The 227,935-nt window shown below is 38.0% G+C and overlaps 2 protein-coding genes across 5 annotated transcripts in view; both read left to right on the forward strand.

Moving 5' to 3' along the window:
- Positions 1-44,914: 44,914 nt before the first annotated feature.
- Positions 44,915-158,074, forward strand: LOC125910375 (translation initiation factor IF-2-like). Its single transcript, XM_049614130.1, has 6 exons — positions 44,915-45,045; positions 47,112-47,229; positions 153,580-154,247; positions 154,390-154,598; positions 154,765-154,900; positions 156,896-158,074. The coding sequence occupies exons 1-5, from the start codon at positions 44,915-44,917 to the stop codon at positions 154,779-154,781; spliced, it is 1,143 nt and encodes a 380-aa protein (XP_049470087.1). The 3' UTR covers positions 154,782-154,900; positions 156,896-158,074.
- Positions 158,075-226,249: 68,175 nt separating this feature from the next.
- Positions 226,250-227,935, forward strand: part of GOLM2 (golgi membrane protein 2) — a 105,931-nt gene continuing 104,245 nt past the window's right edge. Inside the window, exon 1 of one of the 4 annotated variants that reach the window (XM_049613530.1) lies at positions 226,250-226,894. In XM_049613530.1, the coding sequence (XP_049469487.1) occupies positions 226,568-226,894 (327 nt within the window). In that variant the 5' untranslated portion in view covers positions 226,250-226,567. The remainder of the gene's footprint in view (positions 226,895-227,935) is intronic. The other 3 variants (XM_049613529.1, XM_049613533.1, XM_049613531.1) reach the window with 3 other exon arrangements.

Here is a 227,935-nt window from a genome sequence, read left to right on the forward strand (position 1 = left end):
TAGGTTATACCTAATTTGATAAGATAATTTATCATCCTAATTCACTTTTGAGAATGAAAGAGGATTCTTTTTTCGAACTCATGTACCATGGTATCATGGTCTGAGCCTAAATCGAGAGTCAGGTGTTTAACCAACTGAGCCACTTAGGGGCTCCATGAAAGAGGATTCTTAAGATAATTAAAATTACATAATTTTCAATATATTTCTTGACTGAAAAATGGTTTAATTATGTTGGTGGACTATAAAATAGCTTATTCAAAACCTATTTCCCAAAAATATCTTTTTCTAAAACACATTAAAGCAATGTTTTATATAAACTTTATATTGATTATCTGCACATTCAAAAGTAACAGTAATTATTCTTGGCATAATCACATAATTTAATTTTTTCTTTTTTATTTTTTTAATTTATTTTCAAGTTAACATACAGTGTAGTCTTGGCTTCAGGAGTAGAACCCAGTGATTCCTGTCTTACATATGACACCCAGTGCTCATCCCAAAAATTGCCCTCCTTAATGCCTATCACCCATTTAGCCCCACCCCCAGTTTGTTCTCTGTCTTTAAGAGTCTCTCTTGGTTTGCCTCCCTGTTTTTAACTTATTTTTTTCCTTCCCTTCCCCTATGTTAATCTTGTAAGTTTCTCAAATTCCACATGTAAGTGAAATCATATATCTTTCTCTGACTTATTTCACTTAGCATCATACCCTTCATTTCCATCCATGTTGTTGCAAATGGCAAGATTTCATTCTTTTTCATTGCTGAGTAGTATTCCACTGTGTGTGTGTGTGTGTGTGTGTGTGCGCGCGCGCGCGCGCGTGTGCACACACCACATCTTCTTAATCCATCACTTGATGGACATTTGGGCTCTTTCCATAATTTGGCTATTGTTGATAATGCTGCTGTAAACATTGGCTTGCATGTGTCCCTTCAAATCAGTATTTTTGTATCCTTTGGATAAATTCCTAGTAGTGGAATTGCCGGGTCATAGGTTAGGTCTATTTTTAATTTTTTGAAGAATCTCCACACTGTTTTCCAGAGTGGCTACACCAGTTTACATTCCCACCAACAGTGCAAGAGGGTTCCTTTTTCTGCACATTCTTGCCAATACCTGTTGTTTCTTATGTTGTTTATTTTAGCCATGCTGACTGGTGAAGTGATATCTTATTGTAGTTTTGATTTACATTTACTTAACGATGGGTGATGTAGAGCATCTTTTCATGTGTCTGTTGGCCATCTGGATGTCTTCTTTGGAAAAGGGTCTGTTCGTGTCTTTTTCCCATTTCTTCACTAGGTGATTTGTTTTTGGGTGTTGAGTTTGGTAAGTTCTTTATAGATTTTGGATACTAAACTTTTATCCAATATGTAGTATGCATGTATCTTCCAAATAGCCAAAGCAATATTGAAAAAGAAAACCAAAGCTGGAGACATCACAATCATGGACTTTAACCTGTATTACGAAGCTGTAATCATAAAGACATTATGGCATTGGCCCTAAAACAGATACATAGATCAGTGGAATAGAATAGAGAACCCAGAAACGGACCCATAAATATATGGCCACCTAATCTTCAACAAAGCAGGAAAGAGTATCCAGTGGAAAAGAGTACCTTTAGCAAATGGTGCTGGGAGAACTGGACAGCAACATGAAGAAGAATGAAACTGGACCACTTTCTTGCACCATACACAAAAATAAATTCAAAATGGATGAAAGACCTAAATGTGAGACAGGAAAGCATCAAAAATCCTACAGGAGAAAATAGGAAGCAACCTCTTTGACCTCAGCTGCAGCAACTTGACATGTCTCTGGAGGCGAGGGAAATAAAAGCAAAAATGAACTATTGGGACCTCATCAAGATTAAAAGCTTCTAAACAGCAAAGAAAACAATCAACAAAACTAAAAGACAACCAACAGAATGGGAGAACATATTTCAAAATGACATTTTGGATAATCTTTTTCTTAACTGCATTGGTATCTATTATCATTTCACTGGTATTTTTCTGAAGAATATATTTCAAAATGAACTTATTATTTTTAGCATTTTTACAAAGTTGCTCATGGTCATCTTCATAGTTGCATTCTATGGCTCATAAATGTGACATTATTGACTCTTCTATTTAAACCACAGTATTATTAATTGAAAAAAATACTTCCGCTAAGGTGCTGAAGTACTTGATAAACTCAGAACAGATTGTATTAAATGGAGAATATTTTAAATTTTGCTTTCACATTAAAATATATAAGTATATGTATAAATAAATGCCAATAAGTTTGACAACTTAGATGAAGTGACACAGTTTGAAAGGCACAACCAAAGCTCAACAGGGAGAAACAGGCTACTAGAGTAGCCCTAGGTCTTTTAAAGAAATTTAACTGATAGTTAAAAACCTTGAAACCAAAAAGAAAACTCTAGTCCTAGATAGAAATATTGATAAATTTTATAGTTCTGTACAAACTCTTCCCAGATGACTTTTTTTAGATTAAAAAAAATTTTTAAGATTAAAAAAAGTGTTATATTTGTTTTATGTGTACAATATAGTGATTCAGTAATTCTATATATTGCTCAGTGCTCATCAAGACAAGTATACTTTTAATCCTTTTCACCTACTTCACCCATCCCCTCACCCACTTCCCCTCTGATAGTCATTTTGTTACTCTCTTTTCTTCGTTTGTTTTGTTTCTTAAATTCCACATATGAGTTAAATCATATGGTATTTGTCTTTGTGTGACTGGTTTATTTTGCTTAGCATTATACTCTTTAGATCCATCCGTGTTGTTGCAAATGGCAAGATTTTGGGTTTTTTATGGCTGAATAATATTCCATTGTATATATATATAAACCACATCTTTATCCATTCATCTATCGAGGTCACTGGGCTGCTTCCATAATTTGGCTATTGTAAATAATGCTGCAGTAAACATAAAGATGCATGTATCTCCTTGAATTACTGTTTCTGTATTCTTTGGTTAAATACCCAGTAGTGTAATTAATTACTGGATCATATGCTAGTTCTATTTTTAATTTTTTGAGGAACCTCTATACTGTCTTCCACAGTGGCTGCACCAGTTTGCATTTCCACCAACAGTGTATGAGGATTCCTTGTTTCCACATCCTCACCAATGCCTGTTGTTTCTTGTGTTTTTGATTTTAACAGTTCTGACAGGTGCAAGGTGATATCTCATTGTGGTTCTAATTTTCATTTCCCTGGTAACGAGTGATGTTGAGCATCTGTATGTTTCTGTTGGCCACCTTGATATCTTCTTTGGAGAAATGTCTGTTCATTTCTTCTGCCCATTTTTAAATTGGATTATTTGGTTTTTGGTATTGAGTTGTATAAGTTCTTTATGTATTTTGGATACTAACCCTTTATTGGACATGTCATTGGCGAATATCTTCTCTCATTCTGTAGGTTGTCTTTTAGTTTTGTTGGTTTTTCCCTTTGCTGTGCAGAAGCTTTTTATTTTGAAGCAGTCCCAAAAGTTTATTTTTGCTTTTGTTTCCCTTGCCTCGGGAGACTGTCTATAAAGATGTTGTTATGGACGATGTCACAGAAATTACTGCTTGTGCTCTCCTCAAGGATTTTTATAGTTCCAGGTCCCACATTTAGGTCCTTAGTCCATTTTGAGTTTATTTTTGTGTATGGTGTAAGAAAGTGGTCCAGTTTCACTCTTTTGCATGTAGCTGTCCAGTTTTCCCAACACTATTTGTTGAAGAGACTTTCTCTCATTGCATATTCTTGCCTCCCAGATGACTTTTTAAAAAAGAAACTGACACCTACAAACTGATGCTAAAAATCACATGGAAATTCAGTGAATCTAGAATAGCCAAACCAATTTGGAAAAAGAACAACAGAGGTGGAGGTCTTATGCTATTTAATTTTAAGAGTTGATATAAAGCTACAGTTAATCAAGATGGTATAGTTTAGGCTTAAGGATAGATATGTGCATCCTTGGAACAGAATAGAGAGCCCAGAAATGGACCCACACACACAATCATCTTTTAACAAATGTACAAAGGAACAAGTGGATATCCAAGTGCAATAAATGTAACCACGATCGTTATCAGACTCCTTATACAAAAATTAGTTCAAAATGGATCATAGACCTAAATGTAAGAGTTAAAACTTCTAGAAGAAAATATAGGAGAAAATATTCATGACTTTGTATCAGGCAAAGAAATCTTTGAGAGGAACCAAAAGGCACATATCATAAAAAGAAAAAATTGATAAATTGGACTTAATTAAAATTTGAATTTTTACCCTTTGAAAGACATGGCTAAGAAAATGAGAAGACAAATCACAGGCAGAGAAAATTTTTTAAAAGACTGATAAACTCGGTTTTTAGAATAGGCAGAAGCTTCAAACACCTCACCAGTGACAATATACAAATGGCCAATAATCACTTGAAAAGATGCTCAACATCATTAGTCATCAGGAAAATGCAAATTAAAACCAAAATGGCCTAACACTATACACCCACCAGAATGACTACAATTAAAGATTTATAATATCAAGTGTTGTTGAAAATCTGGAGCAAGTAGAATTATCATATATTACTGGCAGGAATGCAGTGTGGTACACCCACTTTGGAAAACAGTTTGACTGTTTATTATAGAGTTAAACATACACTAAGCATATGACTCTGCAATCCCACTCTTAACATATGCCCACACAAAGACTTATACATAAATGTTCATAGCAGCTTTATTCATGATAGCACCAACGTGGAAATAACCTAAATGTTTTTTGGCAGGTGAACTGTGGTACATTCATGTAATGGAATACTACTCAGCAATACAAAGGGAAAACCTTCTGATCAGTTAATAGTATGGATAAATTGCAAAAGCATTTTGCTAAGTGAAAAAAAGCCAGAAACAAAGGACCATATATTGTACTATTTAATTTATATGAAATTCTGGAAAAGGCACAGAAAACATACCACATCAATGGGGTTGCCAAGGGCTGGAGAGAGGTGGAGGGATTGACAGCAAAGATATAAGGGAACTTTTTGGTGTGATGGAAATGTTCTATATCTCAATTGTAGTGATTATTATATGACTGCATACAGTGAGTCAAAATTCATTTAACCGTACACTCAATATTAATGAAGTGTGAATATTATAAATTATACCTCAAAAAATAAAACCTGCAAATATTTCAGCCCAAATATTTTCATGAACACTGTCTTTTTGCCTCCATTCAGAATACCTTTTTGAAAATATTTTTACAAGACAAAATAAGTGATCTCTATGATTGTATTTAATGTTCATTTACAGATACTGTAAAATCATAGGACTTTTCAATTTCATTCTATTCCAGTATAGAATATAAATTTATCCAATTAAAGTTAAGTGTTTTTGGGCACCTGGGTGGCTGTCAGGTGAGTGTCCAACTTCAGCTTAGGTCATGATCTCATGGATCATGGGTTCGTGCCCTGCGTTGAGTTCTTTGCTAACAGCTCAGAGCCTGGAGCCTGCTTTGGATTCTGTGTCTCTCTCTTTCTCTGCCCCTCCTCCACTCACACTCTGTCTTTCTCTCTCAAAAATAAATAAACATTAAAAAAATAAAATTAGGTGTTCTGATGATTCTTTGCACAAATTGAGATATTTCAAAGCACACTGGAGAACAACTTCCAATATTGGAATTTACTAAATTCCTATTGGGATCTTAAATGAATGAAAATGATTTAATATTGAAAAATAATGAAGGTATTTTAGAATTCATTTGATCTAAATGAAAAGGCATGCTTCCAAGAGTGTTATATAAACATATCTTGTGTAGCTGCAATTGTTTAATTATATTTTTTCAGGTGTAGTTGTGGTTTTTTTTTAATAAGAGTAACTTTTTAAAAAATAAAGTTTTTTTTATTTAAAAAAAGTTTTTTAAAAGATCTGATTATTATTTTAACCAGACTTCTTTCAGATTTTCCTTGTTTTTCTACTAATGTCCTTTTTCTGTTCAAGGGTCTGCTTCAGGGTTCTATGTTGCATCATGTTTCCTTAGTTTCTTCTGGTCTATGGCAGTTGCTCAGTCTTTCCTTGATTTTCATAACCTTGATGGTTCTGAAGAATATTGGTCAGGTATTTTGTATGATGGCCCAATATTTGGGTTTGTCTGATGGTTTTCTTATGATTAGACTGGAAATTATGGCTTTGGGGAATAATACCAGACATGTATTCAGTCATGAAAAAAGAAGGAAATTCTGCCTTTTGCGACAATATGAGTGGATATAGAGGGGCTTATGCTAAGTGAAATAAGTCAAACACAGAAAGACAAATACTGTATGTTCTCTCTTATATGTAGAAGCTAAAAAATCAAGCTTGTAAAAACAGAAGGCCAAGGACTGGGGAGTGAGGGAATTGGGGAGATGCTAGATGTTGGTCAACATCTAGCTGCTTGTATTCCTGCATATTTCATTTTATCAGCAAGCACCTTATATGATGTGTCTTTAAAAGGGTGGTGTTGGGGCACCTGGGTGGCTCAGTCGGTTAAGCGTCCGACTTCAGCTCAGGTCACGATCTCGCGGTCCGTGAGTTCGAGCCCCGCGTCGGGCTCTGGGCTGATGGCTCAGAGCCTGGAGCCTGCTTCCAGTTCTGTGTCTCCCTCTCTCTCTGCCCCTCCCCCGTTCATGCTCTGTCTCTCTCTGTCCCAAAAATAAATAAAAAACGTTGAAAAAAAATTAAAAAAAAAAAAAAAAAAAAGAAAATTGGAGTACTTTTACCTGAAGATAAAACAAAGTTTCCTTCAAATACTTTAAAATTATATTTATTTTTCTCATTTAATAAATTTAGTGATGATATAAAGAAAATTGGAGCATTGCCTCTATCTCTCCCTTTAGATGGACGTAAGTAGAGAAACTACTCAATAGAAATAAAAATTTAAAAACACCTACTGAAGTATCAGAAAGCACTTCCACTACCTTCTATTTCAAACACAACTTTTAGAAACAGAAAAAAACTACTTTAGATATCCAAATAACAGCTCTCTTTTAAGCCCAATAATTTAAAGATCACTGGATAATGAAAATTATGTAATGCCTCTTAACCAAGATGCTCTGGAAATTATTTTTTATTCTCACACCGCTATCATTAATGGACACCAGCTGTGGGCTCATAGTATCCTGGGTACATTACACAATAAAAACATAGACAGGATGTCACTGCAAATATGCCACGTACACAGCTTGGTTCTAATCAGCATCATAATGAATACATATTTATTGAAGAAGATGGTGTAGTTAGGAGCCTAGACCCCGGAGTCGGACTGCCTGGGTTCCAATCTTGGCTCAGTCACTTATGTAATACAATGACCTTGAGCAAATAGTGAAGCCTCATTTTCTCCTCTGAAAAGCGAAGAAAATATCTCACAAGCCTGCTTTGAGAATTAAAAGAAATGATGAACATGCAGTATTGAGGAAAGTGTCTAGCCCTTCCTAAGCACTCAAGAGATAATAGGGATTGTCTTTATTAGCACTACTGAATAATTACAATACTAAAGGAGTTCTGTTAGGACTAGATTGTACAAAAAATGTGGAACAGTTTTCCAGTTTTCAATAGCTTACAGTTTAGAAATCAATTTGAATATCCCAAAATGGAAAGATAAAAATAAAGAAGAATATCACATTCCTATTGAGACTAAAAATTAAAACAAAATCACTTCTCAGTCACCTTACCCAAACATGTAAATGTTTAATCAGTTTACCTTATCTAAATACCTAATAGAGATAATAACACTATGCATATAATGGAGGTATGAATACAATCTAGTATATAGGTTAACCTAATAAAGCTTTCTAATATAAATATGAGATTGGGCTTATCTTTGATTACATATTGTTTGATCATGATATTGATCTCATGACCCACAAATCCATTAAGAGTGGCTTCAAGAGGCAGCTAAGAGACCATCACTGCCCATCAACTAGTAGCATATAAGTTGACCCATATTTTGTAGGAAATGTTTTTAAATTTAAAGGCCAACTTATATGCAGTACTTTATAGTTCGCAAAGTTCCTGCAACTTGTTACTTCCTTTTCTCCAAAATTGGGAGATGAACATGACATCCTTCATAACAATTTTAGGGCCTTCATTCAGTACAGATGATACAATTTGTCACATAAGGTGACTCTACACAATTTTACTCAACTAGTTCTACTTTTTTTTTTTTTTTTTTACCCTTAGTGTTTTGAAAATAAAGAATACAATCTGCAGTGCACGGATTAGTTTTAAAAGCCAAAAGTGACATTCAGAAAAAATGACGTTTTGAGCTTGTGTTCCGATTCACTGTAAAACTAAAGTATAAATTACTTATTCAGCTTCACCAGTCTCTGCATACTTCATGTTTTCTGCTTTATCTTTTCCAGATTTTTCTCCAGGGATATGTGCGCCCAGGTTCTTGTTTTGAAATCAAATCAAGTTAGAGATACTTAGTACCTACTAGATCTAAAGCCCTGTCTAGTTGCTGGAGAGGGTCCAGAGATGGACAAGCTACTAGTCTCTAGCTTCGAAGAGCTTACAATCTACTTTGGAAAGCTGTAATACAAATACAGCATAATAAGGTCCACATAGCAGTTTGCAATGTGATAGGCATTTAAAGATTGGAGAGTGCCATAAACTTCAACTCATTTGAGCAAAGACAGAATTTTCATAGGAAAAGACAAAGGAAGACAGGCATTCTGGAAGAGCAGGCACCAGGCAGGACTGGGGAGCAGTGTTCAGGGATGAGTGGGTTGTCCAGATCTGTCACGGTTGAGAAAACATGTTACAAAGAACTTTGAATATTAGGCTAGGGAGTCTTATAGATAACTCAGTATTAAATGACTCATCATAAGTTTTGGGGCCAGAGAGTTAGATGGTAAGAACTTCATTTTGAGAAGATTTACTCATGAAAAGTATATATGATGAGTCAAAGTGGGAGACCAGGGACACAGAGATCACTGACAAAATTACTGCAATATTTTAGATGAGGTGAAACAGCTCTCTCAAGATTAAAAGTAAGGGAAAAAGTCAAAGAGGTTGGTAGGTAAAGGAAAACTAAAACTGGGGAAAGTTTCTGCCCCTAATATTTTTCTTTAAAGAGGAAACAGAGACCTGAGATTGTATGAGGGTAGAAAAAGAAAAGCAGAGGAGAGATTACTGATACTTGGAGGGAAAGAGAGGCTAACCACTGAATCAAAGTCCTAGAGGAGAGAATGGAATGGCCCAGGTGGAGGTACTCATCTTAAAAAACCAAAACAAAACGTTTGTACTTCAAATGGGGTGACAGGAGGAAGAATGAAGATACATAGACACTTTGATAGTTGAGGAATTTATGGCAAATAATCTCAGCCTTCTCAGAAAGTAGGAAGAAGTTCATCTCTGCGTAAAGGAACTAGGAAGAGAGTGGGTGCTTGCTGTGAGCTCGTGGCATTTAGAAAATACTGAAGAGTAAAAAAGTACTGATTTAAAAGCTGCTAAGATACCTAATGCAAAGGAAAAATAGTTAGAATGGTCTTATTCAAAATTAATGTTTGTGCTTCAAAGGACACCATTACGAAAGTCATAATACAATCCACAGAACAAGAAAAAATATTTGCAAATCATCTGATAGATGGTCTAACATCCTGAATATATAAATGAAAATACAAATAATCCAATTTAAAAATGGGCAAAGGATTTGAATTGGATATTTCTCCAAAGAAACACAAATAGCCAATACACACATGTAAAAATGCTCAACATCATTAGTCACTAGGGAAATGAAAATCAAAACCACAATTTCAGACCACCTCACATCCATTAAAATGATAATAATCAAGAACGAGTGGTCATAATTAAAAATAACAAGAGGTGGTGAGGATGTGAAGGAATTCAAACTCTCATACTGCTGATGGAAATGTAAAACAGTTTGATAGTTCCTCAAACAGTTAAACACAGAGTTACCATATGATCCAGCAATTTCATTTCTAGGTATAACTCAGTGAAAACATATATCTGCACAAAAACTTGAACATAATGTTCACAGCATCATTATTCATAATAGCCAAAAAGTAGAAACGATTTAAGTAGCCACCAAATGATGAATGGATTAAAAAACGTGGGATACAGCAATAGCACTGCTAGGAATTTACCCAAGGGATACAGGAGTACTGATGCATAGGGGCACTTGTACCCCAATGTTTATAGCAGCACTCTCAACAATAGCCAAATTATGGAAAGAGCCTAAATGTCCATCAACTGATGAATGGATAAAGAAATTGTGGTTTATATACACAATGGAATACTACGTGGCAATGAGAAAGAATGAAATATGGCCTTTTGTAGCAACGTGGATGGAACTGGAGAGTGTGATGCTAAGTGAAATAACCCATACAGAGAAAGACAGATACCATATGGTTTCACTCTTATGTGGATCCTGAGAAACTTAACAGAAACCCATGGGGGAGGGGAAGGAAAAAAAAAAAAAAAAGAGGTTAGAGTGGGAGAGAGCCAAAGCATAAGAGACTGTTAAAGACTGAGAACAAACTGAGGGTTGATGGGGGGTGGGAGGGGGGGAGGGTGGGTGATGGGTATTGAGGAGGGCACCTTTTGGGATGAGCACTGGGTGTTGTATGGAAACCAATTTGACAATAAATTTCATATATTGGGGGGAAAAAACGTGGGATATTGATACAATGGAATATTACTCAGCCATAAAAATGAAGCACTGATATATGCTACAACATGGATGAATCTTACAAACATTATGCTAATTAAAAGTAGCTACACAGAAAAGGCTACACATTCCATGATTCCATTTATATGAAATGTCCAGAACAGGCAAATCTACAGAGACAGAAAGTAGGTTAGGGTTTCCAGGGACTGGGGGTATGGGACAATAGGGAAATCTGGAGTGATTGCTAACGGGTACAAGATTTCTTTTTTGCTGTGATGAAAATTTTATGGAATTACACAGTGTATAATTTGGTGAATATGCTAAAAATCACTGAACTGTACACTTTAAATAAATTAATTTTATGACATGTGAAATATATATAAAGATTTCTAGGCAGCAGTGAGTTCAGATTACCTGTATTTTGTTCTACACCTATTTAGGATGGAATCATGGCTTTCTCAGGCTACAAGAAGTCTCACACAAGTCAGATTATAGGAGTTTCCCAGAGCAGAGTACTGGCAAGACATGAATGACAGAAAGTGAAAGGAATGAGCAGCACATTGTTGGCCTATAAAGGCCCAGGCTCTTTCAAAACCTAACAGTAAAAAACAAATGCACAAATATGAACAGACATTTCACCAAAGAGGACACACAGGTGGCATTTAAGCACATAAAAGGACATTCAACATCATGAGCCATTAGGGAAATGTAAATTAAAACCACAGTGAGGTATCACTACACATCTCTCAAAAGAACTAACATAGAAAATAACAACACTAAATGCTGGCAAGGATGCAAAAAAACTGGATTATTTATACATTGTTGATGAGAATGTAAAATGGTATCAACACTCTGGAAAACAGGCAGTTTCTTATAAAACTACACACAACCCTACCATACAACCTACCAATTGTACTTCTGGGCATTTACCCCAGAAAAATGAAAACCTATGTTCACACAAAAACCTTTACACAAATGTTTACAAAGCTTTATTTGTAGCAACCGGAAACTGAAAACAGCCCAGATATCCTTTAACAGGTAGTGGTTAAACAAGTTGTATTATATAATGGAATATTACTGGGCAATAAGAAAACTATTGGTACATATAACAACTAGGATGAACATCCAAGGAATTACACTGAGTGAAAAACACCAATACCAAAAGGTTACATAGGGTGTGATTCCATTTGTAGGAGGTTCTTAAAATGGCAAAAGTTATAAAAGTAGAGAATGGATTAGTGGTTGCCAGGGAAGAGAGACGGAGAATAGGAAAGAAGAAGGTGGTTATAAAAGAGCAAGAAGATGGATCCTTATGGTGATGGAGAGGCGCTTATGTTGAACGTATTAATATCAATACCCAGTTGAGATACTGCACTATACTTTTGCAAGATGTTATTATTGGGGAAACTGGGTAAAGGGTACATTGGATCTCTCTGTATTATATCTTACAACTGCATGTGAATCTACAATTATCTTAAAATAAAGTTTAATTAAAAAATAGTTCAGGTTGGGCTGAAGGCAAAACAACCCAAAATGTGACATGCAGCTTTCACATCTATAATATGATGAATATAATGCCTACTAAGGGGAATTAAAAAAAATATATATGTAAAGTGAGTAGCTTCTGAAACACAAGGTTTCTTAAGGATAAATGGTAGTTTAATGTACCATCTACCATTACTGAAATGGCTCAGCAACTGCAAACGGCTGGCAATGTCCAGAGGATTTATTATCAAGGACTCCAAATTCGTTAAGTCCTTGAAAGGCATATTCATGATACCTAAAACCCATAAAAAAACCAGACCCCCCCTCCTAGTGCAAACTGAGTCCTCTCACTGAGAGACTTCTTCTGTTCAAGAATACTAGAAGTCATAAAAGAATGGATCTAAATAGATCTAATATTTACATGAGTCAGAGATCTGCATGTAAGCATCAGCTATAGCACAGAAGTTTGCAAAACTGGTTCTGGAGTCACACTGCCTGGATTTGAATCTCACCTCATCCATTACTAACCATGTGACCTTAGTCAAAACAAGGGGTTCTCTGGGCCTCAGCTTCCTCATGTATTATAAGAATCAAAGAGATAATACATATACATTATCTCTGCATAGTGCTCTATAAGTATCCAATAAATGTTAGCTGTTATTAGCAATTAAACAAGGCTATATAATAATTAATTAGTGTGGTCCAACCTTTCCTGCACAGAAGGAATCACTTCAATGTTCCTAACACCTTATCCAACCCTTACTTAAACATATCTGGTGATGGGTAGCTCACTGCTTTTCAAGGCAAGCTATTCCAATTTTAGGCAGCTGCAATCGCTAGAAAGTTTCTCCTTCTATTTTTAATCCAAATCTTTAACTTCCAAACATTAGTCTTGGTTCTGCCTTTTCAAGCTATGAAAAATGTCTGGGCCCTCTTCCACACAAGCCTGTCACAATCTGGCACCTGCTATCTCATCATGTGGTGCTTTTGGAAACTAGTCTGCTCCTCTCTAGTCCTGTGACTCAGGACACATCTCTCTGAGCGTGTTTCCTCATCTCAAAAGTTGGAGTCCCAGATTAAATAATCTCAAAGATTTTTCCTCCCAGGAAGGAAATGTTATCCTTTACAGTCTCCCCATCACCTTGCTGCCTTCCTTTGAGTATGTTGCAGTTGGTTAACGTCCTCCTTAAAATGTAATCCCCTGAACGGAACACAAAACTGAAGTTCTGGTCCTATTTAATGCAACTTAATAGAAGCATTTGGGGTTAACATCCTACCACTTTGCTTTATGGTGAGCTTATAGCTAAAAAAATTTCCTGGATCCTTTTGCCATAAAATGCTATCTTCTTTATCCAGAATTGATCTTTGGAATCCATAATCAGGATTATTATATTTATTTCTGTTTAATGTCAGCTTTTGAAGCTCTGTCCCATAATTTCAGCTCATGAAGCTTTGTTTTAATTTTAACTGTGTCAGTCATTCATTGTATTAATGAAGGTACATCGATCATATTCTTATCAGGGAAACATTAAAAATATCTTTTAATATTCCACCACATATAAATTGCTTGTATGTAAAAACTGCTTCCTCACTGTTTTTTTACCATTTTATTTTTTTAAATTTATATCCAACTTAGCATATAATGCAACAATGATTTCAGGAGATTTCTTAATGCCTCTTACCCATTTAGCCCACCCCCCCTCCCACAACCCCTCCAGCAACCCTCTGTTTGTTCTCCATATTTAAGAGTCTCTTATGTTTTTCCCTGCTCCTTGTTTTTATATTATTTTTGCTTCCCTTCCCTTATGTTCATCTGTTTTGTATCTTAAAGTCCTCATATGAGTGAAGTTATATGATATTTAACTTTGAAGTGAAGTTATAAGATATTTATCTTTCTCTGACTAATTCACTTAGCATAATACCCTCTAGTTCTATCCACATAGCTGCAAATGTCAAGATTTCGTTCTTTTTGATTGCTGAGTAATACTCCATTGCAAGTGTGTGTGTGTGTGTGTGTATGTGTGTATACACACACATACACACACACACCACTTTATCCATTCATCCATCGATGGACATTTGGGCTCTTTCCATACTTTGGCTATTGTTGGTAGTGCTGCTATAAACATTGCGGTGCATGTGCTCCTTCAAAACAGGATACCTGTATCCCTTGAATAAATACCTAGTAGTGCAATTGCTGGGTCGTAGGGTAGTTTTGTTTTTAATTTTTTGAGTAACCTCCATACTGTTTTCCAGTATGGAAAACTGGCTGCACCCGTTTGCATTCCCACCAGCAGTGCAAAAGAGATCCTCTTTCTCTGCATCCTTGCCAACATCTGTTGTTGCCTGAGTTGTTAATGTTAGCCATTCTGACAGGTATGAGGTGGTATCTCATCGTGGTTTTGATTTGTATTTCCCTGACGATGACTGATAAGCATTTTTTCACGTGTCTGTTTGCCATCTGGATGTCTTCTTTGGAGAAGTGTCTATTCATGTCTTTTGCCCATTTCTTCACTGGCTTATTTGTTTTTCGGGTGTTGAGTTTGATAAATTCTTTATAGATTTTGGATACTAACCCTTTATCCGATATGTTGTTTGCAAATATCGTCTCCCATTCCATCAGTTGCCTTTTAGTTTTACTGATTGTTTCCTTTGCTGTGCAGAAGCTTTTTATTTTTATGAGGTCCCAATATTTCATTTTTGCTTTGTTTCCCCTGCCTCTGGAGACGTGTTGAGTAAAAAGTTGCTGGGGCCAAAATCAGAGAGGTTTTTGCCTGCTTTCTCCTTGAGGACTTTGATGGCTTACTCTCTTACATTTAGGTCTTTCATCCATTTTTAATTTATTTTTGTGTATGGTGTAACAAAGTGGTCCAGGTTCATTTTTCTGCATATCGCTGTCCAGTTTTCCCAGCACCACTTGCTGAAGAGACTGTCTTTATTCCATTGGATATTCTTTCCTGCTTTGTCAAAGACTAGTTGGCCATACATTTGTGGGTCCATGTCTGGGTTCTCTCTTCTGTTCCATTGATCTGAGTATCTGTTTTTGTGCCAGTACCATACTGTCTTGATGATTATGGCTTTGTAATACAGCTTGAAGTCTAGGATTGTGATGCCTCCTGCTTTGGTTTTCTTTTTCAAGATTGCTTTGGCTATTTGGGGTCTTTTCTGATTCCATACAAATTTTAGGATTGTTTGTTCTAGCTCTGTGAAAAATGTGCTTCCTTACTGTTAATGTTAGATTTTTTTTTTTTTTAGGAAAACCATGTATGCCAACATAATTTTTTTAATTTAATTTTGTTTTACTTTTTAATGTTTATTTATTTTTGAGACAGTGAGAGAGAGGCAGAGAAAGAAGGAGACAGAGAATCCCAAGCAGGCCCTGCACTGTCAGGGCAGAGCCTGATGTGGGGCTGAAACTCACAAAGGGTGAGGTCATGACCTGAGCTTAAATCAGGAGTCGAGATGCTTAATTCACTGAGCCACCCAGGGACCCCTAATGTTGGATTGTTTTTAAAGATATTTCTTAAGACTTCTGATGTACAAACCAACTGAAATCATGTTTTGATTCTTTCAACTTCATTAGTTCTCTTTTACTGATCTTAAAACCAGGACATAAAGTAGTCAAAACAAAGAGCAGGGTATGCCTCTCACTGTGTTGGGACTGCCTGATGGGAGAGGAACTGATCCATATCACCCTGCAAACATTTGCACCTTCTTCTATTTATAACAAGTGCTGAATGCCTTTCCTTTGTTAATAGATTTTATTTTCTTTTAATATGAAATTTATTGTCAAATTGGTTTCCATACAACACCCAGTCCTCATCCCAAAAGGTGCCCTCCTCAATGCCCATCACCCACTTTCCCCTCCCTCCCACCCCCATCAACCCTCAGTTTATTCTCAGTTTTTGAGAGTCTCTTATGGTTTGCCTCCCTCCCTCTCTTAAATTTTTTTTCCCTTCCCTTCCCCCATGGTCTTCTGTTAAGTTTCTGAGGATCCACATAAGAGTGAAAACATATGGTATCTGTCTTTCTCTGCGTGACTTATTTCACTTAGCATAACACTCTCCAGTTCCATCCACGTTGTTACAAAAGGCCATATTTCATTCTTTCTCATTGCCATGTAGTATTCCCTTGTGTATACAAACCACAATTTCTTTATTCATTCATCAGTTGATGGACATTTAGGCTCTTTCCATAATTTGGCTATTGTTGAAAGTGCTGCTATAAACATTGGGGTACAAGTGCCTCTATACATCAGCACTCCTGTATCCCTTGGGTAAATTCCTAGCAGTGCTATTGCTGGGTCATAGGGTAGATCTATTTTTAATTTTTTTTTAAATTTTTTTTAACGTTTATTTATTTTTGAGACAGAGAGAGACACAGCATGAATGGGGGAGGGGCAGAGAGAGAGGGAGACACAAAATCGGGAGCAGGCTCCAGGCTCTGAGCCATCAGCCCAGAGCCCGACGCGGGGCTCGAACTCGCGGACCGCGAGATCGTGACCTGAGCTGAAGTCGGACGCTTAACCGACTGAGCCACCCAGGCGTCCCTATTTTTAATTTTTTGAGGAACCTCCACATTGTTTTCCAGACAGGCTGCACCAGTTTGCATTCCCACCAACAGTGCAAGAGGGTTCCCATTTCTCCACATCCTCTCCAGCATCTATAGTCTCCTGATTTGTTCATTTTAGCCACTCTGGTGTGAGGTGGTATCTGAGCGTGGTTTTGATTTGTATTTCCCTGATGAGGAGCGACGTTGAGCATCTTTTCATGTACCTGTTGGCCATCCGGATGTCTTCTTTAGAGAAGTGTCTATTCATGTTTTCTGCCCATTTCTTCACTGGATTATTTGTTTTTCAGGTGTGGAGTTTGGTGAGTTCTTTATAGATTTTGGATACTAGCCCTTTGTCCCATATGTTATTTGCAAATATCTTTTCCTATTCTGTTGGTTGCCTTTTAGTTTTGTTGATTGTTTCCTTTGCAGTGCAGAAGCTTTTTGTCTTCATGAGGTCCCAGTAGTTCATTTTTGCTTTTAATTCCCTTGCCTTTGGAGATGTGTCGAGTAAGAAGTTGCTGCGGCTGAGGTCAAAGAGGTTTTTCCCTGCTTTCTCCTCTAGGGTTTTGATGGTTTCCTGTCTCACATTCAGGTCCTTTATCCATTTTGAGTTTATTTTTGTGAATGGTGTAAGAAAGTGGTCTAGTTTCATTCTTCTGCATGTTGCCATCCAGTTCTCCCAGCACCATTTGTTAAAGAGACTGTCTTTTTTCCGTTGGATATTCTTTCCTGCTTTGTCAAAGATGAGTTGGCCATACTTTTGTGGGTCCAATTCTGGAGTCTCTATTCTATTCCATTAGTCTATGTGTCTGTTTTTGTGCCAATACCATGCTGTCTTGATGATTACAGCTTTGTAGTAGAGGCTAAAATCTGGGATTGTGATGCCTCCCACTTTGGTTTTCTTCTTCAATATTACTTTGGCTATTCAGGGTCTTTTGTGGTTCCACACAAATTTTAGGATTGCTTGTTCTAGCTTCAAGAAGAATGCTGGTGCAATTTTGATTGGGATTGCATTGAATGTGTAGATAGCTAAATAGGGTATTTTAAACATAGCTAAACTACCTGTCCTCCTGAGGTGAAAAAGGTAAAGATTATTATGGAAATTTACTGTCATCGACAATTTAACAAGTTTTAAAAAGCTTTAGAATTAGTTACTGCTTGCCTCCATTATAAAAACTTCCATTGAAAAGCTCAGTGGTTTTCCTTTTGTAGGACTCCAGAATTTACCATGTTACATTCCTTTATGTCATACTAATTAACATCCATATGACTGTGTTCAAGTTCTAAGAAGTTCATTTCACTAACTGATTATTGTAAATGTCAGATACTGTCCCTTTCAAAGCTAAAATTGTCCCAAATTTTTGTTAACAAAAAAATAGTCTGTGCTTATTATCTATAAATTATACCTTGATAAAATCTTTAAAATGACAAAAATAGCAGTGCCTGGGTGGCTCAATCAGTTAAGCACCTGACTCTTGATTTTGGCTGAGGTCATGATGTCTCAGTTTTTAAGGTTGAGCCCCATGTGAGGCTCTGCACTGACAGCACAGAAGGGATTCTCTCTCTCCTTCTCTCTCTGCCCTTTCCCTGCTTCTCTCTCTCTCTTTCAAAATAAATAAACATTTTAAAAAACATTAAAAATCAAAATAAAAAATCAGTAAAAATTTCCTCTGTCAGGTAAATCTTGGTATTTCTCTCCCTGTTGCATGATTTCCTCTATATTCTCTAAATGCATAGGGATTTTTGATTAATATTATTATTTTGACAGTCAAATTTTATTGACCACCTATTACCATGCTGACATGTTCACAAGAGCAAAAAAGCAAAACACGGACATTAGAATCTTGACCCACCTCAAACCTTGACCTTGTCTCAATGCACAGAGAAAACTCCTGGTTTTCTCTGTAGGTTTTATAGACTGACCCCACTGTTCATAAGAGTCACTCCATGATGGCTGCACTTGGCCTAATCTCAAGTTGATGACACATCCCCTTTCAAGCCATTCCCTCCTCTGGGACCCATATCCTTTAACAGACAAAGTGGGTCCTCTCTGATGCCAATTCATATGAAACTTTTTTAACCTGGTAGAATTTTGTGGTCCATAACAATAAAACATTAGTATGAACTGTGAGTTAGACCATGGGGATATGTAATGACATAACACAGTATCTGTTAAAATGGGATTCTAGGGGCACCTGGGTGGCTCAGTCGGTTAATCGGCCGACTTCGGCTCAGGTCACGATCTCGCGGTCCGTGGGTTCGAGCCCCGTGTCGGGCTCTGTGCTGACAGCTCAGAGCCTGGAGCCTGTTTCAGATTCTGTGTCTCCCTCTCTCTGACCCTCCCCCGTTCATGCTCTGTCTCTCTCTGTCTCAAAAATAAATAAACGTTAAAAAAATTTTTTTAAATGGGATTCTATCTGTAACCTATTCCAGTCAGCACTAATCCAAATGGTATCTATTCTTTAAAAAGAGACAAGAACCTAAGGCCTCATTCTAGAATATCTTTTTCAAGTCTGGGCTATATATCCATTGTAACAAGATTGTCTAAACTGGAAAATGGGAAACAATTAGTCTGCTTTGCAGACAAGTCACTGCATCCTTAGTCCTGAAGCATTACCAAGTATATCTGTAAAATGAGTTGATGAGACTAAATTACTGATTTTCTGTCTGCTCAGACTCATAGGAACCCCCACCTACGAAAGTAATATTGGGCTACATGTTAATTTTATTTCAAAAAGCTTATTTGCTACATCATCTAAATAAAACGTCTTATATATTTTTTTTTTTCTGAGCTGGAGTTATGGTCCTAACCATGATTTTTCTCATGTTGACCAGACGTCCTGCTCAGCTTTAATAAAATTAGGAAACAAATGCATTATTACTTAATCAATGTAGAATAGTAAATCTTTCAAAATTTGGAGGCCACGGGAAACAAAATTATTAAAAGGATCTTTGGCAAAGAAAAAATGGTAATCACAGAGCTAGATCACTGAGTTATATTTTCAGCTAATAATTACTGTGTACTTACCTGTGAAAGGTTTTCCTCTAGGTCTGAGGGTTATAGGGATAACATTGAGAGGTCCATGGTACAGTCCAATGAAGGGGATGATCTCTTAGGTGCCTTCCATCTGCAATATGGAAGGTCTACCTATATGTTAAGGGGAAAGTTGTTTGTTTTTGGTAGTGCTATTTTAATTTATGATTTTCCCCTCAACTGTAGTTAGGCTATAAGAAACTTTTAAAATTTCCTCACAAAGGGCACAAAACTCCCTGCCTGCTTTTCATAATAATGTCAGTTTTTATGCCATCACCAACCATTCCTACCTAGGTCTACATATCAGAGGTCTAGAACTTACACCATAAGCAACTAGGAGATGGGAGTATCGGGGTCTTTCTTGAGGCTAAGGTCATAGCAAGGGTTGGGAAAGCTCAGGATGATGAATAGCCAGCTTCTCTGTCCAGGCCTCAGTACAAGCGAATCCTGATGGGAAAGTATGATTCTTAGGTCCTGCACAGTATAAAATAGAACATGTTTGCTTCTTGTCTCTGCATAATAAATCTCTTAAAAACCACACAGCCCTTGGAAGGTTACTAGACATTGCTGGTTTGATACAGAGCCATCATTCGTCAGCCCAGAAAATGTCATCTCCCTGGCTTGGAGAGTAACAATTTTAAAGTATCGGATGGGAAATGAAGTCTTAACCAAATAGACCTCAAATTGCAAATTCTAAAGTGGTGTCAATTTTAATGGAAAATAAATAAATCACTTCCAACAAGATGCATCTTAACCCTTGAATAGCCATAGTTTATCACAGATATTAAAGGATCTAAGTTCTTAAGCCTCCATTTCCAAGCACATAGTTTAAGTATTATAAAAGAACAAGTATTTCTCCTATTAATTTAAGTGAGCTCTGACCCAACCTGCTTTTTTGACACCTGTAATAAAAAACATTCAATGGCAAATATACCTAGATTATGGTATAAATACAGAACACTATCCTCTTTAGACAGTACTTTCCTTTTACATAGGTTCCACTGTATCGAAGGAAACAAGTATATATGCATCCACGTAAGCATTCAGAGTTGTCTCCCCTGCATGTTCCCTTTTAGACTCATTTCTTCCATAGAAATTCCATATGGAAAGGAGTGAGCCAACTCAAAAACCAACTGTCTAAATTCAATTATTCACTCCCCTGGTACGAGAGCAGGAACTTGTGAAAACACAAGTCCCAACAGGCAGAAGGAAATAATCTGAAAAATGAAAAGCTCTATGAACCAGTACAAAGGTTTCCCAGTCTCTGGGTGTGAAACAATCCCTCGTCAAGTCATCTCTCAGTCTGAGATGCCCAGAAATGGGTATCTGAGAGTAGCCCATGCTTGTTACCAGAAATCTCAATTCTAGCCATTACATATACTCCTAGAAATACCCAATTCATCTACATGGCTGGCACATATTTGCTCTTGGATATAGACTGCTGTAGAGAAAAGTTGTGATGTCTGAAATCACAACATTCTTGTCCTGATGCTTTCCCCAGAAAACATTTCTTTTGCTCAATGTCCCGGAACATTATACCTGGGGAGATCTATAAGCCAAAGATGACAGGTTACAGCATATCCATGTCAATGGGTAACTGAACACAGTTTAGGAGTCAACTGTCATTACCTATCATGGCTTAACATTCAAGTCAATCAAAGAAGGTGCCCTCTACTTAGAACACACACACAACTATTTTCCTTTTTCTTCCTAGGAACTATGGTGTACTATTCTGGGACAGGAAATATTACTAGAATGGCTGAGGTTCTGTTTGAGAAAAATCATTACAGAGAAATGGGAATTTCTTTACACATTCTTAAATATAGGAGGAAAACATTCAATTGCATTAATCGTCAAAAATATTAATCAAAACTATACAAGGCTGCAAAAAAATGACAAAAGGCCATTTCTGATATATTAAATTGGCAAAGTTTAGAAAGGCAATACTGTTTTTGGCACAACTTTTATATTGGGCATTTTGGCTATTTGTGCCAAAAATTTTACGATGCTTGTAACAACTGACTCAGTAATTCTACTTTAAGGGCATTTATTTTAAAGCAATAATCAAATATATATATAAAGACTTATAAACACAAATGTTCATCCTCAAATAATAGGAAAATCTATTTTTTTATAGAAATAATAGTCCAACAATAGGGATTTGGTTAAATAAATTGTGGTGTATCCATGAGAGAATACTATGTAGCTATTTTCTAAAAAGGACACATTCTGCCATATCCTATATCAATTACTTTCTCTGGCATAGTGTGATAGGAACAATTAAGAGTTTCTTTATACTATTTCCAAAATTTTTGAAATTTGCAAAAGCATACTGTTTTTATATGAAGAAACAATGATTTATAACAGTAACAACTGCCTTGAGTACTCACTTTGTGCCAGATTGAACAGATAAGCGTTTTTTCAGTAATTATCTCATTTAATCTTTACCATAATCTTATGAGGCTGGGTACTATGATTAGCACCATTTTGAAACTACAGAAGTGACAGAGTTGGGACTTGAACACAGATCTAATTCCAAAGCTTGTGCCCTTGACCACTTTTAACCACTAAGAGATATCACATTTCTGAGTTACTTTTCTTGGAACCAAGTTTTCCAAGAAGCACTAACACATCCAATTTCATATGGAAAGAGAAAAATAGCAAATAAAGAGTTTGGAATTATTCCATGCTAAAAGGACAAGGAATCCTTTATGACTCTACACATAACTTGAATTTGGGTAGGGTACTGTTTCTATAAGCCTATGATAAGAGTGACACATGTCTAAATTCATCAAGCAAATTGGAGGAGTGGCCTCAAATCTCTAGCACAGAGTTTCTACACACTTAGTTCTCTTACACTGTCACATGTTATTGATGTTAAGTGATACTTGGTGGCAATCATGATAAAGCAAACTTCAGTGACAAAAACCACATTCACTTGGGTTTTGCTAAAATTGGAGATTTTCTATGATCCAGAGGATTTAATCAAGCTTTAAGCAATGATCGCCCAGTCAGTATGCACTCAGCAAGTCCCTCAGTCCTCTGATTTTGGGGCAAGAACATGTTTTCACATGGATGAGCCATTCTTGGACACTTATATGAGGAACCATCACACATATTTTAAAGGAGTCATTCACATCTTTGAAAAACAACCTACACATGATCTCTATTTGAATGTTAAGGAATAACCTTAAATATATTCATGGGAAGTATTTAAATGTGTTCTTTCAAAAAAATGAGGTATTGTATATTTCTTGTACTGAGCTCTATAACATGGTAAAATGAATAATTTCTCATTCATTTTTGCTTTTTCCCACTGCTATTGTAGCCAAACTAGATCAACCATGCAGTGAGCCCATCAACTATTTTGCAATAACTTACAATAAAAAATTAAAATGGCCAAATTGGACTTCATAACTAACAGACTGTCTTAAATATATCAATTAGATAGTAGTAAATATCCACATAATTTGGAACTTACTGGAAACTAATCATGTAAAACTGATGTGGTTGTCGCCTTTTATGAGCAAATGATATTGTGTAGTAGATTAGTGACTAACTTCAGGAGAAAGCTGGCAAGATTAAACTTTCACATCAAACCCTATGAAGATTCACCTTGTCTAACTGTGAGTGTGAAGTATGTGGGTAGTCAGGCTTAACCCAAAGGAAGGCACCATTGCTGGACTCTAACACTCTACCATTTTCCCAGGATAGATCTGATTTTACTCTACCTGCTAGAGGGGATGCAAATCACTTCTTACATATACTGTATCACAAAGTAAATACTCAGATAAGTAACTGCAAGATTAAAAAAAAAGACAGTGCAGCAAGCTCAAGTTCAAGGCCAAAAGACATTTGATGATTCAAATAAGTGAAAATACTGATAGGAAAATATTAACTTCTCACTTTTTAACCAAAATGACTCAACAGAGTCTAGAAAATTTTAAAATGTGATCATCACTAACAAATATAGTAAGTACTCTTCCTTTGAACAGAGAAGGGGGAAAACTAAGTGGCTAGATGTATTAAAGTAACTAAGTGAAAAAAGGTTTCTTCAAATACTGCCTATTACTGGACACGGAAAAGTGGGCATGGAAATTTTTAAATTTCATTAGGAAATAATTATAAAACATCTGCTATGGAAAGTAAGCCTATGCTAGGTTTCATGAAGGTTATGAAGATGAGAAAGTTTTAAAGTTATCATGATTTATGTATCCTTAAACAAAAAAAGGTAGCCAGTGAAGATTTAGGTTAATTTTCTAGCTTATATATTACATGCATATGTTATACACTATGGTAGAAAATCCCCTAAGCTATCCATTTGCAAAGCAAAAAATAAGATTATTGAGAAAACAGGAGCAGAATGGCAGGGGCAGAGAGGCAAGAGCAGATTTAAAATCTTTTATTTTCTAAGGGCAAATGGTGATTTTTTTCCAACTAGGTTTTGTTTTTTTTTTTTTTTTTGAAAGTCAAAAGGCATGGTAACTGGTTTTTTGGATGTGGTTTTTCTCCCTTTTACTCTAGAAAGGAACTATATTTTCCAAAACCTATACCCTGTAACTGTTTTTTCCCTAAGGGTTTAAAGAACACCGTGTAGCCTTACATTGGCTTAAATGATCAGACCCTATCATTTACCTAAAATTCAAATAAGCTGGAGAGGATTATCTCAAAAAAAGATTTTGTATAAAAATATCAAAGAGGGCTTACTATAAAACAGTTCAGTGATTGTAAGTAATGGCATGTCGCTATCCTAAAATTCACATAGAGATTGACAGTGGTGATGGTTGTACAACATTATGAATGTATTTAATATTAGTGAACCATACATTGAAAAATGGTCAAGGTGGGGGGGGGCGCCTGGGTGGCTCCATCAGTTGAGCGTCCAACTCTTGATTTTGGCTCAGGTCATGATTACAGGGTCATGGGATCAAGCCCTATAGAGGAACTGAGTCCTCCGTTGGACTCTGCATGGAGTGTGGAGACTGCTTGATTCTCTCTCTCTCTCTCTCTCTCTCTCTCTCTCTCTGTCTCTCTCCCTCCCTCCCTCCATCTCTCCTTCCCTCTGCCCTTCTCCCCCATACACATGCTCTCTCCCTAAAATAATTTTTTTTAATGGGCAAGGTTGTTAAGTTTTATGTTACATGTATTTTATCACGAATTTTAAAATTAGGGAAAAGAGTTGATGGGAGATGTCCAACAAGCAATGGATGACTCAGATCTGGGGTTCAAGACAGAAGATAGGACTAGTGATAGACATTTAAGAGCTTTGTACATAGGAGTATTATTTTGCATCACTGCCTGGCATGGTTATGGTGCTCTAATTTACAACCCTGAGATGCAGAGTCACATGCTTTACTGACTGAGCCAAGCCAGATGCCCCCAGATCGTAAGCTTTTAAAGGGCAATGGAATGAATACCTTACTCATCTATGTGTCCTATGCAGCATTAGGACAACACCTCTAATAGGTATCTAACAGGTATTTATAAAAATTGAACTGGGAAAGATTGATGGTGGAGTAGGAGGACCCTAGGTTCACCTCCCACACAAATATATCTAGGTAAGTATCATATCCTAAATACCCCAGAAATTGACTTGAAGAGTGGCAGAACAAACTCCACAAGTAGAGGTAGAAAAGAGGCCACAATGAAGAAGGTAGCAAGTGTGGAGACACAGTTTGGGGGAAACAGACCATGGCTGCTGTGGTGGGGAGGGAGCTGTGGTCATAGAGAAGGGCAAGAGACAGACTGACACACAGGGGAGCACACAGGAAAAAGAATCCCCATAGCAGTTGGCTTGGAAAGTGAGAGGGCCCAAATTTCGTGACTTCTTGCAACCAGCAGGGCTTAAAGCCTGTTGTTTTAATGTTTATTTATTTTTGAGAGAGACAGAGTGCAAGTAGGGGAGGGGCAGAGAGAGAGGGAGACACAAAATCTGAAGCAGGCTCTATGCTCTGAGCTGTCAGCACAGAGCCCAATGCAGGACTTGAACTCAGGAACTGTGAGATCATGACCTGAGCCGAAGTCACCAACTGAGCCACCCAGGTACCCCTTAAAGCCTGGTGTTCAAAAAAAAATTGTTTTTAATTTTTACATTTATTTATTTTTGAGAGACAGAGAGAGACAGAGCACAAGTGGGGGAGGGGCAGAGAGAGAGGGAGACACAGAATCGGAAGCAGGCTCCAGGCTCCGAGCTGTCAGCACAGAGTGCAATGCAGGGCTCGAACCCACAAGAACTGTGAGATCATGACCTGAGCCGAAGTGGGACACCTAACCGACTGAGCCACCCAGGCGCCCCAAAGCCTGGTGTTTTAAATGTCAGTGGGCATGGCTGGGACAGAGCCAGGAGGGCATTGCCCTGATGTTAGAGAAAAGAAAGGTAAACAACGTGTGGACATACAGTGTGGAAACAGCAATCTGAAGAGCACCTGGGACACACAGTGGGAAGGTTATTCCCTCATCTCAGAGCATGTCCCAGAGTGACAGAAGATATTTGCAAATGATGGATCCAATAAAAGATTAGTATCCAAAATATATAAAGAACTCATACAACTCAACACCCCCCAAAACAATCCAATTAAAAAATGGGCAGAAGATATGAACAGACATTTCTACACAGAAGACATCCAGATGGCCAATAGACACATGCAAAGATGTTCAACATCACTCATCATCAGGGAAATGCAAATCAAAACTACAATATCACCTCATACCTGTTAGAATGGCTAAAATCAACAACACAAGAAACAAGTGTTGGTAAGGATATGGAGAAAAAGGAATCTTTGTGCACTGTTGGCTGGAATGCAAATTGATACAGCTACTGTGGCAACAGTATGGAGGTTCCTCAGAAAGTTAAAAAAATGACCCAGCAATCATACATACTATTGGGTATTTAATCAAGGAATATAAAAACACTAATTCAAAGGGATACATGCATCTCTATATATCATTTACAATAGTCAAATTATGGAAGGAGCCCAAGTATCCATTGATTGATGAATGGATAAAGAAGATGCGGTGTGTGTGTGTGTGTGTGTGTACACACAATGTAGTATTATTCATCCATAAAAATGAAATCTTGCCATTTACAACAATAGGGCTAGAGCTAGAGAGTAGAATTCTAAGCAAAATAAGTCAATCAGAGAAAGACAAATACAGTAAAACCTTGGATTGCAAGTAACTTGTTCTGTGAGTGTTCCACAAGACAAGCAAATGTTTCTAACAAATTTTAACTGATAAATGAGTGATGTCTTGCAACACAAGTAGTACATGATGCCAAACGTCACATGTTCACAACTGAGCCAATGGTTCTTCTCTCGTGTGTGCATGCTGCAGGATTGTGGGTGATTGCTTTGCTTCATTCTAGGTCAGGCTGCCTGCAGATATAGACCCTTTCCTCTGCTGCCTTATTGCCATTTATATTAAATTCAGTATATGACAAGAGTTTATTAATACTGTACTATAGTCAACATCCAAGGGAGTGTAGACAATGGCCCCCATGCAGAAAAGGGTTAAAAATAAAGGCAGTAAAAAAAAGGAGATGATTCTAGTGGAAGTTAAGAAGGAAAACAATGAGAAGTATGAATGAGGTATATAAGTGGCCAAAATTGCAAGATTTTATTAGAAGTCTACGTCTGCATCTGGACTACAGAGGATGAGAAAAAGGCAGAGGAATCTCTCACTTCAAATGAGATTAGGGGGATGTGTAAAATGTGGGAAACAGTGCAAAATTTTGTAGAAAAGAGCCACCCAAATAAGGCTGTAGCAGTGCGAGCGATGAATCTCTTTAACGACAATGCAATGTCACATTTCCACAAAATCCTCAAAAGAAGGCAAAAACAAGTGTCATTGGGTAGGTTCCTTGTTAAAGTTGCACAAAAAGAAAAAGATTCCATTGAGCCAGTAGATAGCAGTGATTCTGTGAGTGATAGTGAAAGTCATCCTATACAATAACCCTCCTCTCTCTTGTCTCCCTCACACCAGCCATGAAGGTTTGCAAAGGTAAGTGCAGGTTATTTTTCTTTATATTTTGTCTTTTCTTTAGTATTTTGTATTATATTACAGTATTGTAATCATATTTATACGAATAGCGGAATGAATCATTTGAGTTTCCAGTATTTCTTATGGAGAAATTTGCCTTGATATACAAGTGCTTTGGATTATACACGTTTCAGGAAAGAATTATGCTCACAAAACAAGGTTTTACTGTACCATATAATTCCACTCTTATGTGGAATTTAAGAAACAAATGAGCAAAGGGAGAAAAAGGTGAGAAAAAGAGACAAATTAAGAAACTGACTCTTAACTAAATTTTGTTTGTTTGTTTGTTTATTTATTTATTTATAGGAAGAGAGATAGAGCAAGGGAGGGGCAGAGAGAGGGAGACACAGAATCTGAAACAGGCTCCAGCCTCTGAGCTGTCAGCACAGAGCCCGACGCAGGGCCTGAACCCATGTACCATGAGATCATGACCTGAGCTGAAGTCGGACTCTTAACCAACTGAGCCACCCAGGTGCCCCAAAACTGACTCTTAACTATAGAGAACAAATTGATGGCTACCAGACAGGAGGTGGGTGGGGGAATGGGTTAAATAGGTGACGGGGATTAAGTGGGTTAAATAGGTGATGGGGATTAAGGAGTGCACTTGTGATGAGCACCAGGCATTGTATGGAAGTATTGAATCACTACATTGTATACCTGAAAACAATGTTTACTTTATTATATTAACTAGCTATAATTAAAATCTTAAAAATTAAAAAAAAATAAAGTATTTAAGTAGGAATTTAAAAAGTTGAACTGAATCTGAGCACAAGACAGAGAACCTTCAGTCTTTTTCCATCTGGTGTACCTAGACCTGACATTTATAGATTTATTCTAAATCCTGGCTAATCATTTTGGCTCATTTGTAAATGAGAGGTCAGAGGTTTGCAGCTAGACCATAATGTCTGTATTTCAGAATCCATTTTACTACATGAACATCATCCAATAAAAAGTGCAAGCCAGGGGCGTCAGGGTGGCTCAGTCAGTTAAACATCCGACTCTCGATTTTGGCTCAGGTCATGATCTCATGGTTCATGAGTTTAATCCCTTGTCTGGCTCTGCACTGACATCGAAGAACCTGCTTGGGCTTCTTTCTCTCTCTCTGCCCCTCCCCAGATTGTTTGCTCTCTCTCAAAATAAATAAATACACTTTAAAAAAAAGTGGAAGCCAGGACTTGCTACTTTTTTGGTTCACTCAACTCCACACTCTCCTTGTATACCCACCCCCTCCTGAGAATCCTGGCACATAGTTTCACAGCCAAAAATAAGGCACAAGGTCAAGCAGTGCTCCCTAGGCAGGGAGGATATTCCCTCCCTTCCTTTTGGAAACACTTCAACCTACCCTGTTTTAGTTTGGCTGCTTTGCCTCATTTCAAAAATATTTCATTATACTCTATAGCCTTTCCCTGGATGCCCTAGTTAATTAAGTTTACATAATTTCCTACTGATTAGTTTTGAACAGCTTGTTCTGGATTTTCTCTCCTTTAATTTCTGCCTTTACTGACTGCTTAAAATCCTCAAATACAAACTTAGGAAAGTATGTGTTACCACAAAGATCACTATACTAATACAACAAAAAGCACTCTGATTCTTTAAGAGATCTTCACTTGTCTGTTCCAGAAAACAAAGAAACTGTTAGGTGGAATCCATCAACAAGCCAGTAATAATAAACACAAAGAAGTCATTAGTTATATTCTTTCACATACAAGAATGAACTCTGGTCCATTCCTTTACTTATAATACATTTCACATTTACTAAGATCCTTTGAGATTCTTTCTCTGAGCTTAAGAACCCAGAGGATTAATGAAAAAAATTACTAGATGTGCAAAAATTCTGCTCAAGCTGATTTATATCCCTCCTCAAACAGAATTCTTAACTGACATTTTACCTTTGTTTCTTGTGCCATAAATGAATAGCCTATAAGGTACTGAAAATGCATTCACTGTGGCCATCTTTGTGGCTGATGTGAATTGCCGCACAACCAATGGAAGTTTCTAATAATGAATATGGTCAAAATTAATGGGTCAGCTGTGCCGCAATCTGGTCCATCTGCTGCATATGCACAGCCTCAGAGGACAAGGAGGAAGGAAAGTGAACCCAAAACGTCAACACCAATATCCTAAAGCATTTCATGATTCAAGAAATGGCATTAGACTTTTTTTTTAATGTTTATTTATTTTTGAGAGACAGAGAGAGACAGATCATGAGCAGGGAGGGGCAGAAAGAGAGGGAGACACAGAATCCAAAGCAGGCTCCAGGCTCTGAGCTGTCAGCACAGAGCCTGACGCGGGGCTCAAACCCACCAGCTGTGAGATCATGACCTGAGCCAAAGTCAGATGCTTAACCGACTAAGCCACCCAGATGCCCCTTTTCAATTTTTTTTAACGTTTATTTATTTTTGAGAAAGAGACACAGAGTGCAAGTGGGGGAGGGGCAGAGAGAGACACAGACAGAATCTGAAGCAGACTCCAGGCTCTCAACTGTCAGCACAGAGCCATACGCAGGGCTCAAACTCATGATCCATGAGATCATGACCGGAGCTGAAGTCAGAAGCTTAACTGACTGAGCCACCCAGGTGCACCAAAATGGCAATAGATTTTAAAATTACTCTGAAATCTGCTTTTCTCATAAATTCTTTAGTTTCTTGGCACTTTGGGGAAAATATAACAATTTAACTTCATAAATGGTCATTCTTAAGACCAAAGTTTCGCACAATGTTTCTTCTTGCTCATGTTAACTCTATAAAATAAAGTCGCCCCATCCACCACTAGCCCACATCAGAACACAGAGGAAAAGTGAGTTTCAAGGTTGCAACAAATCTTCAGATACACTCTTACCCATGAATCAAGAATAAATCTGCAATGGCAAAAACCAAACAAATGTATTTTAAAAAAATATTCTCAGGTGACTTTTCTGGTGGTGAGATCCCCTCCACTCCATATAGTGAAATATTCTAGGTCAGCCAGGATTCTTGCTATGCGACAGTCTTCCTCCCTGGAGGAACCAGTGTTTTATCTCTGGTCAATTATGGATTTTGTCCATAATTGACAGCCAAAATGCTGACTTTTCAAAAACATGCTTTGTACAAATTTCATTCCAGTGTTCTTTTATTTTTGTTGAAAACTACCTTGTTTCATGTGCCAAGTAACACTGAGATGGGAGGTTTTTTTAAATTTGCTAAAAAAAAAAAATCAGTTTCCACATCCAGTATGCAGATTTTTTTTTAAACCCAGACATATATAATCACTTCCTGAAAGCATAGCTGAAGGTCATATTATGCAGTGGTGAGATGTCAAGCAAAGAAATACATACATTTCAATTTACAAGCTCACAAATGGTGTCAGTACTTGGAAAAGAAAATTCATAGGCTTGGGAATGAAAGATAAGATAGGGAACACTGGCTAATTGGCTAATTCACAAGGATAGCCTCTCCTTGGAACACGCATAATTCCCATTATGATAAGCACTTTGCAGGTGTGCTGAAGGAAGGAGAGATAAAGTTTGGCAATTAAGTTAGTGTTTCCCCCAGTGAATTCTTTGGTACCAACAACGGTACCAAAGGAGTGTGATGCAATTATGAAACTCAATTTCACAGGATTTTGTGGCTGAAGATACTTTGTCAATGACTCACTGAAAATGCTCATAATTTATGCCAAGCTTCTCAAACACTTTCTGATTATATACTTTAAAAGACAGATTAAGATGCCCTGTTTTTCATCTCTGGGCCTCTGTGGGCATATACAAATATCACAGGGTATTTCTTGCAATAATAAAACTGACAAAAGAACTGGAAATATTTAAGTTATCCTAAACCATCCTCTCTTCAGGATGCATTCTGGAAGATTAAGGCATGCAATCCCACAGAAGAGCAGAAGTGAATCAAGATCCATTTTAAACAACCAAAAAAAAAAATTATCTGATGAACTCCTTTTAAAATATTCAAAACAATGATCAAGGTTAGATTTCATTTCTCATTCCAGGCTTACATGGTTACCAACTGTTGAAATATTTTCATGCTATGTGCCTAAATTTTGAGGACAGAATTGCTGTCCATCCACAATCTAGCACATCTGTGTCCAACCTGACCACCTCAGCAGTCCTGCATAGGTGTCATGACTGGCTAACACGCTTCTAGCCAAGCTTCAACTGAGCCCAGGATTTTTCCCCCCACTGCTTTTATTTCATTGTTCTTAAATGCTTTACTGCTTTTCCTGTTGTTGATGTTAGAAGCCTAGAATGGTTTTACTGTTTAATGCATTTGTTGTGTTAAACATTAAAGACACTGAGATAAAGGTGAACCTGAAATAAAACAAGATCCGTGGGATCAAACAATGAAAATAATAGAACATTCAAAAACAATGACAAAAGGCAAAGAGAGCAAAAACATAAAGACACAGAACAGTTTAAAAGGCCATACTGTGTCAAATCAATGGTTCATTCAGTTTAATATCTCCTCTCTGACAGCGGCACTAGGGTAAGTTGTATGATAAAGCTTGTCATTCATGCTCTTTGATTTTGTCCTCTAAAGGTTAGAAAGACATCCTGAAAATATCTAGCTTTCATTAATAATACATTAAGCATCTAGTCATAATCTAGTCTTGGATTTGTCAGTATTTCTATCCAGTAAGTTATTTGTATTATTTCTTAATTGTTAAAACGAGTAATTCTTTTACTTGTTTTAAAACAATATGTATTCTAATCCAGACTCTGCCAGTAACTGGGTATTTCACACTGGGCAAGGTGAATAATGTCTGTCTGAGTGTCCGTGTCTATGTAATGAGGGGGCAGAGAAAAAGCAATCAATTAAGTCCCTCCCTGCTTTCAAATTTTATGATTTGGCTACCAAATTTCAAAAGGATGTTAATACACTCATCCTTACATTATACATACCCACTGTCTTGCCAGTCATAACCTCCTCCACCTTTGTTTTCTCTGGACTTCAAAGAATTAGCTTCTCGTGGTTACAAGAGATCTCAAACATCAGATAATACAACCCTAGGATGCCTGAATCATCATTACAGAATTCTCTACTGGCTGTCATCTTGATCCTGTTTGGATACTGTTACTGATAGAGAAGTTTATGAGGTGCCAAGGCAGCCCAATTCATTTTCAACTAACTCCAATTTTCAAAAATTATTCTGATATGAATTCGGATATAAATTTTGAAACACATCTATCTCCTTGCAACCTCTTGCTTGTTTCCTCTGGGGCAAGACAGAAGAAGAAGATCTAAATCTTTTTTCTACATGTTCCATGCGATAGATCTTCTAATACTGGAAGAAGCTATCACATTCCTCTCACTTGCCTCCCTTCTACAGGCTAATCATCAGTTAGCCTTTATTCTTGTATCATAGTATTTATTTCATTGGCTACTCTTCTCTGAACAAACTTCACCTTGACAGTGCCTGTCTGAAAATATATCATCCCAGACAGAAACTAACACTTTAGCCAGAGGATAGTTAAGTGCTAAGAATAGAACGATTATATCCTCCCTTGTTCCAAACACCCATTTGGATGTTTCTATTAACACAACTAAGATCACATTAACTTTTGAGATTTACACTTTTTAAGGCACTGCTATTCAGCCATATTTTCCTGACCTTATATCCATAAGTGGATACAGATGAGGGCTAGAAGCTCAAAATAGAAAGTTGGCCACTAGGGGTGTTAGGAGACATACTTCTTATTAACTGTGTGACTTCGGGCAAACAACTTCAATTTCCTGTGCCCTGGTTTTCTCATTTCTAAAAAAAATTTTGAATGTTTATTTATTTTTGACAGAGAGAGACAGAGAGAGAGAGAGAGAGAGAGAGAGAGAGAGAGAACGTGAGCAGGGGAGGGGCAGACAGAGAGGAAGACATAGAATTTGAAGCAGGTTCCAGGCTCTGAGCTGTCAGCACAGAGCCTGACGTGGGGCTCCAACTCACAGACTGCAAGATCATGACCTGAGCCGAAATCAGATGCTTAACCGACTAAGGCACCCTATAGTTTTCTCATTTCTAAAATGGAAAGAACAATTCTTCTAAATATCTAAGATACTATAAAGATAAATGAGCAGATATAACAATTACTTCCTTAAGGTAAAAGAATTACGGAAAAACAGGCTATAGTTCCTGAATGATTAAACATAGAGGTTCTATATGATTCAATAATTTCACTCATAGGATGGATATACTCAAGGGAAATAAAAATATGTATCCACACAAACACTTGTATGCAATGTTCATAGCAACATTATTCATAATAGCCAAAAAGTAGAAGCAATTTAAATAACCATCAACTGATAAATAGATCAACAAAATGTGGTATGTCTGCATAATGGGATATTATTCAGCCATAAAAATGAATGAAGTACTGATACATGCTACAATGTGGATGAATCTTACATACATTATGCTAACTAAAAGAAGACAGACACAACAGGCCACATATTTTTGCATGACCCCATTTACATGCAATGTCCAGAATAGGCAAATATAAAGAGACAGAAAGTAGATTAGTGGTTGCCAGGTTAAGGGAAGAACAGCCTGAGAATTGACTGGTAAAGGGTACAAGGTTTCTTTTTGGTGTAATAAAAATGTTCTAAATGTGATTGTGGTGATGGCTACACAACTCAGTAAATACACTAAAAGTGAATTTTATACGAAAAGTGTATACTAAAAGTATTACACTTTTTAGTGTAAAAGTGAATTTTACACTTTAAATAGGTATATTGTATGGTTTGTGTTATACCTCAATAAAGTTGTTTTGTTTTTGTTTTTTTTTTCAATTTCTTTTTAATGTTTATTTATTTTTGAGACAGACAGAGACAGAGCATGAACGGGGGAGGGCCAGAGAGAGGGAGACACAGAATATGAAGCAGGCTCCAGGCTCCGAGCTGTCAGCACAGAGCCCGATGCGGGGCTTGAATTTATGGACTGTGAGATCATGACCTGAGCCGAAATCAGCCGCTCAACCGACTGAGCCACCCAGGCACCCAATAAAGTTGTTTTTTAAAGGAACTATAGAGAGGTGCCTGGGTGGTTCAGTCAGTTGAGAGTCCAACACTCGATTTCAGCTCAGGTCATGATCTCATGGTTCCTGGGATTGAGCCCCACATCTGTGCTAACAGCACAGAGCCTGCTTGGGATTCTCTCTCTCCTCTCTCTCTGGCCCCTTCCCACCTCTCTCTCAAAATAAATGAATAAATAAACAAATGTTAAAAAATATTTTTTTAATATAAGAACTATAGAAACGTAACACATTCATTTACTTGTTAGAGGTCTCTAGTGAATAACCAACGGCAACTCTAAGAATACTTCCCTGAATTATAAAACTCAGAGACAATCATTACCATGGGGATTTTATTTATGATTCCTCTCAAAGATTGTGATGATAGTACACAATCTGGGGAAGCAGCATGCGTAAACCACAGCCAGGGATAAGGGTACATAAATGCCTGTGATCTGAGCACAAAGCAATTACCCATGGAAATCTAATATGGCCACTGGGAAACGTTCCCATATACACAACCTTCACTCAGCAGCTGGCATTTATATAGATTCTTATTTAACAAATGTAACTATCAGTTTGTTGTGAGTTTTTAAAAGTGAAAAAGTACTCCAAATAAACATTGTAGCCTAAAGAATGTTCATTAATTAATTCATTAATATACATTAATTAATGGCAATGGGGTGGACCAAATAACCTGAAAAGCCTTTCCCAGCAGAACTCAAACCCAGAGTGCAATATACAAACATCCTTTTAAATAAATAGCTAAATTTTCAAAAGAAGAGGGAACTCTTGAGGGGCCAAAATAGAAAATTAAATAAAAAACAGTAGAGTAAACAAATGACCTGATGCAGATATTGGTCTTGAAAATATAAGGGGCTACATACGACATGAGAAGCCAAGGAAGAGGGTCTTGAATCAACCTAAGGAGTTTGGACTTTAATCTTGTAGGCATAGAGTTATAAGAGGATGTAAAGTAGTAGTTGTCAATTATACCTCAATGAAGCTGAAAAGAAATGTAGAGAAGCAACATGATCAAATTTGTATTTTAGAAAAATTTTTCTGGCAGCAGTATGGCTAATGGATTTGAGGAAACCAAACCTGGGGAAGAGAGACAGGTTAGAAGACTATTAATAATAACTAGATTTATTGAGTTCTTATGTACCATCACAGAACTAAGACCTTTATACATATTACCTCAATTATTATAACAACTCCACACTGAGATTATTCCATATTTTGATCAATAAAGAAACTGATACTCGGGTTAAATAACTTGCTCAAGTCACATAATTAGCAATTAGTTAGGTTAAGATACACTAAGAGTCTGATGATTTAGGAGGAAGTTGAAAAAAAGGGCTTAGAAGGCAGAATTGAGAGAGCCTGATGACCAGTTAGCTATAGGAAAACAAGAAAGGGAGGGGTTTAATTTCAATACAAGTAGTAATTACTATCTGTATGTGCTTTACAATGTAACATTATAAAAGGGATATTGGAGGTTACTCAATAAGCTAAATAAAAAATTCCATGACACAGTAATTCCACTCCTAGAGATACATGCAAAAGAACTAAAAACAGGTATCAAACAAATACTTGTACATCAATGCTCAGAGAAGCTTTATTTATAATAGCCAAAATGTGGAGACAACTCAAATGTCTATCAAGAGAAAAATGGAAAAACAAAATATGGTATAGTCATACAGCAGAATATTAGTCATCTATTAAAAGAATGAAGTACTGATACATGCTACAACATGGATGAACCTTGAAAAATTCATGCTAAGTAAAAGATGCCAACACCAAAGACCACATATTACATGATTTCATTTATATAAAATATCCAGAATAGGGACATCCATAGAGACAGAAGGCAGATTAGTGGTTCCCTTGGGTTGTGGATATGATAGAGGAATAGGGAATGATTCCTCAATAGTTGTGGCACTTTCTTTTACAGTGATTAAAATGTTCTGGGACTTGATAGTGGTGATGGTTCAACAACATGGTAAATATACTTAATACCTCTGAATTTTCTGTTTTAAAACAATTACAACGGTAAATTTTATGTTCTGTGTATTTTACCACAGTTTTTAAAAAGGGGATTGGCCTATTGATGGAACACTTCCATGGAGATATTTAAAGGGTACAACTGTTACGGATGAGTGAGAAGGATGCATTTGTCTTTAAAAAAAACAAGAATTATATATTTTATGAAAACATTCACACTGTGAAAGGGAAACTGGCCTTAACAGAGCACTACTATGGAGAGGATTTCCATTCACAATACAGTATCACCATTCATGGTCTTGATAATACAAGAGGCAACACAGGGTCAGGGTTAGAAAGAGAGCTAGTCCCTACCCTCATAGGTTTTAGAATCAAGGAGATAAGTAGCATTCACAGAAATCTCAACAGCATACCAGTTAAAAACAATGTGAGATAAAAATTAAAGAGCAGTTCAGTCAACATATGCTGTGAGTTCAGAGGGGAAAACAGGAAAGGCAGTGTAGAAATAAACATGAAGGGAAAACCTAGTGCACTAGTTCAAAGTTTGGGTTTTTAGGTGGAGCACATTGGAGATTTACAGTAATGAAACTACTCTGTATGATACTACAATGATGGATGCATGTTATTATAGATTTGTCCGAACCCATAGAATCTACAACACCAAGAGTGAACCCTGATGTCATCTATGGACTTTGGGTGACTGTGATGTGTCAACAGAGTTTCATCATTGTAACAAATGGCCCAACTCTGCTGGGGGATGCCCATATTGGGGTAGGCTATGCATGTGCAGTGGCGGAGATGGAACATGGGAACTCTGAGCCTTCCACTCAATTTTGTTGTCAACTAAAACTGCTCCAAAAACTAAAATCTATTAACAAAAATAGCGCAGAGTTCAGAGCCACACTGAACTTTGGCTCTACCATTTACTACCTCATGCAGGTTAGTTTTCCTCAATTTTCTCATCTGAAAAATGGGAATAACAACAGAACCTATCCCAAATTGTTGTGAGGATTACATAAGTTAGTATATATTTAAAATGTTTTGAATAGAAAGTACTCAATTAGCTATCATCATTACGTCATCATCAGCATCCCAAGCACTGAAGGAGGAGTAAATCATATTTAGGAATAAAACTCAGTATTCCAGGCCAGCAATTTTCAAACATTTTTGAGTGTTCAATTAAGACAAAAACTGGAAGCCCAGTATTTACATGGAATTGAAGCACAGCTGTAACTGAAGTGATTCCTACATGATGAGTCATATCATTTGAGAATTGTCCTGGACATTACAGAGCACTTACTTGGCGATTCGTTCATTCTTCAACATTTGATGACCATCTATGTGCTAGTTGGTTTTTTAAAAAAGTTTTATTTTTAAGTAATCTCTACACCCAACATGGGGCTTGGAGCCACAACCCAGAGATCAAGAGACACACGTTCTACCAAATGAGCCAGCCAGGCCCCCACTATGTGCCAGATTTTGTAAGAGATCATGAGTATTTGGCAAAGACAGACCTAGAACCTACCCTTCAAGGAAGTTACATATACCCTAGTTGATAAGACAGGCAAGAATCCAACAACTTTTTAATACAACTTCACTGAGAAATAACTCGCCTGATAAAATTCACCCATTTAAAGTATACAATTGAATGGTTTGTGGTGTATTGCACAAGATTGTGCAACCATCACTATAATCAATTTTAGAATATTTTCATCACCCCACAAAGAAACTCGTTACCCAGGAGTCCATTCTTATATGTAAAATAAGAAAGAAAAAACCCTACGTAAAACTATTACAAAGGTTATAAGTGTATGCATAATGTGGAACTGACCACTCCTTGTCAATACAAGATTCCAGGAGATAAACAGGCATGCCAGCTTTCCTTTAAAAAGGTGATCAGTTCGGGGCACCTAGGTGGCTCAGTTGGTTGAGCATGTGACTCTTGATTTTGATTCAGGTCATGATCCCAGGGGTCGTGGGACTGAGCCCTGTGTTGGGCTCTGCACTGAGCATGGAGCCTGCTTGGGATTCTCTTTCTCCCTTTGCCCCTCTCCCCAGCTCGCAACGCTCTCTAAAATTTAAAAAATTTATTTGAGTGGTTCAACAATCAGAGCAAGCAAAAGGAAAAGAATCAGGAAGTAAGGAATAACAAGAATCTCACTGGATGAAATCCACAGTGCATGAAGCCAGGTAAGTCAAGACATCATAAGTGCACAAGGCTGAAGAGATGAAAAAGTAACTGGTTAGGCATAAGAGCCTAATAAAATTTTGGTTTCCAGCCTTCCCTTTATCTTAAAAGTGAGTGCATAGTAAAAACTTCCAACACTGTGTCCCTTAGCACTGTGTCATGAGCGTGTGTTTGTGCACACACACATATGCTCACTTTTATCACTCACTTGAACTATATCTGTGATTTAGGGAAATTCTACTCCAATCCCCATTTTAAACATGGCTATTGTGAAGTTCAGGCCAAAGGCAGACTATGACAATGCCAGGAATCTGAAAATGTGTGGTAATGGTTAATGTCAGATGCATCAAGGTACAATTTTAGATCCTATGTATAAGCTTCCAGGCCAGAAGCAAATTACTTAATCTCTTCGAGCTTCAGAACACTCACCCATAGAATTATCAAGATGATGTAAATAAAATACTCAGTGAGTACTATTCTTTTTAGATGCCCCATATATGTTACACTAACTTTAATTATGTGCATAATAGCCAGATTTGATATTTTGATGTGTAACTATATTTCAGCATATACAATATTTAGCCGCAACAGTCAGTTCAAGATACTTTTTTATCAGAGACTAAATGCTGCAGAAGCCTTCTCTGAATTACTAGAGAGATGAATAACTGCAATTTTCTCCTGAAGATGTGTGTGTTTAAATTAGGTCTTATTGTACTCATTTCCAAAGAAAGTGCTATATTTTAATCACTCTACCTTCCCTGTTTTGAATGTTTTAAAAGATCACTATGAATTCTTACCACAACTACTAAATTCTTCCCAGTGCTAAAGACTGCAAATATGCAATCTGAGAAAATGGGCAATTTGAGACTATCTAACAAACCAGCTTGGGGACCTTGCACAAAGAACACTGTAACTATGGAAACACTTGGCAATGGAGTTACAACATAAAGAACCTGTTTCATTATTCAAGTACCAAGCATTTGAGATCAATTTATAGCAACTGTAAGCTATTAATAATTGTATTCTATTCAATTTGTCAAACATGATTTTCTCTCTCCATGAGATCTTTAGGAAATCCTTAAGTGTTTTCCTTAAGGAGAAGGAAATGATAAATTAAATCCACTTAAGTAGTGCAGTGTACCTGACTGGTGGTTTTGATCCATTTATGAAACAAACACTATGAAATCAGTCTTAGTTGGCATTTAGCATATGCTTTGTTGTGTGTGTGTGTGTGTGTGTGTGTGTGTGTGTGTGTATACACACACACACCGATGATGACCTGGTTCCCCAATCAGGATTACAAATTCCTCAAACACAGGAAACATAAACAACTTAAAAGATACCCCATCATCAGTACCTAGCAAAGGGCTCATGATATAGTCTATAATGAGTGCTTTCCTGGCTAATTTAGCTCTTCTTTTCTAAGCACAAGAGACTTTGGAAGAAGATAAATCGCAGCACATTAACAGGATTTTACGATGGGGAAAAAAAGAGCCCTACAGTGCAAAGTTCATGAAGGTTATCTTTAGGAAGTATATAAGCTATACCCTTCACAAACATGGTGGTTGCTTCCTTACTAATTTTTGCACAAACTTTTTTTTTTCTTTTGAGAAAGGAAACTCTAGGCCAGTTCTAACTTTTAATTTCCTTCTGCTCACAGGAAGGTTTGTTAACTGACAGGTTTTTGGGTTTTTTTTCTTTACAACTGTGTACTACCTGAGCCTCTACGATCCTCTCTCCCTATTTCCCTTCAGTCAAAACAGGAGGGGGAAATTACAAATAGAATTTTAGGATAAGGGCACCTCGGTGGCTCAGTCAGTTGAGCATCCGACTTCGGCTCAGGTCATGATCTCGTGGTTTGTGAGTTCGAGCCCCGCGTCGCGCTCTGTGCTGACAGCTCGGAGCCCGGAGCCTGCTTCGGATTCGGTGTCTCCCTCTCTCTCTGCCCCTGTCCCACTTGAGCTCACTCGCTCGCTCTCTCTCTCTCTCAAAAAATGAAGAAACATTAAAAAAAAGATTAAAAAAATAAAGAAAAAATTTTAGGATAAAGCTCAGGCCTGCCAACATATATGCATTATCAGTAGTCAGCCTCTTTGTATGACACAGGGATGGAAGAGAAACCGATCTTGAAATAAATATACATCTTCTGATTGATTTGGGTTTAATGTTCCCAATTTAAAAAGGGAACTAAGTATTTCATATTTTTCTCTCATAAAACAGTAATTTGTAGGTCTTGTTTGCTCTGCATTCTCTTGGGAATCTAGTCCCTTGACTCAAAGGGCCTCTTCCCTCTCTTGCTCGTGTCTACCTGTCCTTGCAGATGCTACTTTACAGTGTTTTCTAGTCAGCTTTCACCCTTCCTGTTCTGAAAAGCCTTCATTAATTCTCATCTGAATTACTATATTCACCTCCAAATTGGCTTCACAACTCCTATATTCCCCTGTAACTCACTCTATATGGTAGTGCTAGATTAATGTTCTGGAAATATAGTTCTGATCCTTTGCTGAGTCACAAATATTTGTTAAGCACACATTTTCCACATCACATGCTACATTAGACCCTAATGATTCAAAGAAAAAGACACACGTTTTTTTATCTCATGGAGCTTACATTCTAATGATATAATTTCTCTGTCCAAAATCTGTCGATTGTTCTCCAATGTCAATGGAATTCAGCATAATTTCTTCACTCTGCCCATCAGAGGATATGAGCTAGGTGATGCTCTGTAGATTAACCTCCTAATGCACTTTGCCCTCTGTTCTGGTGAAATGAGTTTTGCACACCGTGAATTTTGCTATATCCATGTTCCTATTTACTCTGACCTCTGTACCTAGAATCCCCTCCCCAACGCCATCTCATCCTCCAGAAATTCAACCTATATTTCATAGCCAGTGTCAAGTGAAATCTCCTTCATAAAGTCTTTTATGACCCCATATCCTAATGTTATTGTCTCCCTATGCTATTCTTCTGGAACTTTTACCTTGCATTGTATTATACTAATTGTGTATCTGTTCCAGTTGTATTTAATTACTTATAGGAATTAGCACAGAAACTTGTATAAATTAGGTAAGGGGTACAGGGCCTAGGGCTTACTTTCAAGGATATACACATTTTCTAAATTCTCTTTCCTTCCCTCCTTCAGGCCAAAAAACTTAATCTGATAATGGACTGGGGAAGGGGAGGGGTAGATAAAGAAACAAGGAAAACTGACCGATGAGTTCTTCTTCTGAAAAGAGTCATTTAATCTGAAACTTGAACATGAATAAAGGTTGGGTGAAGAAGGGTGGACTAAATGGAATGACTAAATCAGTTAAGCATATGCAAAAGCACAGAAGCAGCAACAGCATCGTGTTGATAAAACACTGCAACCATGCTAATACCTTAATGGAGCAATACAGTCTAGCCTCACTGAAAAAAATAACAACAAAAATCTTCAACAATATATATCGTAATAGCTGTATTGTGGGGTAAGCGGATCAGCTCACAAGGATCCTCCTTTCCCATGGATCACATCTCCACGTTCCATTCCACACCTCCAGAAACATGGACTCTGACAGTTTTGTGTTTACCATGAACCCAGGGATATACACTGACTCAAAACAGGCCAATCAGATCTCCCCTCCTGTGGGTTTGTAATAAGAACCATGAGAATGCCCAAGGCAATGTCTCCATGAGGCTAGAACTGTAACATATCAAGTTGGGTGTTACTGGGTAGTCATTTTTCAGTCAACTGGATGGTGGTGCAGAGAAATTAGGTCTGTACACAGATAAGAAAGTGTCCGATATGCACACAAAAGCAGAGGAGATGGAACACAAGCATCCCTCAGGTCTGTGCTGGCTTCCTCTCTATTCCCTAGTTCTCTTATCTCTCTAAGGCCCAGCTGCTGTCTTGTTCTTGGGCCTCCCAACCCCTACACACTTATAATAAGCCCCTCTTTCTGCTAAGGCTAGAAGTGTCCTTCAAACACCTGCATAGCCAGCTAGTCCTAACTAAGACATAAACATTGTACTGAACCACAACATTTCCACTTACCAGTGTGTATGGGAAATCCTCCAGCGTTTCCCAAGTTCCCACCGTGCACAAGTTATCCACCAACAGTGTACAAGAATCTAAAAGTTTCATTTTCCATTTTCTTTTCATCATGGCATACATTATTTTAGGCTACACATTTTTAAAAGGTTTATGTCTATAATACAAATCCCAAAGCTTAGAATTCCTATTTCATTTCACAGATAATAGTCACTCTGTGAGTTGCTGACATATGTATATCAATATTCTGAAAGCCATTTTGGAAGATGAAGAGGCAATGAGTTCAGAGAAGCCATGCTGCCTGTGTTTAATCAGACCAAGTTCATCTACGAAATTTCAAGTGGGCTGAAAAACTGTTCTAGGAGAATTCATTGAAGGACACATTGAAATGACCTCTTTAGAAAGCATCAGTGGAATTATTACATCCATGGATTTAACATTACTATGATTCAGTGATTCACTATGCATCACTCACTGGACCCCTAGGGAGCCAGCCAACACAAGAGTTCCATCCAACAAAATAAATATAGTCTAGCAGCAGGGTGTTTCCCAAAATTACCCAATCAAAAAACTCACATGGAGCACTTGTAAACATACAGATTCCAAGACTCCACCTCAGACCTACTGAATCAGAATTTCTAAGAGATAGACCTAGGGCTTTGCAAACATCTCCAGAGGACTCGCAGTTTCCCCAGACTGTTTAGCATAACATTAAGAATGACCGCAATCCCTCCCCCGCCCCGCCCCACCCCCAAGCCTCACACCCAAGAGGAAACCGCTCTCAGATATTGCTGAACCAGGCTTTGATTCACTTGTACCTCATCTCTCTGGCTCACATTTTCTGACTTTCATTAAATTCTCTTGTTCCTCTCCAAATGCACCCCTTGCAGCAAGGTTCTGGAGCTTTCCCAGAGTTCAGCTACCTTGTCCTTCCTGGCATAGCTAACTGGAAACCCAGAAATAAATGAACTGCCCCTATATCTTCTTCCCCTTCTTGCCTTAGCCCTTCCAACGGTACGCTGCACTCTAAGACAGCCCTGGCTGGGTATCGCCTGACCTTGACATCCCACCTCAATCCAAAACAGACTCCAGGAAGGCTGACCTACATGCCATCGAAAATGTGAGAGGAAATTACGTTCATCATTCCAACTCCAGTTGATCTATTTGATCACATATGTAGCGCTTTTCCTATGTTTAAAAATATCAAAGCAAATTCTCCAGCGTATTATTGAAGAATAGATCCAGTAGTAGGTTTCTTTGAAATAAATTTTGTAGAAGAAAATTTTCAAGAGGCAGTCCTTGGCCAACCAATTTCATAAACCACAAGTGTACACGTAAGGTCAATGTGCAGTCATCACCGTGAATTCCAGCTGTCACATAGGTCCACTGCTCACTGGGAAATGCCAGAAGCAAGAAAAAAGGCAGTGAGAATGAGAGATGACAGTGACTCTCACCACATCTCATGCTTATGATGCTTCAGACAGCAAAGTATGGGGTCTGCTTTGGAAAGTAAGAAAAGCATGGTAGTCAATCAACAGCCAAAAGGCAGAGAAAGGATGCCAAGAAGGGTTTATTCACAGATTGGCCCGTAATTGTTAATCAAATCAGGTCATGGTGCGACATTATAATGCTATCATTTTAGTTTATGGGACACAGAATTTTTTTCTCTCCACAAAAGCTAGTGAGAAAACACGAAGTCAAATAAAACCACCTTGTTCTCTGAAGTACACAAACTGATACTTCTAATGGCAAAATTCACTTTGCCATGGGTTGATGAGTAATGATACAGCAAACTGAAGGGGAGAAAAGAAATAGCTGCACTCACCTGGTAGGAACTGCAGGCTTAGTGAAAAATTCTAAGGTGTCAATTTACTCTGCAGACACACTCTCCAGGGGAGACTCTGGGTGAACAGTCCAGGCCATAAGATTTACCCTAGGTCAGATTTGAAGCCCTAGAATACCATGGCTGTGGAAGTGTCCAGGCTAGACAGACAAGAAGCAGAACATCCATCAGCCCGACACATGTATTGCCCGTGGAAGAAGCAGAAGGTCCTGCCAGAGCAGCCTAAAGGGAAGCTACCAAAGAAACCAAGGTAGCCCAGGAGAGGCTCTACCTTCAATACTACATAAAGAATATGTAAGAGTGTATACAAACAAATACACACATGGTAACAGTCTAACCACATCCTGAACATTCAGACTAGTAACTTGTCTGATGTGTACAAATTCCTTCTGTGAGCAGAAGGACTGCTACTGTGTGCCCAGATGGATACACGGACAAATTATGTTTACCCAACTTCAGACAAACCATGCCAAAATATTCCTCCCAAACAACTAATTTCAATTTGTTCTTGTTTTCCTCCAACAACAGCCTAACAAACTGTTTCATATATGCATTTGACTTTTCAAATATTTGCAACCATGGCAAACTCAGTGATTCCTTGTGCTCCAAGAGCTGCAGAATGGCCTTTGAGTGACATGTGTATGCCATTCTGATGTTAAATGTCATCTTCTTACAGTACAGGAGAAAGGACCTGCAGCAGCACAGACCTGACCTGACCCTGTGGTGTATGCATCAGCAGGAGCCAGATGCCTAGAGCACCCAAAAAAGAAATGCTACGCTCCCCAAAGTTCAGCAGCAAAAAAACAAAATAAGAATTCCAGGCTTCAATGCCTATGTGGCTCTTCCTGGGTCACTTCACTCTTCACTGAACAGAAAGCAAAAGGAGGTGCTAGTAGAAAAGCCATCTAGGAGGTAGCTTCAGCCAAAGCCATGGGGCTCCCTTTACCCCAAGAGTTGGACAACTGTAAGCCCCAACTGCAGGTGTGCTATTTCCTCACCAATGGTCATGTGACACTCCTGATGCCTCCAGAGAGACCCTGTCACAACCCTACCTTAAAGGAAACTTTACTCCACACCTTAGTGTCTACGTTTTTTACATTCATTTAACTCCTTTCAACATCATGTATTAGAATAGACATGTGTATCAGGCATACTTAGACAAAGATCTTTTCCCCCAAAATCTACAAACTTCAGGCAAAGAAACCCAAAACTCTGTTTAAAAATTATCCTTTTTGGGATAGAGCACCAGGATGGCTCAGACAGTTAAGCGTACGAATCCGACTCAGGTCATGATCTCATGGTTCATGGGTTCGAGCCCCTGCATTGGGTTCTAGAAGCCGCTAGAACTGAGCACTCGGAGCCTGAGTCTGACAGCTCGGAGCCTGGAGCCTGCTTTGGATTCTGTGTCTCCCTCTCCCTTTGGCCCTCCCCCACTCACGCTCTGTCTCTCTCTGTCTCAAAAGTAAATCAACATTAAAAAATTATACTTTTTGGGGTGCGTAGGTGGCTCAGTTGGTTAAGCATCTGCCTTCAGCTTAGGTCATGATCTCACAGTTCATGAGTTCTAGCCCTACGTTGGGCTCTCTACTGTCAGCACATCCCCCCCCCCCCCCCCGCCCTTGTCTGTCTGTCAGTCTCTCTCTCTCAATCAAATAAATAAGTAAATAAAGCCCATGCTGTGCTCTGCGCTGACAGCTATGAGTCTGGAGCCTGCTTTGGATTCTGTCTCCCTCTCTCTCTCTGCCCCTCCCCCACACATGTTCTGTCTGTCTGTTTCTCCTTCAAGAATAAACACTAAAACCTTTTTTAAGTAAACTTTAAAACTTATCTTTTTTATGTGTCAACTATGCTCAAATTTAAAAATTTTAATTATCTTTTGTGTTTCTAAAATCAACTATTTGCTCTTTATAGTAAAGGTGCTTATTTTACAGATGGAGAGCAGTGATCTGTTTTCCACCTTCTTGATGTCTCTATCCAAGTAGAGTAAGACAGTCAGATATCAAAAACATGACATTATCCTTCAGGTTCCTAGATGAAGAGCAGTATCATCAGAACTGTTTATGTTGGGTGTTATATGGCTTCTGCATGGAAGGCTACAACCCCCACATATAAACACCTCCCCCACACCAGTATGTTGTAGTTCTGGTAAATTTTGGCAAATTCACAGCCATTTTAACAACCAGAAAAGCTTGGAAAATAGCGGGGTCATGACAGGTAAAAATAAATAGCTGTAATTACCTATATCAGTGCTTCTCAAATTAAAAGGTATCCAAATCACCTAGGGATCTTGTTAAAATAAAGGTTCTTATTCAATAGGTCTGGGATGAGGCCCAGGTTTACAGAGTTAACCAGCTTCCAGATGCTGCTGATCCATGGACCACATCTTGAATACCAAACCAAGGCCTTCTACCATTATCTCCCTCGGGAGCTCAAAGTAATTTCTCTGACATATAAGAAATTCCCATCACATGATTATGAAAAAGGACACTGTTAAAAGACAAAGTGCAGTCCTCATTTCTAGCGAATGGGGAAACGAAGCAACATTGAGATTCTTGGCCTTTCTTATTTTTTAAATTTTTAACGTTTATTTATTCTTGAGAGAGAGAGAGAGAGAGAGATAGAGCATGAGCAGGGGAGGGGCAGAGAGAGAGGGGGAAACACAGAATCTGAAGCAGGCTCCAGGCTCTGAGCTGTCAGCACAGAGCCTGACATGGGGCTCGAACTTACGAACCGTGAGATCATGACCTGAGCTGAAGTCGGACACTTAACCAACTGAGCCACCCAGGTGCTGTGGTCCCCATTCTGACTCATACCGATCATTCGACTCTCCTTTCCTCAAAATTAGCTTGATATGCTAACTCCCTTAGGAGAGATGGAGATTGATTGCTGCCAAAGCTTACCAGTATCCAAGGTACAAAAGCATTACCTTTGGTTGTCAGCTTGCAACTACCATAGACAGGCCAGTCATAGTTTGGTTTCAGGATTACCAGGGAGGAAGTCATAAGTCTATTTCTGGCACTGGAAGCACATCTAAGCAGCCCTGAATACTCTATAAAGAATCACAAAGAGTTCTGCAACATCTAAAAAGATAATCTTGTGTGAGTTTAGCCGAACTATTCTGATTAAGCAATTTGTGTTGACTTTGCCTCTAGGTGATTTAGAGAGTTTAGTTAACACTCTGAAGGGAAGTCCTAAACACTGAGTCTAGGGACACAATATTAGAGTATATTTCAAAGTCTTTCATTTTAAAAGATAAAGGACAGAGGGGGAAAGTTTAAATTTTACCCACTAGAGCTGAAATCCAATCACCCTATCTGATGCCTCCTTACTCACAATTTTGCATCCCAACATCCACACTGTCACCTCATAGCAAATGGAACCCACAGTACCCGAAATAATTAGGGTATATCAAAACGCTCACGGATACATTCAAATCACTAATAATAAAACACATACTCTATGAATACAATATACTTTTTTCTAGTACAACATTTTAAAATACAAGCTATTGACAAGTTGCTCCTCTGAACTAAAAACCACTCCTACGTTATTAATCTTAGTGACCTCACACAGCAACCAAGATCTCTTGTAACAAAATAAAGTGACAACCACATCAATGAGACATCATGTGAGAAAGTGATCTCTCCCAAAGCCGATGTGAGCCATAGGCAGCTTGACTTCTGAGCTAAAGATTCTACCTCCCAAAGAAGTTGCTATAAAAAAAAGAATCCTGATTTTTCTGGATTCTTTTTATTTGTGAGGCTAAAGGGCCTAGACAAGAAAACTAGCTCCCACAGCTATAAACAAACTAGTCCTTCAGGGCTTGTGACACCAAGCTGGGGCTGGGTAGCTATTCACATAATTCTGTGGGACTTCCCCCCGCCACCCCACCCAGAAAGAAGAGCACTGAATAGCCGGCAATGTATGACATAAAACTAAATCAAGTCAAAATATTAGAAGAAACACATGTTTCCTCCAAAATGTATGTGTAGTGAAATATCTTAATACAAAACACCTAATACCATAACCTCATTAACTAACCTACTTACTATATATTTCCTGTTGCTAATTCCCTCAGGTGCTTCTGGATTCCATGCCTCTTACAGATGATTCTGAAACTCCTGTGAAGGTGGAAATAAACTGATAGTGATAATTGGTATGCCTGGTTCTTTTAGATCTTTACCATAAAGCATGGCAGTGAGGGGTGCCTGGGTGGCTCAGTTAGTTAAGCATCTGACTTCAACTCAGGTCATGATCTCACAGTGTACAGGGCTCTGTGCTGACAGCATGGAGCCTGCTCAGGATTCTCTGTCTCCTTCTCTCTGCCCCTCCCCTTCTTGCACTCTCTCTCAAAAAATAAATAAACTAAAAAAAAATGTTTTTTAAAGGAACGGCAATGAATATATTTGTTCCCAAGGTGAGGATGAAAAAATATAAGGTGGTGAGTACTATTATTTCAGAAAGAGATATATTTCCAGGTCCTCGACCACTTCTACAATATTTTGCAAATTACCATTCATTCTGCCTTATTCTCTAGGAAAGTAGCATACAACTAAAGGAAAAGGTATTATCGCATTGTCTCCTCCAGGAATGACGGCTGGACCAACTGCATCAGAATCACTTGGATGCTTTTTTTTTTTAGATGCAGATTCCTGGGACCCACTTAAAGAAAGTATGAATCACAGGTTTGGAATGGGTACAGAAATCTACTTGAACCATTATCCTTAATAATTCTGAGTTCTCTAAAGTCTAGAGAACCCTGGGTTAAGGTACTGTAGAACTGAAAAGCTTTGCACTACTGACTTCTTGAAAAGCCTTATTAAATGATTTTTATACCGATTCCCACATCACATTCAATGGCAGAAGCATCCAACTTGACACCAATATGCATTTTGTGCCTGCACCTTTAACTTCTTGGACACACCTACTACCCTGGGCCACAAGTTCTAAATATAAACACAATACAGTTGGTCATTTATCAACATATAGAGTCTTGAAAAAATGCTCCAATTAGGGAATAAGAGAAATATGCAGTGCATTGCAGGAAACAAAGATGGATCAGCTGAAAGGTAAGAAGTAAACCTGGATACTTCAGTGTGAGAAAATGTTGTTGAAGCCAATAAGCGATAGTTGAGTTCCAGGCAAAGAGAAAATTCTGAGAAGGAAGTGGTCAGGAGTCTTAACACTGAAGTCAAACAAAATGAGGAATAAGGGTCTTGGTACGAAGGAGATCTCCAATCTTTAAGAATGTTATTTCTGGTAACAGATCTGGCAAATCAGTGGAAACAAGAGCTAAATTGAATGGGCTATGGAGAAATCAAGGTAAAGAGATGATCTCATAAGTAGATGACTCTTTGATAGGAAAAGGAAACAAAGAAATTGACCTAGCTTAGAATGAAATGTAGGTTTGCTGTTGTTTGTTTTTTTGTTTTGTTTTGTTGAAGATGAGAATCTTTTCACTAGCTCCCAAGCAGACTTCCATTCTGTACTGTGGACAACAGTATTTCAAAGGTAACTTTGTAAGAGGCTCAAAAGGTTTTCCTGTCCACACAGCCTACCCACCCCACTAACCAAGTAGATGGTTAGAGTTGGACTTAAGGGTTCACTGACTCACTTGGAGATCACTTAGGCAAGCAATGAGACAAAGAAAGTAGCCATGTTCTCAGCTCTACTATGTGTGCCTTTTAAGCGTGAACAAATCAGAAAGGCTCACCAGGCACAACCTTTAGGTCTGAGCCTTGGAAACCTAACAGGAATGAAGAAGGGAAACAGATAAAAGAGGATGACTTTGGAGCAAAAGCTTTGCCTACTGTCATACCCTGGGGCAGTGGGAGATGGAGAGAAAAGAATCCCAACAGTTATGGCTGAGAAGTTGTCCTTCTGTTGTCCAAAGAAAGAGAGATGGGACTAGGACAAGAAGACACCTGTGATCAATCAGGAAGAAAAACCTCTTTGTGCCTGATACACTGGATGCATTGTCCTCATGCCATTTGCTCTAACCGAACTATAGCCTTGGGAACACAGCCAGCCCGGGTGTCCACTGGACTCATCAGCTATAACTGTGCTAGCCTCTGAGACCTCAAGTCAATATAGAATGAGCTCTGTCGGGGTGCCTGGGTGGCTCAGTCGGTTCAGCATCCAACTCTTGATTTTGGCTCAGGTCACAATCTTAGTGTTGTGGGACTGAACCCATGTTCCGGGCTGAGCATGGAACCTGCTTAAGATTCTCTCTCTCCCTCTGCCCCTCTCCTCAGCTTCCCAACTTGCACGTGCTCTCTTAAAAAAAAAAAAATGAGCTCCATCAGAGTCATTCCAAAGTTTCTCCAGAAAGAGATAAAATAGGAATTAAATATTAATAATATGACCATAAGATATAGAGTATTTTTACCTTGCAGGGGTGCAGGTGCAGGGAGGTGCAAATCCTTCTATTCATATTGTGAAGTTTTAAGGAATAGCTCTAATTAGACATATTCTGTACAATATAGTCTTTGGCCTTGTACCTCCCCTAACATGCTTTTTCACATTTTTCAGTATTCAAGTTATCACTCTATTGAGATACAGATAAATGGATATGTAGATCAAACAGTTTTACTTAAAAATGTTTTTAATGTTTGTTTATTTTTGAGAGACAGAGAGAGACAGAGTGTGAACAGGGAAGGAGCAGAGAGGGAGACACAGAATCCAAAGCAGGTTCTGGGCTCTGACAAAGCCCTATGTGGGGCTCAAACTCACACAGTGCAAGATCATGACCTGAGCTGAAGTTGGACGCTTGACTGACTGAGCCACGCAGGCATTCCTCAAACAGCTTTATTTAGGTATAACTCACCTGCTATCTAATTCATTCATTTAAAGCATATAATTCAGTGGTTTTTAGTATATGCACACACAGAGTTGTACAACCTTTGCCACAATCAATATTGGAACACTTTTATTATCCCAAAAAGAAGTCCTGCACTCATTAGCAGTCACTCTCCATTTCCCAAAATCCTCTCTCCCTCAGCCCTAGACAACCATTAACCTATTTTCTCTATGAATTTGCCTATACTTGATATTTCATACAAACAAAATCAAACAGTATGTAGTCTTTTGTGACTGGTTTATCTCATTTAGCATAGTATTTTCAAGGCTCATGACGTTGCAACATAGATTTCTTCCTATTGCCAAATAATATTCCATTGTATAGATATACCACATTTTATTCACCCATTTCTCAGCTGATGGACATTTGGGTTGTTTCCACTTTTTGGCTGTTATGAGTAATGCTGCTAAAACTTTTATATTAGTACCAAATACAGTAGTCAGAAGCCTATCACTCAAGTTATTTCAAAGGTCTAGAAACAAAGTTTCTTAAAAATAAATGTGCTAGTTGTAAGAAACTGTCAGATTTAAATGTCTGCAAAAAAAGTGCAGATTTGGTAACATGTTTTTTCATTTCTTACTGAGTTGAGGGTTTAAAGATTTGTTGGTCTTTCTGCTATTTATTTGTTGCCTGTCATTCTTTCTTTCCTGGCTATTCTGCTTAGTTATAGCAATTCTCAGTTTTGCCTTTCAAAAAATGGAAACACTTTTTACATTCATTAGCTTTAACAAGAAAACACATCATCATTACTGCTCATTAGAACTAAATGGATGGTGAATATTTACCACACAATTCTTTCCCATTAGGCATATTACTATGTTTTAAAGGCTATGGTTAAATTCTGTCTCACAGAAAAATAAAGTTAAATGTTTTCCTCAAAAAGACCACAAACTTGCAAAAACATTTTTCAATTAAGGAGTAATACAACTAGGTACTAACACTTATTTTTCTACCTATTTTTTCAAGGTTGTCACAGAGCAGAGGGGAAAGTAGTATTTATAAGCAGACATTAAAAGACATTAAGCACTTGATTTTAAAGCAAATACATAAAGCCATATATGGACAACACAAAGCAGAGAATCCACAGGAAGGTCAGGGGCAGAAAAGTAAACAGAAGGGCAAAGTTAAGTCAAGATATGGAACAAGCTTATTTTATACACATTCACTGCAGAAAACTTTGAATTTCCACATATAACCAAGCAGAGGGCTGTGACCCAATTTACACATATGCCTCATAACCTGCATTTGAACAGAGAGAGGGAGCTCCCTTGGGAGCTTCAAATTTCACATTTTCACAGAAGCCTATTAAGATCCCATTTGCTAAATGTCTATCAACAAATGTTAATAAAAGGGTTTTATTGTTAGACAGTAAGCCAGAGACTCACTTTCATTATCTGAGTTGTATCTACAAAGCTCTACGCTTCTCAACATAGGATCTTACTTTAGTGAGATATAACACATGACCAGAAATTTCACCCCTTCAGAATGCACACTTTGGTAGTTTTTAGTGCTTTCACAGAGCTAGTTTTCATTTTTTGAGAATAGCTTTGTAACTAGCTGCTCATCTCCCCATCCATTACCTTTTCTCCTTTTTTTTTTTTTTTTTTTAAAGAGAGAGAGGGGAAGTACAAGTGAGCAAGGGGCAGAGAGAGAGAGAGAGACAGAGAGTCTCACAAGAGACACAGAGAAAGGGCTAGAGAGAAGCTGGGCTCACCCGAGGCAGGGCTTGAGCTCACCTGATGTGGGACTGGAACTCAGGAACCATGTGATCATGACCTAAGCCAAACCCAGATGCTGAACGACTGGGCCACCTGGACACCCCTCCTTTTGTTTGTATGGAGAGATGCCATAGCACACCAGTGAAGGGTACCAATTCTGGATTGGAGCAAGGCTGCTTGGACTTAAATATCATTTCACTCTCCAGATAGCTCTGTAGCATAAGCCTCTTTGAACTTTAATTTTCTCATAACTAAAACGACTGTGTATGTAAAGTGTTGATATATGTGAAATGTTCAGAAGCTAATATGACACTCAATTAACTAATATTATTTTAATAAACCGAACTCTCACATATATAAAAAAGCAATAAAATTGAATATGTGCTTAAAAATATATATAGAAAAAAAAAAAGATAGAACTTCCTTTCCTTCTAAGGATGAAGTCCAAACTCCTAACAGGCCAAAAATGGCTACGAGCTGGCTTCTGCACCTCTCTAGCCTCTTCTCCACTTCTCCCTGAGACTCACGCTACACACACAGCTCAGCTTGTTTGCACATGCTGCATTCTGTCGCTTCCATTCCTTTGCTCCTGCTGAAGAACACCTCCTTGTCATAGTTCATCATCTAGCTAACTCACTCTGATCTTTAAAATCAGTGGTTCAGGGGCGCCTGGGTGGCTTGGTCGGTTAAGCGTCCGACTTCGGCTCAGGTCATGATCTCACGGTCCGTGAGTTCGAGCCCCGCGTCGGGCTCTGTGCTGACAGCTCAGAGCCTGGAGCCTGTTTCAGATTCTGTGTCTCCCTCTCTCTCTGACCCTCCCTCGTTCATGCTCTGTCTCTCTCTGTCTCAAAAATAAATAAACGTTAAAAAAAAATTAAAAAAAAATCAGTGGTTCAGTGGTCACCTCCTCTAGGAAGTCTTAACAGGTATGACTCCCAATTCTCACTGATCTCTTCAACTATCAGCACTGTACTCATGATTAGTGAAGACTCCTTCCCTCTGGATTCCCATGATATGTAACATCTCTGCATTCATTGCCTCCAACTATATTTAGGCTTTGAGGAGTCTGTGTTCTCCACTGAACTATGAGATCTTTTTTCAAATTTCAGCTTTGCTGAGGTATAATTAACATATAACATTTAAGATATTTAAAGGGTACACTGTGGTGATTTGATATGCATATACATTGTGAGAGAGTCACTCCATCTACTTAATTCACATATCTGTTACCTCACTTTTTTTTTTTGATGGGAACATTTTTAAGTTCAACTCTCCTAGTAAATTTTAATTATACAATATAGTGCTATCAACTATAGTCACCATGTTTTATATTAGGTCCTCATACCTTATTCATCCTATAGCTGTAAGTTTGTGCTCTGTTATCAACCTCTATTTAAACTGTGAGATCTTCGAGGAAAAATTCTGTCACTTCTTCCAAGACTAGAACTCTGCCTAAAAATACAAAGTGCTTAATCAACGTTTGCTGATAGGAGAGGATACATCAGCCATTCTCAAACTTCTTGGTCTTAGGATTCCTTTACACTGCTAAAAATGATCAAGGATTTGAAGAGCTTTTGTTTATGCAGATTATATCTATTTAATATCTACCATATTAGAACTTAAAACTGAGAAATCTGTAAAACATAATATGAATCAAGAAAGTAAGGAATGTAAATAACTTTCAGCATTATTAAAAAAAATAGCTGTGACTCTGAGGACTCAAGGACCCCAGACCTCAATAAAATGGTATATGGGAAGGTGTTTATTTCTTAAATTATAAAATATATTTTTATTCATATGAAAGTTAAAGTATTTGGGAAGGGTAATGGGTAAATGAAAATATGTAAGAAGGGAAAGGAAATATAACTTTAGCCTTAGCTAGAGAAAATTGCTGGAGATAGGGAGGCAAAGAAAAAGCAAGGTGGTAATAAAGCACAAACAGCACCAGTCTTATGAGAAATAATAAAGAAGTTAAAGGCAACTCTGCACAAAAACAACCAAGAATGGCACAAATAGAAATTGATCTTTAGGGCACCTGGCTGTCTCAGTCAGTAGAGCATGTGACTCTTGATCACAGAGTTGTAAGTTCAAGCCCCGTGTTGGGTATAGAGATTACTTAAAAATAAAAAACCTCAAAAAAATTGATCTTTTAGGGGTGCCTGGCTGGTTCAGTCGGTAGAGCATGTGACTCTAAGAAAGAAATTGATCTTTTAGATCTAAAGTGCACCATTTTTACAATTCTGTCCCACCCCACTCCCATCTCTTTATCCTGCTCAACCCTCATGGGCTCTTTTTTGCTCTCCCTTCCTCTCCTCCCTCTTCCTTTGGAACTCTCTCTTGCTTTGTAGTCATTGGCTGAAAAATACTGCTCAGATGTTATGTGATTAGAGAAGGGAAAAAAAGCCACAGCTCTGATGAAGCTGCATGATTGGAATCCAACTGATAAATTTTTTAATATTCTATTAGATTATAAAAAATGATAATGAGATTTTAAAAATAGAACGCTGAAGTTATTTTTACATGCTAAAAATACATTAAAAATTAGTGTCCTTAAAATATGCTGCCTGAAGGCCAGGATTAGAAAGTAATGTGGCCTTGGTTATAGTGCTAGGGTGGTAGAGGAGTTGAATTATTTCTTTGACGTTGTGATATCATCCTTTCTACAGCGACAAAAGCCATGGAAATACAATTAATTCTCAACTTACATTTGCCTTTGGTATTTTTACAAACTTTCCAGGGATATACAATTGTTAAGTACTCATATGTGCTGAGGTCAAACACTCAAAGTCTAGACCAATGGTAGCCAAATTAGAGGCCCAGGCCAAGCCCAGCCTATGGCTTGTTTTTGCATAGTCCTCAGACTAAAATTCACTTTCACATTTAAAAGGTTGTAAAAATGAAACAAAAATATCAAACAAACAAAAACAAAGAACAATATGCAAAAGAAATTGTACGTGGCCTGCAAAGCCAAAAATATTTACGACCTGGACTTTGCCAAAAAAGTCTGGCAATGCCAAACATAACATATTCATCATAGTGTCTGGTCCAGAATACAAACTAAATATATGTTAGCTACCATTGTTATTAATTCTGGTATTCTTATTTCTGTATTTTATTATCCTAAATTAGTATGTTCTTTGAATAATTTTGTTTTAACTTCTCAACTCTGAGGACATGGCTTGAACTTTGTCTAATCACGTTAACTACTAAGTACCGATGTCACTGTTTTATCTTTGCATTCTTTACATCCTGCCTATTCTTTTTTTTTTTAAGGTTTATTTATTTATTCTGAGAGAGAGAGAGAGAGCGCGTATGCAAGAGAGAGCACAAGCTGGAAAGGGGCAGAGAGAGAGAGAATCCCAAACAGGCTCTTCACTATCAGTGCTGAGCCTGATGCAGGGCTCAAAGTCATGAACCATAAGAGAGTGACGTGCGCTGAAATCAAGAGTCAGACACTTAACCAGCTGAGCCACCCAGGTGTCCCTCATCCTGCCTATTCTTGAAAAAATCTTGAAAAATCTTTCTCCTTTTTTTCTTTTACTATGGTAAAATACACATCACACAAGTTACAATTTTTTTCCTTTTTTTAAACTTTTACTATGCTAAGAACACTGAGCATGAGATTTACCCTCTTCAATTCATAACTGTACAACACGTTACTGCTGACTCTAAGTTCATGTTGTACATCAGATCTCTAGAACTTACTCATCCTACTTAATGCAACTTTATGACCACTGATTAGTAACTCCTCAATTCTCCTTTATCCCCACCCCTGGCAACCACCACCCGCTATTCTATCAGTTTTACCATTTTAGATACCTCGTATAAGTGGAATCCTGCAATAAATATTGAAATGAAATAAAGACAAATGTCTTTTTGTGATTGGCTTATTTCAGTGAATATAATGTCCTCAAGGTTCATGCATGTTGCATATTGCAGAATTTCCTTCTTTTTAAAGTCTGAATAATAATCTATTGCAAGTATATGTTTTCTTTATCTATTATCTGTTGATGGACATTTAGATTGTTTCCACATCATAGTTTTTGGAAATGAACACAGGAGTGCTAATATCTCTTCAAGATCCTGATTTTGATTCTGAATAAGTACCCAGAAGTAGAACTGTTGAATCATACAGTGTTTTTTTTTTTTAATTTCTTAAGGAATCTCCATACTGTGTTCCAAGTGGCTCTGCCATTTTGCATTCCCACTAACAGTACACAAGGGTTCCAATTTCTCCAAATTCTCACCAACACTTACTGCCTTTTGTTTTTTATAATTGCATTTCACTGATGATTAATGATGTTGAAATTTTTTTCATATAGCTGTTGGCCATTTATTTCTTTGAAGAAATGTCTATTCAGGTCCTTAATGCTTTTTTAATTGAGTTATTAGAGTTTTTGTTATTGAGTTCTAGGAGTTTCTCATATATTTTGGAGATTAACTTCCTATCAGATGTATTGTTTGCAAACATTTTCTTGCATTCCATAGGTTGCCTTTCACTCTGTTATTTCCTTTGCTGTGCAGGTTTTTTTAGTTTGATATAGCCCCAGTTGTCTATTTTTGCTTTTGCTGTCATAACCATGAAACCACTGCCATGACCTATGTCACAAAACTTTTCCCTCTATGTTTTCTCCTAGGAGTTTCACAATTTCAGGTCTTAAATCCATTTTGAGTTGTTTTTGTATATGGTTTAAGATAAGGCTGAAGTTTGTCAAATGCTTTTTCTGCATCTATTAAAAAGATCGTATGATTTTTATCCTGTATTTTATTAATGTGGTATAATGCATTGATATTTTTATGTTGAACCATCCTTGTGTCCCAGGGATATATCCACTTGCTCATGCTGTATGGTCCTTTTAATGTATTGTAGGGTTCAGTTTGCTGGTATTTTGTTGAGAATTTTTGCATTTATATTCATCAGAGGTATCAACCTGTAATTTTCTTTTGTTTTGGTGTCTTTGCTTGGCTTTGGTATCAGGGAATGCTGGCCTCCTAAAATGAATTTAGAAGTGTTCCCTTGGCTTCAATTTTTGGAAGAGTTTGAGAAGGACTGGCATTAATTAATTCTTCTTTAAATATTTAGTGGAATTCATCAGTGATACCACCTGGTCCTGGGCTTTTCTTTGTCGGGAGGTTTTTTTGATTACTGATTTAATCTCCATACAAAGGATAGATTTGTTCAGACTTTCTAGGTCTTCAAAATTTAGTCTTGGGGGTTGTATGTTTCTACAAATTTATCCAATTATCCTAGGTTATCCAGTTTGTTGGCATATAATTGTTCACATAATTGTTCAATCTCTTTGATCCTTTTCATTTCTGAAGCATTTATTTCTAAGGTAAAAAAAAAAGTTCCTTTTTCATTTCTGGTTAAGTCTTCCCTTTTTAAATTTTAGTCAAGAGTTTGTCAATTTTGCCTGTCTTTTGAAAAAGCTAACTCTTGTTGAATTTTTCTTTTGTTTTTGTTTTCTATTTTGTTTATTTCTACTCTAATCTGTGTTAACTTCCTTCTTTCTGCTATGTTTGAGCTTAGCGTGTTCTTTCTCTAGCTCCTTGAGGTATAAAATTAGTTTATTTAAAGTCTTTCTTCTTTTTAATGTAGGCATTTATCACAGTAAACTTCCCTCTTAGTACTGCTTTTGCAGCATCCCTTAAGTTTTGGTACACTGTTTTCATTTTCATTTGCCTTCAACTATTTTCTAATTTCATTTTTGATATACTCTTTACTCAATGCTTGTTCCAGAGTGTGTTATTTAATTTGCATATATTTGTGAATTTTCTAGCCTTCTTGCTGCTATTGATTTCTAGTTTTATTCCAATGTGACCAGAATAAACATTTGGTATGATTTCAATCTCTTAAATTTTTAAAGACTTGATCTGTAACCTAATTGTTATCTACCCTAAACAAAGTTCTGTGTGTACTTGGGAAGAATATGTATTCTGTTGGTACTGAATGATATGTTCTCTATATGTCTGTTGGTTCCATTTGGTCTAAAGTATGGTTCATGTGCAGTATCTCCTTGTTGATTTCGTTTGATTGTTTGATTTACACATACTTTAAAATGATTACCACAATAGGTTCAGCTGACATCCATCTTCTCATACAGATACAATAAAAAGGGAAAAAAATTTCTCCTTGTGATGAGAAGTCTTAGGATTTACAACTTTCCTCTGTATCGGATTGTTACCCACAGTCATCATGCTGCATATTACATCTCAGCACTTACTTATAAGTGGAAGTTTGCACCTTTTGATCACCTTCCTCCATGTCTCCATACCCACCCCCTCCATACACACACTTTGATAATCCCAAGTCTGATCTCATTTTTTATGAGTTTGGGTTCTGTTTTGTTTTTAGATTCCACATATAGGTGAGACCATATAGTATTTGTTTTTCTTCAACTTGTTTCACTTAACATAATGCCTTCAAGGTCCATCCAAGTTGTTGCAAATGGTAGGATCTCCTCATTTTTTATGACTGAATAGATACATACTTATCTCCCAACTTCTTTATGTGTTCATCCACTGATGGGCACTTAGGTTGTTTCCATGACTTAGCTAATGTAAATTATGCTATGAACATAGCAAAGGTGCAGTCAGTCACCTTTCTGAGTTAGCATTTTTGTTACCTCTGGATATAGTCCCAGAAGTGGAATTGCTAGATCATATGGTAGTTCTATTTTTAATATTTAGAGGACCTTCTATACCATTTTCCACAGTGGCTACACCAATTTACAATCCCACCAACAGTGCACAATGGTTCCCTTTCTCCATATCCGCGTTAGCATTTGTTATCACATGTCTTCTTGATGATTGCCATTCTAACAAGCATAAGGTGATATCTCATTGTGGTTTCAATTTGCATTTCCGTAATGACTAATATTGAGCATTTTTGCATGTACCTGTTGGCCTTTTGTATATGTCCATTGCAATTGTTTGCCTATTTTTAAATTGTAGTATTTGTTTTTGCTATTGGTTTTATGAGTTCTTTATATGTTTTGGATATTAACTCCTTATCATATATGTAGTTTGCAAATATTTTTTCCCTATCTACAGGTTGTCTTTTCACTTTATTGATGTTTTCTTTTGCTGTACAAAAGCTTTTTAGTTTCTTGTAGTCCCACTTGTTTATTTTTTGTCTTTTTGCTTGTGCTTTAGGGGTCATACCCCAAAAAGTCATTACCAAGTCATACCATGTCACGGAGCTTTCTTTTTGTGTTTTCTTCTAAGAGTTTCATGATTTTAGGCTTTACATTTAATTTCTTAATCCATTTCAAGTTAAAATTTTTAAAGATATGTATACTTTTTTTCTTTAAGTTTTATTTTTTTTTAATGTTTATTTATTTTTGCGAAAGAGAGTGTGAGTGGGGGAGGGCCAGAGAGGGAGGGAGACACAGAATCCAAAGCAGGCTCCAGGCTCTGAGCTATCAGCATAGAGCCCGACACGGGGCTTGAACCCATGAGCCACGAGATCATGACCTGAGCCAAAGCGGACGGTCAACTGACTGAGCCACCCAGGGGTCCCTTAAGTTTTATTTTTATTTAAGCAATCTCTGTACCCAACATGGGGCTTAAACTCATGACCCTGAGATCAAGAGTCACATGCTCTTCCAAATGAGCCAGCCAGGCACCCCCTGTCAAGTTTATTTTTTTTGAGTGGTGTAAGATATGGGTCCAGTTTCATTCTTTTACATGGGAATATTCAATTATCCTACTGAAGAGATTGTCTTATCTCCACTAGATATTCTTAGCTTCCTTGTGAAATATTAGTTGACTATGTAAGCTTGGTTTTGTTTCTGCGCTCTCAATTCTGTTCCTTTGGCCTATTTGTCTGTTTTTATGCTAATACCAGATGGTTCATGACTGTAGTTTTATAATGTATTTGAAATCAGACAGCATACTTTTTCAGGATTTCTTTGGCTATTCAGGGTCTTTTGTGATTCCATGTAAATTTTAGGGGTGGTTTTCTACTTCTGTAAAACATTCTATTGGAAACTTAATGAGGATCATACTGAATCTATAGATGGATTTCAGTAGTACTGACATTTTAACAATATTAATTCTTCCAGTCCATGGACATGGGATACCTTTCCATTATTTGCATCTTCTTTGATTTTTTTCACCTATGTTTTATAGTTTTCAGCAGAGACCTTTCACCTCCTCCTTAAATTTATTCCTAAGTATTTTGTTGTTTTGTTGCTATCATAGGATTGCTTCCTTTCTTGTTCAGAAATTTTGTTAGTGTATAGAAACGCTATCAATTTTTTGTTACTTTTGAATCCTGCAACTTCACTGAATTTTATGTTAGGTGTAATAGTGTTTTGAGTCTTTAGAACCTTCTATATATAAAATCATATCACCTGCAAATAAAGACAATTTTACTTTTTCTTTTCCAATTCTGATACATTTTATTTCTTTTTCTTACCTGATTGCCCTAGGTAGGACCTCCAGTACTATGCTGAAGAGGAGTAGTGAGAGTGGGCACCGTTATTTTCTTCCTGATCTTAGAAAAAAAGCTTTTATCCTTCCAACACTGAACATGTTAGCTGTGAGCTTGTCATATATGGCCTTTATTATGTTAAGATATGTTCCTTCTGTGCCTAATTTGTTGAGGGTTTTTAACATGAATAGATGTTGAATTTTGTTCAATGCTTTTTCTGTGTCTATTGAGATGATCACATTATTCTTTTCTTTCATTTTATTAACATGATGTATCACAATTACTGATTTGCATATGTTGAACCATCCTTGCATCCCAGGGATAAATTCCATGTGACCATGGTAAATGGTCCTTTTAATATACTGCTCAATTCCATTTGCTAGTATGCTGAGAATTTTTACATCTATAGTCATCAGGAATATTGGCCTGTAGTTTTCTTTTCTAGTGGTGTCCTTTTCTAATTTTGATGTCAGGATAATGCTGGCCTCATAAAATGAGTTTGGGAGTGTTCCCTCCTCTTTGATTTTTTGGAAGAATTTGAGGAGTGGTGTTAATTCTTCTTTAACGGTTTGATAAAATTCACCAGAAAAGCCATATGGACCTTGGCTTTTCTTCATTGAGAGATTTTTTTATTTCTAATTCAATCTCCTTACTTGTAACTGGTCGATTCAGATTTTCTATTTCTTCCTGATTCAGTTTTGGTAAGTTGTGTTTCTAAGAATTTTTCCATTTCTTCCAGGTTGTCCAGTTTATTGATGTATCACTGTTCATAGCTTGTTGATTTTCTGTCTAGAGGTTATATCCATTGTTGAAATAGAGTATTTGAGGCTCCTACTATCATTGTGTTGCTGCCTGTTTCTCTCTCCAGTTCTGTCAATGTTTGCTTTATATATCTAGGTGCTCTGATGTTATTTGCATATCTACTTATAATTATTATATTTTCCTAGTGACTGACCACTTATCATAATACACTATCCTTCTTTGTCTCTTGTGACAGTATTTTCCTTAAAGTCTATTCTGGGTAGACATATTTATTTCCTTTCAGAACTTTAAAGATGTCATTCATTGTTATCTGCCTTGCAGGGTTTCTAAAAAAAAGTCTGCTCTAATTAATATCTTTAGTCCTCTGCATGTAATGTGCCTTTTTGGTTTGACTGCCTTTAAGGCTTTCGCTTTACATTTGGTTTTCAGAAATTTGAACATACGACTAGGTAGGGATGTATGTATTGTGTGTAGCATTGATCCTACTTGGGATTCTCTGAGCTTTTTGGATCGGTGGCTTGCTGTCCTTCATTTCACAATTCATGGGAAACTCTCACCTATATGCCTTCTAATACTTCTGCCCGTTCTCTCTTTTTCTTCTGGGATCCCAATTGTACATACATTAGTATGGTTGACCATTTGATATTGTTCCTGAGCTCTTGGATGCGCTGTTCTGCAGGCTCTGCACCACCAGCACAGGACCCAACATGGGACTTGAACTCACAACCACGAGATCATTACCTGAGCCAAAACCAAGAGTCAGATGCTTAACCTACTGAGCCACCCAGGTATGCCCAATTTGGGTAATTTATTTATTTTTTTTAATGTTTATTTTTGAGAAAGAGAGAGAGAGCACCAGGGGTAGGGGCAGAGAGAGAGAGGGAGGCACAGAATCCAAAGCAGGCTCCAGGCTCTGAGCTGTCAGCACAGAGCCCAACATGAGGCTTGAACCCATGAACAGTGAGATCATGACATGAGCTGAAGTCAGATGCTTAACTGACTGAGCCACCCAGGCGCCCCTAGGTAATTTCTATTAACCACCTTCAAGTTAACTTTTCAACAGTTATCTTCAACTAATTCTTTCCTCAGCTGTGGCTAGTCTACTGATGAGACTGCAAGACATTCTTCATAACTATTACTATGTTTTACATATTTACCATCACCATTTGATTTTTAAAGGTCCCATCTCTTTGCTGAAACTCCCTGTTTATGCATGTTGTTTATCTTTTCCACTAGAGCCTAACACACAAATCCTAGTTATTTCAAATTCTCTGATTATTCCAACATCTGAGTCATCTCTAAGTCTTGTTCTGTTGATTGTTTTGTCTCTCCACAGTGGGTTGGTTTTTCTCACTTTTTTGTGTGTCTCATCTTTTTTTTAATACATCATGTAGAAGACCTCTAATGGACTGGGGCCCAGATCATTTCCACTTCTTCCCCCATTGGTAGACTATATTGTATCTGCTTTATCCCTAGCCACAGTGGCTAAGGTAGAATGCACCTGTACCTTAGAGTGCAGTGGAGTTACCTCTCCTTCAAATAAATCAAGTCCTTTTCCCCCCTTTAGAGTATGATACAGGTAAAGTTCCCATAGCAGCAGCTGCTCCCCTCTCCAGTCCTGCAGAACCAAAGGAGGATTTCTCTTGTCCCCCATCCTGTTCCCAATCTTCCAAATGATACCCAGCAGAGGACTTGGATATAAAACTGTAAGTAGGTGCAAACACCATTAGTATCTACAGCCCCTAGGTGATCTATGCCCTCATCATAGTCCACACTCAACGTTTAATAATTTGTTACATTTTTTTTAAATTTTTTTTTCAACGTTTTTTATTTATTTTTGGGACAGAGAGAGACAGAGCATGAACAGGGGAGGGGCAGAGAGAGAGGGAGACACAGAATCGGAAACAGGCTCCAGGCTCCGAGCCATCAGCCCAGAGCCTGATGCGGGGCTCGAACTCACGGACCGCGAGATCGTGACCTGGCTGAAGCCGGACGCTTAACCGACTGCGCCACCCAGGCGCCCCGTTAATTTGTTACATTTTATAGCTAAGTTCTTATTCACTGGTATGGTGGTTCCATCTTCCTCCCATTTTCTGCTACAGGTAAGCCAATGCTTTCAACCTGTCCCTCCTTGGAAATGTCTTTATATCCCTAGATGTCAAACTAGTTGACTACCTTGCAATGTTGGCTTTGTGATAGGCTCAATAAAAGTTACGGTTTTGTATATTATTGACTTTTTATTGTTGGTATGAAAGCAACACTCTTCCCAGGTTTCTACATACTAGGTGTAAATCTGTCCCATCCTGACAATTCTTGAATACTCTGGTTACAAACAGCTCTTAGTTTTTTCATAATATCATTTACTCTTCTAATCTAAAGATAACATGTCCAACATCATCATGTACCAAGAACAACTTTGTACCATAGAGTACACATCCCACAGCAATTATAAGCAGGTACTTATCCATTATGACGGTCCAAGCTATTGGACTTAAGTTACTATCATTGTTACTCAGGCAAAGCAAGTTCTTCATTGTCACCTATGTTTTGCAGGACTTCATATATTTTATAACTGTAGTCCAGACAGTTCTTAATTTATTGCCACTCAACAAATCACTTATACAATCCTGTGGCAACAACATCTCATAGTTGTTTTTAACACAGTAAAAGCAAAGACCATTTCTTCTTTTCCATTATACTCCATCTCTAGCCTCAGTATTTTTTTCATCTCTCTTCATATCTCTATCCCAAAATTCTCAAGGGGTAAGCACTTTCTAATCCCTTTAATGAATCGATGCTCTAGCACTTCCCAGCCCTATGATCTTCCTCAGATTATTGAACTTCTCTAAAGCTCAGTTTCCTCATTTGCGAAATGAAGATAATAGTTTGAGAAATTAAATGAGAAAATGTATTATCTTTGAAAATTGCTTGCCTATTATTATACTTTTCTATCATTAATAGCTGATTAAATATTAGATTCATAGCCAACTGTATGAAGACTAAGGTATCTTTCTCCTAATCAAGCATATAACCCCTATCTAATGCTACTTTTAAAGGAAAACCAAATGAAATTTAAAAATCATTTTCACTTAAAATGCCTTTTCCAGGAATACACTATATAAGGTCTTTCTATGCACTACTAAGTATCTTTTCTTTCTTAACTTTCACATATACACATAGATGTATATGTGTGTGTCATGCATTTCTATACCTCTACAAGCTTGATGATTGGCAACTGCTCCTGCTCATCTGGCCTTCCATCTGCAACAGGGACAGTGCCAGGCACAGTGCTTTGCTCCTTTTTTCTTAGACAGACTCATATATTTTACTGACTCTAGAAGAACCAAGCAAATGATCTTATGGCTTTGGTAATTTAAAGACTTCCTACCAGCATGCATTTTCAGCATTTGCTAAAGGTATTGCAGAGTGATAAATTGCTCCTACAAGAACTTGATCAATTTATTTCTCTTGATCTTCAGGTTTCATCCTGTCTATAAACAAAATCCCTAACAATATTTTGATGCAGCTGCTAGCAGCATCCTTCAGATACTGAGTAAGTATCCATGACAGTAATTTTCAGGCTAAAAAAAAAATTCAAAAAGAAGATTTCTAGATCTCAAAACATAATTTTTAATGTCCATAGGATACTTCTTATGTATGAAGACATGTTTGTCTAAGAAGCATTTGGAAATGCACTAAATAACATTTGCAGATCATGTGGAGATTTTTCCCCTTAAAATAACTTGCATGTGGAAAAGTTCCATAGGTTAGAAGGCAGTCTCATATGGTGAGAAACATATGCAATACAGATTAGTGGAGTTCTAAGTATGATTTATATTCACTATGAATTTATACTAATTCAGCTAAAATGCATACCATTAATAAAGGTGTAATATTATTTCTTTCAGCTTCTTTGTAAATTTCAAGGTCACGGGCCTGGAGGAGCTAGGCTCCAACTTTCTTTTAACTCCAAAACTTTTAGAGTTGCTTTTAATCACCCATTCTGAATCCTTTGAAGAAGCAGGACAATAAGCATCTTGTTTCTAATCTCTACAAATGAAATGGATGCTACTTTTGTGCTCTTCCCATTCTTAGCCATTTGGGGTGCAATAAAGAGCTAGCAAATACATTCACCAACTGATATTTCAAAAGTCAACAAAAGAAAACCCAACTTCCAGGAAAACAATTTGTTAAATACTTCTACCTTTTCATATGAAAATGCCAGAGGTCCCTGAAGACAGAAATATATCTTATTTTATATTTCAAAGTTGTACCGTAATGCCTATGTGTACAAGAATTATCATGAACTTACTTTAAAAGTAGTTTTATACAAAAATCTTCCTACTATATGGTTTAGAAATCATTTTAAGAAAATAAAAGTCTGAAAAGAATATAAAAATTCCTTATATTAAACATTTTGCTCATTCTTTGAAAATTCATAATTAAGTATTTCCACTGTTTAAAAACATACAGAGGAAAAAAAATTAATGAGAATGGAATCCCCTATGTACATGTACAAGCCTACTGTCACTGATTTTTCCCTGCTGTCATACTCTATTTATACAACCTCTATTCAAATGAAAATGCTTCAGGGAGAAGTTAAGTTGCATCTAACCAGATGCAAAGAGGGTCTTACAAGAATGTATCTGCAAAAAACCTCTCTTCATCCTTTGCCCTCCTACCTGCAGCTACACCACACAGGATCAGAGGGCACCCAATTTTCAGGACTCTCACAAACACGCTGCAACTACCTCCCTGAGAAGCCTTTCTGACAAGTTCTGCACCACTTACACGGAGTCAGGTAACCCTGCAGTTTCAGTAGAAATGGAAAAGACCTACAAAAGGAACAAATTCCACCTTAGGGTCATGGTTCCTCCTAGTTTCTGACCACTAAGGCCACTGTTTGGTTCTACCTGATCTCCTGGACTCCAGACTATTGCTTATTTCAGAAGCATGGACTCTGAAGTCAGAAAATCTGTTTAATTCCCAACCCTATTACTTACTAGCTTTTTGACCTTGAGTAAGTCACTTATATGCTCTGTTCACCAGCTTCTTCATTTTTAACAGTGGGGGTCATGAAACCCTATCTCAGAGGACTCACTCAGGAGAGAATGTAATAAAACAATATACTGAACTTTATTTGGAGAACCATCAAGTATCACACAAATGTCAATTCAATCGGCACATAAGAACAAAGTATAACCAGAAGTTGGAAAATATAACTGAACCTGAATCTAGAGAGGGTAAACATGTAATGTCATTAGTTCTCTGTAGAAGTCATCCATTATAGAAAGGCCATTTGGGGTCCTCTACTCCAAGTCTAATATCGTAATTAGATATCTCAGCAAAAATGATTTATTTAAAATAAAGCTGTAACCTAATGTTATTGAAATTTGTGTGAAGAATTTATTAAAAGAAGATGGCACTACAAATGGATTTTTTATAAAGAAGGGAGGTGCTACAAATAAAAATGTGGCAATATTTAACCAGCAGTGTCCAACAGAAACAGAACCTGACTCAGCAGACATTAGGATTTTGAGAGACAGATGTTGTTTTTTGTTTTGGGCGCTTGTTTATTTGGTGTCAGTGTACTTTTTTTTTTGAAGTTTTTATTTAAATTCCAGTTAGTTAACACACAGTGCAATATTAGTTTCATACAACACACCATGCTCATCACAAGTGCACTTCCTAATCCTCATTACCTATTTAACCCATCCCCCCACCTACTTCCCTTCTGGTAACCATGGTTCTCTATGGTTATGAGTCTGTTTCTTGGTTTGCCTCTCTTTTATTTTCCCCTTTGCTCATTTGTTTTATTTCTTAAATACTACATGAGTGAAATCATATGGTATTTGTCTTTCTCTGACTTACTTCACTTAGCAAAATACTCTCTAGCTCCATCCATGTCATTGCAAATGGCAAGCTTTCATTCTTTTTTATGGCTGAGTAATATTCCATTGTGTATATATACCACAACTTATTTATCCATTCATCAGTCGATGGACCCTTGGGCTGTTTCTGTACTGTGGCTATTAAATATAATGCTGCTATAAACATTGGGGTGTATGTATTCCTTTGAATTAATATTTTTGTGTTCTTGGGTAAATACCTAGTAGTAGGATTACTGGGTCATAAGGTAGGTTTTTTTTTTTTTTTAATGTTTATTTTTGAGAGAGAGAGAGAGCGAGCGAGAGGGAGCAAGCGTGAGTGGGGGATGGGCAGAGAGAGAGAGAGAGGGAGACACAGAATCTGAAGAGGGCTCCTAACTCTGAGCTGACAGCACAGAGCCCAACACGAGGTTCAAACCCATGAACTGTGAAATCATGACCTGAGCCTAAGTCAAATGCTCAACCGACTCAGCCACCCAGGCACCCTGATAAGGTAGTTCTATTTTTAAGATGTTCTATATTTTAAAATAAGCTTAATATGCCAGTCTTCACTGCAGTATAATGAAATCTTCTTTCAAGACCAGCTGGTGTCCTTTTTTCTGATTCTATGTTCACCAAATCATCTTTTGGTTACTAATTGGATCAACAAAAGTAAAAACCAGACCTAAACTGATATGACCCACAGTGAGACACTGTGGGTGAAGCCAGTCTTCCTTCTGACTTCTCAATTTCAATATTACCTATTATTTATTATTAACATTACTTATTATTTTTACCTATAATCTAATTTCAACGTTACCCATTTTAATTGTGAAGGTACTTTGCATATATTCAAGAGCCACATAACTGTTCCCATTCTTCTGACTCCATACTTCTTCTAGATTATAATGCCAATGTGGAAAAATACGTGTACAAAGTTGAAAATAATAGAATTTTATACATTAAAAAACTCTGATGGTTATAGTATTCCTATTCTATGGATATTTCACAATAATTTTAAATAATGGTTGTAAACACCACATATAGCAAGAGCCCACAAAGTCACATGCCCACTAGATCAGGATAAAAACAATAAAGAAAGAAGCAAACTGGTTAAGACCAGGTAATGGTGGGAATCATCATTAATGAGAAAGGTGAAATACTAGCCAACAAGGGTAGCCACTACTCAACTCCAGTCATTTACTGCCACAGAACAATGCAGGCCCAATGTTGCTTAATCTTCTGATTTTTTCAAAAGAATCTGGAAGTTAGGATCTGTGAAATATCTCGACTTTCACACATTGGCGATTAATTCAATCAAAAAACCAAAACACAAAATACACTAAGTAAGCTAATATGAGAGTCAAATAAAACATGAGTATAGCCTGGATTTGGCTCAAAGTCCAGAGTTTGAACTCTACTCTCCAACTTTGAAAAAGGCTTGTGTTACAATGTCTAAAAACACAAAATATTAGAATATAAGTCAAACTATACAAATGCAATGTACTTTCCTCATAAACATAGATTTATCAAAACTATACATGTGTCACGTGTAATATAAACCAGCAATGAAGGTTGTTATCAATGTCTGCTTTTATATCCATAAAAATAGTCATCTGCACTACTCAGACATTTATGTCACATTGAATTTTAATTCTTTTAAATCTGGGATTGACTTACAAAATCAACTTAAAATATTCTATACTTTTTAATATACTTGAGCTGAAAATATGTTTCTTCCTCACAAAGAAAACTATAAATGGGGCGCCTGGGTGGCTGAATCAGTTACGCATCGGACTTCTGCTCAGGTCATGGTCTCACAGTTCATGGTTTGCTGCTCTGCGTCTGGCCCTGTGCTGACAGCTGGGAGCCTAGAGCCTCCTTTGGATTCTGTGCCTCATTCTCTCTCTGCCCCTCCCCAGTTCATACTCTGTCTCTCTCTGTCTCTGAAAATAAGTAAATAAACATTAAAAAAACAAGAAGAAGGAAACTATAAATAAAGCTCAGATATTTAATACAGTATTGAGTCAGTCATGCATGGAAGTAGAGTGATAGTACACAAAACTACCGAAACATATATGTAAAGTAATAAAAACTAAGACTGGATTGACACGATAGACTTTACGCACATCTGAACCTCTTCGTATCTTAAATTCAATGAAATGAAAGAATATACTGTAAAAGAATAATTTCAGACTTTCAGTGAAAGAAAGAGCATTAAGCAGATCACAAATTTTGAGGATTTCTCAAAGTATAGAAAGCATATGGAAACAGATCAGAAAACAAGATCAGAGGAAAGCTCAGTTTTAGACACTTGCAGGAAAAAACTGCTGTGAAGGCAGGCGCAGTTTCAGAGAACTTCAGACTTAGAGTCAGTTGAATAAGGAGCAGATGGAGGTTCTCAGGCAACCATCAGAATGCAGAGGTGCACCAAGTACAGCAAGACAGGGTCCTTCCCTCTTTAGATTATGTCAATAAGTAAATGATGGATCAAAGAAGCTACTGTCAGCACTGGAGTCCAGGCTACTCTTGGTTGATAATTCAGGCCTTGTCCCATCACCCATATCTGTCTGCTAGCCTTCTTCAACATGTTGGTGGCTAAGGATATGTGCTAACTAGGGAAAATAGTAGGGATAAGGAAGAGGAGGAGAGATGATTTAACAGGATATATGGAGCAATGTTTCAAAATATATTTCTTTAGTTTAACAACTGGCAGAAATGGCCCACGGACTGTGGGACAGAACAATCAGATGATCTGAATGTGCCAATTAGATAACATGCTCCAACGTAACAGACTCCCATTAACCAGCAAAGAAGTTTTAAAAATAAATAAAATAAAAAAAGAACTTCCTCCCTTGGACTCAAAAAATAGAATTCTTAAATCCTCAAAGCAACCTTATGATGTAACTACAGCATGATTTATTAAAGTGTGAATGCACCCATCCTGGGAGAAGGAGGGGCTAACTAAAATATATTTAGTCTTCACCTAATCAACTTACTTCTCCATCCTGCACAGTCCTCTGAGGAAAATTCTCTTTTGCACTGTCCAGTTTCCCAACACCTACTGTAGTTCAGAATCAAGAGAATGAATGGAGAAAGGTAAGACTGTAGAGCTGAGAGGAAGAAAGGAAGAATTCCTGCTTGCTCTGACAGTTTCTGGACTCACCTTTCTTGTGGAGAATCTGAGTAATGGGAAAGGAATACAGAAAAATAAGAAAAGAAACCAGGAATACTATGTCTGCCCATTTAATAAAGAGTTGGGGAAAATAGATGAGCACAAAGAAAATCAGCGGACTCCTGGGTGGCTCAGTTAGTTGAGCGTCTGACCCTTGATTTCAGCTCAGGTCATGATCCCAGGGTCATGGGATCGAGCCCCGTGTCACTACATAAGATTCTTCCTCTCTCTCCCTCTGCTCCTCTCTCCTGCTCTCTCCTGCTCTCTAATAATAAAAAAAGAAAGAAAGAAAGAAAATCAGGTTGGGGTATCAAAAAGAGCTCAACCTTTTAGAGAAGGGTTGCTAAGCAGCCCTAATGTGAAAGAATTGGAGAAAAGAATAAAGAGGACTGTCAGAAGCATTACTATGAATTATAACTTAGATTTTATTTAACATTCTTTGAGAGAAGTAAGTCAAGACTGAGATCTCTTTTAAATTCTTTCTGGCTGCTGGACTGTGCTTCTCTGTATGTAATTCTGCAGGGATGATCCAGCAGGGCCTTAGTATTCACAAAGGTTAGGGACTTGTGGCCACCAGGAGACATCAAAGGAAAAACAGTATAGGTATAATCAAGAGTTCCAGCACCTATGTGTACTTCTTCCCTTGTCCAAGATATTTACGTCCCAAATACTAAAATTAAAAGGCATTTCTAAATAGAAGAACAGCTTTAAAAAAAAAAAACTTTTTTAATGTTTATTTATTTTTGAGAGAGAGAGAGAGAGAGAGACAGAGCATGAACAGGGAAGGGACAGAGACAGCTGAAGAGACAGAATCCAAAGCAGGCTCCAGGTTCTGAGCTATCAGCACAGAGCCCGATGCAGGGCTCAAACTCATGAACCGTGAGGTCATGACCTGAGCCGAAGTCGGATGCTTAACCGACTGAGCCACCCAGGCGCCCCAAACAGCAACTTGATCACTAATAAATCTTCCCTCTTTCTCAAACACATACCCCACTTTAAAAGTGTGCTTTGAAGGGGCACCTGGGTGGTTCAGTCAGTTAAGCATCTGACTTTGGCTCAGGTCTTGAACTCGTGGTTCATGAGTATGAGCCCCTTATCAGGCTCTGCAAAGTGTGGGGCCTGCTTAGGATTCTCTCTCTCCCCCTCCCCTGTTCTCTCTCTCTCTCTCAAAATAAATAAATAAACTTTTCAAGCGTGCTTTGAAGAATTAGAGGAAGGAATAAAAATTAGTTATTCTGGATTCCATTTCATTTTTTTGGTCATTGTTTTTAACAGAAACAAGTATCTCAAAGATTAATGAAGCTTGCTATGGATGGTAGTTGAGGAGGGTTCATATATTCTAGTAATTCTCCACTTGTGATTTAGAATAAAATGATGAAAAAATTAAAGAAGCAATTATGAAAACTCTGGTACTTAACCTTCTTTAATAGGTCCCAAGGAACTCCATATTAATACATAACTCTCTGGCAGGGCCTATCCTTTCCTTCAAAGTAGACCAAATTTTAATTTAGGGAATATAGGGTGTTTTTCTTTCCTCACTTATTTATATTGCACAAGGTCAAAGATTCTTTACAAGATTATTCAGCCTTCACTGGTAAATGGAAAATATACTTTAAGTCAGACAGAAGTGTCTTACTGGTGCTCCTAAAATCCAGAATATGTTGGTGGTCGCCTCCTCTCACCACTACAAGATTAACTTTGCTTAACACTCTATATTTTTCTATCATAGATACCTCATTTACCATTTCTGCAATATTCTGTCTCTAATATTCAGTCACTTTCTTGCTCCTCCATACTCACTTTTCCATGAAACTATCTTTTCTTGATTTCCTATCTTTTTTCACTGAACTAAATTCTTACCTCAATTTATCAGAACATATACTTCTCTCATCCAAAATCCAATTTGGGGTGCCTGGGTGGTTCAGTCGGTTAAGCATCAGACTTTGGCTCAGGTCACGATCTCACGGTCCATGGGTTCGAGCCCTGCATCGGGCTCTGTGCGGACAGCTCAGAGCCTGGAGCCTGCTTCAGATTCTGTGTCTCCCTCTCTTTCTGCCCCTCTCCCATTTGTGCTCTAAAAAATAAATAAACTTAAAAAAATAAAATCAAAATTCAAACTCAAGCCTCAAGCAGGTAATCTTCATAAATTAGGCAGTCATGGGGCGCCTGGATGGCTCAGTCTGTTGAGCATCTGACTGTTGATTTCAGCTCAGGTCATAATTTGATGGATTTGAGCCCTGCATCAGGCTCTGTGCTGACAGTGCTAAGCTTGCTTGGGATTCTCTCTCTCTCTGCCCCTCTCCTGCTCTCTCTCTCTTTCGCTCTCTCAATAAATAAACATTTAAAAAAAAATCAGGCAGTCACAAACTCAGATTCATCCAGATTCCCCAATGGGATTCACAAAGGTGTTACAGCTTTGTATAGAGTATGTCCTCAAAATTCTTTAAATTATTATTGCTGAGTTATTATCATTTATTAGATTTATATGGCACTTCTCCAAAATGGCTCACCAATCTTCCTAAGATCCATGAAAAGGAAGTAAATAGCAATTCTCTCCCCCGTTGACAATTGGAATAAATAAGTACTATGAATGGGCTCAAAGTTTCTCATGAAATCAGTTACTGTGTTAAAAACTAAAGGCCACAGACTTCAGACCTAGAGGGAACATCCACCATAACCTAACTGGTTCTACTTCAAGCTGCTTCTTCTCTTCCTTTTTTCCAGTTTTAACAGTATTGAAAAAAGCTAATTGCTCCAAAATTTAAACTTGATTTTAGGCAATTTGATGCTAGCTTAAGGTTCTCTGGCCTTTTGGAATGGAATATCCCTGGGAGAGCTAATACTTTAAACTCTCAATTTTACCTTCTGTAAAAGGAGTAAGTTTCGGCTCCTTTTGTGAGGACAAGTTTTGATAATGGATGAGAGACAGGGCAATTTATGCATTAGCAGTGATGCCATCACCTGGGAAGGAAGTGAGGAGAAAGGCCTTTAATAGAAAAGCCAGAATCACGAAGACTAACTTTGTCTACTTCATCCTGGTTTTTTGTGTTTTGGGGTTTTTTTTTTTGTTTGTTTTTCTTTTTTTGTTTTGTTTTTTGTTAAGAGTAAGGTACTGTGTACTGTGAGAGGCAAAAGTATCCAACCTAGTCCTGGGTTCTACCAGAATGCAAAGCTCTAGGGGCAGAGATTCTCATCTTTTTTCTTCATTACTATTTCTGGCATCTAAAATATTACTTAGCACACACTATGTAAAAATATTTATTAAATGAGTGAACTTCTCAGAGAAAGTGATTAAGTAAAAAAGAGGGAGCAGGGGTGCCTGGGTGGCTCAGTAAGTTAAGCATCCGACTATTGATTTCAGCTCAGGTCATGATCTCCTACTTCGTGAATTCCAGCCCTGTGTTGGGCTCTGCGCTGGCAGCATGGAGCCTGCTTGGGATTCTCTCTCCTCTCTTTCTCTCTCTCTCTCTCTCAAAATAAGTAAATAAACATTAAAAAAAGAAAGAGGGAGCACATTTCAAGGGAACATAATGTACAAATGCACAGTAGCAATGGTCAGAGATGTACAGATAGTTCAGCATGGCTGGAGCATAGAACACCTATCAAGGAATATCAGAACATAATTATGGACAGATACAGAGGACTTCAATCATAAAGGGACCTACTGACCAGGCTAAGGAGTTTGGGCTTCATCATGACAAAAATGGAACCATTAAAGGTGTCCAAGAAGAAGAATGGCATGAGCATGTTGAGTTTTGGAAATATTTCTCTGGCATCACTGTGCAGGTTAAACAGGAAAGACTGTCTAACTTCTCTAAAGAAGACATCCGGATGGCCAACAGGCACATGAAAAGATGTTCAACGTCGCTCCTTATCAGGGAAATACAAATCAAAACCACACTCAGATACCACCTCACGCCAGTCAGAGTGGCCAAAATGAAGAAATCAGGAGACTATAGATGCTGGAGAGGATGTGGAGAAACAGGAACCCTCTTGCACTGTTGGTGGGAATGCAAATTGGTGCAGCCGCTCTGGAAAGCAGTGTGGAGGTTCCTCAGAAAATTAAAAATAGACCTACCCTATGACCCAGCAATAGCACTGCTAGGAATTTATCCAAGGGATACAGGAGTACTGATGCATAGGGGCACCTGTACCCCAATGTTTATAGCGGCACTCTCAACAATAGCCAAATTATGGAAAGAGCCTAAATGTCCATCAACTGATGAATGGATAAAGAAATTGTGGTTTATATACACAATGGAATACTACATGGCAATGAGAAAAAATGAAATATGGCCTTTTGTAGCAACATGGATGGAACTGGAGAGTGTGATGCTAAGTGAAATAAGCCATACAGAGAAAGACAGATACCATATGGTTTCACTCTTATGTGGATCCTGAGAAACATAACAGGAACCCATGGGGGAGGGGAAGGAAAAAAAAAAAAGAGGTTAGAGTGGGAGAGAGCCAAAGCATAAGAGACTGTTAAAAACTGAGAACAAATTGAGGGTTGATGGGGGGTGGGAGGGAGGGCAGGGTGGGTGATGGGTATTGAGGAGGGCACCTTTTGGGATGAGCACTGGGTGTTGTATGGAAACCAATTTGACAGTAAATTTCATATATTAAAAAATAAATAAATAAATAAAATTAAATTAAATTAAAAAAAAAATAAAATAAAAAAAATAAACAGGAAAGACTGTCTAGAGGCAGGGAGACTAGGTAAGAGGCCACTGTAGTTTACTCAAAAAGAATTTGGTATCACTTATTTGATTCAATAGCAATTCAATGTTGAGGAATCACCACTTAAGAAATGCTAGAATACCTGAATATTAGTATAAAAAATTTATTTGGATCCACACCTTGCTTATTAGCATATCTGTGTATCTTTATGATCGGATATTTTAAAAGGTAAAGAAAATAAACCAGAAAATTAATCTTTTGTGGTAATTAAAAAATTATCTCAGAAAAAATAAGGGGCACTTGGGTGGCTCAGTTGGTTAAGTGTCCAACTCTTGGTTTTGGCTAAGGTCATGATCTTGCGGTTCATGGGTTCGAGCCCTGCATTAGGCTCTGCACTGACAGTGTGAAGCCTGCTTGGGATTCTCTTTCTCCCACTCTCTCTCTCTGCCTTTCCCCTGCTCGTCCTGTCTCTCTTGAAATAAATAAATAAACTTTAAAAAATTATCTCAGAAAAAATAAGAGTATCAGTTTATTAAACTGCAATAAAGAAATACCAAAAGGAATACAACAAATTAGGAGAAAGTGATAAAAAGGTGCATTGGGCAAAATGTAAAAGAAGTTTACAATTATGTAAGGGCAACATCTAAGTGGTCAAAGGAGAGAAACTGAAAAAAGAGACACAAATAGGAAAGGAATCATAGGGAAAAATACACGGTTAAAAAATAAAGAAATTTAGTTTCGAGTACTACTGCTTAAAACATAAATTATAAAGTCTGATACTGCCTGGGCTGAACTTCGACCTAGTGACATTACTAGTTGATTCAGTCTTTCTGAAGAATAAGCAGTAATATGTAACAAGAACTATAAAATGGTTCATATTTTTTGACTCAATAATTCTAGCTGGATGAACGTAAAGAATGTAATGAATGTAAAGAAATACTCAGTACCCTAAAAGGGAAAGAGGGAAGGAAGAAAAGAGGGAGGTTAGGAGTAAAGGAGGGAAGAAGGTAAGAAAATAATCTATATAGAGATGTTCTGAGATGTACTATTTAGAATAGTGGAAAACTGGAAATCATCCAAGTACTCCTCAGTAGAAGAATAGTTTTAAAATTATGATATATCAGTAAGACAGGATTTGACACAGCAATTAAAAACACATCTGGTGACAAAGCAGAGCAATTAATTTGGGAAAATGTAAATAAAATTTTATTTTTTTGTATTCTCTTTTCTGTGAAGCCACTTATTTGTGAAAAGGGTACTTTTTCAGCTTGTCAGTGAGAATGTCAATGTGCATCAGAATCTACAGCTCAATGAAATTAAGAAAGAGTAACTTACTATTTCATCCTGGTCTCTGGCTCTTTCATTCTTTCACAGAACAGGAAATGGATCTGACAAGACCGATTTTCAGAGTCATTTTGATTATTGCCTTAGTACCTGTGCTCCTGTAAGTGATACCAAGCTAGATGTTATATGATTTGTTCCAGTTTCTTACTAAATGCTGAGGTTAAGCTGATTTTTATGTTTCTTTGCTTTACCTCTGGGCCTTTGCAATTGAGGATAAAGCTTCAGCTCTATCTTCTGAGATCTTGAAATTCTTAGACATAAGAAGGGAAAAGTGTGGTCTGATGAATACTAACCACTTTTGACTTGACATTCAGATGAAATAAAAGCTCTTTTCTTACTTCTAAAGAAAAAAAGAGAAAGAATATGAAGGTGATAAAATCTCACTCTTTCTCATCAATCTTTAAAATTCCACCATCATTTTTATGACCTCTTTTGTGGAATAAAGCTCCCATCACCAATCCTAGCACAGAGATCCTTTTCTTGTCATTTAGAATGGACCCACAGCTGCACTACCATTGACTTTAGAGTAAGCACAACCTTAACAGTGAAGCCTAGCACATCTTGGCCTTTCCCGAGTGTATCTAAATGCAATAGAAAGCTTTTTTAAATGTAAGCGGTCTTATCAGTAAGTTCCATAAATTACCTTTCACTTGAAGAAATTCCCACAGAGTTGAAATCAGATGCTATCAAAAAACCAATATAAGTCAGGTCAGCCACTTCAGTGATTTTGGTGGACAAATGTATCATAAGTACACCAAAGTCTCATTAAAAGTTCACCTCTCCGAACCTTCTTCCAAGTGGTAATCAGCACCAGGATCATTTTCTCCTTTTCTCTGATATGTATGTTATGATATTAAAAATGACACCAGCTTGAGTTAGAAGAAAAAAAAAATTCAAGAAATATGGCTCCAACTGACAGCTTTGAAATCCAGGCTGAGTCTTTGAGATAATGGCATTTCCCTATGGTGGTACTACATTCGACAAATTTTTATTTAACCTTCTTCTTTGCCACAGAAATTACTTCAAATCAAACTTTATGATAAAAAACTAAAATGCATAAATACAATAAGTCTTAAAAATAATCTAAGCTCATATGTTATCTATATTAGGACATGATGAGACTGAACACCACAGTTCTCAAGACAATGGTAGGTTTAAATGAGTGTCATACAGTTCCTAATAAAAGACGAGGGTCTAAAAAACACTTAACTTCTTTTCCCTCTACATGAACATGATCCTTTTATAAACCTTTGCAGGAACATCGCATCATCCTATTGACTAGGAACCACCTCCTTATTCTGAGTTACACATTCCTGTCACTGCACTTCAAGGACCCTCACCTCTCCTTTCTCTTCTATACATTCTTTCCTCATTAGATTGTATCTAGTCCTTGGGGCACTTGGTTGGCTTAGTCAGTGGAGCATGCGACTCTTGATCTTAGGGTCATGAGGAGTTCGAGCCCCAGGTGGGTCCAGAGATTCCTTAAAAAAAAAGAAAAAGACCCTTGAAAAAAAGGCTGTATCTCGTTCTCAACCTCTTTACCAGGGTATCACATTCTATCCTTATGTCTTGGGGCACCTTGGGGCACTTGTGTCTTGGGGGTGGCTGAGTCAGTTGAGCACCTGACTCTTGATCTAAGCTCAGGTCATGGTCTCAGGGTCGTGAGTTCAAGCCCCACAGTGGGCTCTGCGCTAGGTGTGAAGCCTACTTTTTAAAAAAAGACACAAAAGCTACTTGGCAATGAGAAAGAATGAAATATGGCCTTTTGTAGCAACGTGGATGGAACTGGAGAGTGTTAAGCTAAGTGAAATAAGTCATACAGAGAAAGACAGATACCATACGTTTTCACTCTTATGTGGATCCTGAGAAACTTAACAGAAGACCATGGGGGAGGGGAAGGGGAAAAAAAAAGTTACAGAGAGGGAAGGAGACAAACCATAAGAGACTCTTAAAAATTGTGAGTAAACTGAGGGTTGATGGGGGTGGGAGGGAGGGGAAAGAAAAAAAAAGACACACACACAAAAAATTTAGGTGCCTACCCTTGTCTCTTAGCAGTCTCATATGCTTTGTCTCTCCCAGTCTCAGCTGGCCAATCCTTCAACTTGCCATCACTTAAATCACTTTGGAATCAGTCTTCCTCACAAAAACTTTCCCAAGCAACTGGAAGCAAAGAGAACAGTCCAGCCATTGGACTGTTAAACTAATAAACTTACCTTATACCAATCATTGGGTACCACTGCATTCATCATTAAAAATTCTTTAAGTAACTGTTTGATCCTAATGAGTTTTCATTCTTTGATTGTTCACTTTACATCACAAAAATTCACAGAGGGGCACTCTCTTATATGAAGAACAGATCATGTTTCACACAGAGTCATTTAATAAATGCTTTTTTATTATGAAAGTCTTAAGAGAGATACATACCCAAATCCCAATCTGGAGTGTTCACTGTTCATTCCAGAAACTGAAAAGCACTGACTAATCATCACCAACCCCTATTTCTATGGCTACCAAACAATCTCAACTTCATTGTTGTTGGATCTCTTCTTCCTCACTGATCCCCATTAATACAAACAACCCACCAGATGTCATTGTCATTCTAAGAGAACAAACTTTCAGTAGTATGAAGGAGGCAGCTAGAGGAATCTGGCTTTTCCATTATATCTCCATTTTTACTTACACTTCCACTTTTAATTATTTAATTTCTTCAGTAGCAGTGCCAAGGTAGACGAAAAGGTAAAACGTCACCCCTCAAAGTACAGATGGGATCCAGCAATCATATTTTAATGATTCTTCCAGAAACAAAGGGTAATTATCAAAAAATGCCCAAGATAGGTAACTATTTTTATGTCTGTATTATTTAGTACTATAAAGTTAAGAAACTAAGTTTCAAAAAGAAGTACCATTGAAAAAGGAACAGGATCATGAAGCTGATTAAGACATATTCTAGGCGTAAATCACTGGGATTACAACACTGGCATTCACTATTGAGTAGGTTAGGGGATTCCTAGCTATGTGCTTACTTAAGCAAACTGCTATCATTATCCAACTATTTAAAAGAAAATACTTGTACAACAAATAATATGACTACCTCTAAGACCTCTCCTACTACTCCCAACATCATTCTTTCTTTTTACTGAGAACAATAGGAATCAAATGGAATTAACTGAAGACTGAATTTTTTAGATCTTGACAACCGTGATGAGAGGGAGATGTGAAGTGCCAAAAAAACAAAAAAACAAAAAAACAAAAAAACAAAAAAAACACAAAACCCAAAAAGAAACAAACAGGAAAAGGGCAAGGGCAACACAGAGCAAATAATGTGGTAACAAGTGTCTTAGTCTCAATGGGGATTTATTGAAGGCATAATGTGTTACTTTTGAAGAAGAGAGGTAGTGTTAACCAAACAGCAGGTAGGAACGAAATGTTAGTGGAGGTCTTATGCTTTTAAAGACACAGAAGTCAACAGGATTGGCCATAAAACATTTCTACATTATAAAACCTCAGGGGCCCCTGGCTGGCTCAGTCAGTTGAGCATGCGACTCCTGATCTCAAGGTCATGAGTTCAAGCCTCATGTTGGCCATAGAGCTTACTTAAAAATAAATAAAATAAAATAAAAATAAAAATCTCAGGCAAGTCCTATTTTGAAAGAGATAGTAACACAAAAACTGAGACTGAGGGTAACTTTAATCCAAGTAACCCTTAAGGATAAATGTCAATTATATCAGAAAAATGGGTAAGATGCTCTTATTTTTCCTGAGTCAAAAATGAACAGAGTTCCCTTGCTTACAGGACATTTTAAAAGTCAGTTCAAGAAACTACATATAGTAAAAAAGAATTTTGTCTCTAAAGTCAAACTCCAATTTTTGTACACTTTTATAAGCATTTCATAAACCTGAAACCTGTTTTCTGATTTACTAGAAGTCAGACTCTACAACTTTAAGAAGCACTGTCCCAAAAATACAATAAGCAAAGGAATCACAAACATTATCCCCAGGGCTACAGAACTATAGCAACAACTTTGTGCTGTGACTGAATCCAGTGAGGAGCGAAAGCAACTCCTGTAATTGTGTCGTTACCCTGCCACCCATACCTCAAAGCCTTTTTTTTATTTAAAATAAACAAAAAGTGGAAGTAATCCTTAGAGATTCCCTGCAGTCCCTAGATGATGATATAACTCAATTTCTGCTTCAATATCCCATTAACTCCAAATAAGGAAAGACAACTTAAAATCATTTCCAAGGACATCAAGAGATACTGCAGGATAAGCTTTTAGAATGAAGCTCCTCACAATAATCCACACCACTAAAATAGACCTAAGCAGAGCCCAGAACAGAAGGAAGAATGGTTTCCTCTCTAATTTTCACAGCACTGTGCTTCTTCCAGCAGAGGAAGGTCAAGCTTTAACTTACAAGATTTCCCTAGGTTAGTGACTAGGCCACTTCTCATGGTGGACTTTTGACAAGGAACAAATGAGCCACGGGCAAAACAAATGTCTCACCAAACTCTTTTTTCTTTTTAATTTTTGTTAATGTTTATTTTTGAGAGACAGAGAGAGACAGAGCATGAGTGGGGGAGGGACAGAGAGAGACACACACACACAGAATCTGAAGCAGGCTCCAGGCTCTGAGCTGTCAGCAAAGAGCCCCATGTGGGGCCTGAACCCACGAACTGTGAGATCATGACCTGAGCCGAAGTCGGACACTTCACTGACTGAGCCATCCAGGTGTCCCTCAGCAAATTCTTAGAATAGGTGTTCCGCAAGGAACTCCAGCTTGTGTTTTGCAGCCAATGACACTACCTCCAGGCGGGCTGTCCTACCACCAGAATCATCTTCTGCCCTCTAAACCCACCACGCCTCAGCAGGTTGCTACCATTTGTCACCAATACCACATCTGTGCCCCACCCCCCCATGCAAGGTGAGACCCACGAAAGCCTGGCATCCCCATCAATCCCTGGGGGAAACAGGACTTGCCCACTGGACTGGAACAGCTCTGCTTCACCTCAGTAGCTTTCTTTCCCACATGGGCAATGCAGATTAGATCCCTTGCCCAGGGCCCTGACTACCTCTTTTGCTAGAAGATTATACCTCAGAGTTGCTACTCCAAGATAGTTTACAAATGAGACTTAGATACTATAAAGGAAAAGCTGTTCTTGGGTGACTCTGGGCAAATAAAGAGAAAAAGGATAAGTCCACCACAGTCCAGGCAAAGTGAACCTAGTTCAAAGTTTTAGAAAATGACCCTAGAATAAATCTTTCTATAATATGTATTATTTGTTAGAAGTGTGAAGCCCGGGAAATTTGTAAGCTTAGCACTTCAGAAAAATACATATTTTTTTCTAAACTTTAAATAGCTACACAAGTTATAAGAGAGCAACAGATTTACAGCTATATGAATCAACTGAGGATGAACTAATAGGGAGGGAATATGGCATTTCTTGGGTACTTTTTCATTATTAGAACTTCGAAGCACTGGATACACAGATTTACAAATTTACGTACAACCCTGACTTAGGCAAGCAGAAACCAGCTTGACATAAACTAATTGTTTTAACATTAAAAAGAAATTCTTATTTCTATGCTATAAATGTTATAGTAATATCACTGACCAGAACATACATACAAACATACATACACACACGCACGCACACACACACACACGGCTTTGTTTCCTTGGCACGGATGACCTCTACTGACCAAAGGATAAATCCAAGCCAGTTTGACTCTTTTAGGTATCCAAATTTTTTGTCAGAAGTCTAATCAAAAACCTATTATGTATTTAACCCCTCAACTACCATTCATAAAGTCTATAAACCTTACTGCATTGCCAAGATAGTTCTATCTACTTGCATTCAAATGGATATCAAAGAGTAATTATTAACTATCTTAGTAAGGAATCTTTAAAATCACTTAATAAAAAAATAATGCTTTTAGGGAAGCTGACAATGAAAAAATAAAGGAAGAAGAGAATTGCTAAACAGGACTTAATTCTGACAAGAAAGAATAGGTTGGCGATGTAAAAAAATGACAAAAATCTTCAAAGAAGCCATCTATGTTAAAGTCAAGTATCTAATCACCAAATAAGATAATTCTGGTTGTATTAGACATACAGGTTAAAGTTAAATAAAACAGATTACCAAAACTTCAGAGGTAAATTAGATATAAGCCAATGTTCAGAGATCATGAAAGAACAACTTTGGGGCGCCTGGGTGGCTCAGTCGGTTAAGCGGACGACTTCGGCTCAGGTCATAATCTCGCGGTCCATGAGTTCAAGCCCTGCATCGGGCTCTGTGCTGACAGCTCAGAGCCTGGAGCCTGTTTCAGATTCTGTGTCTCCCTCTCTCTGACCCTCCCCCATTCATGTTCTGTCTCTCTCTGTCTCAAAAATAAATAAACGTTAAAAAAATTTTTTTAAAAATTAAAAAAAAAAAGAAAGAAAAGACAACTTTGAAGTCCCAGAAGACTTTTCAGCAAAATTCAAGCAAAAGTTTCAACTATACAATCACTAACATAAGGGGGAGATCTCAAAGTTGACATGTATTGTCAAGAAATCCTGTGAAGCACCTAAACACTAAAGAACGTGTTCAAACAAGAAACCCTATGAAGCACCTAAACACTAAAGAACGTGTTCAAAACATACAAGAAAAAAAAAAAAATCACATGGCCAAGGTCAAATAGACACAAGACTGGCAAATATTTATAAAAAGAATGTTTGGAAAGTAAAGGCGCAAAATGAGCTTATGTTCACACTCATGGAGGGCAATAGTAGGAGGTCTTCTTAGATGAATAGAAGTGGGGAGAATCAAGAAACGCAAGGACTACTGTATGAGGCAGAGAAAAAAGCACTCAGTTTCTGTTTCATCTCTTTCTTTATCCAGATTGAAATTCAACTTGACAAGGACAGAAAAACCTTGATTAGAAATAAATAAGGCAAACAAAAGAAATAAATTCCATGTATGTAGTAAGGGACCACTTAAATTAATTCACTTATTGAGCACCTACTATGTCCCAGGTTCTGTTCCAGGCCCTGAGCATGTAACAGTGAACAAAGATGACAAAATCTGTGGTTTCATCACGCTTCCATTCTACTGGAGTCGACAGACAATAAACAAATAAATATAGAATACTCATTAGTGACAATACTTAGAAGAAAAATAAAGCAAGATAAGAGGATAGAGAGGTACTATTTAGATAATCAGTGAAGGCGTTTGTGAGAAGGCATTTAAGCAGTGACTTTAAGCAGTGAAAGAAAAGCCCTACAGGCTAAAGCAACAACAAATGCAGGGTCCTGAGAGGACAGAATGTTTAAGTTGATGTGTAAGCAAGAAGGCAACTGTGGCTAGAATGGTGGGAACAGGGAAAGAGCAACAAGAAATGAAATTGGAAAGATGAACCAACTATAGAGGACTTTATGCTGCCTGAGGGGGAAACCCTTTGGAGTGTTAGAGCAAAGCAGATATGGGATCTGACTTGTACCTTGAAATTATCACTCAGGCCACTGTAGAAAGCGAATATTGAGGAATAAGCATGAAAAGTAAACAAACTAGGATGCTCTTGCAACACCAGGACAGGGATGATGGTGGCTATAAGAGTTGGAAGTCCCCAAGTCTATATAAGCTACATCTCAGAGTACCTAAAAAATGTACAGATGTGTTATTCACACAACCACTCTCAATCATTTTTTATATCTCACAAAAAACAAGAGTGGTGCCAGAAACCGAGAAATAAGCGCTTTCCCAGTTTTCACAAACGGAGGAGAGGAAAGGCAGATTCCATACTCTAGGAGTCAAAACAAGCCTCCTATGAAAAAACAAGCCTGACTGGTTTTATTTCCTCTAAGAAAGCATCAAATACTTCCATTTTTTCATATTTCTTTCCAGTACTTATTCTCCACATATTTAATTTTTCAAAGTTGTAATTATAACATAGATACATTTTTATTGGCTACCTATTTTAGATTGCTCTGTATTATAAGCATTACTCTGTGTTGTGATTCTGGCATAATTTTTTAAGTAACTGCAAATGAAAAGAAACAATAAGACAAGTTTGTAGAGGAGGAATGGAATTTCAGGATATTTCTGCTTATTTCCTGGAGTCACAATACACAATACAAATGTGGTACAGATAAGTTTGGGATGGCAACGATGTTATGCCAGGAAAATAATGAAAAAGAACATTTCTTATCAATATCTCTTTAATTTTTTAAAATGTTTATTCATTTTTTTTGGAAAGACAAAGAGAGACAGAGCACAAGCAGGGGTGGGATGGAGAGGGGGATACAGAATCTGAAGCAGGCTCCACGGTCTGAGCCATCAGCACAGAGCCTGACGGGGGGGTTCAAACTCACGAACCGTGAGATCATGTCCTGAGCCGAAGTCGGATGCTCAACCGACTGAGCCACCAAAGCACCCCTCAGTATCTCTTTTAATAAAAACAGTATCAGAAATTTGAGAGCCCTTTCACAAAGATGGCTAGAAAAAAATATTTTTCTTCTATAAATTCTAGGAAAGAGCTTTATTTCTTTATATATGTAACTAGCAAACTAGCTGTGATAAAATTTAAGTAGAAAGACAAGAGGGAGAATAAGATTTATTTGTAGCTAGCCGGTGTTTTCTACTTTGTAGTTATATAATTCATCATAGTCTTCAAAGAGCATAACACTTCATTACTTCCAGTGTTAGAAAAATGTATTACATCTTCTAAATTTTCTTAAACCAATCAGTTTGCTTTGGAATCTTAAATATATACTATCCTTTTTCTTCTTGGGGGTAACAGATACCATTTTATTTCTGTTTTACAATCCAGACAATGGTGCAAATCAACATCAGTTTCACATGTTGAGGATCTAAAAGAAACTATTTGAAATTGAAAAACATAACAATATAAGTGACAGTTCTAGATAAGATGACTGTGTAAGTTCACAGTTGGAGCCCACACCCCTCCCCCTACTCCTGCACTACTCATGTAATCATGATAGACAAAAAATAAAAAGGAAAAAAGGGAAAATCCTAGCTGGTGTATTAGCCAGGATTCACTTGCAGGTATAAAAATCCTCTAGTATTTCAAGCGGAATCAGAATTAACACTGAAGTGCTAACATTTAGACGCCAACAAAATAGTTGGAAGAGTTGGAAGACCTGGCTCTATGCTAAATCTTCAGAACAAGTCTCAGAATCCATATAGAACTGGCCTGCCAAGGGAACAGCCACCTCTGCCACCGTCAGAAAGTGAAAGAAGCACAGCACTGCTCTGCTAAGAGCTGGACACAATCATAATTCCTTAGCCACATCCAGGAATTAGGCAGCCACCAATGTGATTGTTGGTTCTAAACACACAATGTCTGGGATGCCTGGATGGCTCAGTCGGTTAAGTGTCTGACTTAGGCTCAGGTCATGGTCTTATGGTCTGTGAGTTCGAGCCCCACGTCGAGCTCACTCCCGTCAGTGCGAGCCCACTCTGGACCCTCTGTTTCCCTCTCTCTCTACCTCTCTCCTGCTAGCTCTTGCTCTCTCTCTCTCTCTCTCAAAAATGAATAAAAACATTCAAAAAATAAATAAAATAAAAAATAAAACACAATGTCTTAGCTCCAGTTGCAGATCAGGAAGTTGCTGCCAGAATTGTTGGCTTCAGGGGACACAGCCCAAGGCTACGACTTGGGGATCAGAAACAGCTGCAAACTCTAAGCCACTGGATCTGCTCCAGCAAAACTAGTGCCATGGGTACTGAACCCCATCCCCACTGAACTCAGTTCTGAATTCAAGTCTCATAGAAGTGAATGTGATTACTACAATCTGAACTACATCAGGAACCCTAGATGGAAGGAAGACTATGTAGTAATTTTTACTTTCCAGTTCATGTAGTAAAAGAAGGAATACTAGAAGGAAGTTGAAACAGATGCTGAGTTATCCTACAGTCATATCCAGGAAGATGACAATAAATTATATGAATTCTATTGTTATACGTTAGTTTTAATAAATATTCCCAAGGACTATAGATAGAACAGAAACACAAAGCAGTGAGTAAAGCTTAATGGACTCCAAGTCTGGAAGCAAGCAAAGAAGGCCAGGAATTCAGCTTCTGTAGGTTAATGAGAATTACAATTGCCTCACTTAAGGCATGTAATTGGAGCCAGCACATTGCTTTAAACCAGGGAGTGGGCAGAACTCCAAAAATGAGACTAAAAAAAGCAGTTTATGTGAAGTTGTACAACAAAAGAGGCAGGAGAGGCCAGGACCCAAGCGAGCCACTTGCTAGATCAATGGCTGGATGTACATTATCAGCATTATCATGAAGATCAGGAATCCTGAATTTCCCGTGGAACCAAATAGAGGCAATCATAAAACTGCTAGGCAAAGTAGGGTGAGGTGAAATGGATAGTGACTCTCACTTAAGTTAAGCTCTCAAAACAAAATTCCAAAATACATAAAATAAACACCACAATGAGCAACAATATCAACCACTGAGAGATTAACCCACTCAAGACAAAATGGAAATATTAGAACCATCTGAAAGTGACCTCAAACCAAATAGGTCTAGAATCCTCAAAGAGATAAAGAAAGGAAAAACAGCCATAAAAACACAGACATTCAAAGTGTAATCTCAGTACTAATCAAGATAAATACAAATAAATCCACACCTGCACTTGTCATTGTGAAGCTGCAGAACATTAAGGCACCATAAAGAAGTATTATCTACCTAAAGGGGCACATGGGTGGTTTAGTCAGTTGAGCGTCCGACTCTTGATTTTGGCTGAGGTCATGATCCCAGGGTCATGGGATCAAGTGTCAACCTCCACACTAAGCATGGAGCCTACTTAAGTTTCTCTCCCTCCCTCCATCCATACCTCTCCCCCACGCACACTCATTTTCTTTCTCTCTCTCAAATTAAAAAAAAAATGTATTATCTACTTAAAAAAAGAAAAGACTGACAGCAGACACTTCATCAGCAATAATAGATGCCTTGAAGATAACGGAGCTATATAACAAAATGTTAGAAACAAAAGAACTGCCCAGCCAGAATTCAAAGCCCAGCTACGCTATCATAAATAATGAGGACAAAATAAAGACACAATGAGTGTTCCACTAACAGATTCTCACTAAAGAACTGATATATCTTAGGAGGTACTTTAGAAAGGAGATCCCAAAGAAGAAAGCAAAATATCCTGGTGGTCCCACAAATAGATAAAGTATATTATCAAATGTTCCTAATTGCAGATTACAAAAAATTATGAATTTTTCATAATTAAAAGTGGTAACATAAATGAAAACATTATGCTACATGAAAGAAGCCAGTAACAAAACCATATATTGTTTATTCCATTTATATGAAATGTTCAAAAAAGGCAAATCTAAAGAGACAGAAAGTAAACTGGTGACTGCCTAAGACTGGGGAACACGGGAGGGAATGGGAAGGAGGCCAAACAAGAATCCTGGGTACAGGATTGCCTTAAAGGGGGACAAAAGTGTCTAAAATTAGAGAGGGGTGATGGGTGCACAGCCCTGTGAATAAACTAAAAAATATTCAATTGTATACTTTAAATGGGTGAATTGTAAACTATGTGAATTCTATCTTAATAAGCAGTTTTTCAAAGTGGAATTGGAAAGAAAGAAGATGTTTGTATACATTTAAAATCCTTTTAACTTGGATACAAAATTTTGTAGTTATGTGTGAATGTTAAAAACATAGGAATAACCATTACAAGAACAGAAATGTTATCTATGCTTCTAAAATCAGTAGAGGAACATAAAAGATGATACTAATAATTTTGTCAATCTAAATCACAATAGTAACATTAAAGAAATCAAGAAGAGAAAATACACAAGAAAATGGCAAAAATGAGTTCAAATCTCTCTCTCTCTCTACACACACACACACACACACACACACACACACACACACGCGTCTATTAAAAGACAGTCTAACAAGACTAGATTAACAAAATGCAACTTGAGACACATCTAAAGCAAAATGATCTGGGTGCCTGGGTGGCTCAGTTGGTTAAACATATGACTCTTGATTTCAGCTCAGGTCATGATCTCACAGTTGTGAGATGGACCCCCACATCGGGTTCCACACTGGGCGTGGAGCCTACTTAAGATTCTCTCTCTGCCTCTCTCAAAAAAAATAAAGAAAATGATCCAGAAAATTTGACAATATAGTAAACAAATATATTTGATCAAAATTAAACAAAGAGGGGCACCTGGGTGGCTTAGTCAGTTAGGCATCCAACTCTTGATTTTGGCTCAGGTCATGAGCTCACAGTCTTGAAATCTAGCCCTGTTGTACAACATGCTCTGTGCTGACAGGGTGGAGGCTGCTAGGGATTCTCTCTCTCCCTCTCTCTGCCCCTTTCCCACTCGTGCTCACTCTCTCTCGCTCTCTCTCAAAAATAAACATTTTTAAAAATTAAGGGGTGCCTGGGTGGCTCAGTCGGTTAAGCATCCGACTTCAGCTCAGTTCATGATCTCACGGCCCGTGGGTTCAAGCCCCACGTTGGGCTCTGTGCTGACAGCTTGGAGCCTGGAGCCTGTTTCAGATTCTGTGTCTCCCTCTCTCTCTCTCTGACCCTCCCCCGTTCATACTCTGTCTCTCTCTGTCTCAAAAATAAACATGAAAAAAAATTTTTTTAATTAAACAAAGAAAAGCTGGTAAAGCAATATGAACAACAAAACAAAACTTAGGATATAAAACAGAAATAGGAGCAAAATATGGTATTACATAATGATAAAAAGAACACTCTACAAAGAAGATATAATAATCTTATACAATAAATATAGGCTATCAACTGTATAGGAAGCGCAACCAGATACAATTAACAAGGAGAAGCAAACAAAACTATAATTGTGAGATTGTAAAACTACAGGAGATTTTAACACTCTGATATCAGAACTGCTGATCAAGCAGACAAAAATTCCCTAAGGAGATAGCAAATTCGAAACAATAGTAAGTTTGATCTTATACACAACACACACACACACACACACACACACACACCCCACATTCTCATATAAAACCCTGTACCAAACAGAAAAGAACGTACAGTGGTTTTAGGCACACAAAGACATTCATAAAAATTTACTACATATTAGGTCCCAGGGGTAGCATCAACTAATTTCTGAAACCAAATCTCATCCAACCACATTCTTTAAGCACAATGCAATTAGAAATCAATAATAAAAAGTAAAAATAAAACCAACAAACCTATGTTTGGAAAATTTTAAATGTACTCAAAAATAACTCAAGATAAAATCAAAATATAAATTATGAAATACCAGAGCTGAACAATAAAGTACCATTTATCAAATCTTGTAAAAATGCAACTAAAAGGGTAAAGAGAGATAGGCAAGAATAGAATAACGATGTACACTATCAGCACTTCTAGTCAACACTGTTTTAGAGGTCCCAGACAGTACAATGAATTAGTATAAGAAAAAATATATAAAATAAAAAGGAAATATCAAAACATTAACATCATTTGCATGTTATCATTACTTCCATTAAAAAATCTAAGAGAACCTATAATGAGAATACAGAGAATTCAGAAAGGTTGCTGAATATAATATCAACTTACAAATATTGTCAGTATTCTTATATTCTAGTAGCAACCGATATGAAAATGTAATTTTAAAAAAGAAACCATTTGCAATAGCAATAAACACTATAGGGCAACTGGAAATAAATCCAATAAATTATGTGTAAGACTCTACCAGAGGAAAGCATAAATTGTATTAAAAACTCAAAGAAGAACTAAATAGAGAGAAATATGTTCTTAAATAGGAAGACTTGATAGAATAATTGTACCAATTCTGTCCAAATTACTTTATAAAAAAACCAACACAATGCTAACAAATGTTCTACAGGGAATTTTTATGGAACTTAACAAACTGATTCTAAAATTCACATAGAAGAAGAAAGAGCCAAAAGAAGCCAGGATGATTTGGAAAAAAAAGTGTAAAATAATTAAAATAGTGTGATTTTTAGCTCAGGGATAGACAAACCAAGGGAGCATAATAGAGAACTCAGAGACAGCCAGGTGTATCTACAGAAAATTGATATTAGACAGTGGAGACATTCCAAACCAAGGCTGGAAATAGTGTATTTAATAAAAGGTGTTGGGATAATCGGCTATGCACATGGCAAATCATATCTCCACCATACAGCCAAACAAAATTGATGGAACCAAACTTAAAAAAAACAAAAACAAAAACAAAAACAAAAACAAAAACAAAAAAACAAAACCCTAAATGTGAAAAGCAAAACTAGAAATTTCCAAAAGAATTATAACATTGTGGTTCCTTTGACCTTCTTTCTGGATTTAGTTTCTAGATTCCAAACAATCCTAGCTGTTCTCCTCAAGGACACCCTGTACTCAGAACTGAATCTCTTTATAATTTGGAAGCTGCAAGCTGCAGAGTAAAGTGGGAACATGACTTTCTTGGTGCTGTTATTAGACTTCTGGTAACACAGCTTACCTAAGACCACACTAGCTCTATTTCTTCACTACAAAATAGGACTGATGCACACTGCACTCACCATCTATTAAACACCTACATCATTTTTTACATGTGCTACACTTAAGCCAAGTCTCTCACATTTGGGGCTCAATTGTATAGGGTTTTTTTGTTTCCTCCATGTACAAAGCCTTATTCTTACATCTATTTAATGACATCATTAAACTAGGCCAGTTGTCTTTGTCTGTGGTGACTTTTTCAATATCTTCCTATGTCATCAAATGTATTCATTATCCTTTTGTACACTAGGTCATTCACAAAATCAATAAGCATGCCTTCTACAGGAGTCATCCAAGAATTGAAAAAAAATAACAACATTGATGGAGAAATTCTAACAGGGCAATGCTAGAGGTATAACACAAAATTTCCTGCATTGATTCACTAATACTCATCCACTTAACTGTATTAGCAATTGGTCCCTATTTTTCCCCTGGCCTTCAAAAATACTATGACATGTGGTCAAATGTCCTCCTGAGTTTTGGCTAAGCTCTTCTTATTGCATTTCCATGATCAGTCAATCTACTAAACCTGCCAAGAAGTGAGGTGAGTGTGACATAACTTGGATTTAGTGAACCCACAGTGGTAGCCTCAAATAACTTGGGCTTCTACTTTTAGATCACTAATTTATTAAGGTTATAAAATCACTTATTAATAATTTAAAGTATATTAGAAATTAACATAAATTATCAAAGACTAAATTATGATGACTCCACACATTCATAACATAATTATTATAATCTCTGTGGGGGATATATAATTATGAAAAACAAATCTATCTCCATGATGCATAAGCCAGAAAATTTCTTTAAAATCTAGCATTCACAGAAGAGAGCAAGTAACTCTAAGAAACAGGCCCCCCCCCTTGGGGTGGGGGAAGAGTTTGGAGAGGGTGATAAATGTATAAGGATAATTTGTGCTAATAAGAATTACTCTATTTAAATTAGAAGAAGGAGTACCGGACACAACTGGACAAATTCTGTACTTCTTTCTAAGGGGAGAGTAAACAACATGTTCCAGTTCCAGATCCAGATAAGAGTTAGAAAACTCTGCTCCAGGATAACAGGGGTGCCCCACCTGAACACAAAGAATGTACCACACGCAGTGCAGCCCAAACACTGAAACTGGAGATTAGAAAATATTTTCATGTGCCTGTTGGCCATCCGGATGTCTTCTTTAGAGAAGTGTCTATTCATGTTTTCTGCCCATTTCTTCACTGGGTTATTTGTTTTTCGGGTGTGGAGTTTGGTGAGCTCTTTATAGATTTTGGATACTAGCCCTTTGTCTGATAGGTCATTTGCAAATATCTTTTCCCATTCCGTTGGTTGCCTTTTAGTTTTGTTGGTTGTTTCCTTTGCTGTGCAGAAGCTTTTTATCTTCATAAGGTCCCAGTAATTCACTTTTGCTTTTAATTCCCTTGCCTTTGGGGATGTGTCGAGTAAGAGATTGCTACGGCTGAGGTCAGAGAGGTCTTTTCCTGCTTTCTCCTCTAAGGTTTTGATGGTTTCCTGTCTCACATTCAGGTCCTTTATCCATTTTGAGTTTATTTTTGTAAATGGTGTGAGAAAGTGGTCTAGTTTCAACCTTCTGCATGTTGCTGTCCAGTTCTCCCAGCACCATTTGTTAAAGAGACTGTCTTTTTTCCATTGGATGTTCTTTCCTGCTTTGTCAAAGATGAGTTGGCCATACGTTTGTGGGTCTAGTTCTGGGGTTTCTATTCTATTCCATTGGTCTATGTGTCTGTTTTTGTGCCAATACCATGCTGTCTTGATGATGACAGCTTTGTAGTAGAGGCTAAAGTCTGGGACTGTGATGCCTCCTGCTTTGGTCTTCTTCTTCAAAATTACTTTGGCTATTCGGGGCCTTTTGTGGTTCCATATGAATTTTAGGATTGCTTGTTCTAGTTTCGAGAAGAATGCTGGTGCAATTTTGATTGGGATTGCATTGAATGTGGAGATACCTTTGGGTAGTATTGACATTTTGACAATATTTATTCTTCCAATCCATGAGCAGGGAATGTCTTTCCATTTCTTTAAATCTTCTTCAATTACCTTCATAAGCTTTCTACAGTTTTCGGCATACAGATCTTTTACATCTTTGGTTAGATTTATTCCTAGGTATTTTATGCTTCTTGGTGCAATTGTGAATGGGACCAGTTTCTTTATTTGTCTTTCTGTTGCTTCATTGTTAGTGTATAAGAATGCAACTGATTTCTGTACATTGATTTTGTATCCTGCAACTTTGCTGAATTCATGTATCAGTGCTAGCAGACTTTTGGTGGAGTCTATCAGATTTTCCATGTATAATATCATGTCATCTGCAAAAAAGCGAAAGCTTGACTTCATCTTTGCCAATTTGGATGCCTTTGATTTCCTTTTGTTGTCTGATTGCTGATGCTAGAACTTCCAGCACTATGTTAAACAACAGCGGTGAGAGTGGGCATCCCTGTCGTGTTCCTGATCTCAGGGAAAAAGCTCTCAGTTTTTCCCCGTTGAGGATGATGTTAGCTGTGGGCTTTTCATAAATGGCTTTTATGATCTTTAAGTATGTTCCTTCTATCCCGACTTTCTCAAGGGTTTTTATTAAGAAAGGGTGCTGGATTTTGTCAAAGGCCTTTTCAACGTCGCTCCTTATCAGGGAAATACAAATCAAAACCACACTCAGATATCACCTCACGCCAGTCAGAGTGGCCAAAATGAAGAAATCAGGAGACTATAGATGCTGGAGAGGATGTGGAGAAACGGGAACCCTCTTGCACTGTTGATGGGAATGCATATTGGTGCAGCCACTCTGGAAAGCAGTGTGGAGGTTCCTCAGAAAATTAAAAATAGACCTACCCTATGACCCAGCAATAGCACTGCTAGGAATTTATCCAAGGGATACAGGAGTACTGATGCATAGGGGCACTTGTACCCCAATGTTTATAGCAGCACTCTCAACAATAGCCAAATTATGGAAAGAGCCTAAATGTCCATCAACTGATGAATGGATAAAGAAATTGTGGTTTATATACACAATGGAATACTACGTGGCAATGAGAAAGAATGAAATATGGCCTTTTGTAGCAACGTGGATGGAACTGGAGAGTGTGATGCTAAGTGAAATAACCCATACAGAGAAAGACAGATACCATATGGTTTCACTCTTATGTGGATCCTGAGAAACTTAACAGAAACCCATGGGGGAGGGGAAGGAAAAAAAAAAAAAAAAAAAAAAAAAGAGGTTAGAGTGGGAGAGAGCCAAAGCATAAGAGACTGTTAAAAACTGAGAACAAACTGAGGGTTGATGGGGGGTGGGAGGGAGGGGAGGGTGGGGATGGGTATTGAGGAGGGCACCTTTTGGGATGAGCACTGGGTGTTGTATGGAAACCAATTTGACAATAAATTTCATATATTAAAAAAAAAAAAAGAAAATATTCTGCCATCCTCACAGAGCCAGCTTTGAAACTCTTCCTCATATGATCCTCCTGTTCAATTCCCACATGAAACCTCTCAGAAATTTACCTCCATCTATAGCTTTCTTAATGTCCCCAAAACGCAGACTGTTCACTCTGGGACTAAGAGATCAGCTGCCTATAAAGATACTGTATATACAGAGATGGACCCAGGGTCAAGAATTTTCACTAACCACAAAGGGCCATGAGCTAGAATAAATATTTTGCTACTTAAGGCACCTTTCCAAGGGTTTGATTAATAAGATATTATTAGAGAATTATTAGAGAATAAGCAAGACATTATTATTAGATGTATTATTAGAAAGCTATTAACTACAAAAAACATTTCTGGAGACAAAGAAATGTATTTCCCAACAAACTACACTAGAGGGATCAGACTGTAATACTGGATAGTAGACAATATTATCTTTGCCTGAAGCTCTTTTTTTTTTTAAGTTTGTTTATTTATTTTGAGAGAGGGAAAGACAGCGTGTGTGAGGGGCAGAGAGAGAAAGAGAGACCCAAGCAGGCTCCACACTGTCATCATGGAGCCTATAGTGGGGCTCATGAAGTAGGAAATCATGACCTGAGCCAAAATCAAGAGTTAGAAACTTAACCTACTGAGCCACCCAGGTGGCCCTGAAGCTTTCACTTGACTATAAGTGAGAAATGGAAGTACAGAATTCCTAAAAGCTAAAAACTATAACCAGCTGCTTTGCGTGACTATGAAAGTTCACCAGAGTCTAGTAGTGTCTAATACAGTAGACACTCAATTTTTTTATTTTGTCTGATTTTCTGTAGCCAGTTCCCTTCCATCAGCAGCTAAGCAAAGATAACTGAATCATTCAGATGTTATGATTATCATTAGATACCTATATTTCTTAGAGCTATCACTAGAATCTGAAAGCTGAAAGACATGCTAGAAGGCAACTAATGTAACCACCTAATCTTTACAGAGGGAAAAACAGACCCAAAGAGTTCAAGAGCCCAAAGTCTCATGATCAGTTAGTAATGAAGTGGAACTAGAACCCAGATCATGAGGGTCCACTTTTACAGGTATAATCTTGGTTTTCCAGTCTCACTCTTCTGAGTAGGGTATTATTTTCATCCTGTTTAAGCATTATTGACCATCATTGGGACACTGCAATGACATTTGACAAAAGCCTTACAACTCTAGAAAGGTGCAGGATACATTGTGCTTGTATAAAACAGTATTTTGGAACTGGAAGAGTCTTTAGAGACTATCCCTCCATATCTCTGAATCTTATGCATGAACAAACAGAGCTTAAGGGGTTTGCACAAGCTCCCAGTGTGGAGTGCAAAGTCAAAATTAACAACTGACTGCCAGTAGTCTTCACATTTCATTGTAGGGCCTCTCTTTTCCTCTTTTCTAAAAAAACTAGAAACAAAATACAAAATACAAAGAAAAAAAAGCTTCTGCTTAAGAACAAGAATTTTGTAAAGTGAGGCTATCTGTAGAGTAAGTACAGGTACACCCCAGAGATACCACAGGTTTGGTTCCACACCACCATAACAAAGTGATTATCACAATAAAGTGAGTCAAATGAATTTTTTGGTTTCCCAGTGCATATAAAAGTTATGTTTACACTATACTGTGACCTAATAAGTGTGTAATAATGCTTTGTCTAAAAAAAACAATGTGCTGGGGCGTCTGGGTGGCTCAGGCAGTTGAGCATCTGACTTCGGCCCAAGTCATCTCATGGTTCATGAGTTTCAGCTCCACATTGGTCTTTCTCTGCTGTCAGCACAGAGCTTGCTTCTGATCCTCTGTCCCCCTCTCTCTGCCCCTCCCCCGTTGTGCTTTCACAAAAATAAACATTAAAAAAAGCAATGTGCATACTTTAAAACATACTTTATTGTTTAAATGTGCTAAGCATCATCTGAATATTAAGTGAACTGTAATCACCGATCACCACAACAAATACACTAATAATGAAAAACTTGGAAATATTCTAAGAGTTACCCAAATGTGATGCAAAGACACAAAGGGAGCAAATGCTTTTGGAAAAATGGCACCAATAGAATTGTTCAATGTGAGGTTGCCATCAATCTTCAATTTGTTAAAACACAACAACAAAACACTATCTCTGAAGCACAATAAAACAAGGTATGCCTGTGTTATTTTTATCAACATTTCTTTTTTTCGAGTAAAACACAGCTGGAAAAGGAACTTATAAATAAATAAGGCCCACTCTGCCTCTGATTCTATCAGCCTGTGGGCTGACTGCTCCCTGCCTATTTCTCATCCACTAGACATGGCCAGCTGTTGAGGCCAAGACACAAGACAGGGAAAGGCCTGGCAATGAATCAGTGAGCATAGAAAGGAATGTGCTCAGGTGTGTTCACTCACTTCACTCACTGGACTTCATGTGATGCAAGGCTTTAAGCTATAGAGTGTCCTGGGCCCAGAGGACTTTGTAGTTCAAGAATTCCAAAGGAGGGACGCCTGGGTGGCTCAGTCGGTTAAGCGCCGACTTCAGCTCAGGTCACGATCTCGCGGTCTGTGAGTTCAAGCCCTGCATCGGGCTCTGGGCTGATGGCTCAGAGCCTGGAGCCTGCTTCCGGTTCTGTGTCTCCCTCTCTCTCTGCCCCTCCCCCGTTCATGCTCTGTCTCTCTCTGTCTCAAAAATAAATAAACATTAAAAAAAATTAAAAAAAAAAAGAATTCTAAAGGATCCTAGACTTCTAACTTCTCTTCGCAGAGACATCTTTAGCTAAATGGTTTCTGGGTACTAGCTTGAAAAGCTAACCACCATATTGCTTATTTATTTCAAATACATCTTCCCATAAATAACAGACATTTGAATGCTCACACAACTCATAAATATGCCATTGTAATATTTAAGACATTCTATTCATTTTCTCCAAACAAAATCCTTCTAGAAGGTAGAACTTGCAACAGAGTGAGTCAAGTCTATAGGACATCCAAACCTTCTAAACTATGAAAAGAATGAGGAAGCCCATACTTGTTCCCTTACTGTGGCATGCTGCGAAGAAAGCTAGTTTCCAATGCAGCATTGGTATGGAAGGCAGGACAGAAAAGACCTGGTTGAAACCTGGCCAGAATCACACCATCACAGATTTATTATTGAATTTATACTGATAAATTGTTCTGGAGGTAGAAAGCTCTTACTCTTCTCAGTTTACTAAGATTTAAAATTAAAATTTCTGGTGTGTAAACCCAGGAAGATATTTAAAGTGTAGCAGTCTACCTCCTCATTTCTGCTGCTTCACTACTGATTCTCTTTCACAGACCTACCTATGAAGGCCTCCTGCAAACAGTTGTCCTGCGGACCTAATACTCCAGGGCATCAGAGAGCTGGCAGATAGTAAAGCTGTACAGAACTGAATGCACCTGCTACTCACCATAGGTCAAGGTGGGAATGGGAAATGCTCATTTGTTAGGGCACCATCAATTTGGTGTAGCATTAACACTTAACTCTGTGAAGTCCAGCATCTCTTTAAAATCACTGTTCCAGTTAATGTATTACTTTTCTCTAATCTACCAGGGATGAGTTGCTGGTGTTAATAAGATATTTTAGGGGTTTTGGCTCTTAAAAGGTAAATGGAAACTTAGATGAAATATACATTACAAAATAGTAAATTTGGAGTAAAATCCGTTACAGTGTAAAACTTATCTGAACAGGACTCTAAGAAACCCAGCCCTAGACTGCTATTGAGTCTGGAATTTGTTAGCATATTACTTTTGGTTACAATTCTGATTGCACACTAGAAGTCCAATTATGTTTAATATGCAGCAGGGACACATGGTTACCAAGGATAATTCTGCCAAACTGAATGAGAAAGTTCAAGATTTAACACATGTAATTTAGTGAGCACATTTGGCCACTAATAAAATATAATCGGCCCCTTGTCTTTCATTTTAATCATCTTTATTAGAAGAAAAAATACATCATACTAAAGGAGTTTACCATATGGAAACAGCAACTTAAAATGTAATACGCTGTTACCATGTAGAAAATTAATGCATGATGGTTTTGCCAAGTGGAAATGGAATTGAACTTTCATGTTGACGTGAACTTAAGTTGAATTTTGTCTTTTAACATGACTTAAAACACAGGTGTTAAGAATAGACTAACCAATACAGTACCCAAGTTTTTAGTTTTCCCTAATTACCATGTTACTTCTGTATCTACTTACCTGTTTGGTTACTTAAAGAACTCAAGCTTTTTCTTTGGGATTAATTTGGGTTTCAATTCTACTCAATAGTGTGAAAGAGTATTTATGATTTATAATCAGAGCACATTTTTAAGATGCTTCTGAGTGAAAATTGCTTGATATATACTGCTAATTAAGTTTTAGTGAACTACTGTCATTACAAAACAGGCAATACTTTATGGATGAAGTCTTTATTATGACCACTATATAATGTCTTTTCTATTTGGCCTGCTAATTCATGCTGTGATGCACTGTAGACAGTGCCTTTATGAAACAAATTCTATACAATTATCACAATCTTAAAAGATTAAGAGTCCTGAATACTTTACAGAAAGATTCTGGAAATCACACAGCTCCCTCCTAATTGTTTTAAAAGGCCATTTCTTAGATCTTCTGGACTCATAAAATCCTCATTTGCCCTCTATCCCTTTCCAAGAAAATATTAACAAACTGCATTGACCACAGTTCTTTCAACAATGAAATGCAAATTGAAAAACCTTCTGTGAAATGAGAATCCAATACTTAATACTTATCACTCACTGATTGCTGGCTCATGACTTTCTTCTCTTCATATCACATCACACTGAAGAGCATAACCACTTAGAAATCTTTCTCAAAATGTGCTCCTTGGAACACTGGTATTCCACAAAAATGTGTGTTCATCATAAAACATAAAAGATGTTAGCAATATTTATTTTAAAACTTATTTTAAATATGTCTAAGAAAAACACTAAGAATCTTTACAGGGTTATTACTGTATGCACATCTTTAAGAAATTACTCACAACCCCAAGAAAAATAAAAACATATTTGACACACAAAAACCTGTACACAAATGTTCTTAACAGCATTATTCATAACAGCCAAAAGGTGGAAACATTCCAAATGTCCATCAACTGATAAATATGTAAATAAATTGTAGTATTTCCATACAATGGAATATTATTCGACAATAAAAATGAGGTACTGGTACATGCTGAATTATGGATAAACTTTGAAAACATTAAGTGAATGAAAGATCTCTTATTGTACGATTCCATTTATATGAAATGTTCAGAATAGGCAGATCTATAGAAACAAGTAGATCAGAGGTTGCCAGGGACCTGGGGTGGGTGGGCGACTGAGAAGGAGGGGTTGGGTGGTGACAGCTAAAGACTGCAAGGTTTATTTTTGGTACAAAGAACACATTTTAAAATTGAAGTGGTGATGAAATCACAACTCTGAATATACTAAAAGCCACTTAATTATATGCTTTAAATGTATTCCATGGTATATGAATTATGCTTTGATAAAACTACGTTTGAAAAGAAAAATAAGTACTTAAACAGATACTTCACTTTAAAAAAAATCCAAAAAGCCATCAATAAACATACAAAAAGATGCTCAACTTTGTTAGGGCATCAGAGAAATACAAATTAACACCAAAATGAGACAGCATCACACACTACCATAATAACTAAAAAGATGGAAAATAACACGTGTTGGTGAGGATGTAGCATAGTGTACATACACCATTGATAAGAACTGAAGTTGTACAGGCACTTTAGAAAGCTATTTGGGGGGCGCCTGGTAGCTCAGTCGGTTGAGCGTCTGACTTCGGCTCAGGTCATGATCTCGTGAGTCACGAGTTCGAGTCCCACATCGGGCTCTGTGCTGACAGCTCAGAGTCTGGAGCCTGCTTTGGATTCTGTGTCTCCCTCTCTCTCTGCCCCTCCCCAGCTTTCGTTCTGTCTCTCTCTCTCTCTCAAAAAAATAAAATTAAAAAAAAAAAAAAAAAGAAAGAAAGCTATTTGGTAGGGGCACCTGGGTGGCTCAGTCACTTGAGCATCCAACTCTTGATTTCAGCTCAGGTCATGATCTCAGGGTTGTGGGATTGAGCGTCAAGCTCCATGCTGAGCATGGACTCTACTAAGATATTCATTCATTCATTCATTCATTCTCTCTCTCTTTCTCTCCCCACCCCCCACCCTGCCCCTCTCCTCTACTCATGCATGCTCTCTCTCTCTTAAAAAGGCCATTTGCTAGTACCTATTAAAGTTGAATATAAATGTACTGTAGCATTTGGGAATTCTACTACTAGATATATTATACAGAGATAGATATGTATATATAAACAGAGATGTATCAATGTGTGTGTGTATATATATATATATATATATATATATATATATCATATATGCACACCAGAAAACATGTGTAAGAATATCCATAGCAGCACTGTTTGTAATAGCCCTGAACAGAAAATCTCAAAACTCCGTAAAAAACAAAATGGATTTGGAATTATGGTATATTTACATAGCGGAATACCACAGAGTAATAGAAATGAACTGATACACACAACAACATGGGTAAATTGGACTAATGCTATGCTGAGAGGAAAAAAATGACACAAAAGAATAAATATTCAAATAAGGCAAAAGTAATCTGTGTACTTACAAATTAGGATAGTGATTACCTTTGGGCATAAAAAAAAAGGTAGTGATGAGGGAGAGGAGTGAGTTATGAGGGAGCTTCTGGGGTGCTAACATTACTTCTTTTTTTTAAATGTTTATTTATTTTTGAAAGGGAAAGAGAAGAAGTGGAGGAAGGGCAAAGAGAGAGAGAGAGAGGGAGAGAGAGGGAATCCCAAGCAGGCTTTGCACTGCCAGCACAGAGCCTAACGTGGGACTCAAACTCATGAACTGTGAAATCATGACCTGAGCCAAATCAAGAATGGGACGCTTGTCTGACTCAGCCACCCAGCCACCCCAGTGGTATTTTACTTCTTGATCCAGGTGCTAGTTACATGGATATTCATTTTGTGATAACTCATCTAGCTGCACACTTACTAGGTGTGTCCTTCTGTATATATATTTAATACTTTAGCTTAAAAGTTTATTTTTAAACAGTGAAGAAATAAAAAGAAATAGTGCACAATAGCCCTATACCTGACAATGCCAAGAATATCTGATCTGTCATTTACCAAGAGTATTTACTGACACACTGTTACACAAAACATGCATTGCCAGTTCAATACATGCTGGTCTATGTTATGAATACTGTCATTTTATTTCAACATATTTGCAATGTTTTATTTATAATATGAAATAATGATACCACTCTTAGTTGTGGTGAGCTATGGCTAGTATGAGCTAATCTATACAGGACACAAAAAGCCAAGCCCCTTCAATGTGAAAATAATCATAGCATTTGGTTTCTAAAAAATTGGAGGGTGAGCTGCCAAACATTAATTTATAATTTTCAGAGGTGTCTACATCAAGAGCAGATTATTGTAAACCTGCAGTTCATGTTCTTCCTTTTGTTTCAAAAAGCCTTCCTTTTATAAATGGGCTTATGCTGCAACAAAACACTCCCAACAAAATAAATGAACAGATTTGATGCTACATATGCTATGAAGAGGGACTGAGCAATAAGGTTCCTAATAGTAAAATAGTAGATATACACAAAATACAAAACATTGCTTTCATTTTATTTATTTATTTATTTTTGAGAGAGAGAAAAAGCGAGCAGGGGAGAGGCAGAAAGAGGAGAGAACCACAAGCAGCCTCTGTGCTGTCAGCGCAGAGCCAGACATAGGCTCAGACTCACAAATTGTGAGGTGAGATCATGACCTGAGCAGAAATCGGGAGTCGGACGCTGAGCCAGCTGAGCCACCCAGGTGCCTCTATTGTTTTCATTTTTAATGTAGTTTCACTTCTGTATTTGAAAACCAAAAAATCAGTATTTAAAACATTTTTTATCTTGCAATTTCTTATTCTTTTTGTTCTTAAATTTTTATCTGTGGGTTAAAACCCATTTAAAAAAACAGAAGATTCAAATTCTTTTTTTTTTTTTTTAAGATTCAAATTCTGATCATTCTTGTAATAACTAATTCCTCTGTAAAACTGTTTTTTGCTGTATTTTAATCCATGAACTAATTATACTTCTCATGTATTTCATTTTACATTTTAACATGTTTCATGGTCAATACATTTGGGAAACTAGGATCTAGAATTATCTTCTTAATTTTAAAATACCCCTAAAACCTGAATCCACAATGGCTACCTTCTATTGTGTCACAAGGTTAAAAATTGTTTATTCATTCATTTAATCCCCTCCCTTTATTTTTTTAGTAACCATTTGCTACATGCAATAAGGAGTGCAATGAAATATGCAGGAAGTTCTCCAGAGAAAAGGAGGCGGGGGAGGGGGGAAGTTGGTAGTTCCAACACAGCATAGATTCATAAAGGGGGAACAACTGAAGCAAAGATCAAAGGTGTAAGCATACTGAAAAAGACTAACGTTTAGTCTCAATGGACGTAAGCCAGTCAACTCTATGCCCAATTGCCAAATAAAGAAGGTATTTTACATAAACAGTCTTTTAACTGTAAATAGGGGTCAAAGATTATGCTTTAAAAAGTAAACTTCAGGATTTTGTAGTAGCTTTTAGCACTCTAAACTTCACTTAAAACACGTAAGTCTAATATTTGAAGTTTACACATTTCACTTTTATATGTTTCCAGTAACATATAATGTATGAAAATTGAGGAATACCTCAACTTTTGTATGACCCAGGTAGGCTGCTGCTTCTAAAGCTAAATCCCATTTCTTCCCTGCCATTTTGAAGCATGAAAATGGGATTCAATATACAACTTGACTCATATTCACTATTTGGCACCATGATAAACACTGCAAATACATATTTTAAACTGACCCTTCTAGATACACAAGAAACTAGTACCAACAGTAGCCTCCAAGAGAACAAGCTCAGAGACCGTAAATCAGGGATGGGATTGATCAACTTTTCATTCTATACCTTATTGTTCTGCTGTTAAAAATTGTAAGTCAACCTTTTCAAAAAATACTATGATTACATCTTCTATATCATGTTAAACACACAGAATAATGTTTGCATGCATTAATTCTCTTCAAGGAGAGCTGAAATCCAAATCTCCTCAGATGTTTCATTCCTATGTCTCTAGACCAAGCCTCCTTTTTTCTTCAGAAGACCCGAACCCCGACCTCTTACAAAGTGTAGTTCATGTCAAAAACACTTAAAGGATCCAAAGTATGTCGCAAAAATCTTCCCTACCAGCCAAACATTCAAGAATAATCCATAAGCATGAATACAGATATGTTCTATATTGTGATCTATTTCCTTCATATTAAGAGCTAAAGCTTCATAATTATTCCTCTTTCAAGAACTGTGGATTATTTGATTATATGAAAGACCTAATAGATGTTTACATTATTACTATCACCACAGTACCCTGCAAGTAGCAGTGCTTAACATGCTTGCTTTCTTGAAAAGCATTTTCCCCTTGGGGCACCTCGGTGGCTAAGTTGGTTAAGCAGCCAACTCTTGGTTTCAGTTCAGGTCATGAACTTGGGTTCTTTGAATCAAGACTGTGCTGACAGCACAGAGCCTGCTTGCGATTCTCTCTCCCTCTTTCTCTGCTCCGCCCTGGCTCTCATGCTTTCTCTCTCTCTTAAAATAAATAAACGTTAAATTTTTTTTTAAAAGAAAAGCATTTTCCCCTAAAGTATACACACTTTGAGACAAATCCATCAACAAGATTACATCTGGTTTGGTCAGAAAATATAGAACATCCTTAAATACTTTTGCTAAGCATGCTAGGAAAAAAAAATGGTAACCATCCTTCTTTCCAGTTGCTACTTACATTTAAAATTTTTTTTAATGTTTATTTATTTTTGAGACAGAGAGAGACAGAGCATGAACGGGGGAGGGTCAGAGAGAGGGAGACACAGAATCTGAAACAGGCTCCAGGCTCTGAGCTGTCAGCACAGAGCCGATGCGGGGCTCGAACTCACGGACCGCGAGATCGTGACCTGAGCCGAAGTGGCCGCTTAACCGACTGAGCCACCCAGGCGCCCCGCTACTTACATTTTAAATGACATATTTGGGGAGCAAAAAGACATTCAGTTACATCAATGTACAATGTGGCCCTCAATTACCAGTAGATGACTCAAGGGTAAAATCTTAGAGGGAGGCATCTTAAAACAACAATCACGTTGTTTTATTAGTATTTAAAGATTAAAAAAAAAAGAATGTAAGTAACAGAAATGACTTTAAAAGTCCTAAGCAGGTAGATCATACTCCTCGCTACTACTTTCCAAGGTGTTCAAACAGAAATTTCTAAACGTGTTGTGTGAAAAACAACTACTGCTAAGTCATTTATATCATAAATTGTAAATCCAAAATACCACTAGCTCCACAATATGCAAATGTACAATCTAATTTCACTTTAAATTACTCTCACTTCCTTTCTTTACTAGACTCCCAACAGGAAAGAAAATGAAAGAGTACAAAACAGGAAAGAAAATGAATGAAAAGAAAATGCAGGAACTTCAATCAGATCTGCATGACTCATGTTGTGTAAATTGCAAATTTCTGATTTCAAGCCTTTAAAAAAAGAAACTTCAAGGACCCTTTAAATTATGTTCAAGTCATATGCCTGATTAGACAATTGAATCACTTTACTGGACTACATTTTTTTTCTTGATGCAGATCTCTTGCTGCCACAAATGTTTGTTCAGTGTAAATGGAGTGATGAAGATTGACCTTTCTAGCTGAGCAGCTGGCTGAACAGGATTTTAAACGGTATGCTTAGGATTTTAGTTCACTCAATTTAAGGCAAAAGGAAGTGAAATAAAAGTTTATTGAAGAGAGATCCTACATGTCTAATTTTTACTCTAGGAATTTTAAAGCCTCTGTCTCACCCCTTTTGACAAATTCAGCATCTCCCACGAGGGTGAAGTGTAAACCAGAAGTGAAACATTGAACCACTACTGTCAGAAGTTAGGGGCTCCAAAACAGAGTAAATAACACCTCTGTCTTTTAAGAATTAGTCCCATCTATTTTCCTGTTCTCGGCAGTGGGGTGGGGGGGGGTGATTAACAGAAGGGAAAGAAAAGAAATTGCTGTGCCCTTAAAGCTTTGTCTAGTACCCTGACTCATTCCAGTGTCTTTTCACTGATTTTCTTTTCAATAGCACTGACATGATACTTTCATTTCTTTCTTTTGTACCTCATAGCCTGACAAAGGAGTCTTGAAAACTCACTACTCTGGATAGTTAAGACCACACATTTTCAGCATTTTGCTAACTTTTTACTCTTCCTAATCCTTGTCTCCCTCACCGATTACTGTACACTCCTAACTCAGCCCATTGCTCACTAAAATCATAAATATAGGTGACTCAGGCAGCTTCCTGAGAAATTACATACTCAAATCTGCAGAAACAAAATTCCAGTATATCTAATTGGAAGAGGAGAGAGCCTACATTTATGCAATTTCTTTTAGACCTGCTACCTGATTGTCAGTCAATGCTAGCACATAAGCAAGTGCTAATTTGCATAGCTGATAGGAAGCTGAGTCCTATCACTTATTCACAGCAGGCACAGTGCTAGAAGCTAAGGATGCAGAGATAAAAGACTCAGACTCTTCATTCAAAGACTTCAAAGTCTAGTGGAAGAGAGAGCCACATAAATCTACAATCACAATAACATTATAGATGTGTCACGATAGGAGTATGTCCAGAGTGGCATGGAAGGACAAAACAACAAGCACCTAACTCAAGTCTAAAAGAATTGGGCAAAGTTCCAGAGACTCTAATGCCAAGATGGCATTAGAATCAAGTCTGCAGAGATCCTTAGGAGGAACAGGGGTGGGAATGTGGAGGCAGGGCATTCCATTCAGAGGGAAGCAGCATGTAAAAAGACACAGATGTTTGGCTTGAGATGATGGCAAGGTTCTGGAAATAGAGTGGTGATGGTTACACAACATTATGAATGAGCTTAATGCCACTGAATTGTATACCTTAAAATGGTAAATATTATGTAATGTATATTTTGCCACAAGAAAAACAAAAAAACACAGATATGTGGTAGACAGCAGAAATACCAAATAAGGTATCTGTAAGGAAGACTAAGTGGCAGGACAAAGAGTGGAAATATACCATGGCTAGACATAAAGGGCTATGTATTCCATGCCTAAAGTGTACGGAGGCTAATCAGGGGGACTGGAGCTTCAGAAGGACTGGAAGCTTCAGGAAGGATTAGGAGGCTATACATAATCCAGATGAGAAATGAAGGTCTGAATTCTGAGAGACAGTGGAGACAAAAAGAATGAATAGATTTCCAAGACAGCAAGACAGAAGAATAAAGAGGACATGGAGGTTAAATATGAACTAACGGGAGGAGTCTGGAATGCCTCTCTCAGGCTTTTGGCCTGAGCAAATGGCACCTGAGCGATGGTGCCATCCATTTAGAGTGAAATCAGGGTAATCATCAAGTTGGATTGGGGAACATGGTAACTTCTGCTTTCACCGGTCAAGTCTGAACCCTTGTGAATAAAGAATGAAGACCAGCAGTTAACAGGAAGTGCAGGACTTTTTCAGTCAGTCTATGAACTTGGTGCTTATTTCTAGGACCAGGCAGCAAAGCATGGCCCAGATCTGAGGAGGAAGCCATTTTTTTCCCATTTCTAAACAGAGCCCAGCACCTCTCTATCAACCCAAAATTAAGGACTTTGATCGACTCAGGAGGCAGCTTCTCTAGCAAGGTCCTCAGGTTGTCTACAGTACCTTCAGTGTGGCTTATCAAGGACAGCATCTCTCAACAAAGGTGAGCCAAAGATGAATAAATAACATAGCTGGCACTTCATGGTGGCGATTGTTGAGATTTAGGTCTCTCAGAAGTAACTAGAGAAGTTTCATAGGATGAACCAAAATCTGACAGGGGGGAGGGGGAGGGGGAGTAGGAGTTATTATCATCTGGAGAATATAAAAAGGACCTATTTTATTTTCCTGGGCTACTGAGGCCTGAGATTACCAGTTATACAGTTTAGCAAAAAGCGAAATCATGTTATTCACTGACGATTTTGTAGACTTTTGACAATTAACAACACAGTGAGCATCTTTCTAATGTCATAACATTCTTCTACAACTTCATGTTTAAAGAGGAATAGTATTTGATTATACGCCATAATTTATTCTACAAATCCCCTATTGGACAGTTTGGTTTGAATGGAGCTTTTCAAGCAAATTTTGTCACCAGTTAATCACAGGTTAATGACACTTAGGAATATCTAAACATTTTATTTGAACATTCTTTGCCCATAAATTTCCCTTCATGTTTAATTTTTCAATAACCAACTAAACAAATGCACAGCAACTTACTGGCCCTGATTTTTTTTAAGAAGAAAGTAAATTGTTGTTGGGGGTGCATTAATTTTACAAAGCCACTAGTGTACCATATTGTACAGTGAAAGAGGCAGGTAATTCACTATATGACACCCTGGTGGCACACAAGAATAAATGCATCTCTAGTAAGTGAACCATGTGCTCTCTGTCAGCAGGATCAAGTGTATTATTTTATATATCCTTTCCTGTCCCATGGATGCTTATTGGTCCCTCTCCAAGTTAGCAATAAAGTCAAGCAAACAAGCCTCTCTCTACCTGTGCTCATGCTGTTCCTTCTACCTGTAATGTCCTTCCTCCGATTTCTCTACCCAACTAGTTCCTACTTGTCATTCAAGGCAGTTCAACTGTTAACTTGTTTCAGCAAGTTTCCCCCCATTACACTCATGGTTAGCTAAGTGTTCCCAAAATGTCCTGCCTACACTACTGAATACTTAGCACAGTTTATTATGGTGATCTGATATTCATCCACCAAATGATAAGCCTCTTTAGTTTGGGACTGTGGCTTTCACTTTAACACCTCCAGGGCCTAGACCACTGCTTCTTTAAATGATTACTAAAAAGAATGCTGTGATGTAAAAAGTGCCACAAAGTCTCACCTGCTTATCAATACTCTTATCACAAGTAATGTTTTCTTTTTTTTTTAACTGTGAATACTAGTTTTATTTAATCCTGCTTCCATTCTCCGTTGATTTATTTTTATTTTTTTTAATTTTTTAAATATAATTTATTGTCACGTTAGCTAACATGTAGTGTATACAGTGTGCTCTTGCTTCAGGAGTAGATTCCCATGATTCATGGCTTACATACAACACCCAGTGCTCAACCCAACAAGTGCCCTCCTCAATGCTCCTCACCCATTTTCCCTTCTTCCCCACATCCGCCCATCAACCCTCAGTTTGTTCTCTGTATTTAAGAGTCTCTTATGGTTTTCCTCCATCTCTGTTTGAAACTATTTTTCCCCTTCTCCCCCACCATGGTCTTCTGTTAAGTTTCTCAAATTCTACATACAGGTGAAAACATATGACACCAGTAACATTTTCTATTGAGAGAATCAAGCAACATGCCTAACTAAGAAAGCTAAGTACAGTGTTCTAATAAAATATAACAATAATTTGACAATGCATAATCACTGTTGTGATACATGGTAATTAAACAAACAATAAGCAATTGTATAAATTACTACTATTGGTAACTACCAGGAATGCAGTGGGATGGCATTCAGTGACCAACTTCTCCCTCCATCAGAAATAATACTGACCTCATCTGGCTCTGCTTCTATTTAAATGTCCTAAGCCCCCAAACTGTCCCCTACTCCATCAGACCTTTCCCTCATTCTCCACACTCTATATTGAAATGACTATTTCCTTGGGAAACGGGTTCAGCTGAGAGATTTCTTTCTCTGCCTTTGTACTGAGCTATTACTATTATGAGCCTTATATTCTGCCATTTCTTCCTGGGATTTTTAGATAGACACACTTCCTTAAAGGGTTATAAGAACCTCAGACTCCCCTCTTTCCTTCCCAACATCAGGGTCTTTTTAAAATAGGTGCAATAGGTCCTGAGTCAGTCTCATAAAATAGGTGCAATACGTTGAATGGTATGAATGTCCCGCCTCAAAAATCTCACCCTTAGATTATGAGACATTCCATCATTTACAGATTGATTTGGGTTAACTAATAAATACTCACCTCTCCTGCCACCAAAAAAAAGCAAACAAACTAACCAAGACAGGATTATTGGTCACTGGGATGGTACAAAGCAATGATAATTAATATTTATAATTGTATTATATTTAGTAACAATAATTAATCATACCAACGGGATAGTTTTGAGGGAATGTGAGGAAGGGAAGGAGCAAGTGGAACTGCTATAATAGGGTGACAAAAAAATCTCTGCCGATGAGAGAACAAGGAATGTCAATTGGAAGAGGAAGGAAACTAGGTGAAGCCCAAAGATAAACTTCAACTTTCCATCGACAGCTCTCCAAGCATCCTCCTTTCTTTCCTTCCTCTCTGAAGGCCAATTTCTGTCCCAACACCTGCCATGTGAAGAGATCATTTAACTTTTGTTAGTCTTAAATGTTACACACTCCTTTTCACAGTAGTTTGAGTTATATAGAGTTTTCTCATCTTGAAAATGGAGATAAGACCACCTTGTCAGAGACCAAGAGAAGTAGATGATTGTCCAGGAACATGTCAGCAATACCTCACTAGTCTAAGAGAGGCACTTAAAATACAAGTCCAAAGTTCTTTCTTCCTCAAAATGATTGAGGTATTTCAGATTAAAGTAAATGCTGGGGTGGAGCATGCCTGGATGGCTCAGTTGTGTAAGCATCTGACTCAGCTCAGGTGTTGATCTTAGGGTCTGAGTTCAAGGAGTACTACAGGGCAATGAGAAAGAACGAAATATGGCCCTTTGTAGCAACATGGATGGAACTGGAGAGTGTGATGCTAAGTGAAATAACCCATACAGAGAAAGACAGATACCATATGCTTTCACTCTTATGTGGATCCTGAGAAACTTAACAGAAACCCATGGGGGAGGGGAAGGAAAAAAAAAAAAAAAGAGGTTAGAGTGAGAGAGAGCCAAAGCATAAGAGACTCTTTTTTTTTTTTAATTTTTTTTTCAACGTTTTTTATTTATTTTTGGGACAGAGAGAGACAGAGCATGAACGGGGGAGGGGCAGAGAGAGAGGGAGACACAGAATCGGAAACAGGCTCCAGGCTCCGAGCCATCAGCCCAGAGCCTGACGCGGGGCTCGAACTCACGGACCGCGAGATCGTGACCTGGCTGAAGTCGGACGCTTAACCGACTGCGCCACCCAGGCGCCCCCATAAGAGACTCTTAAAAACTGAGAACTGAGGGTTGATGGGGGGTGGGAGGGAGGGGAGGGTGGGTGATGAGTATTGAGGAGGGCACCTTTTGGGATGAGCACTGGGTGTTGTATGGAAACCATTTTGACAATAAATTTCATATATTGAAAAAATAGATAAATAAATAAAAATGTAAAAACCAACCAACCAAACAAACAAAAAGCCCCATGTTGGGCTCCATGCAGGGCATGAAGTCTACTTAAAAAAAAAACAAAAACAAAAACAAAAACAAATGCTGGTAGGTCAAAGTTCATTAGGAGAACTGTTCATAATAGCCAAAAGTAGAAATAGTCCACTGTCTACCAAATGATGACTAGATAAACAAAAGGTAGTATATCCATACCATGGAATACTATTCAGCAATAAAAAGGAATGAAGCACAACAATGTGAATGTATCTAATGCCATAGACCTGTATTTTAAGTATGTTTTACCACATTTTTTTTAAAAAAGGAGTGAAGTAGTGATACATACTACAACATGGGTGAACTTTGGAAACACGATGCTACTGAAAGAAGTTATTCACAAAAGGCTACATACAATATAGTTCCATCCATATGAAATGTCCAAAACAGGCAAACTTACCAACACAGAAAGTAGATTAAGTGGTTGCCACAGACTGGTGGTAGGAGAAAATGAGTAGTGTAGGGGTGGTGAAAATGGTCTAAAACAAAGAGTGGTAATAGTTGCACATCTTTTTTTTTTTTTAATGTTTATTTATTTTTGAGACAGAGAGAGACAGAGCATGAACGGGGGAGGGTCAGAGAGAGGGAGACACAGAATCTGAAACGGACTCCAGGCTCTGAGCGGTCAGCACAGAGCCTGATGCGGGGCTCGAACTCACGGACCGCGAGATCATGACCTGAGCCGAAGTCGGCCGCTTAACCGACTGAGCCACCCAGGCGCCCCAATAGTTGCACATCTTAATGATTACTCTAAAAACCAGTCAACCACACTCCTTATAATGGTGAATTTACAGTTAGTAAATTATCTCAATAAAACTTATTTTTTAAAAGTCAAATACTGGTAAACAAAGTACGGCTGATATACCTGGGACATTTCAGAAACGTTTAGAAAATCAAGATTAATCAGAAACTACATAATTGATCTATTTGTATACCAAAAAAAACCAAAACACATAAATAAGGTACAAAGCACAAACTCAACTAATATCATGAAACTAACAACAGATCACTTAGAAAACAAACAAGATTGACAAGAATTTTTTTAATGTGCAGAATTATACCTCTCATTGATTTAAAGGGGCAGTAATGTGTAATGAATGGTTAAGAAATCAGGCTCTGAAAATCAAATGGCCTAGGATCTAATCACTGGCTCTGTGATTCTGAGAAAGCGACTTAACCTTATTAAAATTTAATTTCTTTATACAACACACAGGCAGTATTTTAATTTCTTTTTAATATTCTTTCTTTCTCTTGGTCTTTATATTTACATTTCATTGTCTAACACTGAATTTCTTCTCTCGGCTATTTTATTACAGTTTGCCAATTTGGGATTTCTGTGCTCTTCTTTAAAGCCATGTTTTTTTTGCCTTGCCTCCAGGCTACAAATCTGATGTTCTTGGGGCACCTGGGTGGCTCAGTCAGTTAAGCATATGACTCTTGATATGGGCTCAGGTCATGATCTCACAGTTTGTGAGATCAAGCCCTTGTACTGTCAACACAGAGCCTGCTTGGGATTCTCCCTTCCAGTAAATACACATTTAAAAAATAAAAAATAAAAAATAAAAATGTTCCTTTGTCTTAAGATTCCCATGTTCCCCACAGCTCTGCATCTTCAGGGCTTAAGTTATGCTTGAGTCTCTCAGGACATTAGGGAAAGCACATAGCATTTCTGGATTGTACTCAGTGTGTCTACTTCTCAGTAGACTGAGAACTCTTCAAGAGCAGGCAACAGGCCTATGTACCTTCCTTGCTACACCCTGTGTACATGAATAGTTCCTGGAAGAGAGTAGGTGGGCACTCAAATAGTTTTTTAGTAACTTATTAAAAGTCCTATTACTTATTCATCATCCTCATTGGACTCTTCAAAGCTGAGCTGCTATGAACCTCGCTTCAGTGCATATGGATATTCCACCATTTGCTGATCAGACTGCAAACTGAACCCACATGCAGCTAAATGCCCAAGTGTTCATTCTTTATCGATCTGAAAGAGAATAAAGTGTCTAGTGAATAACAACTTCTGCTGGGTCTCAGGCAAAGGTAAAAGGCTGCTATGTGTCTCCCTCTCCTTTCTTTGCCGTGCTAAGATTTTTAACAAGGCCACTTTCCTTGTTGCATGGGGACAGTGTGCAGCTGACTAGAGCCCTGAATGTTACCCAGTCAAGTGCTTCCACTGCATTCCACATGAGCCAAATTAAATGTGGATGGACATCATCATCCATTTTTTAACCCCATATTCTCTATCTCCGCCTTTCTACTATTAAGAGGGAGTCTTTCAAATCTGTGCCCACCTTTATGGTGCTCTTTAACCATTGCACCACCTCTTGGCAAAGCAAGACAGATTGAGCAAAGACAAACTAAAGACAAGAGGCTTCTCTCTGGCTTCTTACTATCCTCCTCACCTTTTATATCTGTAGCCTCAATTCCTTCCACACAATGGTGTTTTCTTTGGTTTCCCTGAAAATCTTGGCTTACTAGTGCCTATCATCATCTCAGAAGGTTCCAAGAAGACAAGCCTGAGCTTTTCTCATCTGACTTTTTGATATTACAGTCTACTAATACATTTCCCAGTGAAAATCATATTCCCCCACTTGATCACAGTACATTCTTCTGGTGTACTGTTTATTTTTGTATTTTAAGTACATTTATGTGTTTAAAAAACATACTTTTCCTAACTTTTATGAATTTAACAACATCTGACTACTTACCATGCACAAAGCACATATTATTGGTCATTCTTTGCAGATTCAGAACTATTCTTCAAACTAAAATCAGCCTAAATAATGGAGGCAGCTATGCATGTATATGGGAAATCTCTCTGCCTTCCTCTTAATTTTGTTGTAAACCTAAAACTACTTGAAGAAAAATAATGTCTTTAAAAAATCAGCCTAAAGATCAGAGATCATATATGAAGCTAGACTGTAACACACTCATAAATAGCATCATACAATAATAAAAATTAACACTACACTGGTCCATTCACAAATAGGATAAGGAAGGGGTACAGAAATTAAGTTTTAAAACTCCATTCATATTTTGATGGATACATACATATAATGAAATTTTCCATCAAGTATATGGACTGCCTTACGTACTTTATGAGTCTTGGTGAGAGATACTATAGAAACTGAAAATATCAGACAAGCACTCTCCCTGCCTCCCTTGCAGCTAACATATGACTTGGGCTTGGCCAATTAGACATTCCCATCCTAGATATTGACTCCAAAGCTGTAACAGTAAAGAAGCAGGGACCAAGGAGAATACATTCTCGTAGCAGATGCAAGCAGCGAAGATAGTTGCAGCACCAGCATCAAGTTACAGGGGCAGAACTGGCAGCAATGTGGCACAGATGCCTAGTTTCCAGTACCCTTGGTGACAGTGGGACAAGCTGTGGCATCCAGAGTTCACAGGCAGAGGCAGAAGTATCCTCTCCAGACAGGGTCTGTAGGGTTATTCTGAGTTCTGGGTGTTCCCTAGCCTGTGTTGCTACTGTCCATTTTCCAAGCCTGCTCTATATTCTTCCTATAAATTTTCTGAGCTACTCAATGTCCTTTCCATAAATTTCTGTTTAAGTCAGCCAAAGTCAGTTTCTGTGGCTTGCAACTACGGACTCTGAAACAATGACCTAGTGGCCAGCAGGTAGCAGATATTAATCTAACTCCAGCAAATTAGTATTTGTTGAGGACCCACTCAGTACACCATAACTTTTGGGGGAAGGTCAGATTTAATGGAGTACAATTTACAAAAAGTAAATTCACCCTTTTAAGTAAAGTGTTTTGACAAATGTTACAGTCACATAACCACTACCACAATCAAGATACAGAATGTTTCTGTCACCTAAAAAAGTTGCCTTGTGTCTTTTTTTTTTAAATTTTTGATGTTTATTTTTGAGAGAAAGAGAGCACAAGTGAGGGAGGGGTGGGGAGAGAGAGGGAGACACAAAATCTGTAGCAGGCTCCCGGCTCGGAGCACAGAGCCGGATGCAGGGCTCGAACTCCGGCTCAGAGCACAGAGCCGGATGCAGGGCTCAAACTCACGAGCCATGAGATCATGACCTGAGCCAAAGTCAGACGCTTAACTGACTGAGCCACCCAGGCGCTTCACCTTTTGTCTTTTTGTAATCAATTCTTCCTCCACATCTATAGTTCCTGGTAACACTAATGTGACTTCTGTCCCTGTGATTTGCTTTTTCCAGAATGTCATAAAATGGGATTATATTGATGTAATTCTTTTGTGTCTGGCTTCTTTCACTTAGCATAACGCATTTTAGACTCATCCATGTTGTTGCATGTATCAGTGGTTTACTCCTTTTTATTGATGAGTAATGTTCCATTTTATGGACATACCACAATTTGTCTTTTCACCAATTGATGGATATTTGGGTTGTCTCCTACAGAAACCTTTTGAAACACAGAAATTTACCAAAATATTTACACTCTACTTTCTGGAAGCTAAAATAGTAAGAATCTTTAAACAATGTGAAGGAAATCATGCATTCTATCATAAAACATTTTATTCTATTTTAAAAACCATTATATACTGAGATACATATATTTAATTTTTCTTTCAGTATCCCCTTTTGGTACATTAGTAAAAATAAAGACAATATTATTGATCCTTCCCAAATGACACAAGAAAACCATAAGAAAAATCCATCTTTTCCCTGAAAATTTCTTCAGAGAAAATAACTCAGGCAATATAAACATACATTATTGTTTCTCCTTTGCTTAGCAATATCACTGTAGTGTAACGCAATAAAAAGCAGAATGCTACTTAGTGCCATCTTCTCTCTTAAATCAACTAAGTTCCTAACTCAATAGCAATTCCAAAGCTGTGGCCAGTTTTAAACCTTTGGTAATTCATCCTACAGGAGAAAGGTCATTCTCCAAACCTATTTTCATGAGTTTCAAGCTTTATAAACAATATGGCTAAAGGCTGTTACAGTCAGTCCATTCAGCTTCTGAATATTAAAAGAGCTATCATTAACACACATATTTCAAAATATAGAAGAAATATTGGTTCAGAAAAAAATCCTAACACTCCTATATAAAACAGAATTCTAGCCCTAACTCCACTGATAGAGTTTGGGCATAAAGGCTGTATCTCCACTGCATCTCCTCTGGTCATGCTGAAAAAAGCATCTTTGCCACATCTTAGATTCTAATACCTATTGTAAGGCTTTTGAGATTTTCAAAATAATAGATTTGCTTAACTCTACTATTTTGTGGCCGCTTTACAAGCATATTTCCCAAGTACATGGATTCCAGTCAAAGACAGTGATAATTAACTATAATTAAAAGTTAAAAATATTAAAATTCTCAGGCAATCAGAGTACATATTTACACCCATACTAAGGAAAGTCAATTCAGTTCACTTATAAATAGCTAGTAGCACTGAACTAATACTATTCTGGATACATTATGGAGATATTATCCAATATGTATAAAACAGAAGGGAACCATATACTGCAGCATATAATAAACCTCAGAAATGAAACCATGAACTTGGTCATATCACATTTGTTGTTTGAGGCAAAATTTTTTCCTGCTATGCTATAGTTCTACTGTAAAATAAAGCACATGGGTGGGAAAGAGTCACTGTGACTTACCGAAGTACACCCAGACCTTGAACAACACAAAATAACCAAAAGAACTGAAATTGACCTCCCTACCCCACAAGCTAACCATTTTTTATGTAGTCCCAAACTTAATATTCAAGTTCCCCCTCATCTGCTTTGCTTCTTTAAGAAAGGACGTGGGGAATTCAAAGGAGTACAGATAAACAGGGGCTGGTAGAAGTAGCCAATGGTAGCAAAATTAGAGACCAAAATCCTCAAATGGATAAGAACACAATTTCAACCTTCCAGCAACCTGACGTATCCAAACTCCAAAGGGATGCTAGAAACGAATGAAGACAACTTCAAGAACTAGCATATCTGAGAAGAAAACGGGTGAGCTCCTGCTTTGTTCCTGCAGTAAGAAACACCCAGCTGAACTTTCCTGTCTTTATATCTTAATAGTTTACCACATTGCTCTCTGTCCAGCAGAATGAAATGGGACCTTTACTGCTTTCTAAAGTTAAAAACTAGTTTAAGCAAGGTAGAAAGTAAGCTGAAGATGAAAGGTAAATTGGGGTAGTTACTAACACAAAAACAGAAATTCTGAATGCTGTACAAAAGTGAAAGGACCCTGACAAAAGCAGAAATGATTTTATTAAAGATGACAAACCTACAAGTCTAGTTTTGGATTCAATCATTAATTTTGTAAAAAAAAAAAAAAAAAAAAACAAAAGTCATCCTAAAAAAGACAAGAATAACTTGAAATAAAGCATCTTTTTAAAAATATTTCAAGGGGGGCGCCTGGGTGGCGCAGTCGGTTGAGCGTCCGACTTCAGCCAGGTCACGATCTCGCGGTCCGTGAGTTCGAGCCCCGCGTCAGGCTCTGGGCTGATGGCTCGGAGCCTGGAGCCTGTTTCCGATTCTGTGTCTCCCTCTCTCTCTGCCCCTCCCCCGGTCATGCTCTGTCTCTCTCTGTCCCAAAAAAAAAAAAAAAAAAAAAAATATTTCAAGAAAGAAATTCTTTTTTTTAAGTTTATTTATTTATTTTGAGAGAGAGAGAGAGCAAGGGAGGGTCAGAGAGAGAGAGAATGACAGAGAGAGACAGAGAATCCCAGACAGGCTCCTAACTGTCAGCATGGAGCCCGTAGTGGGGCTTGAACTCACAAACTGGGAGATTACGACCTGAACTGAAATCAACAGTAGGATGCTTAACCGACTTAGCCACCCAGGCACCCCTCAAGAAATAAATTCTAAGAGTGTTCTCAGAGTTCTCAAGACATTTAGGAATTGAAAATACCCATTAAAACAACTACCCACAAAGGGAATAAGAGTGATAATCTATGAGGTATTTTCAATATTTTGAAGAGCCCGATGGAAATTCTACATTAAGTCTTAGGATTTCTTTGTATTCAATTACTTTGTAATGTACAGATATTATCATTGAAATGTATATGTCCTTCATTCATTAAAATAGGAAAATTATTACTAAATATAGTAATATATTTGGCTAAATATATTGGTTAAAAAATCTTTTTTTTTTTTTAATTTTTTTTTTCAACGTTTATTTATTTTTGGGACAGAGAGAGACAGAGCATGAACGGGGGAGGGGCAGAGAGAGAGGGAGACACAGAATCGGAAACAGGCTCCAGGCTCTGAGCCATCAGCCCAGAGCCTGACGCGGGGCTCGAACTCACGGACCGCGAGATCGTGACCTGGCTGAAGTCGGACGCCCAACCGACTGCGCCACCCAGGCGCCCCTAAAAAATCTTTTAAAACAACCCATGGGAGGAAAAATAATAAAAGGAGTTCTGTTTAACTGTCCTTGTAGTGTACAGCCTCTAAATCAAATAGCCATCATTAAAGTGGAGGGGAGAAAATCCCTTTTTTTAATGTTTTCAAATCCCTTCTGAACATTTAAGCAGAGAGACCTGATAATCAAGAAATTTGAAAAGGTTTAAATCATATGTAATATAGTTTAAGAGCAGCTCCTGGACTTAATAATATCATTTCCCTGAGTCCTCCTTGAAGACAGAAGGATATAAGAAATAAAATTAAAATTCTGCATAATCATAATACCCAAAGATAATCACCATGAAGATTTTAATGTATTACCTTCCGTAATAGGCTGAATAAGTGCTTCCAACTATATCGGGTCTAATCCCTGGAACCTGTAAATGTCACCTTTTATAGAAAAGGCTCTTTACATATGTGATTAGGATAAACTAAATCCAGGAGATTATTCTGAATTATTCAAGTGGGTCCTAAATGCAATCACAATTATCCTTACAAAAGAGAGGCAGAGGAAGGTTACACACAGAAGAGGAGAAGGCAGATTGGAGTGATGCAGCCACAAGCCAACGAGTGCCTGAAGGCAGGAGAAGCTGTTAGAGGCAAGGAACAGGTTCTCCCCGAGAGCCTCTAGTGAGAACACAAACATACCAGATGTACCATATATAACATTGATGTAACCATTCTTCTATTTTATATATGTTCAATTTCTTTCACTTTTATAAATAGTGTTCTAATGAACATCTTGGTATAAAAATTATTCTTGTATTTTTCATCATTTCCTTAGGAGGGAGTCCTAAGGAATTCCTGAAGTTGTCAATCTTTTCAGAAGGACTATACCAATTTAAACATGCACTCCGTGTATTCTTACCATAACTGAGATTTTTTTTTTTCGCTAACTACTATCATAAAACCTGGCATCTCGTTTTAACTTACAGTTTCTTGCTTACTAACGAAGGTGAAGTAAACACTTTTCACATGTTCATTAGCCAATTGTGACTCCTAATTGTATTGTCCATTTGGGGGCATTTTTCCCCATTGAGCTACTGGGTTCTTTTTTAGTGTTTAGATAATGAGTTTTCATTATTATTACTAAGGATATTAATCTTTTGCCATATTATCTGCAAATTTTTCTTCTGAATTTTTGCTTGCCTTCCAGCTTTTGTTTTTGATGTTTTGCCATGAAGAAATTTTTAATTTTCATGTAACAGATACATCTTTTGATCTTTTCCTTTTTGATTTCTTCCATCATCTTTATGCTTAGAAAGTTCTCCCCATGCAAATATTACATAAATACTTCTAGTTACTTCTAGTGACTTTCATTACTGCTATTTGGAAATTAATGTTTATCCAAAGTGAGAAATCATCTACTGAGTTTCTTCTCTAAACTCAGTCAATACTTTTGAACGTCAATGAATCATTCCAACTGAACCAAATGACAATAGATTTACTTTCTTCCAGTATCTTTCAATCCAACTAATTCATTTGTAAATTTTTTTCTAATGAATCTGTCTTTATCAGTTGGACATTTCAATATAATAACAGTAGAAAAAAGGGCCCATAGGTTCTACCACCAAGCAACTAGTATTGGCCCAGAGCCCTGGGTTAAGAAAAATGCTCAGTAGTGAAAAGTACTTACACTGCTAACCACGGTCCAGGAAGGAGAGCACAGCAACAATGCTCTCTCTTCCCTAGCACCTGGATCCTGGGGCCAAGACTTTATTCCTCACCCTCTGTACTTGGCCTAGTGCCTACCACATAAAAGATACTCTGTAAAGCTTTTTTGGGTAACTGAATGACGTCCATTCCAAGGCCCCTCTCTCAGGCATTCTAAGCACTTTAATGATGCATTGCATTAATACAATGTAACTTCAAATTTATTATAGAGCCACTGAGGGAAAGCCCATGTTCAACAAAGCAGACATTGATTCTATTTATCCTCTGTTCTAAGACACACTGAGGCTATTAGATCAATTAACAGTACAATCTTCCAATCAAGTAAAGCATCTAGAAACTCTATGACCAATCAATAAATAGATAAGCAATTCTTCATTGAAAAGGGAGAATAATTTATTTACCTGTTAGGACAAACTGTTAGAGTCAATCAAATTGTCTGCATTTAGAAAGTGTACCTCTCGGGGTGCCAGTCAGTTAAGCATCAGACTATTTTGGCTCAGGTCATGATCTTGTGGTTTGGGGAGCCCCGCGTTGTTAGTACAGAGCCTACTTTGGGATTCTCTCTCTCCCTCTGGCCCTCTCCCACTCACATGCACACTCTTTCATTCATAAATAAATAAATAAATAAATAAGCACAAATCTTGTAGCAAGATAATGAAAACATTCAACAGAACAGACCCTGCCAAAGCTTATATAGCTTAAATATAAGTCTCATGCTTTCTGAGTGATTTCCCAATTAAAAGGAAATTGATTTTGTGATGCAATTAATACCAACTTATTTTAATCTCTAAAATTTTAAAGTCAGACTAGACTACATATGAGGATCCTTCTGAATTTAAAATTCTTTCATATAGAAGATCACCCATTTAAGTTCCCACAAGGATTAGTGGGAGAATCATGCATATAGACTTGCTCATTGCCAAATTAAAATGAATTTTAGACTTCTTGTCTTTGATTCTTGTGTGTTAGAGCCAATTTTATTTTTGGTGGCAAACACAACTGAACTATAATGGTAATGACAAGAACAGTTATCTGGTGTAAAAAAAATTTTTAACAGCTTCACTATCTGAAAGTAAACATAAACTATATTTTCATTTCCCAATCAGAACCCAGGAATCAATTTCAATGTTTTTGAGAGTTAAGACTGAAAACTGTAGGTGCAATTTTACTTGGAGGCTGGGACAATGCAAAGAATTGGAGTTAACTAATTCCCTAAGATAATTCATTTTGATAGTTCAGATTTTATGTTTACTCCACCTCTACCCATTCTCTCTCTTCCGACACTCTCTGAGGTGCTAATCTGAATGCCCTAATCCCTCTTCTGCCAAGCTAAGTAAGTGCTATTCCATCGTACTACTCATCTGCTGCTACAGGCTTCCTTTACTTCAAAGGTTTCTTCTCTCCCCGTTGTTCCCTGATCGGTATCATTGCAGAATCACCTAGGCTACTCCTCCCCATTGCTTACTACTTCAAATTGCTCTATTTGATCTTTCCTGCGCTCATGTGCAATCACCAGCCTCAGAGAGCTCACATGGAAAATGCACGAGCCCTGGGTGAGCCAACTTTAATTTTACTCAACAGAGAGTGAAAGTATAAAACTTAAGCACTTAATGAAACACTTATTTCTGGCTCCTGTATTACACTCGGATTTACTCTCTTCTATTTACTCCTGGCTTCTTGGAAGGCTTAAATTATCTTTTATTCTCACCATGCACATAATCCTTCAGGATGCTCTACATCCTTTAACCTACACCTACATAAGGAAAATGTAAAACAGTCCCCTAGATTCTCCTCCATTCCTCCAGACCGTACATGAAGGTTAACTTTAACCAAATGATTCCTGTGGAATTGGAATCCCCAAAAAAGTATTTTGAGGAGGGAAAATTTTTTTTTAATCTCTGCGACCCAAGATCAGGTAGAGGGGGTAAGTTGAGAGAAGTTTCTAAGAAAATAGAGTTAATCAAAGAGAGGGGTGCTGGCAGAGATCTGTTGAGAACAGAGTTACCCTGAAAATATTCAAGTACACATCTCTTCCCAGTAAATGTAGATGGAAGAGGAAGCCACACCAGGACCTGCTGGGTTTGGTTTTATAGGAGTTTACCTGACAGGAGCATATTTCTTGTTTCATCAGCACTCACCAAAATATATGAGCTCCAATAAGACACAATAACAAAATGAGGAATTTTTAAAGCATATATGGTGGCTATGGTTATATAATCTCTTATAATGCTAAATTCAGTTAGACTATCTGAATATACTTTTTTTTTTAATTTTCTTAATGTTTATTTATTACTGAGAGACAGAGAGACACAGAGCATGAGCAGGGGAGGGGCGGAGAGATGGAGAGACACAGAATCCAAAGCAGGCTCCAGGCTCCGAGCTGTCAGCATACAGCCCGACTTGGGGCTCGAACCCACGAGCTGTGATATCATGACCTGAGCCGGAGTCAGACGCTCAACCAACTGAGCCACCCAGGCGCCCTGAATATACTTTTTAAAAAATGTGGTGGGGTGCCTGCGTGGCTCAGTCAGTTAAGCGTCTGACTCTTGATTTCAGCTGAAGTCATCATGTCACAATTCACGGGATCGAGCCCCACATCAGGCTCTGCGCTGACAGCGGGGAGGCTGCTTGGGATTCTTTCTCTTCTCTCTGTGCCCCCCTCCCCCCCGCTCGTGTGTGCACTCTCTCTCTAACTAAACATTTTTTTTAATGTGGTAACCACAGCTATTTCCCTATTTAGATAAAGTACTACCAAAACTCCTTTTTGTGTTATAGAAAAATACTTCATTGCTGAAGCACATAAAGAGGTAGAATATAATACTTAGCCTTTTGCATATTGCCTTGTATATAGCAGCTACATGCCCTTTTATTCTTGGAAAGAAGATTTCATCAGTGTATGAACTATTTCTTCTGATTTTCAAATATTATTTTTCAAGGTTTTCTTCTCAAATATAGATTTCTCAAAATTTATTTTTCCCACCTTTTTAAAAAACCACCTGATTGTTCATATTCTCAGGTATCTCAGAATACAGAAAGGCATCTTCATTTTCTCAAGATTTTTCCCTTTCTATAATTGAGAATCTTTACACTTATACCATTTCTCTATTTTTGGCCCCAATAGCATTTCTAGGCCCAGAGCCTCTTGCAAACACAGCTGGTTGGGTCTCTAACCCCTGATGGTCACTTCTGATAGGACTTCTGCCCTTAGATAAACCTCTGGCTTCTGTCTGCTACTCCAGGAAGGGCTACCTTGCCCAGCTGCTTATACTACAATACGAATAACATGAAAACTCAAGGTTGAATTATGTATTACTGTAATTTATATACAACTTTTTTCATTTAACAGGATTTTCTATAGATTTTTATAAGTAGTTCATTTAAAATACTTCCATTTATATTCAACTTTTTTAAAGTGACCTACTCTGTGACTCAAGATATACCTTTAATATTACTCTAGCTGCTAATGTCTATGCATGCTGACATATTTATTTTTTTTATTTTTTTTTAACGTTTATTGGTTTTTGAGACAGAGAGAGACAGAGCGTGAACGAGGGAGGGTCAGAGAGAGGGAGACACAGAATCTGAAACAGGCTCCAGGCTCTGAGCTGTCAGCACAGGGCTCGACGCGGGGCTCGAACTCACGGACCGTGAGATCATGACCTGAGCTGAAGTCGGACGCCCAACCGACTGAGCCACCCAGGCGCCCCAATGCTGACATGTTTAAACACACACACACACACACACAAAGTATGTTAGTGCATTTTTGTGTAAGACTTCTAAACACAAAATTATCACAAAACGGTGCCAATTGCAGTATATGACTTAATGCATACATTACTGAAAAACATGAAAGCCATCTTATAATCCCCACCATAAGTAATCTGATAAGTGGTATTTTAAAGAAGTCATTATATTTCCAGCCAAATCATTGATTAAGCTGTTCAAACTACCCAATTTTACTCGTTAGGACTACCTCTGGTCTATTCAGTATTCAATACTAAGTTTTAATTATAATTGCAGGGCTATACTTAGGAACACATCATTTTTGTTTTTTGTTTTTAATATACTAATACTACACAGCATACAATAATGCACAGTGAGAATGCTAACCCTGTAGTATTTTTTAGAAATCATATTTTTCTATGCCAAGATACGATTTTCTCCTAGATATAAATCATTAAAGTATATGCTGACCTTTGATTTCCTGATGAGTAACTCAACTGGCACAGGGACCTTCATCTACCACATTCCAGGCTCTGTCTTCTCACCCGTCCCATAAAATATTGCTGTGAAGAAAATGACCCTACTAGAATGTCATTATTGAAGACAGTATCCTTAAATAACCATCTGCTGGCTTTTAACACAGTATTCCTATAAATCATTTATATCTAACTACATAAACTACTTGTTTCTAAAATAAAAAGTATAACATAACCCACAGTCATTTTAAATAAATTCTAAACACACTGCTATTTTTATTTTCTTTTAGAATTAAATTCAGTGACTTTTTAAAAACTAGCTTCTAGGGACCCCCAGTTGACTCAGTTAGTAAAGCACGTGACTCTTGATTTCCGGGTGGTGGGTTCAAGCCCCACGTTTGGCATAGAGCTTACATAAGAAAAAAAAACTAGGCTCTAGTTTTTTAAAATGGGATCTTATTTTTATTTTTTTCACATTGTTTTTTAAGTTTATTTATTTTTTTCTCTTTTTTTACCATTTTATTTATTTTTTAAATTTACATCCAAGTTAGTTAGCATATAGTGCAACAATTTCAGGAGTAGATTCTTTAATGCCCCTTACCCATTTAGCCTACCCCCCTCCCACAACTCCTCCAGTAACCCTCTGTTTGTTCTCCATATTTAAGAGTCTCCTATGTTTTGTTCCCCTCCGTTTTTATAATTTTGCTTCCCTTCCCTTATGTTCATCTGTTTTATATCTTCAAGTCCTCATACGAGTGAAGTCATATAATATTTGTCTTTCTCTGACAAATTTCGCTTAGCATAATACCCTCTAGTTCCATCTTTGTAGTTGCAAATGATAAGATTTCATTCTTTTTAATTGCCAAGTAATATTCCATTGTATATATATACACCACATCTTCTTTAAAAAAAGTTTTTTAACATTTATTCATTTTTGAGAGACAGAGCATGAGCAGGGGAGGGGCGGAGAGAGATGGAAACACAGAATCCAAAGCAGGCTCCAGATTCCAAGCTGTCAGCACATAGCCCAATGCGGGGCCGAACCCACAAACCACGAGATCATGACGTGAGCTGAAGTCGGAAGCTTAACCAACTGAGCCACCAAGGCACCCCTATATACCACATCTTCTTTTTTTTTTAATTTTAATTTACATCCAAATTAGTTAGCATACAGTGCAATAATGATTTCAGGAGTAGATTCCTTAGTGTCCCTTACTCATTTACCCCATCCCCCCTCCCACAACCCCTCCAGTAACCCTAAGTTTGTTCTCTATATTTATGAGTCTCTTATGTTTTGTCCCCTTCCCTGTTTTTATATTATTTTTGTTTCCCTTCCCTTATGTTCATCTGTTTTGTCTCTTAAAGTCCAAATATGAGTGAAGTCATAGGATTTTTGTCTTTCTCTGACTAATTTCACTTGGCATAATACCCTCCACTTCCATCCACGTAATTGCAAATGGCAAGATTTCATTCTTTTTGATTGCCAAGTAATACTCCATTGTATATATATACATCTTCTTTATCCATTCATCCATTGATGGACATCTGGGCTCTTTTCATACTTTGGCTATTGTTGATAATGCTGCTATAAACATTGGGGTGCATGTGCCCCTTCAAAACAGCATACCTGTATCCCTTGGATAAATACCTAGTAGTGTAATTGGTGGGTCCTAGGGTAGTTCTATTTTTAATTTTTTTGAGAAACCTCCATACTGTTTTCCCGAGTGGCTGCACCAGTTCACATTCCCACCAGCAGTTCAAAAGAGATCCTCTTTCTAATGAGATCTTATTTTTAAAACATGACTCCATCAGACTCTGTGCTGGCAGTACAGAGCCTACTTGGGATTCTCTCTTTCTCTTTCTCTTTCTCTCTCTCTCTCTCTCTCTGTCTCTGTCTCTGTCTCTGTCTCTCTCTCTCTCTCTCTGCCCCTCCCTAGCTCAGATGTGCATGCTCTCCCTCTCTCTCGAAATAAACATTAAAAAAAATAAATTAAATATGGGCACCTGAGTGGCTCAGTTGGTCAAGCATCTGACTTTTGATTTCAGTTCAGGTCACGATCTCATGAGTTTGGGAGTTTGAGCCCCGCATCAGACTCCTCGCACTGACAATATAGAGACTGCTTGGGATAATCTCTTTCCCCCTTTCTCTGCCCCTCCTGCACATGCTCTCTCTCAAAATAAATAAACTTAAAAAACAAAGAATCTAAAATATTAATTGATTAATTAAACATGACTCCAAATAATGAAGTTTAACAAAAAAGCATAAATAGATCTCTTAGGAATTAAACAGTACTGTATACTAGATATGATTATTCCCCAAAATACCCCTTTATCTCAGTAATATTTAAAATATACAAGTTTATTTTTTTCAATTAACTTGAATAAAAAGAAGTTGATAAGACAAGACAGACAGTGGCCACTGGAAAGGACTTTGAAAACCCTCAGGTACAAAATGTTCCCCCTCTTAACCAGGAAGAAAAATAAATAACACTAAAATTGAAAACTTCATCACCTTTAGGTATCAGAAAGGGAAAACACTTCCATTTTACCAACAGAGAAGAAAGACCGGTTTCCCATATCTAGAGTTTCTAAAAACTGACAAAGATCATTAACTCCATCTCAGACATAGAGCCAGATCAGCAAATGAAATCTCCTCTTGTCAGTCCTGGGGAAGCTGAAGTATATGACTCTACCATTCTGTCCACAAAACATATTCTGTTAAGGTATCATGAACGCTTACAGACCAACAAATCAGATTGACCAAGGTAAAGGCAGATTAGGTATTAAATCCACCCAAAGGAAGCAAAGAGGCCAGAGAAAAAGGCAGCAGTGTAGGAAACTCAACCACAAGAAAGAGAAATGCAATGCCACATAAGAAAATCTACATGCAGCTTATTTAATACTTCAGACAGGCTTCTAAACTAAATATCTGTACAAAAAAAAAACAAAAAAACAAAAAAACAAAAAAACAAAAAAAAAAACCTCATCTTTTCCTTAGGGGGAAATTAACACAGTCATCTCTTCTAATGGACAGAAGTAAGAAAGGTACATCTATTTGAAAGAAAAAGTAGGACTAAGGACAGAACAAAACTTCCCCCTAAAACTGAAGACATGAGATAGAGACCAAATGAATGCAAGTAAATTGTGGCCAAACAAAAGGAAGAAAAACCTTAAAAAAAATAATAACCTGTATATCACAATTCCAAAGGTTATTATTAATAATAAACATGATAGCTGAGTAACACTTTAAAATTTACAAACTGTAGGGTGCCTGGCTGGTTTAGTCGATAGAGCACGGGACTACTGATCTCAGGCTTGTGAGTTTGAGCTCCACCTTGGGTGTAGAGATTACTTAAAAAAAAAAAAAAAATTAAAAAATTAAATTTTGAAATGACTAGATCGGAAGAGTGTCGATACAACATGATGAGAATATATATATATATTTTCTCATTTTTTCCCCTCCTCATACAAGTCTGGGATCTCTGGGAAGTAGGCTGAGCAGTTATCACTATCTTTTTCCAATTGGTTGTTTTAAAAAAATGAAAAGTCACAGAAGTTAAGCGACTCATTCAAGGTCACATAGGTACTATGAAGCAGAGTCAAGATTGACTTAAAGTTTTCTGAGTCAAAATATGACACTTCTTCCACTATATGATTATTAAATTAAACTTCTACTCAAATCAACCAAAGGCATTCTAATAAAATTCTGCTCAGTCTAACCATGGACTGCTTACTCATCGGTCCTGCAGCTAGTCTTAGAATTGTCAATATAGAACTGCTTTCACCCTCTGGTACTCTCTAGAAAAATTTCAATAAAGGAAGGATTTCAGAACCAAACGTTTCTTACAAAATATAACTTATTCTAACCATTATGATTGTGACTAATGAATTCAATTTTACCCTTTCAACATTGATGAGCCAGTGCCGGTATTTGTCAAAACTGATAACAAAATATAATGTCTGTTTCCCCATGGCAAATCCCTGCTTGTTTCCTCACCCATTTCCATAATGTACTGTCATTTATAACCTCTGACAGTTGTGCCACATTTTTTACACTACTTAGAAACCCAAGCACAGTAATTTTAGAAGGTTTTGTGCTAGAAACTGGTTTCCTAAAGAAAAGATAACCCCCACTTTCTTAGTGCAGATAACTCACAAAAGATGACTGAGTTTCCATGTGCTATTTTTCAGTATAAAAGAAAATTCTTTCTAAAAAATTTAGGAGTTTGGGGTGGTTGGGTGGTTCAGTCGGCTAAGTGTCCAATTCTTGATTTCGGCTCAGGTCATGATCTCACAGTTCATGAGTTCAAGCCCTGCATCAGGCTCTGCACTGGCAGTGCAGAGCTTGACTGGGATTCTCTCTCTCTTTCTGCTCCTCCCTCACTCATGTGCACACTCTCTCCCTCTCTCTCTCAAAATAAATAAATACACAAACTTTAAAAAAAAAATTAGGAGCTTAACAAATCTTGATCACACTTTTCATTGTAATTTTTCCATGAGCCAATAAATACTACCATTTTAGCATTATGACAAAATAATGCAATATAGAAAAAAGAGCACTGAAGTATCTGCCTACTCCAAACTATATGACCTTGAGCAAGTCACTTTACCTCTCTAGATCTCAGGTTTCTCCTCAAAAAAGAAGAGTGAGCTCAATAACTTTCAAACATCTTCAAACGTTTTTTCTAATAATCTGTTACATGGATTCAACATTAAGAGACTGGTAAAACTAGAGCCCTTCTGGGCAGGGGCTCAGATCCCTACCCACTCAGCATGTTCCTCAGTCCCCCAACTCTCCCAGCCTCTGACAGCCCATGAAATATGTCTGAGGAACACAACATAAAAACCAGGAACAGGGGCGCCTGGGTGGCGCAGTCGGTTAAGCGTCCGACTTCAGCCAGGTCACGATCTCGCGGTCTGTGAGTTCGAGCCCCGCGTCGGGCTCTGGGCTGATGGCTCGGAGCCTGGAGCCTGTTTCCGATTCTGTGTCTCCCTCTCTCTCTGCCCCTCCCCCGTTCATGCTCTGTCTCTCTCTGTCCCAAAAATAAATAAAAAACGTTGAAAAAAAAAAATTAAAAAAAAAAAAAAAAAAAACCAGGAACAAACTCTTTCATATCTCTTCTAACTCCAAAAGTCTAGAATTCCATTAATTTTATGGTCCCTATTATGAGTTATTAGAGAAATGAAAATTAAAATCTCAATGAAATGTACCCATCTATCAGAATAGCTTTAAAAGAATAATAATACCAGCTGTTAGTGAAGATGTGGAGCAACTGGAACTCTCATATGGTGAGAATGCAAAAAGGTAACAGCCACTTTGGAAAACGGTTTGGCCGTTTCTCATAAAGGTAAACATACACTTACTGAAAACTAGCAAGCCCATTTCCGTGAATTTACCCAAATGAAACAAAAACCTATGTTTATATAAGAGCTTACATGCAAATATCTTTTGCAGATGTATTCATAACTGCTAAAAAAAAGGAAATAACTCAAATTCCTATCAACTGGCTTGTGGATAAACAAACTGTGATACATCCACAAAATGGAATACTACTCAGCACTGAAAAGGAACAAACCTCTGATAGGTACACCAATATGAATGAATTCCAAAGCATTAGGCTTACACTTAAAACCATAAAAATATTGTTTAAAAAATTAAATACCTATATAAATGGAAAGACATCTGACGTTCATGAATCAGAAGAATTTTATCATTAACGGGATAGCAACACTCTCCAAGTTAATCTACAGATTCAATACAATTCCTATCAAAACTCAACTTGCTTTTTGTTTTTTGCAAAAATTAACAAGCTGATTCTGAAATTCATATAGGAAAGCAATGAACTAAGAATAGTGAAAATTATCTTGAAATAGAACAAAGTTGGTGGATTCCTACTTTCTGATTTCAAAACTTACTACGAAGCTAAAGTAATCCAGGCAGAGTAGTGCTGGCATTGAGATATATAGATCAATGGAATAGATCAATAGAATAGAATAAACAGTCCAGAAATAAACCCATAAGCTTATGGTCAACTGATCTTCAACAAAAGGGATGAAGACAATATGACAGGGCAAGAGAAGTCTTCTAACCAATGGTATTGGACAACTGATATTAACATATAGAAATATAAATCTGGAGGGGCGCCTGGGTGGCTCTGTCAGTTAAGCATCCGATTTCAAGTCAGATCATGATCTCACAGTCCATGAGCTTGAGCCCTGCATCAGGCTCTTTCCTGACAGCTCAGAGTCTGGAGCCTGTTTCCGATTCTATGTCTCCCTCTCTCTCTGCCCCTCCCCCATTCTCTCTCTCTCTGCAAAATAAACACAAAAAAATAAAAAATATATATATACACACACATGTATATATACATATATATGTAAATAAATAAATTTGGAGTCCCCACCCTTAAAAAGACAGCACAACAAACAGCCTTCCTGATATAGAGCATAGAAACAATAGTTTGAAAAATACCTGGGGTATATACTAATATCAGAGCATGTGCTGGATGGGCAGAGATCTTTGGAAGACTTCTCCAACAACAAGAGAGCTTGTGGGCACCATTTCCTTCCCCTGCCCCCAGCCTAGATACATGGACACCTGCATGGACCAGTGCAGCCAGAACATTCTCCACCTAGCGTGCTAAGAGTGTGCCTCACCCCCATGCTCTTCTGCAGACCCACCCCTTCCATCCTGGCCTTGCCAGGACTTTTCCCAGGTGGCTGCAGGTCCCCTCCCACAGTGGACCACCTCGAACCTTTCTGGCACCAAGCGCCCCACCTCTGCATTCGCCTGGAGACCCACCCCCCACTCCCCCCTGCAACATGCCCATGTCAGGAGTCCATCCAAAGTGGTGCCACAAGCCTGGCAGTATTCAAGCAACCCCAACAGGGGCCAGAACCACTCCAAAGTGGCTCCTGCCCTGGGGAAAGAGTAAGATAACTACACACACCAGTCCAACTGTGGCCCCAAGAGTGGGTAGGGGGCAGATATCTGGTCTGCCTGCAGCCCCCACTCACCAATGACAGCTTTTTAGCAGACAGCACAGAGTGTGCCTTGCAGTTTGGTGTGACCACAGCTCTGGCAAATGCCTGATCTGACTCAACTCAAGTCCAAGGCAGCCCCAGATTGGTCCACTAACAACAGAGGGCTCAAACCCTGCCCACAACAGGCAAACAGGGCCATTGCAGCTGACTGGACTGAAGGTAAATGTGGCACAGCTACAATAGTAGGGTGCACACAACACAGATAGCAGATACCCCTGAAGTGACAGGTTCTAGTGAACAGGGGACATTGCACTACAGGGTACTATAGGACCTCTTCTTTATCAGGCCACTACTTCCAAGAGCAGGAGACATAGCTGACTTTCCTAACACATATAAAGAGACATAGGGAGTTAAACAAAATGAGGAGACAAAGGAATATGTCCCAAATAAAAGATCTTAACAAAATCACAGCAAGAGCTAAAAGAAATGGAGATAAGTAATAAGCCTGATAGAGAATTTAAAGTAATGGTCATAAAGATACTCACTGTACCTTTACATGGAGGACCTTAGTGAGACCCTCAACAAGGAGATAGAAACATAAAAAAGAATCAATCAGAGGTAAACTCAATAACCAAAATTAAATGTCAGGCTTTACATTAATAGCGTGGAGTCTGCTTCGGATTCTCTGTCTCCCTCTCTCTCTCTGCCCCTCCCCTGCTTGCATGCTCTTTCTCTCCCTCTCTCAAAAATAAACATATATATATATATATATATATATATATGTTATATATTATATGTGTTACATATTATATATATACGTAACATTTATATATATGATGTGTTACATATATACATATGTTACATATATATGTGTATATATATATATATATGTATGTATAATGTAACATTTATACCATACTAAGGAGAATTAATCATAGATTAGAAGAAGCAGAACAGATCAGTGACCTGGAGGACAGAGTAAGGGTGGGGGGGAAATCAACCTTAACAGGAGAGAGAAAAAATAATAATAAACGAAAATATGTTAAAGGAACTATCAAGCATAATAACATGTACATTATAGGGATCCCAGAAGAAGAGAGAGGAGAGGAGGCAGAAAATTTATTTGAAGAAATAATAGCTGAAAAGTTACCGAATCTAGGGAGGGAAACAGAAATCCAGGAGGCACATAGAGCTCCCAACAAAATCAGCCCAAGGAGTTCCACAACAAGACACATAGTAATTAAAATGGCAAAAAATAGTGATAAAAGAGAATTTTTAAAGCAGGAGGAAAAAAGAAAACAGGTACATACCAGGAGAAAACCCATAAAGCTAATGATGGATTTTTGAGCAAAAATTTTTCAGGCCAGAAGGGAGTGGCATAATATATTCCAAGTGCTGAAAGGAAAAAACCTGCAACCAAGATTACTCTATTCAGCAAGGCGATCCTTCAGAATAGAAGGAAAGATAGAGTTTCCTAGACAAACAAAAATTGAAGAAATTCATGGCCACTAAACCAGCCTTACAAGAAATGTTAAAGGGACTCTGAGTGAAAAGGACAGACAAAAAGTAGGAAGCATAAGAGAGGTAAAATTAAGTAGATCTATAAAAATCAGTTCAAGGGATTCACAAAATAAAAGGATATATAGTATGATACCATATGCCTAAAATGAGTAGGGGCAAGTAGTAAAAATCTAATGCTTTTAGAATGGGTTCAAACTTAAGTGACCATTAACTTAATATTGACTGCTTATATGCATAGAATGTTATACATAAACCAAATGGTAACCACGAAACAAAAACTGGTGATAAAAAGAAAAAATAACAAATAAAAAAATAAAGAGAAAGAATCCAAGTATATCACTTAAGAAACCCAGCAAATCATGAGAGAACAGAGCAAGAGAAGATTCGTATGTGGTACTTAAGAAACAAAAGAAGAAAGAAGAGACAAAAAAACAGACTCTTAAATAGAATTGATGGTTGCCAGAGGGAAACTGCACGGGGGAATGGGTTAAATAGGCAAAGGGGAATAAGAGTACACTTACTGTGATGAGCACTGAATAATGCATAGAATTGTTGAATCACTATATGGTATACCTGAAACTAATGTAACACTGTACATTAATTATACTGGAATTGAAATTTATTTATATATATGAATAAATTTGGACCACTACCTCACATCATACACAAAAAATAACTCAAAATGAGCCAGAGACCTAAATTTAAGAGCTAACACTACAATACTCTTAGAGGAAAATACAGAAGTAAATCTTCTTAACCTCCAGTTAGGCATTGATTTCTTAGATATGACACCAAAAGCATAAGCAGTAAAAAAGAAGATTGTTAAGTTGGACTTCATTATTTTAAAACCTTTTGTGCTTCAAAGACAGCATCACGAAAATGAAAAGACAACCCATAGACTAGGAGAAAGTATCTATTGACAAACCATCTATTTCATAAAGGACTTGCATCCAGAATATAAAATGAACTTTTATAACTCAATAACAAAAAGACAACTCATTTTAAAAATAGGCAAAAAAGGAGCACCTGGGTGGCTCAGTCGGTTGGGCCGCCGACTTCAGCTCAGGTCATGATCTCACGGCCCGTGAGTTCGAGCCCCGCGTCGGGCTCTGTGCTGACCGCTCAGAGCCTGGAGCCTGTTTCGGATTCTGTATCTCCCTCTCTCTCTGACCCTCCCCCATTCATGCTGTCTCTCCCTGTCTCAAAAATAAATATTTTTAAAAAAATTTTTTTTCATAAAAAAAAATAAATAAAAAAAGGCAAAAAAAAATTGAATAGACATTTCTCAAAAAAAGATATACAAAGAGCTAAAAGCATATGCAAAGAGGTTCAACATCTTTAGTCATTAGGAAAATGTAAATTGAAACCAAAATGAGCATAATATCTTTCTAGAGATGTCTCCTGAAGCAAGGGAAACAAAAGCATAAGTAAACTATTGAGACTACATTGAAATGAAAAGCTTCTTCATGGCAAAGGAAACAACCAACCAAATTGAAAGACAACCTACTGAATGGGAAATTTCAAAAGACATATCTGATAAAGGGTTAGTATCAAAAATATATAAAGAACTCCTACAATTCAACACCCAAGAAACCAAATAATCCAATTAAAAAATGGGCAGAAGATATAAACAGGCATTTCACCAAAGAAGACCTACAGATGGCAGGGTGCCTGGGTGGCTCAGTCAGTTAAGCATCTGACTCTTGATTTCAGCTCAGGTCATTATCTCGTGGTTCGTGGGATCACCCCGCATCTAGATCTGTGCTCACAGCTCAGAGCCTGCTTCAGATCCTCTGTCTCCCTCTCTCCACCCCTCCCCCCCACACACACACTTTCTCTATTTCTCTCTCAAAAATAAATGTTAAAAAAAAATTTTGTAAGACCTACAGATGGCCAACAGACATATGAAACAATGCTCAATATCACTCATCATCAGGGAAATGCAAACAAAACTATAATGAGACATCTCCTCAATAGCTGTCAGAATGGCTAAAATCAAAAACACAAGAAACAACAGGTGTCGATGAGGATGTGGGGAAAAAGGAACCCTCATGCACTGTTGGAGAGAATGCAAACTGGTGTAGCCACCGTGAAAGATATTATCGGGGTTCCTCAAAAAATTAAAACTAGAACTACCAATGCTCCAGTAATCACACAACTGGCTTGTTTACCCAAATGATACAAAAACACTATGAAAGGATACATACGCCCCTATGGTTACTGCAGCTTTATTTACAATAGCAAAATTATGAAAGCAGACCAAGTGTCCAACGACTAATGAATGAATAAAGAAGATGTGGGGTGTGTGTGTGTGTGTGTGTGTAATGGAATATATTTCAACCATAAAAAAGAATGAAATCTTGCCATTTACAACAACATGGTTGGAGCTAAAGAGTATAATGCTAAGTGAAATAAGTCAATCGGAGAAAGATAAATACTGTATGATCTCATCATATATGGAATGTAAGAAACAAATAGGAGCACCAGAGTGGCTCAGTTAGGTGAGCATTCAACTCTTGATTTTGGCTCAGGTCATGATCCTATGGTCATGGGACTGAGCCCAACACTGGGCTCTGCACTGAGTGTGAATCCTGCTTAAGATTCTCTGTCTCTCTCTGCCCTCTCCCCCCAACCCTGCTCATGTGCTCTCTTAAAGGAAAAAAAAAAACCTCTTTCTAAAAAAGAAAGAAAGAAAACAAATGAACAAAGGAGGGGAAAGAGAAACAAAACAAAACAAAACAAACCAGACTCTTAACTATAGAGAACAAACAAATGGTTGGGGGCGGGGAATGAATGAAATAGGTGAAGAGGATTAAGAGCACACCTATCATGATGAGCACTGAGTAATGGATAGAATTGTTGAATCACTATATTGTACATCTGAAATTAATGTAACACTGTATGTTAACTACACAAATTAAAATAAAATTAAAATAGAAAAAAAACACAATGAGATACTACTTCACTCCCACAGAATGGCTATTATCAAAAAGATAATCGTGAGGATTTGTGGCAAGGATGTGGAGAAACTGGAGCCCTCATGCAGCCACTTCGGAAAACTGGCAATTCCTCAAACATTAAATATCAAGTTACCCACATGATCCAGCAATCCTACTCCTAGGTATCTATCCAAGAGAAATAAAAACCTATTTCCACACAAAAAATTATATATATGTGTTGTGCATCTGAAACAAATACAGTATTGTATGTCAACTGTATTTCAACTAAAAACAAACAAACAAAAACTTGTAAGGGAATGTTCACAGCACATCTAAAAGAAAATATACATCCACACAAAAACTTGTACATAAATTGTCAAGATTTATAATAGCCAAAAAGTGGAACAATGTCCAACAACTCATGAATGGATAAACAAAATGTGACAGATCCATACTACAGTAAATTATTTGGCAATAAAATAGAATGAGGTACTAATACAAGTTATTACTTGGATGAGCCCCAGAAACATTATATGCTAAGCGAAAGAAGTCAGTTACAAAAGACCATGTATTGTATGATACCATTTATTTGAAATGTTCATAATTGGCAAATCTATAGAGACAGAAAGTGGATTAGTGTTTGCCTAAGGCAGAAAGTTGAGGGGAGGGAGACAGGAAACGGAAGTGACTGCTCATGGGTACAAGGTTTCTTTCTGGGGTGATATAAATGTTCTAAAATTAGATTATGTTGATGATTGCACATCTCCACAAATATGCTAAAAACTGTTCAATTGTACACTTTAAACAGATGAACTTTATGATATGTAATTTGTATCTCAAAAAAGCATTATGCTAAGTGAAAGAAGCCAGACTCAAAAGATTACATATTGTATGATTCTATTCATATGACATTGTGGAAAAAGCAAAACTATAAGGACAGAAATCACATTAGTGGCTGCCAGACACCCAGAGAAGCAAGTGGAGACTGACTATAAAGGGGCAAAAGAGAACTTGATGGGATGGTGGAAATATTCTATATATGGTTACACAATTTACACGCATTTGTCAAAATTCAAAGAACTGTACAGCTATGAAAGAGTGATTTTTAGGGGCACCCAGCTGGCTCAGTCAGTGGAGCACACAACTCTTGATTTCAGGGTTGTGAGTTCAACCCTATGTTGGGCCTAGAACGTACTTTAAAAAAAAAGTGAACTTAATGTAAATTGTACCCAAATAAACCTGACTTTTTAAAAAAGCCAAGTTTACATTGTAAGAAATGCAGAAAACAGTATTTGGAACCTTGAGACCCCAAGAATAGTGGAAACATTTACAATGTATCAAAATTCACTCTTAAGTTCTATAATATATATGGCACATGCCTCCTACAAAGGTCATCAATATTATGTAATATTGCCTACGAAAAGAGTGGTAATGTAGTAGTAGTATACATGAGGACCATGCAAAATTTGAGATCAAAGTTTAAAAAAAAAAAAAAAGCCATCCCTCCAAAAAAACAAAGCAGTAAAACTCAACATAAATAAAAGAAAGTTATCTGGCCAAGTCCACTTAGGGGAGAAAATGGCATTTAAAGTACAGTCTTGAGAAACACTCAAGTGTAATCAAAGTAAACAGAGTGTAACCTCTAAACTGGGACATACCTTCAAAAAAAAAAGAAATTAAAACTGTATTGTTAACATATGTACAATAATCTGCACTAAGTAGGGAAAGGACTAAAGGGCAGAGTTTATCAGCATTTAGAAAGTACTAATCAAACAAGATAAAAACACTGATTCTTGTAGATACATAATTACTAGCTCTGTACTCTGAAACAGACATGGTTTATAAGGCTTCTACACAACCTCGAAGAATACCCCTCAAAACTATTTGCCTTCCAAGATGGCTTTCAAATTTGTTCTTCCAGTCTCTGATCCTAAAGAAGTGCCTATAATGACAGAAACTAGTATTCACTACCCCACTGTAGTTAACAGAGATTCTAAATTATAAATTTAAAAAAAGCTATGATTTTGATTAGCATGAGTCAATCCCCCAGAATCTGATCTGTGTTGAACGAGTAGATAAAACGGTATTTTGTATTCTGCAAAACTAAGGGCCAGAATACAGACCGAAGCAGTCACAAAGATCTGCCTTGACATCTCTTTCCTTAAAAGGAATATTTGTGTTTACAAAGAATATCCTTCACAGAGGGAACACTAGGGGAAAATGGGTGATGGGCATTGAGGAGGGTACATGTTGGGATGAGCACTGGGTGTTGTACATAAGCAATGAATCACGGGAATCTACCCCCAAAACTAAGAGCATACTGTATACACTGTATGTTAGCCAACTTAGCAATAAATTATAAAACAACAACAAAAACCCTATTGAGCCATGGACAAATTCCTTAGGATCTGTAGAATATTTGTGCTAAAAGAGACTGGAAGGGTCTTCTTTCTGAGCCTCTTCATTTTGCAGACGAAAGCTTAAATTACCTGCTTAAGCCCTCAAAGTTAATCAGTCTAGAAAGTCAGGCATTTAACACAAGTCTCCTGACTCCCCCAAGTCAATGTTTTTCCCATTGGACTATACTGCCTGCTTCATCAGAAAGCAATGACTAAGAACAATGATGAGGTCATACAGAGTTTGAATCCTAGCTCCCCCGCCACTGACTAGCTGTGGGACAGTAGGCAAGTAGGCAAGTTATTTAACATTTCTAAGCTTTATTGTACTCATCTGGAATTAGGGACAATGACACTTTCCATTAAACAGGTAGGATTAAATGAAGAATACACATAAAGTGCTTATCACAGAGCCCAGAACACAGTAAGTACACAATAAATTTTTAAATGGCTCAATTAACATATTAAATTAAAATATGTAATATGGACATTACACCAAATAACTCTCTAAAATACAACAATGACACATTATGATATGTGTAATTTGTCAGGACATTCATTTTAATTGTAATTAATTATGTCAGAGAAAACTTACAAAGAGAGGAACAGAGAATCACAGCAAAAAATAAAGATGCAAAAAAACTACCAGATATTACTTTTAAACTCTTACCTTACCTTTTTATTATCACAGAATTGACTTTATTTTCAAGTATGTTATGTCAAAACCTATCTACTTATAAACCTACATCATTTTGAAAGGTTACTGGAGTCTAATCAGTGAGAAAACTTTCTATAGTCATTCTGAACCATAAACCCAAACTAAGTAATAAGCATATTTGCTAAAGAAAACTGATTCAATCACATTTTAAAACTTTATAATTATAGACTCATAAGAAGTTGTAAAAATAGTATTAAATTGTCCCATGTATGCTTCACCCAGCTTCCCCCCCAAGGGTAACTTCTTACATAACTGTGGTATATGATCAAAGGCAGGAAACTGACATGTGAATTAAGATATAATTCATATCATAAGATTACCTTTTTTTAAAAAAAGATTTTACTTTTTTTAAGTAATCTCTATACCAAACGTGGAACTCACAACCCTGAGATTGAGAGTCACAAACTCTTCTAAGCCAGCCAAGTGCCCCGATTACCTTTTTTTAAAAAAAAATGTTTATTTATTTATTTTGAGAGAGAACACACGAGTGTGAATGGGGAAGAGGCAGAGAGAAGGAGAGAGAGAGCAAATTACCATTTTAAAGTGTATAATGCAGTGGGTTTTAGTACAATCCTAGAATTGTACACCTATCACCACTAACCACCTTTTAAAGTACCATAATATCACCCCAACGACCAGAAAAATCTGTTCATTTTTTAAATCTATTTAGCTCAAGTTAAAGGTAACTTTACATTTGCATTATTAATAATCCTGTTTATCAAAGCTAACATTTTCATTCCTGCATATCTACAATCAACATTTATGGAGCCCCTAGGTGAGACCTTAGATACTAACCATACAAAGTCTCCGCCCTTCAAGCAGTTGTCTAGTGAGAGGCAGACATGTGAGTAAATATTTACAAGTGAATATGGTAGATGCTATAATAAGGTCCCCCAAAGCACAGCCGAACAACACTGTGGAGGGAGTTTACCTTGGAATAACGTGAGAAGCTGATGGTCTACAAAGCAGTATAAAATGCATTGGGAGGACAACAGGAGACAAGTCTGGAAAGGAAGGCAGCAGAGGTAACGGAAGGGCATCTATGCCATGCTAAAAGACTGTTATCAAGTAAGTAATGGGAGAATCTTGAAGGATTTTAAAAAAGAGAAAATGATCAAAGTTGCATTTTGGAAGCATGTGAAAGATAGGAATGCGCCTACTGTTCCACAGGAAAGTAAAACCTAGACCATTAACACCCTGTATTTGTCAAGCAGCAAATGGACAGCTTACTTTTAAATATACATATCGAAATATTTCTCTACCAGTCAGCAAATAGCCACAGCCCTAAGAGGCCTCTCCCTCTTCCCCAGGACCACTGTGAACCCCACCTCCCATGATTCAACACGAAATAGTGTCTGGCCCAGCAGAGGGCCATACAGTCAATTCCAGCATGTTCTCGCAGAGTCTTGGTCAGTGAGGTATTCAACATGACTCACTGATTGTTGAGTTATTTTATTTTTATTTTTTAAGTAAGCTCTAGGCCCAGCGTGGGGCTTGAACCCACAACCCCAAGATCAAAAATCGCATGCTCCACCAACTGAGCCAGCCAGGGGCCCCGATTATTGAGTATTTTAATTACCCCCACATGGGGGCCAACCTCAGTGAACGCCTTTAAATCATTAAAGCTCTCCTATCACAAACAGCTGCAACAACAAAAAATAGACATCCAACATTCTTTCATTTTCTCCAACCTGCTTCTCCAGATTCTCACTCCAGATTCTGACCAGGTATTTCTGCTGAGGGTTCATCTTGCTCCATCCCAGAGGTTTCTCTGGTTTTGATCTTTTCTTTCTCCTTATCAATTATCTTAATGCTCCCTCTAGTTTCACCAACTTCAGCTGTGGAAAATAAAGACTCTCCTGGCCATAGGCAGTGCCCCCACTGTGCAGACCCAGCCCTGAAATACCAGACCTGAAGTTACAGTACAGGAAGAGTCTCACTGGGTCTGTTGATCTAATCTAATTAAGAAATCATTGCAGGAGCGCCTGGGTGGCTCAGTGGGCTGAGTGTCCAACTCCGGCTCAGGTCATGATCTTGTGTGTTGGTGAGTTTAAGCCCTGCATCAGGCTCCATGCTAACAGCACAGAGACTGAAGCCTACTTTGGATTCTGTGTCTCCCTCTCTCTCTCTCTCTGACCCTCCCCTGCTTGTACTCTCTTTGTCTCTCAAAAAATAAAACATTAAAAAAATTTTTTTAAAGAAATAACTGCAAAAAAAGTGAATAGAAAACTCTAAACATACTCAGTCCATCCCCAAAGTATCACTTTATACAATATTTTCATTTGTTTATATTGTCTCAAATTCCAGTTAATTAAAATATACACTATTGTGTTAAATAATGAAATTAAAGGAAATCAATCACATTATGCTCCAATGTGTATTTATACACATTATAACTGCACCTTTTTTAACACCTCCCACCACTACCAACAGGTGTGTCCACCAAAGAATTTGACAATAAGCAAAGGTATAACTTAGTGATAACAATTAGAAATGATGTTACGAAGGGATATCTGGCTGGCTCAGTCGGTGGAGCATGCAACTCTTGATTCTGGGGTCATGAGTTTGATTCTGGGGTCCTAAGTTGGAGCCCCACAATGGGTGTAGAGCTTACTTTAAAAAAAAAGAAAGAAATAGTGATAAGAGATTGTATTAAATAAGTGGCCCAAGAATAAGTTACGATAAAACAAAGGAGATCATAAGAGATGAACAGAAGAGCTATGGTGTTAGGAAAGATGGTGGGAAATAAAACTATAGAATTCAAGATGTGAAGAAAAGGCTTTCCATTTTTTATTATTTTCTTTCAACCAGAAACTAAAGATATTTTATGTGAGATATATTCTTAGTAGGAATAGTCTGTATTACTTTTTAATGACATAGTAAAAGATATAATGTGCAGCAAGACAATATTATATCTGTCTCTTAAAAATAATCAGTCTAGGGGCACCTGGGTAGCTTAGTCGGTTAAGAGCCTGACTCTTGGCTTTGGCTCAGGTCATGATCGCCTGGTTCCTGAGTTTGAGCTCCACATCAGGCTCTGTGCTGACAGTGCAGAATCTGCTTGGGATTCTCTGTCTCCCTCTCTCTCTGCCACTTTCCCACTCGTGCTTACTCGCTTGCTCTCTCTCTCTCAAAAATAAACTTAAAAAAAATAATCAGTCTATTGTACCCAATATCAAAAATTAGAATATGAGAAATATGTGTTCTCTTTTACCATACAAATTAGAAAACAATTTAATTTTTTTTTTTTTAGCATTTATTTATTTTTGAGAGAGAGAGAGACAGAGTGTGAGCTGGGAAGGGGCAGAAAGAGGGAGACACAGAAGCCAAAGCAGGCTTCAAGGCTCTAAGCTGTCAGCACAGAGCCCAATGTGGGGCTCAAACTCATAAACCTCGAGATCATGATCAGAGCTGAAGTCAGCAGCTTAACTGGCTGAGCCACCAAGGTGCCCCTACAATTCTTTTTTTTTTTTTTTAATGTTTATTTGCTTTTGAGAGAGAGAGACAGACCACAAGTGGGGGAGGGGCAGAGAGAGAGAGAGGGAGACACAGAATGCAAAGCAGGCTGCAGGCCCTGAGCTGTCAGCACAGAGCCCAACGTGGGGCTCAAACTCATCAACTGTGAGATCACGACCTGAGCCAAAGTCAGACGCTCAACTGAGTCAACCAGGCACCCCAAATTAGAACACAATTCTTAGATGTGCTTTTTGTACTGTGGGTACTCATTTAGGTAAGCTTATCTAAATAAGATATACTTAAAAATAAGCAAAGTATTGATTTTTCAGATCAGCTATGTTGCTTATATATTCTGACACTGCAATAGTTGGTTCAGTATCTTATGTCCTGAAGCTACACCAAGCCAACTCCCATTCACTTTTTTAAAAAAAACCTTCACATAATGCTAGAATCTAAAGCTGGGTATAGATTAAGTTGCACTGTAGTACTAGGACTACCTTATGTTTTGATCAGATTTTCATCTTTTATGCAGCCAAATTTCTTCTGAGAGGACACCCAAAGAGCTGATATGGTATTTTGTTGTAGGGATGAGTGTATCCTATGAAACTGCGGGCTCTACATGCCTTGTAACATCCCAGGCATCACTGCCAGCCCATGGGGTCCTTCTGCCCTACAAACCTCCAATTCCATAATTACTCTGGAGGATTCTGGATTTTTCTAGAATCAAAAATCTGAAAGAGGGCAGGCTGGATATTTTCTTCAGCCTAAATTATGCCCTAGAGGGGTGACTGGGTGGCTCAGTCAGTTAAGCATCCAACTTCAGCTCAGGTCACCATCTCATGGTCTGTGAGTTCGAGCCCCGCAAAAAGCTCTGTGCTGACATGACAGCTCAGAGCCTGGAGCCCACCTTGGATTCTGTGTCTCCCTTTCTCTCTGCTCCTCCCCTGCTCATGCTCTGTCTCTCCTTCAAAAAAGAAACATTCAAAAAATCTAAAAAAAAATTATCCCCTAGAAGTACTTGAGATCCTTAGATAAATTAATTCTACTTCCTTATGCTGTGATCAATGTTCTTATCTGCCTGGCTCATGTCTGACCAAACAATAATCTTAGTGGCATCTCCTGCATAGAGTATATGGAATCCTCTGGTACTTGTGAAACCAACCCTTCCACTTGGGTGTCCTCAAAATTAGGCTAAGGCCCAGACTAGAGGGCCCTGGAGTTAAATCAAGCAATATGGAAATAAGGCTTTGCACCTGCCTGGAGGCAAAGGATAATTTGCCTGACTATGGAGTGCCTGAATGGACTACCAGCTTATAAGGGTTCCTAATGATTTGGCTTTTTTCTACTATGAGTTCAATGAAAGTGGCCAGACTTTTGAGCGTGCCCTGGGGCATGCTGTTTTGATGAACCACTATTTCTTTCAGGTCTTGGGCCTGTGGGCCTTTGCTAATTTATCTGGCTCCCATAATACCACTTCACAGCAAGCCTCCTTAATCTCTCCAACAAAGTGGAGTGCCTGTATTGTCAGTCATTCCCCTATTCATCAGTCTTTAAACTATCCCTTCTTTTTCTCCTTTTCCAGAGCAAAATAACCTATTAGCATTGGCATTCTGCCGAACATTGATTGCCTAAATGCCAAACAGTACTTTCCTGGAGGTTCCCATCCCCAAAGCTCTAGCCTGGCATTGTGTGGAATGCTCAAAGTGCACCCTGTGTTGGGCTGGGAACTTCAGAGCTGGCAGGCAGGGGTTCACTGGGGAATCCAGGGAAGCATTCCTCCATCCTCTAGAAAAGCGATTTTTGGTGGTCACTTAGGTTTGGGAACAGAGATGCAGAATTGTGCCTCTTAGGGCTCCACTGGTCACATTTCTTAACTGTTAATGCACCATTTAGGCTGCATTATATCAGCCAAAGGATTTTCAAACATCAGCTGAATGTTGGGATTTGATACTCTCTTTTTTGGGGTGGATAAATAAGCTGATGCCACAGATGAGGTCCCCTGGAAACAAAAGTATATGCATAGTTGCTGCAGCCACAGAATTAGCACAGATTGATACATGACTCTACCTTTTTATATGATGCCATTGCTTTGTGAAGAATCTTAATTTGTGTTATATACTTTTGGAGTTAGATTTAATTCAACACCAGCTTTGTGTTATTTTTAGTTTAGACTAAGTCTTCTGAGCAGTCAAGAGTGATTGAAATTTGCTGACAGCAATTTTTCCTAGGCAACTAGATTGTTATTCGACTCCACTGTACCAGAGTACGTCAGATAAACATAGTAAAGACTAAATACATTTGGCTTTACATTTTTAGCTTTCCTACCTTCAAGTTGCCTGCTGTTACCTCAGCCTGGAATGCCCTTTACCCATCCCCACAGCCCATTTTCTGCTTTTGGCACTCTTTCATGACCTAGTTCAAATCTCACCTCCTTTGAGAAATATTTAATTTCTATTCCCCCAGATTTGCACTGCCACAACATACTACCTTGTCTTAGTGCTGAATCCCATGAGATTTATTGTTTGCTATTTACATGTTTGCAAACAAGGGTCTTCCTACACCCCCAGTGCTTTAAGAGGTGAAGATTTCTTTGAAAAACAGCATAGAAATATAAAATAATCATATTCTTTCTAGGTCAGGGAAGACAAAAATAAAACCAATACACATAAGAGCATCAAATTGGAATGATGACCCATCATGACTCCTGCCCACCTGAAATTGGTATGCATATCTGCAAATAAACTTTTACCCTACAAGGGTAGAGAATCAGTTAAGGCCATTCAGAAATAAATCAAAAATTAGAAATATGAGATTCACTCTTGGCTTCTCCTTCTCCCTCATTATACTCAATCAACAATACTCATCAATTTTACTAAATATCTGTGTGACCCAGTACTAGTGATCTCTAACCTCAGAAAGCGTTAAGACCTACCTTGTTAAAACAGAAAGCTGAGGGGCGCCTGGGTGGCTCAGTCGGTTAAGCGTCCCACTTCGGCTCAGGTCATGATCTCACAGTCTGTGAGTTTGAGCCCCGCATCAGGCTCTGTGCTGATAGCTCAGAGCCTGGAGCCTGCTTCGGATTCTGTGTCTCCCTCTCACTCTGACCCTCCCCTATTCATGCTCTGTCTCTCTCTGCCTCAAAAATAAATAAACGTTAAAAAAAAAAAACCTAAAAAAAAAACAAAACAGAAAGCTGAGCTCCATCCTCTGTATTTCTCATTCACTAAGTCAGCAGTGGGGCCAGAAATTTGCATTTGTAACAAGTGCCCAGGAGAACCTGATGCTGCTCATCCAGGAACCACACTTTGAGAACCATTGCTTTAATTCATCCCCCTATTCTATTCTCCTTGCTTTCTAACAAGGTTCCCAATTTCTACAAAAGGAAAAAGCCCCCTGAGTTGTGACACAGTAAGATGGCTCAAATAAGACATAAAAATAGCTAGGTTTGGTCCTGATCTAGAATGGTTTCCCTTGGTGGGCAGGGGTTGTCTACGTCTTTGAAATGACCCTTAACATACAGAAATGAGTCCTACAGCATTTCTGGAGTGGTCCAAAGTGTCTCTAAATACAGACCAGAAGATGAGGTCATGGTAATGCAAGGAGTCAGAAGTAGAAGAGGGGGAATGAAAGCTATAATCACTGTCAAAGGGGTGTTTTCTGTAGACAAGTGAATGGAGCTATTGTACACAAACTCAGTGGTTGCCAAGCATGTGGCCCAATTATTTTGCCTGTATGAGCATGGCACGGAAGGATCTCCTTAGAGGACTTGATTCACACAAGTTGGTGTTTAGTAGCAAGCAAAAGTCTGGAGAATTTGAACCTAACTATACAAGTTCCTGCTTTCCAAATCTAGGATATAATACAATTAAGTTGGAAAGACTACAAAAGTAAAACACCATCCTTAGACATAGTACAGCATTTACAGTTGGTGAAAGACCAATATAGAAGATCTTGCTCAAAATATTGACAATAATGAGGATCACATGGTGGCCTTGGGCAGCAAGAAGTCCATAATTTAAATCTAGGGGTTAGCCTCCGAAACTGCTTTCCCTACTCTCTTGGGCTCCACTGCTATTTAAAATGTTTGTAAAAGTTCAAAAAGTTGTATTGGCCACCCACCAGATCTAAGGTCTTAAAGAAATGGGAGGTTTACTTCAGTGGCTAGGATGGATATGTGACAAGGTGTTTTGCTCTCTTAGGTGAAATACCATTCACTCTACAACATAGGAATGGAGATGCTTTAGTGGTCTTCAAAGTTCTCAGCTGCATGAGAGAACCATTCAGGTGGTTCACCTGAGCCCAAAGTATCAAGGCCAGAAAACAGAGGGACAACAACAGCCACCTGGCCTCCAGGAGAGCAGCACCTTCCTCCCTGAGCACCACGTAAGTAAGAAATAGAAGCTGTGAGGTTGCTGCCAATCCTCCATATTCCCATCTGTTGTATAAGCTCTGGCTAGGCAGAGCTGAAGAACAGTGTCCCACAGGAGGCTGCTCCATGGAACAGGGTCTACAGTCAGAATGTTACAGATGAGGCTATCAGAAGATGAATTCAGCTTAAAATAGACATAATTAGAAACAGGTTGGGAAGCATGGGTTTCTTCCTGTTGGGGCAAGAGGTTAGAAAATGAGGCTATGAGGAGATTTTATGTGGCATTGACTTAGGGGAAAGAGTGAAGGAAGCTTCTGTGGCTGTGGTGATCCCAATGTCAATATCCTAATTCCGCCAGACCTCCAACTCCCCATGAAGCACTGTACTACACAGTATTCATTTGATCTAAGCCTTCTAAACCTGCAGAGATGGAGGAAGGGGAGACCTGAAAGGCTTGAAATCCTAAGAGACAAACCAAAAAAATCATAGGAATTCTAGACCACAGCTCTACTAATTCAACCAAGGATAATTGCAGAAAGTTATCAGAGACCTCAAAGGCTCCATAAAATACCACATTTACATACCATACCTCTCACCAGGGAGAGGGGCTGCAAAGCAAAGTGGTTTGGAATGGGATGGGTTGAAACTGGTTTACAGTTGTTAGAGAATGTTTGTTGTTTTCAGACACATGAAATGTTATTTATTTTTTTAATGTTTATTTATTTTTGAGACAGAGAGAGACAGAGCATGAGCAGGGGAGGGGCAGAGAGAGAGGGAGACACAGAATCCGAAACAGGCTCCAGGCTCCGAGCTGTCAGCACAGAGCCCGACACGGGGCTCGAACTCACGGACCGCGAGATCATGACCTGAGCCGGAGTCAGACACCCAACCGACTGAGCCACCCAGGCGCCCCAGACACATGAAATTTTAAAGTGCTGGAGTTAACTCAGCCATCATGTAGCACAAACAAATCAGAACAAATATTCATTCAACTATAAACATATAAGTCACTGTGATATAATTCTTAGGGTTTAAAATTTATAGCTTCCTCTTACTCTCCCCTTTAAAAATTCTAAAGTGTAATCTACTAAAAAAGAGTTATTAAAATAACCCAAAATATTTTACTATAATAATCATATCACTTAAATTACCACCTTGCTTATTTTGGGCTACACATTTTAATACCTATACATAAACCACTACAATTGTATAGTAAAAATGACTATTTTTTGTCTTAGGTTGTCTGATTTTTATCTTGGCAAACTTTTTTTTTAAGTGTGATATTAACACTAGCACAGACACGATCAACTTGTCTCTGGGCAATGTAACAAACAGAGGGCTCAAAAACCACATGCTCTTTTATTATACACTATGTTGAATTGCCTTGTCTAGCATATTCATTCCAAGCATTTAATTGAATGCAAATTCATACAAATGCCCTTGAGTAAAATCTGCTATGGTGAATGCTTCTAGGTTTCTCTTGGATGCCACTGCTATTTCCCTAAACTGGACTTTTTCAAAAGGAGAAAGAATAAGAGCATAAATACATATCTAAAATATACCTTTTGTCCTTAAAGGTTGATCTGCATTAGTTTTATACAATAGATATTTCCATATACAAATTAAGAAACAGAATATGAGTGCTTTTAGGATTCTAGAAGGCTAATTTTGGACCTTAGTTTCAAGAATTAGAGTCTGACTTACTATTTTAACAGATCCTGAGACACCATAATTACCTTTTTAAAACAAAGTTTTAGAAAAAAACAATGAATTCACGAAAATACAACAGCTTTGTGTTTTTCTGTGAATAAAATTATCTTAATTCTATAACAACATCCCTTTTGCATTAATGAAACCAAGGATTTTGCTTACCAAATATGAAACAGAAATTCTTAGAAAAGACAAATCATGGTCAGTCCAGGAAATAAATGCCCCTCTAAAGCCAAAGCTTTGGTAGGATAGAAGGAAAGCAAACCTGAACTCTTGAATTTTAGAGAAGAATTCTACTACAGAATCCAGTTATTCCAGCTTTGGATTGTACAATTTCACTGAGATTAATCAGACATCATTTTAAGGACACCTAAGGGTTAATTTATTTTCCAAAAACAAAATCCTATTTTTTATTTGAATAGAATAAGGCACAATGTAAGTACAGATTAGTCTGTTTAAATCTTGTTAGTATTTGTAAAGACATTACCAAATAATTTTCTCTTTACTATGAAATAAGTATTAATTATTGTTCTCATTTTACAGATGAGAAAATTAAGATACAGACAGGTGAACTGACTTAGGAAGTCAGGAGGAATACAGGGAACAAAGCTGGGATTTTATAGACAAAATGACCAGAGTTTCAATATAGTATAGCCACCTACTACTAGCTTTGAGCAAGTTCCTTCATCCAAGCCTTTCATCTGTAAAATGAGGATAATAACACCTACCTCTCAAATAGTTGATGTAAGGTATAAGCAAAGCACCTAGCAGAAAGCATAGTACAGAGTTGCCCATTCAAGAAAACATCAGCTCTCCCAGCAATCCACAATCTTATTTTCTTCAGCTGGTACAAGAGGTGTCTACTGAATCCAAATGCTATTGTGAGGTAAGTGAGAACACAAGCGGGGCACCTCGCAAGTATGGGGCTCAATACATTTGTTCTCTCCCCCAGTACTCCCTCTCTTACCCTAGGTCCCACAGTTACTAAATGGCTGAGCCGCAGTCAAATCCAGATCTTGGTTCTACTATAGAACTGTTTCTGTACATATGCATTTTATTTATGACAGTACCTCATTTAACTGCAAAAACAAATTTAACCTAGCTGCTTGATCAGTTATTATTTTAATGTGTTCCCAGTAAAATCAAATTTATTTCTAGGGCAGCTTTACTTTTCAGTAATCAGAAAAAAAGTAATATTTCAGACTTGAAAATATGTATTTTTGATATGAATTTCTACTGGCATTCCTTAATATATATTCTTAATATTTTATAAACTATTAAACTCAAAACAGTCAAAAATCTATTACTTAGGATATTACATATCTAAGCATTTAAATGAGTCCATTTGATATACTAAGTTCAAAGATATTAGGTAGCCTTTTCATTTTTCCTATTTGCTCCCAAATAAAATAACAAAGTAGGGTAGTAAATGTAGTAAATAAATGTACATATTCATAAATGAAACAGATGTGTAGAGATTACGGACTAGATCTGCATTTATGAAGCAATGACCTTCAAAACTGGCAGGGAGCTGTTAACAATGTTCTTCACAGGGGAGCAATTATATTACAACCCTATGTATACTTTCATTTCTCACGATCTACAAATACCTTTGCATATCAGAAAGAATAAAAGAATAGTCTGGTAACTGAGGCAATCTTTACTGAAAGGATATAAGGTGTTTTCCTTACCTTAATAATCACATCCTAAATGCTAGATCAGTAGAACTGGTGCAATATGAAAGGCTAGAACAATACTTTGACAGAATTTCCTACAACTGAAATTTACCAAATGTGGCTATTATGGCTCTAACCTAGTGATACATTTCTGACTCTCTAATACCCTAAGTGTTCTCTGATTATCCCAAGAAGTACTGAAATCACTCTACAATACATACCTTATTTAAAGAAAAATATGGCATACAATATTTTAAGGAAAATGATTCCAAATTATCACCAAGTTTTTTTTTTAAATACTGTACTGCAATTCCTAGAATGTTAGGAATATTGCTTTAACCTAGCAAGTAGCTCACAGCTCCTTTCCATACTGATTTAAAAGACCCAGTGCCCAATGCTTAACAAATAAGCGCATGCACAAACACACAAATACACACACTACAGAAATGTATAAGGGGTGAAAGTTACTAAGAAAAGCTCAATCTCTAAATCTTAAAAAAAGCTATATCCACAAAATATTAATTTCACATAATATCCTGTCTTTTTTGGGTTTTTTTTGACATTTCCTCTCATTGGGTAAAAACAAAAGGAATTCACAATAGTGGTGCCAAAGACCGACAATATTACATAAATTTCAGAATTCCTGTATTTTTAACATTTTCATGCAAGAATCACAATGCACAATCATTAACATGTCTAGACAGTGGACACTCACTACAGTATAATCATGTTACACCAAGCTTAATTTTTTATGTGGCCTGAATTTTTATAACACATTGACTTGTAACAATGTGAAAGAAGACCAGCAGGAAAAGAAACACAACCATAGTAAGATATAGCAAGCATAAACCCAGTAAGTCCTGTTAGACTTAAAAATACTGTTTTTCTTAACAGTAATAAAAACTACCCACAACTATAATACCAACCAACCAACCTCAAAGGTTCCACTAACTGGGAAAAAATAACTAGTTGTCTTATTGTGATACTGTAAAAGCCACAAGATTATCACTAGTGGAGTGGTGATGTGAATTTTGTTTCATTTGTACTCTATACCTTGGCAAAAGTTAATGACCTGCCCCAGGAATTTTATTTCACCATATACCCCAAAGTAGTCTTAGGACTCACAAAGTCTAAATCTTAAACTGCCCTTTATATGCTATTGTGCAAATGCTTTAAATTTTAAAACAAAAGGATAAAGAGTTTAAAAGCTCTAGACAATGTATTCAAATGGTGAATATGTCAAGTCAATGTTTTCTCCTCCCCCACCCAAAAACAAACAAACAAAAAAAACTGTACATGGCATATAAAGATACAATAGAAACAAAAAGTAGCATGCCACTCATTCTGTGAGAAAATACAGAACATCTATCAGATTCAACTACCAAAATCCTTTTCACGTGATGGCTAGCATCTTTATGACTGTGTTTAAGTGGCCTTAAAAAGCGATGTTGTTCTCTTTGCCCTCCTGGATCTTTGACAGCAGTCAGCACTTATGCCCAGAGCTGGTTTGGAGAGTGGGAGAAAAGGGAAAGTGAGGAGAAGGCTGAACTGAGCACGGACTCAGCAGAGAGCAGCTGCTCTCACACACTACCCAGCGTCTTTCTCACACACCGCTATTTTCCGCTATTGAGCATTGTCAGCAAAAAAATAAATGGGGGGTTGGGGGCCCAGGAGACAAAGAGGGTAGAACCAGAGGCCGACAGTTTTTGTCTGCCACATCTGAGGCGAGAAGCCCCCTCTGGTTTCTTGCTGCAAAGGCAAGGGATCAGATGAGACCCCTCCGGGTCCAACTCAATTTGCTTCTCCAGAAAGAGCAGTTTCCGGCAGCGAGCGCAGGATCCTCCGGCTGCTGAACTAAACACCGGAGCATTGTCAATGTTTCCTATCACTGACTTTACAGAGGAGGAGAGAGGGCTGTGACTGCATTCCTGGGAAAGACTACTACTCCAGACGTTCCACACAGCAGTAGTGAAAACACATAAGAGGTTGTAAAAATCCCTTCCAAAATACCAGGTTTCTGAAGAAATGCTGCGAAGCATTAACGTATTGTTGGTGTTATTTGTAAGTCACCGATTCTTTCTCGCCACGGCCAATCCTCAAATCTCTGGTACTTGTTGCTAAATCTTTACCTCACGCCCCCCAGAATTGCCCAACACAAATGAGATCTGCGGAGCGAAAGGCGGGGTGGGGGGGGTGCTAATCCTGGGAGCCCAGAGGCTGGGCTCCCTTCCATAGGCCACTCTGCATGGGCTGCGCGTTCACTTCTACCTTCTGAGAGCTCTGACTCACAAATGCTGGGGGGGGGGGGGTGGGGGGGGGGGGGGGGGTGATTATGACATACAGCATTATCCTTCCAACCAAAGATAGATAAGAAAAGCCGGCCAGCGGTCCTTGCCTGGCTGGAGAGCCAAAGCCTGTACCCCCCGACGGGGCGGCCGGGGTAGGAGCCTCCCGCCCTGCCCGCCTCTCTCTGGACGCCCGCGGAAGATGCTCCCCACCCCGCAGGCTCGAGGAGCCAGGATGGGGTGCCCTCACCCTGGGAGAGGGCAGAGGGATAGCTGAGGGTCCGGGACGGAGGGACTCTCACCGCAGCTGCGCGGAGCGCCTGGTACCCCGCCCCGGACCCGGTCTCGGGCGGAGGCGCTCTCTGCACCGGGGCCGTCCGCCGCAGCCGGGGACGGACAAAGCACCGGGGTCTGCGGCGACCCCGGGCGGCGGCGGCGGGCCAAGTTGGCCAGAGTCGGGGGGACGAAGGGGTTCCGCGGGCAGGAAAGCGCGGCACTGACCTGGATGGTGCAGGTGTACTCGCTGTCGTCCAGCAGCCGCACGGTGCAGCTGTACTCGCGCTCCAGGCTCCTGCTGCTGCCGCTCATCAACCTGCTCAGCATCTTCCCGCCCGCCCGCCCGCCCCCGGGAGAGACGCGGCGGCGCTGCGGACCCCGGACCAGGCGCCCCTCAGCCGGGCAGCTCCTCGCGGGCCCCGGGCACCTGCACCATCACCCCAGCCGGGTCGCGGCCGCTGCCTCCTGCTGTCCCAGCTCCTCCTTCTTCTCCTCCTCCTTCTTCGCCACCGCCTCCCCCCAGCCCCGAGCAAGCGCCCCGCACTCTCTCCTCCGCGCCCCACTCCCCATGCCCAGTTCGTGGGGCGGGGCCTCGGCCGGAGAGGGGCCAATGGGGGTCAGCGCGGCGGAACCGAGTGGCAGAGAGAAGAGCCAATCGAGATAGGGTATTGATATGATGGACAGGTGGGAGAAGCAATCATGGGAAAGCAGTCGGACAGAGCCTAGCGGGACCAGCCCTCTGGCGTCCCAAACGAGGGGCTCCTCTTGTCTCTGCGGTTCCTGTAGAAGCTCTTTCCCCTCCCCCAGGCCAGGTGTGGGCACCCGGCTGGATAAATGTCTGCTGCGTGGAATACGTTTAGACTCTGCTTCAGGGGCCAAGTCCCACACTCTGCAACGCCGCGAGTCCCGCCCTCTCGGGAGCCGGGGCGGTGCAAGAAAACAATCCCCGCACCTGCAGAATGCAGGCACCTTCCGCTCCGGACCGGGAGGCTGCCCCCACCTGAGCTGTACCCCAGGTGGGCGCGACGGGCCTCTGCCCCAGCCCTCTTATTTTGAACAACATCTATTTTACAGTAGCTGCTTAAGTAAAAGCTGTAGGGTTCGAAAGGGCTCTTAAGCACTCGGGTTTAACCCCTAGGAAACCCTTCACTCTAACACCCTATGCCTCGCTTTTATTTTCAGAAGACAAAAGAGACTGAGGTGTGCTCCTTCAGCCGGTAGGGTGCAGAGGAAGTGGTGGGTCCTTTCCTTGCACCTTCAGAACTAGAATTACCGTATTTTCTTACTGCCTCAACAAAACACCAGAGTATGTCAGGAGGTATGTATCACAGAGGAAAAAAAAAAATGTCTACTGCCCTTTGTGACCCCTTATCTAAAGATCTCACGTTCTTTATGAAAACTTCACCAAGAAACATAATATTCTCGCTCAAAATTTTTTGATGGAAGGAAACGTTATATAAAAGAATCATATCAACACAAAATTGATGCCAAAATATATTAATTTAATAAATAATGAAAGATGCATAATTTCCTATTATTTTAATTTATACTGTTCTTGTTTATACGGATAACAAACACATAAAAATGAAACCCTACATTAACTTAGAAAACAGCCAACTTTTAAAGTACTTGTTTGTTTGTTTGTTTACCCGGAGGCACCTGGCTGGCTCGGTGGGTACAGCATGTGACTCTTGATCTCAGGTCCTGAGCTCAAGCCCCTTTCTGGGCATAGAGCCTCCTTAAATATAGTATGCTTCTCTTGCGTCCTTGGTTTCCAATATTTCTCCCAATTTTTTTGCATGGGACCCTCTCCCACTTTAGTTATCACCTCTTTATTAGTTGCATTCTCATTTATGTCATTCAATAGTCATAAGAGGAGGTTTCGCTTTTCTTTTTTTTTTTAACGTTTATTTATTTTTGAGACAGAGAGAGACAGAGCATGAACGGGGGAGGGCTAGAGAGAGAGGGAGACACAGAATCTGAAGCAGGCTCCAGGTGCTGAGCTGTCAGCACAGAGCCCGACGCAGGGCTCGAACTCACGGACCGTGAGATCATGACCTGAGCCGAAGTCGGACGCTTAACCGACTGAGCCACCCAGGCGCCCCGAGGTTTCGCTTTTCAATGTAATCCTAGAGTTAAGAAACTAGAACAGTAAGTCAAATATTCTAGCCATTAAACCAGATGTGAGTTCCTCTACTTTGTAGCCACAGCAGGTAGCCTTGTATGTGCAACACAGTAAGTATTCAGTAAGTTTTTGTTGAATGAAGTAAATGAGATAGATATTTCATTGCATCTAAGTCCCGGGGAAAGATACGTGAAAAAATTAAGAATTTCAGGAAGGTCTTGGAGATAAATGAAATTATTAATATGTCAAAGTGATATTTTGCAAAACTCAGCTTTGTTGTGTAGTTGGGAGAAGACAATGAAAGATTTCAGGCAGGCAGAACTTATGTTGAAGGCAAAAGTTGCTGTTTGTTTACAGAATCTGTAAGAGCAAAAAAAAATGTCCAAGAAGCTAGAGGAAGCCCAGTAGTTTGATGGTAGGGAAATGTCTTTAACAGGTTATGCAAATAAGCAGCTGTTAGAATAAAAAGGCAAAGCATCATGAATCCAGAAAAGCTCCCAGGAACTGAATGCAGTCTTTTTTCAGAGTATGACCATAGATGCAATCAACAGGGATGAGCCACAACAGTGGCTTCTATGCCAATGTGTTAAGTAACATTCCTGTTCAGCCTAAGAAAATCATATAAACTTAGATGGGCACCTCATTGAAAGACCAGTTACATATTCATCCATGCTTATGCATAATATCCAGAAAGAATTTCAAACTTTCCTTTACGCTCTTATTCAGAACACTTTGTCAGGAAAACAGAGGATGGATGCATAATGGAAGAAAAGCAAGAAACTATCAGTTTCTGGTGAAATGTATGCCTATTTAGGGATTGAGAGCAGAAGCCTGGGAGAAACTAAAAAGAAAAGACACATAAAATCACACTGAGGAATATTTTGTTTGTCTTTGTTTTTGTCAAGCCTTTTGAGCAGGATATCCAGGATAAAAAGGGTGTGTTCAATAAAAGGCCTCATGTGCCCTTGATAATCAGAGCATCATAGCTTTCATTAATTTTTTGGGTATAAAGGAGGCCATATTTAAAATTCCAAACTACAATAACTCTGAGCTCCCACCTTCCAAATTATTAGGATATCGGCTCCCTTTAAAGTTTCCCTCCCTTCTCTACTGTTGAGGAGTCCCTAAGGGTGATTCTGTCACCAACATATGCCTGAAATAACTGAATTACTCCTGCCTGTATTTCAGATGTCACATACCCTGATGTTCTGGGATACTGATCTCTCTCCAGCCAATGAAACTTTCACCATTGCCTTGGGATCCAGCAGGAAGAAGCACTGCCTCCTCTTCACCAGGACATCACAAACCCTGGTTCTTCCCATCATAGTCTCCTTATAGCACAGCTAAGACCAGGGTTATATAACAATATTAAAAAGGAAGAGCAATACAGAGTAAACTGCAGGTATGACATGGCTACTCTCAAAGCCCTTATGGACTACAGGCCTGCCTTATTGTTGAGCTTGCAGCCAGGGTCTATGTGGCTAATGACAGCCCCCCTCTCCATCAAGAGTTCCCCTGACCCTGTCTTGAGCATTCAGGCTCAACCACTCAGAGAAGAAAACAACTCTCCTCACCCAGTTTAAGGTGCATTTTCAAAGTCCCACCCTCTGTCCCAGTTGCTGCCTTTCCATAGGATGACTGACCATGGGAATACCTACTCCTTTAGAGGAAACCCCACCTTCCATCCTGAGGAGTGTGACCTTAACCTTTGACCCAACTGGACTATCACCTTCATAACATGAGTCCAAACCCAGCACATTTCTCACAAAGACTGAGTTAATCTTTATAAATAGGTCTAGGTAGAGCCTCACCAAAGCCAGTCCAGTCCCTTTGCCTAATTATTTCTCCAGTAAGCAGTAAGGATTATGCCTGTCCTTGTTTGCCTGTATCTTTTAGAGCTCAGCTTTTGTTCTTCTAAGAGCAAGGGCTGAAACAAGGACATTCGCATCTCCACAGAAACAACACATATGTGGTCTACATCCACAGAGAGAAAAGGAACAGTTTTTCTCTTCTGCATCAATGTCTGCGGAAGCAATGCTCCTGCTCCACACACAAAGATTTGCATATCCAAATGGAGCACTCTGCTTCACAAACTAAAGCATCTACACTCAAGTTATAGTTTTCCAAGAGTAATAAATGTATACTTGCTTTAACATGAATAGTTAAACAATCCATGTAGTTTTTCCAGAGCAGTCTGCCTCTGAAGAAATGTTCAAGTCTTCTCTTTCATCAGGACAGAAATCACCAATGGTTTAAGAAAGCTTTTCTACCTTCTACTAACTCTTAGGATTTTCAGTTAGCCCCCATTACATTTAGAAGAATTTTTAATGTGTATTTCTATGTGGAAATATAAGTGCATGTATTGTTTTTATTCCAAACTACATTTATTGATCATTTACTGTGTGTTAGGCACATACTCTATGACAGCTTTCTAGAAAACATAGACATAGCCCAAAGAATATGGGAAAATGAGATGTACAAACAAAAAAGTTCACAATCTAGGAGAGAGTGTTAGGTATATACACAGTTAGCTATTATACAACATATGGAGCATGAGTAAAGTACTATAAGAGAACAACAAATGGTACAATTATTTAAGCATGGGAGACAGCACAGTCTCCCATGAGAAAGCATTTGAGTTGAGCCCCTAGGAATGAATAGTATGGTGATGGGTGTAGACAGCAGAAGAGCAAGATATGGTATGAGGAGTGACATTTTAAGTAGAGGAAACAGCATGATAAAGACATAGAAGAACAAATATGTATAGCATGTTTTAGAAATTGCAAGTGCCCCTGGATAGATAGCACGTGGGCTGCATTGGCTGGGAAGAAATGGACTGAGGACAAATCATATAGAACCTTCCATGCCATAGTTAGGAATTTGGACTCTGTTGTATAGACTGGTGGTGGGGGGTTGGGAGTGTTGCAGGTTTTTAAGCAGCGAAATGACAGAATCAGATCTGTGTTTTGGAACTAATCATTTTGATAGTGTCAATGTTTAAATTATAGCAAGAGGTGATTATTTACTATGGAAAAAATGCATTCTGAAAACAATAGAATGTCTTTAATGAGGCATCAGAAGCATTTATAATAGGTGTCTCAGATGTGAGTGACAGGCTTTATTATATTCTCCAGTTATGGTTCATTTTCCTTATATTTCCAGCCAGTCTTCAGTTATTGTTCTAGAAATGAAATGTATATGAAACAAAGCAAATTAATTCATTTATTCACAAAAGATTATTAATGGTCTACTATGTGCAAGTCCCCATGCCAGGGGTTGAGAGAATTCAAAGATGAATAAAATATATTCCCAATCCTCATAGAATTTACAGCTCTATGCAATCTGCAAAATTACTTCAACATTTATTAAGTATTCAGTTTGTGTAGATTAAAATTCAACACACATTGGTCAAATATATATATATATGTATATTTCTCATAAATATATATATGTGTATACATATATATATTTATGAGAAAGACAGCAAAGATAGGAGAAACAGCCTAAATATGGGCAAAGAAAGTATATAAATATGAAGAAATTAGAACAGCCCATATTTCTTGATTAATAGTGTCAATTGACAATTTGCTCTGCAAAATGAAATAATTAACATTACTGTACTTCCTCCCAAACTCTGACTCTAACTCCCAATCTTTGTGGTTCATATTATTTCTATTTTGTCAGGGTTTATAATATTTATGGCTTCTGGCAACTGATTTCCTCTAGTTATTTAATCTTACTTCTGTATTCAAATGGATTCAGGGCTTTTACCACCAGTCCTTTTATCCTCCAGATTCACCATTCACATTTTACTCATGTCCTGGTACATGGGATTTTTCCACTAAGTAGTTTAAGAATGGCTAATGGCCACATTACCTTTCTTTCTTTCTTTCTTTCTTTCTTTCTTTTCTTCTTTCTAAACATACAGTGTTTTGTGAGTTTCAGGTGTATAATATAGTGATCCAACAATTCCATACATAAATCACCTGGTGCTCATCATGACAAGTGACCTCCTTTATCCCCATCACCTATTTCACCCATCCCCCCACCCACCTCCCTACTGGTAACCATCAGTTTGTTCTCTACAATTAAGAGTTTGTTTCTTGATTTGTCTCTCTCTCTCTCTTTCTCTTTCTCTCTCTCTTCCCACCCCCTTTGCTCATTTCTTTTGTTTCTTAAATTCCACATATTCCACATATGAATGAAATTATATGGTATTTGTCTTTCTCTGACTGACCTATTTCACTTAGCATTATACTCTCCAGCTTCATCCATGTCATTGCAAATGGCAGGATTCATTCTTTTTTATGGCTGAATAATATTCCATTGTAAATATACACCACATCTTATTTATCCATTCATCCTTGATGGACACTTCAGATGCTTCCATAATTTGGCTATTGTAAATAATGCTGTGATAAAAATAGAGGTGCATGTATCCCTTCATATTAGTGTTTTTGTATTCTTTGGGTAAATACCCAATAGTGCAATTACTGGATGATATGGTAGTTCTATTTTTAATTTTTTGAGGAACCTCCATATTCCACAGTGACTATACCAGTCTGCACTCCCAACAGTGCATGAGTTTTTCAAAAGTCTCAGCATCCTTGCCAACACCTGTTGTTTCTTATGTTGTTTATTTTAGTCATTCTGATGGATGTGAGGTGATATCTCATTGTGGTTTTGATTTGCATTTCCCTGATGATAAGTGATGTCGAACATCTCTTCATGTGTCTGATGGCCATGTGTATGTCTTCTCTGGAGAAATGTCTGTTCCTCTCTTCTGCCCATTTTTAAATTGGATTATTTGTTTTTTGGGGTATTACCTGCATTCTTTCTTGTCTACTTGTTGCATTTATACTTGAATAAATACTTGTATAGAAATATTACTTTGGGCTCACATTTTTTTCATTTTCTTTCTCTCAGAATTTTACAGTCATTGCTCCTTTGTTTTTTTTCCTGATATTTGCTATAGAGAAGTCTCAGATGAATCAAAATTTTCCCTATACAAGATTTTCTTTTTTTTCAAGATATCTGAAAGATTTATACATTTAACCCTGAAGTTTAAGAACTTAGAATATATCTCTATGTTAATTTTTCTAAATCAATTTTCCCTGGTATAAGATGGGTAGTTTTCTGAACAATAATTCTTATTACCTTTGCATTTGTTGGGTTCTCTTCCTCTGGGATGCCAGTTAGCCCAATTTTGGATCATATTTGACTACATCTTTCTTTTTTTTTTTTTTGATTCTTAAATTTCTGTGGCTTTTCCCTCTTCATTCATTGTGATTGTCCCAAGTCTTTTCCTCTCTGCCATTAACCTGATTTTCAGCCAAGTCTATTTTGTTCCTTGCTGTTCAAATTTATTTATATTTCTTTGATTCTCAATTATTCTGCTGTTTTTTTACTTTATTTTTAAGTAATCTCTACATTGTGGGGCTTGAACCCCAAACCCCAAGATCAAGAATTGTATGCTCTGCCCACTAAGCCAGCCCGGTACCCCTCAATTATTCTGTTGTTTTAATATTTCATCTTGGATTTCTTATTTTTTTGAATATTATTTCTTACTGAGTCTATAGAAGAAAACCTTCATAAAGAATATGCTTCAGAGCACCTGGGTGGCTCTGGGTGGCTCAGTTGAGTGTCTGACTCTTGATTTCAGCTCAGGTCATGATCCCAGGGTCGTGGGATCAAGCCTCATGTTTGGTGTAGAGATTGCTAAAATAAAGAAATAAGCTTCAAAGAATATGCTTCTCTTCTCTGAGTTGTGACAGTCTCTTCTTGACCAAACTTTAGTCAGATTCCTCTGAATCCCCTTCCCAACTAGCCTTGAGTTTTGGACTTTTTTCCGTCTTTTGGAATTTTGCCCACCTTTGCATCAGGTTAGCCAGAATCCCCCAAACTCTTCAACATCTTCAATGTGTTACCAAATTCTTCATCTCCTACTATTCCCAGATGATGTTTGATGACTTTGGGCCATCTTCAGCAAGAATCTTGTTAGGCCCCTTTAGCCAGAACCTCCCCTTATCCTTGATGTTTCATCTTAGTAATTTTTCATCCACTGACATCCATCTCATCCCCACTCTACTCTTTGATTATAAATTCCCACTTTTCCTTGCTGTCTTCAGAATTGAACCTAGGTGGGTTTTTTTTGTTTTTTGTGGGTTTTTTTTGTTTTGTTTTTTGTTTTTTAGTTTATTTCCTTTGAAAGAGAGAGGAAACATGAGCAAGGGAGGGGCAGAGAAAGGAGGGAACAGAGGATCTGAAGCAGGCTGTGTGCAGAACAGCAGAGAGCCCGATGTGGGGCTCGAACTCACAAACCCTGAGGTCACAACCTGAGCCAAAATTGGATGCTTAACTGATTGAACCACCCAGGCGCCCCAGAATTGAGCATAGTTTTGTACTGAGGTCTCCTTTCCCCTGAATAGTTTTTATGAATAAAATCTGTTTGTAATCACTTTAACTACTGTCCAGCTCTGTTTTTTCCTTAACAGTTGTTTTCATCTGAACTAGATCCTTTTACCATGCTTGAAGGGTGGTCATGTCATATAGTTCATCCAGTTCATGCTTAGCATGGACAGACCATTCAGATTTTCACTTTGCTCTGGTATATGCCAGTTTTTTTTCCTCCTGCTTAGGACTTTGGATTTGTTTTCCAACTAATTTTCTCTAACATGAGGATGCAGGATAAGGGGAAGAAAAGAGGGAACTTAGGGCCAAGTGTATTAGCTCTACTCTCTTGTGAGATTCAGTTAAATGGCCTTTCCCAGCCCAGTCTAACCAGCCAGGGGTGTATTACTCTCCTTGTATCAGTTCTTTTCCTTAGCTTGGTTACCTGGAAAATGGAAAGCTTATTGTCTCCACTGAGGTCCTATGGTAGTATATAGAGGATTCTTTCTAAAACAAATTTCTTGGGGGCCCCTGGGTGGCTCAGTTTGTCAAGTGTCTGTTGATTTTGGCTCAGGTCATGATCTCACGGGTTGGTGAGATCAAGCCCCAGGTTGGGCTCCTCGCCCAGCAACAGCACAGAGCCTGCTTGGTATTCTCTCTCTCCCCCTCTCTCTGCCCCTTCACCCCACTCAAAGCATTTAAAGAAAAATAAAACAATTTTCTTGGATTCCTCCATTTCTCCACCCTCCTCAGAGTTACTTATCTACATCCTCAGAATTCTTCACCAATTAATGAATGTGGTGTATCCCCACCACACCCTTTCTTCCTCTCATTCTTCTTTGAGGAATAGGGGCAGGGTGAGGAGACATACCTTACTACACCAGAATATTCTTTTTCATTTGTTGGCCACAGTTTTTTTTCACATTTCATTTCTACGTGAGATTTTATCCTTTATCTTGTAGCTGCTGGTGAAGTTTGGGCTTTGTCAATGAATTTTTATTCTTGTCCATTCCATTACATATTGGTGGAGAGAAAACCTGTGACCCTGCCTAATTCTTCTATCCTTACTCAGAAGCTTGTCACCTAACATCAGCTAGGTTTGAAGTAGTTGCTAATCAAAGATATTTTCATAAAGAGGTTCAAATAAAAGAGAAAGGAAGAATAAACATTCCACAGTGCACATGCTAATTATTCAGTAAATGTCTACAGAATTAATTTAAAAGTTTCCCTGGACATCGTTCAGTTAATTAAAACTGCAAATCATTATTACGTCTTATCATTTCATTTTTTTCCATTATAGTAATAAGGGAGCACTCACTATATGCCAGGGACTCAGCTGGGTACTTTATATGTATTATCTAATTGAATCCTCACAACACCATGGTGAGGTCATGCTATTGTTATCATCCCCATTTTATAGATGAGGAACTTCCAGTATAGTGAAACTAAACTGTCATAAGAATTCAACTGTTAGGAAGCAGAACCTGGACTCATATCTAGGTCTCTGGTGCCAAAGACTATGCATTTAATAGCTACATTATACAGCCTTCTTTTTTAGAAAGTTAGTGAAAAGAGAGGAGTCAGAAAAACTGAATACAAGCTCTAGATCCAACATTATATACTATATAATCTTGGCTAGTCATTTGAACTCCCTTTCTCATATGTAAAATGGGGATAATAATGTCTTCCCTGGCTGTTCTGAAAGTCATAAGACTTTTATTTGTTTTATGTTTGTTTGTTTGTTTGTTTGTTTGTTTTGAGAGAGAGAGAGAGAGAGAGAGAGAGAGAGGCACAGGGAGAGGGAGAGAGAGAATCCCAAGCAAGCTCTGTGATGTCAGCCCAGAACCTGATGTGGGGCTCGATCTCATGAACTGTGAGACTATGACCTGAGCCAAAACCAGGAGTCTGATGTTTAACTGACTGGGCCACCCAGGAGCCCCACTTTATTTTTTCGAATATGTTTTTTAAGGTTTTATTTTTAATTAGTCTCTACATCCAGTTTGTGGCTCAAACTCACTATCCCAAGATCAAGAGTCACACACTCTACTGGCTGAGCCAGCCAGGAACCCTAAGACTTTAAAATGGCAGGTTGAACACAAGCATTTACCTCTTTTATTGCTCTAAATCCACCAAAATGAGAGTAAAGTGATTAGGAAAAAAATCATAAACTTACGAGACCAAGGTGAATGGAGGGGAGCCACAGCAATAACATTTTGGAAACCAGAAAGCATATGGGTGACTAATAATTGACTAAGCAGACTCAAGAAAGTTGAATCCAAACCCAGCAAAGGGGAGAGGTGAGAGGCAATTTGATTTGCATGTAGAATCCACAAAATATTTAGAAATTGATGAACCAGGTGCTTTTATAAGGGGAGACAGAACTGAAAATTGGAGGATTGTTTGAAAGTCCATTTAAGTAGCAGTTCCCTTCCTCAGCTCCATGCAGCCAAAAGACTTCTTTTCTCCACTCTGTCAGAAGAGAGAAGGTAATTCCCTGGAGAGAGTAAAACAAAGTTTCTGAACTGGGGATAGGGTCACCAGAAATTTAAGAAATTTAAGTAATACTACTAACATAAAATATAGAGACCAAAACAAAAGGGAAACAGTCAACTTTGAGTATGGAAAGACTAAGCAGGAGAAAGAAGATTTTCAAAGAACAAATTATTAGTAAAGATTCTAATAGAAATGGGAGACAATATGGCATCTCAAGTAAGTACAGGATGCGATTTGGGGGAAAAACACATTCAGAGAATAATAACAAAACAAAGTACCTTTATAAGTATAAAATAAAATAGGAGAAATGAAAATTAAAACTTAATAGGAATAGGGAAAGAAGGTAGAGGGCAGGAAATTATCAAAGGCATAATTCAAGAAAAATTTCTTTACTGAAGGACATGAATTTCCCAATTTAGAGGGCCTGCCAAGTTCCCAGCACAATGGATAGAAACAAAGCCACACCATGACACACCACTGTGAAATTTCAGAACACTAGGAACAAAAATAAGCTTCCAGAAAGAAAAAAAGCTACAAACAAGCATTAGGATTACACTGGACTTTTCAATAGCACACTGGAATCAAGAAGATACTAGAGCAATATTCTCATATTCTGTGGAAAATGATTTCCAATCTAGAATTCTATTTTCGGGGTGCCTGAGTGGCTCGGTCAGTTAAGCGTCTGACTTTGGCTTAGGTCATGATCTCACTGCTTGTGAGTTCGATGCCTGCATCAGGCTCTGTGCTGACTGCTCAGAGCCCCGAGCCTCCTTCAGATTCTGTCTCCATCTCTCTGCCACTCCCCTGCTCTGTCTCTCTCTCTTCCTCTCCCCCTCTCTCTCAAATATATAAAACATTAAAAAAAATTAGAATTCTATTTTCAAATAAACTATCAGTTGGGTAAAAAGACATTTTAGACATGCAAGATTGCAGTAAATTTAACTCTTATGCATCCTTTCTCAGGAAGCTATCAAAGGATGGGCTCTCAAAGAATGTGGGAGAAAACCAAGAAATAGAAACACAAGGTAGACTGTGTCATGTGTTCAAAATATTCCCTGTTCCTCTCTATCAGGACTAGAATTTTACTTCCCATCCCACTGACATCAATTTTGGCCACAGTTTTGCTTTGTACAATAAAACGTAAGGGAAAATGGTAAACATCATTGCTTTTTTCTTTCCTAAAACATTGGTATGGCCCAGATGAAGACCGCCTCTGTCTGGGTCCTGTGAAGAAGCCAACAGGGAGCACAGGTGCCCCCAATGCCAAGAAGATATCTAATGAAAGTGAGAAATAAATCTTTTTTGTTTTAAGCCGCCAAAATTTTGGAGTCATTGGAGTACTTGGCTGGCTCAGTCAGTAGAGCATGTAACTCTTCACCTCAGGGTTATAGGTTCAAGCTCCACATTGGGTGTTGAGATTACTTAAAAATAAAATCTTTAGGGGTGCGTGGGTGGCTGAATTAGTTGAGTGTCGACTTCAGCTCAGGTCATGATCTCACAGTTTGTGGGTTCCAGCCCTGCATCATGCTCTGTGCTGACAGCTCAGAGCCTGGAGCCTACTTCGGATTCTGTGTCTCCCTCTCTCTCTGTCCCTTCCCTGCTCCCATTCTGTCTTTCTCTCTCTCTCAAAAATAAATAAACATTAAAAGAAAAAGAAAATATTTAAAAAGAAAAGAAATTTTGGAGTCATCATTGAAAAAGAAAAGAAGGGGCACCTGGGTGGCTCAGTTGATTAAGCATCAGACTTTGGCTCAGGTCATGAGCCCATGGTTCCTGGTTTTGAGCTCCACATCGGGCTCTGTGCTGACAGCTCAGAGCTTGGAGCCTGCTTTGGATTTTGTGTCTCTTCTCACTCTCTGCCCCTCCCCCATTCACACTCTGTCTCTCTCTTTCTCAAAAATAAACATTAAAAAAAATTTTTAAAGAAAAGAAAAGAAAAAAGATCAAAAATGAATATACATGATCCTGGAAATGGGATCTAACACAAGAAAGAGATTGTACATCTAAAACCTTTTTTAAAAAGAAGAAAAAAGAGATGTAAATTCTCAGAAAAATGGTAACGTTTAATCTCAGAATCATAGCTGTGAAGCAACTCTAGAGAAGGATCAAAGCCAAAATGGAGAAAATCAGAAGGCTCTCAGGTGTTTCAGAGAAAGTAAAAGCAATAGACTACCTAATGTGCCTGATTATATTGAGAAGAAATAGACTTTTGGGGGAAGTTTGGTTGAGTTAGTGATAATTATATTAAAAGCAAGTGAAAAATAAAAACAAAGCATTTAACAGCTCTAGGAAAAACAAAAGGAAAAGTAATAGTAGTATATACTCATTTACATAGCTACAGTAATATAAATAGTGATTTGATTTATTCAACATTATGATATAACTATATAAGAAGAGTGGGTCGGAAAGTGTGTACATAGGTGATTGGTGTAGGCTGGGGGTTGAGGTAGTTGAAAGATATATCTTTCATAGATAACACCTAGTTTTTTTTTATCAAGATGTAGAAATGTAAGCATATTATTTAGAGATATTGAGACCAATACAAAAAAAACAGCTAAAATAGCTGAAAATTGTTGACTCTAGGCAAGATAGATAAGAAAACAGGGGACTAGAAAATTGCTGTTTTCTGTAATAGACCTAATAGAACTATTTGACTCCTAAACCATGTGCATATTTAACTTTGATAAAAATGAAAACTAGGGACACCTGGCAGGCTCAGTCAGTAGAACGGGCGACTGTTGATCTCAGGGTCATGAATTCGAGCCCCACATTGGGCGTAGAGTTTACTTAAAAGAAAAGAAAACTAAACCTAAACATTGCAGCACAGGGGTGGCTTAAGGCTTAACAACTCCAAAGATAAAAAAAGAAAATTAATACAATAAACCAATGCAACACACATTTATGCACCAAAAGAGGGAAGGAAGGGATAAATGGAAAGGGAGGGAGGAAAGAAAGAAGGAAGGAAGGGATGGTAAGAAAGAAAAAGAAAGAGAGTGGGAGGAAAGGAGAAAGGAAGGAAGAAAGAAAGAAAGAAAAAGAAGAGGGAGTTTGAAAGAACTTTGTAAACTGTAAAGCCCTGGGAATATTTATAGTGAATGTAAACAAATTAGAAGACTGAGTGGCATGGAAGCAGAACATACCCGGTAAGTGCATGACTCTAGGTTCAGGCAGCCCATGACTCAAATTCTAACCCTGCTGCATACTAACCGGGTGACCTTAGGAATATTACTAAGCCTCAGATTCCTCATTTGTTAAAAAAAAAAAAAGGATAATGATAGTCCCTTTCTCCTAGCCTTGCTGTGAGAATGAAATGAGATCAACCCTTCCACAAACAAAACATCGGAAAAGTTTTATCTAATACAAGCCTCTTTTGGGGCACCTGGGTGACTCAGCCAGTTAAGGATCCAACTCTCTTTTTTTATTATTATATGAAATTTATTGTCAAATTAGTTTCCATACAACACCCAGTGCTCATCCCAAAAGATGCCCTTTTCAATGCCCATCACCTACCCTACCCCCCCCCCCACCCCCCATCAACCCTCAGTTTGTTCTCAATTTTTAGGAGTCTCTTATGCTTTGGCTCTCTCTCCCACTCTAACCTCTTTTTTTTTTTCTTTTTTTTCCTTCCCCTCCCCCATGGGTTTCTGTTAAGTTTCTCAGGAAGGGATCCAACTCTTAATTGCAGTTCAGATCCTGATCTCTCACAGTTCTTGGGACCAAGCCCTGCAACGGGCTTCGCACTGTGACGGAACAGGGCCGCCTTTAGATTCTCTCTAGAGAATCTTTAGATTCTCTATCTCTGCCCCTCCCTCTCTCTCAGTATCTTGCTCTCAAAATAAATAAGTATATATATATATATATGTATATGTATATATAATACCAACCTTTTTTGTTCTCTCATCTTCTGTGGATTGATAGACGTGAAATGGATGACTTAAAAGGCAATCAATAAAAGGGAAAATTGAAAGCAAAAATCTGAGCTGATACCCAAACTGGAGAACCAGCCTCTGAATCATTGAAAACTGCATTATGGTTGCTTCAGCAGCAGTAATTGGCAAGCCAATTGCCTTAGAGCTACAGCTGTTGCTTGTCTTTCTGTTTGTTTCTTGTTCCTTTCTCTCCTTCATTCTTGATCATTGTCATTATCATCATCTTTTTTTAAGTTTATTTATTTATTTTGAGAGACAGAGAGAGAGAGCAGGGAAGGAGCAGAGAGAGAATCCCAAGCAAGACCTGTGTTGCCAGCATGGAGTCTACACAGGGCTTGATCCCACAAACCGTGAGATCATGACCTGAGCCGAAATCAAGAGTATGCTTAACTGACTGACCCACCCAGATGCCCGTATCAACTTTTAATGCATGCTGACATCTCATTCATTCTGCAAATGATAGTTGAATGCTAAATGCACTTCTTTTAGACTCTGCTTCCCATGTGCTCAGCTTATCTACCTACACAATTTAGGCAACAAGTTAAAATTATAGATATGGAAAGGAATTTTTTTTCTGCAACAAGGAGTTGGTTATGATCCATAATAGGTAAGGAGGTTTTATTATTCCAAAAGCAACCACAAGGATATTTGACCAACATCCAACTCACACAGGAGATTGTTTTCCTCTGCAAGTAGTATAATTCTTTCTGAATCCGAAAGCCATTCTACTTCCCTAATCTGGTAATCACAAAATGTGATTTTTCAAATTAGATTTTTATGTCGTGCTAAATAAACTTAGTTCTTCGTTGCATACTAGGAAGCAGGTTTTTTAAGGACATGGTGGGTGAGGGAAACTTCCAATCTCCTAGATTTTATTGCCAGGAGAAATCTAGGAGTTCTGTGTGAAATATAGTCCTTTTTTTCCCCCTACCCATCATCCAGAGATGCAGCTAGGGCTAACATAAGGCTTTTTTAAGGATCACCAATCCTTCATTAAGAGAATGCCCAGAAGTTAAAGTACAGAAGACAAAAGAAACTGCCTAAAAAACTGCCTTATCCATAGATATCCTGGTGTTTTGTTCTCCCTCTCCCTCCCAGCCTTTTTTATCCTTCTTATCCATACAGGTGTGCCTTTGGGAGCTGAAGATCCCTATAACCATCCCAGCATCCAGTCTAATTTGCCATTGATGCTGTGGTTCCAGTCTCATGCTGTAGTTTTGACACAGAGTTCTGTGTCTTCTGGTAGCTGCATTCCTTTCTGATTCCTTTAGTTGGCTCCCTTGTCTTAATACCCTGCAAAATCACAGTCCCTTTGAGAAAGGATCTAATATGCTGTTACTAGTCCTACATTCCAGATGCTGATATATGCAAACAGCAGGCTGTCTGTTTAGATCTCTGAATATTCCCTCTCCTGAATTACCCAGCACTGTGCTATCCACTGTAGAAAAACTGACCCCAAGTTATTCTTCCTTCTTGTCAACTGCTTCCCCCAGGCTACCCTCCCTTTCCTATTTCCATGGCCTTCTTATATGTACCAATAAGGCAGGATTCCTCCCAGGGCCTGCAGCTGGGTCCACCCTGTACCTCTCCTGACCCAGTGTACCTTGTCCACTTGTAGTTAACAAGAACATGTTGGCCCTGTCCTAAGAACAGTCATCCAACCAACCTGCTGGGAAAAATGTGATTCTCAGAAGGAAGTAAGAAGTCTGAACTTTGAGATCAAGGCAGTTTGTACATATATGACTCTACATAGCCCTCCATAGCCACACTGGTTTCCCTGTTAAAGATAGACAATTGTCTATTTCCCTAATTTTGAGTTATTAACGGAGTTTGAAAGAGTATGGCATCGGTTGGAATAATTAGTTACGTTGGCTGAACTTTCAAGAAAGTATAAGATTTTGCATTTTGGTATAATAATGGCTAATGCCAATTATTATATGCTAGGCACTATATTAAGTGCTTCCTATAAATTAACTCATTTTATCCTCACAACTACCCAGTGAAGTAGGTACTGTTATTTTTTTTTAATTTTTATTTACTTATTTTTAATTCCAGTATAACTAACATACAGTGTTATATTAGTTTCAGTTGTATACTATAGTGATTCGCAGTTCTATACATTAGTCAGTGCTCATCACAATAAGTGTTTTCTTAATCCCCCTCACCTATTTCACCCCCGCCCCTGGCCACCAGTTTGTTCTCTATAAAGGGTCTGTTTTCTGTTTGTCTCTTTTTTTTTCTTTTGTTTCTTAAATTCACATATGAGTGAAATCATGTGGTATTTGTCTTTCTATGGCTGACTTATTTCACTTAGCATTATACTCTAGATCCATCCATGTTGTTGTAAATGGCAAGATTTCATTCTTTTTTATGGCTGAGTAATATTCCTGTGTGTGTGTGTGTGTGTGTGTGTGTGTGTGTGTCTATACCACATCTTCTTTATCCATTCATCTATGGATGGACACTGGGGTTGCTTCCATATCAGTAAATAATGCTGAAATAAACATAGGGGTGGATATATATGTCTTTCCGAATTAGAGTTTCTCTTTTCTTTGAGTAAATACCCCATAGTGGAATTACTGGATTATACTGTTATTATCCCTATTTCACAAAGGAGAAAATTAAAGCACAGTGAGGTGGAAAACCTTACCCAGGTTTACACAGCTAGTAAAACTAGATGTTAAATTCAAGCAGTCCTAGAAGACTACTATCTGATATTGCCTTTGGGAAACTAAAACAGATAAGGGATGGGGTCTTTAGCTCCTCCTTCAAAATGGACATTATAGTTCTTAAAATAAGAAAAGTTCAGACTGATTGGTCTCAGTAAATCAAGAACTCCTAATACATTTGGCTCTATCTCCATAATACATTTGCTAATATAAACAGGAAAGCAGCCAATTACTAGGAAAGTGTGTTTTGTATTTATTAAACAATACTATAAAATTCTGATGAAAACCCCTATTGTAATTCAGACTTGAGGGGTTTTTTTGTTGGTGTTCAGAAACTGGTCCAGCTGTTCCTCCAGCTGCCTGGTTATTCGGCAGGGACAAAATCAGTGAATCAGTTCAAATTCTAAATTTTGAAAAGGACAATGCATTTCCTTTTGTCTTCATGAGATACCTACATTTAAATTACAATGCCAAAGCAACGAGGCGTTGTGTGAGCAAATTTACATAATTGGTGTCAAGGGTCTAAAGCAGACGCAGAGGGGGCTAGAAATTGATGGAACTGATAGGGCTCATTATTCTATCCATCTTCGTGTTTTTTAAGCCCTTTAAAATGGAGACATTAAATTGCTGTGCATATCTCCTTTAAGTCTAGCTATATTATTAGGGAGTAATTAGGTTAAAGAAAGAAAATGCAACCGTAAGATTTTGCATGTTTAGATCTATGCCTTTTTGTTTAGAACTTGTATGGTAAAACATGTTCCCGTTGCTGCAAAGATTTCATTCCATTCAGCATTTCTTTGTGACCCATTTGCTCACGAAGGCTGCTGCATCTGTTGTACTAAACAGCCAGTTCAACCACCGGAAGGGTAATCTGGATAATTCAAACTAAATTTTAAGGAGCCGCACATCTGCAGTAAATGTGGCCTATGTCCTTCATAGATTTTAGCTATTCTTTGTGGAGAAGAACATGTCTTAATCAGGGATAATTGCTTGCAAGGAACAGAAACCCACTTAAACTTGCTGAAGCACAAAGGGGGTGATGCTTATTAAAAAGATACAGGAGTATCTTATGGAACCAAAGTCACAAGATAGCTAGATTGTGACATGGGACTTAAGATGCCAAGGCATTTGACTTGGAACTTGAAAGTCAGGACCTAAAGGTATTTTCTTCACCTCCTCTAGGCTCAGTAATATCTTTTTTTTTTTTTAATTCTGAAGGTCAGCTTTCTCTGCTTCAGCATCCCCTTCATAAAAAATGACAATCCAGCCCCAGCGCTTAGTCACCTACCAGGTCCAGTGCCCAAAACAAACTGGAGACTCTGTATCCCAATTCCAAATATCCAGAAGAAAGAATGTAATTAGCCCAACTTAAATCATGTGTCTACCTTTTGTCCAAGCAACTTTGAATAGAGGACACTCATATGGACACTGACTTGCTTTGTCCTGTTTAGTAAGTGAGGCCAGTAGGCATTTGAACAAGGATTCATTACAACACATTGTTGTCATTCTTTGGAATTAAATGGTGGTGAACTGGAAACGAGTTAGCGTTTAAACCTTCTTGGATCCACTTTTTATCCATCTCTGCATCTCAAATCCACCCTTGTCTCTACTGATAACCCTAGACACTTGATTTTACCATTTCTGCATCTGCCAAAATCATCAACAAAGAGTTGACAAGCTGATTGCGAGCATTTGTCAGGTTGTACAACTGATGCTAACTCTCTTTCTCGTGGAGAATTTCCTGGAAATTTTATTTTCATGCTTCAGGAAATTTCACAAGTGATCCCTGCAAATATCTCCAGACTTGCCCTCGAGTGGCAAGGTGCTCAGTTCTCAAAAATAGTATCAGGAAAGCCAATGTGCACCTTTTTGTTAGAACTCCCAAATAAATGCTATCCACTGTGAAGATGTATAAAAGGAAAATATAAAGTGAAACCCTTGTTAATTAACACATTATAATTTTGGCTTCCAGGCTGGAAATGAGTACCTTCATTAAAATACAGCCATATCATTGTCAATTCCAACTGACATTTCAGGAAAGAAGTGATGATCCATCTAATGGCCAAATTCAGCCATGATAATCCCATGCTACTGTCATTTAGCCCAGATCAAGGCTCCTTTCCATGTAACTAAGAAGGAGAAAGTGCTGTATCTTCTTAATTTTTAAAAATTTAGTTTAACTGTTAATTTTCACAATCTATGTGAAAGTTTCCCTGTGGCATCTAGAGTTTTCCCTTGATATAGAAGAAAAGAAAATCCCATATTAAATAACTTTTTTTAACCCACTCACTAAGAACTTCAAATTTTAGGAGCTGAAGATAGAGATGATTTCCAAATTGCATCTGTGCAGAAAATGCTGACTTTGGGTAATAGTCTAGGAATAACTATAACCATTTTTCCCCCTTCTTATGTTTTCCAAATGAGTCATAAAGGACCCTCTGCGTTCAAATAGTATGTCATGAAATGGAAAAGATAAAACACAGAAATTGGACATTGCTGTCTATTCTTGATGAATCCAGCTTAGTGTTATCTGGTGTGAGGCCAGAATAGCCGCTCTAAAATAGGAGTGAGTTGTAAGCCATGACAGCCATTTCCAGTGTGCTGTGCTATTTCTCTGTTATGTGTATGGCACATCTCTCTGGGTGGAAGAAATGTTGCTTTGTCTTTGAGAATGTCTGATCCAGTGGTTCTTAATCTTGTTTGCAAATTAGAATTACCCAGGAACTTTTTTTTAAAAATACCAATGTATGGAGTCTACCAAGTAAACATGAATCTTGGAGAACCAGGGTAGGGTATCAGTGTTTTTAGAGAGCTCTCGAGGGGATCTAGATGTGTCACCAGAGTTGAGAATGCCTGGATTAGACTTTATGAAGATAATCTGACCACTCCGTTTTGCCCTATGGACCAGTGTTCCTCAACTGGTCCTCATTATCACCTCCTAATGAGGCTTTTGAGATTTTTTCCCCTAGTTGCCCCTTCATTAAAATTTAATACCACATGTATATTGTATACCTGTTGTATACTGTATGTATATCTGTACTTTATACATTAAAAAGTAAGGCTCTTTTGCCCCCCAGAATGAATATTTGTCCTTTTGGGGTGATATTATTCCTATTGAGAATGGATGTGGTAGACTGAACCAATCTATTGATCTAGATGGGCTGGGTTGTGCTGCAGTGACAAACAACCCAAAATTTCAGTGGTTTAAAACAACATAAGTTCACATCTTGCTTACCCGACATGTACATTCGAAATTAGCAAAAGAGTCCTGCTTGCCAGATTTCCAGAGTGCCTTCTATCTGGAGTTTTACTGGTTACTATGGCAGAGGAAAAAGGAAACATAAAGAAGGATGCCCTGGCTCTTAAAACTGATGCCAGGGGAACTTCCAAAACTTCCATTCACATTTCAATGGCCAGAGCAAGTCACATGGTGACACCTGAGTTCAAAAGGACAGGTAAGTGTGATCCTCCCACAAGAAGGGAAACTAGATATTGATGAATAATCCACCAAGTAGGCAGTCTTCTCAGACATTAAGAGAGCAAGAAAAGGAAGGAAAGAAAGAAAAGAGAGGAAGGAAGGAAGGGAGGAAGGAAGGAAACAAAAGGCACATATGCTCCTATTGATCACTAAGAGTATCTTTCCTGGCTACTGTGCTCCTGGATCCAGGGCAAGAGAGGACATGACATACTACTGGCAATGCTACTCAATTCTTGATTTTTATGCCTATCTTTTACTTGAATTAAGGTGAAATTAAGAGAATTCAGCAGGCATTCTTTACTAATTTTTTTTCATGATTCTACTAACCCCGTACCAATAAGCATGGCATCCCACTTACATCATTAACAAGAATCCTTTTAGTGGACTCTCCAAATAGTCTCTTGGAGCACGTTAGGTTTTCCTTGTTGGCTTTTGATAGGTTTCATGTTTCCAGTTTGATGTTTGGGAGTATTTGCTAACTACATTATATACCCTGTACAAAACTTATTTTAACTTCAAACACAGAAAATGCAGGTCAACATCCTGTATCTTTTGTTTATCAATAAAATTTCTACCAGACTGTGAAAGATTTCCAAACCTGGTGAAGGAAGTGGTCAGGATTTCCCATTACAAACCATGATAATTGAACACATTGCCACGTGCTCTAATCTCGAATGAAGTCTGGATACAGTGTACAAAAAAAAAAAAAAAAGAAAGAAAAAGAAAAAGAAAAAAAAGTAACTTCATAGTTGAAGCCAGGCATCATTTAGCCAGGCTATATCATTTAGAAATAACAAGGGGGCCATAAAAGAAATAATGCTTGTGGAAAGCAAGAATTTCAAGTTGAATTGACATTATGACTCAAAATATTTAATATGATGCTTCTCTTGTTTCTTGTTGCAGTTATACACATCAGCTCTCATTGGTTAACAAAAGTCACACCAGCTCCTTGGTTACTTCAAAGTCAGAGCTTACCAAAAGACTTTTTGAACTATAAGATTGTCTATAACTTGGAAGATTTTAGAAAGCCTCTGATTAGGAAAAGTAAAAAATAGGTTATTGGTCCTTGCTCTATGTTCTATGTTGCATAATAAACCTTTTAATGCTGAAGGAATCCCAAACAGATCACTATACATCCATAGTTATTAGAGCTTTATCTTGCAGATTCCTATAATGTGCTTCCCACATACCTCTTTCTCTTTGATTTACCTTGATTCATCTTGAGGATAGAGGTTCTCTCTTAGTGATATGGGCTTCCCATAACCCTCTCCTGTCATAGTCCCTTCTTTACCTTTGCCCCTATCCCTGCTGCAACAATCTCAGACTTTAAGGAGATTAAAAGGTGTTTTTCTTCCTAAAATGTGATCATTTTATGACTGTCTTCAGTTCTGTTCCTTCCTGGGCAACAGAGAAGCGTATTCCTAAATATCATAGAGCAAGATCATTCTCTCAAGATCTCGAAGATATCACCAATGACAAACTTTTTACTCTAGTAGATATGTAATGACACAAAAAGTCTAAAAATGATTTTCAAATATGTCTCTAGAATTTAACAATGAAAACTGGAGCCTCTGTGCTCTTTATCACCTGTACCTGGCTGGAATTCTACAAGGTTTGGGAAATCTAAACATGATCTCCCAAACCTTTTACAGATAGGTACTATCAAAAGATCCAAGCCTTTTTTTTTAGTGGCCCAGAGACCCTTGGAGCCATGAGGGATACCATGAAAGCCTTTGACTGGGTCCTATAACTTTAGTTTGTAATAAAGGGAAAATTTTGTGCATGGCAGAGTCAGATGCACATTTTCACAAAACTGGACCCCCAGCCCTTCCAGTACTTCCGCAGAAGTAGGCAATTGATAGGTTTTCCAGGCAGCACCTTGCTCCGCGCTTCCATTGGCTGTCTCGTGGCTAATCTATTCCCACTATTTCTCCACATACAAACAGTTCAGTCTGGTGCAGTTCTTTGCTCACTTCTGGTTTTCTTCATGAATTAGGAATCTGGTGTTGACCTGTCATTTCAGTATCAGGGACTGACTTTGTCTCTGGGAGGACTTGAGTCTTTATAACCCTTCCTGGATAATGAAGGAAGTGTTGGCTGTGGGGAGATTGTTGAACAGTAAGCAATACTGCCGCCTTGTGGAAGACAATGATTTTACTTTTTTGTGGCAGAAATAATTTTTAGAAAGTAACCTTTGAAAGTGCAAATTGGAATGAGGTTGGAGATTTACTTTTCATTTTGTATCTTTGTGCATTGTTTAAATTTTTATCAATTGCATAAATTAATCTTATTTTAAAATAAATTTAGTTCACTAAGACATAAATTAAACTTTAAAAAGTAAAAAATATTTAGGGGCGCCTGGGTGGCTCAGTTGGTTGAGAGTCCAACTGCGGCTCAGGGCATGATCTCGCGGTCTGTGAGTTGGAGCCCCGCGTCGGGCTATGTGCTGACAGCTTAGAGCCTGGAGCCTGCTTTGGATTTTGTGTCTCCCTCTTTCTCTACCCCTCCCCCTGCTCGTGCTCAGTCTGTCTGTCTCTCGCTCTGTCGAAAATAAATAAACATTAAAAAAATATAGAGAGCATTTTTAATATCCTATTATTTGTCATTTAAAATTTGTCCCGCTCCACTTCTGTGTAAACTTAATCATTTGAACCTGTTTCCTCGTTAGTAAAATGTGGGAGTTGGATCTGATGACACTTAAATAATCATTATTTTTCTATTACCTTAAATTTTTCCCAGACTTCTTTTACCAGATACAGCAATTAATGTGTAACTTATATAACAGAGAAATGGAAATTTTTAATATCGAAAACTAAATCAAGATAGTCATTCTAATCTGGTGGTGAAGCATCTGGGATGCTTTAAAAATTCTAATACCTGGGCTCCACCCCAGGCCAATCATATTAGAATCTCTGAGGGTGGAGTCTTTGCAGTAGGCATCTTTTAAAACCTTCTCAAATGATTCCAATAGGCAGCTAAGATTGAGAACTACTGCAAGTTAAATTGTTGCCTGAGCTGAAAGACATCTCCTTTACAGAGTTTAAAATTCTACTACAACATAACTTGGATCAGTGACTGTTCTCTTTTTAAATGTAAATATACTCATAAAGATTAAGTCAACCAAATCCTTTGATCCAAATTAGTTCAGTAAGGGTACTTTCTTCCTAACATCTAGCTAAAGTCAGGCTCATGAAGAGTTTAAATAGGGTTAGGGGAAAAAATAAAAAATAAATAAGGTTAGGGAAAAAGATAACTCATTTTGGAATATATCATGAAAGACTTTGGGAGAGGTTAGGTCTGAATAGGCGATAGAAAGGGAAGCAATGAGCAATCAGAAATCATCAGGAGGACATCATGAATGTGAGTTATGGAAGAGAATGAAGCAGGGATTAGCAGAGGAATGGAAAGGAGCAGAGGACTGAACCAAAGACTAATTGCAACTACTAAAAATTTCTCTAGATCATGGGCACCTGGGTGGCTCAGCTGGTTTAAACTTCTGACTTCTGCTCAGGTCATGATCTCAGAGCTTGTGAGTTTGAGCCCCACATAGGGCTCTGTGCTGACAGTTCAGAGCCTGGAGCCTGCTTGGGATTCTGTGTCTCCCTCTCTTTCTGTTCCAACCCCACTTGCACTCTATCTCTCTCTCTCAAAAATAAATAAACATTAAAAAAAAGTGTTTTTAAATTTTCTCTAGATCAAAAAGCGCAAACTTCCAGTTGTAAGATGAATAAGTTTTGCGGATCCAGTGTAGAGCACGGTAATTGTAACCAATAATACTGTATTATATACCTGAATGTTCTAAGAGATTAGATCCTAAATATTCTCAACACAAAACAGAAGTGGTAATTATGTGACATAATGGCACTGTTGGCTAAGGCTATGGGATAATAATCACTTCTCAATATGTAAATGTATCATTTTGTTGAGGGGGTTAAGATTTTTTTTTTAAGTAATCTCTACACCCAGTGTGGGACTCGAACTCACAACCTTGAGATAAAGTCATGTGCATCACTGACTAAGCCAGCCAGGCATCTTGATATGTAAGTGTGTCAAATCAACATGTTGCACACCTTAAACTTACATGATATTATCTGTCAATCATATCACAATAAAGTGGAAAAAATTTGTCTAAAAATGTCCCTTAATCCAACCCATAATGTAATCATTATGAATAATATCAAATCTTTCAGGTTGAGTAGGAAAGACTAGATATGCAGAACATCTTAGCATGATTTTTAAATATTATTTCATTAATTAAGTACTTTATGTACTTATTTGTTTTTTATATATTATTTTATTTAACCCTTACCACTTCATGAAGTTATATCTGTATCCATTTTACAGCTAAGAACACTGGGCTCAAAGGATATGGGATCAAATTTTTGTGTTTTTTGTGTTTTTTTTGTTTTTTTTTTTTTGCCTTATCATAATGAAAAGACACTTAGTTAAAAGTGGATTATATTTTGGGGTGCCTGGGTGGCTCAGTCTGTTAAGCATCCAATTCTTGATTTCCGCTCAAGTCATGATCTTACAGTTCGTGGGATCGAGCCCTGCATCGGTGCACAGAGCCTATTTGGGATTCTCTCACTCTCTGCCCTTCCTCTGCTCATTCTCTCTCTCAAATAAATAAATAAACTTTTTTTTTAAAAAAAGGTGATTATATTTTAATGTATCTAGTATCTGAAAGGGTATAGATATACATATCTCCCAGATGTCCTGAACAAATTATGCCTTACATAACTGATTGCTACCCTCTGATATCTATTCCTCTGTTCTTTTCTTTTTAAAAAATATTTTGAATATTTTCTATATAATTATGTTCATTTCAAAGTGAAAATGTGACAAATAAATCATCCTTTACTCATCTTCTTCTTGAATCACACATATGCATACCCATAGACACTTCCCTTTTTGGGGGCGCCTGGGTGGCTTGGTCGGTTAGGCGTCTGACTTCGGCTCAGGTCATGATCTCACGGTCCGTGAGTTCGAGCCCCGCGTCGGGCTCTGTGCTGACAGCTCAGAGCCTGGAGCCTGTTTCAGATTCTGTGTCTCCCTCTCTCTCTGCCCCTCCCCTGTTCATGCTCTGTCTCTCTCTGTCTCAAAAATAAATAAACGTTAAAAAAATATTAAAAAAAAAAAAAGACACTTCCCTTTTTGATGATAAATGGTTATCTTGAAATTTAAAAAAAATTATGAAGCATAAACAACGGTCTGATGCAAGGATACTAAATATCATACCTGGACTGATTTTCTAACCTCACGAAAGATTAAAAGCATAAGCTGTTGTTTTTTATGCTGTAAGCTAAGGGAGAGATTTTATTTGCATATTTTGTAACATTAGCAACCAAAGCAGGAGCCAGCTAATGAGAAAGTATGAGCTTCCTTTTTTCGAAGTGGAAAGGAATGTCATTTCCACCAATGCTTGACAAGTGACCTTTATAGGGAAGTGTCCTATAAAATGAGGCTGGCAGTAGTTTTAGCTACAGCATTTTCTCCCTGATACAGAATCTTCAGGAGTCTCCTGAGAAGGAATGGTTTGCTCTGGACTAACAGACCTGAGGAGGTCACCTAGAGAAAATGCCCAATTGTTAAAATGTTTTCCTGACACTCCCTTGTAGTGTCTTGTAGTTTACATGAGATTAATCAATTCACTTACTTCAGTTCAAGCAACATTTATTAACTATACTGGAAACACTTGTACTCAACGTCACAGGAGATGCCAAGATCTAAGGATCTAAGTCATTGTTTTCTCTTGCCTGGATTACTGCAAAAAAAAAAAAAAAAAAAAAAAAAAAAAAGATGTTCCCACATCTACTCTTGTGTTTCTTCTTTCTACGCCCAGCATGGGACCCAATGCAGGACTTAAACTCACAACCCTGAGATCAAGAGTCAGAGGCTTAGCCAACTGAGCCACCCAGGTGCCCCCACATAAATCACTCTGGATTTTAATATAAGGTAAAGAAAGTGTAGTAGTAACATGACATACTTTCACAACAATGAGAGTAATAGGAAAATAAGGAAGGAAGACATTAACTTCCAATGATGAGATGTGAAATAGCACTACCTCAGCTGGGCTGTGAAGGATGGGAAGAACTCTAACAGGAAGAATGAGGGAAAAGGATTCCACAAGGAGTAGTGGAAGCAAAGGTGTGGGAAAAAGAGACTACAGGTATTTCTGGGCAAAGGCAAGAAATGTGATTGAGGTAGAGAATGTCTGAAGGGTGTGCTGCAGGATAAAGGTGGAAAGGTAGGCTAGCATTATCCAACTGAATATCAGACTGAGAAGTTTGTATGTTATTCTACAGGCGGTAGGATCAGATCTGGCTTTAAAAAAGGAAATTTTGCGTTGTATAGAATTAAATAAAAGGAGAGAAGAGGAAGAGAAATCCTTTAGGGACTGTTTAGAGGAGCAAATCAATATACAGGTAGCAGTGTCTCCACACTCTAAACATGTAATCCTTAAAGAAACTTCCATCCTGCTGCGCACAAGCATTTCCAGAGGAGCACAAACTATCCTATGGATACTATGGTTGCTGATTCTAGAGAAGAAAAAATCCATCCACCTAAATTTATATCGAGAGGTGCAAGTTCCAAAGTTTGAATTTTTTTTGTTTTTTTTTTCATCTTTATTGAGGTATAATTGACAAATAAAATTGTAATATATTTAAAGGGTATATCATGATGATTTGATATACGTACACATTGTCCAAGAATTCCCCCATCAGGTTAATTAACACATCCATCACTCCCATATTTGTTTTTGCTTGTTTACTTGTTTGTTTGTTTTTTAGTGAGAACATCTAAGGTCTCCCTTAGCAAATTTCAACTATATAATACAATGTTATCAATTATAGTCACCACATTATACTTTAGATACTCAGACTGTATTCATCTTATACTGAAAGTTTGTACCCCTTTCTCAATGTCTTCCTATTTCCCCCACCCTGTAGCCCCTGGCAACCACTTTATTACTCTCTGTTTTTATGAGCTTGGCTTTTTTAGATTCTACATCTGAGTGACACCATGCAGTATTCGAAACAGATTTGTATCAGGGCTAAATAATGCTATCTCCAATAACAGTACTGTTATTAGAATAAACTACCTCAATTATGCAAAGAAAAGAAGCTTATCTGGCTTTTGAGAATAAAAATAATAGTAAAAAGTCAAATTATTATTATTATTTTTATTTTTAGAGAGAGAGAGAGAGAGCACAAGTGAGGGAGAGGGCAGAGGGAGAGAGAGACTCCTAAGCAGGTTCTAGGCTCAGCGCAAAGCCTGACATGGGGCTGGATCCCATGACCCTGGGACCATGACCTGAGCCAAAATCAGGAGTCCGACACTTAACTGACAGAGCCACCCAGGTGCCCCATAGGTGGTCAAATTATTAAAAATTCTTCCCCTATTTCAGGAAAACAAAAATTCATACACAGTTGGTATAACCATAATCTACCTAAAAAATCAGTTTAGCAATTAGTTTCCTATAAGCAAAAGACAATTGACAGTGTTTCCATTTTCTATAGCACAATGCCTTAATCACAGTCCTGCATCATGCATGAATCCATAACACAAGGTTCTTGTGACTTTGAAATTTCCTATATCTGTTCTGAGGGGTGTGGCATTTTTATCTTACTTTCAGGTGCATCGTTTGATGTATGATAGGCATTTCTTTTACATATGTCTCAGTAACAAAATGTAACAGCTTCATATACTTGTGGATCCTGTATAAGGTATTTACAAGAAACTATGGAATTGTGGTAATTCCTCCAAGGATGACTATTTTCTCCATTTATATCAAATGATATTCTAATGTCTCTATGCTTTTCTGCAGACAGTATAGCTTTTATTCCAATTCTGAATGATAATATAGTCATGATTAACTTTAAACACAATTGAACAACACATGAATGTCAAATAATACATAGAATTAAAACATCAGTAATATGAATGGTATAACTGAAGTTACGCATACATATGCATAGGCATTGATGACGACGATAAGGTTGCTGTTTGGCTGAGAACAATAATTACAACACTTGACCCTGATTTCAGAGACACATCCTGCTTAGGGTTCTCTCTCTCTCCCTCTGCCTTTCTCCCTTGCTTGTGCTCTCTCTCTCTAAAGTTTCAGAGATATTAAAATGTGATGAAAAGGAACTGCATCACAGAGTCAATATGGTGAGTCCTGCCTCTCCAACTAGATTATGGGTCTTTGAAGGTTGGAACTTGCATCCAAGTAGGATGTTTCCTGTAAATAACATCAACTAGATTCAAACTGACCTAGGAATAGGAAAGGAAATAGGACCTAGAAAATAGGAAAGTTTATTGGCTCACAAAACTGGAAAGGTAGAGTGATGCAGGAGAAACTTGCAGGGTTGGTTAATCCTGAATAAAAAAAAAAAAAAACTGTGATCAAGAACTCAGATTTTTTCCACCTGTCTGCTCCGACTTCTAATGTAAGCCTCATTGTGAGGATACCCTTCGCCCTGTCTCAGTGATCTTCAGATGGGTGCCAGTAGCTATTGAGGCTCCATTCTACCTCTTAACATCCAGCTAGTTCCATGAACTTCCTTCTCTAGAAGCTTCCAACAAACTTTTCCTATGATTTGTCAGATGATTCACAACATGCCTCTTTTTAAACCAATTACATGATAAAGTACTGTGATTATCCTGATTGGTTCAGAATAATCAAGTCTCCAGAACCATGAAATTGGATCTGTTTCTCCTGAGCCATATGAAAGGGTGAACTCTTGGTCAAAATCTGAGTTCTGTTAGTAAGGGGAAATGGGGTAACAATCTCTGTCAGCTCTAAAACCTTCTTGAATTCTTTTGCATCTCTACTAGTCTCTAGCACATGACAGACTGGTACTAATTTATTTAAGGCCAAGGACTGTCTCTTACCTGTCTTTTCTCTTTAATTTCTTGGACATAGTCAATGCTTAATAAATACTTGCTATTGTTTTAACTGTAGGCATTATTTTTTATAATAGCAATTGTGTTTTTTGACAAAATAAATCTTGAAATGACCTATAGTTTCCTTTTCTTTATTCAGAAGTCAGTCCTTGTACCAATAAAAAAAAAAGATTTCCTTGAAAACTCTAGCTCAGTAACATTCTTGAGGTAAATTCTTGATGTTCTCAAGAATTTCATGGACACAGCAGCTTACCCAAGAAAGTAAACTGAAGGTATGTAATAAATAAAAAATAAAAAAAACCAAGATGTATTAAACAAAGCTGTTTATCAAGAAATTTAGAAAAGATTCAGGGAAAGGAGGAGGTAACCCTATGTCTGTATCAAAAAAGTAGAGATTCTAGCTTTTTATTTTCTTTTTTATTATGTTTCTCTTCCAATATGAATCATTTCTTGTTCTAAACCACTCTACTTCCCTTTCATTTGATTCCCCAACTCTGAAAACTGAAGAGAGACAAGATCTGTTTGACTAGCTAACTTTTCTCCTAGGTAGTCAGAGCTTTATGCCTTGGAGAATTTTTCCCATTTCTTTTCATTTTAAGTGTCTTAGAGGCACCAGAGTGCAAGCTCCACTTAGATCGGGACTTTGTCTTCTTCCTGTTTCCCCAATTCCTAGAACAGTGTCTGGCCCAAAGAAAATTATTTTTAAAATAATGCAATAAATGAGTGAGAATAATGCCATTAGAAGAAACTATGAAAATATATAGTGAATTGTGGATTATGAACATTGTATTGTATTTTCCACCTAGAAAATTCTGTCAGAGCTTTAAATGAAAGGCGCTTAGAAAATGTGCAATTAAACATTTCATGGTAATGGTTTCCCTATAGAAAATTCATATCTTCAAGGTGCACATTTGGAAAAACCCCAAATCTTGATTTTCAATTAAAAAATGTATAATTCAGTTTTACATATGGTTTATAAGAAGAGCTTAGAATTAAATTACCAAAGTGTCATGTACAGAGGAGGCATTTCAGTGACTGATTATTGAATGTAATTACACTTTTTAACGAAATTATATTTTCTTGTATAAAAAATTACATTGTCCCATATAAATTACATTGTCTTATATATTTTGATTGTACAAATCATGTAGTAGGGGTTCAAGAGACAAGTAGAGGATTTGTGAAAAAACACTAGCATGCTGAGCTGTTCCTATTCAGAGGCTTTTGGTTACTTAATATCTTCAACTATATGCAGATAATGCCTCAGAATCCCTGGAAGGATTACTTTGTGAGTGGCACCTTGCACTCAAGTGATTAATAGCAAATAGAGGGAATGGGTGTTGGAAGAGGACACTTGTTCCTTTCCTTCATTTCCAAGTAATTATTCAATAAAATTGAATCCCATTTTTAGTCTATTAGACACTGTGGAGGTGTAATCTCATATACTCTCCTACATCCACAGGAGGAAAACCTCTACTTCTGTGCTGCTTATGATGTATGCTTGAAGGAAACATTTGAAATAGAGTGACCAATTATTTTCAGTTGGAGAAGATTTTCCCAATTTTAAAACTTCTATGTCCCAGGAAATCCTTCAGTTTCAGGAAAACCAGGACAGTTGATCATCCTACTTTGAAAATTCCTTTAAAAAATAATAGGTGTGTCTGGGTGGCTCAGTGGGTTAAGTGTCCAACTGTTGATTTCAGCTCAGGTCATGATCTCATTGTTGTGAGATCAAGCCCTGCATGGGGAACTGCGTGAGGAGCCTGCTTAAGACTCTGTCTCTGTCTGTCTGTCTCTCTCTTTAGGGGAGCCTGGGTGGCTCAGTAGTTTAAGCATCTGAAACTTGATTTTGGCTCAGGTCATGATCTTGTGGTTTGTGAGATGGAGCCCCCAGTAGGGCTCCAGACTGACAGCGTGGACACTGCTTGGGATTTTCTCTTTCTCTCTCCCTCTGCCCCTCTCTCTCTCTCCCTCAAAATAAATAAATAACTTAAAAAAATTTTTTAAAAGATTCTATTTCTCTCTCAAAATGAAAGAAAGAAAAAAGGAAGGAAAAATAATAGAAAACTTACTTGAATCTACCTAGATTTCATAATACACTTCTTTTCTCCTTCCTAGGTTACCCCAGTTGCTCTCCTGAAATCCTAAAATGTTTCTCCCTGTAATTCTGCTGACTTGTTTCCTTTCAGCTTGTTATGGACTTCCAAGCCGAGGTTTTGGGTATATTGCTTAATATCTGTTGTATTTGCTAACCACTAAATAAGCAGATAACCTTCATGAGTTTTACTTGAGCTTTCAGAGAAAGTGTTGTAGGTTCATTGAAAGACCTTCTTTTATTAACCCTGAGCCTTTGTAATGAGTGATCCCAGAATGAAAATAAAAACTAACAGAATTGTGCTTTACAGATTTGAAAACCCAAGTGTACAACAGTCTTTGATGGCATAAGGATACTTCCTTTTTGGGGTTCTCCCTTAGTTTTTTTTTCTTAAGTGATTTAATTTTGGGGGTATCTGGCTGGCACAGTCAGTAGATCATGCAACTCTTGCTTTCAGGGTCATGAGTTCATGCCCCAAGTTGGGGCATAAAGCCTGATGTGGAGAAAAAAGGCAAAAGAAAAATTAAATTTCCCCACAACTTACAGACCATTGACAAGTCCTTGAGACAGGTAGAGTGATCTTCCTCCAGGAACTCAGCAGCCTCAATGTTAATACTTTGCTAAGGGCAAAGAGCAACCTTAGCTTGAGGTTAGCCTGACCTCTAGGATCCTGTAAGTCATCTTTAACATATGAAAATCCCTTTGAAAGCTTCCTTTATCTCTACCCCCTCCTCCAAAACGTATGTTAACAATCATCCTCCAAGCATATGGCCCACTGGTATACACCTGAAGGGTGTATATGACTGAGAGCTTACTTGACAGTAGTAAATGACATTTTTGTAAAAACAGATAGCCCCTCAAGGTCCTGGAAACTTTGCTTCTAAATTTCTTAGAGACTTACGCTATCTCTATCCCCCTCCCAACTTGAAAGTATATAATCAGCCACTCCTCAAAACCCCAGTGCAGCCTTTTCTGCCCAAGAGTCCTGTTCCCATGCTTTAATAAAACCACCTTTACTTTGCACCAAAGGCATCTCAGGAATTCCTTCTTGACCGTTTGCCCTGAAGCCCCAACATTTCACATCAGAGCTTATGTAAAAAAAAGGAAAAAGAAAGCGATTCAATTTAAAATTTCTTCTAGTCCACTGTTTCCCAAGGTGGGGTGCACAGGAATATTAGGTGGCATGCAAGTATGAGAATCAGTGAGATGATTCATTTTCACAAACAACAAATAAAAGCTGTGCTGTCTAGTTAACAATAGGTTTACAACTTATTGGAAATACGTATGAGCCCTACATACACACACACACACACACACACACACACACACACAATGGAGTCCCACACCCTTAAACACTTCACTTACTGGTTCTTCTCCTCTCCATTTTGCAGGCTTATTTTTCATGGGCTTTGCAATGAGCATGTGCCAAAGAACTGAAGTCTCTGTGTCACTTCAAGGAATGTACATTTGTTCCACTAAGACTACTTTTTGCCTTACATGAGCATAGGCAACTTCTGGGTAAGGGTCTAACCTCTGTAGTACTCAGCCAATGAGGAATCAGGGGGGGACTTGCAAGCTAGGAGATAATCGCCTGCTATAACCACCTAGAATGTCCATCAGACACCCGCTTTTGCAAGAGTGTTGATTAAAACCTCTTCACTGGGCTCCGAGTCTCTGAGTCTGTCCTTTGATTGAATCAGTGGGCTTATTTCTCATAGCAAGGATGACATTAACTAACTTAAGCCAATGAGAAAATTGTTTTCTTTAAATTCTCTCTCTCTCTCCATGAGAAAATGGCTGCACTTTTGTAAAGGCAAAGGGAAACAACAATGAAGCCATTTTTCCCACGCAATATTTGACAAATATTTTACTTTATTTTATTTTTTAAATTAAAAAAGAAACTTTTTTTGAGAGAAAGAGAGAGTGTGCAAGTGGGGGAGAGGGGCAGAGGGAGAGAAAGAGAGAATCCTAAGCAGGCTCCACTCTTAGTACATTGCTCGATATGGAGCTCATTCCCATGCCTGGGATCTTGACCTGAGCCAAAATTAAGAGTCAGAAGTTCAAATGACTGAGCCACCCAGGTGCCCCAGTAAGTATTTTAAAACTTTGACATTATTAGGGGTGAGCAATGACGTGCAGCTAGCTATGGGACATTCGTCCATGCAATGTAACTTGCACTTAAAAATAGGCATAGGGAATAACTTGTGCACCTCGATGGCTCAGCAATTCCTCTCTTAGGTAGTTCAGCATTCTGGCACATGTAAGCCAAGAATGTTCAAAATAGCATTGTTTATCGTAGCAAAAATTGAGAAACACAACTATGACTGATAGACTAGATTAACCATGATATATTTTACACCTGAATACTGTAAGACAGTAAAAAAATAAATGAACTACAGCTAAAACAAATTTAACATTGACAAATCTCAAGAACAAAATGGTAAGTGAAAGAAGCAGCTTACAGAAGGATATATTCTCTATAAATCAAAACCAGGGAAAACTAAACCTATCTCTTAAGGGAACATGTATCAGTGGGAAAAATAAAAAGAAAGTTGAGAATAATTAACACAATCAACTTGTTTTTAATAACACTGATTTTGAGAAGAAGAAAGTCTCTTTTGTGGAGAGCCTGGGTGGGGGCTCTAAATAAACAAACAAATAAATAAATAAACAAACAAATTAAAAAAAGAAGAAGAAAGTCTCATATTAATACTAATGTGTCTTAACAGCTCTCTAATAACTACTCATGTTCCTTATAAGATAGAGTGAGTGAAGCCTTTAAGCTCAGAGTCCAAAAGTATCTGACTTTATAGCCAAATTATGGAAAGAGCCTAAATGTCCTCACTTAATGAATGGATAAAGAAGATGAATGGATAAAGAAGATTTCATATACAATGGAATGCTACTGGGCAATGAGAAAGAATGAAATTATGCCATTGCCAGCAATGTGGATGGATCTGGAGGGTATTATGCTAAGTGAAATAAGTCAGTCAGTGAAAGACAGATATCACACATTTTTACACATATGTGGATCTTGAGAAACTTAACAGAAGACCATGGGGGAAGGGAAGGGGAAAAAATAGTTACAAACAGAGAGGGAGGGAGGCAAACCATGAGAGACTCTTAAATACAGAGAACAAACTGAGGGTTGATGAGGGGGTGAGAGAGAGGGAAAATAGGTGATGGGCACTGAGAAGGGATGAGCACTGGGTATTGTATGTAAGCCAATTTGACAATAAATTATATTTTTAAAAAAGCAAAACCACACACACACACACACACACATACACACACACACAAAACCCAAAAGTATCTGGCTGGAATTTGATAAAAAGATTTGGTTTTTGTTGTATTTATTGTCATGATTACATTCTACTTATGACAACAGGAACTGTTTTTTTTTTATTTTGGAAAGTGATATAAAGACATTTTTCTTTTAGGTAAATATATGTAAATAAAAGTAATCAATTTAAAGCAAAAATATTTAGCAAAATCCATAAAGGTGAGATGAAGATTACTGAAGCATAAGAAGACTTGTCCAGGTAACCTTTACCATACTCATGGAGGGATGGAAGAAGATGGCATCTGTCATCCCTACCCCCACAAACCTCAGTTATTTCCCTAAGACAGCACTGAATAAAACCCTGTAGCACACTATGTCAGATCATAGTATCTCAGATTTCTAACAAGATTTAAAAGGAAATCACTTTAGAGTGTCTGTCTTTTTCTCATGGCACAATCCCCTTCTTAGCATCCAACAACAACCACCAACCAGCCCTGCAGTTGGACCCAACAGATTCCTCTAAATTCTACAGTCTTGGCATGTCCAGAAGCTGGACTCATTATGAGGGACAGCAGCCATGAGGTCTCCATGGTATTAGTGTTGGAAGGATTGAAATGAACATCTTTGAATTTACTTGTTGAGCTGGCATTTAGAAATGGAAACTTCAAATGGTGTTTGATTTCTGTGATTTTTTATTCCTCTTTATGGAACATTTTAGGCATCACATTCAGATTTAAAAAGCTAAATATGGGAGAGACATTTCATCAATGGCAAACTTTGTTTTTATTAAAATAAGTGATATGATAACATTTTACCTACTAGTCAATGTAAAACAGACAACATAATCTGGCATTGAATGAAATTATTTGGAAACATCATAGATCTGATCTTGGATCAAAATTTGAGAAATATCTCTTTCCCCAAACACTAAATTCATCAGATTTACTTCCACAGTATCAATCAATTCAATGTTTTTGAGCTTCTACTTTGTACTCAGCTCAGTTAGACAGTGAAGAACACACGGAGAATTATAACTCTTTTGATGGATTTATGATACAGCTAGGGTGACTATACTAACTAACCTACGTAAAACAATAGGACAGTAATAAATTGGAGTAAATATTTACATGGTAGGCAGAATAATAAAGATTTTATATGGGAGTTAAGTAAGTTTATAAGAGAATTATATGAAGAAGAAAGAAATAATTGAAGATTACAACAGTCCAGGAAAGTGTTATGAAGGGATTCTGTTTTCTTTTTAAAAGATGGGTAAATTTTGAAGTGAAAAAATGAAGATAAGGATGTTTCATGACTGATACCATGATTAAAGCCAGGTTTGATAAGACATCAAGAGTAGATATGAAGGAAAATGTTTAAGATTAGTGGTACCAGGTGGGTGGAACATGGGGTTAATGAGGGATGTTGATGAGTGAAAATGCTGCGAGGAAAGTAAAGCGACACCAACCTGTGAAAAACGTTGAAAACTGTTCGCAGAGCATTAGCTGATTCCATAAGCTGTTGAGAAACCATCCTCATAGCATTGCTGTGAGGATTACATGAGGTAATATTTGTGATTAGAAATGCTGTTTTAGGAATATCTATCAGTCATAGACAAGATAGATTAAAATGAAAGAATATTAGGGAGCCAGATAGAAAGTGATTTCAATATTCTAGACTTGAGTCATTAAGGGTCTGTACTAGGGTGGTGTCATTAAGGAAAGAATAGAGGCAAATCTGAAACATTTTAAAATAAGAATCTAAGGGAACTCTGGGGGGCTCAGTCGGTTGAGCATTCAACTCTTGATTTCGGTTCAGGTCACGATCTCACGATTTGTGAGATGGAGCCCCTTGTCTGGCTCTGTGCTGACAGAGCAGAGCCTGCTTGGGATTCTCTGTCTCCCTTCCTCTTTGCCCCTCCCCTGCATGTACATGCATGCTCTCTCTCTCTCTCTCTCAAAATAAATATTAAAAAATGTTAAAATAAAAATCTAGTAATTTGTATATATATTAATTTATATTTTGAGTCATTAACATTTTTGAGCAAGTGTTATGTGAGAGACATTGAGCCAGGAGCATACAGAATTGATAGACCTCAGTGAGATCTTTTTAAAAATGTTTATTTATTCATTTTGAGAGAGAACGTGAGCAGGAGAAGGACACAGAGAGAGGGAGAGAGAGATGTGGGGCTCAATCTGAAGAATCATGAAACCATAACCTAACCTGAAATCAAGAGTCAGATGCTTAACCAACTGAGCCACCCACGTGCCCCCAGTGAGATCTTGTACATAAGAAATTCATGGTAAGTGGCAAAGGTTTCTGTACTAGATTAGAAATAAAGGTGATGTCTTAACAGAGACAGAATCAAAGGAATTGAGAAGGGGAGCAGATTTTGTGGAGAAAGATAATCACTCTAATTTGGACACTTGAAATTTGAAGAGAACAGGGTTGTGTATCACCATTTATTTGCCAAACACCAGGCTAGATGCTAAAGCTACAAGGAGGTGTAAGGCAAGATCCCTACCTTCAAAAGGTTACACTTAAACCAGGGATCTAAGAATTATTACAAAATGGTAAATGACAGTACACAGTGATATATGCTAACTTGTCATTTAGGTGGTATATATAGATAACAAATGCCACAGAAGTTCAGAAGAAGGAGGTAGCATTGTGGTTGGAGCAATTGGAGGAGGCTTTGTGGATAATGTAGTATTTGTGCAGAATATAGAAGATCAGGCAGTAACAACAATAGAATAACTACTATTTTAAGTGTTTACCTTGTACTTGTATCATCTCATTCGTGTATATTACCTAATTTAATCCTCACAACAATTCTATGATATAGATGCAGATGAGGAGATGAAGGCTGGGAGAGATGAAGTATGTTACACAAGGTCATATGATTGGTAAGAACTAGAACTGAAATACTAACTTGTTGTTTGACTCAACAGGCCATACTCTTAATCACTTCTTTACAAGAAGGAGAAAGCTGTAGGAATTGAAAGTACGGAATGATTTCAAAGGATATGCCAATGGGGATGTACTGAGAGCAGATTTTAAAATTTGATAATGCATAATAATAATGCATAATTATAATGAGTTATGATAGTGCATAATAATAATGAGTTAATACTTACATAGTAGCTACTATGTAACAGGCACTCTTCTGTGCATACTACTCTATTCTGTGCATAATAATCTTCTAATAATCCAATGAAGTAAGTTTTATTATTTCCACTTTACAGATAAGGAAACTAGGTGACACTTCTAGTAAGTGGTAGAGTGAGGATTTGAACTCAGACATTGTGACACCAGAATCCATACTTTTAACCTGTGTACTATTAGGTCTTTTGAATTAAGCACAGGTTAAAAGTTAAGTCTTAGAATTTGGATGGAATATATATACATATATATACATATATATATGTATATATACATGTATATATATATGCATATATATGTATATATATATATATATATATATATATGGAGTTTATAGGTATAAAGGAATAGGAGGTCACAAAAAATGAGCAAGGAATTGAGTATAATGCCAGGCCAAGGACACAATTTTAGGGGCACACACAATTGGAGACAAAAAAAAGGGAGACATGCTGACAGAGCAAAGGAGTGAGGTACCATCAAAAAGTTTTAAAGAAACACATCCATCAGACAGTGTGGTCAGCAGAATAAATGTTACTGAGAAGAGAATATGAACTAAATAAAATTGACTGAAAAAAATAGAATGCTGGTTTATCTTATAGAAAGCAGTCAGGGGTAAAAGTCAAAGTTCAAGGAGTCAGTAAGAGAACGAGAGAGGAGGGAGTAGGGGCCAGGAGTATGGACTACAGATGTGGGAAGATTGACAGTGAAAGGAGAGAAAGGAGATGAGCTCACAGTGTCAGCAAGGTCAGTTCTCTTACCTGCTCTTGGGGACCTGGCCATAGAAAGATACTCCACTCTTTACAACCATTAAATTAGAAAAGAAGGCCCAGAGAAGTCCCTCCCTTAATAATAAGTCAAATGGAAATGATGCATTAGTAAGTGGACAAACAAGACCTCACTCTGAGTTCTTCAGGGCAGGTCTATTCTGTACTATTCAATCTAGCCCTTCTTTCTATATTGAGTTGTAGCTTATTATTAGATATTGCTACACATAGGCTGAGCTTTTCCAGTTGGTTACCTCCAAGGTTCAGCCCAAATGCTCCGCCTTTTTGCAGTCTGAGTGAGAGCCCCACCCTATGTAGCACCCACTGCACTCTACTATAACCATTAGTATTTTTTCTGGTTTCCTTACATAGACAATGAAATCTTGCGGGAGTCAGTTATAGGGTGTAGGAGACCAGTGGAGGGGTAATAAGGAGAGTCACAAACCAGTCTCATCTAGAAACTCAGCACAGACAGAGCAAACCATCCAATTCTTGAAAGTACCTGAGATCTTAAGTATAAGAGGTGAACTGTTACATTTATTTCACTGTTTTCTGCCTTAGTTTCCTTATCTGTGAAAAGAAATAAGAATGCTTGCTTTCACTTCACTCTGCTTATCACAATGACTAGTAGTTCCCTGTCTTGTAGAAGTTTGCAACAAAGGGTAGTGGGATTAACAATCACAACGTACAATTTGATTTGTTTGTGTTTATTTGATCCATTTTCTTTAATCCATGTGAGATGAGCGAAAAGAATTGTTCATCTTGAATCTGTACACAGGCTTAAACATTCAAATATACTAAATGGGTGATTCACCATAAAACTTTAGCTCTGTCCATTTGTAAACCCAGAGATGAAGTAAGGTTTCAGGTAAGTGGGCTGAATTCTTTGTTCTTGGAAATCTTTGCTGATTTCCAAGTTTAAAGGCAGTTGGGTGACTGGCTCCACTTAGTGCTGAAATGCCATAGCGCAGCCTGCTTACCGTTCCACAATCATAAGAATCAAGGAAGGAGTGGACTAACTACAGGCCACTTTTCTGTTTAAGACAGGTGTGTGGCAATACTATTCAGAGAAGTTGTAGTTCAAATCCTTCAGGATTGGTGCTGAAAATAATAAAATCCGGGAGCAAGAAATATGAGGCCAGAAATGGAGTCAAGAGAAAGAGGAGAGTCTCTGGCTACTATGGTAAATTAGGTTCCTGGTCTGTATTTTATGCTTTCTAGATAATGTTGCAAATCCTTTTCAAATCAGTTGTCCGAATGCCATTGCTAAGACTTCATGGAGGACGGGAAAGGGGCCTCGAGTCAGGCTACAATCAGAAACAGGATGTTCTCAGTAGCATCACTGTATTACCCCAAATTTTGAGTTTACAATATATCAAAAATTTTCATAGCAGATTATGGGGTTTTTAAGTTTTGTTTTATTTTTAATGTTTATGTATTTATTTTTAGAGAGAGAGAGAGAGAGAGAGAGGAGGGGAGGGGCACAGAGAGAGGGAGAGAGAGAATCCCAAGCAGACTCCATGCTATCAGCACAGAGCTGTACTTGTGGCTCAATCTCACGAACCATGAGATCATGACCTGAGCTGAAATCAAGAGTCGGAACCTCAACCGACTAAGCCACTCAGGCGCTCGCAGCAGCTTTTCTTTGTGTGTAATGGGTGCTCCATTCATCTCACTGACTGATGAACACGGTGGGTGACCACTCTGGGCAAACAATCAGACTCTACAACTTGAATTACTTCCACATGACAGTTTATGTTGGTTTAGGAAACATATTGCATGGCTTTGGAAGAAAAATAATTTGATCCTGACATATTTATATTTTAACAGGGACAAAGCCTTTATTTTATATCTGAAAGACACAGGGGTCATGCTTATTACCAGGCAAATCCTTGGGTTTTCTGAATGAATAGAGTTATAGAAATGAGATTGCATCTGAGTAAATACATTAATCTGGTTCCAGGCTCAGTTTTTTGGCTAGTACAATTTCAATTGTTCATTGTTCTCCCTTGAATGGGCCTCTCTGTGTAATCATAAAAACATTTTCTTAACAACCATTACTAAATAATTAAAAGGATAGGAGACAGTGCCCTTGTGTTATGATATAGAGATAACTCTATAACCTTTATGGACAAGGTACTTTTTCATCTTATGACACTTAACTCATCTAATCTTTATGACTCCACAAGGTAAATATCATTAGCATTATCACTATCTTGCAGGTGAATTAACTGAGACTTAGAAAGGTTGGGTAATTTTCCAAGACCAAAAATAAAGGAAGGAGTAGGAAAGCAAGCCCTGTCCACCTCCGTCTCACCGTTTTTCCCTTCTCACACCTTGACCTTTCAGTGTAATTTGGGATAATCATAATGTTTGGATGATAAGAAGAAGGAAAGAAAAAAATTTTAAATGTCAACTGAGGAAGAATAAGCATTTAATTAAAACATCATCTCTTAGATGAGAGTGTCTGTCAGGTTTATATAAAAATTACATGTATAATGCTAGAAAATAAAAAAGTGCCTCCCACCCCCCAAATGGAAAAGAAGAGATAGGAGCATGTCAAAAAGACACAGAAGCTAACCTGAAAGAGCTCCCAATGGCTAAAGCTGGAATAATTTGATCAACAAAATATATAATGATGATATGATATTACAAACCAAAAAATAAAATAAATACCCTGAGTCCACACTGGCATAAATAAATGGTTGAAAAAAATGGACAATGGACAATTGTTCCTTATGGCAGAATTCCAATTAATTATGTAGAAAAAGCAAGGGAAAAGGAAATCGAAAATCACCATTAGAACCCACAGTAATAATTGCTAAGGGTAAGATTGATTGAATATTAAAACCATTGCATGAAGTAGTAAAATCTAAATAAAGTACAGAGTTTAGTTAACAGTAATGTGTTGATATTTGTTCAGCAGTTATGCAAATGCATATCTAAGATGTTAACAATAGGGGGAAATGGGGGAGGGGGATATGGGAATGCTACATACTATCTTTGCAACCTTTCTGTCAACCTAAAACTATTCTAAAATAAAAATAATTTTAGCAATGCAAAATTAATGGGTGATGGTTTAAGGAAAAACAAGATGTTGACATAGCCCTGAAATATTTTCCACAAAATATTTGTTAATTACAAAGAGAAAAAAATAGTAATCTGGCAGATATTATGTTAACAAATGTTCAAGGTCAATATCTCTAGTAATTAGACATAACAATATCACATAATCCTGACAAGACGTGCTGAGGGTACATAGCCCCTGTGAGATTTTTCTCAAAAATCTATATAACCTCAATCTAAGAATGAAAAAACATCAGTCAAACCCCAAACGGGGGGCATTCTACAAAACTCCTGATTGGTACTATCCAAAAATGTCAAGATCATGAAAGGTAAGGAAAGATTGAGGAACTGTTAGAGACTGAAGGAGACTAAGACATGGTAAGTAAAGGCAATGTTGGAGCCTACATCAGATCCTGGAACAGAGGAAGGCTATCAGTGGAAAATTGGTGATAGTCAAATAAAATCTGTGCTTAAGTCAGTAGTATTGTGCCAATGTTAATTTCCCAGTTTTGATGAATACACCATGGTTACATGTTAATATTAGGGGAACTTAGGTGAAGGATACATAGTTGCTCAGTAGAGGAATATAGATTTGTACTATCTTTTCAACTCTTCTGTAAGTCTAAAATTATTTTAGGGGCACCTGGGTAGCTCAGTTGGTTGGGTGTCTGTCTTTGGCTCAGGTCATGATCTCACAGTTCATGAGTTCGAGCCCCACATTGGGCTCTGTGCTGACAGCTCAGAGCCTGGAGCCTTTTTCAGATTCTGTGTCTCCCTTTCTTGGCCCCTCCCCTGCTTGCACCCTGTCTCCCTTTCTCTCAGAAGTAAATAAACATTAAAATAAATAAATAAATAAATAAATAAATAAATAAATAAAATAATTTTAAAACTTAGAAAATTTAATTCAAATATAAAAATTAAATGATACACAAATTCGTTGTCTTCTGCTTCCTATGGCTGAACTGTGCCTTCTGGAGGGTCCTGTTAGGTTTTAATACTTTATGTAAAATGTGTCCCTTCTCCCTCATTTATTTATTTACTCACTTACTTATATCAGTGTGGACTTGTAGATATTTATTATATTATTTGGGTTATAATACAATACAATCATTATTTATTTTGTTGATCAATTTATTCCAGCATTAGCCATTGGTACAGTGTAACAAACGTGGTTCCCATGTATAAAATCTTCTCTTCAGAAAGACAAATACCATTAGGCCATAAGCTACTTGAGAGCAGGGATCATATCTTATTCATCTCTGTGTCCTGGATGCCTGGTGATGCCTTAATAAATACCTACTGAACTGAACTGACCTATGCTATATAGATATGTAATATATATACACATATTCACACACACACACACACACACACACACACACACATATATATATATAAAGAGGTGAAGAGGAAGCAAAAGATTACACAATAAAGACATGAGATTCTAAAACTGAAGAGCCAAATATAAAAAATAAAACATTGCATGAATTAAATGAGTATGTTGTAGGGGCGCCTGGATGGCTCAGTCAGTTGAGCGGCCAACTTTGGCTCAGGTCACGATCTCACGGTCCACGGGTTCGAGCCCCACATGGGGCTTTGTGCTGACAGCTCAGAGCCTGGAGCCTGTTTCAGATTCTCTGTCTCCCTCTCTCTCTCTCTGCCCCTCCCCCACTCACATTCTGTCTCTCTCCCTCAAAAATAAATAAACATTAAAAAAATAAAAAAATAAATGAGCATGTTGTATAAGTTCAGATGCTATAAATCCTTTCCTCTCTGTTAAGCTTTTAGGTTATTTGGCAGAACACATTTGCCTTTGCCACCTGGTGACAGGATGGCAGTAATAGCAGTGGCTGACAGACTCTCCACTTTTCTCCTGTGAGACACCTCCCACAAAGTGTTCAGTGTTCCCTATGTAACCATAAAAGAACATCTCGTGGTGGCTCCTGTGAGCTGACGGCAGCCATGGAGTCACTGAAAAGGGAAATCATGCAGCGGGAAATAATGGACTGCCTTTTGCACACCCACTTTGTCTTCAGCTCAGCATGAGTAAGAGAATAAGGACTAAAAGAGAGAAATGAATTCAGGAGTGAGCGTTTTGCCCCATTTTGCAGTGATAGATAGAAAAGGACAGATGGTGGATGGATCAGATGGAAGCTGTTTTTATCTTTTCTTTTTCTAGATCCTTTTCTTTATGTGTATCTGAATATGTGTGTATGTGAGTGTGTGAGAGATTCAGAGAATTGGGAGGGGACTGGAATTCACTTTTGAATGTGTGTAAGAGGCCATATGCAGTCACAGTTATACACATTTAGAGGTGTAGATAGATTTGGAGACAAAATTGCCTGCCTGCCAATTTTTCTAAATAAATATGTTCACAGATTTCATAGCATTAATGAGCTGCAAAATAACCACATATTGAAGCTGGATGCAGCTGTCTATACTGAGTGTGAGACTATTTTAAGTGAATATTAAACTACTAGTATAAATTAGAGAGGCCAAATTCTCAAAGATGCTTAAATAAGAAGACAGAATGAATAGGAGTATATGGTTTGGATTTCAAATGTGAGATTCACGAGTATTTATTATAACTTTATAGTTTCCATATATGCTTTTCATGTGTGTAAGTTAAAATATATGCACTGATTGTATGGTAAAAAAGATAATAATAAAAAAGTTTTTAATTAGTTTGTAGGCAACTACAAATGTTTAAAGTTTAAAAGGTGAGGCACAAACTATAGTTATGATACACGTGTAATGATGCTCACAGCTGCCAGATGCAATGTATGTAGCATTGTTGTGACAGTTTTGACTTAGCCTTAGGTTAAACTAAAAAATACTTATCATGATGCCAACATACCTGTGCAGTGCTGAATTTTAACAGTAATTTTAGTATTAAAAATGTTTCTGTTATTATGGACTAAGAAAAATAGATGATTGATCAAGGTAGACAAAAATAAGCCTGAACCCTTCTAATGGCCCAATTCATAGATGTAGGCGGGGGTACACTCCAACTCAAGTCTGACTCCACAGCCCATGTTTTTTCCATTATATCATGTCCTTTCAAAGTGGTATTGCCATTAAAGTTCTAACTTAAGCATCATCCCAGAGGAACTTAGCCAAAAGTCAGCCTTAGGAGAGAAAATGAAAGTGCCACTTGACAGGCTAGTTCTAAAAGTTATATAGAAGTGCAGGAGTGCCTGGGTGGCTCAGTTGGCTGAGCATCCAACTTCAGCTCAGGTCATGATCTCATGTTTTGTGGGTTTGAGCCCTACATCGGGCTCACTGCTGTCAGTGCGGACCCCACTTCAGATCCTCTGTTCCCCTCTCTGTCCCCTGCTTACACTCTTTCAAAAATTAATAAACATTTTAAAAAATAATAAAAGTTATATAGAAGTGCAAAGTAACAAAAATAGCCAAGACCTTTTTGAAGAACAACTAAAAAGGAGAACTTATTTTCCCGAGTATAAACACACAGTAGAGGGGTGCCTGGGTGGCTCAGTTAGTTAAGCGACTGACTCTTAAATTCTTTTTTTAAGTTTATTTATTTTTGACAGAGACAGATTGCAAGCATGAGCTGGGGAGGGGCAGAGAGAGAAGGAGACACACAATCCAAACAAAGCAGGCTCCAGGCTCCAAGCTGTCAGCACGGAGCCTGACTCAGGGCTCAAACTCACAAACCGTGAGATCCTGACTGACCTGGGCCGAAGTTGGACGTTTAACTGACTGAGCCACCCAGGCGCCCCTAAGTGACCAAATCTTGATTTCGGCTCAGGTCATGATGCTACGGTTTGTGAGATTGAGCCTGGTGCCCCGCTCTGAGCTGACAGTGTGGAGCCTGCTTAGGATTCTCCCCCTTCCTCTCTCTCTGCCCTCCCTCATTCTCTCAAAATAAATAAATACACATTTAAAAGATAAATAAATAAAAATAAATACATGGTAGAAAGCTATAGGAATGAAGACAGTGTGGTGTTGGTGCAAAGAAGGACAAACAGAATGAAATAGCTCACAGTTGATGGACATTTGGTTCTTAACAAAAGTGGTACTGCAGAGCAGTAGGGAAAGAGCAGCGTTTTCAATAAATAGGATATTTGAACAAGAATATTGGGGAGAAAAAAAAAGGGACATAACCCTTAACTTATACCATATACAAAAATCAATTCAAGGTGGATTGTAGATCTAAATTTGAAAGGCAAAAAATTAAAGTTCCTACAGAATAATAGAAATCTTCATGACTTGGTATAAGGGAAGCATTCCAAAACAGGATACATAAATTTAAAGTTAACAAATTTGACTCTGTTAAAATTAAGAACTTCCATTCATCAAAAGACATTATTAAGATAATAAAAAGACAAGCCACAAAAAAGGAAACAAAAATTTAATGTATAGAGTTGTTGAATCACTGTTATACATGTGAAACTAATGTAACATTGTGTGTCAATTATAAAACTTAAAAAAAGGAAAATAAATTTACAGCATATATAACTGACAAAGGGCTTGTATTCAAAATATATAAAGAACTGCTAGAAATAAGAAAAAGATAAACAATCCAATTGAAAATAGGCAAGAGATTGGGGCGCCTGGGTGGCTCAGTCGGTTAAGTGTCTGACTTCAGCTCAGGTTGTGATCTCATGGCTCGTGGGTTCGAGCCTGGGGTCAGGCTCTATGCTGACAGCTCAGAGCCTACAGTCTGTTTCAGATTCTGTCTCCGGCTCTCTCTGCCCCTCCCCTGCTTGTGCTCTGTCGCTCTGTCTCTCTGTCTCTAAAATAATAAACATTAAAAAAAATTTTTTTAAAGAAAGAAAATAAGCAAGAGATTTAAATAGGCATTTCTCAAAACAGGATATCAAATAGCCAATAAACATGAAAATTGCCCAACCGCATTAGTAATCCAGGAAATGCAAATTAAAACTACATTTGGATAGTATTGCATATCCACTAGAACAGCTAAAATTAAATACAATGACCATAACAACTGTTGGCAAAGATGTGAAGCAGTGGAAACTCTCATATTCTGCTGGCAGAAGTGATACAACCAATGTGACTTTCTCAACCAAAGTTAAAGATGCACATACCCTATGACTCAGCAATTCAACACTCAGGTACCCATAGAAATGTGTGCACATAATAAACCAAAGAGACATGTACATAAATGTTCATGGAAGTATTATTTGTAATCTCTCTAAACTGGAAACAACCCAAGTATGGCATTGACAGCAGAATCGATAAATATGTAATGTGATGCTCTTATTCAATAAAATGATATACAGCAATGAAACTGAACAGACTACATCTACATGCAATGTTATGGATGAATCTCACAAACAAAATGTCTTGTTAAAGAAGCTAGATACAAAAGAATACATAATGTGTATTTCCATTTGTAGCAAGTTTGAAAAAATGGGCGAGACTAAACTATAATGTTTAAGAGTGCACACTTAGAAAAGTCAGGAAAATGGTTAGCTTTGGGAGAACGGAGGAGATCGTGATTGTGAGAAGGTTCTGGTAATGTTATTTTGCTTGAGCTGAGTAGTGGTTTACATGGGTGTTTGCTTAGTGGTAATTCTCTGAGCTATACATTTTTGTGTTGTGTACTTTCCTGATTGAATTATATTTTACAACAAAAAGGTTTAAAGAAAAAGGTTCAGAATCTTTTTATCCCCATAATTCTACCCAGGAAAAAAAGTATTGAATACTTTTGCACAAGGCTTGGTGCTCCTTTCTGAAGTGAAGAGTAGATTGGGAACAAAAATGAATGTCATGATTCTTGGCTTTGAGAAGCTTACAGTCTTATGGAGATGAGAGATACATAAAATATTACAAGGTAAAATTTAATTATCAACAAAGATACTGCTCTATTATTTGTACCTGTTGGGTTCCTACAAAACAATATCTAAAAATTGCATTGTAAAAGTGATCGTCTCAGGGCACCTGGGTGGCTCAGTCAATTAAGTGTCTGAATTTGGCTCAGGTCATAATTTCACAGTTCTTGAGTTTGAGCCCCACACTGGGCTCTGTGCTGCCAGCTCAGAGCCTACCTTGGATCCTCTGTCTTCCTCTCTCTGCCCCATCCCCTGAATGTTCTATCTCTCTCTCTCAAACATAAAATAAACATTAAAACGTAAAGTGACTGTTTTAATGGGGAGAATTGAGCCATCTCTTCGATAATTTCAGCAATAAAAATATTTTTGTTATTGTGGCCTAAAAAATAACAGGTTGGTTGACCAAAACAGACAAAAACAAACCTGAATCTTCCTCCTGGCCCTTTAGCTTCACACTCTGGAACTTCTCTATTTCTGTTATCATCTTTGGCCTGAAGTTTTCTAAGCATTTATTTTCCAGAAAGATAATTTTAAAAATCTTATTAACATTTACTTTAATGATATGAAATCCAACAGCTCTAATGATATTGCATGTCTTTTCAAAAAAAGTTACTACTCTCAACTTTTGCATAAGTCATAGCTTTTATTTTCCTAGCTCTACACAATGTTATCATTAACCCAGCACTTCTAACACACATTATTATCACATTTGTTACCCATTGTTATGACATATGACGCAGGAGTGAAATATGATGCAAAACAAATTTACGCCCAGTTCACAAACAAGAGGCCAAGTAAGCTGTCAGCCATTCATTCAGCCTTATGTTCCTACATAACAAGCAGCAGCAATTGTGTCTCATGGCTGGATCATAGAATCTGTAGCCAGTCTAGGCACTGTGACTCACATTCCCTATGCATTTAATTATATCCAGTTTGCAAGACGAAAACCCACAGTAGGTAAAATGCCGATACACGTAAGTTGCTATGGAAACGTAGAGAAAGAAATGTTTAATTCCTTCTCGGAGGTGCCAGGGAAATTGAAGTTCAGGGAAGGTTTCACATTTGATCTGAATTTTGAGCAGGAGTAGAGAAGAGGGGGAGGCATCTCCAGGTTATGATGAGGTGGGAACAAAGGCAGAAAACATTGCCAGGGAAGTCCAGAGAACAGAAATTAAACTGTCATGATTGAAACAGGTGTTTTTGAAAGCCAGTTTTCAACACCTTTTAAAATAATGCAAATATATGTCCATCTCATTGAGTAGAACTAGTATATCTAATTTCCTGAGAATAGATGCTGTTGCTCCCCAGTCACTTCTCAATGACATATTTATTTAGATGATTTCACTCTTGTTAATCTGCATTCATTTTCTTCCCATTAGACATTTTCCCCTTTATAAAAACTACTGTAATTCACAAAAGGTGCTGGCAGTCTCTGATAAAAATGTATTTCCATGAATGGGCTTTTGTGTGGTTTAGCAGCACAACACTGAACTTTAAGCAAGATATCTGGGTCCTGGTCCTGGCATGACCTTCAAAGGGCTCCATGAACCTGTGTAAGTCACTCAACCTGTTTTGACCTCAAGTTTTTTATCTGTATGACAAGATGATCTCCAAGATCCCTTCTACTGTAATGATCCTTTCGGATAGTGGACTGTGAGCTATTAAGCGGCCTAGTGTCCTAGTGTCCTAATCTCCTAGTATCTGCCTAGGAGATTTGCCTCAGATGCCTGATGCAAGACAGAAATTAAAATATTTACTTTCTAAGAAAGAGGCTTTTGGGTAGAGTTCCCTAGATGGTTTTAAAGCATTAAGAAGAACCTCAATTTAGGTATGTGATAAACTATAATAGTAATGCTAATCTGTCATTAAAATTTAGTTAAATTAGATTCAGAAATCTGTAGGCTTGATTAATGCCATGCTGTTTTAGAAAATTATAGTAAAATATACATTACATGACTTATCTTTTTAACCATTCTTAAGTGAACAGTTCAGTAGCATTATGTATATTCACAATATTGTATAACCATCATGGCTGTTCTATTTTTTTTATTTCTTATTTATTTCTTTTGAGAGAGAGAGAATCCCAAGCAGGCTTCGTGCTGTCAGAGCAGAGCCTAATGTGGGGTTTCATCTGATGAACGGTGAGATCATGACCTGAGCCAAAATCAAGAGTCAGACACTTAACCAACTGAGCCACCCAGGTGCCCCGCCCACATCATGGCTGTTTACTAATGCTATGCTTCTGTATTTTGCTTTTGTTCCCCTAGTTTCTTTAGAAAATATTATTTTAAATACATTCTGTCCTTCTTTCAACTGAATTAAAAGAAAAAGGGACTTTTCTCAATTTTTTCTCAATTTGGGGCCCCTTTTCCCCCTCAGGGGGCATTTGGCAATGTCTGGAGATATTTTTGATTGTCACAACTGAGAGGTGGGAATGTTCTGACATTTAATTGCTACAAGCTAAGAATACTGCTAAATATCCTACAATGCTCAGGACAGGCCGCCACAACAAAAAATTAACTGTTCCAAAATGTCATTAGGGTTGCTTTTAAGAATCCTTGTTTAGCCATAAAAGAGAAAAATGAAATCTTGCCATTTGCAACAATATGGATGGACTTTGAGGGCACTATGCTAAGTGAAATACGTCAAATGGAGAAAAGACAAATACCATATGATTCCACTTGTATATTAGTGGAATCTAAGCCCTGCACTCTGCCCCCAAAACCCCAGACTCATAGATACAAAGAACAGATTGGTGGTTGTCAGAGGTGGGGGGTGGTGAGTGAAATGGGTAAAGGTGGTCAAAAAGTACAAACTTCCAATTATAAAATAAATAAATCAAAGGGATGCACAGCGTGGTGACTTTAGTTAATAATATTACTGAAAGTTGCTAAGAGAGCAGACCTTAAAAGTTTTCATCACAAGAAAATAATTTTTTAACTATGTGGTAATGGATGTTAACTACACTTATTGTGGTGATCATTTTGCAATATATGCAAATATCAAATCATTATGTTGTTCACCTGAAACTAACATAATGCTATATGTCAATTATATCTCATTTAAAAAAGAAAAAAGAATCCTTCCTCTCTCAGAATCAATATGGGGCTCAATGTTTTTCAACTCAGCCTTGGGAGGCACGGTAGCAGCAAGAATGGGAAAGTTCTGAAACCTAGTGAAATACAGCAAGGCTTGGGCAGATAAAGAGTAGAAATGAAATTAGGATGGACTGTGAACATTCCCTTTCCTCCTGGTGATCCCCTCAGTGCTCTGCTCTCTAATTCTGTGGTAGTGGTCATTTTATAACCCTTCTTGTAGTACAAGGTTTATTAATGGTACAAGTTATAATATTAAAAAGGCTGATCCAAAAGGCAGGAGACGTAAGCTGAGAAAGGCAGTTTTTAATTGCTCCTTCCTTTGGGATGAGTTTCTAAGAGGCAACCTCTCCTTGAAGTTTGGCTGCTATTACACCTTTATTACTCCCATCTCACCCCCAACTCACTAGTGATATATCTGGTTCTGGTTGTGGCTTGTTTGAGGTCTTTTTCCAAGAGAAATAAAACTTGGTTAAGTCCAACTGAACTCCCTACCAGAAAAAGTAAGCAGTAATTCCTTTTATAACCTTATTCTCGCTTATTTGCATTTGAATGTTTTTATGAGTGGGAAATGAAAAAACAGAATTGCAGCCTGTGCTGAGAATTATAGATAACCTTAGAAGAGTGTCACATTGGTGATCACCATTTTTCATGTGTCATAAAACAAAAACAGCCAAGAACTATTGGCTTATTAGAAAATTTTAGCGATAGCGTAAATGAAACATAATTAGAAAGGTAAATCTGCTACTGTAAAGAATGTGCATTGTAATCAACTTTCAATAGTTTAAAATGACCTATTTTTAGAATTCATATCACCGTTCTCCTCTATTAGTAAAGATAGGATTTAAAGCAACCCAACCTTTGGAGTTGGGGTTGGAGTTTACTTTGGCTACCATGTAAGCTGCCAGTTCGGTTTGTCTACATTTCCATGTAAGATCTATCTGTTAGGTCAGTTTTTATTTTTTTAATTTTAACTTTTTTTATTTTGTTAAGCTTTTATTTAAATTCTAGTTAGTAAACATACAGTGTAATGTTAGTCTCAGGTGTACAATTTAGTGATTCAACACTTACATACAGCACTCCTTGCTCATCACAAGTGCACTCCTTAATCTCCATCACCTATTTCACCCATCCCACCACCCACTTCCCCTCTTTTAACCATCAGTTTGTTCTCCATAGTTAAGGGTCTGTGTCTTGGTTTGCCTCTCTCTGTGTTAGATCAGTCTTTAAATTCCGGGACTTTCACCTGTATGTTAATTAGCTAGGTTTTAAATAAAAACTTGAGGACAAAATACAAAAAATAAATTTCAGGACTTTGCTCATTTAAAGAGCAGGAATCATTTTGACCCCAGGTCTATGTTAGAAATTAGTTGAACTGTCCTTATGACACAAATATGGGGGAAATGGCCAGGTTGTTAGTTTCTGTATTTGATGGGTTTTTTTCCTTATTTATTTTGAGAGAGACAGAGAGAGTGCAGGGGATGATCAGAGAGAGAGGGACAATAGAATCCTAACTAGGCTGTGTGCTGTCAGTGTGGAGCCTGATGTGGGGCTTGACCTCACTGCTCTGAGACCATGACCCGCTGAGATGAAGCGTTGGACATTTAACTAACTGAGCCACTCAGGCACCCCTGTATTTGATGTTTTATGAAGTCTCAAATGATTGCTGTTAGAAGAAGATCACAACCTTTGACCTAAAGAGAAATATTTGTTTCTGGAATGAAGTTAAGAAACGAGGTAACTAGAGCAGCATTTCTCAAGGTATGTTCCACAGGACATTAATTCCAAGGAAGTTAGGAAATGCTATGGCAAAAAGGGGGTGGGGACTTAAAACCAAGGCCCAAATTAATTAATAGGTTTAATGACTTAAAATGTCAGCTCTTCAAGAGACAGACATTAAAGTGGTTTTTCAACATAGTCTCCATATTGTTTACTCAAGATAGCATTAAGTCCTGGATATTACATGCACTGGTTTAACAATCATCTACTCTTGGTGATCTTGCTCCTGGAATTTTGTCCAAGTTTCAAGCAGAACTGAAGATTGACCCTGCCCTGTCCTTAAGACATGATCTGGCTACTGCTGCTTGCCTCCCAGGTAACTAGCCTTCTTTTATTTTAATCAAGGTTGTCAGTGGAAGACATCCAATGACTACTTATTCCTTCTTATTTGGTGCACTAAAATGTAGGTTTCCTTTCTTCTCTACTAGAAATTTTATAAAGTAGTAAGCATGCAAACATTTTTGTAACATTGTGTTCTTCCTTTTCTTCTGATATAATTTATATGCATTATTTTGAGCTAAAAGAACAAACTAAGCATAAGCTAATACAACATTTTCCCAATGAAAGCTTGGTTCTCCAAGTGACAGTTTATGATGTCCACATGCTTCTAGATATGTGTCCACAGCCTCTGCCTGCTATCCAACACATGCAAAGGTTGTGCATTAATGCTCATACAAGCATTAGTCATAACAGTCAAAAAATGGAAACAAACTAAATATCCATCAACTGATGACATAAATAAAATGTGGCATATCTATACATTGGAATATTTGGCAATAAAAGTAGTAAAGTACTAATACATGCTATAAACATGGATGAATCTCAAACACAATATACTGAATGAAAAGAAGACAATCACAAAGGACCACATATTGTATGATTCAAGTTATATAAAATATCCAGAACAGGCAATCCATAGGGGAAAAAAAGAGAGGAAGAGAGAATGAGGAGAGACTGCTTATGGGATAATGAAAATGATATGGAATTACAAAGTGGTGATGGTTGCAAAACTCTGTAAATACACACAAAATCATTGAACTATACACTTTAAAATATGCACTTCGTGGCATATAAATCATATTTCAATAAAGTTATCAAAAAAATCAGTAGGTTTCTTTATTATAGAACTTCTTATATAGCCTTTAATATCTTAATGTAGTTTGTGAATCTTTAAATAGAAAGCAGATAATGAAGTGTTTTCCAAAATGATTTGCTCCTTGGACTACCTCCCCATCTATTTTATGAGCATCCCATGGAAATGCTATTTCTATGTAGCCAATTAGGAGAACCCCTATCTAGGATAAATAAACAATCTTTAATTCCTAGCAAGAGGTAAATCCTTGTTAATCCCTGGGTAGCATTTTGGGGGAACAGTTGAATGGATTTAGATGAGATGGGTCTGATCCTGCTACTTAAGCCAAAGTTATAGATAAATAATACTATAGCTAAGACATGTATCCAAACAAGCAATATTTCAAGTTAGTGAATTCTTAGACTTAATCTGCCTTCGCCCCCAAATTATCTCCTAGTGGAAAAGGAAGAAAAGTACTGGAGAGAGGTCTCCTGCTCCAAGCATTCTCAGGAGAGATGGACATCTGTCTTGCTTGGATAGATCCTTCTTGAGGAATAAAAGGCAGGTCAGGGTGTGAGGAACACCAAGCATGATGAAACTTTCCAGGCCTTACCTACCACCTCACTCTTCGACCAAGGGAATGGTTTGTGTCTTGTGACAAAGCTAGCTGACTAAACAAAGAATCTTGTTTCCTTTTCCGAAGGAATTCATTTTCCAATGCATCAGTCAGCCATCCTAATATTTTCCAGAAGTGAAGAACTGTCTGCACAGATGTTTCCTCCAGAAAAACCTCCCAGAGGGGGAGCAAAAAAAAAAAAAAAAAAAAAGATAAAAAGGGAGTATTGATGGATGGCACTTCATATACTGATTATCAAAATATATCTTAATATTATTTCTCACATATTTCTTACACATTGGCAGGAGGAAGTTAAAGGCATGACATGGTATTCAGTCGAGAAAGTTGATTTTGTTATGATAGAGGATAAAGCCACAGGAATAAGTTAGCTGCATGGCTTAAGACTCAAAACAACTACATCCCCACAAAGCTGTTGCATAGATTTGAGAGAGTAGAAAGATCCGAAATTATCAGATGAAGATCTTCAAGGACTGAGTGAAGTGATGTATAATTTTTCTCAACTGGAAAAACTTCTGCAATTATATATACAGTTAGAAGTTCACTTGCAACCTGGGTGGCTCAGTTGGTTGGATGCCTGACCAGTGCGGGTCGTGGTCTCGTGGTTCGGGTTCTGGCCCCACATCAGGCCTGTGCTGATAGCTCAGAGCCTGGTGCATGCTTCACATTCTGTGTCTCCCTCTTTCTCTCCCCCTCCCCCGCTGATGCGCTCTCTCTCTCTCTCTCTCTCTCTCTCTCTCTCTCTCTCAAAAGTAAATAAACATTTAAAAAAATTAAAAAAAATTCACTTACAAAGAAACTTCTGATCAGTTCTCCAGAGTTTCGTATTTCAGTGAATGGGCCCATTGATGATCTGGTTGTCCAAATTAAAAACTTTTTCCCTGCCTCTAACATTTCTTGCCTGAATTATTGCAACAGTCTCCTAACTGGTCTTCTTGCCATCTATAACTTGTAAGCACAATCACACTTAGCTAGAGAAGTCTTTCTAAGTCATAAGTCTGACTGTGTCACTCTCAAAACTTTTTGATGGCTTTCTATTACTCTTAGTTAAAAATCCAGACCTTTTAGTAGGGGCTTCTCCGTCATCTAACTTTCACTTATCTCTTCATCCTCATCTCTTGCCACTTATTCTCTAGTTTCTATACCCAGGGGATACATGGTAGAGTGTACAAGATTATCTTCTGGGTGTGGGATGAAAATGTTTGAAATTTTATAGACTGAGAAGCAGGAACACAAACAGAAAGAGTGTCACAAATTAAGAGTCTGAAGTAAGCCAAGTCAAAACTATGTGCAAATGGAAGTTTAAAGGAAGCAAATGCTCTAGGAAGAAGGGTGTATTAGTGAGACATGAAGAAAGAGGATAGAGAGCAGCATCAGAAAGAATAGCTTGATCCTAGAGCTTGATTCCTGATAGGTGGATTTCTAGTTCCAGTTCCAATCTATACAATACACACTCCTTTTTCTTGAGACAATTTGAATGAGTCTTGTTTATATTTTTTAAGCGTTTGGGTGTGGGAGGAATGTCTGTTTCACGCAACCACAAGATTCTACTTTAAATACTTAGTGTGCATCTACAGGGATTTGTTAAACAAATAAATGCATCTTTCTATGCATTTACCAAAACTGAATATGTAGTGCTAAAACTTAACACAGAAGGTTGCTTACAAGATATTGTTAACTGAAAAAGCAGGTCAGTAAATGGCATGTATAATATTCCATTTTTGTTTTATATTTTATGTTTGTATATATGTAGATAGAAAAAAGTCTGGAAAAATCTATACTAAAATGTTAGCAGTAGTTACACTTGGATGGGTAGAATTATGGGCAATTTTCACTTTTGATTTTTCCAAAAGTGAAGTCCTTTTTGACCATCTCATTATTTTGTTGTTGTTCTGAGCATGCATTTCTTTCATAAGCTTGAAAGCTTAAACTATTAAATTATTTCCATTTCTAAAAAGAATAAAAAGGGAAAAACAGACGTTTAGTATTTTTCTTTTATGTGGTGGAAAGACTAAGGATGAGTTAACTACATCCAGAAGGAATAAATATTTTTTATTCATTCGTCAAACATAATATATACTACCTGCAGATTTAGATGATGGGAAGATAAATAGGACAAAATCCTCATCTTAAGGATTTCACAGTCTAACAGGATGATAAATATGTAAACTAATAGCTATAATATAGGTATAATAAGTATAACATCAGACATGTACATTAGGTATAATAGAGGCACAGAGAAGGAACAATTCAGGAAAAGGCGTTTAAATAGGATCGTAAAGGACTTACACAATGATAAGGGAGTGCATTCAAGGGGAGAAGAATAGAATGTACTAAAGCACGGAGGCATGAAATAGCACAGTGTGTATACAGTGTGACCTAGTCACCAACTGAAATAAGTTACTTGGCCACAGAAATTAATAAATTTTCTTTAAAGTCCCAATAAATTTTTTTTAAGTTGAGAGAGAGAGCGCGCACATGGGTGAGAGCAGGAGAGAGGCAGAGAGAGAGAGAGGGAGTGAGAATCTTAAGCAGGCTCAGTGCAGATCCTGATGTTGGGCTTGATCTCACAACCCTGAACTGAAACCAAGAGTTGGACATTTAACCAACCGAGCCACCCAGGCGCCCCCCAATAATTTTTTTAAGTAAACTCTACTCCATACGTGGGGCTCGAACTCATCACTTCAAGATCAAGAGTCACATGCTCTATTGACTGAGCCATCCGGGCACCCCAAAAGTCCCATTAATTTTTATTATGGATTTTAAATAATCCCAGCAATGTCCAATGCCAAAAGAAAGAACATTGTGTATACCAATATATATATATATATATATATATATATATATAAAGAGAGAGAGAGAGAGACATATTTCAAAACATGTTAGTATTTCAAATTTACTACACTACCCTGCTTTAAACATGTGGTCTTTTGCAAGGGGAAATGTGGTCCTTTGTAAACCCTGGCTTCTGTTCTGTCTTGGCATGCAGTGTGCTACTTCTCCAAGATACTGACAAATCAAAACATAGCACCTGAACAGGAGCAATGAAGTGAGTTCAATCCATCATCATGTTTACTTGATATAGATCAGGGGATTGCACTGCTGAAAACAACACAAACAACATGCTGAACTAACAGATTTAGTGAAAAACTATGTAGGTTAAAAAAAAGGCTTTTAGCTTCTACTTAAAGCTTAGGCAGTGGATAAACGAGGATTTGCTTAAAGGGCAATATATTACACATGACTTGCTCTGCTCATAACTGTGTCTTCTGCCTGAACATCAGCATGGGAGGATTTATTGTGATGCCACACTAGCATCGGCAGCAAGTACATTGGACTAGGGAACCAAAATAAATGTATTAAATAAAGGTTTGGAAAATTACAGGATGATCATTTGAAACCAGTCCCACATAAAGTCCCACTACTTTAAATGGGGCCACATTTAATTGGGTCACTCTACAGAACAATGTCTAGAAGAGAAAGCCATGAAGATCTAAAAGATTAGATGAACTGAGAAAACAAAAAATAGGGCAGAAACCTTGGGTTTTCTGCCAAGTCTCAAAAAAAATACATTGCAGCAGACTGTGCAAAAACATAACCATCTTTTCATTGATTGCCAAGAATCTAAGTCTGGTTTTTAAAAATTACAAGGAATCACAACCAAAATGTTAAGGAACAAGAACAATTATGTTTTAAAAGGGTATATGAGAAGCAGTGGTTAATCAGTGAAAAATATTTTTAAATCCCTACTATATGCCCATTCATTCACTTAAAACCTATTTTCTTAATATCTACTAGCTACTGTGCTACTTGCTAAAATGAGAGAAAATAAAAGCATCAAAATCTGTGCTGAGGTTTACAGCTAACTGGCCAGTGAAGGAATTGAGTAATGATATAAAGCAGCATTATACTCTATGACCATTGACAAAATGATGCATTTTATAGACAATATGTTAGTAATTCAGAAAAGCAAGATATGAGGTGACCTGGAACTTAGAAGAAGGTCTCAGAAAGGGCGGATTTGTGCTGAATCTTGAGGAAAGCTTGCATCCTGATCCCAGGTCTGCCATTAACTGGTAGAATAGAACAATTGTGAACAAGTCACATTATTTCTCCGGATTTTTATCTTCATCTATAAAATCAAAGTTTTAGATTAGGCAATCTCTAAATTCCCCTTCTGTTCTAAAATCCCATAATTCAAGAATATAAGAAAAAAAGCCTAAGGATGAAATGTTTAAGAGAACATTAAAAAGTGTTTCAGACAAATCCAAAGAAACTGGGAAGAAAGAAGTGAGCAGTCATTGGCCAAGGGGAGGAAAGCCTAATCGTACGAGATCAAAACAAAATCACAGCCTATTGGTGATACTGTCTGTTAATGTGACCCTACAGAATAACATGTATTAAAAGCCTAGTAAGAGGGGTGCCTGGGTGGCTCAGTAGGTTAAGCACCTGACTTCAGCTCAGGTCATGATCTTGTGGTTTGTGAGTTTGAGCCCCACATTGGGCTCTGTGCTGACAACTCAGAGCCTGGAGCCTGTTTCAGATTCTGTGTCTCCCCCCACCCCCCAACCTCGCCCCTCTCTCTGCCCCTCCCATGCTCACGCTCTGTCTCTCTCTGTCTCCCAATAGCAAATAAATGTTGAAAAAAAAATTTTTAAAGTCTAGTAAGAGGATGATGTGTCACAGCAAATAAACTGTTATGATAGTAATCTAGAAAATACCATGAAGCACACTTAAGATGGGGGTCACTTTTACTTGAGAGCAGCAGGGGGTGGGAGGTGTCAAAATGTTTTAAAGGAGATGGACTATTTCTGTTAGGCATTGGTAAAGGAGGAAGAGACGGGAAGTTTCAGGAGAACCCTCTGCCCCTGCAGTATGCTCTGCAACTCCCCCTACCTACAACACTATCTGGCACACAACAGACACTCAATGAGTATTAGATTAATTAATCAAGCAATTAATTAATGCATACTCCATGATATAAAGGCTTAAATAAAGTAGGTTTCTAATAACCCAATGCCATAATAATGAGTTTTTAAAAATTTTATTTAAAAGCATTACTCACTTGGGGTGCCTGAGTGGCTTAGTCGATTAAGCATCGGACTTTGGCTCCGGTCATGATTTCATGGTTAGTGAGTTTGAGCCCCATATGGGGCTCTCTGCTGTCAACATAGAGCCCATTTCAGATCCTCTGTCTCCATCCCTCTCTGCCCCTCCCCTGCTTGTGCTCTCTTGTCTCTCTCAAAAATATATAAACATTTAAAAAATTTTAAAAAAGCATTTTCTTACTTTGTAATAACCTTTTGAATTAAGTAGTTTCTCAATTAACTATTATATTAACAATATAATTGTGATTGTATAAGTACTGAAAAATTTGTATCATTTTTATTAATGGTAAATAAAGTTATCAATAAAAGGTAGTGAAAGATTGAAGAAACTTGGAGAAGTATTCCAATATGAAATAACCAAAAAAGTGTCAGATATATAATATAGCTCAGGAAACAGAATATCCTTAGAGCTAGGGTGTAAGAAATAGAAGGAAACAATAAGTCTGGAGAGACTGATAGTGGCTAGGTTACAGTCCCACCAAAAATATGGGTCTCTGGACCCAAATTACCAATCTTTTGACTATAAGAACTTCTTTTTTAATGTCAGAAACTGTATGGATAATTATATGATAGCAATTATACTTATAGTGTCCATTACGAAAATGTATAATGAAGGTTATGATGAAATTACTTTTATTTAAAAGTAATTTTAAATAAATTTCAATTGTGTTCATCACAATATCTTCTCAGACGTTTTAAAAAAGTAATGAGATTTTGTAGAAATTCTTCATTCAATGTATAGGCTGGTGAAGATACAGGTTTGTTCATGCCCTCCCCACAAACTGAAAACCATTACTACAGTAATATAATGGTGGCAGCATGTATTGAATACCTGCTAAGTGCCTGTTCTAAACATAGTACATATATTATTATTTTTTTCTTTTTTAAGTTTTAATTTAAATTTCACTAACATGTAGTGTAGTATTAGTTTAAATAGTAGAATTTTGTGATTCATTACTTACATACAACACCCAGGGCTCATCACAGCAAGTGCCCTCCTAAATACTCATCACCTATTTAACATGTCCTTGCACCCACCTCCCCTCCAGCAACCCTCAGTTTGTTTTCTATAGTAAGAGTCTCTTTTATGGTTTGCCAGTCTCTTTTTTTGCCCCGTGTTCATCTGTTTTGTTTCTTAATTTCCACATATGAGTGAAATCATATGGTATTTGTCTTTCTCTGACTTATTTCATTTAGTGTAATACACTCTGACTCCATCAACATCATTGTAAATGGTAAAATTACATTTTTTCTGATGGCTGAGTAATATTCCTATATATATATGTATATGGATAAAGAAGATGTTGTGTGTGTATATATACACATCTTCTTTATCCATTCATCAGTCAATGGACATTTGGACTCTTTCCATAATTTGGCTATTGTCAATAGCACTGCTGTAAACAATGGGGTTCCTGTGTCCTTTTGCATCAGTATTTTTGTATCCTTTTGGTAAATACATAGTAGTGCAACTGCTGGATCATAGGTTAGTTCTAATTTTTACTTTTTGAGGAACTCCACACTGTTTTCCAGAGTGGGTGCACCAGTTTGGATTCCACCAACAGTGCAAAAGTGTTCCCCTTTCTCCTCATCTTTGCCTACACTTAATTGTTTTCTGTGTTGTTCATTTTAGCCATTCTGACAGATGCGAGGTGAGGTCTCTGTGGTTTTGATTTGCATTTCCTTGATGATGGATGATGCTGAATGCCTTTTCCTGTGTCTGTTAGTCATTTAAATGTCTTCTTTGGAAAAATAGCTGTTCATGTCTGCTGCCATTTCTTAACTGGATTATTTGTTTTTTGAGTGTTGTGTTTGATGAGTTCTTTATAGATTTTGGACACTAACCCTTTATCAAATATGTAATTTGCAAATATCTTCTCCCATTCCATAGGTCGCCTTTTAGTTTTGTTGATTGTTTCCTTCACTGTGCAGAAGCTTTTTATCTTGATGATGTCCCAATAGTTCATGTTTGCTTTTGTTTCCCTTGCCTCTGGCAGCATGTCTAGTAAGAAGTTACTATGGCTGATGTCAAAGAGGTTGCTGCCTGTGTTCTTCTCCAGGATTTTGACAGTTTCCTGTCTCACATTTAGGTCTTTCATCCATTTTGAATTTATGTTTGTGTATGGTGTAAGAAAGTGGTCCAGTTGCATTCTTTTGCATGTTGTTGTCCAGTTTTTCCAGCACCATTTGTTGAAGAGATTGTCTTTTTTCCATTGGATATTCTTTCCTGTTTTGTCAAAGATTAGCTAACTATACAGTTGTGTGTTCATTTCTAGGTTTTCTATTCTGTTCCATTGATCTATGTGTCTGTTTTTGTGCCAATACCATACAGCTTTGTAATATAACTTGACCTTAAGTTCAGAATTGTGATGCCTCTTGCTTTGTATTCCTTTTTCAAGATTGCTTTGGCTATTTGGGGTCTTTTGTGGTTCCATACAAGTTTTAGGATTGTTTGCTCTAGCTCTGTGAAAAATGCTTGTGGTATTTTGGTAGGGATTGCGTTAAATGTGTAGATCGCTTTTGGCAGTATAGACATTTAAACAATATTTGCTTTCCAATCCATGAGCATGGGATGTTTTTCCACTTCTTTGTGTTATCTTCAATTCGTTTCCTAAGTATTCTATAGTTTTCAGAGTACAGATCTTTTACCTCTTTGGTTAAGTTTATTACTAGGTATCTTAAGGTTTTTCGTACAATTGTAAATGGGATCGATTCTTCATTTCTCTTTCTTATGTTTCATTATTGGTGTATAGAAATGCCACAGATTTCTGTATGTTGATTTTGTATCCTGTGACTTCATCAAATGTGTGTATCAGTTCTAGCAATATTTTCATGGAGTCATTCGGGTTTTATACATAGAGTATCATGTCATCTGCAAGTAGTGAAAGTTGACTTCTTCCTTGTTGATTTGGATGCCTTTTATTTCTTTTTATTGTCTGATTGCTGAGGCTAGGACTTCCAGTAGTATTTTAAATAACAATGGTGAGATTGGACATCCCTATCTTATTATTGACTGTAGTGGAAAAGCTCTCAATTTTTCCCCATTGAGGATTATATTAGCTATGGATCTTTCATATATGGCCTTTATAATATTGAGATATATTCCCTCTATCCTTACTTGGTTATACTTTCTTTTATTAATGTGGTGTATCACGTTGATTTGTGAATATTGAACCACCCCTGCAGCCCAGGAATAAGTCCCACTTTATCATGGTGAATGATTCTTTTAATATACTGTTATATTTGATTTGCTAGTATTTTGCTGAGAATTTTTGCATCCATGTTCATGAGGGATATTGGCCTGTAATTCTTTTTAGTGGGGTCTTGTCTGGTTTTAGAATCAAGGTAATGTTGGCCTCATAGAATGAGTTTGGAAAATTTCCTTTCCTTTCTATTTTTTGGAACAGTTTCAGAAGAATAGGTATTAACTCTTCTTTAAATGTTTGGTAGAATTTTCCTAGGAATTTATCTGGCCCTGGGCTTTTGTTTGTTGGGAGATTTTTGATTATTGATTTAATTTCTTTGTTGGTTATCAGTCTGTTTAAGTTTTCTATTTCTTCCTGTTCAGTTTTGGTAGTTTATATGTTTCTAGGAATTTATCTATTTTTTCCAGATTGCCCAATTTGTTGGCATATAATTTTTTATAATATTCTCTTTTAATTGTTTGTATTTCTGTGGTGTTAGTTGTGATTTCTCCTCTCTCATTTGTGATTTTATTTATTTGGGTCCTTTCTCTTTTCTTTTTGATAAGTCTAGCTAGGGATTTATCAATTTTATTAATTCTTTCAAATAACTAGCTCCTGGTTTCATTGATCTGTTCTACAATATTTTTGTTGTTGTTGTTGTTGTTGTTGTTGTTGTTGTTGTTTTGTTTGTATGTTTGTTTGTTTCTGTATCATTTATTTATGCTCTAACCTTTATTATTTCCCTTTTTCTACTGGCTTTAGGCTTCATTGGTTGTTCTTTTACTAGCTCCTTTAGTTGTAAGTTTAGGTTGTGTATTTGATATTTTTCTTGCTTCTTGAGGTAGGCCTGTATTGCTATTTACTTCCCTCTTATGACCACTTTTGCTACATCCCAAAGGTTTTGGTCATGTGTTTTCATTATCATTTATTTATATGTATTTTTTTTCATTTCTTCTTTAATTTACTGGTTGACCCATTCATTAATTAGTAGGATGTTCTTTTTTTTTTTTTTTTTTTAACGTTTATTTATTTTTCAGACAGAGAGAGACACAGCATGAATGGGGGAGGGGCAGCGAGAGAGGGAAACACAGAATCGGAAGCAGGCTCCAGGCTCTCAGCCATCAGCCCAGAGCCCGACGCGGGGCATGAACCCGCGGACCGAGAGATCGTGACCTGAGCCGAAGTCGGACGCTTAACCGACTGAGCCACCCAGGCGCTCCAGTAGGATGTTCTTTAACCTCCATGTATTTGTGGTCTTTCCAAATTTTTTTTGTAGCTGACTTCAAGTTTCATCGCGCTGTGTTTGGAAAATATGCATGGTATGATCTCAATCTTTTTGTACTTATTGAGGCCTGATTTGTGATCCAGTATGTGATCTATTCTGGAGAATATCCTGTGTGCACTTGAAAAGAATGTGTATTCTGCTGCTTTTGGATGAAATGTTCTGAATATATCTGTTAAGTCCATCTGGTCCAGTGTGTCATTCAAAGCCATTGTTTCTTTGTTGATTGTCTTCTTATATGATCTGTCCATTGTTGTAAGTGGGGTATTAAAATTCTCTACTATTATTTTATTAGTATCAATTTATGACAATTTATGTTTGTCACTGTTTTATGTATTTGGGTGCTTCCAAATTAATGTCATAAATATTTACAATTGTGAGATCTTCTTATTGGATAGACCCCTTTATTATGATAGTGCCCTTCTTCATCTCTTATTACAGTCTTTGGTTTAAAATCTAGTTTGTCTGGGGTCACCTGGGTGGCTCAGTTGGTTGAGTGCCCGACTCTTGAGTTTTGCTCAGGTCATGATCCCAGGGTCTTGGGGTTAAGCCCAGTGTCAGGCTCTGCACTGAGTGTGAAGTCTGCTTGGGATTATCTCTCTCTCTCTCTCTCTCTCTCTCTCTCTGCCCCCTCCTCCACTCGCACTCCCTCTCTCTCTCTAAAACAGAACAAAACAAAACAAAAACCTAGTTTGTCTGATATAAATATGTCTACTCTGGCTTTCTTTTGACATCCATCATCATGATAAATTGTTCTCCATCCCCTCACTTTCAATCTTCAAATGTCTTTAGGTCTAAAGTGAATCTCTTGTAGGCAGCATATAGATGGATCTTTATTTTTGTATCCATTCTGATACCTTATGTCTTTTGATTGGAGCATTTAGTCCACTTACATTCAGAGTGATTATTGATAAATATGAATTTAGTTCCACTGTATTACCTGTTAAGTTGTTGTTTCTAGAAATTTTCTCTGTGTCTTTCTAGTCTTCATCATTTTTGGTGTTTCTCTCCCCTCAGAGTCCCCTTTAATATTTCTTGTAGGCTGGTTTAATGGTCATGAACTCCTTTAGTTTCTGCTTGTTTGGGAAACGCTTTATCTCTTCTTTCATTCTGAATGGCAGCTTTATTGGACAGAGTATTCTTGGCTGCATATATCTCTCATTCAACACATTGACTATATAATGCCACTCCCTTCTGGCCTGCCAAGTTTCTGCTGCTAACCTTATGTTTTTCCCTTGGTTTTTGTTTGTTTGTTTATCTTTGAGAGAGAACGAGTGATTAGGGAAGGGGAAGAGAGAGGTGGAGGGACAGAGAATCCAAAGTGGGCTCCATGCTGACAATAGTGATCCTGGTGTGGGGGCTCAAACTCACAAACTGCAAGATAATGACCTGAGCAGAAGTTGGACACTCAACCAACTGAGCCACCCAGGCACCCCTGTTTTTCCTTGTAAAATAGGGATTTCTTTTGCTGCTTTTAGCATTTTACTTTACCTGTATATTTTGCAAATTTAATTGTGGGATTTCTTGGTGTTGGCCTGCTTTTATCGATTTTGATGAGAGTTCTCTGTGCCTCCTGGATTTGGGTGTCTGTTTCCGTCCCCAGATTAGGGAAGTTCTCAGCTATAATTTGCTCAAATAAACCTTTTGTCCCCCTTTCCCTCTCTTCTTCTTCTGGGACTTCTATGAGACGAATGTTATTATACTTTATGGAGTTGCTGAGTTCTCTAAGTCTACATTCATGATCCAATATTTTCTTTCCTTCTTTTCAGCTTCATTATTTTCCATAATTTTAATTTCTTAAAAAAATATTTTTAACGTTTATTTATTTTTGAGAGACAGAGAGAGACAGAGCACAAGCAGGGGAGGGACAGAGAGGAAAACACAGAATTGGAAGCAGGTTCCAGGCTCTGAGCTGTCAGCACAGAGCCTGACTCAGGACTTGAACCCACAAACCATGAGACCATGACCTGAGCTGAAGTCAAACACTCAACCGACTGAGCCACCCAGGCGCCCCTATAATTTTAATTTCTATATCACTTATTCATTCTTCTGCTTCTTCCATCTTGTGGTCATTACATCCAGTTAGTTTTGCATCTTGATTATAGCATTTTTAAATTTCAGCCTGACTATTTTTTAGGTCTTTTATCTCCGTGGTAAGGGATTCCCTGGTCTCTTCTATGCTTTTCTCAAGCCCCGCTAGTAACCTTATGACTGCTGCTTTATTTATGATTGCTGAAATTATGGATCAAGCAAATTACTTACATCTATTTTGATTAGATTCCTGGCCATGACCTCTTCTTGTTCTTTCTTTTGGGATGGTTTCCTCTGTGTTGGCATTTTGTCTACATCTCTGTCTTCTGATGTGTGTTAGGAAAGCCTGCTATGTTTCCTGCTCCTGAGAGTAAGGGCTTTATAAAGAAGCAGTCATATACTTTCCAGGGCCTGGCGCTTCAGAAGGTGTCTCTTGTGAATCCTGTGTGCACTCCACTGTTGTGTTTTGTCAGCTCTTTCCCTCAGGTCAGTTCTCAGTGGAGTTTCCCCTTGCTTGCAGTGGGAAGTGTTTTGACCTTGTTCAGAGTGTGGCAAGTTTTAACTAGGTGTGCTCTGGTCTGCTTGTTTAAAAAAGACCTGAAGCTATTTCCACTAGAGCTGAAGCTCTGCAGAACTCTATGGTCAGTAGACATGGTGCATGCAGGAGTTGGGCTGGGGGGGGGGGGGTGGGGGGGGTATGCTTGTCTCCTGCAGGAGGTGCCTGCTGTGCTGGTTCTCAGGAAAACTTGACAGAGAAGCAGCACCTACAGAGTGCAGGGGGGCGGGGCTTGGTATAAGTGGTTTAAGCAGGCCCTGTTGGTGCAGTGCTGCTTACTGAAATTAGTTTATGCTGAGGGGTTGGGTAGAGAAATGGTACCTGTCAGCTCCTTTGTCCCTGGAGAGGCAATGCCACCTCTCTCAGATGTGCTCCAAGAAAGGGAAACCATCTTTCCCAGTGCATCCAGGGGATCCTCAGAGGGTTACATTTGCTCCCAGGCTATCTGTCCTTCTCCACAGGAGCACTGAAGCACCCACAGGGCTCCACATCTGCCATGCCACAGACCTCTAAAACTCTAGTCCTTGAGCCCCATTGTTGTAAAAATTCACAAAAATTAGCCCCTTTCGTTTTCCCAGTCAATGGTTTTGGGCAAGTGTTTTCTGTGTGCCATCCCCTGTGCAATCCTCTCTCTCTCACACCTCTCTCCACAGCCAGGGCTCCTTCCCCTCCACAGCACCTGCGATTCACTTCTCTACCAAATCATGTCTCTGCATTTCTTACCTTCCATGATGTGGCCCTTTCTTTCTCTCTAGTTGTGCAGTTTGATCTGTCAGTCCTCAGATCTATTTGAGTATTCAGAATGATTTGATATTTATCTAGCTGAGTTCAAGGGACTAACCAAGCCTAGGGTCCTCCCACTACTCCACCATCTTCTTTTCTCCTTGGCATGGTATCTATATTAACTCACTTAATTCACACAACATCCTTATAAGATAGGCATTATTATTTTCCCCATATATGACAGAATTTGTTTTTGCTTCCCTATACTTTTCCTTCTTTTCCTTTACTAAGAGACCCTAATTTTCAACTGAAGACATTGTTGCTATAAGACTATATTTCCTTGCCTCTTTGGTCTCTAGGGGTTGGGGGGTGACTATGTGACTAGGTTCAAATCAATGAGAAGGAAGTGGAAATGCACATTTGGAGAAGTCTTCTTAAAAGTTGAAGGTAGGTGGGATGGTGCCCTTCTTCTTTTATGCTTCCTGGATCAAGAAAGTCACATCTGGAAGTGAAGACGAGGTCTGTACTGTAGAGATGACCACAGTGAGCTTGAAGGAGCCTGGCATACCAGTCTTGGATTGCTTGTGTCTGAATATATTTTATGTAAGAAAGAAAAAAAAAATCCTATCTTGTTCAAGTTATTTCTCCCCCTTATATGGAGCCAAATTTAATCCTAACTCATATGCCATTTTGGAAATGGGAAACCTGGTGCACTGAAGTTGAGTATTTTGCCTGTGTTACAAAATTAATAAGAGGCAGAGACTTTTAACTCACACATTCTTACTCCAGAGCCCACATTAACCCTACAGTACATTGTCTCTTGCTATACAACCATAGGAAATGGGTTTGATGTAAGGAAGTAACTTAACAAAAGTGTGTTCTCTTGACTAGTATTCATTGTTGGTTGCCATGGGAACGGGGCATTCTGTTCACAAGGTGGTCCTCTTCAACCGAGGCAATTCTGAAAAGGGCTGATAGCTAAAGGCTCTCTGTTGGCAGCACTCCCAGCAGTTAGGGGAATAAGTCCTTCATGCCTGAAAGGGGATCTGGGTTGTGCATCATAGCATCCACCTCTCATGCATAACATCATACCCCCTCCTGTGCCTGTGGACAAATTACTAATTGATCATAGCATTCTTCCTCACTTAGCTCAGATACACTTTGTCAATTTTTTTATTTTTAGTACAGTAATTCAGGCATTGTTATTAATTGACTGGAGTTAGCACATAGCCTGTGGCCTTTTCCCCTTGCTATCCAAAACCTGGTTGATTTATGAATATAAAGGCCTGGACCCCTCCGACTCAGGACAACTCTGAAGGGCTGCAAAAGTTTAGAGCTCTATTGGCATTGGCTGAAGCTTTCACTGAGACTGCATAGCATTCCAACTCTCCCTCTGCCAATACCGTTTTCATCCTATTATGTTTTCTATTATGAATCTCCATCTCCATCTCAGAGCCTGTTTCCTGGGGAAAACAACCTGAAACACAATGTCTTTATTCACTTATTAACTGTTCTTAATTGGAAGGAAGATAATACATCTCAAGAAAAAGGAAACTCAGTTGTATTTGTTTGAGTCAACATTTTTTTTCTGTTTCTTGGTATCAGACTGACTACTGGCCATAGGAGAGCGTTTTATGCTGGGCCAATCATAATACCTTATCTCCCTGGCCACAGTGATGGGTATAAGTTGTGTGTAATGATCAGGCTTGGACAACCAGAATCCTTCCTTCATCATTTTTGTACTGAAAGCTAGAAGACAGACTTCCCTTGCTTTTCAGATCATGGAACTAGCAGGATGTGACCCTGGAGATGTTGGGGCCATATTTCTTGTCTGCAAAGAAAAGCACCATCTGAAGAAATAAAGAATAAAGCCAAGCAGGGGGGAGAAACAAAAAGACTGAATTATGGAAGCATTGAGTTCCCTATAGGTACCCCAGTTCCTGTTGCTCTTTCAATATTACCATGGACTATTCCAGTATGCTTCTAAAATATATATAACTCTTTGCTTTAACCAGTTTTGGTTGTTGTTTTTTTCCCATTTGCAATGGAAAGAACTTGCCTAACATATTTGTCTATTTTGTATTTCTATGAGCTGCCACCTTCTCTAATCTAGTCCTACCCAAAGTCATAAATATTGAGGAATAATGAGGTACCTGGCTGGCTCAGTTGGTAGAGCATGTGACTCTTGATCTTGGGGTTGTGAGGTTGAGCCCCACGTTGGGTGTAGAGATTGCTTAAAAGTAAAATCTTTAAAAGATATATTGAGGAATAAGCTATGAAATAATCCACTCCTCTGCTCAATTGCAGCATATAAAATTTTTTGAGTCAACATAAACTGAAGACATATGCCAAATAGTGTTCTGAGCTCAAAAAGCGTCTCGATTGCACAAGATAAATAAATGACATGATTGTTGCCCTTAAAGAAAACTCAATTTAAACACAAAATTCCTGTTATTCAACCTCACTTGCCACTTTATAATAGATGCTTACCCTGCAAATAAATCTTAAAACATTATTTCTCTGTGATTATACTGCCTTTTCAGCTATATGAACATATTTATGTCTACACATTATAACCTAAAAGATATCCCAAAAGATAGAAACTGGTGTTTGAAAAATAATTTTATTTTAGAGCAGTTTTAGAAATACAGAAAAATAGTGAAAATATTAAAGAACTCTCACATACCTCACATCCAATCTCCCCCATTATTAACACCCTATATGAGCATGGTACATCTATAACAATCAATTAATGCATTATTATTAACTAAAGTTCATATTTTATTCAAATTTCCTTCATCTTCCCCTAATGTCCTTTTTCTGTTCTAGGATCCTATCCAGGATACCACATTACATTTAGTAGTTATGTCTCCTCATGCCTCTTTTGCCTATGAAAGTTTCTCAGACTTTCCTTGTTTTTGATGACCTTGACACTTTGTAGGATTACTGGTCCAGTTGAGGCAATTGGAATTTGTGTGATATTTTTTCTAATGATTAGAGTTAAGAGTTTTGGGGAGGAAAACCACAGAGTGGTGCTCCCATCACATCATATCAAGGATACATACTAATAACATGACTTATCAATGTTGTTGCTAACCTTGATCACCTGGCTTAAGGAATTGACTTTTACTTGCATTTGTTTAATGCCTAATCCAGAACCATCTATAGGAAAGTGCTTATACACTGTCATGATGATATGTGGATTTGGTTCCTTTAGTAGGGAGAATAGCTTGAAGAGGTAACCATCAAAATGGAATAAAAAAATTTTTTCCCTGGGGGCAGAGTCGAAATAGGGTTGGTTTTTAAGATCAGCCCTGCCACTTGCCAGACATATCACTTTAAGCACATTACTTCTGCATGTGTAAAATGGAATAATGGACTAAGAAACAAATAGTTCTTTTAAGCATCTATTTAAAAAATGTATGTGAATGTGTTTTGTACAATATTAAATTTTTATATGTCAGAATCCCATATAAAAATGAAAACATTTTTGCAAGAGTAATATCTTAAGCAGTTAATACTATTTTATAGTTAATTTTCAACTGCTGGCTACACAAAGCAAGGCCATTATGAAGTTGAGGAAAAGGATACATGGGAAGGGTCATTATAGTCAATGATCTTCTATTTTTGCTTTGCTCCCTTTTGCCAAAGTCTGCTTGTCATTTGAGAGTGAAGGGGATTTATGTGATCTCATGAAGCTGGAGCAAAGAATTCAAGTTTGGTGTGAACTAAAGATTAATAATTTTGGCATTACTTGTTTTTATGTAACAATGAGAGAGAAATCATCACTCTTAAAGGTGCAATAATTCTTCCAGGCTACTAACTTCTAGGCAAGTTACTTCATTTTTGAAACGGACAGGATGCATAGGATAATTATTCAAAGATGACAAGTCTTTTTGCCCTGATTTGAATGAAAATACCAAAGTTTTTTTCATTCTTGAGATTTTATTCTTATGGAAGTTCTTGAAACTGAAGTTTGAAAAATAAAGCAACTCCATCTTCTCCTTAAACAGCCAATAACTTAAAAAAAAATTTTTATGCCACGACAAAGGAAATCTGCAGAAAAAACAAAAGAGGTGGGGCTTTTTCTTCCTCACGGTGATTAATGCTGAACGTATAGCAACGGTTAGCCTGGTATAATGCAAAGAGCAATGAAGTTAAGGGCACAGTGATCTGGCTCCAAGTCTAACAAGTCCCAAACAAGATACGGGACTTTGAGAAAGTTTCTGGAACAGTTTTTTGTATTAGATTCCTCATCTGTATAACTGTGTTGTTGAGAAGATAACATGAGACTAGGCATGCAAAAATAATTTGTAAAAGAGCTATTTCTAATTCAGAGTGTGCTGTCAGTAATAGCATTAGTTATCATTCATTGAGGTAGCTTCTGGACTTTCTATTTGGAAGCCTGTCTCAAAGCAAAAAGCAGCACTAAGTTTAAGAACTCACACATTCTGAAGTTCTTCCCTTCCGTGCAAGGAGTAACCTTGGAAACCTGGCTGGCACCACCCCGTTCAGTTATAAAGCTTAGTTTTTCTTGATTTGTCTTTGTAATATTGGGAGCACCACTATTTTATGGTATTTGTTGTTTATTCTCCACATCGTCAGCACAGACGAGAACATCTATCTAATGAAGCAAGTACAGAGCCCTTCTAGTCGCCCTTTCTGCCGCATCTCACCGACTGTTATCCCTACAAAGCGGTCGCAACCGCAGATGTCCTCAAAGACGAAAACTCTCACGAGGGTCAGGGTAGGGTAGGCACTCCCTGGACCTTGGGTCAAGGGAATCAGGGTAAAAAATTGAAGGGATTCGAATTCAGGTACAAGAGCTAACACAAAGCGCCAAAATTAACACAACACTCTTCCCAACAGAGATAACACTCGCGAGATAAGACTGCAAAGGGCGAGAGAAACTCACTTTCTCGCGAGAAGAGGGGGCGTCGGCGGAAACTAGGCAATGGCCCCCTAAGCGACCCGGACCCAGCCAATGGGCGGGGCCAGAGTTAAATCCGCCCCCTTCCGGCACCTTTCCCCGCCCCCCAGCCCTGAGGTGTTGGGTCCCGGGTGCAGGCGGCTGGGTTCTCCTGGTTCTACCCGGATTGTGCAGGGTCGTTTTCAAAGCTTTGGGAACACGCTTTGGCCCGATTTGAGGAGGGGGGGCGGGGAGGGGCCTGCGGCTTGCGGCCCCGCCCCCTTCTCCGGCTCTCAGGCGGGCAGATTGGCCCGCCTCCTCCTTCCTCCGGCCCTGGGGCCGCGTCCCCCAGGCAACTCAGCTACTGAGGCCTGAGATTCTGGCCGCAGGTGTCCGCGGCGAGACCCCAGGGCTCAGCCTAGTTCGACCCCATGGTGGGTTTCGGGGCTAACCGGCGGGCCGGCCGCCTGCCCTCCTTCGTGTTGGTGGTGCTGCTGGTGGTGATCGCGGTCCTCGCCTTCAACTACTGGAGTATCTCCTCCCGCCACGTCCTGCTTCAGGAGGAGGTGGCGGAGCTGCAGGGCCAGGTCCAGCGCACCGAGGTGGCCCGTGGGCGCCTGGAGAAGCGCAATTCGGACCTCCTGCTCTTGGTGGACTCGCACAAGAAACAGATCGACCAGAAGGAGGCCGACTACGGCCGCCTCAGCAGCCGGCTGCAGGCCAGGGAGGGCCTGGGGAAAAGATGCGAGGATGACAAGGTAAGGACGAGCCCTCTCCTCTCAGTCCTCCTACTTTCCTTTAACCCGGCGTAGGGGCATTAGCCTACCGCGGCTGCTTTATGCCTTCCGGGATTGCAGCCTTGGAGGCTCCGCTTACCGCCAGTAAACCTTTTTCTATCAGACTTTTCCCGGTTTATCACTGCCACGTTCTCCAGTCGCTACCAGGCGAAACTGGCCACAAGTTCTGGTTCTCAAATGTGGCCTGTGTGTGGATACCGCCTTTTCTCCAAGCTCAGCTGCTGAGCTGGCAGTAGCAGTCATCTGGCCTATGTGGCTGCCTTAGGTTTACAGATACACAAATCTGGAGACTGCCAGGTTTGGTGTAGGTATTGTTGCCTTATCCTTATTCCGTGCACACTGATCAATATTAATTTCTTCGTTTAAAGAATGGGCCTCCTCAGACTCCTGTACCTATGTATATTTTAAGCAGTATGATTTTTATTAACCTCTGTAGGTGGATATATTAAGTAGTTGAAGAATCAGATGCTACAGCCTTTTTTTTTTTTTTGGTGATCAAACGTTATGATAAATGGGCCCTGGAGCCGTATATGAGCCACACTTGTGACTTGGGCATAGTTAATCCAAAATTATGTACTCAATTTGAATTGTTGATGAAATTAGCCAAAAAGGAAGAATCTATAATAATGTTATAAGCAACAGAATCTCGTGTCAGTGTCCTTGCTATTCTTGAAAGAAATAAAAATGAAAATTTCCATGCTTAAGTAGCTCTTAGGGTTGGTGTTTTATGCAGATGGAATGCCATACAAAGTTTAAATTTAAAAAGTTTAAAGCTGTACTGTAACCAGACCTGCTACTAGTTTTTTTTCTCACCAGCATATTGGAGTTATATTATTATTTTTTATGTTAAATGTTTGTTTTTTGAGAGAGAGAGAGAGAGAGAGAGAGAGTGTGTGCCTGTGTCCACGCGCGCGCTCGCCCACGAATGAGCAGGGGAGAGGCAGAAAGAGAGAGAGAGAGAGAGAGAGAGAGAGAGAGAGAGAGAGAGAGAGAATCCCAAGT

The sequence above is a fragment of the Panthera uncia genome (assembly GCF_023721935.1).
Source record: "Panthera uncia isolate 11264 chromosome B3 unlocalized genomic scaffold, Puncia_PCG_1.0 HiC_scaffold_1, whole genome shotgun sequence".
NCBI classification, from domain to species: Eukaryota; Metazoa; Chordata; class Mammalia; order Carnivora; family Felidae; genus Panthera; species Panthera uncia.

Coding starts and splice junctions, on each gene's coding strand:
- LOC125910375 (XM_049614130.1), top strand. CDS start 44,915: ATGGCTGTGGAAGTGTCCAGGCTAGACAGACAAGAAGCAGAACATCCA. Junction 47,230..153,579: donor ATCTCCCTCGGGAGCTCAAA/GTAATTTCTCTG, acceptor GCAGAGGGATAG/CTGAGGGTCCGGGACGGAGG. Junction 154,248..154,389: donor GAAGAGCCAATCGAGATAGG/GTATTGATATGA, acceptor CCCCTCCCCCAG/GCCAGGTGTGGGCACCCGGC.